Genomic DNA, 255,466 nt, shown 5'->3' on the forward strand with positions numbered 1-255,466 from the left:
ACAGCGACAGTCATTGTGCGTCTCTCGCCATTCTACTGTTGCACTTTCACAGAAACAAATACATAAACCTTTTGGTAATTTTAACACCCCCCCCCCCCCCCCCCCCCAACCAGGTCATTCCTGCAACAACAGGTCTGTTCAAGCACAGGGTCTAGAACTGGTGCCATACCTCTCGCAATGGGAGACTAGTATAGCTCTTATACCACCAGATCTTTTGGTGTGACTTCCAGATTATAAATTAAGGCGCTTACAATGTAACAGAATATACCAAACAGAAGCGTGGGTCTGTACGGAGATTACATTCTCTCCTCTATCAATGGTTATGTTTCACCCAGAATAATAGACAGAAAGAACAGAATGTACTTGGTCATCAGGCCAACGCTTGGCATAATTTGTGTGCAACCCGCAGCATCAAGGACTCTCATTCACTTAATCTTCTAAAAGGACATAGTTGTATATCGACACCTGAGGAGTTTCTCTTTGTGTAGGATTATTAATAAAAGTTTCAGGAAAGTGACTGAAGTTTATATTCACATCATCAGTTCTGACCAAATAAGTCCATAAGTGCCAGTTCTATGTTCCCAACAGTTCTTTGTATGAGTTTGTGACACAAGTTGGAGTCACCAAGAGCAGTAATGGAAGCTAGTGTTCATGTTGCCCATGATTTTTTGGCCATTTAGTCTTTGAAAACCTGTTTGAATTCCTGCATTCTGTTACCTGCATGTGAGGCTGATGGCCAGGAATGTGAACTTGTAAAATGGGATCCATGGTGTTCAGAAATACTTGACTACCTTTGATCTGTTGTGAAATCTATTTGACGTGCAAGAGATCTCCAGACCATACATTTATTTATATCTTTACAAAGAGTTCCTGACCTTTTTAGGACTATGAAAAATCTCCATTACATGCTGTCCGACATCAGATTGTACCCACAAATATTTTTGCCTTTGTGTCCTTCAGAATGCTCAGCTTGGGAACTGTGTATCCATTTTATTTGGTGTGCAAACGGATGTAAATGTGATTGAGATACTGAAATTATTCTGCTTGTTGGTAACAATAATTATCCAGACTTGACCACCTGTACTCAGTTTCAGTGACACCAACTCTGCTCCATCTAATGGAAATAATTTTCTTGTCTATATCACTGTAAAATAAAGCCATGGGACATTTTCCATACCAAAGCACCATTTAAGTACAAGTTGATGTGCAGGTTATTTTCACATCTTCCCACTGATGGTTGCCTGTTGCTTCAGCATTTTGTGACTTTAACACATCCTTGATGGTTGAGATTAATCTGTCTTCTTAACCATTACTATGTAAATACATTCTGGTGAGTAAGTTCACATTCATCATGGAACTTCAGAAGTGAATTTTGTGGTTTGATGTAAGAAAATATGTTTGGTTTTTCCTGGGTTCTTCATTTACTTGAAGGGCTAGGCCTATAATGTGCACAGGTCAGTTCTTTGAAAGGCCCTTAACTGGGGAAACTTGGATGGAAACAGCAGTTAGTCATCTTACCTTTTGGGCAACAGCCAGCGAGAAGCCCTCCAGATCACAAAACCCATTTTGATATTCCAGTTGAGAGATCTAGTTCATCATCCTGAATTGTGAACACACCCCCACCCTTCCCAGCATACTGCTGCAAGCCCAATGCCAACTCTTTAGTACACCATGGGTCACAGGCTGGAAATTGTCCAAGAAATGCTTGGAATATCCTCTTGCACCTTGATACAGAGGAACATTGACCTTGCATTTACTGTAGGCCTGACTCCTGATCTGTTCCTCCAAGAAAAGTTGAAAGAAAAAGCAATAATGTAAGTAGCTATAGACCCAGTAATAATGAATCTCCGTTGACTGTGTTGGATCTTTGTGCCAAGACAACGTATTAACTTTTAACCAGCTCAAAAGATCTTGTGGAGTGTGATGCATGAGGTAATTGGTGGGGGTGGAAGTGGGTGGGGGTTGGTTGGTGGAGGAAGGTTATTACCAAGCATTTTCCCTCGTTGATATAAAAAACTCAGCACTTGCTCTCAAATTGATCCGAAGGTTGCTCAGAACCCACAGCTGTAAAATTTTTACTACATTGTGCATGCTGTTTATTATCCCATCTTATTCAGCCTTGTACTTCCAACACTCCTTTGTCCTTTGCTCTGTCAAACACCTGTCAAAAAGCATTAAATGGGATATATCCAATTGGGTCTCGGCATCAACCTTCTGTCACTCTGGGATAGATTTTGAACTTGATGTCAAGACTGAAAACCAATGTCGCGGTTCAGCTGCTCAATATAGAAACTGTCTGGCTTCTACTTCCAGTGATGGATGATCTACAATGGCAGTTTTATTTCCAGACACCATGTTGAGAGACGACCCCACTATGCACTAGCTGGCTATTACAGCAATGCTTTAACCTGAAACCAGCTGTGTCATTCACTATAACTTTTAATAAAAAGAATGAGGAAAAAATATACAATTTTGGTTTTAAAAAAAATTGAGGTGCAATTATAGTGCACTGAAAAAGAAGCATAAGCTCTCAAGCTGTTGACAGTATTATTTGACTTGGAACAGATGCACTTCAACCTCTGTTGACATTAACCTTGCTCTTGTCAGCTTAAGGGAGGAAATCGAACATTGAAATCTCTGTTTATAGTCCAGTCTCAAACCAGCTATATGCAATACAGGGCTCTGGGTTCTCAGTATATGGAACATTTTGCTAAAACCTCTCCATTTCCAATAAAGGGACAATCACAGCCATATGATGGTCGAATGGTGAAAAGGTTAGCTTTTTAAAATCCGTTCTTGAGATCTGGGCATCCCTGGCCTAGCCGGGATTTAGTGTTCTGCCCTTATTAAGATGGTCGTGAGCCTGCCTCTTAAATCTCTCCTGTCAGTGTGGTGATACTCCTGCAGAGCTATTAGGAGCTCCAGGATTCTGTCCCAACAATATAAAAGGGATGGTAATTTATGCCAATCTGGCTGTTTTAGTTTCTGCTGTTCCCTGCACATTATCCCCAATAGTCAGGATGACTTTAGAAACTTGATACGTGGGTATATACTGAGGGTCATGCTGCTGAAATAGCCATTGTAAGGTATGAAGGAGGATTGATGGAAATGTTAGCCAATTTGACCCTTTGTGAATATTCCTGTTCTCAGCATTTCCGCTTCATGTATTCAGACTGACAATATTCACCATTGCTGTCAAAGCCATCGCTCGTCACTATCTCATTGTGACCTGCTCACTGATGCCCATTTTGGGTTTCACCAGAACCACCTGGCTTCAGACTTCATTAGAGCCATGGTCTTGTAACTGACCTCCAGAGGTACGGTTAGTGTGACATCAGAGCTGTCTGTGACTGAATGGAAGCATCCAAGGAGTCTTGGTAAAACAGAAGTTGATAGGAGTCAAAGGCAAAACTCTCAGGTGGCTGGAGTCATTCTTCACATCATGATGTGGTTGCTGGACATCAATCAATTCGGTCCCAGGAGTTCCTCAAAGGAGTGTCCTAGGTCCAGCCATTGTCAGCTGCTTCATCAATAATCTTCCTTCAATCATGCGATCAGAACCGGGGACGTTCATTAGTGACTGCGCAATGTTCAATTTTGCATCTCCTCAACAAATGAAGTAGTCTGTGCTTGCGTGTAGCAAGACCTAGCCATCATTTAGCATGGGCTGATGTATGACATGCAAAATTTGCAGTACTTGTATGCCAGGCAATGACTGTCTACGATAAAGGAGTGTCGGACTTCTGCTTTTGACATTCAATTGCATTATCATTAGCATGTCCCATATAAATATCCAGGGGGTCACCATTGATCAGCAGCTTAAGTAGTACACATGCACACACCACTGCAGCCGCACACCAAGACTCCTTCAACATTACCTTCCAAACTTGTGATCTCATCAAGAAAGTAGCAAGTGCAAGAAAACATCACCACCTTTAATATCCCCTTCACAACACCATCCTGACTTGGAAATATATTGCCATTCCTTCAGCATCATTACTTCTAAATTCTGGAACTCCCTTCCCAACACAATCATTGGTACCCTCACCAGAAAGACAACATGGTTCAAAAAAGGCAGCTCACCACCAGCTGCTTAAGGGTAATGGGAGGGAATTAAATGCTGGCTTTACCAACAGTTCCCACATCCTGTAAATGAATAAAACAAAATTATTTCCAATGTATATAATTTTCTTGTAATGCACCATCATATTACACAATATCCTTTCAAAGCAACTGTAGAAACCAAATGACAAGATCATAAAATGAAGTTTGTTCTTTTATCTTTAATTTGATCTGAATTTCACTGTATGACAATAGAACAGTAAGAATAGGCCATGGTGAAAGCCCCAGCTGCATCATTATTCCAAAACAATTTGCATATATCTGATTCCTGGCTCTCTTATTTACTTCATGAAGCCTGTCCTGTATTTTCCCATAGACTGGATGGGTTGATTTTTTAAAAAGAAAGTACAAGGGTTTCAGTTTGAAAGATTTGTGATCACTGTTGCAACCAATACTATGAAGGGTCAGGACGCTGTTCATTTCAGAGGTGGTTCACACAAATGAATGAGCAGTAAATAAATTGGGGGTTAGGAGGGTTGCAAGAAGCCATGTTTTATTTCAACTCCAATAACGTCAGGCTGATAGATTTGCCTCATCCCAGAATTTGTAAACAAACTTATTTATCCATTTAATTAAAGCTTCCCTACTACCATATCCAATTTGGTCTTCATCAGCACTCGCATCTTTCCCTTCTTGCACATAACTTTAACAGTCAAAAAATTTACTCCAGCTTCCAGAGCCATTGCTTAGCCCTGAACCACTTCTGCAGTGATGTCATTAGACTGAGATTGCCAGCCTTCAATAATAACCATCTTACTTTGTGCAAGATATGACTTTAGCTGATGGAGTGTTTTTCCTTCAATTTCCAATGACCAGTTTGACCATGTCTCATTGCTGCCTCACTCAGTCAGAAATGCTGCCTTGATGTCTATTTAGCCAATTGCACCACCTGTCTGGTATTCAGCCCTTGTGCCTGTGTTTGAACAAAAGCTGTGTCGAGGGCTGGAACCAAGTGGTCCTGGTTGAATCATAAAACGAGTGTCTGTAACCAGTTCTTGGTGTCGATCGGTGGCACTGAAGGTGACAACTTCCATTACTTTACTGCTACTTTTTTATGAGCAGGTCATATCGTTGAGCATTTTTCTTTTACATTATTGGGTTCTTCCTAAGTCTACATTCAGCTGGGAAAGCGGTTGGGGAGGGATTCCAGTTCAAACAGCTCGGCCACAGAAGTTTATGAGACCAATCGTTCATCTCTTCATTGATTCCTGATTCTAATTAGCAGCTCCCAGAAAGGGAACACTGATGCCTCAAACCTAATTGCTCCTTGGTACTCCCAAAGCTCCCACAACCCTTTGTTCAGATCACAGTCTTCAAATCTCTCCTGAGAACTGTGGTCTGGAAGCTCAACACTGGAATTTGAGCCACACATCATATTATCTGCTAATTTCTACTTCAGACTGTGTTCATTGGGTACCCCTATTATCTCCATTGCAATTTTATGTAACTTAATCCTACGAATTGTTAAATTCTAACAAGATTACACTCAAATTATAGTTCATGGAATTATATCCTTGCCCTATGGAGGCTGAATTATCTCACTTCCTAATTATATCCCCTGTTTTTTTTATTACTGATCAGTAAGAAACTTGGAATTTTGCACTATCAACTGGTAATCAATTCAGTGATAATGACTTATTTGCGCTTCAATGACCTAGAATCGACCCTGACTCCATTCGTAGTTGGTGGGGTTATTGGTAAACATTTCTTCGGGTTTATCATCTACTTATTTGCTGCGCTGTTGATGAGGCATCGATTGATGGGCGTAACACCTCACCTGTTCTTTCAAACAAAAACGTGCCATGGGCGACTATCCATCATTTGGAGGAAAGGCTCATCGAATCTAAAAGAGACCGTGCACTGACCCCCGAAACGGCACTGAGGGAGAAACCAGTCTTGTGTAGCGCAGTTTCGAGAAGGGCTTGTGTCCAGGATCTTTTCATTTGCAAGGAGCTATGCTGCAAAACTGACATCCAGAAACGACCCTAAAACTGGACCAAGGTACTCGGCGGCACACGTGTTCCCAGTGGCCCAGGGGACTGAGATGTCACTTGTCCCATAGTCAGACGCTGATGTGTGCTTACATTTCCAGGCCAATCGGTTGCGAATTTTAAACATTATATGTAAGCGCCACGATTTCACCATCATAGCAAATGCACGCCCTCGCTGCATATCACCACCCCCGTGTTACACATCCACAGTCGAAAAGTTATAATGGGGAAAGCGCCGGCTTGTTTTTGCATGCGGATGAGATCGCATGAGGATGCCCATTTTTAAAAAAAACAGAAGCGCTCGCTACATCCAAAAGCACATGCTTCATCACCTGCCTGCAGCATAGCCCATCACATCCATTTGCCGTCAATCAGACCACATTTGTCAGGCTCTGTGCCGTGGTCTGTGCGTCCACAGTCGACCGCGGGATGGTGCTGCAGGCAGTGCACCGACAGCCGCCCACTTTGGCTGCAAGCCTTCGCAGGCTGTCAACTCGTGATCAGGAAATCATCGCACACCAACGAGTGTGCAGAATATTTTGACAGTTGACTGCAAAACCAGCAGAAATGTGCGTTTGCAATATTTATCCCAGAGTTCACAGAAAGGGGGGCGGGAATGGAAGGTGATAATTAAATTCGTTTTTCCAAGTTCCCTTCAGGCTATTAAAAGATGAGCAACTTTACATTGGAGAAGAAAATCTGCTTTCCTTCATTCGCTTTTCCTTTTTCCCCTCGCCCTGCACGCCAGTCATTTCATCCTAGCCGTCTTTTGTTTGGTGCACATCCTGTAATAAGCAGCTGATTCCCTTGATGTTGATTGCCACAGGGCCTGTACATACACCATAAATTAAGAGCACAATTCAGTTTGAACTGCCTGTTTTTATCAGCCAAGGTCAGCAGTATTTAGCTTTTGATCATTGAATAGAATTAAGGCTGGGCTGTAAGTGGCACATCTCCTCTCTCCGGGGTATCTCCTGTTTGACAGAAGCTGTGGATTAAAGCAAAGATGGAATAAGATTAAGATTTCTTTATTAGTCACATGTACATCGAAACACACAGTGAAATGCATCTTTTGCGTAGAGTGTTCTGGAGGCAGCCCACAAGTGTCGCCACGCTTCCGGCACCAACATAGCATGCCCACAACTTCCTAACCCATATGTCTTTGGAATGTTTGAGGAAAGCGGAGCACCCGGAGGAAACCCACGCAGACACGGGGAGAACATACAAACTCCTCACAGACAGCAGCCGGAATTGAACCTGGGTTGCTGGCGCTGTAATAGTGTTACGCTAACCGCTACACTACCGTTGGGATTAAGGACTTCTACTGCAGAAAGTAAATATGCATTCCACACATTACTGGAAGAGCATATTTAAATGGTACTCTTTACAGTATAGTAAAAAATATTTTGTAAGACAGCTTTGCATATCATATTTGCAAATTTGCTTATGACAGAGAAGGAAGCCATTCGGCCCAATGAGTCAATGCCAGCTCACGGAGCATACTGTGCCCCCATTTATTTTCCAAGCATTCCACTTAACTCCTCCCAGATTCTACCATTCACTTACACAAAGGGCAAATTATAGTGGGCACAACCTACCAGCCTGCATGTGTATTGGATGTGGGAAGACACTGGAGTACCCCGAGGAAACCCATGCGGTTACAGGAAACTCGTGCAAACACCATCGGAGGTCAGGATTGAACCTGGGTCAATGGAGCAGGGAGACAACAACTCTTTTAGGTGCAACACTGGGCATTCATATGGTATTCCTTGGAAAACTCTCAATTATTACTTGAAACTGCAATGATTGCCGTTACATAAACAAACGTGACCTCTAAATGTGGACTGAAGATCCCATAAGACTGCAACAAGTTAATATATTTTGGTGTGTGTTGACAAGGGCCCAAGGGTGCTCTTTGTGTGGAGCCATGGGACCTTTATAGCCTACCAAAACTGTACTGGAAGGACATTTCTCAAAGGGGCATTATCAGGCAATACTTGACCTCATGCTCTTTGGTATTGGGTTTGAGTCAACAATTGTCTACCCTAGGATGCAGCACCAATGGCAACATAATACTATATATGATCCATTTTTAAGAGATAGTGCATTTTTTTCCATCCATTGAATTATTCTGGATGACTTGAGGAGCTTAGATTGCAATACTTAAAACAAAAGGTGCTGAAACAGCCAGAGATAAGGCAACAATAGGTCAGAAACTGCAATGGTAAGAATTGGTATGAAGGCTGCCAAATTATGCATTTCAAGAATTACACTTGTTGCAAATGTATTAATTTCCATTGAATACTGATAACGGCAACATTTTTGGCTCATAAACTAGTTGAGGCAGGTTGGTTAGCAACATAGTTGATGCACTAATGCAGGATATCAGGCCTGAACTTGCTCATCGTCCATTACATCGTAAATTTTCACCTAGATGGTGTTCAATCAAGGCAACACGTTTCTTCAGAAGGCTAGTCACACCAAGTCCTTCTTGTACAAGTCTGCTGATCATGAATGAAAAATTTTACTTCTTTTCCTTGTCCACCAGAGAAGGAGGTGTCTTGGAACAGAGAATTCAAAGTGATGAAATAAAACCAATGGGTGGGAGAATGTAAATGTGAACATATGCACAGTGCAGACATAAATGGAGGGCAGTGTGTCAATACTTCCCTACCATATCTCAGTTATTGCTCTGTTGATCAATAATCAGTCTACTGTTGATTAACTAAGGTTATGGATTTTCTTTTGGCTTTATAATATCTGCCATTCTGCAAATTTTCTGCAAATATTTAAGCAAAACGTGGACGAGAAATATGTGCCAACTGAGGAAGTTCTAGAGCTTTTTAAAGGACCTCAGAGAATCTGACAAACTGGAAAACTAGACACTGGGAGTTAAAAGGTACTTATTACATTATGACCTGTTCAACTGAAAAGAGAATAGTCAGTACAACACAATATGTGAGCCATTTGGAAAGTCCACGTGACCAGCTCAGATTCCAAAATTCAGACCATTCACCATTAGTATTTCTGATTGCATTAAACAGGGGGTGCAATAAAGTGCAGCTGGAGAAAGGCCAAGAGAAACATTGAGGTCTTTTCCTACCGAGGCTCTGCATCCCTCACTCAACTGAAGCTCCATTGACAGAAAATAACAAAATGCAGTAACTTTCAGAATGAGCTGCAATTATACCTACAACTAAACAATTCCCAGGACGTAATTGTTGCCACATTTTTGGAAAAGAAAATTTCCTGCTCCTGTGCACATTTTTAAAATAAATCCTTGATAGAAAGAAAGCTTGTTATTTGTAGGTCAGGCTTTAAGTCACTGAATAAAAACCAGCCAAACTTTGGTCAGCATTTTGTTACAGAATTCTCTGATCTTCTCCTACCTCTTCCAGGAATTTGTAGTGAAAGTCTTCCACAGGATTTCTCCAAGTGCTCAGGAATTCAATGCAACAAATTATCATTGGTGCAAATTGGCTGCGAATAGGAACACACACAAGCCAAAAGAAAATCCATAACCTTAGTTAATCAACAGTAGACTGAATATTGATCAAACATTACTCTCACTGGCATTACAGCCAATCAAGAAATTTCAAAGTGTAAGCTCACAGATCATTGTATCAAAAATAACAGTACACCTTTCAAACATCACATCTGAGTGACAAAAACATGTTTAAAAAAAAGCCATTCCACACTGTTATTCAATCCTCAAGCCAAAAAACAGTTTCTAATCTGTGAGTTTGCCTCCCCCAAAGAGCAATTAAACCCTGATTGATCTCGGATTATTTTTATTTAGAGAAAGTATGCGCCTCCCCCACTCTCCACCTTCACCATTGAACGCAGCTTCATCTAGGCAGCAGGGTAATGTATAGTGTGATATGAAGCATAACACTCCTGCTATTATAAAGCAGTACATTATCAGACCCCATGAATAATAGTAATGGAAATACAACAGTCATTTGAAAAATTTACTGACAATGAATACTTTCACATGGTAGGAAATTGTCTATTTCCTTTTCTGAAACTCCCCATAATGTTTTGTTTTCCTGCTCATTGCTCATTCAGTCGGTACATAATGTGCAAACCTTTTGCTGACCATATTTCAAGGATTCAAAGAATTCCTTGAAGCTCTGCAAATCACAAAAGATTTCCCAAGGCTCCCAGAAATTCCTGAATACACAATTGTTTTTTGGAAGAAACACTGCAATGCTGCAACCCTTGCAAACTGTAATATTTATTCTTATTTATTCCACAGATGTGGACATTTATTGGTATTACAGTTGAGTGAAGGTAACAAAAGAGGCATGAGAGAGGAGATGGTCAAAGTTGATTGGAAGGGGGGACCCCAGCAGGGGTGACAGAAGAGCAGCAATGGCAGGAGTTTCTGGGAGTAATTCAGAAGATGCAGAATCAGTTCATCCCAAAGAAGCAGCATCATTCTAAAGGGAGGTGAGGGAACCGTGGCTGACAAGGGAAGTCAAAGGCAGCATAAAAGTAAAAGAGAAGGCATACAATATTGGAAAAATTAGTGGGAAACTAGAGGAATGGGAAGCTTTTAAAAACCAACAGAAAGCAACTAAAAAAGCAAAAAGGGGAGCAAAGATGAAATATGAAGGTAAGCTTGGCAATAATGTAAGGAGGATACCAAAAGATTTTTCAGATATATAACGAGTAAAAGAGAGGCAAGAGCAGACATTGGACTGCTGGAAAATGCCGCTGGAGAGATGGTAATGGGGAACATAGAAGTGGCAGATGAACTGAATAGGTATTTTGCATCAGTCTTCATTGTGGAAGACATTCCAGAAATTTAAGAGAGTCAGGGGGCAGAAGTGAGTGTAGTTGCTATTACTAAGGAGAAGGTGCTTGGGGAAACAAAGGTCTGAAGGCAGATAAGTCATCTGGACCGGATAGACTACACCCCAGGGTTCTGAAAGAGGTAGCTGAAGAGATTGTGGAGGCATTAGTAGTAATCTTTCAAGAATCAGGAATGGTTCCAGAGGACTGGAAAATCACAAATGTCACTCCACTCTTTAAGAAGGGAGGGAGGCAAAAGACAGAAAATTATAGGCCAGTTAGCCTGACTTCAGTGATTGGTAAGATGTTAGAGTCCATTATTAAGGATGAGGTTTTGGGGTACTTGGAAGCTCGTGACAAAATAGGCTGAAGTCAGCATGGTTTCCTTAAGGAGAGATCTTGCTTGACAAATCTGTTGGAATTCTTTGAGGAAGTAACAGGCAGGATAGACAAAGGAGAGTTAGTGAAGGTTGCTTACTTGGATTTTCAGAAGGCCTTTCAAGGTGCCGCACATGAGGCTGCTAAACAAGATAGGAGCCCATGGTATGACAGGATAGGTACTAGTATGGATAGAAGATTGGCTGACAAGCAGAAGGCAAAGAATGGGAATAACGTTTTCTAGTTGGCTGCCGGTGACTAGTGGTGTTCCGCAGGGGTCGGTGTTGGGTCCGCTACTTTTCATGTTATATGTTAGTGATCCGGATGATAGAATTGAGGGCTTTGTGGCCAAGTTTGCGGATGATACAAAGATAGGTGGAGGCACAGGTAGTGTTGAGGAAGCAGGGAGTCTGCAGAAGGACTTGGACAGATTGGCAGAATGGGCGAAGAAGTGGCAGATGGAATACAGTGTAGGGAAGTGTACTGTCATGCACTTTGGTAGAAAGAATAAAGGCGTAGACTATTTTCTAAATAGGGAGCAAATTCAGAAATCAGAGGTGCAAAGGGACTTGGGAGTCCTAGTGCAGGATTCCCTAAAGGGTTGAGTCAGTAGTAAGGAAGGCAAATGCAATGTTAGCATTCACTTCAAGCAGACTGGAATATAAAACAAAGATGTAATGCTGAGGCTTTATAAGGCATTGCTCAGACCACATTTGGAGTATTGTGAGCAGTTTTGGGCCCCATGTCTAAGGAAAGATCTGCTGGCATTGGAGACGGTCCAGAGGAGGTTTACGAGAATGATCCCAGGAATGAAAGGGTTAACTATGAGGCGCTTTTGATGGTTCTGGGCCTGTACTCAATGGTGTTTAGAAGGATGAGGGGGGATCTCATTGAAACCTACCAAATGTTGAAAGGCCTGGATAGAGTGGATGTGGAGAGGATGTTTCCAGTAGTGGGAGAGTCTAGGACCAGAGGGCACAGCCTCAGAATAGAAGGGCATCCCTTTAGAACAGAGGTGAGGAGGAATTTCTTTAGGCAGAAGGTGGTGAATCTGTGGAATTCATTGCCACAGTCGGCTGTGGAGGCCAAGTCATTGGGTGTATTTAAAGCAGATTTTGATAGGTTTAAAGGTTACATGGAGAAGGCAGGAGAATGAGGTTGAGGGAGAAAAACAAACCAGCCATGATCAGCATTTATAATCCACCTTAATAAGGTGCTGGAAAATTGCCTTCTTAAAATGCTGCAGCCAGTCTGATCAAGGTACTGCCACATGTTGTGTTGTTGGGTAGTGATTTCAATGATCTTGTTCTGGTGATGATGAAAGAATGGCAACATAGAGTCACATAAGAATAATGTGTGTCTTGGGATCAAGCTTGGAGGTACTTGTACCTGCTCTGTGTTTTGCATAGTGCTGAAGTATAAGGGGGAGGTACGATGGCAGCACAACAATTGCATTACTGGACCAGTAACCTAGAGGCTTTGTTTTAACAGTCCATAGATCCAAGTTCAAATTCCACTGTGACTATAAAATTTAAAATTACAAAGAATTCTTAAATCTCAAAAGAACAACTAATCTTGCTAATAACAACTGCTGGATTTTTGTGAAAACCCCAGGGTATGAAATCTGCCAATCTTACCCAGTTTGGCCAGCATGGTCTTCCGCACCAACCCAATGTGGTTGATTCTTAAATAAAATGACCAAGCAAGCCATTCATTTCAAGTTCAGTTTGGGATGGGCCTTGCTAGTGACACCCAAATCCCCAGAAATGAATTAATAAAGTGTTTGCTGCAATGCATCCTTTGGTTGGGATTCATCCCAACACTGTGGTTGTGATGAATTTGGGAGCAGAGAATGTGCTGCTGGCTTTAAATTTTAATTAAAATTCAGCTTTGGGTGAAACCCATTTTGGAACATGTTCAAACTTTGATTATTTTTTTACCACAAAATTCTTTTATTCCTTTTAACTTTTAACTGTAAAAGTCAGGCACCAGGGCATCAGTAACGTTCCACTTCACTTGAGTGCTTGGAGGAGAAGAACTTGTCTGCAGAAATTTAATGATAAGTGAACAATGCTGAGGAAGAGGTTTTGGAAACCTATTTTTCACAGTTGCTGTTGCTGAAGCAGCGTTACTGAATAGAATGCAGCAACTGTCTTATTTCTTTTCAGCAATGCAGATTTCAACTCGAGCCAGCACTTCAGCTTAAAGTGGCATCATCAGAATCAATGATCTGAACCATTGTAGTGCTGTACATCACTAGTTATCACACATTGTTTTCTTGAATATAACACATTGGGCTCCTGTTAAACAATATTTACCAATGGTCAACACATTTTGAATCTTATTTAAATTTGTAACTAGAAGCTAATCAATTTATCAAACTTATTAAAATTATTTTTCATAAAACCGTTGGCTTAAAAGGAAATGCTGGATAAAGAACAACAGGTCAGTCAGCATCTATTAAGAGGCATGGTTCTGATGCTTTTCATAGATTCAGAGAATTATACAGCAAGGAAACAGACCCTTTGGCCCAACTTGTCCATGCTAACCAAGATGCCAATTTAATCTAATTTCATTTGCATTTACTTTTTACAGTATCTCCGGAGAAGCGTGAAGTGATACACTTTGGAAGAACGAACTTGAAGGCAGAGTACATGGTTAATGGCAGGATTCTTAGCAGTGTTGAGGAACAGAGATATCTTGGGGTCCAAGTACGTAGATCCCTCAAAGTTGCTGCACAAGTGGATAGGGCGGTTAAGAAGGCTTGTGGTGTGCTGGTCTTCATTAGCCGGAGTTCAAGAGCCGAGAGGTAATGTTGCAGCTCTATAAGACTCTGGTTAGATCGCCCTTGGAATATTGTGTTCAGTTTTGGTCACCACATTATAGGAAGCATGTGGAAGCTTTGGAGAGGGTGCAGAGGAGATTTACAAGGATGCTACCTGGGTTGGAGAGCATGTGTTATGAGGAGTGGTTAAGCGAAGTCGGGGCTTTCTCTTTGGAGCGACAGAGGCTGAGAGGGGACTTGACAGAGGTACGTATATAAGATTATGAGAGGCATAGAAAAACTGGACAGCCAGCATCTTTTCCCCAGGGTGACAATGGCCAGTACTGGAGGTCACTCATTTAAGGTGCATGGAGGAAAGTTCAAGGCAGATGTCAGAGGTAGGTTTTTTACACACAGAGTGGTGGGTGCCTGGAATGCCCTGCCAGGGGTGGTGGTAGGGGCCGATACAATTGGGTCATCAAAGAGACTATTAGGTAGGCTCATGGACAAAAGAAAAATAGAGGATGATGGGGATGAAGTAGAGAGGGCGATAAATTGAATGGGGATAAGGTTGACATAGGTCGGCACAACATTATGGGCCAAAGCGTCCATACTGTGCTGTACTGTTCTATGTTCTAATATGTTGGTTTGCCAATGCTGCGAAACGGGGTGCAATTATGAATAGTGAAGAGGGTATAAAGAGGCTTTCAGTTGGTTCCGACAAGTTGAGTGAATGGGCAAATACATGACAGATGCAGTATAAATAGAACACGTTTTGGTAGGAAAAACAGAAAGGTAGAATATTATTAAAACGGGGATGGATTGGGAAATGTTGATGTACAAAGGGACCTGGATGTCCTTGTACAGCAGCCACTGAAAGCGAACAGTGCAGTTAACAGCTAAGAAGGCAAATGGTATTTTTTAAAATTTTTATATTTTATTTACAGCGTGGTAACAGGCCCTTCCGGCCCAACGAGTCCGCACCGCCCATTTTAAACCCAAATTAACCTACCCGTACGTCTTTGTAATGTGGGAGGAAACCGGAGCACCCGGAGGAAACCCACGCAGACACGGGAGAACGTACAAACTCCTTACAGACAGCGACGGGAATCGAACCCCGATTGCTGGCGCTGTAATAGCGTTGCACTAACCGCTACACTACCGTGCCACCTTTTTGCAAGAGGTTTGAGTACAGTGGCAAGGATGTCTTGCCACAATTGGACAGGGCCAGTGGAAGACCTCTGTTCAGCCCATTCTTCAGTTCCAGGCCCATTCTCTTGTATGCTTCACTGAAAAGTCAACAATGACTTGGAGCCTGGGCCCTGGGCATTTGCGTATGCAAGTGTCAATGACTGAGGTTGGAGTGACCTTAGTTCTGGAGTTGAAAAGTTTCCCAATCATCCTGTACATTAGCTCCACATCGTGGGAAGCTTGTTGGAGGAAAGGTGCAATACTCTGGGAAGGGGGTTGGAATTGTGACAAAGTCTTGCCCCCAATCTGCACTGAGGTAGCATAACTATAACATCAATCTCAGATTATGTTGGGAATGGGGGAATGAACCATAGTTTTATTGTCTGACAATGTCACTGGATTAGATAATTATTATAGATATTGCAGTGCATTGTTTGCTTCTCATCATCCTTTTTGGAACAACTTGAATTTTTATCTCCTGTGTTTGAAACTTGGTTGTCATCAGGTAATGAATCTGAAAGAGCAATGTGGCTGAAGAAGCTATCGGAAATAATGTTAGTCGGTGAGGTTTATGATTAATTACAAGGAAATGAAATTGATTTATTTTTAATCAACTGTTTGAAAGTGAATTGGGTTTAAGTTTCCAGAAGGATGTCCTAGAATCGTGAAGTTTGAAGAATCCCCGAGACCACTTGGTAGACATTTTATTCAGTTGTTGCAATCTTAGCTGCTTTATATTTCAAAAAAGTACTTTTCTTACATTGTATTTCTGTTTAACCTTGTACTTATTAAACATAAAAAGACAATGTTTTATTTCAGACAGTTCGACAAAAGGGATATGCCTCGGACAATGGATTAGTGTTTAACATGTCATGGATTTAGAGTCGTAGAGTTGTACAGCATGGAAACAGGCCCTTCGGCCCAACTGGTCCATGCCGACCAAGATGTCCCATTAGTCACTCTGATTTATTTGTGGTGTTACTTTGAAAACTGTAACATTTGATTCTAATTGAGATCTCTAATCAAAATGTATTAGATTCTGTGATTATTCCTCTTGTTTCATTTCACAGGCCTTTATTTTTCAACAAACTGATTTTCCATTGGCTAATGTTGTTATCGACTCAGCAGCTTGTGTACTTAAAGTGCTTTGACCCTAATCACTGATCAAAAGAATAAGAGCAGTACACTGTAAGCTTGCAGTTGTCAGTGCTTTTCCAAGGTAGTTTCGGAAAGGACATTCAATTTCTGGCTGTGCATTCAGATCTGATCTTGAATATAGCCAACAAATGTCAAACAAGAACCTCCCAGTGTCAGGGGTCAAATTCTTCTTCCCTCTACTAATCATCCAGTATTGACTTAACAGCGCAGAAATGACTGGTAGTTTTCTTATCTTCAGTGCAAATAGACCAGTGAGGGACATTAATACACAGGTTACAGGGATGAATGTGCATAGAACCAGGACAGAGGGAATTAAATGGATAGGGGAAGGGTCATAATACTATCAGGGTCATAATAAAATCAGAATCATAATATTAACGCCGGACATCAGAATATTGGAAAAGATAGACATTCCTCTGACAGTTTGCATATACTTTTTGGTAGTGAGTTCCGCAGAATAAAAACTCTTTGTTAGGATATTGCCAGTCATGCCTTTAAGTCACCTTAATGCTTCACTGCTAATGAATCACATTGTTGAAGCTTTGTTGTTTTTCTGGATTAAGTTACAGTTCTCAAAATCACGCAAATAGCTGTTGATCTCCATATGTTAATGGTTGCGGAATGAATGTTGTCCTGGACAAAATGTAAGATAATCCGGGATGAGGAACACTATTGTACCTCGATCTTCCATTTTACTGATCTGAAACCAATCTGAGCTAAAAGATTGTGTGGATTTGTGGAGGGAGTCGGAGATAGGAAAAGGATCACATCAGCGGGCGGAGTGGAGGATAGGGTCAGGTTTGGAGTCAGAGACGAAAAAACAGTCACACAGAGTGGGAGGTGTGAGATTCAGAGAGGCATTGCATTTGGAGAGGGGGAGAGTTTGAGAGATGATCACTCCAAGGTGTGGGAGGGAAGTGGGATGGGGAAGAAGGAGGAGTAGGAGGTGGAGTCTGAGAGAGGATGGGGGAATGGGGCAGGGGTGGTCAGAAAAAGGATCATTGCAGTGGAGGGTGTTGGGAGGGTCAAAGAGAGGGTCAAGCATGGAGTCAGAGTGAACACCTGACAGAGAAAGGATTGCGTGGTATAGGGGACATTCAGGTTGGAGAGAATAATGTGCATACACTGGGTGGGGTTTGAGGGAAGATTGTGAGGGTGCAGGAACAGGAAGAAGATCACATGGCGTTGGGTTGGCAGAGTGGAGTGAGTTTAGAGATAAGAGCAAATGACGGTTGGGTGGTCAGCAGGTGCAGTCGGTGGAGTAAGGTGGAGTAGGCAGATCTGAGGGTGCTTTATCATGTCATCTCAGTTTAACTTCCTTTCCCCAAACCATTATATTTAATATCTACACCTACATCCTCAGATCACTCCAGCCTGAACTATTATTAAATTCTCTCCCGCACCATTCAATGTCTCCACTGTGCACCTGAACCCCAGCTCTATTCATCCCATCTTTGCTTGCTCAACTGTTTAGACCATATTTTTTTTCAGACTCCTTACTTAAAACCGTCCACCTCACTTCTATTCTGAGAATCTTCATCTCTTAACTACTTTCTAAGATTTCAGTTATCTCTCTCTCAGCTCAAAATTGGACCTGTTGCCATTTTGAAAATGCTGTGGATAGCTTGTACATTAGTGGTGTTGTATAAATAACGTGCAAAAGCAGTATAAAGGATAAAGGACAAAAGCTTTTTTTTTATCTTCAATGTTCACCCTGTCTCTATAATTTAATCACAGTAGCCAGACTGATTTTCTATCACACACCCACTGATGTTTTCTGCATCCATTCCTTGTTCATGGTGCAATTTATTTTCCACGTACCTACTTTGAAACCACACGAAGCTTGGTGTTTTAGATTTATAGTGAGATAAAAATGAGTACATAGCATTCATTGCACTTTGTAAACTGAGGCTTCACTTCATAGATGGTCACAAATTCCTGCTCAGTAAAAATTAAATAAATTTACTGAAAATTATTTTGTAGCAATTGGAAAATGCTCCAGAAATTAGAAATTCATAAAAGCCTCTGTGATGGCCCACAATTAGCTACTTTCTTTGATTATGCTAAGAGCACGTCATGCAATTATTTCATCAAGTTATGTAAATTTATGTTAGTTATGTTAACATATGTTTGACCCCATCTTGCACTGTGCTGCTGCTGCTGCAAAAAGCTAACTTTCATGGCATTTATACCCTGTGTATGTATGCCGATGATGATGTTGAACTTGAAACTTGAACACGAACTTGAATGTGGTTTCATCAACAATGGAAAAAAATGTCATGTGTTTCTTGCCAATTATTAACTGCATCAGGTCATTTGGGCTGCCTAAAATTAATGAAATCTTAAAATAATTGGGGCTTGTCGTTCTCTTTTACTGAGGTTGCAGTTTTATTTCAAGAAAAAAAAGTTGGAAAAATTGTTTCTGGCCAGTTCATGTTAATTAGGGCTCACCATATTCTCAGTGAGCTTCCACTGCCTTTTTCAGTCTGTTTTGGCTTGTTCTTTTCATTGTTTTCAATTGAACGTGCGGCAGTTCAATTGACTACCATGGTCTTTGATTTCACAAATGCTAACTTCAGTCTTGATGTGATATAAGCTTGGGTTTCATTGTTCCAGCGGTGATATTGAGCATTGGATCAAAGTAATACCATGTGGATGGGACATATTCTTAGCCTATATGCAGAGCCTCCCATATCATGGTCACATCATTACGGGTAGTCTAGCACTCCACTGCATAGCAACCTCTCAGCAACTTTCCAGCTATCCTGCTGTAGCCTAAGTCAGTCCTCCTTGCTATCTAGAACACCACAAACTTTTATGTCCTTTGCACACTTACAAATCACGCCTCCTACATTCACATCCAAGTCATTAATGTACAGTATATCATCAATACCAATGGTCCCAGCACCGATCCCAGAAGTATACCACTGGTCACAGACTTCCAACCAGAAAAGCAAGCCTCCACCACCATCCTCTCCCTCCTATTACCAAGCCAATTTGGGATCCAGTTTGCCAGCTTGCCTTAGATCCAATGGGCTCTAACCTTTTGGACCAGCCTACTATGTGGGACCTTGTCAAAGGCCTTACTAAGGTCCATTTAGACGATATCTACCGCACTGCCTTCTTCTATATACTTAGTTAACTCTTCAAAAAATTCAGTCAAATTAGTGAGGCAGGATTTCTCACAAACAAAACCATGCTGACTATCCCAAATCAAATGCTGCCTTTCCAAGTGTAAATAAATCCTGTCATTTAGAAATATTTCCAATAATTTCCCCACTACTGATGTGGGATTCATTGGCCTGTAGTTACCTGGCTAATCCCTGCTGCCCCCCTTCAAATAAAGGAATAATATCAGCTATCATCCAGTCATCGTACCGCACCAGTGGCTAGTGAAGATTCAAGAACCTCTGTCAGGTTTCCCACAGTCTCCTCCCTTGCCTCCCACAGAAGCCTGGGATTCATCTTATCATTATTATATACTTTTATTTGCTCCAATACATCTAACACCTCCTCCTTCTTAATGCTAACGTGTTTTAGAATATCACCATCGCTCTCGCTGAATTCTCCATCCACCCTGTCTTTCTTCTTAGTGAATACAGATGAGAAGTGACCATGTAAGACACCTCACCCGTATCCCCTGGCTCCACACACAGATTGCTCCTTTGGTACCTGAGGGGACCTACTCTTTCCATGGTTATCCTCTTGCTCCTGACATTGTAAAAATGCCAATGATATTTCATAGCTCCTCATTGCTCTCCTAATTTTTTCCTACACTTTCTATACTCCTCATTTCAGTTACCATACCTGCCATATGCTTTCATTTTTGTCTCCTTGATATCCTTTGTTATCCAGGATTCCCTGACCTTGCCATCCTTGCCTTTCACCTTTATGGGAACATTTAGCCCTGAAGTCTCAAAAAAAAATCTGCAAGTGCTGGAAATCTAAAATGAAAACCGAAACTGCTGGAAATACTTAGCAGGCCAGGCCGTGTCTGTAAGAAGACTAATAGCATCGTTGTTTCAAGTTGCAGACCCACTGACCTGACCTACTGACTATTTCCAGCATTTTCTGTTTTGTTTTATATTTACAGCATCTGCAGTTTTTTTCTTCACTTTTACCACTTGTTAGGTGGTGCTCTACGAGCAACCTGTTGCTCCTAATCTACTTTTGCCAGGTCCAGTCTTAAGTTGTTGAAATCAGCCTTCCCCCAATGTAGGATCTTAACTTCCAGACCATCCTTGTTCCTTGCCATAACTACCACGAACCTTTCAGAATTAGTCATGACAAGACAGACGTTATTATTGAATTTTCCATGATCAGTTTTTTGTGCACATAATCAATCAAAACTTTTTAATCCTTCAAAAGAAATAGCAAGGAACTACTTTTTAAGAAAGAAATTATCTGTTAAATTTAATCGCAGCAATTGCTGCATTAATCTTTGCTACTCAGGCCTTTGATTAATAATTGAGAAAGGAAAAAGTGAGGAAGAAGCAAAAATTGCACAAATCCATCACTGAACGTTGCTGTTCAGGCAGAGTATTGCTGAACGCAACAGGACACGCAAGCAGTTGTTTGTACAAGATGATCAAAGAACTGCAGGTGTTGGATATATGAAGTAAAAACAGAAAATGCTGGAAACAGCAGGTCAGTGAGCAACTATGGAGAGAGAAACAGAGTTAACATTTCTGGTTGAAGATGAATATTCTTTAACCTGAAATATTTGTTTCTCTTTCCATAGTTACTGCCTGACTTGCTGAGCGTTTAAAGAATTTTTTGATTTAAAATGAACAAGAACGGGTTGTCACAATCTCAGATAGCTCATCATTACATCAGAATCTGATTGCAAGGTCTCAGCTACAAGTAACCCCAAAAATACTGGCTGGGATCCAGGAGATTCAATACAGTTGTAACCTTGAATATCACTTCCTTGAATGAGTGATGATTTTCAGAAGTGTTAGGGGCTCACAAAAATCATTCTAACTTAAAATTGGCATCTTGTTGGCTGTTCATGTTATGGTTCTGGTTAAATCTTGGTTAGGACATATGGAAGCAGGATTATATATTCGCTTTAGCTTATAATGAGAGTGATGATGATTGATGAAGAAACAAAGGTTTGGAGAATGGAAAATGTTTTGTCTTCATTGAAAAGCTGCTGTAATTTCTACAGAAACAGTGTCAAAGCAGCAAAGGACAATAGTTATAATTATTTAAACAAGATAAGTTCATTTTTTTCAGCTGGTAGCCTTGATCTATAATTGTCTGCATTATGAACATGTCAGATGAATGTATGGGCACACAAACAAGCATATCAAAACAGCAATTAGATCAACAGCATGCTCTGTTAGATGTGCTCAAAAGCATAAAACATAATTGGTTCATACATAGGAAAGCCAACAACAACACTCAGAAACCAGCAAGGAGCAAATGATGGAGGTAATTTTATTAGTACCATTTTCAAACATTTATTTATTGTAATCTTATCAATGTCTGTTAGTTCCATTTTGGGAAAAGATAAAGATTGACTATGAATTGAATGCTGTCATGTTCACATGCCCAAATTATGAAGTTCTTGGATAAATTAGACCAGTCAATTCCCTCAAGAATCAGTGGTGTCTCCTATCTTTGCGATAATGAGCTGTCAGGATCTGGCTGCAACTGCATCATGAAATGTTGGAAAGGCAGATGACAGGCATATAGAGATCACCCTTTGGATGGAGTTATGACACTGACAACAGGTTCTTTGCTTAAAATATACAGGGAGGACCATCTGAAAGCTTCCAATCTCTGTACTGCAGCTGCAGACGTGAAACAGGAATGAGCCGGAGTGTGATGTGATTTGCCAGTGTTCACAGCAAGCACACCATTGCGACAAGGCTGAGGTCACACCCATACATTGGATAAAGGTGACAAGGGATACACTATATCTGAGGTAATATATCATGTTGCCACTTTCTAAGGTCACACTTATTGCCTCTACAGCATGTTCTATGGAAGCTGGTAGTTTGGAGTCTCTAATAACAAAAGATGTAATGAACAGTCCCCCTCTCCCACCTTCAGGCTTGTTGTGGGTGAGGTAACAGGAACTTTACAAGCCTCAGACTGTGCAGCAGCTGGGGGCACATAGAGAGTGCACTGAGAGTTTTTTTTATTCCAAAATAAACTTTATTCATCATAAAAAACAAGCTGTATACAACAATAAAACAGTGCAAACCTTTACATTCGTGTACGGATCCATCATTAGTGTTACCTTTTTATATAAAAAAGACACAGCACCGATGCCACTTGTGTGGCTCCCGGGGGCTACCCAATCCCGTATTTACAATATTTAAGGGGCTTCCTCGCCTGACCCTGCCCCTCCCTCTCCAGTGGCAGAAGAACCCTAAACTGTAGTCCTTCCCCACCGAGCCCTTGCATTGGCTGCACCCAGCTTCAGTGCATCCCTCAGCACATACTCCTGCCCCCGACTGGCACATTCCAGGCTGCAGGAGTACGTGCTGAGGGAAGTGCACTGAGAGTGCCATTGTTGGGAGGGCAACAGATTGTTGCTCCACAGAACTACTGGTACTGCCCCAGGACTGATGGAGGCCACTTTACACTGATGCCGTCGTGGTCTCCTGACTCGTACCATCACTCAGTAGCAGGTCCCTCCTACGTGGATGCTGTCTGCATCAAACAGAGCTTAAATGGGAACAGACTGACCTTCCACAGCTACACATAGACTTTGGTTGGTCTCCACTGAAACTGAAGCTTGTTCCATCAGTCAGTGAGTCACCAAGATTGGGCGCCTCAGTCCAATGAAGATCCTGTGAGCTGTTGAAAAGACACCCACATACTCCATGATATTTCTCACAGTTTCTCAGGCAGACTGGATAATGCATATTTATAGCCCATTTGTGAGGCTTTCTTCTTCATTAACAGAGGAGGTGTTTACTTGCAATATTTGGTAATTACAACTCAGCAGTTGGAAAGAAACACCTGTCGCTTTATTCCAGTGTATTTCCCACCCTCCCATTCCCCTCTCTCCCTCCCCCCTACTCTTTCCACAGTTGTTGAATGCAACTTCAACTCTACTCACTCATAGATCCAAGTGCACATAGTTGGGCTCAACTTTTTAATGCCATTATGGACAGTTTTCACTCCCTTGGCAAATATTTGTTTTAAAAGCTATGAACAATATGAATAAAGAGCTTATTAGTTCTATACATATAACATTTGAACAATGCTGTGGACTCTTACTTTTTTTTTCTACAACCAAAGGTTGACTAACATGCTTCAAAAGATACTAGGAGGTCTGGACTGTACTCCACATTAAAGCTGCATGTTTTTCCCAGTTAGATACTTAATATAAAACTGGGATTGGATTAGCAGCATTGATCCTTATCTGTACAGCTGCTTAAAGCAAACAAAAGTTAGTGCAGATATGATTAATTTGGTTAATTAATCAAGGTAAGTGAAAGATTAATTGCTAATCAAGATATTTTGGAACTATGGGAAGTTCTTTGAGGGATGGAACTTGCTGGGAAATACTGATAGTGCCATATCACTGACATGCCAGGATTTATGTCAGTCGATGTCAGGAAGCTCTGCATATCTGTGCCAATGCTGAAGTCCTGTACTTACTGCCTGAGCTCTGCTGGGAATTTCCTGGCTGGTCTGTGGGAATCTGCAGGAGTGACAAGTTCACTCATTCAGGTGCAGGGGCTGCCTCTGCAGGGTAAGGGTACTTTAGATATGATAGTATAAAGTGTTGTATGTACAACTATGTGCACTCTGATCTACATGTGAGTAGAATCAAATTTGCATTCAACAATTGTGGAAAGAGCAGGGGGAAGAGAGAAAAGGAAATGGGAAGGTGGGAATTCATTCTTGGAATTGTGCCATGCTCTGAACTGCAAAGTCCAAAAAAAAGATAATTTGGAAAAGTCAGTTTCTAAAAGAGCATGAGTTTGTCCTGGCTTGGCATTGGAGACTTGAATAAATTGAAACCTCATGCTCACACAGAAAGAGGAACCACCTTTAGCTAGTTTTTGCTGGAATTTCTTTAGCCATGATTTAAATTCCATGAATTTCACTTGAAATATCCTTTAGTCTTGACTTTTCATTAACTGCAACTATTCAAATTACCACCCCTTATTCCTGAAGTGTATGTTCACTAATGCACTTACAAAAAGCTAACAGAATTTTTGCAATTATTTTTCTCTTCCAAAATAACATTCCCACAAATAGGCAGTTTGGTGCTGTGAATTTAAATGAAAATAGAAACACATTATTTTTCCCTTTCCTTGGCTCTGTTCATTGAATTGGTAGATTAGTGTTCCCTGGTCACAGTAATATTATTGCTGTCTGAAAATGAGACTTAAGTGACTTGGTCTGGCTGGTTTAGGGGTCAGTTGTGCACAAGGTACCAGCTCAAAATAATTCTCCCCTCTTCAACCTCCACGCTGAACTCATTTTGTTCCCCTGATTCACAAGGAAGCCACTGCTGGGGTGGTCCTTTGCCGATGGTTTTATTATGTTGTCCCTCAAATTATTTGTTTGTAAGGTGACATTGAGTCACCAGGAGGAAAGACATATCTCTAACTGAGAAGATATCTTAACTTTCCTTTGTAAGTTTTGCAGCCCAGCAGTGTGTTTCCTTCCTTACTGTCTCCCTGAATAGATCCAGGGAGCTGAGGAAATGCACAGAAATAGCGATTGTGATGTAAATATATTGTAGAGGCCGAAGGTTGAATTACAATACGGAGAAACCTGAAGTAGGAAACCGGACACTTGGAATTTTCGAGGATGAAAAATGAATCTGACTAGGTAAAATAATTAGACTGAAGGGAACTAGCGAATCAAATTTCCAGAGTGGTCTGATTTGATCCAGAAACCTTGTAATGAATGAGAGAGTTTCACTCAGAGAACATTGGATTAGAATACAAAAAACATCCACAGATATAAGAATGTGGAAACACTCAGCCTCTGGGGCTTGCTCTGGCTTTCAATTACATGATGTATCATTTGCACCTCATCTCCATTTTCCTTGATAACTCCATATCCAACAATACCCTTGTGTGACAATGCAGGCCCAGAAATTCATCAGTGCTGGGAGAGGCACACTGATTCAAGTGGGTCTGAAGCTTGAAAGTTTGGTAGCTCCCAAAGATGTGCTATTGAACAATGTTCAATCTTCTCACTTGAAAAATTTTCAAGTGCTGCACCTGTGCAGTCTGTGCTAAGGATTGGGCGAGGGCTAGAGCTGAGACTAAGCTGGGTCCAGGTTTACTTCCAGGGCTATGTGTGGGAGAAAGAGATTGGAGGTAGACTGGAATGGTCAGGGATCAGTGATGGAGGGACCAACCTTTACCCATTTGGAGGTGGGTGGGGAAGATTTCTCTTCCCCACTAAAAGGTTGGGGTTTTGGTGAGTCAGGTTGAGGTCAGTGGAGAGTTCAATTGAGTAAAGGGATAATTGCCTTTTGGGTGTGATAAATATAACTGAGTCAGGTGGAAGCTGATAAATCGGGGGGGGGGGGGGGAGAGGTGATAGGTTGATGAGTTGGTGAGACTGAGAAAACATTGCTGAGTTGGGGATGAGGGGGTGATTGCTGGTCAGGCAGTCACTGTTTCAAGGGCCTGAAATCAGGGGTTGAGCCGTGAGATTGTGATCTGGCGATTAGGAATGGCTGGGGGCTTGGGTGGTGACTGAGGTTGATGAGCTTGTGGGGTTGCTTGGGGTCAGTACTGTGAGAGCAGGGTGGAGTGTGGGTGGTCCCAAAGGAGAAGAGGTAAGTAAATAAAGTAAATTGTAGCCACCTGAAACAGATTCACAGGTAAGAGCTTGCACTTCTTCAGGGAGGATGCATTTAAATCATGCTGCTACAATTATGGAGTCTGTTGAGAAAACAGTGCTGTTACAATTTGGTTGGGCACCCATTGGAAGCACATGCACTAATTCCCCTCAATAGCCCTTTAGACTAGCATTGCATGATATTCGTGATGGGAAGTATCTGATCACATTTTCAGAGCAATTTGATTTTTAATTTCATTTCTTCCAGATAAAATATTTGTCCATTTGTAAAAAGAAATGTTTGCTTTTTTCAAGTCCAATCTATTAATCTCATCTTGAAAGCTCAAATTGTCCACAGCTTTTTGGGAAGAGAATTCCAGATTACCGCAAGTATTTTGGTGGAGAAAAGCCTCTCTGATTTCCACCCTTAAGTGTCCCAACAGAAAGTAGATTCCCTTTATTTTCCCAAATTAATCCTTATGTTTTAAACTCCTCAGTCAGATCACCCTTCTGCTTTCTGCATCAAAGAAGTTACAAGGCAAGTTTGTGCAACCTGTCCTCGATCACATGTATTAAACATGCATTTGGAGGGAAGACAACTTCTGAAACTTGGCTTAAATTTTGAAGGTAGAGTACAGTGCAGCTGCTGCTTTATATGTACCTTTAACACTGCTGACAATGAACATGTTTCTCCAAACAGTATTTCATTTTTAAGACGAACTTCTCTAAGGAGGCCTAGAAATTGGATTTCACCTATTTTTGGTTTATTTAATTGGTGTAATGTCTAGAATTAATGCCAAATCAGAGTCACTGGAAAAAAAAACTATTAAGTTGGAATATGTTTGTTTAAGAAATAGTTTTTGTGGTTTTCTCCCACTTGCAAGCAGTAGAGGAGACTTACTTTCTCATTCGTGTCCCAGGGCCACTGAGGTGCACTCTGTATAGGAGCTATTCAGGTTGTTACATAGTTGAGGAAGTGGGGAGAAATCAAAAGGGAGGAAAATTTAGTGAGATGGCGAGTAATTGTGGGGCAAGCAGAGAAATATGGTAGGAAAGATGAAACAGTGCACTAGGCTGTGATAAAGGCCTCCGCGTTAACCACTGGCCACTGGTGGTGTGAGCACTAGAGCCATCTTTCAAAGAACATTCACTGACATGAAATTCTGAATGACTGTCTTCTGCGCTAAATGATTCTTTGATATTGTATGACACCATGAGAGCAGGGGAGAATTGTAAGCTTTACCTTTGAAAAGAGAACCTTATTTAAAGCTCTTTGTATAATTTAAAGCCCAGTTCTGTTTTGTGACTGTATATATAAAAAAGGGGAATTACTATTTAAATGCCAGGAAACATGCAGATGGCCAATGAAGTAATTCACATTTACTTCTGATCTCTGTAAATTCCTGTGCCTTTCACATTACTTCTGTTTGTGGAAATGATATTCATCAGGCAGAGGAGCCAACAATGGGGTGGGGCTTTCAAACTGCTCTGTTACCTGAACTTTGTTCCTAGTTGGCTGAAGCAGACAATTTGCACCGAATTGGCAGCCTGATTCAGAGGGACCATAAATGTGGTGGTCTGGGAATATGGAAAACTTTTGGTGTGGCTGGGATGCACTCTGACTCTGAGATTGAAGGCACATTAGTAGAACAGAGCACAGGAAGCTACAGTTGGCATCTGGCCTTTGCTATAAATCATCAAGGTTGATGCCAGAAACATAAAGTATTTCATTCCCCCAGCAGAGAAATTACAATGTGGAAACATACAATTTAGCCCAACCTGCCTTTCAATAAGCATTAGCTTTGCTCCATTTCTGGGACAAACATTCCTGGGATGTATGCTGGGACTATCCTGGGTAATGGTCTTTGTAGTGTAGCGGTTAGTGTAACGCTTTACCCAGGTACAACTCCGGCCACTGTCTGTAAGGAGTTTGTACGTTCTCCCTGTGTCTGCGTGGGTTTCTTCCGGGTGCTCCGGTTTCCTCCCATTTTCCAAAGACGTACGGGTTAGGAAGTTGTGGGCATGCTATGTTGGCACCGGAAGCATGGCAACACTTGCGGGCTGCCCCCCAGAACACACTATGCAAAAGATGCATTTCACTGTGTGTTTCGATGTACATGTGACTAATAAAGAAATCTTATCTTACGTGGGAATGGAGTTTGAGCCTGACTTGCACTGCAGTTATAGCAGCTGAGCAGAAGCGGCCATGTGGAAATTCACAGTCATTATTTGTAGGGGGCTTGGCAATTTCTGCAATAATCCACTAAGGATCCAGGAATGTATTCCATTGGGTCTGGTTTTTTGTCTCCCTCTGGTCAAGATAATTTCCCAAAAATCTTCATACTAACTCTCCTTTATCTCCTCCGTCTTCATTGCTGCAGATAGCTGCAGTGTCTTTCGGCTGGATGGGTAAAATTGGTGGGGTGCCTCAAGGGATCAGTGGTGTGTCCTTGGCTATTTACAACCCATATTAATGTCTTAAATGAAGGGACTGAGAGTAGTGCTTTGTTTGTTGATGGTACAAAGAAAAGTGAAAACATAAATTGAAGTAGACATAAAAGCCCAGAAATCTGATTGTGTAGTGTCTGTCTTTCAGCTCCATGTAATGCAATTTTCATTTTACATGAACCCATGAATGCTACCTCATTATTCCTCTTTTGCCCTATTTTAATTTTGTAACTTATAGTAATTTTTGTGTCTTGCAGTGTACTGCTGCTGCAAAACAGCAAATTTCATGACATATGTTCAGTGATGATAAACCTAATTCTGATTCTGAGATCATTTCCAGGTGAAATTGCACGAGTTGCAAAATTGGACTGGGCACTTCCAGTCACGATCCACATTAATGCACCTGAACTTTCCCCTGCAACGGACACATAGCAAACAGTATCACTAGTCGCACAACATCTATTTCTGCTAGCACTGATATAAATTGGAGCTCAGAGGTCTACATTGTGACTGTCACAGAACAGTTTCAGGAGAACTAGGAATATATTGTTGCTTTTCTTGCTATTTAGGAGGATTCTGCTGATATCAGGAAACCTGACTAGGCAGATCCTAATCTGATTGTAGACTGCTCAAAAAGGTTACAAAGTCTACAGAGTGTATTTAAACAAACGGAGTGCTCTTATTCTACCATTTACCAGGGTATGCAGCAATGCCAGCAGCTGCCACACCAGTGTGACCTACGCCTACACAATTATGTTATCTGCCCTAAATGAGAATGCATTTCAAGAGTACTAGTGTCTTAACAATGCTTTAAAGCAACATTAAATCAAATGATGGAAAATATTACCATTTTTAAATAAAATTAAACAGCCTCACGTACTTCCATTTCACAACCACATTGATGGGTTTTGATGTGCTATCTTACACTGACCCCACTGTGGCTGCAACCTGGCTGATGGAAGGCTGTTCCTTCTATCTTTGAATCCTGATCCAGGAGAAGGTCCAGCTCTGGATGGGCTGGCTTCAGATTGCTGGAGCAATTGAAGGAGCTGTCTGGAATGGCTGCCTGTGGATCAAAGGTGAGTATCTGTCAGAGGGACTGCAGTGGGAGGTGAATTCGTGACCTTGAGGGGGGTCAACGTTATACTGAACCAGAACATTACGTAACCTCTCAGGGCTGACATGATGGTGCTGCTGCTTCAGCAAACCCTTGGGGTCCACACTGAATTATTACCATTCCAGTTATGTGGGTTAAAGGCTGAATGTGAGACCGACGGACTCTGCCACAGGTTGGGTAAGAAGTGTTTGAAAGGGTGGGCGGAAGCAGGGTCAGGTTAGTGGTGCTCTTCTTCCGTTGGTCATCTGTGTGCTCCTAATAAGTGGTTTTGAGGTTCTCAGTGCCAGCATGAACACTCATTCTCCACAAATCCTATAAATCCACGTGGACTTCTGATGAAGGCTTTGAGAGCAACATTTCCTCGAATCCTTCCCTCCGTCCACCAGAAAATCTCTTCGAATGACAGCTTGGAGTAGTGCTTCTCTTTTGGGAGTTTCATGTTGTGCATGCAAACTATGCGCCCTATCCATTGGAGTCAATGGGGTGTAATTGGGACCTCGGTACAGGATATGTTGCCTGGTGTTGGTTTAATTATCCAGCCCAGTCAGTCATGGTTTGTGCTTGGAGAAAAATCGAGCCAAATTATCCTGTTTCTCTCAATGGCCACTACTGGCCAAATCCTCCTCCACCCACAAACCCCAACACATCTCCAGGGTGCTACAGAAGAAAATAAGAGCAGGAATAGGCTGCCTGCCCTGCCATTCAATGTGATCTTGGCTGATCTACCTCAGGCCTCAACTCCTCCTCTGCCAGATCCCCATAGCCCTCAGTTCCCTATATTTCAAAACTCTAACTATTTATGGTTGATTCTGGCCTGTTGGAGAGAGAAAATAAGTGTTTAATCTCCCATTAACCTGTCACAGAATCTCACTGGCAAAGGTCTGAACATCTGGTGTGTATGCAGCCAGATGAGGAGAACCTAGAGAAGGGAGAAAAACTTGGAAAGGAGGAGAAAAGGCAGATTATTATTTAATATGACCAACAGGGATGCTACAGAGTAAAAGATTCACATTGATATTGGCTAAGTTCTGTACATCTTAAATGAAAAGAACAGCTCGAGATAAAATAGAGCAGATGTAGTAAAAGGAACAAGAGCCACCAGGCTTTCCGAGGTGATTGGGCTAATTGAATGCACGGTGGTGGGCTGATTTATGTGTGGGAAGCAGTTTCCTTTTGAAATCCAGAAGGACAATGGCAGTGGAATGTGATTTGAATTGTGTACACAACAAACTGAGCATTGAGCTGTAAATAGAATTATAGAAAGAAAGGCGAAATGCAACTCACAGAGCCAGACTTTGCAACTGCTGGGCTGCAGGCCAGCTTTCTAAATCTTAACTGTAGCACATATTCCAGTCTTAGGGGCCCATCAATCTCACATTTCATGACTACTGTTTTAGATCTGCACATATTAAACCGTAAGGTTTGCAAGTCCTGATAATCTGTTTTTTTTAAAAAAAAGTATCGTCTGATCATTTGAATTAAGCAATGAAAATAGCAGGACATGGTGAGAATTCAGTACTAATGTCTTTTTGAATTATCATATGAATTAAGCAACATTAAATGAAGGGTAGATTGCACATATTGTTACGAACTCCACCTTAACTTGATGCTTGGCTTAGTGACATAGTTGCTGTCCTCGTTTCCCTCCCAGCTCCTTTTACCTTCTCAACTATTATCTGTCTCTATTCTCCTGTGTATATTTAAGGCTCTGGAACATGCCATTGTCACTTGAGGCTGGCTTCTACCAGGCAATGGCAGAGAGGTCACCCCAGCCCCAACTTGTAGTGAGTTACCTACCTCCGAGGTTTGACCTCACTACACTTGGTAGTGTAGTGGTTAGTATAACACTATTACAAGTGCCAGCGACCCGGGTTCAATTCCAGCCACTGTCTGTAAGGAGTTTGTACGTTCTCCCTGTGTCTGCGTTGGTTTCCTCTGGGTGCTCTGGTTTCCTCCCACATTCCAAAGACGTACGGGTTAAGAAGTTGTGGGCATGCTATGTTGGCGCCGGAGGCGTGGCGACACTTGTGGGCTACCCCTGGAACACTCTACGCAAAAGATGCATTTCACTGTGTGTTTTGATTGACATGTGACTAATAAAGAGATCTTATCTGGCATGGTCAGCCACTTTCAAACTCTTCTCCATGCACTGCCTTTTCAGTACAGCCTTCTACTCTATTGTCAGAATGTCCCCAGGATCCCAGGTTGTCTGCAAAGGTTTTTCCTCCCTTGTACCTCCCTAATGTACAAAGTTCCACCCATGTCTCCCACCTGTTGCTAATGTATTTGTGGCTTCTTGGCAATCTAATCTGAAATTAAGGAGTATACCAATGTATAATCTCTATATCCAGCTTCATAACCTTTGTAGTCACAACTGCTTGTCTGCATATCCAACATTAGGTTGTGCCTGAGCCAAAAATTTCTTTAACTTGGTCAAGGAAGGTCAAAAATGCCCTCCAGACAAACCATGTGCATTCGTTCAGATCCCTTTCTCCTGCCACGCTGCTCAGTTGAGCTCTTCCCAGTGAGACACAACCCTTGGATTACTCCACACATTGGTTTCATCACTGAGGCCATCTACACCCAGCTGTGCAATATCACCTACCTCTGGCCTTAATTCACATGTTAGGCTGAATCCTTCACTCATAACCTCACCTCCAGATTTGACTTAACTAACGTCCTTCCCCAATTGACTCCATTGCATCCTTGCATTGCCTCCCATTCCACTGCTATTTGACTTTAAAACCCTTCTACAAATCCTTTCTTATTCCAGACTGCAACCTGCTTTAGCTCCTGTTAAGTTTATTTCCCTCTGTTTTTAACATGGTCAGTGTTGGCTTTCATCCATTTTATCCCACTCTCTGGAACTCATATTAAAACTTTGGTTTTACTACACAGCTACTCATTTTCAAAATCCTCCTTAATCCATCCATTCTTCATTTCAGAAATAATTACAACCTGCAAAGTGCTTTGCTAATACTGTGTTTAAAAAGTTCAATATTTTGCATGCTTACAGTAACTGCATCAACCACTGATGTTGACCAATTGCTTTTGCATCTCTGTCACCAAATGGAAGAGTTGAGCTTATGATAGCATTGAGGCTATTGTCATTTGAAATAGTGCACACACGTACAGACAAATTGCCGTAAACCAAATGCTGTGATCTTACTGTGGGCAAGAGTTACAGGGCAGCAGAGGGGATGAGTTAGATCTACAAACTGTAATCAGTTGCCTATTTAATTATCATCAATAATTGTTCAGCATGATTGAGTGGGATTTGGGATATTGCTTGTTTGGATTCTGTTCATTGTTCAGAGTATTAGAAGTGGCATTCACAATGAAGGTTAATGTATATCCTTCAGTGCCAGAGCTGATGGTGGGGGTGGGGTGGAGTTATGGAGACCACACAACTGAATGTGTTAGATATTTACTAATGCTCATTAACTGGTGGAGCTGTAAGTGATGACGTTCTTATTCATCAAGGAATGCTGGTGAATTCTAACGTATCAGCATTTTGGCTTTTCTTCATAGTTCAGGTCATTGTATTTTTAGTGCGTTCCATGGCTGAACATTTAAAGATGAAACACAATGAGTATAGGTGCAATGTGAGAGCTGAGGATATATTATTTTAAGGCCTCATCTTGAATTGCAAAATTCGTCCCTGCCAATGCCTTAACACAAATTAGTTGCTCGATGACTCAGACAAACAAATTGTACTCAGAATAAGCCTTGCTTTCTTCTGCACATAAATTACAATGCAAAGAGCAAACTGCTGGCAATTTCCACTCCAGCATTCCAGGAGAACATTGGAAGCACAGAGCAAGAAATCCTATACCCACAGTCCATATTTTCCAAAGATGAATTTTAATGCTTGGAAGTTCTCAAGATGGAGATGTGGAGTTTCCCCTTTGCGCCGCTCCAGGAGTGATGAGTTGGAGAGTGAGCAGCAGTTGTAGCAAGTCTTTACCCTGGCACAAGTCACTCCAGGACCAAACTGCTCTTAACTAAAGTAACTTTAAATTTCTTGCAGATATTTGTTGTGGCCTTCTTCAACACAAACACAACTCCAGAAAAATGTTTGCAAGAGCAGAAACAAATATTGGTTCTATTCACAGCCAAGAGCTGGTTATGGGAGGGAAGGACTAGATCTGGCATAGCAGAGGATTTATAGTACCAAGGCATAATACAGAGTGCCATCCAACGTCCAAACACATAATAAATGTATGCATGTCATTAAATACATTGGAGTTTGTAGTATTGTGCAACGGTTATGTTACTGAACCAGTGATTCACAGGCTTGGAGAATTTGAAATGACATTTAAAAACCTGAAAATTATAAAGAAAATTAGTATCAGTTAAAGTACCATAATCTGCCGGATTGACTCATGCCCTTGAGGAAGGAAGCCAGCTGTCCTTACCTGCTCTGGTTCAAATGGAACTCTGGCACCTCCAGCAATAAAGTCAACTCTTAACTGCCCTCTGAAGTGATATAGTTGTACCACTGAGCTGCCCAGCATTTCAAGCAGGTGACCCAGCACCACACAATAAATGTTGGCCTTGCCAGTGAAGCCCAAATCCCGAGGGAATTGGTGTGGATCTATTGAACATTCATTGGCGATATGAAGAGCAGCCAAGTCATGATGCAGTGCTGATTTAACTTTACCAAGGTGTTCTTAGACCTTCAGCAGGGAATAATGTGCAAGACACCCACTGTACAAACAGAACAACCTCCTCATAGAAATCTGCTACCTGCAGCAGACTGAATTGCAGTCTCAGAGCAGGGCATGGAATGCATTGCAAGTTGTTGTCAACATGTCCAGGGCAATGATCGTGCATAGGAAACGGGTGCAGGAGTAGTCCAGTCAGTCCTTTGTATGCCTTCAATAAGATCATGGCTGATCCAGTTTTGCCCTCAACACCACTCTCCGGCTCTTTTCCCATACTCCTTGACTCCCATTCAGTTTAAATGTCTGTCAATCTCTGCCTTGAATATATTCAAGGGCTTTACCTCCACAGCTCTCTGGAGTAGAGAATTCATTCCAAAGGTTCATGACTGCCTGAGATGAGAAGTTCCTTCTCATTTCTTTTAGGAGTGTGTGATCCTTCATTCTGAAACTCTAGGGGAAACACCCTCTCAGTGACATTAGCAAACTGGATCCAGCCCATTGAGTTCTCCATCAATTAACACCTTAATATTCAAAGAATTCTGTTCAAAAAATTTCCCTCCTGCTGTTTCACTGCTCTTTCCTACATTTTCTGTTATACTCACCAGTAACAAGCTCACAGATCTGCCTTTCTGTAGATTGACATTCTGTGGCATACTACTTGCCTTTTCTCATTATGCAATTTATCAGAGCCAAGTACCTTGTTCTGTCTTATTTTTACACTTCGCCTTACTCCCTGTCAATCCCTTGAGTAATGTATGTTTATCTTCCTTTTGTCCTGCAAATGTGGAGAAGATTAATTTATCTTTGCTTCATCTCAAAACATTCACTTTGGTAGTAAGTTGCACAACTCATGAATGGTTCAGACTTAGTGTGCTGTTAATGGACGTCTGTTTGGAAATAGGTTGGTTCTGTAGCTGGTCCTGATCCATTGGACCACAGAGAAAAGAATTTCAGTGAAGATTCTTTCTCCTGATCTCCGTGATCTTTGCTTGAATGTGAATATATGTGGGTGTGAGATAATGAGAAGATGGTATATAATATTTCTACCCCCTCCCCAATTGCCCTCTCCCCCCCTCCCCCCATCAATAGAAAAAAGAAACCTGCAACTATGCATTGTTCCAGGCTTGCATCTGGAGAGCACCAACGGAGGACTGCTGCTTCCCATAGTCTGGTGCTTTTGAGTGAGGAGGAAAGAGTAAAACTTGGAAGAATAAAAATAAATTTCTTGAGTTCTTTATAAGTAGGCACTGGAAAGTTTAAACTGCTTAACGTCGGTTTAAAGGGAGGAAAATGTTACTCCATGGAATGCTGTAGTAAGGGGAAAATAATGATACTGGGATTGTAAATTAATTTCACATACAGACCAAGATCTTGGCTGAACACTTCCATCCCTACTGTTCCAAGGCACTAGAGTCCTGGATGCATTCTTCCCAGAAATGTTTAAAATGCTTCTTGTATGTCAGATATTTCTTTCCTCTTGCTGTAATTCATATGTGAGGGAAAAAATTGCTGGTCAGCTTTTCCTTTCTTACATAAATCAAAGCGCGTGAGTTGATATTTTCCCTGCATTGTCACCATATCGTGTGCCACTGAAATAATAAAGTTTGTGCTGGGACGGTGGACACATTCACACTGTGAGGAAGGAAGGGGCAGTGCAATATTTTGCAACACGGTAAAAAATAAATATGTTGGGTTGTTTTAACCAAACCTGCTTGGCAGGAATCTGACCAGATCTCATTGGCCACCTGTTTTACATCCTACTTATCATACTTTCCAGTGAAGTCAGTGGGTAGGGAAGGAGGTCAGAGTTTAATTGAAAGATCAATCTGATCCCATCTGTGTTATACTGACAGCATTAGATTAAAATGACTCCCCCAGCTTCCCACCACCCTCACACCCATAATCATGCCTGATGTCTCTTGGTGAAGGAATGCAGCAAAATTCTTCAGTCTATCATCTAAGCCATAAAACATTGTTAACCCATACATCTTAAGGGAGAATGGTTTGAAATTAATATAAACTTTACTTTTTTGGCCACCAGTCTTCATGTTTGACATGATTATGCTATTTGTCTTTAATTCTGCTTATCATAGATAGATACCAGTCTTTGCACTAGTGAATAGACTTCTGCAAATGACAGCTCAGTAAGTTTAACTATGCAGAACAGAAGGAATTGCATACTGCTGTGGTCCACATCTTGGCTAATTCTTTGGAATTGGGAAATTGTGCATGCACTTGGCAAAGTTAAGCCAGCAACGTCTGTCTGCAGATATATTTGCTTATGAGTGAGTATCAAACACCTTATGCAACTTGTACTGCCTCTCCTTTCTTTATAGCTTTTCCCAAACATTTTGGATAGGAGATCCCCACTGGAGTAAAAATATTAGCTGAGATGCGAGAAATTAGAATAACTGCCACAAAAGCTCATGAGTATGTTTGAATACCTGGTTGTTGAGAATGTTGTTTAGTACGTATAAAGTTGGTGAAGAGGAAATTATGTTTGTATTCAAGTTTACAGATTTCGATGAAGTCCCTACCTGCACCCTCCCCAGGCTCGTTAGAAGTCCATAGCAAGAGCAAAAAAAGGGCATGGACCCAACATTATAGCCTTCTGCGTCTTTATCAGATTCACTGTGTCCTGTGAATTGCTACATGTGAGATATAAAGGACCTAATGTTCCTTGTCTTTTACAGTATAAAGTGTATAAATCTCTGCAGCACATTTGTAAATTTTATCATTAACTCTTCATTGCCAACCTAAGGCCTGTGAGTTCAAGTCCAGTGGAATAATTGGTTAGATTCCCCTTTTAACCGATCTGACAAACAACAAATACACTCGTGACTGCGTGACCAGATTCTGTTCTAACTTCATCTACAAGTTTGCAGATGATACCACCGTCGAGGGCCGTATCTGAAATAACGATGAGTTGGAGTACAGGAAGGAGATAGAGAGCCTAGTGACATGGTGTCATGACATCAACCTTTCCCTCAATGTCAGCAAAGCAAAAGAGCTGGTCATTGACTTCAGGAAGGGAGGGTGGTGCATATGCTCTTGTCTATATCAATGGTGCTGAGGTCGAGAGGGTTGAGAGCTTCGAGTTTCTAGGAGTGAACATCACCAATGGCCTATCCTGGTCCAACCACATAGATGCCATGGCCAAGAAAGCTCACCAGCACCTCTACTTTCTCAGGAAGCTAAAGAAGTTTGGCATGTCCCCTTTGACACCAATTTTTATCGATGCACCATAGAAAGCATCCTATCTGGATGCATCACAGCTTGGTATGACAACTGCACTGCCCGTGACTGCAAGAAACTGCAGAGAGTTGTGGACACAGCTCAGCACATCATGGAAACCAGCGTCCCCTCCATGGACTCTGTCTATACTTCTTGCTGCTTTGGTTAAGCAGCCAGCATAATCAAAGACCCCACCCATCCACCCCGACATTTTCTCTCCTCCCGTCTCCCATCGGGCAGAAGATACAAAAGCCTGAAAGCACGTACCACCAGACTCAAGGACAGCTTCTAGCCCACTGTTAGAAGACTATTGAATGGTTCCCTAGTACGATAAGATGGACTCTTGACCTCACAATCTACCTCATTATGACCTTGCACCTTATTGTCTACATGCACCGCACTTTCGGTGTAGCTGTGACACTTTATTTTGCATTCTGTTATTGTTTTCCCTTGTACTACCTCACTGCACTGTGTAATGAATTGATCTGTATGAACAGTACACAAGACAGGTTTTTCACTGTACCTCGGTACATATGGCAGTAATAAACCAAATCCAGCAAGTTTGAATTGGTTTTATTTTGCTCTGATAATTTTTTTGTTAAAATTGAGGTTTAAAAAAATCCTGGTTAAAATTAGAAAGAATCAACGATGGTGACCTGAGTCAGAGGATCTATAGTCAACATATTTCAAAGGGTTGCACAGAGATAAATGGATGTTGGAGGGCATCATTGGAAAGAAAAACACAGCAGTTTTAGTTGTGAAATTCAGAGATATTCAATTGCAAAGTGCATATGGTGTGAATTTATTCTGGTTTTGGAACGGAATTGAAATTTCACACCTTTCACAGTTTAAGTCAGCTTCATATAAAATATATATCCAGGTCTTATGTTGTTTATTCAAATCAGGGCTCACCCTTATCACTTTCTGATGCAAATATAATCAACAAACAGATTATTTCACACCTTCTGACACAGATGGCTGAGGCAATGAACAAGAAAGAAGGATCATCATTTGTATGTGGCTCCAAATGGTGAAGAGATGTAAGAAACTTCTCTGTTATTATGGTGACTGTCAATGGGCCAGTGCACAGACATATTCTTTGATGACTGATTATCTTGTTTAACTATAATTTATTCACTTGGAATACTGACACCTGGACATTGTATTAATCAATGTTTGTGATGAACAATATTACTGAATTCCCCAATCATTGCAGTCAAATATATGAAAAAAAGGTCACCATGAAGGAAAAAGGACAATTCAATTCAGAGTTTTAATGGAAAATGCTCAAATTACTAGAATAATATTTTTCTGGTCAGTTTTCTCCAGATCTTTTTTTCCTGAAATTAACCCTTGATCTGGATGTTCTTCCTTGGGTGAGGGGCTGTTTGTGGATCTTGCCCAGGGAGTAGACATTTATTTATTATGTGCCTTAACATTGTCAGTTCTTTAGATGTGTGGGGGAGAGATCCTGACTACACAAACACACATCCAACAAGGATTGCTGTAGATTCTCTCGAAGCAGAAGACATTTTAGCTTCTTTATCCCAAGGGTGCCTCTACCTTTGAAAGTGTTGGAATTCACTTAGCACAACTTTGGATTTTGACAAGGTACCTACACTATTTAGAAAAATAAAATCTGAGTCAGTGGAATGGTTTGGGCATATTTTCTGTTCCAAATTTTTTACCTTTATTCTTCTTTAAGATATCTAGGTGCAGGGTGACAAATAAAAGTTAATTATTTTTGCCTAATATTTCTGACTTGTATTCATAACAATCTGGAACAGATACCCAGGTAGCACTCTTGCCAAGGGAATAATGAGACAGTGAGCAGAGCAGAATAAATATACAGTGCTGCATATGCTGATTGCATATAGTTATGAATTTGCACTCTTAATCATTGACTCTCAGGGATAACTTTTCAATCACCCATCTGTTCAGACATTAGTCAGATGGTGTGTCATTAATAACCAAGCAAGTACAAATGTGTTCAATGATTTTGTGGAATTCACTCATTTAGCCTTGGTGAGGTCTGGACCACTCTGGGCCTAAACATTCAGGGAGATTGACAGCCTGGGTAAAGTGCATGGGATAGCGCCACGTAAGGGTGAGTAACTGAAATATTAATAGCCTTTGGAAAGCCGATTTGGGTAGAAATCCATTGGTTGGAAAAAGAAATAAGGTAGCATAAAACAGTGTCTTGATGCCAACCAGGCTTATATTTTCCAGCTGCAGAAGTGGACTTGGTTAGAAGGAGGGTGATCTCACTTTGTACTTCAGAGTAAGCTACTTGAAGGTCAGCAACATGGCATTTTCTGGAAAGAGGCAGCAAAGGAGGATTTAAGGCTGCAGCTGATCATTAATTGCCATTAGTTGTGCCAGATCTATAATACAGGTTAGCTGTGACTGACTAAGTCTTGCTGACCAAGCTCTCCAATGCAATTTTGTTTGAAGTTGATGACAGGACAAAGGCCTTGCACGAAACACCTTTTAATTCATGGGAAAATGAGATGCATCAGTTATAAATAGACATATATTAATATTTCACAATATTTTTGCATGCAACACTTTACAGTTTTCTATGCATTTGGGTTTTTGTTTGTTATTCCACCTTTATAATTAGATTAGTAAAACATTACACACCTGAAGATATCTAGAATGGCATTTATATATTTGTTCATTGTCACCCTGCCAATATTGTTTGATAAATGGTCCCAATTCCACATAAGTAATTTGACTTAATCTACCAAGATGAGTTATGTTTATATGAGACCCTTCACTTTCCAGAAACCTGTTAGATCTCACTGCAAGAAGGAATTTGAATACCCTTCAGTTATTAATTTCTTATTATCAATTTTAATGCATTTTTTCAATATTTAATTTTAAAAGGAAGATAATAAAAAGAGAAAGAAATGTGCCAGTGACTACCAGTGCAAGGACAGCAAACCTGCTCCTAAATTTCCATCTACTCTACTATTAAACTTGTATTAAGTGGTCAAAAATGCTCAAGCCATTTTATCTCTCATTATTGATTTGTATCCTTTGCTCTCCTTGTTCAGAAGCTCCTAATTTCTGCTGGCAGCCTGACCTTGATGGTGCTGCAAATATCTTACATGTGATTGGTACAAAGACATCAGTTTCTGGCACATATTAAGCTTCCGTATTTCTGTTGGATTAAGCTCTTGTATCCTCTTTGCTTTTAAGTCCTTTGCTTATTCTTAAAAAATCTTGTGCCGATAAAAATCCATTTAGCTATCTCTGCAGTAGATGCTTATCTGGCCACTATCAACATTCTTTGATGGCAATCTCGCGAACAGATTGTCTTTATTCAATTCAATAATTTTGTCAGAGTAAATGATAAATCCAATCCTGTAAAACATCAGACTTTAACTTTCATCATTTTTCTCATCGTGCTTCACTCCAGGACTGGTAAAATTGAGGGCAAGTTTCTGTGGGGGCTTTGAACTTTTGGAACAACCCTCAATCTTCAAAACAGATGCAGAAAATAATTAAAACCCAAACGTAGTCATCATGGTTTTTAATTAATCTGAAAATCTTGCTTTTGATCTTTAAGTTGCAAGGCATTTATGAGTTTTTCCAAAGTGAAAAAGAAAAGAAACATTCAGTGTCAGTATTTTGGAGCATCAGCATATTGCATTGGAAAATGGTGTTCAGTAAGTCTGTACATTCTATACCCCATTGAATACAGGGTCTTGGTTCACACTTGTGTTTGTGTGTAGCAAAAGAAACCCAATAATTTTTATTGTAAGTAATAGTAATCCATCTTCTTGAACTGTCTCCTATTCTTATATAACACATTTTTGTCTATTGTTCCCCTTCCGGTCATGAGAGAGCTGAGCCATAGTTCGTAGATAGTGGCAATTTTGCACCATGTCAGCAATTCACCCGTGAGCCTGAACAATGAACATTGCTTCTCTATTTGATAATGCAGAACATCACAATTAAGACAATCAGTCTCCACACACATGCACTTCTTGATTGGCTGGTGATCAACATCAGAAGCCAGGCTTGGTTTAACTTCTGTTCCTTCTTCCAGGAGAACAAATATCAATTGCATGTCCCTACTCCAGCATACAGATTGCAGATAACACATGGAACCTTTTGGCCAAGTGCTTCATCGTTTACCCCTTTTACAATGTTATTGAAGCAACATAGCTTCCTCTTATAAATATTCTTTAATTCAAACCCTAAGGATGTTACCCTCCAATTCCGAATCATGCAGTGGAGCCGTAAAAAGCTGTACTATTGGTGACTCTCATTGTCAAGTCTATTGTTTGATATTTTACTCAAAGGAGAAATAGTTCAACATTAGTTAAGTATGCTCTGTTCATTCTAGCTATTAAAATATTTGGTTTTGAAAAACTAGGCCTTTGCCATGAGGATACTTTAACAAATTGTAATTGCTTTTGTTGCCAATATAATAAGCCACCTAGGGTAGGGTTGGATTTTACTCTTAATTAGTGCCTTAAGCATGTTTTGCGCAAAATACACTCGCCAAATTAGGATCATCATAAAAAATTGCAAAATTGGGACATCCTGGCTTTGAGAAATTTTTATTGTGGTTTGCTCCCATTTAGAAGCACCAATATGAGATATGCACAGTTACAGACTTGGAACTTGCAGTTCCCATTATTATCTCTGCATTACTTGCTGGGAAACGGATCAGTTCAATTAAAGCGCACTCCCCATGACAGCCATTAAGTTCCTCCGTAATTATTATTTTAGTTTTATTGTAAGTTTTTATTCCTTAAAGTTAATGGTGTTCCTGCTGGGGACCTGGAATAAAAGTTGGTCTGTCTATATATGGCAGCTGGCATTTGACGTGGATATCTAGAACAAGTAGTAATCTTTGGGCCAATGCAATCTGGTCTGTGTAATTCCTTCAAGAAAGTGACCATTGTGTGAGCAGTGGAGCAACAGATACTTGATGAAACCACATTGTTTTGGTGTAACCATGATGTTATTGGACGTGTGGTGTTAATGCACTTCAATATTTTATAGTGAGGTTAAGATATTCAATGGGCTGTGCTTTGGGAGATGATAGTACTCACTGACAAGATTGGTTACCTGTTGACCAATTCATGATTACTTTCCTTGGAATTAAGGTGATTCCTTCCCAGATGGAAAAATCTCAGAGTTGACATGGCTAAAGATAAAGTGATGGCAATTGAAGCTCATACCAAAGTCAGCCTTTGTACCAGGCTGTCATCCAATGTGTAAACAGGACATCTTTGCCTTACTCAAGAACACTGCAGATTGACCAGCCAACCAGGTTCTCAAATGAAACCTTAAGGTTGGATCCTTCACAATGCTCCTGGATTTTTTACTCGGGTTTTAGACAGTCCTGCCGATCAGTGCTCTAATGGGTAACATCTTTATTAAAAATGCAAGATCAGAAGAATAGTCGTGTATCGTTTTTCCAGCTTGATTTAGGGGTTATGAGATGTGCCGATGGAGTACTGTATCTATCAGATACCGAGCTGAATGGAAAAAAAAACTCTGCTGGGAAGAGATGGAAAGCGTTTCTTATATCATGGTCCCATTATTAAGTATTAAGTTGTGCCTTGTACAGCAGGACCAGGATCAAGAATGTTACAAGAATATTTAAATTGCAAAGCTTTCCACTGTGCAATGCACAATGTCACACCATAATTTACTGCTCCAGACATCTTATGGTTCCTCTGATCAAAACTGCCAATCTTGGGCTGTGATCCATGCCCACTAATAACTGGGTTGAGATTATTTAAATGTATTTAGTGTATGAACTTTACAGGCTGGATTGAGAAGAATCTAAGTCCTGGTCCAAGCCAAGATTGTGATAATTATGCAGCACTGTCCTACTGTATTATATTTTATAAAAGGAATATCTGTGTGAAAATAATATGAACTTAGTCATTGTAAAAATAACATTGCAAGGTAAAGAAACATGCAGAGCATTAATAATTTATTAAATACATATGGGTGCTAAAACATTCATATCTATGCTCTGTTGATATTCAGAGCATGAACAACCACAAGCAGCATATTATTGCTGTATGTGATGTATATTTTTATATTGTTTTCTTATTGGTATCTGTCTCCTAATGTTTAATCAATTCAAGCGAAGGTCATGGTGATGAATAACTTGTACAATGACATTACCAGGAGTAAAAACAGAAAATGCTAGAAACACTCAGCAGGTGAGGCAGCATCTGTGGAAAGAGAAATAAAGTTAATATAGTGTTACAAGGTGAAGGCTCCTCTCTTTCCACAGCTGCTGCTTATTCTCCTGAATGTTTCCAGAATTTTCTGTTTTTATTTCAGATTTTCGGAACACATTTCATAGATTCAAGAACCCAGTCCAGTCAGTTGTACCTTTATTAGGATAGTTTTGGTTTATTTTACAAAATATATCTTTTTGGGAGAATAGCTCACATCAATGCACATGAGTGAGGACACCAAGTTCTTTCCTTCCCCATGAACTACTTCCCCCAGAAAGTAGTTTATCAGGTGTGTCAATATCTGTATTTCAGATAATTGTTGATTAGAATTTGTTTCTACTCCAAATGTGCATAAGAACAGCTGATTTAATCAGAACTGATTAAAATTCCATTGTATCTTCAACATCTACATTGTATCTGAAGAAATAATCAATCTTAATTCCTCACCTCCTCGCCCAACCTTTCGCCATTAATTTGATTTCAAATCAGACGGTAAGTGAGACATGGAGTTTGTCAGTCGGTTTCTACTGACCTATTACTGATTGGTAAAATAATCTGTAAATGTGTGTCAGGATAAAATGGGCCAGACTGATTATCATTGAATTACATCACTGTCAGCATGTATTGCCTGGAACTAGTTACCATGGCAACCGATGGCATTGGGAAAAGAAACCCCTTTCCTTGAAGCTATTTGGTAATTCTTTGTGAACATGGTGTTCCAGGCAATTCCTTTGAATTGCAATTTAACTCACCAAAGATTAATCATTTTCTCTGTGTAAACCAAAATTGAAGTAGTCCGATTGTTCTCGGTGCCACTAAGCAGCTTTATTCCACAAAAATCTTCTATTATAAGTTATCTAATTTCATGATTGAAGCAAGTAGCATATTTAAGACAATATTAACTTTATCTTCTGACATCTTCATTATGTTTGTCAGATTTAGATTGTTATTGATTTCATTGGTAGGTTTCAGTGTTAATATTACAGAATTGGTGGTTTGTTGTGTTTGGATTTTGGACAATTAGGGATTGCTGCAGAATTTTGAACAGAGAATCCATTATTGAACATTTCAATCGCTAATCATTCAATAGTTCTATTTAGTTTGCTCCCGCCACCATCATCACTAATTCCAGGAGTGATTCCCTGAAAGGCATGGACTTGAAGGGGGAAAAGGTGGATGGCATTGATAGTAATGTTATGGAACAGTGCATGTGGCTTAATATCATTGCATGTCAAGGGACTGCACAAATAATTTGCTGGCACTTCGGTTCATTGAGAAAGAAGCCTTGGTGTTATTCTTTAGTTTTGATACCATTTTAATGCAGTGGCTCAATCAAGTGCTATCTATGTAGAGAATCACAGATGCTGGTGGGCTATTACATGGCACATTGAATAATGGTATACAGCTTAAAAAAATTCTGCATTGTTGGTTTCTATTAATTCTACTTGATGTTCCACTTTTCTTTGAAATATTTACTGAGAAATAGATGATCATTGCCTTTTACTCATTTAAGATAACTGAACAAGTGAACATTAAGTTATATTGATTAAGTGACACTGTGTTATAAGTGCTGCAACAAATAAGGATCTTGTGAATGTTGTGTATGTCAATACACAAATATCACTATCAGCAACTGGCTTTGGTGAGGGGGCATTCATATAACGTCATCATATGCTGCCGTTCTCAGGCACTTCAGACAAGTTTACTGTAAGCTCATGTATGTCGCCATAGAATCAGAGAAGCCATTGAGAGCTGGGCTGTTCCTTTCGGGCTAATTCCTCTACTATTGGAGGAAATATAAATTAGGAACCTGTCACTTTCTGCTGGAGGCAGGAGAAAGAAGAAATAGCAAAAGACGACAATCTATAATCATGGGTTTCCTCTTTAGGCATGGTGGCAGGCAGTTACTGGTAGCCCACGTAAATGAATAGGAGGAACAAACAATTGAAAACAGAGGAATAAAATTATTTTGTGATATTTATTGACATTTGTGACTTACGTATATACAAAGATAAGTGCACAAAATAAGTTTTAACCTTTGATAATATTTGTATACATGTTACAGACAATATTAATCTAGGTTAGTGAATTTTGTCTTTCACAAGCATAATCACAGGCAAAAAAATATGGTCACTTTAAGAATGCACGTGAATCTATTCCTGCTGTCTAGTATAGTACATCAGGAACAAACCTGCAGTCTGCTAGGATATCCTCACTGTAAAAGCCTTTGATCAATAAGGACATGTTTTTATTCATTTCATGGCACCATCTTCAAAACATTGCAGAGCATCTATTCATTTCACTTGGTGTCTGAACTATAAATTTTTCATCAGGTTGTGTCACACAAAAAGAAAACACTGATGTGATTATCAAAATATTAACATTTCAACAAATGGGGGTGTCCGATTATTTTCTTCACTTAAAGAGTTTACAGTTTTCACATTATTCCATATTAAAATGCTAAATAAAATCTTTCCTGATGCTTCAGCTAATAAGGACAATAAATCGGACCTATTACAAGGTTTGATTCCCAAGCTGTGCTGAGCTGGCTGATGAACAAGGAGAGACAGAGAAGATTGTCATTGCCCCATTCTTCCTTGGGTCAGGAAAGAGACAATCAGCCTTGGATTTCCATTCCTGCAAATGGCATTAGTCTGACAACACCAGTTAGGATCACAATGAAGCATCACCACTCGTACAAGATTCAGAAGGGTGTCTGGCACCTGCGGAATTGAATCTTAGCTGGGACAAGCATTGAGTGGAGCAATGCAGAGGAACTTGGGAATAAATAAATCACAGATAATAGTGCAGAACACCATGAACAAGAGGGAGGGCTTCAATGTCAGATCAAGATGATAATTCATTGTTGATGGGGAAACAAATTAATAATGCCAACCATACGAATAAAAGACAATTACTTGGAATCTAAGGCAGATTTGCTTATTGTTCTTCAGGATAACCTGCGTAGAGAAAATACCTAATTATCATATGAGGGAATCAGTTCATTTGCAGAATTGTGGTTTTTATCCAAGTTCGATCAACTCTCTCCCTCTCTTGAAGTTGTTGGTTCCTTATTGGGGTGCAGTTTCATGCATATCTGTCACCCACCATCTTGTGCTAATTATACCAAGACAATGACTGTCACCCTGCTAGATGACCATTCTGGCATCGCAGCTTAGCCTAATCCTGTACTTGCTGCCATGCAACCCTCCAAAAGGGCTCCAATCTAGTAAATAAGAGCTGGAAAGACTGACTATCCCCTTTTATCCCACAAATGCAAAAGTTAATTTCAATAGGCTGAGTTTCATCGAGGCATTCTCACTCAAATAAGATGATCTATCAGGAAAGCTTGAATGATAGCTTGTGGTATTAAGGGAAATGATCCAAGGAGAATGCTCCATAATCCTTCTCAATCAATGGAGTCGCAGGCTTTATTGAGATTGAAAAGGCCATGTATAATGGTCAGTGCTGTTCCCTCTTGGAGATGTTGTGCAGTGAAGATCATGTTCACTGTGACTCCAGCTGAATGGAGTCCCTGCTGCAACTCGAGTAGCCCTTGGGAGGAGGTGGTCGAGGAGGATCCGACTCGTGACATTCTGTGTGGCAGTCAGTAAGGAGGCGCTACTGTAGAAACTGCAATCAGACTTGTCTCTTGAAGAAGGACACGATTAGATCTGAGATCTGCTGGCATGGTGATGATGAGGAAGATGGAATGAGGGAGATCTCCTGATGTGGGAGATGGAACCGTGCTTTTGTGACTGAAGTTCCACACTGCCTCAGTAGAAATACCAACTACTCTCGAAGCCTTGTGGGCTTTCATTGGCATATGGCCTTTTTCACTTCTTATCCATCAGGGATGATGGTAAATTAGACCAAAATGATTTGCTGTGGACTGGAGTCAAGAGGCGTGGCAGTTGAGAAGATCCTCAAAGTCTTACTTGTGATGAATGCGGACCACGAATCCACTGGCAGGTTAAATGAACCAACATCAGCATCCTCTCCCAGGGCAGCTGAGGGCCAAATTACACTCAGCTGGCTCTGCTGGTTGAGGCCACATCACTAACATGCAAATAACCAGACTTGTGAAACAGGCATGGTGTTCCACGGTCTGTCATTGCAAGAAATTACCAGGTACAAAGAGGAAATTCAAAGGTGTTCTTAATACAAGTTCATGTAAAAGGGCAGGCACATTACATAACAGCACATTACAACTGAAGCACATTACATAACAAGTGTTTGAATTTTGAATGTAATTCCGGGGTGTTAACCACATGGGCTTTGTAGATCAGATCAAGTTATCTTTGAGTTTATATTCAAATTGTGTTTAGGACAGTAGTGTAGCAGTTAGCGTAACACTTTATTGCACCACTGACCCAGGTTCAATTCCGGCCACTGTCTGTAAGGAGGTTGTACGTTCTCCCCGTGTCTGCATGGGTTTCCTCCGGGTGCTCCGGTTTCCTCCCATATCCCAAAAAAATGTACAGGTTAGGAAGTTGTGGGCATTGCTATGTTGGCGCCGGAAGCATAGTGACACTTGCGGGCTACCTGCAAAACACACTACGCAAAAAGATGCATTTCACTGTGTGTCTCTATATACATGTAACTAATAATGGTATCTTATCTAGGAGCACGCAGAAGCCCAACGTAAATGGTTGAAGGACCAACCCACCCACTTGCACATCAACTACTTCCTTTCCCACCTATCTCAGTCAGCTCAAACCTCACAGAAATGAAGTGGAAACCGCTTCCTCAGTCCTGATGGACCAGCTGAAGAATAAATCCAAGGCAGCTGGATGAGTTATTCAAGATCTGATTGATTAATGGTCTGTGCTGAGGGGCTGCATGGCTGATTTGGTAAGGAAAAGTTTACTGGAATAAAGTCAGTGTCATATTTTGAGAGGTATGAACTATATGCAAGACAAGTTTTCTGAAATTAAATAACCTATATCAAATATTAATTTGTGGTTAATATATGGTTGGGACAGGAGGCTATAATTGGATTCCTCAAAGACTTTCCATCACTGACAAGAAGCCAACTGAAACAGGAGCATGATATAGTACACCCCACTTGCCTGGATCAGTACACTGCATGAATAGTAAAGAAGTACCTAGACAAGAACTTGAATCGCCCAGGTATAAAAGGCTACAGACCAAATGCAGTAAATGGGACTAGTATAGATAAGTACAATGGTTGGCATGGACATGGTTAGTTGAAGGACTTGTTTCTGTGTTGTACAACTCCATAAGCTTGAAACCATCTCAGACAAAACAGCTCATTTAATTCGCTTTCCAACCAGCATCTTAAACCTTCTCCCCTTCCACTAGCGCACAGTGGCTGCAGTGTGAATCATCTGCAAAATGCACTGAAGTTACATACTCAGGTCACTCTGACAGCAACTCCCAAAACTGTGCCCTCCAAGTTGCACGCTGTCCTGATTTGGAAATATCGCTGCTTCTTAAGTATTGCTGGGTCTAAATCCTGGAACTCATTGCCAACAACAGTGTGAGTACCTTTACCAGAAGTTCGGCATTAGTTCAGACAGACAGCTTGTCGCGGCATTTCGAGGGCACTAGCTGCCTGCCTTGTCAGCTGCACTCTGGTCCTATGAATAAAAAAAAGGTCCATAGATAGCCAAGCATGAGGATTAAGCACCACTGATTCTTGGTCTGACCTCTACACCGTGTGGGAGAGTTCCAGGTTGTCAGTATCATGTGCGTTTAAAAAAAACTCTAATGAGCCTAATTTGAATGTTTATGAACCTTTGGATTAGAACACACATTGGAATGATTAAAGTGAATGCGCCATGAGACCTTTGTTTAGGCCTTGGTTTCTCACTTGCCCATATATATTACTCTGATGTCAGAGGCAAATGCGCCTATTGGATCTGTACCCTGAATGGTTTGAACTGCGGTGTGTACAAGCGGACCTGGTGGTCGCAGCCAACTACCCTGGTCAAACCTACAGAGTTCCCAGGACTACGCCTACCATGGGAATTAGTTTCCATCTACCCCCATCAAATCATTTATAAAAAAATCTTAATTAGATAACCACATTTTCACACGAGGGAGTAAAAGCCTATCCCATGCAATCATTTCCCATGATTTAACCCTTTCGGCCACAATGTAATTGGTGAATATGCACTCCGCCTCTCGAAATTCGCAGCAAATTTCCTGAGGTAGAAAGGTCGGAAATGAACCCTCTACTCAAAATGAAATGTCAGCAGAGCTCGATGTCACATACACTTGTAAACCAGAACCTTTTTAAAAAAATGCATTTACAAATCAATTTCAAAGTTTTACATGAGGCAGAAAACCTTCGGCAACTGTTAATGTAAGTTTTGTCCGCTATGGGTAGTATTTGTCAAGGCTTTCTTCCAAAAAAAAGTTAACTTTTGCAGTGTTGGTTAGCATGCATACTTCTTATTGTTCGCTCTCTGCAGTGTGCAGCAGAACTTTGTGCTCGCGTTGACCGCAGGCAGCGGTTTGAGCCCGAGCTTGCCCGCGGTGGAACAGATGCGGGTCTCCATCTCCAGTACACATCCCACGATGAGGCACAAACAGCCCAAACTGCAGTGAGAGGGCTTGTTGCTTTCCGTGCAGCTGCCCCTCCCCCCGTCTCAGCTCTTTTGCACAACCGGTGGCTCGGGTTGTGCAGCACTGAAGAGAAGGGAGAATCGGAGCGGCACAGTAGAAGGGGAGAGGAGAGGGGAGGGGAGCCGGTACCGCAGCGGGGCGGTGGCACAGCCTGGGTGTGTGTGGATCCGGACATGCTGCCAATCTGAGGCTCCACCGTCTCAGTCCACTGCCTCCTCCACAGGAAGCGCTGCCAAGCCGTGGATCTCCCGGACTGACCGCCACAGCTGGACTCATCCGACCAACGCTGCAGCCATGTAAGAGCCGTCTCTGCCTTTTTATTTCCCTCTCTCTTCCACCACCACCACCCCCCCCCCCCCCCCCCCCGTCTCCCCCTCGCTCTTTCATTGCGCTGGAAGGTTGCTTTCCTTGGCACCGAAGGCGCTCTGCTGAGACAGACAGAGAGGCTGCAGTCAGGCCCGGGGGCTTCTGGCTTCGCACACAGAATGGGTACAGAGGCAGCGGGTCGCGGAGGGGGGCGAAATGAACCCCGTCACTGGGACAGACTGCAGGGAGTGTCTGGGGAGCCGGGGCCGGCGGTGTTCTCGCCGGGGGGTGCGCGGTAACCGCTAGCTTCAGGCTGCCTGCCGCTCTGCAACTCAAACTTCTCTTCGGGAGGCTGCAGAGACGGTGGGTGTAGAGGGGGGTGGGGGGAACCTCCCCCCCCCCCCGACTCTCGGCACCGGCTGCGGGATGTGCCCGGGTCCCGCGGGGACGGGCGCGGACCCCCTGGGCAGAAAGCGGCGCTCAACAGGCGGCCGGTGGCACCGCTGTGGCCGGAGGGCAGCGAAGTTGGAGCAGGGCTTCCCCTTCCCTTCCCCAGCCCCAATGTCTGGTTACACACCACCCCGGGATGACACCCGTTTGTGGGCATGAAGTCTTTCGCTGCTCGTTATTTCCATACCTGTGGGTTCTTCTAAAAGCCCCTTTAAACTGCACCTCCTCACCCCTGTGTTTTGACTATCATCTGCAACCGTGGCGGACATCACCCCTCTCCAGTAGATCTAACAACCTTTTTCTCTTTTCCTCTGTCTCTTCCACTACCTTCTTCAAACTCAAAATTAAGTTTATCTTTGGGTGATTAATAAAAAAATAAAATCCAGATTTCAGTGCAATACCATATCGGGTTACTTTCTTTAATCCCAATCTCCCACAGTACTGTTGGGAGTTTAATCCTAGACAAAATTAATTTCATAAATTAATCCATTTAGAATCCATGTGCATAACAACTCCAGTCAGCTTGTGTTTCTGCCAGAGTCTGGAGAGTATAAAATGGCAGTGAATTGCACTCTTAATAAGGCAAGATTCCATCCTGTCTTCTACATTGGCACAATCATTACGTGCATTACTGCAACAAAATGTTTTTTGTGTTGTCTGAATTTTGACCTAGTAATTCTGATATCAGCATATTGGGATTCCGGTGGAGAGACGTGCAGTGAATTTGTTGTGCTACTTTCTTTCTTTTGGCTCTGCCTTTGTCAAGGATTGGACATAGTAGCATTTTGAATGTAGTTTAGAATTACAATTAAAAGTTACTTAAGTTATCTTAGCGAAAGTGTCTCTAAATAATTCAGGAACTCTTGAGGGTATTTCTCAACTGATTTATATCACAAAGGCAGACATCACTTCAATAACATAATTCCAATTTCCAAAGTAAAGTGTAAGTGATTAAGATGTGTCTCGTGTTGTCTGTATTCTAAACTCTGTCATGAGAAGGGTTTACTGGGTAGGCAGCAAAAAAGATTCAAGAATCTTCTCAAATTCTCCTCAGAAATAATACAACATTCCGGCTGACTACGGGTTATCCCTGGTACACAACCACTCAAAGTGGAGAATGAGCATTCTTTCTGGCACTGAGAACCTTGGGTCCATGCGAAGTGAGCCGAGCGTAAATGCCGAAAAGGGTGCACTAATTCACAAACTACCCACCCGCGCATCCTGTGAGGCACCTCCTGCCGCAGCTGCAGATTCCACATTGGCCTCCTCAGTCACGTCAGAACTCACAGAACCAGAGTGGAAGCAAATCATTTTCAATCCCGAGCTCGAGCAGAGGTGTCGACTGCTCTGGTGTTTCTGTCAATCCTACTTCTAATTCAACTAACTCGAAACTTACTTCTGTATAACCAGAGTTATTATCTCTTTGAACACTGATCATATTGTCTGACAAAACTATGACTTGAATTGTTTCATTATGGAAATGTTCTGCCAGCTCTCAGGAAGCCTGAGGCTTTCCCAGAATATAATATTTTTTTAACTGATTTTGGAAAACGTTTTATAATGAGTAATCCTTGACTTGGAGAAGTTGCCATATAAAAACGTAGTATCACATTAACCAGTAGATGTGATCTGGGACCAAACTGTAATTCTAAAGCATCCCTAAAGTTTAAAAGACAATTGAGAGGAGATAGAACTGGCTGGGTATCTTCCCAAGTACTGCCTGAACTTCACCCCTGCTTAATTCTCTGTCTCAGTTCCAACTTTTAAAACATCTGTCACAAATCTCCTTGCTCACCAACTGTACTGTATGTAGGAGTTCATATTCTTAATGTAGTGCCAGGAATATGAATAATTCTAAGAGACTTGGAGAACTACTTAAACATATGCAGTTTGTTTATTATACTCTCCCCAACAGCACTGTGCATACATCATAACCTTGCATATATTACACACGTCCACTGTTTCTATCTGACTTTCACCAGAATGACTGAGAAGGAACTTTTTTGATGGGTTTCAGAACTGACTTACGAAATGTGAGGTGCAGTGATTTTATCAGATGTGGTGTGCAAGTCATTTGGATCTGCTGACTTTTGTTGAGAAGTATCAAGACAGGCATGAGAATTTGGCATATCTGAGCTTGCCATTCGTACCTTATGGATGTGTTTTGAAGCCAGGTGTGAGCCCAGTTTCACACATCATAATACTCCTGTTCGTTTCTTTCATTAATTAGATCAATCATTTGTTTACGTTATCTGTCTCAGAAATTATTTATTAATCCCCATCTCCCTTTACAAACTAAGCTTTAAACCATTTTGTGAGGAATTTTTAATTGATGGTTACCTTCTCTATAATCTAGTCAGCATCACAACTAGAGAAAAATAGTGCAGGGAAGTTAAAGGTCAACAAATTGTTAATTAAGCACATTACATAACAGGTCTTTGAATGTTTAATGTAATTCTGGGGTGTTAATCACATGGGCTTTGTAGATCAGATCAAGTTATCTTTGAGTTTATGTTCAAATTGTGCTTAGGACAGTTTGCACTAAGTCTGTCAAAGATGGTACATTAATTCACCTCTGGTCTCTTTTTGAACATGTTTCATCAATGTGCTGTGAGACACGAGTGAACTTAATGTTAAGGCTAAACTTGAATAACTTGCTTGGATGAAAGGTATAAGGTCTTTAGTCTGGAATCTGAAGTAGCAAGTGGCAATGAGCCCTTTGTTCGGATTGCTGTTAATGTTCTCAGAATCATTGGTTTAAGCTTCATACTGTTATTAAAACTACCACCTAAATAATTGACAGGCTGGCATTCTCTGCAATTTTAATTATGAGTTTAAGTTTCAGTTTGTAATAATGTTTAGGCTCCATGCATGACAGATACTTCACAAATAGGTGGAGATGCAATCCTGCTGAGGTAGACTTTAGCAAATTGAACTGTAAGTGTACCTTTCTGTGTTTTTTTAAAAATCAATTTTATTAGCAGAAGTGAAGCAGCAATTATGTCACACTCTTCATCTCCGGCTATGCATATGGTCTACATCTTGGGTGGCACAGTGGCACAACTAGTAGGAGCTGCTGCCTCACAGCTTCAGTGACCCGGATTCAATCCTGACCCTGGATGCTGTTTGTGCAGAATTCATATGTTCTCCCTGTGACTGTCTTGGTTTCTTTTGGGTACTGGGGTCACCTCCCACACCCCCAAAGACAGCTGGATTGGCAGATTAATTGGCCACTAAATTGCCCCTAGTATGTTGCTGAATAGTAGAATATTGGGGAGTGTTGATGGGAATATGGGGAGAATAAATGGGATTAGTGTGGGATCAGTGCAAATGGATGCTTGATTGTTGGTATATGGGCCGAAGGGCCTGTTTTGCTGTGTGATTCATTAACTTTTATGAAAAGGTTTTGGCAGAGCAGCTCAGAAATGGCATTGCCAAAATGGTGCAATGAAAATGGCAATCAATAACTTAGCACCTTTCATTTTACCACAACTTTTTCAGGATGTAATGTATAATTTTACTAAGAGCTGTTAAATTCTGTGTGGGCATGTGTTTTTAAAAGGAGTGGTTGGTTAGTGGTTTATAGAGCTTGCAGTGCATTCCAGGCAGGTCTGTACAGGCATAAAGAAAACCCTCTGCATTGAAGACTGACCCTTATAGCTGAGACAGTGAGCAGGACAAGACAAGAGAAGGCATGACAAATGAAGGCTAATTGTGAAGTTATAGTCAAATCATGCTCAGTCTTCAAACGCATTATTTGATTCAAAAACAAACCCTGAGGCAAAAGTTTAATTTTCTGACTTTGTTGTACACCTTGATGATTTTTCTTTTGTTATTTTCAGTGCTGTATGGTACTTTTCTGTTGGGAATCTTTTGAACCTGGAGGTTTTTTCAGATTAAATCAGCATTTCAAACAAAATATCCACATCGCTTAATAAAAACACACCTTGGTACATTATTGAAACCTTGCTGGTTGCACTCTATCTGCAAAAGTTTCTTGTTTGTATTCATTTTAAATGGTTTCAGGTACCTAAATCATCTTCCTCCACGTGAGGTTTGAGCATCACATCATGTTAATAAAGATTGCGTTTGACCATGAGCGTGTTCAGTGAATACAATATCAAGGTTATCATTAGCTATGGCTGTTGTAAGTGTCTGTGTGTGTGTGCACGTGCGCACAGTGGGGGGAGGGTGGGGTAGGAAGGGGCAGAGGTGGCGTGTATTTTGACTCGGTTTCTTTGCTGTGGGTTTCCACTGCTATCACTAAGTTCTAGCTTTCATTCCAGAACAATGAGCTGTACTCCTGAGACATGGGCTTCTCTGGAATTGTTCTGACACACTCTACCTGATTATAAAGTTGACAAATGTAATTCCATTTTAAAATGAAGCATTTCTCAAGGCCAGAATCAGTGATCACTCTGTAACTTTTCAGCTAAATTCTTTGCTCTGCTGTCGGGTGAATGAGGTGCTGGGCCTAACAAAGAGAGAAGTCATTGCATTGTTTGGAAAAACATTAAGTAATGATTTTGTACCACTAGATGTCTCTGGCTTGTATCGTGAGGGCATAGATTTACTGTCAGTGTTGAAGCAGATTCTGCTGAATGTTTTTCCATTGGTACTTTGAAATGGATCAGAATGTTGTATTGTTTTGGACTTGATTTATAACCTACCGTGACTTGGCTAAATAAGTGTGCCATTGTCTGCTGTATAGCAGCTGAATGGTCAAGCATTTTTTCAAACACTTTGTTGCTTTATGGGCTAGTTGTGAATGTGCCAAAAACACAGTAATTTGTATATTTTAATAATGTCAGAGATAATTATAAAATTTGCTTTGAGTTGGGGTAGGCTGAAAGGTGGCTCTGTTAGAGGATGGTGTCGCTTGTGCCCTGCCTGCGGAGTTAGCTGCTCCAGTTGGACTATTTAAAATCTGGGATGGAAGAAGCTGCAGGTGTTTTTTTTAAAACGTAGTATGTTTTGATTGAGCAAAATATATTTTATCAACCTGAACTGGGCAAAAGTAATGGGGAAGCTCCTCTTAAATAGAGGCAGTTCTTGTATTTGGAATATTTCATTGTTTTGCTGCCAGGGAACTACTAGTTGAACTTTTAGGTAGTGTTAAAATGCAGAAGACATGGCAGTTTTGTGTAGAACAAGGTCCAACAAACAGCTGGGTGGATGGGGATGCGGGGTGGTGGCATGTGAAGGGACAGTGAGCAGTGGCATATGTGTCTGTGACCACTTATGAGTATGCAGCAGGCATCTGTGCACGTCAGCAAATGTGTTAATGCCAATGTAGCAGAGTGTGGTCTCCGATCGTCTTAGACCTCCTTTCCACTGGATCAAGACCTTGCTCTGTCAAGTTTGTTGTGGTAGCTGGTGTGTAATGGCTATTCCACGAGAAAAGAAAAGGTGCACAGGCAACTTCCAATCCTTGGTGAAATTTGGCATCTGGAACTTAAGGGCCTTCTGGATAGCCCCAACAGGGAGAGACCAGAACGTTGCTCCACTATCACCTCCTGGGAGCTTGGACACTCTGATATTGACATTACTATCTTGACTGAGAGGCAAGGATGACTTCTATTTTGTTTTTGAGAAAATCGTAGCCTTTGTTCCAGAGGAAGACAAACTGATGCATTCTGGGGTTCTTCATCACCTGGGTCAAAAAGGAACAAAGTTCTGCAAAGGTGTGATTGGGGAAATCAAGACCAACAGTGTCTTTCTCTGGTGAAATGCTTGGAATATGGTCTTGTCATAACCAGCACCATGTTTCATCAGAGAGACGAACACAGGACCTCATGGCCACACCTCTTTTACAGGCATTGGCACCTGTTAATTATGTCATCATTTGAGTGAGAGACGGCAAGGATGTCTGCATCACCTTGTGCCATGACAGGTAATGAAGTACTCTGAAAAGATCACTCATTGCAGGCAGTGCTTCACACACATCACGATGACTATCAACCAATGGGAATCTTGGCTTTCTGCTGGACTGGATGTAATCTACAGGACAAAGGAGGAGAGCTGCTCAACCTATGTCACTTCCACTCCAGAACCAAAGTCACCCCAACATCAAGCTGAAGAAGGCAAATGATACTCATATATGTGTACATCCAGGGATCATTGACTTGTTCACTGAAGCACATGAATGAATGGAGTGAACTCTTCAACAAAACATGGGTCCTCTTACCAGCCTGTCACCACTAGAAGCTATCTCGTGACAATACAGGTTTAAGACATGACCCTGGAAAAAGTCATCCACTTTCCATACCTTCGGAGCCACCCGTCTATGAAGGCAGACATCAGTGATGAAATTCTCCACTACCTCTGGTACACCAGCACATGCTTTTGGCAAAAATATTGGTTGAAGAGCTAGAACTCAGTTCTGGCTCAAAGCTCATGATCTACAGGCAGCAGTAACCCCTTCTTGCATACACTTTTGAGAAATGGGCTACCTACAGCAGGCACTCAAAGCTTTGGAGAAAAACTACCAATACTGTCTCCTCAAAATCTGTAAGCAGAATAAGTGAACCAGCATTGACGCTATAATTACACTCAGTCAGCTCCAATGGGTAGGCCACGTCACAGTATCGGATTCCCAAAATGGACCCACTATTCTGAGCTCCATTGGACAAAGGAAAAGATTCAAGGATGTTTACAGAACTGTCTCATGGGAATCCCTGGGCCATGATAACTCAAAATAGAGAAGGTGCATTCACAACAGAACTGACAAGCTCGTGACTACAGGTAAACAGTGGAAGGAATGCACTAATTAACTGCCCACCCAGTCAATTACCTGACCCATCTATGGCTGAGTCTGCGGATCCCACGATAGTTTTGTCTGCCATTCCCAGGGACTGCTTAAGAAGTTGTTTCAGTGCTCTTGGTTGGAAGAGTAAATTTTGGCAAAAATATCATGAAATTCCTACTGAATTATTTTAAGCAGTGGATGTTTTACCAGAGAGCAGGTGGGGCCTCAAGCCTCCTACGAAAGATAGTGCACTGCTCCCTCAGTATTGCTCTGGAGTTTCGTCGTGGATTTTGTGCACAAAGGGTCCAGACTGGGACTCGAATACACCATCTTCTAACTTGAAGCCAGGAGTCTTATCCCAGTTATACCTAAGATTGTTTAAAAAAAAGGACCTTTCTATGTCTGCCATGCCTCCAGTCTGCATGTGGGTGGGCGTAGTTGGCTGAATTGCATGTCTCCATTCAACTTTAGTGATAGGTTTCACCATTTAGGTTTGGAAGCTTCTGATTTTAGGTGGGTGTTTGTTCAAGGGGTAATAAAACTGTTTACTGAACTACTTCCACTCCTGTAATTTTTTTTCTTTTTGGATCTGTTCTTATTGATTGGCAACTTAAGTCTTTAAATGCAGTGGAAAGCTGCATTTTCTTTGGGATCAATTCAAATGTTTCACTCAAAGCTCTGATTTAATCAAAGTTTACATACTAGTTGTTGTTGGATTACACAGTCCCTGCAAATTGTACCTTGGGGAGGGAAAGTGACCAAATATTCCAACTGGGTGTTTTGTTTTGACTGCTGCAAAGTGTGCAGCAGAACAATCCTTGTCTTTGTGGGGCTCCTTGTCTCAGACGAGGTCTCGGAACGTTTCACATGGGTTGAAGTATTGTACCCGTATTTGAGCTAAATGAAAGCATCCTTTTCCAACATTGCTCAGTATCTTCAGGAAAAAAAACTTGTTTTACCTTTTGCCTGAATGCTGAGTGTATGAATGATTTCCCAGGAAGGGAATTGCTCTGAAGTGTTCATATTAAATATCTTTTGCACCGAATATGTTGAACTAATGAAGACCATAATGTTAAATAGCTCTTCAGTATAGGTTCACTGTCACAGCAGATTATCTTTTAATTGTTGTTTTAATGTGGGATTGACTGCATTTAACATGCTCTTAAGAGCAATAATAACATTAAAAATGTTGATTTCTAATTTTAAATAAAAAGAAATGAGGGGTGAGATAAGTGATAATAAACTGTATTTAATTGGGTGAATGGTTTTGGTGGAAGATTACTGAATCAGGGATTTTAACCCTAAAAGGTTTAGAGTTTGGCTTTTTGGGAGATGTCGGAAAAAATGTCGTTTTCTCAAGGCTCCACACAAACAAGCTCGGGCTAAACAGTGCTCAGAATGTATTTTTCTGCTGTTTGCACTTCTGCACAGTTTTACTATCTGTGTTAGGAGTGTTGCAGGACATGATTTAAATGTAACAGGAGCACTTCAGAAACTTGATGATTCCAGCATGTACAGAATTATAATCATTGTGGGATGTTTGCTTGATGGTGATTTATCTTCACACTTGAAATAGCAGTTGGGCAGTCTATAATAAAGGGTGTTCTTTTTTGTTAGTGCAAAATCAGATATATCTGCATGCAAATACATGTTCGTGGGTAAATCTAAATTTAGGTGCTTGTTCAGCAAATCTAAGTCAACTCTAAGTTAACTATCACTGTGCAATTGCCGTATCACCAGCTCTTAAGGGAACTTAAATTGAGAGATTTGGAATTCTCTGCATGCTCCAACTAAGGTCCATTTCAGTTACTATAGAAGATGTCTTGAGGGGTTTTTTTTGAAAATGGGGGGAAAAAGTGGAAAACTGGACAAGGAGGCATGTAATTTGGGGATGGTGTGGGGAAACTGCAAAAATAAAAGTTTGTAAAATCATCTTTTTTTAAAGTGGGGCATGTTTTTTTTGTACCTAAATCTTGTATTTGGCCATTTCAACTCCAAAGATGATTTCTATTGATTTGTGGTTTCTAACTTCATTCCCAAGTAGACAGAACCTAAACTGCACCTCAGTGCCTTTCAAGTGCTGCTGAATCTCTCTTGTAGCTGCTGGGGAATGGGATGGGGTGGGAATGTTAGGGAGAATGTGGCTGTGCTTGTTGTATTTCAGATTTCCTTGTGATGTTAATTTACAAATCCAATTCCTAGTAGTTTCCATGGATAAAATGAGGGCTGACTGGATTTGTGATGATTCTAGACTTCACTGGTGATCAGTCACAGAAACAAAGTTTTTGAAACCGTGTTTACCATTGCTAATTGAAGTTGCGAATTGTAATTGCTTCCTCGTGTGGTTTTGCCTGACAATCAGTCAGTCCTTTAAAGCTTTTGAAGTTCATTCACAAAGTCATGAAGAGTGTAGCTCCACTCTGGGGACAAAGCTACCCTGGATATAGGCGTGTGCACTGAAGGTCAAGCGATGCCACCGTAATGTCCTTTTGTTTCCCAAGTCTCAAAGCTCCGCTCTAATAGTGCAACCTTGCTGACGTTTTCCTTAACTTGGAATTTTTTTGTTACGCAATTGCTGATTTCATTGCTAAAGGTCATCTGTGGATCTCAGTCTGAGGGCTCCTTTGCTTCCCCTTCCACCACCTTTCTGTAAGTGGCTGTAGTTGGCTCCTTGCTGTGTGACAGTGCACCACCATGTAAAGCAGAACTTGTCTGGTGTAATGCTGTTAACTGCTGAGGAAGAAGGGCTAGGAATTAGACAATAGTCTTTAACCCTCTACTTGCCTTCATGTACTAAATGAGTTTAGTTTGCCAGCTCAGCTCATCCAATCCTCTGCTTCCTCCACCTACTGGAATGGCCACCATCAGCTTGGTTGGTGGTGAGAAGGGTCCTTCATGTAAGGCTGGAGTCTCAACACCACTGCACACTGCCCTTGAAGCAGCTACAGTGGGGATGAGACAGTCATCCATCCGATGTTGCGCCTGCCACAAAAGTCTGAAAAAAAGATGACGTGTTTTTATTTAAATTTTATTTACAGCGTGGTAGCAGGCCCTTCAGGCCCAACGAGTCCGCGCCACCCATTTTAAACCCAAATTAACCTACCCATACATCTTTGCAATGTGGGAGGAAACCCATGCAGACACGGGAGAACGTACAAACTCCTTACAGACAGTGACGGGAATCGAACCCCGATCGCTGGCGCTGTAATAGCGTCGCGCTAACTGCCGTGCTACCGTGCCGCCCAACATTTGTCTAGGTTCGTCCCATACAGTTGTGCTCCACAAGCTGTTTCCAGGTACGCGTACTTGAGCAAATGCCAGCTGGTGCTAGAAGATCATCAACTTGGTGAAAGATGTACTTTGGTCTCCCTAAAATATATTGGCCTTCAATGCAAGGAGCTGTCCACAACCACCTTGGATTTAGTAACAGAATATCCATGTTTTTGAGAAGGTGATTCTGGGGCATCCGTTCCTCTAGCACATTATTGCAGGAGAATGGGCATGCATTTTGTCTTTTGAACTTAATTTATTCAATGTTTGCATTGTTCAAGAATAATGTCCTGGGGTTCTTGCATGGTTATGCATCATAGGTCGCTCAAAATTTATCACATCTCTGTAAAAGACTGCAGAAGTTCTACCACAAGTTGCATTCAGATAATTAATTTTGGAAAGCTGTAACAATTTGTATGTGGATTTCCAATTTTTGTCCAAAATGGAAAATCTATTTGAATTTTACATAATTCTGAATTCTTATGTTAATAGTTATTTTCCAAGGCCTTAAATCAGTGTCCTGAACCTATTATAGTTGTTTTTACAGGTTTCCCTCAAAATAAAAGACTGTGTAAGCTCTTGGGGCAGTAGTTTGATGCTTAAAACTAAAGTAATCCAAATGGAAATTGGGTTCAAACACCACATGAGCAACAAAGGAGCAGGGTGCTTTTATTATTCAGTTTGTTCAATTGGGGACATAACAGCCAAGACGCACATTATATGATTCTTGAGTTTTGACAGCATCAAAGATTCCTTGAAACAAGTGGTGGGTGAGTTGTTGAAGCGGCCTTTAGACAAGGTAAAGCTGTTACCCCATTGACATCATGGTTCAAAGGGCCATTTGATAATTCTGCCACTTTTTCCAATCAACAGAAAAAGGCAGTTAGCTCCTTTTCATCTCGCAGTCAAATGCATCTAACATTCTCTGAGTTACTGGACTGTTATCTTTTGTCTTGGAGCTTGCACTTGGCGAGAGGACAAACTGTGGCATTCATTTTTGTTATTGGTAGCTGTGCCTTCAGATGGCAAGGTATGAAGCTAATTCCCTCCATGATCTTGCATCCACCTTTTCAATGTGCTCTTTACAAGAAGCCCCAGTTGCCCAGGTTTTTTGTGACATCCTGATAACTCCTTAACTGGCTTGTTAAATAGTTTGCTAATCACTTTGAAAATGAAATGTGAAGCACTTTGGCCATTTCGTACTTGAAGCAGTGTCATCCAGTTTATATCAGATTGATTTGGAGGCTCCAGGTGGTTTTTAATTTTAAACACTTTAATTCCTACTGCTCCTTGCCATTGATTTTCCCCTCTCGGGTGATGTGGTAGGCTCATTTGGTCCATCAAATAGAAAAAGCACCCCGTCCCCAAGAGATGTGTTCTGTCAATCTGGATGTGATAGCTAAGTTTGGGAATGAACTGGATGTATTTTGGGGGGGGGGGACTCCAACTGCAGCAGAATTCATTAGTTCCCAGCTTCCTGTTTAATAGTTCAAGTTTTATGAGTACAAAGTAAGAAATCTTTTAAATCCCAGTGTATTTTCCTTCTGAATGTTGATGATGATCTTTTATTTAGTGTAATTGATTGGATATTAGTGCTTGGGGATTATGAGTGGTGGTTTGATACCTAGCCAGATTTATATTTGACATTGCATCATGTGAAATGAGGTTTAAAAATCATTTTAATCTGAGCCTCTTGAAATTTCTGACTACATTTCTGCTAGAAAGCTGCCTTCAGTTTTCTCACAGTGTGCTGAAGTAAAGGTGCTTGTCCCCAAAATAATGAATAAATCACATGTAGGAAAGCAGTGCTTTTTCTGAAACATCTGCTTCTGTGTAGTGGCTAACATGCTTTGGAAATATATGCTTGGGTGTGCACTGTAAGTACTTTCTTGTCATGAATTGCATAACAAACAGTTAGATTTTGCAGTGGGAGCATATTAAGGAGCATTTGCATGAATGAACTAAGTGGGGCCAGATAATTATCAGTTGAAATGCAAAAATATATCTTATGGCACACCCACGTAATTGAGCGGTTGTTTACAATATCTGTTCCAATATAAAAATACTTCTGTATAGGTGATGTGCAATAGCTTACATGGAGACATTGAGTTATAGAACATGGAAACAGGCCTCTCAAACCAACTTGTCCATGTCCGCCGAGGTGTCTTCCTGAGATCATCCAATTTGCTTGCATTTAGCCCTTGCATCTCTAAACCTTTCCTATCCGTGTATCTGTCTAAATGTTGAAATTGGAATTGGTTTATTGTTGCCACGTGTACCGACGTACAGTGGAAAAACTTGTCTTGTATATCGTTCATACAGATCAATTCATTACACAGTACGTTGAGGTAGTACGAGGTAAAACAATACAGAATACAGAGTAAAGTGTCACAGCTACAGAGAGAGTGCAGGGCAGGTAGATAACAAGGTGCAAGGTCATAATGAGGTAGATTGTGAGGTCAAGAGTCCATCTTATCATTACTAGGGAGCCGTTCGATAGCCTTATAGCAGTGGGATAGGAGCTGTCCTTGAGCCTGGTGGTACGTGCTTTCAGGCTTTTGTATCTTCTGCCTGAGGGGAGAAGAGAGAATGTCTGGGGTGGGTGGGGTCATTGATTATGCTGGCTGCTTTATCGAGGAGGCGAGAGGTATAGACAGTGCACGGAGGGAGGCTGGTTTCTGTGATGTGCTAAGCTGTGTCCACAACTCTCTGCAGTTTCTTGCGGTCCCAGGCAGAGCAGTTGCCATACCAAGCCATGATGCATCCAGATAGGATGCTTTCTATGGTGCATCGATAAAAGTTGGTGAATTTCAAAGGGGACGTGCCAAATTTCTTTAGCTTCCTGAGGAAGTAGAGGCACTGGTAAGCTTTTTTCGGCCATGGCATCTACGTGGTTGGACCAGGATAGGCTATTGGTGATGTTACTCCCAGGAACTTGAAGCTCTCAACCTCAGCACTGTTGATATAGAGAGGAGCATTTAAACATTGTAATTGTACCTGTCTACCCTTCCTCTGACAGCTCATTCCATTAACCCATCACCATCTGCCCTTCAGGTCCCCTTTAAACCTTTTTCCATCTCACCTTACATCTGTGCCGTCCAGTTTTGGATTCCCCTACCCTGGGAAAAAGACTGTGACCATTCACCTTATCTATGCTCATCGTGACTTTATAAACCTCTATAAGGTCCCCCTCAGCCTCCTTCAATCCATCAAGCACAGCCCTAGCCTATCCAATCCCTCCTAATAACTCGAGCACTCCAGTCTCAGCAACATTCTTGTGAATCTTCTCTGCACCCTGTCTTGTCAAGCCAGTGTTAAAAATTCTAATTTTTAGCACATCATCTTCCAGATGTATTTCCTACTGACAGTGATGTAACTTCACTGTCTGATAACGTGAACAGATAGGTGACTGAGAATAAAGTGAACATTTTTTGATTCACATTTATGTTTGGATTAACACTTACCAAGGGTTCTTTAATTTGATGTAATGATCAAAGAAAAATATAACCTTTTTATTTTGCTGCAATGGAAAAAGCAAGTTGTCTTGTTTGTAGACAAGGCTGTGGGTATACAATGTCTCCAAGTGTAAAATACATTGAGTGAATGCAAAGGAATGTAACATACTTTGCCCTGCTTTTGTGATTTGTGCCTACGTAGTTGCTTTTTTAAACAATTAGTTATTCTTCTACTCTGTAGCATTTGCTCTTTTCATTTCATTTCAGAGCCGGGGTAGATTCCTGGAAGTCACCAATAAGAGATTTCTCCAGGTTTCCGGTGCAACAACATTAGAGTATTAAAAGATTGTTGTATACTGGTAAATCAGAGAAATTCATTGAAATGCTGAAACAGAGAAGCTAACACTGCAGTTGTTTTGTGATTTAATTCACTTAGGATTTGTTTAGGAAGCCATCCACTAGAATGTTAGAGGAGCAAGTAGATTTTGATTGGAGGATATTAATTCGTGAATTGGAGACTATCTAACACTCTAGGGGTAATCATTATCTTAAACTCTGGTTCATTTTGAGTTGAACTCCTGCTCTTTCTCATAAAGGTGTTGCCAAAAACTGTACCTTAGGAGTATTTTAATACTGCTACTAATGAGGAGATAGAGGGAAGTGGACAGTTGACATTTCAGGTTGAGACCCTTCAACTGGACTGATGAAGGGTCTTGACCTGAAACATTGACTGTCCATTTCCCTCCATAGATGCTACTTACTCGCTGAGTTCCTCCAGTGCTTTGTGTTGCTCCAAATTTCAGCATCTGCAGTCTCTTATGTCTCCATTCTTCTATTTAACCAGCCTTTTGTGTTTTAGATCAAGCAACTGGTGTGACAGGCAGCTTTAGTCATGCCAAAAGCAAATGTTTTGGTGTTTGGTAGTGTTCTTGCTTAGCTACTTTTTCCCAAGTAGGAACCTTTGCTTTTTTTTAAAATCCAGTGTCATGCCCAGTGAGATGCTGCGTTGAAATTTCATTAGTTCTTCAACAATATAAATAAACATGCTTAAATTAGCCAGATGCAAGTGTAAATTATGTTCATTTAAAATGCTTTCCCAGGTTTTTATATATTCCTTAATGTCTTACTTTTTCCTCTCCAGTGCTTGATACCATCTCAATTCTTTCACCCAGCCCTCCAAACCAAGTATTTCAGTGGACAGAAGTTTTATCGGTGCACTACTTGAACTGATCTCCAAATTGGTTGATGCAAGCAGTTAGTCATTATCTGTTGTGGGCTGAATAAAGGAGAATACATTAAATTGCTATCAAGAAAATGAGTGAAAGTTAATCATGCAAGACGCAATGACTAATGGGTTCTGTAAATGTCCTTTCTAAGTACCTGCAAACATGATTGAGCCATTTAGTTTATAACCATGGTGCCTTGTGTTTCTGCCTTCAGTTCACCATATTTGGTGAAGAAGCTGTTTAAAAGTGTTAAAATGAAAACAGAAAATGTTCGAGATACACAGGACAACAGGCAGCATCTGCGGAGATAGAAACTGTTCATGTTTCCCTTTCAATGACCCTACACCAGTTTGGTGACCCATCAGCTAGATGTTGCTTGATCTACTGAGTATCTCCAGCATTTGTTTTTATTTCAGATTTCAAATATCTTCAATTTTGTTTTTTAGTCACTTTAAAAGTATTGTTTAATTTCACAGGCTTTCAATACATTGTGAATATGCGCCATTTTCCTTCACCTTTACTTTTGACCATACCTTCCTGATGTTGGTTCCTTACTGCACCTATTTGGCTACTATTCAACTATGAGTGTTGATGTTTGGCAAATTATTTCAGTTCCTGGCAATCACAATGCATGCTGTGGGATAAGGGCCAGGCTAAAAGATGGCAATCTTGCAAAGATACTCAGCAGAGGTCCAGTATCAATTAATTTGATACAGGCAATTGTGGCACATCACTGCTGCCCTTGCTGAGACCTATTAATTTGTTAAGGCCATTTATCAAACTTGGGGCGATGCTTGTTAGCATAGCTCTGCATTTTCCACTTGGCAAGCTTGAGAAAGTATTTTGTTATACAGGATAGTCTCATTTGGAATCTACTTGTAAGTTACTGAAATGCTGAAATTTTAAGGTTAGAATTTTTACAGTAGGGTTTTTGAATCAGTGGTTTTCTGGGATCAGTCCCAGTGAGATTGGTCACTGAAGATTTGAAAAGAGTACTTTGGGGTTGGCCATTAATCACTTCAACCCTAGCTAGTCCCCATATTTTTCTAATACTTACATTTAGTTTCTGGTTCCTCTTCTGTATTCATGCGCAGTGAAGTATTCTGATTTGGGTGTGATATTGCAGAATGAAGAAATGTGTTGAGAATAGAAATGTGTTATGGACTTGCTCTGTTTTTGTATGTTCTTTAAAAAGCATAACAAGAAAAGTAATTTTAGGGAGAATTTGAATATCTATTCAAACAAATTTTGCAGCAGTTTGTGCCACTTGCTGTGTTCAAGTGAATTGTTGTTCTCACTTTTTCTCCTGAAGACAGTGTCATCGGGCCTTTGGTTGTCAGAGATGTTGAAAATTTCTAACATAAGATGGCAAGAAGAAGGGGTTTAGCACCAAAGTTGGTTGGGACAGTTGATAAGAAATGTTGAATTCTGAGTGTCCATATATGATGCTAGTGTTAACTCCTTACTGTTTTTAAACAGCTTTTAAATTCTAAAGTGAAGGGCTATTTTGCTGATGGCAATTTCCCTTATTGATGCTGTGCTGTATTTTTAACACTGATACTCTGCTACCACAGAAATTCCTAGACCAGCCCATAAGCCCAGTGACTTGATTTATTTTTGGCACTGAGCTGCTGTCTTCACTAATCAGATGTGAGCTCGTAGTGTGGTTCAAATTAGTAAGAGGGTATTAGGAAATTAAAGTAAATTGGTCAGCAGTTCTTGCATGATCTTAATGTCTGAATGTAATAGGATTAGTGCAGACACGTGCCATATGCTGTATTTCTTGGGTGGTTGGTATGTTCACATTACTTGAAGGCTTGCAGAATGTTTAGCTCAAATGAAGAGCCTTGTCTATGTATCGTTTGTGGATGAGACAGTGCTAAAAATGAAAATCTGGCTTTGAAGGCAATTTGTCTGTATATAAAAATTTTTAATGTAGCTGATGCCTGCCCTTTCACATTTGCCCTACAAAAGTGCCTTTTTAGTCCCAAGTGTTCACTATGATACATTTTCACGGTTTCACTCTGATATGTTGTTCAGTTTTAGAAGGGACAACATTGAACTTATTAACAGTTAACTCATTCTCAGGGCATCTTGAGGTCCTTAACAGCCAATGGGTAGTTTTTCAAGTACGGTCACTTTTGTGAGGTAGAAAATGAGGCGGTCAGCTTGTATGCAGCAAGCTGCCACAAAGTAGTAAAGAGGTTATGGCCAAATAATCTTTGTTATTGATGTTGGCTGAGGGATAAACATCAGGTAGGCTACTGAGGAGAAATCCTTTCGAATAGTGCCAGGGAACTTTTCACCAACTTAACTGTTTGGTTATTTTATTCCAAAAAATGACACCTTTTGAGACTCTTGCACTCCTTCAGTATCACATTCAGTACTGTTGTCTTTTCAACAAAATGTTAAACCAAAGCTCAGATGGTTGCAGAAGATCTTGTGGTCTCCCCTCAATATTGCGCTGAAGTGCTGAATTTGATTAAGTGCTCGTGTCTCTGCAGTGGAGTATAAAAATACTTCTTGCCTTTTCATTTCCATTTATGGGATATTTGAATACTGATTATGATGCATATTGCAGCTTTCTGCATTTTACCTCCCTTGCTCCAAATCAAATGTTGAGATGTTCTGTATGTTTGAACTGTCAAGTGTGTAGCCTTGAGTGAATGCCAAACTAACTCGTATATAGAGAAATAACGAGATGGAGTAAACAGGAATCTCAATTTGCTTTGATAGTAATTTCATCTAATTGCTTGGGATGTGTGATTCCACTAGAATCAAAATACATTGTAGTGCTATGTACACAAGTGCTTGTTCTTAATTGTCTTAATCAGGCAGCAATGGATTACAAAGTAATACAGTGACTTTCCATCTCTTTCACCCTTGCACTTTAGTATTACTTACAGGAAAATCTTACTCGTGCAACAAAATTTAATTTTGCATTACCAAGTTCATCATTCTATGCTAATATGAAAACAAAACTGTTGGAAATACTGAACAGGTCAAGCAAAATCTTGGAGAGAAACAGTTAATATATCAGGTTGGTGACCTTTCTTCAGAACATACTGATGTTCTGTTGAAATGTCTTCAACCTGAAGTGTCAGCTGTTTCTTCCTTTATAGTTGCTGCCTGACCTGTTGACTATTTCCAGCATTTTCTGTTTTTATTTCTGATTTCTAGATTCTGTGGTGTTTTTCTTTGCTATTCGCTCTACTGCCTAACTCCCAATAAAAGACTAGTGTTTTGTGGTTTTAATTTGGAAAGAACAGCTTTAAAAATAAAATATCAACTGTGAACCAGAGCAAATAAAAGCACTGTCTAAATAGCACTTGGATCCAAAATCATGATGTGATCTTAAGACTCATGAGTTACCCTATTTCATTTGGATTTGAAATACTTTCATCTCATTGTTTTCATCTGCAGATACTCAGTATGACACGTGTAATGGTCAGCAGTGTGAGTTTTATCATTTGTCTCTGTTGATGAGGTGGCTAGTCAGCTTTGCATGTGGAGAGCTGTCTTCTGCTGCCAGTAGTGGTGGTTTAAATGGATTCATGAGTAAAGTATGTCAAACAGTGCTGGGTCACATGATTTTGCACCAAAGGTAATAGGTCAGTACTTGGAGAGAAGAAGACCATTCTCCCTCATTTTGGCTGAACTTTAGTTTAACTTTGATTCGGTGATACTGTTTGTCCCTCCCTCTTCCAGTGTTTCGGCATGACTCTGTGTATAAGGGTTAATGTCCATTGGAGCAGTACTGCATTAGACTGTACACTGCAGAAATGGAAAATAGGAACAAAAAGAGGAGGCCGTTCAGACCGACTCTACTATTCAACACAATAATGATAGATTGTCCACTTCGAGACCCTGTATCTGCCTTCTCCCCATAAACCTCAATCGCTTCAGCATGAAGGAAAATATCTACCACCTCCTTGAGTATATTTAATAACTTGGCCTCCACCACCTTGCATGGAACCTGATGTGTTCAGCAGCTGAATGTGGATCCAACTGCAGACTGAGACCACCACGTCTTTTCCCCTGAACCCTCCAATTGTTCTAATGGCTCTGCTAAAGAACTGGTGGAAGTCTGCTCATTCATGTACTTTGCCAAAAGAATCAAAGGGAAGCTGAGGAATAACTTCATTTGTGCCAGGGTCATTATCTGGACTGCATTGTCTGATAGGGTGGGGGAAGTAGATTCAAACATTCAGAAAGGTATCAGGTAAATAGTTGTAAAGGGAAAAATAGTTCTGGCTGTGTGAAAAGAGCAGAGGACTGATGGAATGGGAACTTCCTTTAATACATGTAAATTTTCAAACCTGGAGAAGTAATGAAGATCCTTGTGCCGTTAAATCTTATACTGGAAAGGACAAGTCCTGACACTTGCTGGTGTTAACAGTGGCTATCCCATAATAAACCAAACTTCTTCCCTTTCTCACATTTCAATGTCCTGTTTCTTGTTTATCTAGAGTGAAATGTGTGGAGGAGCTGGGCAATGCAAGTGTAATTTAGTTTCAGAACTGAATTGCATGGGTGGCTCCCAGAAGTGTCTGTTGAATTTGCACTTTAACAATGAACACTGATAGTCTTGCTGCTGTTTTCACTGCAGAAACCAGGTCTTTGTTTCCTATTGTTTTCTGTGTACAATGCAGAAAATTGCTGAGAGACTGTCCAACTGATTTTAGAAGGTCTAGAGTGGAATACAAGTGGGCAGTAGTAGCATCTGGATTTTGATGCAGATTTTAGCACTCCTGCATTCAGCTTGCATCACTAAACCAGTATTCATTCCACCTCTGAAGCACTAAAGGTCGTTGGAGACTCAGAGTATTGAGCTTGCCCAAATCCCATTTGCACATCATCCAAGCGGACACTCAAATACATCTGCTCCTAGTTCATAATGTATTTTTAAAATTCTCTCTCTGGATTTCCCTATGGGGTTTCATGCAATCCCTCCCATCTCCCACCTCCTCTGCCCCTACCACATTCCAATTGTGGTGCTCCTCCAACACTGGACTTGTTGCATTTTAAATCAATCTGCTAGTGGCTGCTAGGTACTAAACTCTGGAATTCCTTCCCTGAACCTCTCTCCTGTTGTGTTGGAAATTATCCTAAAAATATAATCATTAGGTAACCAAAGACTATATTTGATAAAATGCTGACTCCGTTGGCTTTGGCACTTGGGAGCCCATCACATGACAATGAACCCTGTTAAATGGGTTCCTGGGCTCTTAATGCTTTGCCCACTCAACGTTACATTCTGGTTCGAGAGAACCATGGGTTTACCAGCATTGAATTAGATTAAAATATCTAGGGATGTGACGACTAGGATGGCTGGGCAAAGCTTAGTCTTCCCCCATTCCATTCTGAATTTGATTTTGACATTGCAGTGTAGAAGGACTGCTCAAGTCCACAGCAGATGGAGTTGACCCTGTGGTGATCTCAGAGGTCACTGTTTGATGTACTGTGAAATGGTTGATTCTGGCTGCCTGTCAGACATTTCCATTCCAGCTGGAGTAGATAGCATACAACTTGGTTGAGTGATTTATTATACCTGTGCTGGACACCAGTCTTTCTCCAAGTAAATGTTGCCTCTGTTCTGATGAAGTGGATTGAAATAAGAAGCTATTCAACATCCTCAACTCTCACCACCACCCCCCCCCCCCCCCCAGATGCAAGCAATCTCCAGAGGTTGCTAAAAAGTGGATTTAAAGAAGTATCACAGCTGTCCTGTGGATGTCTGCAGTATTTTTGAGCTATTTTGCCAAAATAATCTTCCTGTTTAAAGGAAGAGTGATTGCAGAAAGACCTTTCAGAGACCAAACTAATTTGTAAGATGTTTTCCTTATTGGCCAAGTTTGTCATCGGCCCTTTTGCTTGTTCTTTCAAGTCCCTCATTGCCCATGCTGTATGATTGGCCAGAAATGCATCTTGGTCTTGTGAAGTTTGTAAGTTGGACAGAAGGATCAGTCTGTTGATCTTTTGCTGCAAGAACTGTCACTGGACCTTTTACATTAGTGTGAGGTTATCTCCTCGGGTCACTGTTCATGAAAAATTGTCCCTGAGGTTTAATAATATCTCCTTAAATTATCTGACTATAAGAGCAAACATTATTAAAGATGGACATAATCCACAGATTTGCAGGGTTGGTGACATTTAAATTTTATTTACAGAGTGGTAACAGGCCCTTCCGGCCCAACGAGTCCGCGCCACCCATTTTAAACCCCCATATTAACCTACCCGTACGTCTTTAGAATGTGGGAGGAAACCGGAGCATCCAGTTGACTCCAACTTTTTAATTATGGGGACATAACCCACTTTCTCAGTTATCTTTGTCAACTAAGGTGATTACACTTCAATAGATGTGATGAGCTGGTCAATGTTATGAGAACAGGGTGATGTATATCTACTTGATTTCAAATCATCTGAAATATTTTACTTTTGTTTATTTTAATTCAATTTGGTGCAAATTTAGCACAAAAATATGAGTTGCCGGAAATAAATTAAATGGAGGTCCCTTTTTCAAAGTTGATCCTGGGTGATTCACTTCACTCTGTTAAGGATCCCACATGCAGACAATGTTGTATTCTTCATTATTGGCCAATCCAATTTCTCATTAAGATAGATAAATGCCCTTCAGCTGTGTCTCAAGTTGTTGTCTGGCTATTTCCCTTGAGTTTAAATTCTTCAGTGTGAAAGCAGTCCACGTGATCACAGTGTGTGACAAAAATGTGAAGGGAATGGGACAATTTAAATCTAATGCGCATAAAGTACGGACAACAGTGAATCTTCTGTTCTGATTTGGTGTTGTATGTTAATTACCTGAATAATCCAAAAAAATTTGGTAAATAACTTAAAATTGTGAAGAAAGAGCAAATCTGCAACTTATTGATGAACATCTGACCTCTAATATAGATTAGAAAAAAGTAGAACTTGTCAATTCTGAGCAACATTGTCTTGTTCATCCAAATTTAAATTTAGTTATGAACCCAGTTTGTGGAGTGTGGCTTAGAATGGCTGTGTCTAACTAGATATCCTACTTTTCATTGCTTAGATAAATTGGTTAGTCAAGTTCCCACTTTGACTTAACTGGTGGCATTTCTACTTGACCACAGAAGCAAACTTATGAAATTCCTTGATTTGCAAATATAAAATATTCTTTGTGCTTGTTTGATAAACAGCATAATAGGATTGATATTTATTAAGTTGAAGTTTAATGTCTACATGTCTGAGAACAAACTGAAATTGAGAACTGTGGATTGTAAAATGCTTAATCTCAAATCACTAAAGGAAGCACTTAAAAAAAAAGTGTATACACATAATTTCTGGACAATAATCATGGGGGTTTTGGATAAACCAATTGAAGAATTCTAGGTGCGGGTGATTGAATCAGTGTAGGATCAACAGAGTGCAAGAATTCAAAACAAGCTCCTCTAGAAGCAAGAAACCAAATAAAAGTTGTTTAATGTGGAGCCTCTCAGCTTCTCATCCAATCTCTGGTCCTGTATTGTGATCACTTGTTAGCTTGAGACCTATTGTAGCTGGTTGTGAATGTCTTGTTGCTGTCAGCGTCAATCATTACTTATGGGCTTGAATTAATTTAACTTAAATCATTTTTTATCATAACTGCCCCCCTCCTCTTTGCACATAAGCCAATATATCCCTGCACTTCCCGTCTGAGGATTCATCTTGTGTCACAAATTTTTTTTTCAGGGAGCAGCTTTTACTGCTTGAGGGTACCGGACAATGTTAAATAATCACAATATTTTGGTTCAATTCAGTCTAGGATAATAATTGATTGGAAACTTTTTGACAGCTGAGTACATGCATGTAGTTTTTGCCTTTTTCAATCAGGTGATTGTGATTCTACTCTCCTTGTCTTGTTCCACTTCCTCTTTCCATTGTCAAGGTGAAGCTATGACTTATTGCCAAGACAACGTATCTTGGACCATATTGTCTTTGTGGGTTTGGTCTACATTACAGTGGTTCTGTAAGCTTCTTCAATCCTTAATGCTCATTTATAGCAAAGTAAAATTGTACCTGTCCTTTTGAGGCAAGTCTCATTTTTCCTAATGGACTAAGTGCTAAATAACAGACTACTAGATTCGCGAAAGTGAGAGAATATAAAGTGCAACCTTGGACTTTGTACTGCTTGCAGGAAAATCTATAAGAATAACAATGGGCCATTGCCGAGATGGATTTTTGTTTTGTGTGCAGGGTCACCTTAAGGAGAGAATTTTTTGGCATGTCCAATACTAGACAGTATATAATACGGCCCTTAGTGTATAATTTTTATATCTTTCCATCAATGTCACAATGAAGTTTAGTTTGAGAATTAACATTGAGTAGTTCCTTTCTCTTTCATCCCCAGAGCTTTACTCTTTAACTGGTGTTTTGGTTGATTTATTATTTTACCAGGTCTTAATGCTTGCCACATTGCCACAGATTATGTCAAGATGTGGTTTCTTGCTGTGCAGTTGGCTTTTACATTATCGGGTATCTGAAATGTTAAATATCTCTGGTTTTGAGCAATAGTTTAATTGTGATGTTGAAGTTTACTCAATCCAACATGCCTTGTGTCTTTGAATATTCTTACATCACACTGAAGGTAATCAGAGATGTTGTAGTTTAGTGATGTCATTTGGGATGAAGGCATGAGACATCTAAAATTTGCAGTACTTGAAATGCAGAAATGATTTGGAATTAGATTTGTAGTGAAGATCTGAATGTGTCTGTTCCTGTTATGCCTCACTGAACCACCTTGAATGCTGGTTTTAAGAGGTGGGTGTCAGCCTGTGATAGGATTTCTTTTATGTCAAAATCTATGTTTCCTTGTGAGAAACCTGTAAGATCTTGTGTGTTAGTAACAGGGTGACTTGGTTTAGGGTTACTTGTGTAATCATTGAGCTCTATACATGATGGTATAAGTGTGTAGAGCCTATTTCTCCCATGTCGTAAGCCCTTTGAAGTGGGTTTCACTGTACAGAATGAGAAGCCAAAGTGCTTTTTGTTGTCCTGTTTAACACTGATTCAGCCCCACAGCAGTCAGTCACTGATGACAAAAACTTTACTGATGCTGTTTCCCAGCAGCATGACTCTTTTGATTTTAGCGGCCATGCAGTGGGGGTCGATGAGTTTGTTATTCGTTCAATTGTTAAGGAATGTGGCTTTTCTGTTGTTAAACCAGCAAATCCATTTGAAGAGTGATGTGAAAGACTTCACTGGCATCATTGTTTTTTTTGCACAGACTACTTCTACTTTGATCTTGTGTTTAAGAATCATGCAGGTATGATGGAGCTTGTTTTCAATTTTGAGCTGCTAACACTGGGAAACAACTTCCCGAGAGCCGATTGTGTTAATCGCTGGTGACCAGCGTCGAGGGATGGTCTGTGAATTTTGCTCAGAGGTTCACACTTTGTGCATTTTTTTTAGACTGATGACCACATTCCCAAACCTTTCTCATTGCACGCCAGGAAGTTATGGTATTGAGATTGTACTGCCTTGGAGGAAGTGATGAATTTTGTGAGTGTTTCCCCTTATTTTGGCTATTGTTAAGCTTGGATTCTAAGCTAACATTATGGTTTTTAGATCCCACCAGGAAGAAGTCAGGTCAGTGAATGATCTCATACTTGACACCGTGTAACTGATGATGCATTCTACCATGCAAGGCTGGGGCTGTGATTGCTATTGAACTGTTTTGCCTCTGTTCTTTTTTTCCCCTTCCAAAAATAATGGAGGAGTTTGGAAAGTCCAGCTTTGAAAGGTACTGGGGCTTTGTGCCACAAAGTGGAAAATCGGTATCAGGCTATTTACTGCTGAGTTACTCCAGCTGCGCAAGTAGAGCAGAACTAGGTCTAATGGTGTCCACCTTTGCTGAATAGCCAATAGAAATTTTCTGATTAGGCCAACTTAATTTGGGAACGGCATCGGGGACCAGTTCAATGTGGAGTCTCATCTTTGTAGGGGTTGGCAGGTTCGAGCTACGAGGAAAGAGCTAAAATGGACTGTTTATAATTGGAAGAGTTTTTGTTGTGCTGCTTAAGAGCAGTTTATTCCCCAGGTTTCTTGTTTAATACTGTGGAGGAGGAGAACCAAGTTCAGCAGCAGAATTGAATAAATATTTTGGGCTGTCTGGATGCAGGATTTACTCGTGGATTGCAGTCCCTCAATAGATTAACTGGATTAAGTGAAGGAGTAGGATGCACGTGGTCTGTGAAAGCAGTGGGTTTGACAGTTGAGTGTCTTTCTCCTTGTTCTTTGTCAGATATGCAGCTTGTGCTGGGCTGACCTGAAATCCTTGTGCTGCCTAATTCCAAAAATATTGTTTCATTTTAAGTCCAGCCTTACCACCACATTTCAAGATTCTGAACAGCTGCCATTCTTATCTATCCAGCGTTTCCAGAGAGGCTCTGAAGTCTTAACATGCAAGCCGGTTCCAGACTGGTGTATTTGCATTTGGGTTCCTCTGGGCGTGTGTACCGAAACTTTAGTTCAAACAGTGTTGGCTGAAGATTGGTGTTTTCCCATTAAAAGTGGACTATTATCATCATTTTGAGATGTAGAAAAAAGCTGGCTTCCATTCAAAGATGTGAAATTACAAACTTTTGCATTACCCATAGTTGGCAATTTTGTTCATTGTTTTTCAGGATCGGGCGATCATTGCATGGCCAGCATATATTGCGCATCCCTAATTGCAGGTGAAAAGGTGATGAAATCTGTCTTGAACCACTGCACTTGTTCTGATGAAGATACTCCCTAAGTACTATTGTGTGGGGAATTCCAGGATTTAGACGGGCAATCTATTTCCAAGTCAGGTTGTTGTGCATCTTAGAGGGGAGCCTACAGATGGTGATGGACCTGTTGCCCTTGTTCTGGGAAGTGTTGTTGGAGTAGCCTGGCTGAGTAACTACAGTTCATTTTGCAGATTGTAGCCACTGTGCACCCGTGGTAGAGGAATGAATGTTTATGGTGGTTCGTATGGTGCCAATCATTCAGACTGCTTTGTCATGGGTTGTGCTGAGATTCTTGCAAGTTGTTGTGTGGTAGAGCCGCTGCCTTGGAGTGCCTGAGACCTGGGTTCGATCCTGACCTCTGGTGTTGTCTGTGTGGATTTTGCATATTTCCTCTGTGACCGCGTGGGCTTTCCCCAGATGCGCCGATTTCCTTCCACATCCCAAAGATGTGCAGATTGGTAGGTTAACTGGCCACTGTAATTTGTTCCTAGTCTGTAGGTGAGTGGTAGAATCTGGGGCTGGGGTGATCGGACTTACAGCAACCATTACCATCGCCCTTTGTGAGAAATGACTCGGAATCAGATTTATTATCACTGACTTGTATGATGTGAAATTTGTTGTTTTGCGGCAGCAGCACAGTGCAAGGACATAAAATTAGAAAAATAAATAGTGCGAAAAAACAAAGGAACGGGTTCATAGACTATTCAGAAATTGATGGCAGAGAGGAAGAAACTGTTTCTGAGTTGTTGAGTGTGGGTGTTCAGGGTCCTGTACCTCCTCCCCAGTGGTAGTAACAAGAAGAAGGCATGTCCCAACTCATTTCAAACATTGGAATGTTTTCCCCCTTGATGCTTATTGATTTCAGTATTACCATGGTGTCTTGATGCCACACTCATTCAAATGCTGCCTTGATATTGAGGGCAGTCACTCTCTTACCTCATGTTTGGACCAAAGCTATGATGAAATCTGGTGCTGTTTTTTCTGGCAAGACTCATGAAGAGCAACTTGCAACAAGATGCTGCTTTTTGTATGGATTTCAACAACATTAAATGGGCAAGTATGTTTTTCTACTGCTGGATTCTCTAGTTTTTCCCTGCTTCACCGGTCCTCCTCTGAATTTGATTCTGTTTTGCTTTGCACATGGAAATAAGGGCATTATAGACAACTGCTCATTTGGAAGGTTCTCTGGGCAAAGTGGCCTCCATAGTAGTTCAGAACTATTCTTTGAACTGCAGTTGCTTGATGGGGTGATGCAAGGAGAGGGACCAGGGAACGTTTCTTTTGCTGGAGAATAAATAATAAATGCTGTTTAGTTTTTTGTAATTATTTCTGTCCTAGGAGGTCAGGTGGCTAAGAGTTATGGGTGTGCATAGCATTCACTTCAGTAAACTTCCTGAGCACAAAGTCTAGCTCTAGTTGTACTGATTCCAAGTTTTTCTCGTGTTCTGACCATTCAAGGAAGGCATTGAGATTCTTAGCCCAAGAATGCTGCAGCTATGATTAATATTAGATTGAGGTGTGGTACAGGAGTTACTTAATGATGACTAATAGACCCGTAGTTCCGTTAAGATAATTTTACTGACTGCTATTTGTAATATGATTTACAATAAACTCTTCAGAAATGTAGACAAAACTACAACACTGAATGAATGCTAGCTCACATATCAAAGTTTATGTTTTCAGTCATCTACTTGGGAGGGCTCAGTGGTGTTCACAAGTTAGCTTGTTTGTTGAATTCTAGTGTAAGAAACTTTTGTTTAAAAAAAAAGTCCAGTTGCAGTGTAATGGATTTGTCAGTTTCTGATGCCTTTGCAGTTGTAACGGTATCAATCTGGAGATAACTTTCAAAGCAAAGAACTCCAAGAATCAGGTCGTACTAACTTTGTTAATCTTGTCTACTGCCTGTGAAGTTACTTTAGTTTGTTTCTAGAAACTGTGGTGCATTCTCACTAACATTTCTAAGAATTTTGAGAACAGTTTTCTTGTTATGAATAAACCTTGGTCTGTGGGGGGGGGGGGGGTGGAATCACTGCTCAAGTATAGATTCAAGGTAGTGATTTTTAGGAGATTTTTTTTGTTGTAGGAATGTGCAGAGAGAGTGCTGTTGCTGTTGGGGAACTACACGTAGCTTGAAGTAAAATGCATTCCAAAGTTCATCAAATGAATCTAAACAGACAAGTTGCTTGTCACTTGGCCAGAGGTAGGTTTTGGAGAGTGGGGTCTCGAAGGGGCGAAAGAGGTAGGGAGGGATCTGCTTCCGGTTTTGCACATGAGGATCCACAAATAGAAGTAAATGAGAGACTGTTTGCTGGTGAGGTCAGGGTGGATGAACGCTGTAGTCAACACTTCAGTGCACTTGTTTGAACAGTGCTGCCTGAGCCAAAAGAGAGTTCATTCTGCTCATCAGCCTGTGGTACAACTACACAATCAGCACCATTCCCAGCTGCTTTCCCCTGTTTCTTAATTTCAGTGTCACTCCTGTGGTCACTATTCAGCCACATTGTCAGGCACTACACTTCAGGTTGTCTGTGTGGCGGGGAGGGGGTGCATGCCTGCCTGTTGTCCCTTGTTCATTGGACACCATCACCAGCTGTTACTCTATTCATAAAACCAAGGATTCCATGTGCTTTTAAACAGCTTTCTCAACTTCACCTTTAAAAGTGTTTGTACATGTGCCCTTGTCTTGGCTCGTACTCCCAGTTTAAAAATGGATCACTTATAAATCAATGGATTGCGGGCACCACCATGAGTGCAGTATTTTCCTGCTAAACCTACTGTGGTTTTGGACACTCCTGGAATGGGCTGTGCGCTGATCCCTGGGCGAGGGTGCCACCAAGTCCCATGATGCACTGTCATCCAGGAGCAGATGGCTGCAGGCTGCACTGCAGACTCTCAGTGCTGGCCCAGTGACAGGACATGGGAGGGGCATCTACACAAAAAAAGGAAATGAAGTGCCATGTGGAATTTGCAGGGTCTGGCTTTGAATAGTGAAGTTACTGCCCAGAAATTTGATCTCTCCTTCAGCCTGTCTCCCATTGCAAGCCAAGCAGAGGATATAGAAGAATTCGCTTCCTTTTCCTTCCAAGTCTTCACGTTGGCCAGCCTAATGACCACCACCCCAGCAGTGGATTTTTTTTTAGCTTTAGACTCTGAGTTGGAGGATTGCTCCAGAACTCAGCAGTTCATGAAAGGTGGTGCTAGTGTCTTATTCAAGGCTAATTTATGCTTGAGAAGCAACATTCATCTTGCTTTTGCTAAAAAAAAACAGTTCCCAACTCAAAGCACTGCTAGAATTAAGCACGGGAGGTTTTGTAAAATGATTAATTATCTCTCTGGGATCTAGTGTTTCCTTCCTTCTAAAGATAGTGCTGTAGAAGAAACAAAGCAAGCCTGTGTCTGCTTCTACCCAGATAATAAACTGATGACTCCTTCTGTGTTTGGCACACATACCCATTTAGAAACACCAAATAACAATAAGGGAATGTCATTGTAAGCAAGGTGTAGAGTAGGTTGCACTCAGGTTGGCAAGTTCTCAGTGAAGCGCTCAATGAGAAAATACTGGAGTACTGTGGACATGAGAGCCTCCAGGCGCTTGCCTTCTCCAGAGAGAAACCTTGACTGTAATCTTCAAAGTTAAAGCCATTAATGGGCAAAATTCTGTAATGCTGGCCATTGCTTTTACTGAGCTCTTTGTTTCACAGGAGCTATGGGCTTTCCCTGATGCTCTACAACTGCTTCAGTGTCGTTGTAGAGCATCAGGCATACTGAAACTGCCACAAGTGTTGAATCCAACTTCACACCAACTCTTTCAGCCTTCTTATTGTAAATAAAAGACATGGCTTAAAGCTAAAATGGGTTTTGGTGGGGTTTGGCCTATGTTTATTCCTTATCAATGAACTGGTGGCACTGTGCCAGATGTAGGTCACATGTCACTGTAAAGCAACTTTGACATAAGTATCAGTGGTGTGCTTGTGTCGCTGGCTCTGGAAGCACTTGTCTGGGAGGTTCCCTTGTGGTTGGCACTAGCCACATGCCCTGCAAGTAGGAAACCAGCTGTCTGAATACCCCACAACCTTCATTATGAAAGGAACCTTTGAACTAGTGGTCTTAAAGTTTGAATTTGGAGAAGCATCTGTTTATGCTGCTGAATCCAGCTCCTTCATCCAAGCAGCAGATTCTCACAAAAATTTCCTGATGTATTTCCAAGCCTTTTATCCAAGTGATTTGCAAATAAGCACATTGCATCCTCAGTTTCTGCTGTGTTTGCAAGCCAGTTGGATTCAGGATTTGCACTTGGGTACCATAGGTGCTGAGAATCATCCGATGGTCTTCTGGAATCTGAATTAGAAGTGTGTCAGTAAAAACTGATCATTTATCTTCTTCCCCAACTCTTGCCCTCAAAGAAATGAGGAACTCAAACCTCTCTGTGCAGCGAGAGAATATGAATGATTGAAATCACTGGGCAATATGGGCAAGATCAACCTAACCTTGAAATTAAAATTGGGTGGTGTGATATAACCATGCCTGGATTATTTTGTGTCAATGCATGATCTGTTTTACCATTAGGTACACACTTTGAATGATATAAATGTTGCTGATGAAGTGCTGGTTTGTTATAGAAGCTACTGTCACAAGCACGTGTGACTTGATTGTTCTCGTCAGATGATGCTTGTCCCTGAAGTCTTCTGCACACCTCCAGCACTGAAATGCGAGTGGCCGCTTTTTTTGTATCTGTTCAAAATAAACATCATTCTCATCTAGTTGGGAGTGGAATAATATCTGGCTCTCTTGAAATCTGAGTTGACAGCTACATTTTGGAGTTTTGCAGGTGGCCATTAGCTGAAACACTCTTGATTTTGATTCTCAGTGGAATAGTTTGGGTGCAGTTCTATCTTTGAGAACAACAGTATTTTGCTCTTTGCTCTCATGGGTCTAGTGCATTTGTTCAGTCAGTTCCAAGTTGTGCTTTGGCTCAGCCATGATGTACTTTGCATTAAGGTTTCCCCAATGTCCAAGTTGGAGAGAGCTCTTTGGGTATAGTGTGAAGATACTACTTCTTTTTGTCTTTGGAAAGTTATCTCATTGTGCCCTCATCAAGTAAGGATCTGACTGAGGTAGTGCAACTTCCATGCATATTGTTTGTTGATTGATTATTTTTTAGATGGAGAAAATAGGATTAACACAAACAGCTCCTCCCAATTTTGTCAAATTTTAAATTTGGAACTACTGTGACTGCCTGGGTGGAATGCTTTACACTTTCTGGTCCTGATCCATTCTTTTAAAGTTTGTTGGAGTGCTCCATTCTTTTTCTTTCAGTTTGAGTGCAGTTCTTGTGGCATCTGACCTAGTAAACTCAATGCTGTGGAAGGTCAGCAGAAATGGAATGCCGTGTGTGTGGGGATTTGGCACTCCAAGCCTCATGCTCAACATAATGTGAAGTCTGTCTCATTTACATCTCTTCTATGAAAATTCACAAACTATTTAGTTTCAGTGCTTAAAATTAGATTGCTTTCAGCAAATCTTTATTTTCATAAAGTTGCTTGGGGATTTCTCTGCCTTTTTTTTAATCCTCCATGCCTTTGCTCCCTGTTCAGTTTTGGAAGTTGTACTCCACTTAAAGCTGTCACATCTGATCAGCATAGAGCTTTGAACTGCATTTGGTTTTGCAGTTTCAATGGATATTGTGGTCAGGTCTGCAATAATATTTAGCCCTTTTATTTGGTATAATGTAGCAAAAACTTAGGCCAAGAAATTATTTTTATTCCTATATAACTGCAGTGCTTATCTATAATGTACCACAAAATCAATGCAATATCTTATCCTGTAAACCATTTGGGGTTTGATGTTTGTCATTTTGCCTTGGATTCCAATGAAAGTTTGTGTTCCTCTGAAACCTTCTGTCTCCTACGCCCTCAGGTCCGTCCATTAAATTCACTACTTCTCCCTATGATTTTCCCTCTGAGTCCTACGCTCCTCTCTGACATGTTCTGAGGATCTAATGCACCTTTGGTTGTCTTATTTGGTATTGATAGAGTTGGTTTTTATTGCATTGTTGTCTGTCTTGCATCATGGGAACACGTGCTTTTTTGAAGGTTGCAGATTAGAAATGTTAGTGACTAATGCACTACAAGAAGAGCATCGTGTCTTCTTGCTCAGATGAACATAAAGGATGAGGAATCCATACCAAAGACTTACCCCTCTCCCTCACCCACCTACCTTCCCCCTCTCACCAGGACTAACCTATCACCTGCCAGCCTGTGCTTATGCCCCTCCCCTGACCACCTTATTCTGGCTTCTGCCCTCTTCCTTTCCAGTCCTGATGAAGGGTCTCAACCCAAAACATCGACTGTTTATTTCCCTCCATACATGCTGCCTGACCTGAGTTCCTCCAGCATTTTGTGTGTGTTACAAAGACTTTATTTTCAATGAGGAGGTAGATAAGAAGAAATGGGTCCGAACCTTGAGTCAGGGTTTGTTTTTACACCCTAGCGTACTGTACTTCACAGTAGAGAGCTGAGAGTTCACCCTGTGTTTGTTATTGTCAAATGTTGCACACTGAGCAGAAATTGGGTTCTTCCCCAAAAAGTAAAAGGAAATTCTGAGAAACAATTACTGTGTTTCCACTTCCTGCTTGCAACCTCCCACACACCACCTTTCCCCAAGTAGCAGCTGGGTGTATGGTAATCTGGAGGAGCAGCATTAAATCTGTAGATGGGCTGCAGTGAAAAATTCTGTACAATTGAGGAGGGGGCAATGAGATGGCAGTTACGGAGTGGTGGAGGAGGGAGGGTTGTAAGAATTACATCACAACTTCAGCATGTTCTACAGGGAAAGAGTGCTCTAGATTGGTACAGAATCCTCCTTGAAATCTGACAGGTATTACATATGATTTTAACACCATCATTAATCATTTTGTATAATGGAAAATACAGTGCTCTAAATTTCAATGAAATCATTTTCAGTGTTTAATTAAAGTTCTCCAGTTTTTCTGGCTGTAGTAGGAGTTGCACTGGAAATTTAATTGTAAAAGTTTTATCAATTGGGCATCTGCCTGGGACCTTTGCTGCTGTATCGATGACATTGCAGGAATTCATGGTACAATTTGGAAAAATGACCAGAGGGTTCTCCTATTGCTCTGACTCGTATTCATCTCACTATTAACTCCACTTAAAAAAAAATTATTTGTGGGACATTAGTGTTTGTTGAATTACTTCCTGTGTTTCCCAGCATATACCTAAACCATACTCCTTTTAATGCCATGTCTTCAAATCGGTGTTACAGGCAAGCAGCAACATTTTAAAAGACTTGATTGATGTCAGGTGCTCAGAAGCCACTAGGTATTTAGACAAATACTTGTTTGCAGTGTATGAAATTCAAATTGAGATTGATTGTGAAATTGTGGGAAACTTTGGCCAAGGCAGAATCTGAATTTGCCTCCAGGTTTCGGTCAAGGAATGGGGCTGTTGAGATGCTTCTTGGATAATCTGAGACATCCTGGCCTCTGCATTTCAATCTGCCTCTGGCTCCACTCCTTCCTGTCACTGGATCAAAGTGGCTGATTGGGAATGTTAGTACAGGAATCTATGGAACACATTTAGCATTCATATGTTTTTATTTTGTTTCAGATTAGCCTGACATATCATCTTAATTTGATGGAAATCCTGATGACTCAGTAACTCCTGTTAACGCAGTGGGTCAAATTTATTTAAATACCTTAATCAGACTTGTAAATGACGACAGCCAACACTGCACTAAAATGACTCGGTTAAAGTGAGTCAGTTTGAGATTGTGGAATAACAAGTGATTTTTGAGCAGCAACTATGTTCAAATGGGGTGGTTTTGGGGGATGTTTAATGGTAGAGGACTTTCTGAATCAGTGCGTTATGTGGTTGCTAGGGTGGTGAATAATGATGACATGAAAGTAAGAGACCTGTAATTAAAGCCATAACCTATGAACTCTGAAAAGCCCTTTTAACGTTATGATAATACACATGAGTCATGGGCAGCAATTGCCTTTGGAGGGTCTAGAATATTATTGGATTTGATTTATCTTCCGTCAGTCTTGTCTCTTTCTCCACTCCCCTCGCAAAGTTCTTTATCATTTGAGCTTCAGAATCTTAGGATTTTGCTGCGAAAATAGTCACAAAAAGTAAGTCGCAGCTTCACTTAAATTTCCTTTAAGCGCGCCCTCAAACGAGGCAGTGTAGTCTTGCTCCAGGCCTGTGGCTGTTTTACACAATAAAACGATGTTTTAGTAATGATTCTTGGGAGCAGCAGGAAATGCATGATGTCAGTGTTTTGTGTGGGAAGGATCCCAAAAGCTTCAGGGCTTGAGTTTCATTCCTGTTCTGAGTGGTCAAACTACAAGCTGAGCTGAATAATGTTGATTTAGACACAAAAGCTGTTCGCCTGGCTGTCTATGTGGAAGAGAAGGTAAATGTTACTTGCATTGAATTTGTGCATTACATTACCAGCTGCCTTAAAATGATATTGTGAGTAAATATAGATTGGAGTCTTTGATATGATATTGATGAAAGGTAAAAGTCTCATTGGCTGGCTAGATTGAGCTCCAGCCTCGTTTCTGTAGAGTTTGACACACCAAATTGTTTGCACCCAAAGTACTGTAGTGGGCTGGCAACTCTCCTGCATTATGCCCCTTCCCCTGCTCCAGGACTTCTCAAATTCTTTTCTTATCTGTGGTAAACATTGCAACCTGTGCTGTCAATTTAACAATTAACATATCCTTTCATGAAGCCAAATAAGTCTTTCAGAGTCATTGAATCTGTGAGCTTGGAAACAATCTAGAATTTCAATTAGTTTTAAATGATTTGGGGAAAATAACATTTTCATTTTGAAAGGTTTAGATTGATAAATCACTTCATTTCAAGAAGCAAAATCTTTGAGATAATCTGATCCTACAGAATTGGAGCACATAATCTCTCTACTAAGACGCAGACAGAATGCGGCAGTGTTTGTTTCCTTTTAACCAGCTGTTGCTCATCTGAAATTAATAAATAGTGGGAGGTTGTTTTGTACAATTGGTGTTCCCACATTAGACAGCTTTCAAAAAAAACATTATTTTCTGTTCTTTCCTCCCTTTGTCTTTGGGGACCTGACCTGAATGTACAGATCATCCTGCATTTTATTCCTATAAAATTAATCTGGTGATTATTTATGTGTGATCTTTGCCCATGAGTGTCAACAAGCTGTCCATGACCGGACCCACTGCAGCTGAGGCCAGGTCTGTTCTAGTTGATGTTACACAAGACTTTTTTTCCCTGAAGGTTTTCGGTCAGAAAGCAGGAGTGAGTACCTAGGATCTTTTCCTTTTATTATTGTCTTACCAAAAGTTACTGAAGCCAAATGTAACATCCTGTCAGCATAAACCGGGAATTAAAATTGTCTGCACTGCATAATCGGAGTTACTGCCTGGTTAGACTCACAGAGCGGTGTACATGTGAACAAATATTCTCTCTTTGCTCTCTCACTGTTAAGAGTACATGTCATCTCTCCATGCTGAAGAAAAACCATGAAATTCATTGAAACCAATGATCTGTAGTTGGTCACAATTATGATCACTCCATTGGGAGCTTGTTGCTTTGTTTCTGGATTTATTTCATTGCAAGATTCAGGAGTGTCCTCAAAAACTCCTTTTTAAAATGCAACATTACTCCTGGGAATCGCTGGCTCATGGCCACTAAAAAGTGGAGGAGCAGCATTCAGGAAGGCACTAAGAATAGAGTCCACAAGTCAAGAGCACGTAGAACCTCAGTCCTGCATGGCAGAAGGAGCACCACATCTCTCAATACATCAGAGAATGAGGAATAATTTCCTAACAATTTTTTTTTAATGTTGTTTGAAGAGTAGATGAAACTAAAATGGGGCTAACGTAGAGCTTCTCTGGTAAAACACTGGTTTTTCTGTTGGGTCTGTTTATGATGACTGGATGGTACTGAAAAATAGAGAGTAGACAGTTTCTGCTTCCACCTTGTCTATGATGATTTGGTGACTCAGGATAGTTGCAGCTACTTGTCAGGAGGTCCAGCCACTTGTCAGCAATTGGGCATTGAGAGGGCTCAGTAAAATGTACAGTATTACCTCCATATAGGTGAGGCATTAACACCAAGGGTTGGGATCAATGAGGAAATGCATTATGTAAAATGTATCAATAGATAGATGATAGATTGATATATGTCATGGAGACGCTGAAATCTAATTTTAGTACCCAGTAAATGTCACAAATGATCATTCCTCAAGGGTGATTGAGGTGGTTGTGGACTATGTCCCAGTGAACCCAGTCTCATTGTTACATTTTTTTTTCGCAGCATGACTTGTGCACTAAATAATGAATTAGGAACTCCACATTCCCTCTTTCTCACACTCCAACAGTGGTCTTGTACTTTTGAATTTTGGTTCCAATTGGGGATTTACCTTTATCTGAAAAATAATTCTATTCCCTTATTCTTAGAGAAAGTCACCTTCTTAGGCAGCCCCTCGTGATTGAGGATTACCTGCTTCCACTTCACTTCTATGCGTCCTGGAGCAACTGAAGAAGTCAGGCTGGGACATGTATAGGAATAAAACCACAGATGGGATAGGACATGCTTGAAGGGACAGATGAGCGGGTAGTTTTGTGAGATGTGATGCTCCTTCTGCCGTTCATACTGAGGTGCTATGTGCTCTTGACTTGTGGACTTGGATCTTGGTGTCATCTTGAATGCTGCTCCTCCACTTTTTGGTGGCCATGAGCCAGCGATTCCCAGGAGTAATGTTGTATTTTAAAAGGAGTTTTTAAGGACACTCTTGAATCTTCCGATGTCCCATCTGGTAATCGTTTTGCATAGAAGAGTCATAGAGTCGTACAGCACAGAAGCAGGCCCTGTGGCCCACCGTTGCCATGCCAACCATCAAGTACCTATCCATACTAATCCCATTTACCTGATCTGTGTAGCCTTCTGTATCCTGGTGACTCAGCTCTTTGTCCAGGTACAATGGGTGCCTGGATATTTTAAGCTGTTGAATATTGTGAAAATCCTGTAGTTTGGTAACTTGGACTTTTTTTTATTCCGTTTTAGTGCCATGTACATCAACTTCTTTAATGGACAGGACAGTCAGTTCATATGTCTTCGGAAATGTATTGAAACAAGCCGTGTCCCTTTAGAGACCTGAGTGGATTCTTTGTGGTGTTTTCATGGTTGGAATGGCCAGCATTGATGTAATGTTCACTTAGTTTACACATGAAGATGAATTGGGCCAGCCTTTTACACAGCACAGTTCGGTTTTGAGATTTATTGCTGGATTTGCCAAAAGATTGTGTTTGATAAATGTAAGCAAGTTGTTTTGGTTAAAATGGACTGTAAAGCCTGACTGTACTTTAAGCAAATTCTGAATCATTCTGGGTTCAGTGGCAGCATGATTTTTTTTGTATGTCGTTCCCTAGATTCAAGGATACCCCTTGGGTTGGGGCGTATTTGTATCATTGTCATAGTCAAACTTTTTCATAACATCCCTCTCCCACTTAAAGTTCCAATTGTAGAAAGTATTTTTAAATGTGAATAACACAGCACATTTGACTAAAGCTCACTGCATGTGTATGTGCTTATTAATTCTTTGCCTTACATGGAGCCCTGTAGCTTGATGAGCATGAAGTTAATGCTATTTTGGTTGTACTCTGCACTCCATGTTTATACTCTCCTCTGAAGAACAATGTGCTGTTTACTTACTAACTTGTCACCTCAAGGTCACATTGTTTCCTTCAGACAAAGAGTTGCCTTTAAATTCCTCCTTGTTGGCTGCAATTAAATAGCCACTAATCTGTGCAAAGTAGGTTCTACACAATGCTACTTTTTGGGTGTTTCTGGAAGCACTAATATGATAATACAATTGTAACCTGCCTGTTTTTGGTAGTTCCTCAGACTGCAAAAACAACTTTATTTTTCAACTTGCATTGTGTCTCTGCTCTACTCTTAGTTCATCAGGTGTGCCCACAATTATTGTGCTTTTTCCGCTTCTATATTCTGACTCCTCCGTCCTTGCCCATGTTCATGTTAATTTTCTCAACTGGACAAGACCATGAAGGAAGTACAAAAATGGCAATTTAGTAAAACTATATATTGTCTGGTTAAAAACGTGGGCATATCCTGTGATGCATGGTCAAAATGTCTTTAATTGAATTTGACTTCTTCTGTTAACCTTTGAGCACACCAGTAGATTTGGTGATTGTACACAATGACCAAAAGCTGCTTCAACTTTAAACTCCTCATTCATTGCAAAATATAACTGAGGTAGATAGCATATTTATGGCAGGAAGGGTTTGACCCTGATACTAATAGAAACCAACACTGAAGAGTTAGGCTTTCCAGGCGTGGCTGATAAGGAATGCTTAAATGTTGAGTCTATGTTTAAATTTGGCCTAGCTCCAAAGCATTCCCAGATTGATTCAATGAATCATACACTTGCATGTATCATGGGGAGGTTGTGGGAAAGATTTTTGTCTCACCAGGACCCTGTCTCATTCTAATGTAATGGATGTTAAGGATTCCAGGGTCCCCATGTTCCTGGCTATTTTTTATCTGAAAAAATTGTAGCTTGTATGATCACCTTCATGTTGCTGGTTGTGTTTGAACAAGCGAATACATACCTATGTTATTAAGTTCACGTTGTTAAGTGCTTTGATTCTAAAACATTTTGGGACCCTTAAGGTCAACACAGTTTCTATATAAATGCAACCATTTTCACCACCTTCCCTACTGTGGGTATCCTAAAACTTTGCAGCTCCAAAGTGAGGCTGCTGTTGTACTAGAAAGAAACATGGCAGTGTAAAGGGAATAGATGGGACAGAGTTTGTTCAGTGTGTACAGGAAGGATTCCTGACACAGTATGTGGACACGCCAACTAGAGGAGAGGCCATACTGGACCTGGTACTAAGCAATGAGCCTGATCTGGTTTCAGATCTCTTGGTGGGAGAGCATTTTGGACGTAGTGACCATAACTCCTTGGCCTTTACCATAGCCTTGGAGAGGGATAGGAGCAGACAATATGGGAAAGTATTTAACTGGAGAAGGGGGAATTATGATGCTATTAAGCAGGAACTTGGGAGCATAAATTGGGAACAGATGTTCTTGGGGAAGTGCACAGCAGAAGTGTGGAGGTTGTTTAAGGAATACTTGCATGGGGCTCTGGATAGGTTTGTCCTATTGAGGCAGGGTGAGGATGGTAGAGTGAAGGAACTGTGGTTGACACGAGATGTAGAATATCTTGTCAAGAGGAAGAAAAAAGCTTACCTAGGGTATAGAAAGCATGGATCAGATAGGGCTCTGGAGAGTTACAAGGTAGCCAGGAGGGAGCTTAAGAGTAGACTTGGGAGAACTTGAAGGGGCCATGAGAGGATCTTGGTGAGTAGGATCAAAGAAAACCCCGAGGCATTCTACACATATGTGAAGAATAAGAGGATGACTAGAGTGAGGGTAGGACCAATCAGGGATAAAAGAGGAAACGTGCCTGGAGTTGGAAGAGGTAGGGGAGGTCCTTAATGAATACTTTGCTTCAGTACTTACCAGAGAGAGAGACCTTGATGTTTGTGAGGGTGGCGTATGACGTGCTAGGGCGTGTCAACGTGAGGAAAGAGGATATGCTGGAACTACTGAAAAACACGAGGATAGATAAATAACCAGAGCCGGATGGGATATATCCAAGGTTATTACAGGAAGCGAGGGAAGAGATTGCTAAGCCTTTAGCAATGATCTTTGCATCCCCACTGGCCACAGGAGAAGTGCCAGATGATTGGAGGGTGGCAAATGTTGTTCCTTTTGTTTAAGAAAGGGAGCAGGGATAACCCTGGGAATTACAGACCAGTGAGTCTTTCTTCAGTGGTGGGCAAATTACTGGAGAAGATTCTTAGAAACAGGATTTATGGGCACTTAGAGAAGCATAGGCTGATTAGGGACAGTCAGCATGGCTTTGTGAGGGGCAATTCGTGCCTCACGAGCCTGACTGAGTTCTTTGAGGATGTGACAAAGCACATTGATAAAGGTAGAGCAGTGGATGTGGTGCACATGGATTTTAGTAAGGCGTTTGATAACGTTCCTCATGGAAGGCTCATTCAGAAAGTCAGGAGGCATGGGATCCAGGGAAACCTGGCTGTGTGAATTCAGAATTGGCTCGCCCATAGAAGACGGTGGTGGTAGATGGAGCGTATTCTGCCTGGAGGTCGGTGACCAGTGGTGTTCTGCAGGGATCAGTTCTGGGACCCTGCTCTTTGTGATTTTTATAAATGACTTGGATGAGGATGTGGAAGGGTGGGTTAGTAAGTTTGCTGATGATACAAAGGTTGGTGGTATTGTGGATAGTGTAGAAGGTTGCTGTAGATTACAACAGATATTGATAGAATGCAGAGCTGGGCTGAGAAGTGGCAGATGGAGTTCAACCCAGATAAGTGTGAAGTGATACACTTCAGGAGATCAAATTTGAAGGCAGAATACAAGGTTAATGGCAGGAATCTTAGCAGTGTGGAGGAACAGAGGGATCTTGGGGTCCACGTCCATAGATCTCTAAAGGTTGCCACGCAGGTCGATAGGGTTGTTAAGGCATATGGATTGTTGGCCTTCATTAGGGCGACAATGGCTAATGCAAGGTGACATAATTTTAAGGTGATTGAAGGAAGGTATAAGGGGGATGTCAGTGGTAAGTTTTTTTTACACAGAGTGGTGGTTGCATGGAGCACACTACCTGCAGAGGTTGTGGGGGCAGATACATTAGGGACATTTAAGAGACTCTTGGTTAGACACATGAATGATAGAAAAATAGGGGGCAATGTGAGAGGGAAAGGTTAGATAGATCATAGAGCAGGATAAAATGTTGGCGCAACGTTGTGGGCCGAAGGGACTGTACTGTGCAGTCGTGTTCTCTGTTCTATGATTAAAAGGAGGACGGGATTTTTGTTCAGGATCAAATGTCCCAGTACATGCTTGGGTTTAGGATGCATGGCACAAGAAATGGAGGCTATTCAGCCCCTTGTGCCTTCTGGCTTTCAATATTTTGGCTGATCTTTTACCTCAGTGCTACTTTCCTGTGCTAACCCCATAATCTTATGATCCTCTTAATAATAAAACTAACTATTGACCTCTATCTTGAACATAACTTGTTGACTGAACCTCCACAGCTGCCTTGGTTGGAAAATTACAATGATTCACTTCCCTCTGGGTGAAGAAATTTCTTCTAATCTCAGTCACGAATGGCTGACCTCCCCTTATTTAGTGTTTGTGCCGCTGGTTCAAGACACCCCCACTTCAATCGTCCTTGCATCTGTCAAACCCCATAAGACTTTTCTCTGTTTTTCTGAGATTACCTCTCATTATGGATATCCAAATTCCTGTAGAGAACCACAAATGGCTTCTCTATAATAGTGTAGAAGTTTCAAATTTACCTTGCCAGATTCCTGGGTTAAGACCCACTTAGATTTTGCAGAACATGTGCAATAGAATCCACTTATAAATATGTAAAACGAGGGGCAAGATTTCAATCTTTGAAGCAGATACAAAATTTAAGTTGTTTTGAACTTTTGAGTTATCTAAAGGCAGAATGTGGAAGTCAATTAGGTGCAGTGTTACACCCTTGCAAGGTTTTAGTGCAACCAACATTATTAGAAATTTGCCGGACTGTTGCTCATCTGTAACCACTGTTTAGATTTGATTGTAGATCTAAGTAAAAAGAATTGCGGGAAATGAAAGTTTGGCTGTCTTTAATTATCTTTCTGGATCAGAGGTTGATTATTGTACCATGAGTGCTTTTTATATTGGGGTTTAACATACTTGAAAGAAAGGGTTGGAGCCTGGAATAATAAACTTATTTAGTCACACTGGCTTGAAAAAAAACAGAACTTCAGCTGTAGCTTTGAACAAAACGACCACAGTTACTTTTTCCAGGCTTTGTTTTCTCATTATAAATCATTGATGATCCTTTGGTGACAAGATTAGCTCACAATAGCTGCCAAATAATTACTAGGTATCTTGTTTGTTGAGAGAGTGGTACAGTAATGGTTAATTGTATTTGAAGGCAATGTTTTAAAGAGGTTACTGTGCTTTTCTGGAGGCTGAACTTTCAATCATTTGCTTTCGGATCCTGCTGTATATTGGACATCTGCTTCCAGTAGGCCAAGGCTGCCCTGACTCAAATTTGAACAAAACTGTGGACCTCCTGCAGCTGTTTTCAGTTCAGTTTATAACTGCTTCAATGCCACTGAAAGTTCCATTGGCTAGCAGGTTTTTTTACAATAACTCTTCCTGCATTTATGGAGAGAGACAGGAACATATAGCTTCTCTAGCAGCCATGTTCTTGATCTTTGGTTCCAACAACTGGTTGACCTTTGGAGATTGAGGCAATACTGCTACTGGTGTATGGTGCAAACCATGCTCTTATAACTGTTTCTTGATGCTCATTTTTAGTGCAACACTCATAATTCTGGTAGGATGTAGAGAGTAAAAGGCAGGGATCTTAATGTATGGAGAGTGTAAGTGGGGAGCAAATCGATAGCTCCCTGAAAATGTTGATACAGGTAGATAGGGTTGTGAAGAAAGCTTTTGGTATTCTTGCCTGTATAGGCCGAAGCACTGAGTACAAATTGGGATGTCATATTGCAGTTGTACAAACGTTAGTTAGACCACACTTGGAGTATTGTGTACAGTTCTGGTCGCCATGTTGCAGGAAGGATGTGGTAGCAGTAGAGAGAATGCAGAAGAGATTCACCAGGACATTGCCTGGAATAGAGCGCTGTAATTATAAGGAGAGATTGGTTAGGCTGGGTTTATTCTCACTGGAATGGAGGAGCTGAGGATTGACCTGGTACGATAGAATTATTTTTTCCAGGGCAGGAAAGTCTGAAACGAGAGGGCACAGGTTTAATGTGAGAGGGGAGAAATTTTAAAGGAGATCTGAAGGGCAAGTTTTGTTTTTACACAGAGGGTGGTGGCTATCTGTTACGAGCTGCCAAAGGAGGTAGTGTAGGCGGATACAGCTACAATGTTTAAAAGCTATTTGGACAGGTACTTGGATAGGAAAGGCCAAGAGGGATACAGGCCTAATGTAGGCAAATGGGATGAGCGTAAATGGGCATCTCAGTTGGCTTGGATGAGGTGGGCAGAAAAGGCACGTTTCTGTTCTGTATGATTCTATGAATTCTGTCAACTGTTAATTCTAGGTGGTGTGTTAGCTGTGGGCACCTCCTCGGCATGGATTATCTGAATCTTCATGTTGGTCACTTTTATAAGTTTGACCTTTTGTTTCCTGTTTGTTGATGCTTCTGCTGCAACCCCACAAAAATCATTTTATTGACTGACTTTGTTCTTTGAGGGATTTGATGTTCGCAAGCTTTACAATGTGAAGTAGTTCAGTGATGCAGTTTGCTTTAACATCAGAACAGTCTAATTATGTTAACTCTAGGAAGTAGTGCTGGGATAAACTGTTTATGGCTCCAGTTATCTCTTCTATCATTTGCATATGGAAATATATGAAGTACAGCTGTGCCAGAGTTAAAAATGCATTGCAGGATGTTGATAAATGGCCAGTATCCCTCTGCAGACTTTTAATATAGTGAAGTGCACAATTATATTGTCACTGGAGATGTGGGAGAATTAAGATTAGAAATGTAACTGAGGTGTTAAGTTACTTTGACCACAGCTCCGACCTTCTTTGTTGTCTTCAACTGGTATTGGAGATCTGATCCAACAGATGATGTTGCTTCTGTGGGGATAGTTACTATCTGAGGAAAAGCTCCTGAGCTTAGTCCTACTGATGTTTCAGATTTCGCTTCTCTCCCAGTTCCAGGTACTGAAATTCTCAATGACCCCAGTTGGCTTTGTGTCAAGTACCTGGTTTATAAATGGGAGGATGCTTGAGTGATGGGGACTGTGCAGGAAGTGGAGAGTGTGAGGGAGGAAAAACTCGGTTATGAAGTCCTTTTTAAAAAGCATTCAAGTTATGCCAGAGACATACCAAGCAATTTGGTACAGAAGGGCTCCACTAACTGCAGTGTGATAATATACAGACAAGCAAAATTTTAAACATGTTGGCTAAGAGATAAATATTGGTCAGTACACTGGGGAGGACTCCGCTTTTCTTCTTTGTACTATTCAATAGGGTCTTCCGTGTTGATTGGAGAAGACAGTAGGGGCCTGGGTCTAATTTCTCACGCAAAAGGCCAAGCAGTGCAGCATTCCTTGCACTGAAGTGCAGTCTGGATTGTCTACTTAAATTTCCTAGTGGGACTTGTACTTCAGACTTCTGACCTGCACCAACTAAGTGCAGAGTTATTGACGTATGTATTAAATGAATCTACAAGTTTCTGTCCTTTGTGATGTATACACATGCCAGTGTGCATGCGTCCAACCCGTACCCTTTCCCTTTATTTGTAAGGAGATTTCTGGTGAAAATGCTCTGGAGCCACAGCAGCCTTTTCTTTCTTTATTTGGTGTGCCTCTGGGCAAATACATTTATCTACAGTTTGCACTGCAAATTAGTGGCATGCCCCTCAGCATACGAAGGCATTCAACATATAACCATTAGTTTGGAACCATCTTTTGCGTTGAGCGCTGCAAATTCTCCTGCTGTGGGACCAGATGAATTGGCCACATTATTCTCAGTAAAAACAAAACTTGTTGAACAACTGAAAGTCACCCCGAGCTACTGGAGAGTTCATTATATTCCAGGGAAGTTAGCACTGGCTTGAACGTCTTCTGAATTTTATTTTTCTTTCCTTTCATCTGTTTTTTGATCTTTTCAACCCTCCAGGTTGTTGTTAGTGGGTGCTGTGCCCTTTGGGAGAGGGATTGATTGGGTAGACAAACCTTCAAGTGTGCACTGCTCTGTCAATTGGAAACCCTCGGCAGTAGGGTGAAAGGTCAGCCCTCACCATTCAGAAAAATGTTTTTAGTAAGATGTTGGCTGACTGACTTGGCAGAGAATCAGTTTGTGGAAGACTGTTAATTCTAATCTGCAACTCTCTACAACAATTTTCTATTAAATTACAAAAGGCTTTTAAATAGTGCCGAATGGGTGACTAACATTTGGGCATGTCAGCAGACATCCCTTTTGTGAGCTGGTATTAATTTATTTGGAATAACCCATGAAGCATAGGTTATAAATACCAGATGAGCATAGTTCTGTTCCTCAAAAAAAAAATGAATGTCTTCCACATATTCTTTAGGAATTGCCCAGCCCTTTCCTTTTCCTGCATACCTCCCACCACTAACTCCTTTGAATAGATGTCAGATTCCTGGCTGGAAGGAAAACAAAGGAATTGCCTGAGATTTGACTAAAGCTGGAAATAATTGGTGCCTGTAGGATTAAAGTTCATCTGTGGAGACATAGAACAAGATTTCTTTAATTTGCAATCTCTTCCTGTGTTCTGACATGGTGCTGTGGTCATCTTTTGATGATTGGTGCTCTGAAGTACAGTCTGCCCCTGGGAATAGGTTCGAAATCATTTTCTGAAAAAGGCATAAATGCTGTATATTGGGTTTTTGGCTTCCCAAGGAAATGGTTGAATAGTATTGTTCTTTTTTCATTTCCTCTTTCTGAATTGCTGTCCTCTTTTTGTGAACTTTCCCTGTTGAACATATTCTCAGCCAAGACTAATGGGTGACAGTGCGCATTATATATGAATGTACAAATTAGGAGCAGGAGTAGGCCACCTGATCCCTCGAGCCTGCTTTGCCATTTACTAAGATCATGCCCATCTATCTGTAACCTCAGTTCCTCATCCTTGTCTATCCACTGTAACCTTTGACCACTTGTCTCTCTGCACAGTGAAACACCACTGCACCGACCACAGAGTTACTTTATTGCAACTAGAGTGCACTAAAACACAGTTAAGGACCCCACTTGTGCATTGGATTAATGCAGCTGGTCACTGTAGAATCTTCATACCCAACACGATGAGCCAAATTGGGCTGGATATGGTTGCGGCTGCACCCACCAGCTAAGTGCAGTGGGCTGAACTAACTGACTCTCCACCTGTGGTAAGGTGCAGTGAAGCCTTCGTAACGACTAGTCCTCACACGGCGCACTGCGAGGGCACGGCCAGTGTTTGGCGAGAGTAAAGTCTGATGGTGAAGCCTAACTTTCTGTGAAAGCTGAGCAGCATTTTTAACTGCTTTTAAATGTCCCTGGTGTAGCTTCTGGGGAGCAGGCTTCCCAGTGAAATGCCACGGGTTTGTCAGCACATCTGGACTCCACTGTAGGACTGTCCATGAGTCCATGCATGTTCTTGCCTGGAGCAGCAAAAGGTGGCGGTTCCCTTCGGAATGTGGCAGAGCACCAAAAACGTATTGCCCATGTGCAAAATCCTTACACCCACCCATACCGACTTAAGGACAGTCAGCATGGCTTCGTATGGGGCAGGTCATGCCTTACAAGCTTGATTGAGTTTTTTTGAGGAGGTGACAAAGGAGCTTGATGAAGCTAAGGCAGTGGATGTTATCGACATGGACCTTAGTCGGGCATTTGATGATGTCCCTCGTGGTAGGTTGAATCAGAAGAAAATGATGCATGGGATCCAGGGTGAATTGCAAGTGTGGATTCAGAACTGGCTTGCCTATAGAAGACGGAGAGTAGGGGTAGAAGGCTTTTATCTGGCTGGAGGTCCATGACCAGCGGTGTTCCACGAGGATCAGTGCTGGGACTTCTGTTTGTAATCTATATCATTGATTTGGATGAAAATGTAGATGAGTGGATTAACAAGTTTTGCAGATGACACCAAGACTGGTGGCGTTGTGGACAGTGTAAAGGACTATCAAAGAGTACAGCAGGATATAGATCAGTTACAGATATGGGCAAAGAAGTGGCAGATGGAGTTTAATCCGGGCAATTGTGAGGTGTTGCATTTTGGGAATTCAAATGAAAGGAGAAAGTATGCAGTTAATGGTAGGCCCCTTAATAGCATTGAGGTACAGGGGAATCTTGAGGTTCAGGTACACAGATCACTGAAAGTGGCTACACAATTGGATAAGGTGGTGAAGAAGGTGTATGGCATGCTTGCCTTCATTGGTAGGGGTGTTGAGTATAAGAGTAAGGAAGTAATGCTGTAGCTATGTAAAACTTTAGTCAAACTGCACTTGGAGTATTGTGTGCAGTTCTGGACGCTCCATTGTAGGAAGAATGTGGAGACTTTGGAAAGGGTGCAGAAGAGGTTTACTAGGATGCTGTTTGGATTAGAGGGTATGAGCTATAAGGATTGATTGGATAAACTTGGATTGTTCTCCCTAGAGTGCTGGAGGCTGAGGGGAGACTTGATAGAGGTTTTTAAAATTATGAGAGGCATAGATAGTGAGAATTTTTCCCCAGGGTATAAAAAGAAGTCAAACACCAGAGGATATGCTTTTAAGGTGAGAGGGAGGAAGTTTAAAGGTGACGTTTTAAAGGTGAAGTTTTTTTTACACGGAGAGTCGTAGGTGCCTGGAATGGGTTACCGGGGTAGTAATGGAAGCAGGCAGTTTGGTGGAGTTTAAGAGGCTTTTAGATAGATACATGAATATGAAGGGAATGGAGGGATATGGATGATACACAGGAGGAGGACATTTAGTATAAGTTGGCGTCAAGATCGGCACAACGTATGGCCTGTCTGGTGCTGTACTGTTCTATGTTCTATAAGAGGGACTTTGAAAAATGCTAATTAGTCCTGAATGGGATTTCATTAGACTACCTCTGGGACAAGATTTCAAGCTCCTGCAACTCCTGTTCCAGGATTGGGACAAGTGCAGGGGCTCTATGGTACAAAGAGATTCTACATTAGTAACAGGATATTGACCCATAGCTGCATCTTGCATTAGTGGAAAGAAATAAGCTTCTGGAAATGTAAATATTTGTACAAGTTTTGGAATGTCACAAACATTTAGATGTACAGCTGAATGGATCTAGCTGGTATAGTTTGATTCAAAGTCCTCCTGTAGCAGGGTTGATATTTAGAAGATTAGGCCATTTTGCTAACTGTTTTATTTCAGTTGCTCGGCTATAACCACATCTGTTATCTCAGTGAACAGTATGTATTTCATGAAACTGTCATCACCCAGGTTGGAGACCTCTCTTTTCTATACATGTTCCTATACTTGCATTTCTGTCCCCTCCAAGTTCCCTTCGAAACTTGGCACCGTTCCCATCTCCCAATGTTTCTGAAACTCATTCTCCGGCAGTTCTTTATTTTGCCTTCTACAAACAATCTTTTATCTCTTGTTTTTAAAAAGGCCTTGAATCAAATTCCCAACTGGATAAAACACTTTTTCTTGCTCTCTGCAGTTGAAAGCTTTGTAGGACTTGGGTAGCAAAGGATGATAATTAGATAAAGGAGTGCAGATGCTGGAAATCTGAGACAAAAACAAAAATGCTGGAAACATTCAGCAATTCAGGCATCTGTGAGGAAAATAAGACAGATTTGATATTTCTGGTTGAAGGTCCTGAGTCCAAACTAGGAGGAGCCGCCAACAATAAATATTGCAGCAGTGGATGTTGGGTTATTGTATAGTATCAGGGCAGATTAGGAGTTCTAGTTAGTGCCTTTATCCATGCCCGCACTGTGGAGCTCCTGATGTCGACATTCTCCACTACTGCGTGGCTCAGAAGCAGTTGGAGCTCCATTTTATTTCAAGGGAGAGGAGGGAAGTAAGGTTTGTCATTCGGTCTTGGATACTACTTGAAGAATGACGGGTTACAAACTGGATTGACCATACGCAGCACATGTCTTTTGGGTGGAAGGTGAAGTAAGAGGTTCAAACCATTTAGACCTGCCTATAAGTACCCATTTTAAATACAGAGCACATGATTAAGTGTGTTTTCAATCTTGACTGTGAACTTTGTGTCCTCTGTGGAAAGTTGGTGTTTGCTGATTTGAACTGAAGTTCCACCATATGTGTTTGCATTGATAAGATAAGATTTCTTTATTAGTCACATGTACATCGAAACACACAGTGAAATGCATCTTTTATGTAGAGTGTTCTGGGAGCAGTCCGCAAGTGTCGCCACGCTTCCGGCGCCAACATAGCATGCCCACAACTTCCAAACCCATATGTCTTTGGAATGTGGGAGGAAACCGGAGCACCTGGAGGAAACCCACGCAGACACAGGGAGAACGTACAAACTCCTTACGGACAGTGGCCAGAATTGAACCCGGGCCGCTGGCGCTGTAATAGCGTTACACTAACCACTCCACTACCGTACCGTGCCGCTGCTGAGCTGCTCCTGTCCCTACATTATTCTGTAGGGGGTGGCACGGTAGCATAGTGGTTAGTGTGACGCTATTACAGCACCAGCGATTGGGGTTCGATTCCCGTCGCTGTCTGTAACGAGTTTGTACGTTCTGTGTCTGCGTGGGTTTCCTCCCACATTCCAAAGACGTACGGGTAGGTTAATTTGGGTTTAAAATGGGCGGCGCGGACTTGTTGAGCCGGAAGGGCCTGTTACCACGCTGTAAATAAAATTTAAAATTTAAATTCTGCAATGGGTCTAAACAGCTCAGAGCTGAGGGGAACTGCAGCTGAAACCCTCAGCATTGTCTTGGCTTCCTTAGCTTATTTGGCAGTAACATCAATTGGACAATAAATGTCCTTGTCAGCAAAAGCTCCTGTCCTTTCAGTGAATTATTGGAAAAATAAAAGGCTATCGGGAACACGATTTCTTGCTGAACTCAGTAATATCCTGGTGGTGTGATTTGTGGAATTGTGAACTTAGGCTGCTTTCAATGGAAGAGGCTGCAGATGGGATCAGAGGTTCCTCCTGGTGCTGACTGCAATTATTCTCCCTTGTGTAGAGATGGTGCTACAGTGGCACCATCTCCACCACAGGAAGCACTTGGAGCAGTCAGACAGTGCTCTTGTTTGGTTGGGAGGGGTTGTGCGTGTGTGTGACACACACACTTAATTCACGCTGCACCTTTTCCATGGGTTTCTATCTTTAACTTACAAAGTTACTTTGTAGAAGGGTCAATGAATCGCTCTCATCATTGTTCTGGGCTAATTTAAATCCCGTGAAGCCAAATGACCGAATTTATTTTTAAGCCTTTTGCAAACTGGCACAGCTGTAGTATTTTTACAATGGCAGAGTTTTAGTGCAGCCAACAAAATTGAATGCTGCTGTAACAGGGACTCAGTGTTGCTGATAATTTATTACACTCTGTGCTCTATCTGGAACTTGTGTGTCTTCCTTCAGAATTGTTCAAATGCATGCTCTTAAGTTAAGCACTTGGCACTGTTCTCCAACTGAAAGGGCAAGCAGCTGCCTTATTCTTCACCTTCTGCATTCGCTGTTCTTAACTGATTCAGTGGAATGCAGTGGAGCAGACTCAAGTTGATTCCCACAAGTTTTCTTTTCTGGTTTCTGGTTTTCCCTGCAGAAGACATTACACCATTGGGGCCACATAGGGAGTATCCTCCCTTCATATCCTAAGTGCTATGTGACATTGGCAAGTATTTCAAGAATGCCATTTAATTTGCTCATTATTGATTTGTATTTCCAACCATATGTACCAAGATAGGAACCAGGCTTGTGTAAAAAGGTTCAGGATCTTTAGATTGCATAGAATATGCAATGAAGACAGTTTTTTGCCTGGTTTACTTGACTGTTACAATCACTCTTCCTGCTCTAATCAGCATATTTGTTTTGGGCATGTTGCATTGATACATAAAAATCCTTATTAGCTCAGCTACATTGTGCATCATTGAAGTTCATAAGCTGTCTGGGAAAAGGGAATTAATGTCCTGTTAGCATTTTATAAATATCCCTGGTGAGAACATAACTAAAAGGATTAGACCATATAGCTACTTGTCTGTCCAGTCATCCAGTAAACTGATTCTGTGCCACAAATCTACATCCTACCCAAAACTCATTTCTGATTCCCTATGGCCTAAACCCTGTCAATCACCCTTGAATGCTCTCCTTATTGATATCTGAAACTGCTTGCTTCCACTCGAGTTCAATGGGATTGGAAGTGGAAGAAGTCTTCTGCAGATACTACTACAGAACGGGCAGTAGGTACTTGATGGGGCAGGTGGGTAGGTTGTTTAGGGTGCTGTGTTCATGGTCTTTGCTTACACCAGTAGTAAAGATTCAAACTGCTTTGTCCCTTCTGGATACAGTTCCTCCATTTTGAGTGGCTGTGGCCAGGATTCCCATGAGTCGGTCAGAATGTTACATTTTTTCCAAGAAAAATTTGGGAACATTCTGAAAATATTTCCCTTGTCCTCCTGGAAATCTCTTCCTGTGACTGAGCTCAGAGTAGAGTGCTTGCTTTGGGAGACAGGGGTTGGCTTGGAGATGAAGTGGATTGACCACTGGAACTCTGTGAGTGTGATCAGTCCTGTGGGTGGGTGTGTTGTCCTGGGTGAAGACACTAACATTGCTGTCTGCCCATCTTGCCAGTGAACTTAAACTTTGTGGAGGTAACTGCTGTTGGTTGTCCATGTCTCTGAAGCAGGAGGGATGGTGGGCCACTGCTACTGAAGGTTATCCTGGTGCACTGAAGGCGATGTGAATTGTCTGCCTTTGCTGACAGGGGAAACTCCAGATTGTAAAGTAATCCCAGTCTTCCAGGGTCTCGGTGTGGATCTTTACTTTTGGGAGGGGAGCTTTGTGTGGTGGGAGGATGGTAAAGGGCATTTATCTTCAGGATCCTTTATGTGAGGCCCATTCGCTTGCACCTCAGCAAAGGAGTCATTGCTGACTTAGAGGTTTGTCTCCAAATGTGTGGGAACAGCAGCTTCGACTGCAGATTGCTAACTAAGGTTGAGATTGATCTTGATTCTGGACTGGAGCTGACAAAGAATGAACAGTTTCCTGTTTATCCTGTGGATTAACTCCACTTCAACGGGAAATGTGTTGGAGGCAAGCCACAGTACTGAAGGGTGGACGATCGGGAGAAGTATTGGAGCAATGATGTACCCTTGCTTAAGCTAGTCTGCACTGGAATTGGATCTGTGTGTACCTGTTGCTTCAGATCAGTTTGCCTCATTATATAGCAAATATAGAACATGGAGAAGAATTTCTAAAGGTGACAAAACTTTGGAAGAATTCTCTATAATCTTGCTTTGTTGATGGAGGATAAGGCCTTTGAGAGGTTGTGAAAGACGATGTACAGTGTTTGATTCCGCTTTCTACATCTTTCTTGAATTCGTCATGTAGTGAAGATCACATCCGTTGTATCTTTTGATGGATAGAATCCACATGGAATATGGTCACGATGGTCTCTGAGATCCTCTTGCCTATCCCCCTCTTCCCAGATGAGGGAAGCAAGATCCAGGTCTTTAGGTCTCTCGGATGAAGTCTTCCAGGTGGGGTGATAACTTAATCTGTTAACTGAGATCACCAAGAACAGATTATCAGTTCAATGTTATGTTGCTCTTCATGGAAACCTCTGTGTGGTGATTTACTGTTGCATTTCTTAAATCGAAGGAGTGACACAACAACAATACTGTTGGCTGCAAAGCTCTTTGCAACATCCTGAAAGGTGCACCAGATCAATTGCTGTTGGTAATTTTAACTGATGAAGGGTCAACTGTCCATTTCCCTTCACAGATGCTGCCTGACCCACTAAGTTCCTCTAGCAACTCTTTATTTTTGCTCAGATTCCAGTATCTGCAGACTCTTGTGTCGCCATCTTTCTGCAGCGGAGACTTTGTGTGCCTTGGCAATGAGTGATGTCCACGCAGTTCGGACAGCCAAGCCTAGGTTGGTCCATTGTCCTGTTATGTTGAACTAGCTTTAATAGAGGCTGGAAGGGATCTTGGATTGATTGTACTCACAACAGCAGAATGACACTCACACAAAGGCAGGTTTTGCTGGGTAGCTAACCTCGATCAACTTTTATACTTCCTTTTGAATCCAGCGGCACTGAATTCAAAAGTAGCACCTTTATTGCTCCTCAAGAAACAAAAATAGGCTTAATGTGCATCTTTTGGTAAAGGTAAGGCTAGAAGACGAAATGTTTTAAGCATTGAACTCCTGCAAATCCCCTCCTGACAATATCAGCATTCTTTCGCCTCTTCCCACATCTGTGACCCTCTTTGACCTCCTCCCAAGATGTTTTTTTGTAATAAAAATATTTGGTGAAAGCTGTGTGTTAACCCCGAGGGCTCCAAAGGGATTTGTGTGGCAGTCAGAATGAAGCCAGGTTTCTGCATGGTGGGCTGGATTCTTTCACAGCAGTCAGTTTTCCTTGTCCAAAAGACAGCAGGAACACGAGTGCAGACATTTGTGTTTTCTTAAAAAAAACCCATCCGAATGACATATCAGCATATTCTGGAGAGAGCTTGTACATAATCTACCCTGCACAAGGGCAATGAATCACTGTTTAATTCATCCACATTGTTGCATTGAGAAGTTTGCCTTGCTTCTGCCTCGGTCAGTTCCCCCAAAGTTGCCCTTAAACCTTTTGTCTGATAATAAAAATGTGCTTTTCTTGGAAGCCACAAAGGGTATTCAGTGCTGCAAGGGTTTCTTGCCAAGCTATGTTGGACAGGCTTGTGTTGATGCCTTCTCACGTTTCCATCACTCCATACACACCACAGTAAATGCCATGTGTGGATGCATTGTAACAGTGACAGAAAGGCATGACCTCCACTGGCAAATGGGCAATGGGATTCCAGAGGCTGCCGGTACTAGTTAGTGACTGTCACAGATGTTTGGAGCGTCATTGGATGGGCTGGGGTGAGTTTGTTTCTGAAAGGAGGTAGAGGAAGGGGCAATTGTTTTATTTAAGTGATGGCAGCTGTAAATTCTCACACAGAGACTGAATGCAGCAGGTTGGCTGCCTGCTTTACTTAGAAAGAGTACAGCCCGCCGTGAAACCTTTCAATCAAGGAACTAACTGTCGTCGGTGCTTTGTGCTTAAAGAGAGATCCAGGATCGTCTGAGTAATTGAGTAAGCAAGGTGTGGGCTTTTGAAGATCTTCGTTTATTTAAATGTTTGCCTTCGATGGCTTGAAGTGCAGTCCTATCATTAAATGATTAATAATGGTAGGTTGTCGCGCAGCATGAGATTACAGCATTGTGTTCTTTCTGAGATCTCTGCTGTGGTGCAGGCATAAAATGTAGAGGGTTTTGAGCTCTGGCAGGTCAATAACTCACATTCAATCATTTTTGAAATCCAGTCACTTTTTTTCTGGATCCATTGAAGCACAAGAGCACAGAGTCCTCCTTAACCTGTTGCCTGCCCTGTTGCACACCACCTTCAGCCATCTCAGAGCTGCATTGGAAGTATATCATCCTCGATCCTAAGGCACTGTCTAAGAAGGCGATGTTGCAGTTGAATATGCTCAAATTGCAAACCTTGTGTCCACCTTCTGGACAGTTGGTATCAGCGTGCTTCAGAATTGTTGCTGCTTCCATCTCCTTGCAGGGGAGCTTTGCCACAAACTCTGCACTTTTTTGTTACAAAAAAAATAAACCAAAAATGATCAGTTTTGGGTATCATCAAAAAAAAATCCACTGCGGCTCTTGGTCACCTCATTCTGACTGTGTTCTTGTTGTATTGCTGTACCTAGTGCAGAATGTTCAGTTTTCCATTTGGGCAGCATCACTCAATGGGCTCCAGTGATTTTTGACCCTTTTTAAACATAACTATTAAATAGATGTGAAGGGATTGTAGGTTAAGAATATGGAACAAGGTTTTGGGTTTTTTACTTTTTGTTGATGTGGATGGTAGAGTTAAGGAGTCTCTTGATCTGATGATGTAGGCGTGGCAGTAATATGGAGAAGGTTAGCTTTTGCTCACATTCTCTAATTACTCACTCAATGTTTGGATTTTCTAAGGCTTTGCTAAGGTATCCAAAAACTCGTGCAAATAATATGGGAAAAAACATTATGTTCATTTCACACAGACTCCAGCATTGAGAGATGTCAGGTTTTTTGCTCCTGGACGTGAAGACCAGACTTGCATTTATCTTATCCTCAGCAACCCAGAACCTCTTATTACCAATGAATTATTTTTGAAGTGTAGCTGCATTATTAGGTGGTACATTGGAGCTGTTGGTTGTGTGGCTGTCTCACAGCTCCAGTGATTCTGACCTCCTGGGACTGTCTATGTGGAGTTCGCACTTCTCTGTGAGACTGCTTGAGTTTCCCCAGATGCTCCAGTTTCCTCCCACATCCCAAAGATGTGTTGCGTGTTGTCTTAATTGGCTACTGTAAATTGCCTTTTGTGAAGGTGGGTAGTAGGAAAATTGGGGCAGGAGGCAGTGTTAACGGCATGTGTGAGGGAATGGATTGCAAGGCAATAAATGGGGGAATGAGATTGAATTTCTCTGAGAGTCAGCATACTTGATGGGCTAAATGGTCTCCTTTTTGTGTTGCAAGGAAATATAACAAAATAATAATGCAAAAAAATTGGGCATATGTGGCAATATAGCTGACTGAGGGAAATATTGTCCTGTAAGTCCTATAATAATGTCTTGTAAGCCCTATCACGATATTCTATCATCCTTGAACACCTTTTGGTTAACAAAAATCTATCACTCTCAGTTAAAATTACAAATAGCAATTGGTCTAGTGTGAATTGCTATTTGTAGCAGGGGTCTTCCAAATCTTAACTACCCTCAGCATATAGAAGTTCTTCTTGATCTCTTGAAAGACCTGCCTTAAAATTTAGACCTTCCCCTTAGTCCTGAACTCCACAACCAGCAAAAATTGTTTTGCCGTACTATCTCCCCATAATATCTTGAAAACTCCGATCAAATCTTGAAACTTTCTTGGGAATACAAACCTGTTTGCGTAATCTCTTATGGTAACTTAATCTTTGGAGTCCAGGTATCATTTTGATAAAACTGTGTTGCAGTCCCTCCAGGCAAGTTGGCCTTAACTGAGGTATGGAGGCCAGAACTATTCTTAGTGCTCCAGAAGTGGTCTAACAAGTGAAGTATAATTGCTGCCTCCTTTCTTTAAGTAAAAGTCTGATAATCCATTATGCAATTGTTAGAAATCCAGATGGTTTGACATCAGGGATTCACTGGGTCTCCATTTCCCATGCTCCTTTTAAACTTAGCGGGTTCAGTGGGAACATTTATTATGCTGCTGCAACATATTAAAAAAGTGAAATAAAAGTGTGTTGCAGTATTGATAGGAGTAATATTAAATACTCCAGAAAATTTTCCAATCCAGCAGCAACAAAGTCTCAAAGCTGCTAGACTATCAAAGTTTTACTGTAGTAGCCCTAGATGTTAAATCCAGCAGTACATTAGTCTGTATTGGCTTGTACTTGAACATGACTTGTAATTACCTATGTACGTGGACCTTCAAATCTCTTTTTATCTACATTGCATTTGGCTTTCAAAGAAATTTGTTTTATCCTATTAAATTCCAAGGTTTGCTTGTATTCCATTTGCCACAATTTTGCCACCTCAATTCACCTATTGGCTTTGTTTGTAGTCAAATTCTTCTATCTACTTTGCTTAAAGTGATGCCTATCTTCGTGTTATGTGTAAAGTTGAATAGGCAGCTTTCTATCCTGTAATTTTTATATATGGTGAACAGTTGTAGCCCCAAAAACAGCAATGCTGTGTGAAGAAGGCATCTGCATTTTTACAGGGACTATTTCCTGAAAAACCCCTGTGCTATTATTATCTTAATTATTTTTGGTTTGTATTTTTTTTGAAGAGCTGCTGTCCTAGGCTGGATTGCTTTTAGCTTCCTGGCCATTTTCTCAGTCATACAGCAATGAAACGGGCCCTTCGGCCCACCATATCCTTGCTGATCATCAAACACCCATTTACACTAAACTTGCACTAATCTTGTTTTAATTCCCCCCACATGTTCATCACCCGCCGTCCCCAACAAGATTCTACCACTCACCTAGGCACAAGGAGAAATTTACAGTGAGCAATTAACCTACCAACCCTCACGTCTTTGGGATGTGGCAGGAAACCAGCGCACCCGGAGGAAACCACGTGGCCACAGAGAATGCGTGAACACGAGGCAGACAGCACAAAAATCAGTAAGGGTTGAACCTGGGTCACTGGAACTGTGAGGCAATACCCCACCAGCCATGCCACTGTGCCTTGTTCTTGTCCTTGTGACCCTGAAGGAAACTTTAGGGTCTTCTAGCTCCTTCTCCACTTCACTGACCATCCAAAATCTGCCTCTGACCAGCTTAACCTTGCCAGGGACCATTGGTTCAGATACTCGGTTGATCATAGGCTACACTTTCATCCACCGGTAGTAGACAGGACAGTGTGCCCGTGTGGAAAAGAGCAGGGACTGAATTTTCTGGGCATTGCGGTGAATGGTCCAACCATCTGCCTTCTATCTTGGACCATAGCAAGGAGTTAACATGAGAGCTTTAACAATTTGATTAAAAAATATCACTTTAACATAAAACTGTTCCATAGAAACTTGCATGCTGCTGAACTCTTGGTAACTATGAAGGACTGGTGGGCTGTGAGATCTGTAATTTATTCCTAAAATGAGTTATGAGTTCGCTCCTGACAACTCCCTAGATGAATATTTTGAATGTTTTCCAGGTTAATTTTTAAAGGTTTGTGTTGTGGTTTTCATCTGTGTGTAGGGATTGCTCTGATTTTGAGTTCCATTGAGTGTAAATCACAAGTCGATTGCTTAGAACTGGGTATTCCTTTTCTCACTCTTTTGCTGCCTTCCTGATGTTCATTCTTTACTGGCATTGTGGGTCCATATGATTTTTACTGCCTGCTTGTAATCCTTTTAAAGAAGTATACGGCTGGTGTGTGAAAAGTTAACAATCCAGCTGCACACACCAAATACGCAACAGATGTGACTGAAGGTGGCTCCCCTGTAGGACTCGAATATAAAATATTGGCAAGATCTAGGCCATTCAGCCACTTGATGTTGTACATAATGGTTAAAGCATAGTAAGAGGCTTATGGCCTGTCAAGCCTATACTGGCTGTATATAAGAGCAATCCAGGTTATGTCACTACTCTGTCCTCTCCCCATAGCACTGCAAATTCTTTCCTTTCAAGTACTTTATCCAGCCACAATGAAATACTGCTCCTGGCAGTGCATTCCAGACATCAAACACATTGCATTAAATTTTTCCTCATGTTGGTATCGGTTCTTATGCCAATCACTTTTGTTCTAAAAGCAGAACAAAAACTGTAGATGCTGTAAATTGGAGATAAAAAGAAACAGTGCTGGAAACACTTGGCTCAGGCAGCATCTGCAGATAGAGAAACAAAGTTAATGCTTTGGTTTGATGGACCTTCCATCAAAACGAGGAATAATGCTCTATGTCCTCTGCTTCTTGACCCTTCCATCTTTGGGAATGGGTTCTCTCTTTCCACCCTGTCTAGACCTTGAAGGATTTTACAAATCCTTACCAGATCCCTCTCAACTTCCTCTGTTCCAAGGAGAACAACCCAGGCTTCTCCAATTTATCCATAAAATTAAACTTCTCATTCTTGGAATTGTTTTGATGATATCTTCTGTACCCTCCCTAAAACTTTTACATCTTTCCTAAGATGTGGTGCCCAGAAGTGGACATATTATGTAGTTATGCATAAACCAGCATTTTATGAAGACTCACAATGACTTCCTTGCTCTAGCACATTATGCATCTACTTGTAAAGCCTGAGCCCTGTTTCTCAACCTGCCTAGTCACTTTCAATGATCTACGCACATTTACCCCCAGATCCCTCTTCTTGTGCATCTTTTTAGAATTGTGCTCTATTGTTTATATTGCCTCTTCTCATTCCTCCTACCAAATTTCACATTTCTCAACATTAAATATCATTTGCCATGTTTTCATTCATTCCAGCAGCATGTGTTTCTTCTTGAAATCTGTTATTATCCACCTCACAATTCGTCACACCTTCTGGTTTTGTAATTTAGAAATTTTGCCCGTACACCCAAATATATATGAATGCATATTTAGTAAAGAGGTGGACTTAGTACTGACCACTGGGGAGCTCCACTGTATACCTCCCACCTTTTTGATAAACAACTTTCACCAGGAGTTTCCTCATTATGTGGCCAATTTCCATCTCTGTCATTCTGCCATTCATTGAGAGGATGAATGATCTGTATTCCAGTTAAATATATTTGTCATGGCTCAGTACTCCTTAATATTCTTGGCCAGCAAAGACATTCTATCAATCTTAGATGATGTAGCTTCCACTGCTCTTTATTGGAGAGAGTTCTACACTTACTAACACCTGTTTGTCTGAATATATGTTTTCCAGCTTTAGTTTTGATTGGCTTGGCTCCAGTTTAATGGCTGTGTGCTCAGGTCCTGCAATCCTTCAGCTGTGGAAAATTTCTGTCCGCCCTGTCATTTCTTTGAGGGTTCCAGAGAAAACCCTCAGTCAGATCACCCCTTCATCTTGCATATTCCACTGAATACGAGATTGTTTTTTGTAATCTCTCTTTATAATTTAACTCTTAGGAGTCCTGTTAAATTTTGGTGAGTGTCTGCTGCATCCTTGGCTAATCTTGGCTAATGTGTGATGGCCAAAACTACTCATAGTTCAGGCATGGTTTGACCCAAGATATGTATAGTGGTTGAAGAATCCCTACATCCTTGTCTTCAAGTCTCTCAAATGCACAGACCAGCATTCTTCAGCCTCTTTTGAAGGTCCCATCCTATTTACTTTCAATGTGGATGACATCTTATTTGCTTGCACTAAGGCCCATTTGCAAGGGGTTTGTCCAATCACTCAATCTATTAATATCCCTGTAATTTAATCCTTCCTTCTACTCTGCCTACATTGTCATTTTGCGTCATTGGCAAACTTGGACACCTGGTCTTCCGTCCCATCTTGTCAGTGGTTTATTAATATGATGAGCAGTTGCGGTTCCACACAGATCCTTGTGGGCAACCACTTGTTACATCCTGCCAATTTGTTTAACTGCCCATTATCCCTGCTGTCTTGCCTCTTGCGATTTAGCCAGTTTCTCAGCCAGCTCAATAATTTTCTTCTAACTAAATCAGCTTTAACTTCAGCTGATTAGCCTCTTTTACAAGAAACTTTTTCAAATGTTCTGGAGTACCAGAGGAATAATATCCATGGATATTCTCTCCTCTGCTACTTTAGTCACCACCTCAAAACATTCATTCTGCTTTATCAGATGTGATTTATTCTTTGTAATTTCATGCTCGCTGTTCTGAAAAAAATTCAAGATGTTTAGTCATTCTATCCTTATCGGGTCAAGTAACTTCCTTGAAACAGATGTTAGGCTAATTGGTTTAAAATTGTCAAATTTCCCACTTTTTAAAAAAAAACTTTTTCCAAATAGCAAATGATGCACAGTTCTCCTACTCTAGAAATGATTTGTCAATCAAGATTTCTAAAGTAATATAATTAGGGATCTGAAATATTCTCTCCGAAACACTAAGATCAAACCCATCTGATCTTGAGACTTAATCTCTCACCAGTGTCATTATTTTCTCTATTTCCTGAAATGCTTAGTTATAGTTTGGTGAGTTCCTCTCCCCATTTCAATGTTTGTATCCCTGGGATGTTATATCATGCTATCCTCCTCTTCTGCTGTAATACAAATTAATTATTCAACATGTGTGCCATTTACTTAACTTTGTTCACAATATCACCGCTAACTATTTTTCATGGGATCCAAAGCAAACTCAGGACTTTTGCTTTAGGCTTTGCTGTTAAGATGTTTCTACATTCTCTTTTTGCACATCTTGTTATCAGTTTTGTCCTCGGGAATCTGGGTTCACTTCTGCTTTAGATTTCATTTAATTTTATGTTTCCCCTCACTTATTAGCCCTTCGTGGATTTTTTGGCAATCATAGAACAGAATTTCATATACATACTCCCACAGCTAATCTAGTCATTATATGTATTGGAGACAAGACAGTTCAACAACTAATTCCCATCTGATCAGATTCACAGGTTTGCATTCAAAGAAAACCTCTTCTTAAAGTAACTCTGTGCAACCACTCTCAAAGAGCGTCTCACTCATTAATACGTCATTTTCTCCTAAATGCCAGGTTTATCATTTTCTATCCTTTACATATGACACCAAGTAATTAGGTGGCCTCTGCCATTTCCTTATTTTTATTTAAGCGTTACAATAGATTTTTTTGAAGGGCGGACATTATTCTGAATTGAAATATGATTATCATTTTTCTGAATTGAAATATGATTATCATTTTTCAAGCATGGAATGGGCCAGCAAACTAAAGTTTGATTCTTGGCACGTTAAAGGTCAGGCATGTACACTAAGAGCTTAACATTCAAGAACCATCACTATTCTTAGGTTGTAAATCAAGCCACAGAGACTAGTGGACTCTGCCCAATACATCACAGACACATCCCTCCCCACCATCGGTAGTATCTACAGGAGGCGCTGCCTCAAGAAGGCAACATCCATCATCAAAGATCCCCACCATCCGGGCCACGCCACCTTTTCGCAGCTACCATCAGGCAGGAGGTACAGAAGCCTGAAGCCGCACATCACCAGTTCAAGAACAGCTACTTCCTTTCAACTATTCAGTTCTTGAACAAACTGGCAAAACCCTAATCGTCACTACAGTTTAGCCATACTATGACCACTCTGATCACTTTCAACTAAAATGGTCTTTATTGTCCTAATTGTTTTTTTCTTGTAAAAATTGAGTATAATTTATGTTTAATTTATGGTTTTTTTTGTGAATGCTGCTCATGTTATGTGCCTGTGATGCTGCTGCAAGTAAGTTTTTCATTGCACTTGTGCATATGACAATAAACTCAACTTTGAAGATTTAAGGTTTTCATTTGAGAAATGGGGGACATAAGAGCATCAGGATAAGGTCTTTCAAGGCCTCGCACCTACTTTGCTGGTCAGATAATTTTTTTACCTCTGCTCCTCTTCCCTTTCCTTTATTCCATTCTCTTTTGATTTCTTTAATATCCAGAAGTCTATTGATCCCTGTCTTGAATACATTCAGTACTGGAGCCCTCTTGGGTACACGGTTCCAAAGCTCCACTACCCTCTGGGTGAAGACATTTCTTACCTCAATCTTGAAAGGCTGTCCTTTTACTTTGTGACTCTAAAAACGTAGACACCACAGACTTGTAAACCGTATTGTATGTGCATTCTCACCCAGGCCCTTTACTCTTGTTTTCACATCTCTACTGTTATACTCAAATCCTTTTGCAATAAAGGCTTGCCTCCTGTTTGCCATCCTAATTACTTGCTGTAACTGTATGTTATAGTAAAGTGATTCATGTACAAGGACACACAGGTCCAAAGGGTCTTGACCTGAAATGTCGACTGTTTATTTCCCTCCATAGATGTTGCCTGACCTGCTGAGTTCCTCCAGCAGTTTGTGTGTGTTGTTCCAGATTCCAGCATCTGCAGAATCTCTTGTGCTCTAACATTTTTCAGTCTTTCACCAGTTAGAGTAGAGAACTTCACATTCTTCGGCATGATATTCTATTTGTCATGTCTTCGCCCATTGATTTAGCCCATCCGTATCCCCAAGAAGCCACTCTACATCTTCCTCAGAACTCGCACTTCATCCGGTTTGGTCTCATCAGAAAACTTGGATGTAATGTACTTGGATTCCTCATCCAAGTGATTGATGTAGATTGTGAACAGTTGGAGCCAGAGCTCCAATCCTTGTGGCACCCCAATAATCACAGCATCCCCACCCATTCATTTCAAGCCTCCTGTCATCTGTTGACTCATCTTTAATTCATGCCAGTATATTACCCCCAATCCAATATCTAATTTTGTTTACTTCCCAACGCCTCTCCGAAGGTCCTCCTGAAACTCCAAATATGCAAAATCCACTGCTTCCCCATACCTATTCTTTACAACCTCAAAAAAAAACTCTTAACAAATTTGTCAAACATTAACTAAACTCTGCTCTTTCCCTACTTCCCAGTAAAATTTCTCCTGTCTCAATCTATAAAAGACCCACATTATCTTTTGTTAATCCTTCCCTATCTTCATATTTATAGAAGCTTGTACGGTTTATTGTTCTGTTTCTTGCTAGATTACTTTGTATTCTGTTTCCCCTTCCTTATCAATGTCTTGGTCTTCCTTTCTGAATTCTAAAAATTACTCATTCCTCGCCCCTACTGCTTTTTTTTGTATATAAGCTTTCTCCTTTTGATGTAATGCAACCTTTAACTTGTTAACTATGGTTGGACTATGTTTCCTCTTGCATTTTTGTGCCTTAAAGGGATTATGTGTTGTAAACTATGTATTCACTCTTTAAATGTTAGGCATTGCTTGTCTCATGGGTCTGTGTGGTTAATTTGTTGAGTGGAAACACAAGAACACAACTGGAATCTAACATGCCTGCAAACGCTTAAATGGTTGATTAAGGGCATTTTGATTTAAAAATAGTACTTTCTGGAAAATAATTTTCACTGCCTCATTTATATCTCTTTTGGGTCTTCACCCTTGTTTTGCTTCAGCATTGGAAATTTCCTGGCAGTTTCTCAATGTGGGATTACGTAAGGTGTCCATGTAACCCCTTGGAGCACTCTGCTACTATTAATATTCTCAACAAAGGAAGATTCCTCGTGGTTTTGTGTCATTGAGGCTTCTCTCTGCATTACATTGGAAGAATTGTCAAAGATCCCACACAGTAACTTGGAACACTCAGTGAAATCTGTTGCTCAGATTTTTTTTAATTTTATAATCATCGTGATAGTATTAGTCTGCCTTTTCTCCTGGAATAGCAGGTCTTCAAATGTCACCAGGTTCTGTCTTGTGGAACTGCACTGAAGTAAGTTTAAGCTGTTCTCTTTTATACTTTGTGTTCTACCTTCCACTCTTGATAACGTGTAATAATAGGCAGACTATTAACAAACCTTAGGCCTTTATGGATGATACTTTGCATAGAAACACCAATTTGAGGGCAGAGGAGAAGAAGAGAGTTCCAAATAAAAATATTAGAGTGGGAAGGAAGGAATGAATAGTTTTTGTTTTCATTATTGTAGTTGCAAGAGCTCTCCCAGTACTGATGAAATTATGTATTTCAAATAATACCAAAATGAACTGTAGTGTATGTCCTGTTGATACAAACTTCCTGAACATGTGTGAGAAAGGTGCTTGTCAGGAGATAAAATACACCCACCATTAAGTCTCTAATAATTTGTATATACAAGTTAAGTTATAGGATCTGCTGTAATTACTCTCTCCCTCAAATAAAAACAAAATGTAGGAATCCTTTGGCAGTCCCTCTGGATTGCTTGCTTCCGCTCCAATTTTGTGATTTCTGAGGCGGCTAATGAGGCCAGTGTGGGAATCCCAGAATCATTGAGTCCTACAATATGGAAACAGACTCTTTGGCCTATCGAGTCCACGTTGACTATTGAGCACCACTTGCTAATGCTGATCCAAAATTAATCCCATTTTATTCTCCCCACATTTGCATCAAATCTCTCCAAATTCTATCACTTGCCCACCACGGCCAAGTCACTGTAGCCTATTAACTATCAACCCGCCTGTCCTTGGGATGTGAGAGGGAAATAGAACACTTCAAGGAGATCCACGTGGTCATGGAGAGGATGTGACTGGGTGCCTGGAGGATGTGACTGGGTGCCTTGAGCTGTGAGGTAGTAGCTCTACCAACTGCACCATTGCGCCACCCCCACAGATAGAGCAGGCACTACCTAATGGTGCAGGCAGGTGGGCAGTTTGTGTGGTGGTCTGCTGTTTTGACCACTTAACACAAGGCTGCCATGTGTTCCCAATGCATGTCCTTGAAGTTTTCAATACTGTCTCAAATACTTCTTCCTTACTCTAATTGGTCATGGGCCAGAGATGCCCAGGAGTTGGTGGGAATGTTCCATTTCTTTAAGGTTGCTCTGAGCACGTACTTGAATTTTTGGCTGCCTGATAACCTCCTCCCATGGCAGAGCTTGGAATAAAGTGTTGGTTTTGAGAGTCTGGTATTGGTCATGTAACTCCTGTGGCCCACCTAATGGAGCAGACCGTGTAACTGGGACCTCACTGCTGGGGATGTCAGCCTGGAAAGGACATTGACATTGGTTTGTTTGTTCTTCCAGTTAAGTTGAAGGGTTTTACAAAGGCAGAGTTGATTCTAGCCTTCAGATGCCTGCTGTAGTCAATCTAGCATTACTGGGTAGGTATTCTAGTTAGAATGCATTTGGAGTATTGCATTCAATTTTAGTTGCCCCATTATAGGATGTGGAGGATTTGGAGAGGGTGCGGAAGAGGTTTATCAAGATGCCACCTGGGCTCGAGGGCATGTGCTATAAGGAGAGGTTGGACAAACTTCAATTATTTTCTCTGGAACGGCGGAGGCTGAGGGGAGATTTCATTGAGGCTTATAAGATTACAAGCAGATTTTTTTTTCCCAACCAAGGTCGAAATGTCTAATACCAGAGAGCATTCACTTAAGGTGAGAGGGGGTAAGTTCAAAGGAGGTGTGTTGGGCAAGTCTTTTAACACAGAGTGGTGGGTGCCTGGAATGTGCTGCCAGAGGTGGTGGTGCAGGCAAATACAATAGAGGGTTCAAGAGGCTCTTAGATAGGCACATGAATGTGTAGAGAAAGGAGGGATAGGAACATTGGTGGACAGAAGGGAGTCATTTAGCTAGGCATCTAATTACTAGTTTAATTAGTTCGACACCACATCGTAGGCCGAAGGGCCTGTTCCTTTGCTGTATTGTTCCATGCACTGCTGCCCAGTCGACCATTAATTTTGCGTCTGATCTGAGGTATTGATCTTCAAATATCTTTTTCCTCAATTGACCAAAGGTTGCCTGGCACATTGAAGGTGTTGGTGAATTTCATCTACAATGTCCACCTTCGCTGAGAGGGTGTTGCTGAGATATGGGAAGTGGTTCACGTTTTCTGGAGTCTCATCATGAACCTCCTTTGTTGCAGAGCTGTGCAGTACAGCAGGGGCAGGTTGTGAGAGGACCTTTGTTTTGTGAATGTCTCTCCCATGTTCCCGGCCCCTGGCTCAACTGGCTGGAAATACCCAGCAAGTTGGGCAGCATCTGTGGAGAGAGAAATCAAGTTAATGTTTCAGGTCGTTAGTCGATGACCTTCAGTCAGAACTAGCAGAAGTCAGAAAGTAAGCATATTTTTAGTTACAGCAAAAAACTGGGGGGCGGGGAGGGGGGGTAGAGAGAATAAAGAAAATGTGTGTGAAAGGGTGAAGACCAAGAGAGATGGATTGCATACACTGGAGTCAACTGAGGCTGATGAAAGCTTGTTAGTGTCTGGAGGAGGTGTAAATAGAGGCAGAACAGAGGAGAGGAGAAATAGAACACAGCAGCTGCTGGAGACCTGGAACAAAGGAGGATGCTGGAAAAGTCCAGCAGGTCAGGCAGCATCTGTGGGGAGAGGAAAAACTGAGTTGCAGCAAAACTAGCCAGGGATTGAAAAACAGAATAAAAAAGTACAGATGCCAGAAATCTGAAACAAAAATAGAAAATGCTGAAAGCACTCAGCAGGCAAAGCAGAATCCATGGAGAGAGAAACAGAGCTATCGCCCAGGTCAACGGCCAACCAACTATGAAAGGTAATTGGCTTGAACTGCCAACCCTGCCCCTCTCCACAGATGCCAACTGACCGACTGAGCTCCCCCAACATTTCCTGGCTTTGCAGCAGAACTGGCCGGTCCTGATGCCAGTCAGGAAGGCCGTTGATCTGAGATTGCTGAATTCATTGTTGAGCCCTGTGGGCTGAAGGCTGGTTAGGTAGAAGGTGAGCTATTAGTCCTTGTGTTGGGCTTCACTAGAACTGTGTGAGAGGCCAAAGGTAGAGAGGTGGGAATATGATGGTGAATTGATGTTCCCATCGTATCATTTGGAACAACTGGAAGCTCAGGGTCACTGGTGCAAACTCGATGGAGGTCTGCAAAGCAGTCTCCCAGTTTCGTTTCTCCAATGTTCGATTACTTTTTGCCTTATTTGATACACCACACCAGTTTGTAAAGTACTTGACAGTTAAGAATTCCAGACTGATTTATTGATCTGTCATGTTGGCTGAGTATTTGGGTGGCTTTCATTTGGACTTTATATATTATTGAAAGCTGTTTAGTGTATTTGATTTAGAGCAATGTATAAAATGGCAACATATAATAACAGCTGCCAAGACCTGGTCATTCAATCTCTCCACTTGTTTTGATGATGGATGGTTTTGGATCATAACTGGAAACTTACTTGGTTTTTATGCTTAATGTAGCTCATTCCACCTGCACTGAAGTACAACAAATCAATAGAACTTAAAGCTTGTGCTGAATGAATGTAAATGTGTAATGTGACTACACAACAATTAAGGAACAGTATTCTCACTTAGCAATAAACTAGTATTTCAAACTGTTCACTTCCAGTTCTCCATCAATACAGTACTGTAGTAGGACTGCCTTCCTTCCTGTGTTGTTTCCTGAGCTTATTAGGATGATGTACTCTGCACTAAATTGAAGAGAGGATTGCACCCTGAAATGCATGATGCATAGTTCTGCTGCCAAGCATTGAAGCTGCAGTGCAGGGTCTAATTGCTTTAAGTATAAACTGTTGTGGCCAATAGTAATTATGAAACCAGCTACAGATTTCTACTCTTTTTACGAATCCTTCTGACAAACTGAAGCATTTGTAATTACATTAATATTTTTGGCTCAGCTGCATGAACCTGTATGAGAGAAGCTCATCGATGATTCTCTGTTTCTCCAGGGCTCTGAGCCAGGATACCGTTCACAATGTCACTGTCCGTGCGGCCGGTGCGCCGCATTTTCTTCACTGGAATTACTAGGAGTCAATCTTTTGCTGGAGTCAATTCACCACAGGACAAAGCATTCAGGTTAGTGATGTTTGCATGTGGAATATGCCTTTGGTTATTTAAAAGGATCATTTGCACAACTGAACCGTGCTTTCATTTTTGTTTAGAATTATGTAGAAAAGTCATAAATTTTGAGGATATGCTGCTCTGCAGACTCTGTATGTTAAGGCATTGAACCATTATAGTCCTGATCTATCAGAGAACAGAAGAGCTCTGGTCTACCCTGAGTCACTGAACCCAGTCAGGACAACGACGGGAGTCTGAGGGCAGTAAAATGTCAGGCACTGTTGCTACTATCCCATAACCCTTTGATTATGAAAGGATTCCGCGCCCCCCCCTCCCCCCCAATTCCCTTTGGGTCCTCTCCCTTCCCTAAACAGTAGACAAGCCATCCCAGGAAGAAAGTGTCAGGGCCGAAAACCAACAAAGTAGAACAAATAGTCATGCTTTCACATAGTGCCATTCACAGCATCAAGTTGTCCCAAATTGTTTAACTGCTACTGAAATGTAATGTGTTTATTTGGATGAGTACATTTTCTTTGAAGAAGAAACATACTGTGAACAAAAGGAAATGAGTGTATGTGGTATACTTGCATTTCCAGAAAGTTCTTCAAAGGTTATTGAGGAAAACAAAAGCTCATGGTCCAGGGATAGCATATTGGTGTGGATAGCAGATGGGCTAGCTAAAGGAAAATTGAGAATAGACATAAATGAGTCTTTTTCTGGTTGGCAAGGTTTACTGAAAGGAGTGTCACAGAGATCAGTGGTAGTGTAGCGGTTAGCATAACGCTATTACAGCACCAGCGACCCGGGTTCAATTCTGGCCGCTGTCTGCAAGGAGTTTGTACGTTCTCCGTGTCTGCGTGCGTTTCCTCCGGGTGCTCCGGTTTCCTCCCATTTTCCAAAGACGTATGGGTTAGGAAGTTGTGGGCATGTTATGTTGGCACCGGAAGCGTGACGACACTTGAGGGCTGCCCCCCAGAATACTCTACGCAAAGATGCATTTCACTGTGTGTTTTGATGTACATGTGACTAATAAAGATATCATCTTAACTTTTTACAATTTATGTAAATTACTTGGATGAAGGCACTGAAGAGTTTCTAACTTTTCTGATCCAAAGATGGATAGGTAATTAAGTTGTAAAGTGAACATAAGGATATTGAAAGAGATATTGATCTGTTAAGGGACTGGGTAAAGATCTAGCATGTAAAGTGGAAAAATGTAAAATTGTCCATTTTGACCAGAAATATTAAAAAATAATGATGAGATATTGCAGAACTGAGATGGAGGGGGAATTGGGTACCTTCATGCAGGATTTACAAAAGGTTAGAGCGCAGGTAAGGTGAATAATCTGATCCAATCTTCTCCTGCCTTTTGAAGTGTGCTAGCCTGTGAAAGTTTGAATGAAGACTTGGAGCTCTTCTGAAGCCTATGGAATTAGAAATGGGCATTGAGTAACTACTGTTAGGAAGGGTTGGGCAAGAGTAAAAACATTTTGCTGGGACTTCTTTTGTTTGGCAGAAACTTCTGGTTTCCTTGAATGATTGTTTGAATTGTGCGTTCTAGTGAACCAGAAACTCTGAGTATCCATTAGTATTAGAAGTATTTAACAAATTGGGAAACCTAATCGTTCAAATCACAAATTAACCATTGGTGTCCAGGCAGTTTGAGCTATCCTGCAGTTGAGTGCACAAGCAGTCAGTATGGTTTTGCTGGGTCCATGAATTCCTGTAACAGGTGCACCAAATATCTGTAAAATGCAATAGCTGTTTTCTTTTGAGATCTGTTGATTGTGACTGGGCAGAACAGTTCAGGGGAAATCCAGTCTGTTCTGACAGAGTCATGAAATGTGAATTGTTTATAGAAGATATACAGGGCTATTAGGAGTGTGAAACTGATTAGCCATTTACTAAAAGGGTCATCAGGATAAAAATGTTAAGGCTAAACAGGTTTCATCTTTAAGCTGACTGATGAATTGCTCTGCTACTTCTGTCCCAGTCTCCTTCACAAGATCACAAGATAAGGGAGCAGAAGCAGGCCATTCGGCCCATCGAGTCTGCTCCAAGGAAAAGGGAAAAAGAAATGGGGTGGGAAAAAAAGAGAGAGGAAAAAAAAACTATTCTAATCCCATTTGCCAGCCTTATCCCCATATCCCTTGATACCCTGACTATTTAGATATCTGTCTATCTCCTCCTTGAATACCCCCACTGATCTGGCCTCCACTGCTGTGCGTGGCAAGGAGTTCCACAATTTCACCACCCTCTGGGTAAAGAAACTTCTCCTCATCTCTGTCTTGAAACTGTACCCTCTAATTCTAAGATTGTGCCCTCTGGTCCTGGACACGCCCACCAAGGGAAACAGCCTAGCCACGTCTACTCTATCCTTACCTGTCAACATTTTAAATGTCGCTACGAGGTCCCCTCTCATCCTTCTGTACTCCAGCGAGTACAGTCCAAGAGCCGACAAACGCTCATCATACTTAAGCCCTTTCATTCCTGGAATCATTCTCGTAAATCTCCTCTGAACCCTCTCCAACGTCAGCACATCCTTCCTAAGATGCGGGGCCCAAAACTGCGCACAGTATTCCAAATGAGGCCTCACTAGCGCCCCGTAGAGCCTCATCAACACTTCCTTACTTTTATACACTATACCTCTCGAGATGAATGCCAACATAGCATTCGCTTTCTTAACCACCGATCCAACCTGGTGGTTAACTTTTAAGGTATCTTGTATGAGTACCCCCAAGTCCCTTTGTACTACCGCACTATCAATCTTCTCTCCTTCTAGATAATAATCTACCCGCTTATTTCTACTTCCAAAGTGTACAACTGCACATTTCTCAACATTGAATCTCATCTGCCATTTCCTTGCCCATTCTCCTAAACTGTCTAGGTCCCTCTGCATTCTTTCTATTTCCTCTATGCTCCCTACTCCTCCACTTATCTTGGTGTCATCCGCAAACTTAGCCACACAACCATTTATTCCATCATCCAAATCATTGATGTACAAGGTAAAAAGGAGAGGCCCCAACACCGACCCTTGCGGCACACCACTAGTAACCGGTAACCAACCAGAACGAGATCCTTTTATTTCCACCCTTTGCTTCCTGCCAACCAGCCAATTCTCCACCCATTTTGCTACCCTGCCCATAATTCCATGACCTCTCATCTTATTAATCAGTCTCTTGTGAGGCACCTTATCGAAGGCCTTTTGAAAGTCTAAATACACAACATCTACCGCCTCTCCCTTATCCACCCTACCTGTGATTTCTTCAAAAAACTCCAATAGGTTGGTCAGACAGGACCTCCCCTTCACAAAACCATGTTGACTAGGTCCTATCTTGCCTTGCGCCTCTAGGTATTCGGTAACCTCCTCCTTGAGGATAGACTCCAATAATTTTCCCACCACTGACGTCAGACTAATAGGTCTGTAATTGCCTTTGTGCTGCCTCCCACCTTTCTTATACAACGGAACTACATTCGCTACCCTCCAGTCCTCCGGAACCATGCCAGAATCTATCGATTCCTGAAAAATAATCGCCAACGCCTCCGTTATCTCCACAGCCACCTCCTTCAGAACCCGGGGATGCACCTCATCCGGTCCGGGAGACTTAGCAGCCTTAAGCCCCTTTAGTTTTCCAAGCACCTTCTCCCTATTAATCTCAATTGAACTCAGCTCCAATTCGTGAGACTCCTGACTAATGGGCACATTGCTTATGTCCTCCACGGTGAAGACCGATGCAAAATATTCATTCAATTCCCTTGCCATCTCACTATCATCCATTATAATACCTCCTGCACCGTTATCAATTGGTCCTATGTCAACCCGTGTCTCTCTTTTATTCCTTATGTATTTAAAAAAACTCTTAGAATCCTTCCGAATGTTGTCCGCCAGCTTCCTTTCGTAACTCATCTTTGCTTTCCTAATGACCTTCTTAGTTTCTCTCTGCAGATTTTTAAAATCGTTCCAATCTTCTGTTTTCCCACTAATTTTTGCTACTTTGTACGCCGCCCCTTTTGCTTTTATTTTATCCTTCACCTCCCTCGTTATCCACATCTGTGCCTTTTTTCCATTCAAAACCTTCTTTTTTCTTGGAATATATCTGTCCTGCATTGTCCTTACTTCCTGTAGAAATTTCTTCCATTTTTCCTCTGCCGTCCCTCCAGCTAACTTACTCCTCCAATCAATTTGGGCCAACTCATCTCTCATACCTTTGTAATTTCCCTTATTCCACTGAAATATCGATACACCAGTTATCAGCTTCTCCTTCTCAAACTTGAAACTAAACTCAATCATATTGTGATCACTTGTTCCCAGTGGTTCCTTTACCTTTAGTTCCCTAATCACCTCGGGTTCACTACACAGCACCCAATCCAAAACAGCCGATCCCCTGGTGGGCTCCTCAATAAGTTGCTCCAGAAAAACATCCCTTAGACATTCCACAAACTCACTCTCCTGAGTACTACCGCCTTGCTGCATTTCCCAGTCCACCTTCATGTTAAAATCCCCCATAATTATCTTCACATTGTCACTCTGACATGCTTTTTCTATCTCAATCTGCAACTTATGGTCCACTTCCTGACTGCTGTTCGGGGGCCTATATATGACTGCTATTATTGTTCTTTTACCCTTGCTATTTCTCAGCTCCACCCATAAGGATTCCACCTCCTCTGACCCAATGTCCTTCCTTTCTATTGATTTTATATCGCTACTAACCATCATGGCCACACCTCCCCCTCTGCCTACCCTCCTATCCTTCCTATATACTGTATACCCCTTGACATTCAGTTCCCAATCACATCCATCATGAAGCCACGACTCAGTGATTGCAACGATGTCATATTTATTAACCTGTAGTTGTGCCACTAGGTCATCTACTTTATTCCTGATGCTACGTGCATTTAAATATAGTATGTTTAGACTGGTATCTGCTATTGATTTTATTGTACCTCTATTGATCAGCAGATTATCCTGACTTTCTACCTGTCCATCCTTCTTACTATCTTCGCTACCTACTATCTTAGACATGTTCGTGTAGACCTCATCCCCTATCCTAACATTCGGTATCCGAACATCCTCATCCCCGATCCTAACATTCTGTATCCTAACATCCGGATTTGTTGTACTTCTATTATTCAGTAAATTATCCTGACTTATCACCTGCCTGTCATTCTTGCCATCCTCAATGGATTCGTTTCTATACACTTTCTCCCTCACCTTAGCATCTTGTAACCTAGCATCCTGGTTACCATCCCCCTGCCAGATCAGTTTAAACCCTCCCCTACAACTAAATTAAACATTCCCGCCAGGATATTGGACCCTTTGGAGTTTAGATGCAACCCATCCTTAGCAAATAGGTCTTGCCTCCCCCAAAAAAGGTCCCAGGTATCCAAGAATCTGAAGCCCTGCCCCTTGCACCAGTCACTCAGCCACGCATTTAACTGCCAGAGCTTTCTATTCTTCCTGTCATTGATACGCGACACGGGTAGTAGTCCTGAGATTACTACCCTTGAGGTCCTACTTTTCAACCTTCTCCCTAATGCCTTGTATTCCTCCTTCAGGACCTCTTCTCTTTTCCTACCTACATCATTGGTACCTACATGTACCAAGATTTCTGGCTGCTCACCCTCCCCCCTCAGAATATTCTCGACACGGTCTGTGATATCCCGTACCCTGGCACCAGGGAGGCAACACACCATCCGAGACTCATTATCGCTATCGCAGAATCTCCTATCCGTACCCCTTGCTATCGAATCCCCAATAACCACTGCATGTCTCTTCCTCTGCTGGACCACAGTATCAGACACGGTGCCAAGGTCCTGGCTGCTGAGGTCTTCCTCTATGAAGTCATCCTCTCCAACCGAATCTAAAATGAGATATGGGTTTTTGAGGGGGACTGCCACTGAGGTGCTGTCTACATAATCTTTATAACTCCTGTCTATCTCCTGCTCGCTCTCCCTAACCAACCGAAAGCTAATTGTTGGTTCCTATTTCAAGGAAGGAACAGGGATGGTATTTTGCATTTACATACTGCCTGATTTGTTTTCAAGAGTTTGTGCTGTGAAATGACTTGTTGGTCTAGCAAAAGAGGTAAACAGCAGCCTTCATCTGTATCTGAATGCATATCCACACTGGGGATAGTTTATTCAGCATTTTCTCTCTCTCCTTGAATGTGTAATAAATGCCAAACAAGTAGTATGTTGGGAGTTTTACTGTTGTTCAGCGTCCAAAGTAAAGCTGTGTTTTTGAAATGATTGAGTATGCTTTGAATCTTTTTGTTCCCAGTCTCTCTTTCGGTGGGGGGAGAGGGGGGTGGTTGTGGCTAAGGGGGAGAAATTGGGCCAAAATTAATCTTTTGCTATTGTCAAAAAGATTTTTTTCCACAGCACACGTTTTGTTTTCCCTCTGCATTTGTGTCCAGACATATCCTGTATCTGAGCACAAACCATTTAAGTGACATTAAAATATTCTGGAACTTGGGTATGTAAAAACTGTAAGTGCACCTGCTTTTTTTCCCAAATATCAAACATTCCATCAGAATGAATGTTATCAAAATTGGCTGCACCTTGAACTTTCAAATATTTGAATATTCTCCAATTATAGGGCTTAGGGAACAAACAGAATATTGACCAGAGTTGTAGATGTGCCAGTAGATCATAATTCTAGTATTTTAATTACAATGTTTTGGTATTTTAACTTCACTGAGATATCAATATTTTTACTTCTATTGGACGTCTAACTTGATGTGAATTGCATTTTTAAAAAAAAGAAAGTGAATCCTTCATTGATGTCAGGTTCTTAAGGATAGCATTGGTGGTAAAATTAAATCTGAAATTTTAAGGCGCATGGCATGCAAAAATAGCTCTGGATATTTGGTGTGAGGAGTTAGAGTTGGGGTTCACATCCTGGAGAGAGAGAGAGATGTACTTAGGTTAAACATATGTCGAGTCTCAGTTTGCACTTACGACAGTGACACAGCTTGGGGGAGAAAAAGGACCAAACCCAAAATAAAAAATTAGCAATAGCTGGAAATGTGCAGGAAACGGCATCTGCAAGGAAGAAAAAATGTTATTAACTTTCTCATTTATACATTTCAGCTAAGTTGATGACAGGAAGAGGGATAAGCAAGTAAGATGGGGAAGACACCAAGTAGGGAAAGTGTAGTACCAGGGAGGGAGTAAGAGACTGGATATCTAGGTGTACACTCCTGTGTGGTCACATAAACGACATATAACAGTTCAGATAAAGATCTCAACTTGTCATTTCCCCTCCACAGGTGCTCCCACACCTGTGTTTCTTACTCCTCCACGGCTTTTTATCCTTTGTTTTGACATGCAGTGGTTGTAGTTCTCTCATAATAGAACTACAATGTCTGGTCTTCACAGTTATTATCAATGTAATAAAATAACATCTTTTGAAGTTACAGCCCTCAAGTTTTATTGCTGGGCTATTGATCAGAAAATGAGAAAATGTAATACATTTTTGAGGAATGTCACCTCCATAGCAATCGATTTGATGAGGCATTGATTTTTTTTGTTGGTGGTGTTGTGTTCGTAATGGCTGCTCATTCTGACTATGTTTGTCTTGCAGAAAGCTGAAGGTGTTTAGCACACCGACAACACAGCGGAAGACCCCCTCTCGAGCTAGCAAAATGTTCAACATTTCTCATAAGTCACTTCCACCCAAGAACCCTCAGCCTGAACGGCTGGATGAGGTTTATGAAGCTTTGAAAAAGGGCCTAAAGTAAGGAATTTTTTTCTGTGTGGGGGTGGGAGAATCATTTTAAAAGTGTGACAATAATAAAAATTGAAACATTTGTTTTTGGGACTTTTATAAAATCGCTGCTGGTTTGATTTATCAGCAAGTTTGTTTCTGATCTGTGAAGAGAACTGAGACCAAAGGGTTCAGTGCTCCAAAAGAATGATGTCTGATTTTGGCTGTTTTCTTTTAAGTGGTTTGCACTGAATCCAGTAGTTGCAAATTGGACCTGGAGAAATTCTTCTGAGTTCATTTTCAAAATTTCTTGTGTCAGTGTCCTCACCTCCACAAAAACAAGGTTTCCAATTATTAACCAAATTACCACGTCGACAAATCCTATTGCCCACCCTTGCTCCTGTAACCTGCTGACAACTGGTAAACAATCTTGAACAACCAGTGCAGTTCAGTTGCTCTGCAAGTGAAAGTTAGTAAAATTAAAGAGCTGCAATTTGTTTTAAATTTGAGTGTATTGGGTAACTGCTTATGGACTCACCACCTCACATTTTTGCTTTGAGGGCATTTGGATCCTCCTCGAACAATCACCACTGCTTAGCTGCTGAAGTACTTTGTGACACTTAAAATAAATGAAGTGCCAATAGCTGAAAGTTCTAATGACTGGCTGCTTGATGAAAAAGTCCCACTCAAATATTCTCCCTTTCTGTATACAGAGGCTGTCTGTACAAAGCCTTTGTAATGGCATATATATTCAATCCCACTTAATTAGTGGATACAATGCTTCCAAGAGCCTGACTTTAAATATTCGTTAAACTTTGAGACTTATCCATTCAGTATTTGCAAAAGTGGCCTGACTTCTTTAATTACACATTGTAGTAGTCACATAGAATGACAGTTCCTTTGTTGGTGATTTGAATACAATAACCAGAGGGGAAACTGGTCTGTTCTCAGTGTTAGATTGAATGGGATTTTGCATGCTAATTACAACAGTTTGAATGTTTCAAACCTGATTTTATTCCCTTTCTGAAATAAAATTGGATATACTTAGAACACTCAGCAGGTCAGGTAACATTAGTGGAAAGAGAAATAGAATTAACATTTCAGGTCAAAGACTCCAGACAAATTGATCTGTCTGAATAACTGAGAAAATTCTAATGTTCTGACAACCCAATAATCAATGTGAATTCTTTCATGAGACTGTATTTATCAATGATTTGTACCAATTGTAACACAGCACAAGTTATGTGGTAATGCACCTAGAAATAAGTTTTCCAAATGAATGTTGATCAGTAGGCAACCTACAATACCCCTCAGCCTTCATTAATGATTTTTTTGGTTTGACCTCTAGTAAATTGGGCTTCAGTCACTTTTTTTGGGGGATTTGAGTCAATGGAGGACACAATTAGGTGCAGTAATCACTTGCCATGACCTTTGTTAGAGTGTTCAGGAAAACTAAATGGGTTAAAGACTGACAAGTCTCCCAGACCGGATGAGGTGCATCCCCGGGTTCTGAAGGAGGTGGCTTTAGAGATAGCGGAGGCATTGGTGATAATTTTCCAGGAATCGATAGATTCCAGCACGGTTCCGGAGGACTGGAGGGTCGCAAATGTAGTTCTGCTGTATAAGAAAGGAAGGAGGCGGCATAAAGGAAATTACAGACCTATTAGTCTGACGCCAGTGGTGGGAAAGTTATTGGAATCTATCCTCAAGGACGGGGTTACGGAATACCTAGAGGTGCAAGGCAAGATAGGTCCTAGCCAACATGGTTTTGTGAAGGGAAGATCCTGCCTGACCAACCTATTGGAGTTTTTTGAAGAAATTACAGGTAGGGTGGATAAGGGAGAGGCGGTAGATGTTGTGTATTTAGACTTTCAAAAGGCCTTCGACAAGGTGCCTCATAAGAGACTGATTAATAAGATGAGGGGTCATGGAATTACAGGTAGGATGACAGAATGGGTGGAACATTGGCTGGTTGGCAGGAAGCAAAGAGTGGAAATAAAAGGATCTCGTTCTGGTTGGCTACCGGTTACTAGTGGTGTTCCACAGGGGTCGGTGTTGGGGCCGCTCCTTTTTACCTTGTACATTAACGATTTGGATGATGGAGTAAATGGTTTTGTGGCTAAGTTTGCGGATGTCACCAAGATAGGTGGAGGAGTAGGGAGTATTGAGGAGACAGGAAGTTTGCAGAGAGACCTAGATAGTTTAGGAGAATGGGCAAGGAAATGGCAGATGAGATTCAATGTTGAGAAATGTTCAGTTGTACACTTTGGAAACAGAAATAAGCGGGCAGATTATTATCTAGAAGGAGAGAAAATTCAAAGTACAGAAGTACAAAGGGACTTGAGGGTACTCGTGCAGGATACCCTAAAGGTTAACCACCAGGTCGGATCGGTGGTAATGAAAGCGAATGCTATGTTGGCATTCATTTCGAGAGGTATAGTGTATAAAAGTAAGGAAGTGTTGATGAGGCTCTACGGGGCACTAGTGAGGTCTCATTTGGAATACTGTGCGCAGTTTTGGGCCCCATATCTTAGGAAGGATGTGCTGACGTTGGAGAGGGTTCAGAGGAGATTTACGAGGATGATTCCAGGAATGAAAGGGCTTACGTATGATGAGCGTTTGTCGGCTCTTGGACTGTACTCGCTGGAGTACAGAAGAATGAGAGGGGACCTCATTGCAACATTTAAAATGTTGAAAGGAATGGACAGAGTAGATGTGGCTAGGCTGTTTCCCTTGGTGGGTGAGTCCAGGACCAGAGGGCACAATCTTAGAATTAGAGGGTACAGTTTCAAAACAGAGATGAGAAATTTCTTTAGCCAGAGGGTGGTTAAATTGTGGAATTCCTTGCCAGGTACAGCAGTGGAGGCCAGATCAGTGGAGGCGTTCAAGGAAGAGATAGATAGATATCTAAGTAGTTGGGGTATCAAGGGATATGGGGATAAGGCTGGAAATTGGGATTAGAATAGTTCCCCCCCCCCCCCCCACCCATTTCTCATTTCTCATTTTTTTCCCTTTTCCTTGGAGCAGACTCGATGGGCCAAATGGCCTGCTTCTGCTCCCTTGTCTTGTGATCTTGTTTACCAATGAGGGGTTACAATGGAATGCAAGGCAGGGTAATTGATTTGGATACTTTGGCTCCTTTATATGATTTGTAATAGGTAAGAAGACACTTGGGGACACTTGACTGGTCTTATACTGGCTGGAACAAATATAGATCAATGCACTGCTTTGAGTTAAAGGAATTTATTAGAAATTTGTTTCATCCATTGCTTGGTCCAAGCACCTTGCAATATTGTGATTTTTAAACCTGAAACATGAACTATTCGCACCATTTTCTGTTGTGTCACTTGTAGGAATCCAGTAAGTTATAAAGATTCAAGGTAGGATCTCAACTGCAAGTTTATGATTCCTCTCTTGTCCATCATTGTACTGTGGGCATCACTGTAGCGCAACTGGTAGAGTCACCGCCTCATGGTGCCAGAGACTAGGGTTCAATCCTGTCTGTGTGGAGCTTGCACATTCTCCCTGTGACTGTGTGGGTTTCCCCCTGGGTGCTATAGCTTCCTCCCACATGCCAGAGATCTGCAGGTTCCTATGTAAATTGGCCCCTTTAAATTGCTCTGGTGAGTGATGGAATCTGGGTGGACAAATTAAAGAAAAATGGGATTAATATAAGATTGGTGTTTTGAGTAGTTGATAGCTGTTGCAGACTGGGTTGGCTGTTTCCATGCTGTATCTTTCTATGATGCTATCCCAATCTTAATTACTTTTTTCCAAGATGATCTCCATAACCAGGTTAAGAGTTAAAGCAGCATGTGTATCCCTGTTGGTCGATATTTGCCCATCTTATAAGAGATGTGCTTTTAGAACGACTTCTCAAATGAACAATGGACTTGAGAGGTGCAGAATGTCAGATGGCGAATATTTATATTTAAGCAAAAACAGATGGGTTTTCTGACTGCTGTTAGCAGTAATGGCAAAGGAAGAAATGCACAATCCTTTGTGGATTTGGAAAGTACTTGAGCATGCATAATCAAGCCTACAGCTGGATGCCAAATACAAAGTACTGCAAATGCTGAAAATTTGAGATAAAACACAAAATGCTAGAAATATTCAGCAGGTCGGGCAGCATCTGTGTAGACAGCAATGGAGTTAGTATTGACTTTTCATCATAAGGTTCCTCATTTATGGTGGTTGACCTAAAACATTAATTGTGCATCTCCACAGGTGCTTCCTGACCAGCTGAGTATTAACAGCACTTCTTGTTTTGCATCTTCCGCCAGATGTTGGGAATTAACAATAAATCTGGGGGAATAGGTAGTAAATCAGCAAGAGATGCTCACATGTTTTTTTTTATTTGATCTGTAAAATGGAATGGTTAGTGGTCATTTACAAGAAGGGACTATTTCCAGGCTCTATTGTTTGTTGGTGCAGTACTAAAGTATCTTTCTCTTTTGGTTCTGATGGCTCAGCAAATGTTGCTTCTTGTATACTTACAGTGCATACTTACAAGTTCATCAGGTGGAACTGGACAATTTAACAGCTCAGCTCAAAGATATGAAAAGGAATTCTAGACTGGTAAGGAACATTGTTCAAGTTGTATCTGAAATTGGCTGAAGGTTGGCAGTTGATATGGTGAATGACTAGTTAAAGATTTAGTCAAATCATTTGTGTCATTACAACAAGAATTCTTTCTCTATATTGACTGAGTTTTTCTGTTAAATAATTGTATAGAAGGATGCAGGATCCCAAATTTGTTAAGAGTTAAACTTAACCCTCTGGCATTCCTGTTATTGTGTGTTTCACTCTGAGTTCCTACAGAATTCAAAAGAATTTCTTCAGTTATTTTGTTTATTTGTTAATTTTGGCACTTGGCATGGGGAGATTGTCTGATTTCTCGTTATGTTTTCAGTCATGGTTTCGCATGTCTCATCAATTAATTCCAGACAGTTTGCAACATATAAATATTTGTGTCAGTTTCATTTTGACTTTTTAAGGCAAGGTCAACTCGTTGCAAACAAATTAAGGTTGAAATTTGCCTGATGTATTTCTGTTCACATGAGTAGAGAAAAGAAGCTCTCTTTGAAGAAATGGTGTCTGTTTCTCTTGCATCCTGAATATCCTTATTTGCATTTTGGCTGTTTTACAGTAGTTATTTACAAAGTGCATATGGTAACTTTTGTGTTTTGTTGTTTCAGGGATTTCTATATGATCTTGACAAGGTAAGAACTTGCAATATTACACCACAGTACTAACTTGATAGTTGGCATTCTTTCATCTGCAGAGGTAGTAGATGTTGCAGCCTAAGGCACAGATGGCTTGCAGTTTCTCATGTGACTAACTAGTCCAGTCTGAGATCTGCAGGATCTTCAGCTGTGGTTGCAAGTTCGAAAACATGCCAGTATGTCAAAACTGCACGATTTGGAAGTTGCCTGCTTCCTTTTCCAGCTATGAGCCAATTTCTTTGATGCCCTTCTGGAGCCAATGCTGCTACTTGCTTTGTCATTTACCAGGTCGTTCCAAAGATCGGGATCAATTCCAAGTGCCTTCACGTGTACATCTTTTTATTACTAAGCTAAAAGCATCCTGTTCTTTTCAATAGTACCCATTTAACATGTACTTTGGATGTGACCACCTTCAATCTGCTCAGATGGATGGACTCTGCTGTCATGTTTGACAAATTTGAATATGTGACACAAGCACTACAGCTGGACATTCATAGTATACACAAGTTATCTGGGTTTCCCCCATACACTAGAGTGCTAGGCATGTAAGCTTTGTACACTCGAATTTTGGTCTTGCTGGTGACCTTGGTTCGGTGCTCTTTCATAGTTGTTCAGTGCTCTTTCAGGTACTTTGCTGAAGGTGGCAGTAGCTTTTCTGCTGTGAATACATGAGTTCTTCCATTGAAAGGTTGGTCATTCAGGCACCTGGGCAGGTGAACCTTTGACTTGCTTGTTACTGGTTCCCATTAATGGTCATCACTAGATCTTGTGAAATTCCCTTCACTTATAGAAAAGTTTTCCTTAGGCTGATGGTGAGCAAAAATGCCTGACGAGCTTGAAAGATAATTAATAAATTGCTGAGGTACGCTCCTTTGGTGGTAACGAGGGTGGCAGCATCATGAATAAAAGTCTCTCTAATTAGAATCTTTCTGACTCTCACCTTTGTCTTAAATTGTGATAGATTAAAAAGCTGATACAGACAATGAAACACCGATTATTCCAAACAATTTTGATTTGTTACAGACCAAGAGAGACCAGAAAACCTTGTGTATATTGTCCCAAAAGTTGTACAGATTTCCCACATGAGCAGTTCTGTGACACTGAGATTGCCGTTCATGTTTTAGTATTAATGTTGTCTCCAGTTGCACCAGTCCAATGGTTATTCCAGCTAAGATCAACTGTTGCGGGACAAATATGAATTCTGAAAGGGGTCCAAAATCATAAAAGGGATGATTGGATTCTATGATGATTTAAGTAAAAGCTGACATAAATTCAGTAAAAGAACGTTAACTTGTGTTTGGCTACTAGCTGGCCTGGTTTTCAGAATCAGGTTTATCACCACTGACTTGTATGTTGTGTGGTTTTGAATACGAAGTTTTGTTTCAGTTCTGATGAAAGATCATCAGTCTGAAACATTAATTCTCTTTCTCTTTCTACAAATGCTGCCTGACTTGCTGAGTATTTTGAAAATTTTTAGTTATTTCCTGTCTCTCTAGCAGTGCTGATGTACCGCTCTAAATGTGTAGTGAGCTGTTCATGCATTTTCCCCGTGTCTTTTAGGCCTAAATCCAATTAGCAGACTTTTACACTCCCCATTTGGTTCCTACAGTTGTGCAACAAATCAGCAACTCCTTGTGAAAGGCTGCTTGTGCTTAATGAATGGCTGAATCTCTGATTTTGAGTTAGGATTTTGATGAATTTGTGTACAGGGGAATGTGAATAAATATTGGACTGACTAACGCATAAAGGCATCACAAATTTACTTATTGTGCTTCTCATAGAAAGACTTGCTAAGTAAGATTAATTTTGCCTTTTTTCTTTTATCCTCCTCCTCTCTGGCAGCAAATCAAGTCAATTGAAAGGTTTATTCGCCGATTGGAATTTCATGTCAGTAAGGTAAGAGAGTACAAGATATAACATCCAGCAAGGACGTTCTTGTATTTCTTTCATAATGTATGTTTTACACCACAAAACCAACACCTGGGAGTTTTGCTTTGAGTAAAATGCTACAAGGTAGAAACTTGTGGGTGGAGATGTTTTTATAATTTACTGTGTCTGCTTGTGATCTCAATATTGCTGTAAACCTTTGTGTTTTCTTGATGACGGCTGAATAGTGAGAGAGGCCACATCTTGTGGTGATGTGGAAATGCATGAGTTTTGACTAGTGTTCTCATGGGTGTTGTCATCAACTGCACATCAAGGCATCGACTAGGTGGTTGCCTGTTGGTGCTCTTCTCGATGAGCTGCTTGTCGCGTGTCTATTCCAAGTGAGGTTACAGACAGTGCAATGGCTGCCGAAGCTTGTGGTAACAACAGTCCAGTGATCTTTATACCATGCATGCCTATCTATGTGGAAGGTATGCTTTAAACAAAACTGTCCCTGATCCTTCTGTTAATATTTATGATATCTGTTACATTCCCATCTGTTGCATTCCTATCTTGGCAGTAGATCCTAATTTCCAGATAGTGATGATAACAGTATGTCTACAGTTTAATCATGTTGGTAGTTGTAATGATGCAATGTTTAATTGCGTTATGCTGTCTCTTGAATATGACTCTAAAAGTGATGATTCATTGTACAGTCGACGTGATTACCTGTAGTGCATAACACTATGACAAGGTTAAATGCTGGATTGTGAGATAAATGAGGTCTGTGATAATGCAGACTAAATAAAGATGTGGTTTTGTCTGCTGCAGTGAAGAAACAGAATCAGTAAAGGCTATGCCACAGGATATGGTAAATAACAGGAGGTGCAGTGTGTTGATGGATTATCTGTTTGGGGTACATCTGGAGAAGCCATTGGTTTAAGTAGGAGTTTTGTTGCCATTGTGTTAATATTGAATGTAGCATGAATGCAAATTTTTGTTGAGAAGGTTGTTATTTTCCCCAGTGGACTTTGGACTGTATTTCCCTCTTTGTGGCCTGGGTTTAAAATGTCTCCATCCAGTGATGATATGCAGCCGGAAACAAAGTGGCAAGGATAATTTTGTAATCTCTGGATTCCGATCAGAATGTGTGTCAAAAAGATTCATGTGGGATAAACATGTTTCAATTCATGGGACACTTGCACCAGTTCTGAGGAATGAGGGAGTTGTTCTGTTCGGAGGGGCTTCACTTGAATTGAGCTGGGGCCTACGTCTGCTAATTGAATCACTAGGACTGTCAATAGGAACTTAAACTAAACAACAACAGAGGGTTCAGGTGACAGAAAATTTAGAAAAAGGACGAGTGTATAGTAATGTAAGAGCACAGTGTGTAAACAGGGCCACAGCAGGGAATTGTGGTAAAAAGGACAATTGTCTGAATACATGCAGTGTTTGTAACAAAGTAGGTGAATTGCTGGCATAGATAGAAATAAATGGCTGTGATCTGATGATCATAACAAACACATGCTTGCAAGATGGCCAAGGCTTGAAGCTAAATAATCCTGGGTACGTGGCAGTTCAGAAGGATAGCTTTGTTAATGAAGGATGAGATCAGTTCAGTGGGGAGAAGTGATCTTAGCTGGGAAAGTCATGATGCAGAATCAGTTTGGCTGGAGACAAGAAGTAGCAGATGAACAAAGTCACTGGTGGGATTAGTCTACAGACCTCCTAATAGTAGCCACACTGTAGGACAGAGTATAGAGCAAGAAGTGACAGGGTTGTAGGAAAGGTACAATTGTGGGCAACTTGAATCTTCGTGTAGATTGGAGAAATCATATTGGCAAAGGTAGCCTTGAGGATGAGCTCGTAGGGTATTCAGGCCAGCATCTTAGAATAATGTAATGTGGAACCCAACTGGTATCAGGCTGTATTTTAGATCTGTTCAGACGAAGGGCTGCAGACCTGAAGCATTGACTGTTTTTCTTTCCACAGATGCTGCCTGACCTGCTGAGTTTTTCCAGCATTTTCTGTTTTTGTTTCAGATTTCCAGCATCTGATTTGATTTTCAGATTTTAGATCTGGTCATGTGTGATGAAACATGACTGATGAATTGTGTTATAGTGACTGAACTTCTAGAGGAGAATGATCGAGGAAATATCACATTCACTTTGAAAGTGGCGATCTTGGATTGGGACTAGAGTCTTAAATAAAAGCAGGTTTAATGTTATGAAGGCAGAGTAGGTTAAGGTGGACTAGGAAAATGGATTAAGAGGTAAGACAGTAGATAAGCAGCTGCAGATATTCAAGGAACTATTTCATAATTCCTAACAAACGTGTTTAATTGAGAAATAAAGACCTTGCATTAAGGATGACCCATGCTGGGTAATTGAGGAAGTTCAGAACGATGCCAAATTGAAAGTGAGTGGGTTAACTAAGTAAGCACATGTTTGGTTAATGGATTATCATGTGGGGAGATGTGTGGTTATTCATTTTGACAGGAAGAATAAAAAGCAGAATATTGCTTAAATGGAGAGAGACTATAGAACAGTGCAGAGAGGTCTGTGGTCGTCATGCATGGAACTCTGGAAGGTAACCAGCAGATACAGCAAGTAAGTAGGTGGGCATTGGAAAGTTGACTCCTAATGCAGTGTAAAATGTTCTATAGTCTTGCTTCAACTGTACTGGGTGTTTTTTTTGGGATCACACCTGGAATATTGCATATTTTGGTTGCCTCGTTAAAAGAGAGGGATGATTGCAATGGAGTTGGTTGAGAATAGGTTCACGATGTTGATTCCGAGGGTGAAGGGGATTAATGTATGAGTAGGTTGGACCTATACTTATTGGAAATTGGAAGAATGAATTCCAATCATTTTTTAAAAAAAACAATGTTGTGAGAGAGGTGGTTGCTGAGAGAATGTTTCCCTTGAGAGGAAATCGAGAACTAGAGGGCATTGTTTCTGAATAAAGGATCTCACTTTTAAGACAGATGAAGAGAATTTTTTTTCCCTGGGGGTCATGAATCTTTGGTGTTAATGTATTCCAGGGAGCTTTGGAGACAGAGTTAGTGAATATATCCAAGGCTGACAGATTTTTGGACTATGGGGGGATCGATAGAGATGGAGAACAGGCACGAAAGTGGAACTAAGGCCTAAGTCAGATTGACCACGAGCTTACTGAACGACATTGCAGACTCATGAGGCTGTATGCCTGATTCTTGCTCTTATCCAACAATAACACACAAAATGCTGGAGGAACTCAGGGAGGTCAGGCAGCATCAATGGGGGGAAATAAACAGTCAACGTTTCTGGTCGAGACCCTTCATCAGGACTGTTTGTTATCCCTTTGGCCCAGGCTGCTTTAGACATGGAGCATCAATTACTATACAAAACGAAGGATTTGTGTGCACCTGGAACTACTGAGGAACTTGGGACCTCTCTACATACCACGTGAAAATTTTCCTCTTCCTCAGCTGCAACCACTTCACGAAACAGGCTCTGGAGATGACTCATTTACTCTCAGAAAGATAAAGTCCAGAACAGGGATACCTCTTTCCAGAGAAACGGTTACCACAGTCTGAGATATCGTGAAGCATAAAGAGCTGTCTCCTTAGGACCTCTCACTCTCGCTTGACTCCCTCCCTCTCGGCCTCCCATCCTAACCCCCACCCACCACCACCACAGACCCCTCCTTCTCACCCCCTGCCCCCTATCCAACGTGCTCTGCCTTTCTACCCATTGTGACATTCCAGCTCAGCCAGACAAGATGAAATTGCATCATCCTCCTGGTGCCTACGGAATCTGATGATGAAATCATTGGTTGTGGCCAGTAATGAGTGAGAATCCCAATGAACATGATTGAACCTGTTGGATGATCTGAACACATTTAGTCTGTGCTGTCTGGACTCTGCATTTATGATCATCCATTCTGTTAACTGCCTCTTTTTTTTGTTTTGTTCTTGGGAATAGAAAATATAGTGTTAAACAGTTCCATTCCATGCAGTCTAATTCTTTCCAACTACAAAGTTGGAGCTGCTCCAATAGGCACCCGCAAATGAGATCAAGTGATTCTGTTTGTTACAGCATTAACCTCATAAAAAGCTGTTGAGTAAGGGTAGGGGGCATGTGGGAGGGGGAAAGTTGAACCCAGCACTCGAACCACGGCCATTCATTAGTTACACACAGTTGACCTTTGTAGTGGATAGATGCAGATTTAATTGTTTGCAGCTGGAGGCTTAAACTCAATCAAGGACCAATTAACATGTGCCAAACATATTCCATCTTATGGCAATTTTCAACCTAACGTTTAGGAAAGCATTTGAGTACATCATTAGACAGTTACTTCAGGCTCTGTACAGTGTTTTCCTGATGAACCCGGACTCTTTGCTGTGCTACCCTTTCCATAAAGGCTTTGCTTCTCCACTCTGCTTTTTTGACAAACTTTCAGGAAATCTGGAGCTGACATTTCCAAAAATTCATATCCACAGTGAAATGAGTCTTCATTGACTTTGTTGCAAATATGAATTCTGTTCTGTTTGTGTGATTTAGTTGACTTCCCTCGGACCTCCCACGAGTGGTTCTTATCCACTTATGAGTCTCTCGATGGTTGGTCACAAGCTGAATGTGGACAGAATCACAACCGAGCTGGTTGACCTGGACTTTGTGGTCAGCAGCAACCTGATGTGCTTCCCATGATGTCAAGAAAATCTGTCCACAAAGACATTGGGGTCTTTGGTGTGGATTTCAGCTTTTCCTACACCTGATGCTAAGTAGCAACATAGATGTCATGAAGCAGGTTGAGAAACACATTTCTTTTATTCAAAAAATCTTAACCAACAAAGAAGCAAAAACCACAATTTCTAACCTGCTTTATAAGCATTTTGGAGAACCCAAAATAAAGTTCAGAACATGCTCATGAGATTTTGGAAGTTGCTGAAATATTATAATTTTCACAAGTAAATTTATTTTTTTATATAAATTATGGGATTTTCTGATAATTAGGGAATGACAATCCACAAACATAAAATTGCAGTTAATGAAGTGTGTTTTATTTTAAGCAGTGACAGTATGTCATAAATATCTTGAGTTGTCATCAATTGCTTGATTTCTGCCCTTCGCTTTGGAAAAGGTTAGAAACAGTGCACCCTGTCTGTGTGAAGTAGTGGGAAATCTTCAGGGTCTCCAGAGCTGATCAGATTTTTTTCCCTTATTTATAATGGTGAGCTCTAAATGCCTTAGTTGTTTAACTGCAAGTTGTGAGCTATTGTTTATCTTTCTTTCCTAACCTAGAAGTGTTCCATTCATTATAGTGCTATAGTTGGTTGTGTAGGATTGACCAAAGGCAAGCTTCTCAAACATTGAATGATTTTGCAATATTTGAGGCAACATTCCTCAGTTTATTTCTACCCCACACAATTGCACTAATGATAATTAGTATAATTGCATTATATAGCACAGGAACCAAGACCAATAAACACTCAGCCACTTTACTGTCAGGAATCGGGATCTGAAGTAATATTGCCTATAGGCTGACATTGGAAAGGATTCCCCATATTTAAATGAAAATTTGGCTCCCCTGTGTGATATTTGTGCAGTGTATGTATTTTCCTGAATGAGTCCTGAGCTGATTTCTGGGTCAGCCTTTACCCCAGGATTTCTTACATGAATCGATTGCTTACAGTGAATGCTAGCAGCTTGCCCTTTGACCGCAGACTAAATTTAACCTCCAAGTGATCCACCCATTAGCAACTGCTGAGCAGATGTCTTCAGTGCCCGCCAACCCCACCCCAGGTTTGAGAGCAGGCTAGGTCGGGGAGATGACTAAGCCACCTTGCTGGTTTCTATTGCAGGAGGTGAGAGAAGCAATAACCACCAACACACGTCTCTGCAGCTGCTGCTCTTTATCTCATTTTGTATCCTGCTCTTGAACCTTATCAAACAACCTGCTCAGCCTTTTGCTCAATGGCCGTTCATGGCAAGTGATTGCATGTTCTAACATTCCTCTGTTGGGGAAAATAGACCTGCTGGTGCTCATTCAGTCTGTGATTCATTGTTGGATACCTCAGCCTGGGCAGGCATGTTATAGAGTCATTGCAGAGTTGTGTGGGGGTTGGAGGGGGTTTAGGGTGACGGGTATGGTGATATTGAAGACGATATTGTGGGAGAAGCATAGTGGGTGATGTCCTAGAGTAGTGGATCTAAGTAATGGGACTTGTCAGAGAGGGGTTCCAAGCCAGGGGAACCTGATTAAAATGTGGTGGTTCCGAAAATATCCCACAAAGAAACAGCTTGCACTAGTTACCTAGTCACGGGAATTGACATTACTTGATGTGCATTGAAGTGCAAACCATGTTAGAATAGCAAGTGCTCTTTGTGACTTGAAGTGCCTGGTGGAATTTCTACAGTGGTCGAATTTAACCTTAAAATTGTTGTAATTAATCAAAAGAAAAAAGCTATTTCTTACACATGCAGTGCTAGGAAAAAAATAAACAAGTTTTGTGTCCAAATTTCTATGCCCATCATTAATCTTATTTTCCCCTTTATAAATGCTCTTCCGTAAATTAATAGATTTCCCCAAATGTTTGAGGAATAAAGTGACAATTTTTTTTTGACCCTTTATCACTGCAGCCTCTGTTTTGTGTCACCTGTTTTTGAAGTACTGCTATTGATGAGGTTCCAAATACTCGTTGCCATGGAAATTGCTTAAATCATGCTCTGAAATGGTTCTGTAATGACTGGATGTCCTTTAAAGCAGATATATGTGCACACTCTTATAACTATGTTGTTTTTACAATCACCACCAATGAATATTTATTTGGGCTTATAACCTCGCAAGTAATCATGGAAGGTGTGCACAAACCTGTAATGAAACTATTGAGGTAGTTTGCACAGTGTCAGTTTTTGTGGTGCACCCTGCTTCTGATGTTAAACTCTGTGTTAGGTTCAACTATATCATGTGTATAAATTAACAAAAACAATTACTATGAATTTTTGTTCCACAACAATGTTTTTGTCTCTTGGAGGAAGTGGTTAGAAAGGGTCTCTGGTTTCAATCTCTGATTGTCTGCTGTATTGATGTGTCTATTCAAATCACCTGATGCAGACACAAGAGACTGCAGATGCTGGAAATCAGAGCAACACACAAAATGCTGGAGGAACTCAGTGGGTCAGACAGCAGCAATGGGGGGGAAATGAACAGTCGAGATGTTTCGGGCTGAGACCCTTCATCAGAACTGGAAAGGAAGAGGGCAGAAGCCAGAATAAAAGGGTTGGGGGGGAGGGGGGAGGACCATGAGCTTGGCAGGTGTTAGGTGAATCCAGACGAGGGGGGAAGGTAGGTAGGTGGTTGGGTGGGGTGGGGACAAAAGGGAATGATGTGAGAAGCTGGGAGGTAATTGGTGGAAGAGGCAAAGGGCTGAACAAGATGGAAGCTGACAGGAGAGGACAGTGGACCATGGAATAAAGGGAAGGTGGTGGGGAAGCAGAGGGAGAAAGGTGTGGGCGATGGGCAGGTTGTGAGGGTGGGGGAGGGGGAAGAGTAGGGGTGAAGGGGCTAGAGGGATAAAGGAAAACCTAAGGGGTGGGGGAAACGGAGTGGTTACCTGAAGTTAGTGAAATCGATGTTGATGCCATCAGGTTGGAGACTACCAAGATGGAATATGAGGTGGTGTTCCTCTAATCTGCGTTTAGCCTCAACGTTGCAGTAGAGGAGGCCGTGGACAGACATGTCAATGTGGGAATGGGAAGTGGAATTAAAATGGCTGACCACCGGGAGATCCTGGCTGTTCTGGCGGGCAGAGTGAAGGTGCTCGTCGAGGTGAACCCCCAATCTACGTCGGGTCTCTCCGATGTAGAGAAGGCCACACCGAGAGCACTGGATGCAATAAATGACCCCGATGGATTCACATGTGAAGCACTGCCTCACCTGGAAAGACTGTTTAGGGCCCTGAACGGTGGTGAGGCAACAAGTGTAGGGGCAGGTGTAACACTTAGCATGGTTGCAGGGATAAGTGCCTGGAGGGGTATCGGTGGGGAGGGATGAGTGGACAAGGGAGTCGCGGAGAAAACGATCCCTGCAGAAAGCGGAGAGGGGAGGGGAAGATGTGCCTGGTGGTGGGATCCCGTTGGAGATCGTGGATGTTGTGGAGAATGATATGTTGGATATGGAGTCTCGTCGGGTGGTAGGTGAGGACAAGGGGAACCCTGTCTGTGTTGTATACAAAATCGAGTGGTTTGGAAGAAGACTAATTTGTTTGTGGCTGCAATCTGCAAATAATTTTGTCCTGAAAATGCAGCTAGCTAAATTTCCAAATGATTTATTCTTAATCCATGGTACCACAAAAAAGGTCTAGAATGACAATGTTTTGCATTGTGTATTAATTTTATGCTTGCATTCCAGTAGCCTCAGAGCCTGTTCAGAGTTGTCTTCTCACTTTGACTCAGTGACTCACTTAGTATGTCAATGCTTAAAATCCACTGATAACAAATACCAGCAGCCAGGTTTGCACCACTTGTCTTGATCCATGAATAAATTACATTACTACTCTTTACAGTTTGCTAAGTTTTTGTGTTTAGAAAAAAAAAGGATAAATTAGGAATGCCTGCCCAGATGTCAGCTTACCCAGTCAGTGTTTGATTTTTGTACAAAACATGAGGTTTTTCTTTGCATTGTGCATTTGACTGTAGTCGGCCACTGAACTGACGTCAAAAGTTTGATCACGTGCTCAAATACATGAAAGGAGTACTACTTTAAATAGATAATACTTATTCTATGGATGAAGTCGGTTCAAGAAATCCTCCCTCTGAATGTTTATGTATTGTGCTGTACTAGACTGAGCAGAGAAGCTGCTTCCCACTCCAATGACTAATGGGTGAACTTGCAGTACTGATGATGACTTTCAGTAGGGGAAGAGAAGCCAGGCTGCTCTATCATTGTGCACTGATTACACACAAACTGCTGTGATTGTTAGCTAAGGGCCATGAGCTCATCTCCGCTCCAGATACAGTTGGTGTCACGTGTGGCTTTGAGGTTATCTCAAACTTTTATAGTGGAGGATTCAAAAGCATGAAGGAGTGGTGTGCTTTGAATGTGAGACTTGATGAGTACATAGAGCGTAGAACATTACAACACAGTACAGGCCCTTCAGCCCACAATGTTGTGCTGACTTTTTAACCTACTCTAAGATCAATCTAGCCATTCCCTCCCACATACCCCTCCATTTTTCTATCATTCATGTGCCTATCTAAGAGTCTCTTAAATGTCCTTGATGTTTCTGCCTCTGCCAGCACCCCTGGCAGCGCATTCCCCACACCCACCACTCTGTTTTTTAAAAAAAAACTTGCCTTTGATATCCCCCCCTGTACATTCCTCCATTCACCTTGAAATTTTGCCTCCTCATGTTAGCCATTTCCACCCTGGGAAAAGGTTTCTGGCTGTCCACTCGCTCTAAATCTCCTATCTTGCACACCTCTATCTGATCACCTCTCGTCCTCCTTCGCTCCAAAGAGAAAAGCCCTAGCTCGCTCAGCCTATCCTCATAAGATACGCTCTCCAATCCAGATAGCATCCTGGTAAATCTCCTCTATACCTTTTCTAAAGCTTCCACATCCTTCCTATAGTGAGGTGACCAGAACGGAACACAATATTCTAAGTGTGGTCTAACCAGAGTTTTATAGAGCTGCAACATTACCTCACGGCTCTTGAACTCAATCCCCTGACTAATGAAGGCCAATACGCCTTCTTAACAACCCTGTCAACTTGCGAGGCAACTTTGAGAGATCTATGGACTTGGACCCCAAGATCCCTCTGTTCCTCTACACTGCTAAGAATCTTGCCTTTAACCCTGTATTCTGCCTTAAAATTCGACTTTCCAAAGTGAATCACTTCACACTTTCCCAGGTTGAAGTCCATCTGCCTCTTCCCAGACCAGCTTTGCATCCTATCAATGTCCCGTTATAACCCTCGACAACCTTCTGCACTATCCACAACACCACCAACCTTCGTGTCATCTGCAAACTTACTAACCCACCCTTTCATTTCCTCATCCAAGTCATTTATAAATATCACAAAGAGCAGGGGTCCCAAAACAGATCCCTGCAGAACACCACTGGTCATCGACCTCCAGGCAGAATACGCTCCATCTCCAACCACCCTCTGTCTTCTAAGGGCGAGCCAATTCTGAATCCACACAGAAAAGTTTCCCTGGATCCCATGCCTCCCGACCTTCTGAATGAGCCTATCGTAGGGAATCTTATCAAGCACCTTACTAAAATCCATGTACACCACATCCACTGCTCTACCTTCATCAATGTGTTTTGTCACATCCTCAAAGAATTCGATCAGGCTCGTGAGGCACAACCTGCCCTTCACAAAGCCATGCTGACTATCCCTAATCAGTCTATGCTTTTCCAAATGCTCATAATTCCTGTCTCTAAGTATCTTTTCCAATAATTTTCCCACCACTGAAGTAAGACTCAGTGGTGTATAATTCCCAGGGTTATCCCTACTCCCTTTCTTGAACAAAGGAATAACATTTGCCACCCTCCAATCATCTGGTACTACTTCTGTGGCCAGTGAGGACACAAAGATCATCGCCAAGGGCTCAGAAATCTCTTCCCTCGCTTCCCATAGTATCCTGGGATATATCCTGTCTGGCCTCGGTGACTTATCTATCCTAACGTTTTTCAAAAGTTCCAGCACATCCTCCTTAACATTGACATGTTCTAGCTTATCAGCCTGCTTTACGCTATCCTCATGAACATCAAGGTCTCTCTCACTGAAGCGAAGTATTCATTAAGGACCTCCCCTACCTCTTGTGACTCCAGGCACACGTTTCCTCTTTTATCCCTGATTGGTCCTACCCTCACTCTAGTCATCCTCTTATTCTTCACATACGTGTAGAATGCCTTGGGGTTTTCCTTAATCCTACTCGCCAAAGCCTTCTCATGCCCTCTTCTAGCTCTCCTAGTCCATTCTTAAGCTCCTTCCTGGCTACCTGGTAACTCTCTGCGGCCCTGTCTGATCCTTGCTTGCTAAACCTTAAGTAAGCTTCTTTCTTCCTCTTCACTAGATATTCCACATCTCTTGTCAACCATGGTTCCTTCACCCTACCATCCTTTTCCTGCCTCAATGGGACAAATCTATCCAAAATCCCCTGTAAGTGATCTCTAAACAACCTGCGCATTTCCATTGTGCATTTCCCTGAGTACATCTGCTCCCAATTTACACTCCCAAGTTCCTGCTTAATAGCATCATAATTACCCCTCCCGCGATGAAATACTTTCCCATACCGTCTGCTCCTATCCCTCTCCAAGGCAAGGGTAAAGGTCCAAACATGCTGCATTAGTTGGGGAAGGGACTATTCAGTCATTTTGGAGGAATTACTTCCATCAGTCTTATGATATGTGATTACTCTTTAAGTGCAGCAGCTCTGAAATAAACGCGTCACCATGAACTAATGGTGTCGCTGTACAGGTCACTGTTAAATAATGCTCAAGTTGGGCATTGACTGAAGCAATAGAATTATAGCATTCAGAACACTGCGACTGATTTGCATATGTGTATTAATGTGTTCCTGTCTTTCTATTGCTTGTTTCTCTTTTTGGCCTCTTTTTGGCACTGCAGTTGTAAATACTTACAATCTGGCTCCTCAAACTGAGCAAGGTAATTGCTGTCCAAGTGCAGAAATAGAAATATTTACAAGTTGGAACATAGAAACTAACCATTTAAGCCTGTGTCAGTATTTATCTCTCTCACGACCAGAGAGTTCTAAGCCAAACTTTTACATAAAGTCTGAAAAAGACTATCCTTTAACTGAAAAAGGCAGATGTTTGAAATTAAATACCACAGAAAAAAATGTTTTATTGTGAACTGAGATGAATGTTTGAAATTATTTATGAAAGTAGGTACCACTGCCTGTTGCCTCTCTTGGTAAAGAAATGAGTCTCATGCTCTGCTGACCTCTGCTTGATGCCCCTAACTCAGGTCTAACTAAAGCACCATTTTGCACTAATTATTTTCGTTACCCAGATCAGCAACCTGTGTAGCCTTTTCAATGTTTGCTTTTGAGCAACAATTTTACAGCCCAAAGCTTGGGAGTGGAAGAAGCCTGACAAAGAGTAGTTGATTTACAAAATCTCTCCTTTTTTTTAAAATGGAGAGAATTAATGAAAATTCATCTCTCTGTGGTTAGCAGTAGTTGCTGGTTCAGGAACTATTTCCATTTGTTGCATAAAGTGCCTAATGTGACAGCACAATGCCACCTCAAGGAGACTCATTGTGAAAGTGTCTCAGTGAACTGCCACATGATGCATCCCAGAAGGAAGCAGTTTTATCCTGCTGACATCGGCCTTTGCCATTGTGTCACGGTCTATGAGCAGTGAAGGCTGCACCAGTGAATAAAAATTCAATAAAAATAAAAGTTTAATAAGATTTTTTTTCCTATCTTCCTTTAAGTGAGAATTAGAAATTGCAAGCTCTCTCATTCTATCATGTTGGGATCTGAATGTCTGGTTCAGTCACTGGTCTGTAGTTGACCTCTGTTGAAATGCAGACATTGCCATTGTAGTTGATGCAGTTAAGTAATTAGTTATCAAGTGTTGTCACTAATATGAACAAATATAATCAGTTTATGCTCAGTGAGACTTTACATCCTGAAATGAAATAAATGACAGGCTAATGTCTATGGGGTGTTGGTTCAGGGATAAGTGTTCCAAGGGTGTGGGTGAACTCCTGTACGTTCCTTTAAATAGTGCTATTTGGTCTTGTACGTCCTCCAGCATAAACAGCCAGGAATACGATTTAATGTTTCATCCACATGATTGCCCTCAATACTGCATTATGTTGTCAGCTGTCATAATATGGACAAGTCTCGTAAAGACATTGAGTGAGGACGGGATCAATAAAAGTCTGCGGGGTCTCCTGTAATGAATAATGTCAACATTGGCAAGGAACAGGAAGGTGCATCGGCTGGTGGAGTTGGACTTTCATTAGTAAAACGTGACGGGGAGTATTTGTAGGGTAATTGTCAATGGAATGTTTCAGCTGTGAACTTTCTGAAGCTGTATTGAGGTTTTGTCATTCATTCTGTCTTTAGTCCAGACCTCACAACTGCCTGGCTCAATAATTACCTGGGCCTGCAGTGTACAATATCTGCTTAATATAGTCTGATCTTATTGCACTGGCAATCTGATTACTTTTTAACTTGCAGATTGATGAACTATATGAATCTTACTGCATCCAGCGAAGATTACGAGATGGTGCCAACAACATGGTCCGGGCCTATTCTACGTCGCAAACCAGCAAAGAAGCAAAGGAGAGCTTGGCTGAAGCTAACAAGGGCTACAAAGAATACACCGAGGTAAATCCAGGAGCTGGAAGATTGTAATCAGGAAATAAAGAATTTCTATTCCAAGTCCTGTACTGGATCTTTGGAGCAGTAATGCAAAGGTCATTTGTCAAAGTTTCATTGACGCACTTAGTAAACCAACATGGAATGTATTTGCCTTGGAGATCTGAAAGGTTCCAGATTCATGCCTGCATTTGTTGAAGTGCAGAAACTACTATCACCAAACATAACAGACTGGTCCAGAACAGCTGTAGAAATGGAAATTGTTTTTAATCCAAATTTTATTTTTTCCTGAATTTAGTTTGACCTCTGGTCCACATTCTTGAAATCATCTTGGTGTCCTTTGTGCAATTCAGTATTTATTTCACACCATTCTTCATCGCTCATCTCCTCTACAGTCAAGATCGGGTTGTTTCACTTTGTCTATTCCTGTGTTTGTGTCCTATTTTCAGCAATTAGAACTAAATATGGTCTGAATAATTTGTTTGTAAAGCTTTCTAGACATTTGTAAAAAAAAAAAATCTGCATTAAAGTGCTTTCATATTTTCAGAATGGTCCATATAGGTAATTTTTGAAGTATAGTCACTGTTGTAGTGTAGAAACATGGCTGGCAACTGCTAACAGCAAGGTGCTTTAAAGAATAATGAAATAAATGTTTAGGTATTAGTTTAGGCCAGGTCATTGGGAGACCTTAGCTGCTCTTTTTCAAGATAGTGCCCAGAGTCACTACCCCACCCTTGGCTAGTAGTCAGAGTTGAGCCTATTGCCAAAAAGACTCTGAATTTAATAATATAGTAATGCCCTGTCAGAATATCAACCGAAGTATGTCTGCTCTGGAATGGGAGTTGTCTCTGAGTTAGAAAGTTGTGGGGTCAGGAGTCCTGCCACTGAGCCAAGGTTGATACCATTGTATTCTGCAGTCTGGCCTTGCCTCTATCCTTTGGTACTGTACGAATCTTCCCTTGTGGTGAGGCCAGGCAGAATCAGTAACGCTATTACAGCGCCAGCGACCCGGGTTCAATTCCAGTCGCTGTCTGTGAGGAGTTTGTACATTCTCCCTGTGACTGCGTGGGTTTCCTCTGGGTGCTCTGGTTTCCTCCCACATTTCAAAGGCATACGGGTTAGGAAGTTATGAGCATGCTATGTTGGTGCCGGAAGCATGGAGACTCTTGCGGGCTGCCCCAGAACATTCTACGCAGAAGATGCATTTTACTGTGTGTTTCAGTGTACTAATAAAGAAATCTTATCTTGTCTTATCCCATGGCTACTTTTCTAAATTCAGGGACTGATTCAGTTTACCAGAGTTGGTCACCAGTCGCCCACTCACTCTTGCCTTCCCTCTTGGGAGGAGTGAGTAGGTTGGGAAACCCAGCGTCCACTCTGTTTTTAGCAGTACAGCCAAACTGTACCTTTCCACAGAGAACTTAAAGCAAGCAACCTTATTCTGCCTTTGCATATGTGCTTAACTGATGTGACCAGAATGCTAAATGACTGACCAACAGCTACCATGTGAATTGAACCTTGGCAAGCATCAGAGCAGCTGGAATGAACTTTGTTTCCACAACAATTGAACTTTAGGGTTCTGATATTTTAAGTACTGTCTCTGTTTTATCTTCAAAATAGAAATGTTTAACTTTGTCCTAAAGTGAAAAATCTCTTTTCTTTCACTCAGAGTATGTGTACGATGGAGAGTGAGTTGGAAAACCAGTTAGGAGAATTCCATGTCAAAATGAAAGGTGAGTAACATCCTGACAAAAATTAATTCTTTTTTCTGGGGGGGGGGGGGGGGAGAAAAAAAGGAAATTCCTTAGATTTTGGTCATCTTCAGATTGATCTGTCTTGTTTGATAACTCCTTGCCTTTGTACACTCCTTGCCCTCAGCATGAACATGCTATTTTGTTCCATGATCTGTGTATTACTTTCAGGCTGTGTCATACATGTGTTAATGTAATCGTTAGATGGGACAATGATGAGACAGGTCACAGTGTAAATGTTTCTAAATTTATGTAATTTACATCATGGACAATCTTTGCTTATACACAGAATGTATTTACCCTGGCTTGGTACTGATGCACATCAAGTGATTAGTAATTACAATGCTGAATGCAGGATTATTAATAGCCTTTCATTGTAATGCAGCAATTATTGTGCACTGAGATTGAATATTACTTCTGTTACTGACGCAAGTGTTCAGGAGGTCCCTGTCTCATCCACAGTCGGGTGCATGCTGTCCTCGATTTGAGTTTACTGAACAATATCAGTTTTGACTGGACTGAGCTTGTGGCATTGAATGAAAGCTTTGTATTTGTGCAAAAAGCAGCAGCGGAGAAAAAGGATTTGTGGTTTGTATTGCATGCAGCAGCAGTGCTGACAGCCACCATCACAGAGGTACTCCATCATCTCTCAGGGCAAAGATTGCTAATTGAACACTGACTGCTTGTCCTTGCCAAAATGGGTTGGAGAAGCAACAAATAATTTCCTGTTTATTTTTCTCACGTTTACACCTGCCTTCCTGCGCAAAAGTGCGGTCATTTAAATCTGTGTTTAAATGTGTTTTAAATCTGATCCATTCTGTTCAAGTTGATTTGGACTTGTTTAGGTTTCTTAGCCAACTTGCGTACATGATCTTCAATGCCCAAAAGGTGCTTATTATAAGCCATTTTCAAATGAGTTGTGGCTTTTTTTTAAAGTATACTTGTTTGGAAAAGTGCATTGTTTGAAATCATTTGAGGTCGCCAGGCCACAGAGATGTAGGAGTGTACATTAGACAGTTGCTGTGGCTGAAGTTTTGTGCTGTTGGCTCATTTATGTTCAGGGTGCACGCAGCAGTGCAAATTGCACTGTCGCAGCGGTGGTTTAATGTGGTGCTTGAGAAATGCTCCTTAAAGCCAGCCTGCTCCTTAAAGGGGAGATGTACTGTGAAGTATCAGGTGCCAACAAGCTTTCAGGAAATCTGTTGGATGTTAAAGAAATTCACTGCAAGGTTTGCCATTGCTGGTCTAGAGACGCAGATAGAGCAGAGGTATGCTTTCTCCGCAGGGAGCTAGAGGCCCTTAGATGAACCCTCTTGAGAAAATGGATGAGGAAAGACCTGGCAGTCAGCAGCCTGAGTCCAGGTCCCAGGACCTGAATGCAATGCCTTAGTGTTGCAAATGATTGTCATCTTAATTTCATGAGAAATGGTCTTGCTTTTCTAAGAACAGTATTTGTGTTTGAGACCAAATTGTCTTAATAAAATGTTTCTTATCCAGGTGGTAACCACCTGCTGCTACGGTTCCTACTGATAAACAAAGCGGAGGAGGTGGATGAGCTCTCTTAGGCATTTTGTAAAATGTGTCGATAGAATCAGCACCACCAGATTGGCTCAGGGTTGTCAGGCAACAGGGAAAAAACTGCATTATAATCTCGAGCTGTGGTTGGAAAGCATATCAGTAACTAAGGATGACCGTGTGAGTTGTATAATGCAGACGGTTTCTTTTAGTGCTTTATAGCTAACGAAAGCAGAAGGGATGTGAAATAAAAAGCTTGTGTCAGAAGAGTGAGCTGTAGGGAGCAACCTTGCTCTGTGTATCAAAAACGCTCATCTTTACAAAGTAAGGAGAACGTAAAGGGGAACATTTCAGTGAAGCTGCATTTGCTTTTGCAGTTGTGTTAATTTGAGGTTGATTTCAGATTAAGTGAATGTGAAATTCCTATTTCACATGTATCAGAAATGATTGTGATCAGGTGACCTTGTTGCATTGGGGGGTGGGCGGGGAAGAGAAGCTAAATGTGGCAGAAGGTGCCAAGTCCAGTTTCAATGTTGGAGATACCTGAGCGGGGTTTGATATTGTGCGGCGACCCTAATAACACATAGTTTACCCTGTTACCAGCTCTGTTGATTCCTCCATTGTTTTTAAATTGTCAGAATCTTTGTTCAGCATCCAGGACTGGGTGAGAAAAGGTTTTCACCAACTAAATATTGGGAAGACCAAAGCCATCTTCCCAAAGCCTGGTGCCTAGCTACTGGCTATGCTTCCTTCTGAAAACTGTGTGAACAGATGCACTGTTTGAGACTTTGCCTCCACATTTGACCCCTTTTTGAGCCTCGTGTTTAAGACTTGGTTTGCAGCAGAAACCCGAACCCACCTCATTGTTACCTCTGGTCAAGACTTTTCCTGTGAACCCCTGGCTGGCCTCCCTTGTTGTATTCTGAGGTTATTGAAAACTGCTGCTCATTAATCACTGGCACCAGTGGCAGTGCCCTCAGCTATCAGAGGCCAAGGCTTTGGAGTTCCTTCCCAAAACCTCCCCAACTCTATTTCTTACCTCTCATACACAATGTTCCCTAAAACTCATCTCAGTCCAAACCGATGGTCATCTATCCAGAAATCTTATTGGCTCAGGACCAAATTTATTTTGTTTGATAAAACTCCTGTGAAATACCATGGGATTTTTCAGCTCTGTTAGAAGTGGATGATGCTAAGGTTGGGGGTTGGGTTTGGCCCAGCAGACAAGTCACGTGGGACTGGATTTGATTGAAAGGGACCGTCAACGTGGGGCCAGGTTTTATCCAACCAGTGAGTTACAGAGGCTGGGTTTGAATCAACAGCCAGGTCACGTGGGTCAGGGTTTGATTCAACAGGCCAATGACTGGGGCCAGATTTGATGGAGCCAATGTGACAGTGTAGAGAAAATCAGTTGGGCAACAAATTCTTGGTATCTTACCCATGCATCCGGTGCTAGTGTTCCTGAGCAGGTATGGAGTGGCTTTACACCAAGAGCCAAGATTTTCAGAGTGAGATGAAAGATATGTATTTATATTTTGAGATCAATGGCATTTACTCACAGTATTAAGGGCACTTTGTGTTTGTCACAACCTTATTGATATAATACATAATGGCAGTCGCTTTGATCTTTTAACATCTAGTATTGATGTGCCGTATTAATGGCACAGGGTTGTGACTGTAAAGTTCATCGAGGATGTATAATCTTGAGATCTATTAACTAAATGGCTGAACAGGGAATTAGTGATGTTCTGAACTATAGATTTTGAACTTTGGCTGTTAATTTTGCAATGAGTCAGATTGTTCAACCATCTGATGATCAGTCAATGCGTCTGAAATACTTCTGAATTTGGGTTCTTCAACAGTAACCGCTTCCAATTATGCAGAGCTCTGAACATAGCTAAAGTGTCCCAAGGTGCTTCACAGTACTGATATAAAATCAAAACATTGATAGTTGGTCACACAAGGGAGACATTAGAACTGATGACCATAAGCTTGTTAAAGAACTGATTTAATGAGCACCTTAAAGAAGGAAAAGGAAGTAGGGAAGGAAATCAGGTTTATGGCCTTGGCAGTGGAAACCACCGCCACCAACATTGGGCAATTGAATTTAGGGATGAGTAAGAAGCCAGAATTAGAGAATTACCTGCAGATTTTGGGTCTGGTGCACAAGTAGAGATTTTACAATCAAGGTATTTCTGAATGGGAATTGCTATAGATTGGCAAACAAACGTGTTTAATGAATGGAACTTGGTATAAACTTGAGACACAGCAGCAGTGATGTTGATGACCAAGTTCAGTGGAATGAGAAAGGTAACCAGGAATACTTTGGGGAAATGTCATGTTTGGAGGTAACGTGTGCATAGATGATTATTTCAGAGGGAGGCCAGGATTGGAGTTGGGCAACATTACAGATGTGGAAATGAGTTGTCTTCTTGATGGTATGGTTGTAATCAGATGTGACATCATTGTTTCACTTGTTCTGGTTCAGCTGAGGGCAATTGCCTGAGAGGGGTCTGGAGCCAGTGACTAGGGAATGTCGAATGAAGATGATGGTTTTGGTCTTCCTGCTCTTTGGTTGGAGGAAATTTCTGCTTAGTTGGCACTGGATGCCAGAGAAAACGTCTGATGATTTAGAGGCAGTGGAAGTTTTGGGAGAAGTAACTGTGTAGTAAGCTGGGGATCAAACACATTGATGTGGAAAACGCACCCTGTTCCAAATAACATTGCTGAGGGGCAGTGTGTAGATGTAAAACTAGAAGGGTCAGAGACAGGTACTAGAGGGAATGATGCGAGAAGAGGAGCCATTGCTGGTGGTCCTCAGGACGTGACTGGATAGATAAGATTAGGAATGTGTTGTCACTTAGGAATCTTTGATTATGATGCCCCAGAACTGGCACTCCTACAGATCTGATTTGATACAAACAACCATAATTTTAAAACCCTCAACCTGGCATAGAGAGCAGATTATACAATAGGCCAAAATCGTGCCCAGTTGATGTCACGTGAACAGGAGTGTTGCCTTTTACCCATTTGAAAGCCAGACTGCAACAGGAGTTGGATTGAAGTGCTGCCAAGTCTGCACACTGAAATCTGTCTTCGTTTATGGAGCTTATCAGCTACCGTCTCTGAAAATTCCAGCAACCGTTGACCAATGGTCCAAGTTTAAGAGGCAGAGGCTGATTGTCCTGTTTGTGAGCAGCCTCTTGTGTTCAGGAAATGTGGAAAAGACCTAAAAACCCTTTTGTAACACTGTTGCAAGCTCATCGCAAACTGGACAAATGTGTTTTTGTACAGTCACCGAGTTTGCTTTTTGCTTGTTGCCTTCAGATTGTAATTTTTTCTGGTATATATTTAGTTCAAGTCGATTTTTTTTTTAAACCTTTAAATGAGCTAGTGTTGCCTTTGAGAAAGTTTGTATAGGGTATGAGAACATCTTTGTTTGGGGGGTGCGGAGTTGGGGGGGGAGTTGTGATGTGAAGGAAACATCTGCTATAGATCAATAGTGACGTGGTACACAAGAGGCTGTGTTAGCAAGGAGACTGACACAACAGGAGTCTTTGAGCCTGACCTCATGTTTATGTAATTAAGTTCAGCAGTGAAAGATTTTTACAAAAATACTTTTTTCTAAACATGTGTTTCCACAGGCCAAAGACAGTAGTTTGGCGCATAATTAGGAGTCTGGAATCATTAGTGATCCTGGACATTGTCTGGAATTCTGCCCTTCCTGCTTTGCCGAGGTGTAAATCAAATAATCAATGTTTGTTGAAGCAGGAGAAATACTGTGCAATTTACATAAATGCCATTTGGACTATAGAACACGTAATGAGGGTCAGGCAGATGTGCAGTCCTAGAATAGAAGTAGACCCTGTATTACAAAGGATGCTGACAGCTAATTTGGAATGCTTCACAATTGTTACTATTTCCCATCTTTTGTTTTTAACTGTTCTGTTGCTGGACTCGTATGGAGAGGCCTGGACCATTGATATACAATCAATTCCCACCAAAACATCAGAGGAATTTAAATTCAAGTAATTAAATTAAATTTGGAATTAAAAGATAGTGTCAATAACTGCAGCTATGAAACTATTGTCATTAGAATTGCATCTGGTTCACTGGCCTTGGACAGAAATCTGCTGTCCTCAGCTGGTCTGGTCTAGACCCAGCAATGGGGTTGATATTTAATTGCCCCCACAATTCAGGGGCAGTTAGAGGTGGACAAAAGGCAAGCCTTGCTTGGAATGTCCACATCTTCACGAACTAATTAATAAAAACCAAAATTAAAAAAAGTAACCAACTGTTGCACTAAACAAAACGCATAATATTGCTGCGCGGTTGGAGGACAGACAGCGGTTGCAGTAAACAACTGCTGTTGTGATTCCTTGATTTTCTCCCCCCACTTTGTCTTTGTGTTACTTCCCTCCGCAGCTTTGTTTGGAAGCTGCTGAATATGCAGAGCTAATGGTGTATGAATTCTCACCCATTGCCCCAGATAATTGCCTGCCGTGTTGTTTTGCAGCTTGAAACAACGTCAGTCCCAATGATTCTTATTCATCTCTTGTCCAATACAAGAAGTCTACCTGTCCAAATGATTCCTGTATGCAAACTAGGGTAAAGAAGAGCGATGCCAACAGTGGTTTTGGCCAGAAAAGAATGACGGGTGTAATACTTTGTTTTGGGTGGAAAATCATGGGTGATGCACGAGAGAGACGGGAAGGTTGTGGAGGATGAGAATTCTAGCTCCTCAATTATTTGAATTGTGATTTAATAAGTACTGTCCTGACACGACTACGTTTATCTTTTGTGCATTCAGCAAGATCTTCTGGTTAGCTATTCTGCAAATGCAAACCATGTGAAGTACTAAATTAAACTGAACAGAGTTCTCTGAAGCATTGTCAGATGAAGGAACCCAAGGTGTCATGTGACCTGCAATGGGGTAATGCCAAAGAATTGTGCTTGGTTTTTTGCAGTCTTGTCAAATTTACAGGGAGCACTCACTTTTTTTCTTGTGGAGATGGTTTAGTGACCACTATGTTAATGGAGTATTTAAGTAAGTGAAAATCACTATTTAAGTAATATTGATTACACTTTCAAGCAATTGATTAATCAGCCATGTAGTTCATGTCAGAGCTTATTGATGCAGTACTCAACTCTTCAGCTAATTAAAGCCTTATTCTCTCCTGCCTGTGTTCTGATATCCTTCAGCAAACCCTATACAACCCACAGATAGCTTGTTGGCACTACATGATCGAATGTGTCTTGAGAAAAATTTGAATTTCCAAGAAGAGCACCTTAAAGCCACACTGCATTTCTGTTTATGATTATTTTGAGCTTGAACAGTCTTGTAAAAGGCTGCATGTATCTAGAGATCCATTGTGGGTGTTAACACAAAGAATTTATCCGAGGAAAATATTTGCAAGCCCCATCAGTAATTGAATTTATAACTGCTGACAAATAGGTTTCCCATCAGAATCTACCTTCAGAGAGTTGGCAGCAACTGAGCTCACAATTGAAAACTGACTACAAGAATTTTATCTGGGGGTTATATCTTAAATTATTCTTCTATGATTTGAATTTCTATGCTTTTGAAGCCACTAAGGATGCCTTGTTATGCACTTTTGAATGCCACTAACTGGCAACTGGTATTAAAAGGCCTCTCAGGAAAATAAAGCTCATTGCCAATGCAGTAATTGGGAACTTTGTGCAAATCACTCTCACAACAAGACCCTTCCATGGTGAATTATTGGTCAGCAAACAATGTGGTCTCCTGGATTGCTTTTGATCACTTGAGCAGTCTGTGTTGATCCAGATTCTTCCTCCTCGCACCCCAGATTGTTCTTTTTGGTTTTTATTTTTCTCAGGAAATGTTGACACCATCTAGTCAGTGTATGTTTGTGTACTTGCTGGTCCATTGCCAGCCATCATGTTTGTGTTCTTGTAGGGTTACTCAGGCAAAGACCATATTTTACCTTTTTAGTAATTTTATTTCCGGTTTCCATTAGATCTAGTGGTTTGATATTATAGGGTCCGCACCTTGGGATGTGTTGACTATAGATGGAGTGCAGGGTGGATTTATTGGGATTATGTCTGAACTCAGTGTTAAATTAAGATTGGACAATCTAGTTTTATATTCTCTGTAATTTTGAAAGATAAAGGTATATTTGAAGCAGTTTTAATGATTTTAAGGGGAACTACAGGAGTGGATACAGAAAAATCTATTTTCTCTAGTTAGGGAATCTGAGACTTGGAGGCAGGGCATAAAATTTGGAACCAGAACTTTCAGGAGGGATGATTGCAACATCTTTTTTGCAGAGGGTGGTGAAAGTTTGGAAGTTGCATCAACAGAGAACGCATGATGTAAGGATGATTAATTTTAAAGCTGAGCTTGATAAATTTGTCTTAAAGGTACTTGCGGATAAGAAGCTTGGTTACAGACCAAATATGATTTCTTCAATTCCAGAACAGACCTGAGGGGTTAAATAGCTGCCTCATATGAGTATTGTAAGTGTGGAGTTGGAATAGTTGTTGAGAGATCATTCCAGCTTCCTTGAGCCAAAACCACTGCCACTCACATTTTATTATGGATGCCATTGCCATCCATTATAAATGGTTTTTCCCCTTAGGTACTATCTACATTCCTATAAATCGCCATCATCATTTGTGTACTCAAAAAAATATATATCCTATCTACCATTGCTGACCACCATTCTATCTGTAACCTCCCTTTCTTCATCAGAGTCCTTCCAGATCTGTGCTCGTCGTTCCTCCAATTCCAGCTTTGAACATATCCAGCAAGATTTCTGTCCTTAAGCAGCACAAAAACTGCTGCCTCTTCCCCATCAGTTTGCTTGAGTTATCATTCATCATGGGCTTGAACTTCTGCTTGCCTACTGATGACCTTACACCTTGACCTTTGTATGCTAAGGCCCTTCCACTGTGTCTGTGCTATCTGACTGGTTGCCTTCCAATTTCAAATTAGCCATATTTCCTCATTGTCTTTTCTCCTACCTCAAGGTCCAACAGACTCCATCTCATCCCTGGCCCCACACTCAATATGAATCAGGCAGTTTGCATTCTCAATGTTGTCTTTTTTTCCTGAGCTCGGTTTCCAACATCATATTCTCTCTACCACAAACAATGTCTAGTTTCCATAATAAAAACAGAAAATGCTGGAAAAACTCAGCAGATCAGGCAACATCTATGGAAAGAGAAACAGTTAATGTTTCAGGTTGAAGACCCTTCACCTGTCGAGGTTTTGCAGCATTTTCTCTTTTTATTTCAAATTTCCACCACCTGCATTTTTTTTTGCTTTCCATCCTGGAATAACCTATCTCTGTCTCGGGCTACCTGCCACTGAAGGGTCTCGGCCTGAAACGTTGACTCCGTAGGTACTGCCTGACCTGCTGAGTTCCTCCAGCATTTTGTGTGTGATGCTCCAGTTTTCCAGCAACTTGGTAGAAGCAACTTCACTTGGTTCCCCCATCAGATAGATTTTGACATTTTGTATTTTTCTCACCCTTTATTAAGATCCAACTTTATTTTCAATACTTGTAATCTCTGCCTGCTGTGTTCAATGTTTTGATATATTGATGCTTTAGGGGCTGTGAATGTTGTGACAAAAGTTGTAGCTTTTGCCTTGTGGAGTTTGTATTCAATTGCTAAATGTTTTTCCATGACTAATGTTCTTGTCTTGCTTTAGGACTTGCAGGCTTTGCACGTCTCTGCCCAGGAGATCAGTACGAGGTGAGGAAACATTTAAAAAAAATGTTAAATACCATTGATGCTGTAAATCTGAAATAAGAAAACACATTGTTGGGAATACTCAGCAGGTCAGGTAGCCTCTGTTGGGAGATGCTTGCATATTGGTCTTTCTCATATTTCCATACAACATAGGAGTCTGTTCAGCCCATCGAGTCAATCTTGGCTGTCAGAGCAATCTCTCCCCACCGCCCCCCCCCCCCCATTTCCATGTGACCTATTTTCTCACTCATGATTCTCCCGCCAGCTGTCTACACCAGGAATAATTTTTAGCACAATTAACAATTAGAACAATTAATAAAAGACACCGGAACACACACATGGTCATGGGGAGAACACAACACCATGCAGACGGCACCTAGGATTGAAGCTGGGTCACTGGTGCTGTGAGGCAGCTGCACCACGTACTGCACCACATTGCCGCCCAAGGTGACTGCAAGCTGGTCCCTCTAATCATCCAGCATTCCTCCAATGGTACATCATTTACATTTTGAATTACAATAGTGAGCCTTGGCAGACCCCTTGATAACTCCCAAAGATCATAATTGAAGCCGATCTGTTGACAATCGTCAAGCAACCCCACTGGGGGAGGTAGGGGATCAGATTCACAGCCTACTTCTCACCTTCCTTTTAACCCAGGAAGTGAGGTCAGCAGGTAGCATTGTCAGAGCACAGAGTGGAACTCCCTAAAAGTGAATTTGCATATTGGTTTGGTTTGATGGCTCATTGAATGAACTTGCAGAGTTAACTTAGAAAGAAAAAGCACAGGAATTTTTATATTTTTAACAGGCAATTATAAAAGGGGAGTTTTTAAAAGTAATGCAGTATGATATAAGTAAGTTAAGCTATGACATTTAGAATGGGAGGTTAAGGATTCAATGTCTTAATATTTTCATCATGCTGTATGTTGTAATCTGAGGAGAAACTAAGGAAGGAAAGCACTTTTGAAGACATCATAAAACCATTCTAATGCTTGTTTCCAGATATTTATGAAATATGGCCGCCAACGATGGAAGTTGAAAGGTCGCATTGAAGCTAATGGGAAGCAAGTGTGGGATGGTGAGGAGATGGTCTTCCAGCCTCTGGTTACAGAGTTCCTCTCAATCAAGGTAAGGGGCTTGGGCCACCTCCTGAAGTGATTTCCCAGCCTGCTGCCCTTGGGGAGAGAAAGTGGCAAAGTGCCCAGCTCTGCAATGATGCAAGGAGCCGGCCCAACATAACTTTGTTTACAGGCTGTGTTCCTGTTTACAAAGGGAGGTTCTCCAGCAGGGGGTCAGCCTGTAATGATGAGCTCTCCCAACTTCACAAGTGGAAAAAATGACTCTGCAACCTCATTACTGTAGACTGCCAGACTCTAAAACTAAATCCTGGGGCCAGAACTCAAGCCCGTGACCTTTTAATGTTGCTTGTAATGAAAATAAAATCCTTTTAAGTAAAAACCGAAATATAAATAAAACAGGAAGATAAAATTTCTCTTTTATTCTTTCCAGCCTCTTCCTCTGCTACATGTTTTCCATAAAAGCTGAGCAATCCTGTGCCCTTCCATGGCCCCAGGCACTGACTGTGCACCAGAGTCTTCTACACTTAAACTGCAGTAGCTTATCTGCCTGTTCCCACCCTGGCACAGATATTTCACAATTTTCTTCATGCCTCAAAGCAAATCATTTGGTCCCATCCCAGATCTTTAAATGTAATTCATACAAGCTCCATGTGGAGGAGAGAGATACGTAAAGCAGGGACTGGTAGCATAGAAGTTACTTAACTAAACAAGTAAACCTGGGATAATGATCCAGTGACTAGACTTGCCGCATCAAATGGAGAATTTAAATTTAGTTAATTATGCAACAAACAATCTGCGAGAGGAACTCAGCGAGTCGAGCAGCATCTGTGGGAAGGGGAAGGAACTGTTGACGTTTCAGGTCGAAACCTTGCATAAGTTTTCCCCCCACAGATACTGCTCAAACCGCTGAGCTCCTCCAGTAGATTGTTGTTGCTCCACATTACAGCAAGTGCAGTCACTTGTGTCTCCAAGTTAATTATGCAGTCTGAAATAAAATGCCATAAGTGATGTTAACATATTGTAAGTGATGTATTGATTTGTTTCATACAGTGGTTAAGATAATGAGATATTCCATTTGTATCAATGAATATATTTTGAGAATAAATGGACTTATCGCTCATGGGATGTTTGATCCCATGTTGATATAAAATACATTTTTAAACTGAATGTAATGGTATGTTGTGTATAGTGAATTGGCTGCATATCAATATCTTGTATATTTGCAAATATTATGAAAATAGTATATCATGAAAAAAGTGTTCTAGATTTTAGATGTCCAAACCTAATAGCACTGCTTGGACTACATCAGTTCAAGAATGGAGCTCTCTACTGCCATCTCAGGCTAGTTAGGAATGGACAATAAGTTTTGGTCATACTACAGGAAAACACTGATAATCCGGTACCCTTGTGTGTTTAGTGGTGCTAGACTTGAAAATTTCCAGACTATTGGATGTTACTCCTATTACCACCCAAACGTTTTATTTCACTTTTATGTATTACGCAGTAGTATAGTAAACTTTCCAGTGAACCCGGTGAATTTAAAGGGAGCAGAAAATATACAAGCGATCTGGATCTCTAGTCGCAAACCTGCCTGCATTCCTGATCCCTGTTGTTCTCAACCCCCAACCCCAGTTCCAGCCACTCGTTCACTCCGTAGTCCAGGCACCAGCCCAGCTGCATTCTGGATCCCAGTTCTGGTCTCACAACCCACCATTCTGGATCCTTGGCTTATATTCAGACTAATGAGTGAGTCGGATGCCAGACCATGAGGATTTCCGAGCAGTTGGATACCAGATTATCAGAGTTTGAGACAGACATCATGTATATGAATAAAAGGCTTAGGACGAGGTTTAGTGCTCAAATGTAAATGGGGTTCAGATTTTGCTTGTCAAACTCCTGGCTTTTGTTTAAATAGAAACAATCTAAAACTGCTATGGTGTTAGAAGTGTTAAACCTCAAAGAATTTGATCTTGATTCACAAAGGTCTTGGGGGAAAGTGAAAGGCTGCGTTTTGTTGTGGGTGCTCTGATTCTTTGCTGGGGGTTTGGTTTGAGAGATGTCACTTGCCAGTCCTAAGATCAGGGAAAGTAAGACTAGGTTACCTTGTTTTATATTTTGCTCTTTCCAGTGTGGAGGATGTTTTGGTGGGGATGTGGGTCAGGGGTTGGGGGAGGTGAACTTGGGTGATACAGAAATTTTAAGGAGGGAAGAAACTTACTGAAGTTGGGAAGAGAAGAAATTTCAGGAATGGATCTTAGTTTGGATGTCTGCCGATGCCAAGATGTATTATTGGTCTGTTCTGCCTCCAAACACTGTGCATTGTAATGAATTGCTCAGTATTCTATAATATAATGAACAAATCAACAAGCAGCAAAATCACAGGATGGCCCATCGAAAATGTAAATGGATGAAGAAGAAGAAACAGAAAGCATCAAGGTTGTTAATTGATTCATTGTTGCAGGTAACGGAGCTGAAAAGCCTGGCAAATCACGTAATAGTTGGCAACGTCTCCTGTGAAACAAAGGATTTGTTTGCAGCCTTGCCTCAGTCTGTTGCTGTGGACATCAATGACCTGGGAACTATTAAACTTAGCCTGGAGGTCATCTGGAAGTAAGTCTTTCAAAGTCTAAAAATGGGAAGAGATTAGCCTTTTGTAGTGTGTTAATAACACTGGAAATGCTTGGTTGGCAGCAAAAACTTGTCAGATTATTAGATAATCAAAGGGCTACTTGGATCTCATCACAACGAGCCCTTTCACATTCAATCTGTTGCAAATTCCTCTGTGAACTTTGACAAGTGTGTCATTCAGAATTATTGCACAATTGCAAGGAATTTGTTCAGCTCAGTCCCTTCTATTAAATTTGTTGATCCCCTGCCCCACCCTTGGGAGGGAGGCTTTCAGCAGCATTGTATTTGTTTATCTGCAAGTCACCATCTTCCTTGTTAACATATTAAAAATAAGATACCTCAACCAAAAGGAAGATGGGAGGATAGTTTACTAGGCCTGCCCTATGCCACATGGTGCAACCTGTACACACCAGCAAACTCGCCCCTATTCTGCTGTCACACAACTCCCAGAGGGACCTGGCTGGTTTAAGGTCAGGTATTCTGGGGCGTGTCTCCTTGTCCTCTCCCCACCCTCACTCGAGCATGGCCTAGAGGATTGCAGTTTTGACCCCTAAGTTCATGTCAGCTCACTCATCGCCCTTAACTGGATGCCTTCTACAGGCAGCGTGTTGGACAATTTTGGGAACAGATCCACAATGACCACATGCACTGTACACATGTTCCAGTGGTTAACAAATCTAGCGAAGGAACAACTACCTGGCATCTAACCAGTGCTTTTATAACCTTTGCTGATGCCCCCTTGTTCCTTCCTGCTCAGCAAGCTCAAGTAATCAATTCTTATTGGGGTTGGTTGCCTGCATTTTAAACAGCTTTAAAGCTATACCCAAAAGTTGCAAAACTCATGAAACCAGGAAAATTGCAAACCTTTGCACTTGTAGGAAGATTGGTTTGCAAAATTCATTAAATAACTAAATAAAGACACTAGATAATAAAAAATTATAGCCTCCTGATAAAAGAAAAATTAATTTAGCTAATTACTAGATATGACAGATGTGGCAGGACAGGCAATGTGTTGGAGCTCATGGAGACTATTGTGATCCGCTGCAGCCATATCTGAAGTTAATGTCAGCACGGGGAGGAACTTCAGCTCAGAATCAATGAACTGGAGTCAGAGCTTTGGACGTGGTGATGTATGAGGGAGAGAGAAAGGTATCTGGATACTTTGTTGCAGGAAATAGTCAACCGCTCTGCTTCTCTTAGGGCTGGAAAAGAATGGAGTTGGGGGTGGGGGAACAGTGGGGGTGAAGGAGATGTTGGTGGGGAGAAAGATCCAGTTATTGTGATACCAATATCATTGGTAGGACTAAGAAAGAGGTCGTGCTGAGGGAGTAGGAATGGCTGCTATTGGAATTTAAAAGCAAAGCTTCTGAGGTATTAGTCTCTGGATTATGACCCTGGTTGTGTGTAAAATGGTATGGAGCAAGGATATCAGAGGGTTGAGTGTGTGGCTTGGAGATTGGTGTGGGAGAAGTGGCATCAGTGCAAAAACTGAGGAAGCTGTTCTCATTGAGCGTCACTTGAATCAGGCTGGGACCAGTGTTCTGGTGAATCAAGTAACCAGGTGGTACCTGAAACTAAATAGTTGAGGGGAGAGATCAGGTGATGAGAAAGTTAGAAAATGCATGGTATTGGTAAGGACAATGACAATCAGAGTGCAACAGGAAGGTGTACAACATAAAACCTACAGCCACAGCTTCAAATAGTGTTGGAATTGGAACAAGGTAAAATGATGCAAAAAAGGCTTTTTATCTGAATGCACAGAGCATTTCCAACAAGATGAATTGGTACACAACTAGAATTAAATTGGTATGATCTGATAGCCATTGCAGAGATCTGTTGTAGGTGACTAAGGCTGCGACACAAATACTATGGGGCACCTGGAATTTTGGAAGAAGAGACGGACAGGATAAGATAGAGAAGCTCTGTTAGGATGTGATGAGATCAGTAGAGAGAACAGATCTTGGCACTGAATATCCAGCAGTAAAATCAGTTTGAGGGGGTGGGAGGGGGTATGAAAACTAATTAGGGAAAGAGCTTAAGTGAAGAAATGGTAAGGATCTGTGTGAAAGGTATGGCAATAATGGTGGATGACTTAAATCTTAAAAATTGCACAAATCCAATTAACAAAAGTAATATTGAGGATGAGTTCATAGGGGCATTTGGGGCAGTTTCTGAGAACAATATGTTGTTGAACCAACCCAGGAACAGACTATTTTAGATAAGAGACAGGACTAATTAAAGATCTCATGGTAAAGGATCCTCTGGGGAAGAGTGATAATGACATGATAGATTGGCACAGTTGGGAGCAGGAAATGTAGATCTGGAATCAGTGTCTTAAACTTAGATAAAAGTAATTATAGAAGCATGAAGGCAGAATTGACTTAAATAAGCTGGGAAAATTGATTAAGGCATGCAAGTAGTGACAGACTTTTAAAGAGACATTTTGTAATTCTCAACATAAATAGATTCTGTTGAGGAAAAAAGAATTATGAACCATCCGTGATTAAGCAAGGATGTTGAGGGTGATATCAAACTGAATGAGGCACAGAATGTTGGAATGATTAGTAGTAGGCCAGAGATGTGGCAAACATTTTTGAAACCACCAAATGATTAAAAGAAAAACTGAAGCAGAAAATAGATGATGTGAGTAAAGTAGAAATAAATATAAAAGGAGACGGTTGGTGCTTTTACAGACATATAAAAAGGGAGAGATTAGCTAAAGTAATTCCTGAGAGGATGAGATTGGGGAATTCAGGATATGGCATTGTCATTGAACAAATATTTTCCATATTTTTATGCTGGAGGATACTAAAAAGCATCCTAATTATGCATTGCTCAAGTTTAAAAAAAAGAAACCCGACCTAATCCAACCATGGCCAAGGACATAGAATTTTTTCTGTACCCAGCCTGACCTGACCCAACCCAACCATCATTGTGAATGCTATTGTCCAAGGTATCCTGTCTCATTCATACCACACATGCCCACTCTACTGACTGTTGCAAACAGGAAGAAACATTTGCTAAAATATGGTCAGTGCAATGCACTGCAGCAAAGCAGTGGCCTGGCCTCACTTGCCCCAAATCTCAGGACTAGTATCATTTTATCTTGTACCTGACCTGACCCTGATGTACGTATTTATTTGGGTCCATTCAGGCTCAAGTCGACGTGCCAGGCTCTGATTCCAATAATAATAGAGGGGGAGGAGCTTAAACCAGTTAGCACTAGAAAAAATGCCCTAGCCAGACTAATTTGATTAAAGGCTGACAAGTCTCCTGGATCCAATAGTCTGCATCCTATTACTAAAAGGCTGCAGAGAATACATCGATTGTGATCTTCCAAAATTCCCTGTATTCTGAAAAGGACCCAGCAGTGTGGAAAACTGCAGACGCTCCTATTCATGATGGGATGGAGAAATAGGGCAGGAAACTAGGCTGGTTATCCTAACATTGTCATTGGGGAAAATTCTTATTAAAGAAAAATTGCAGTAGTTTCATGATGGACATCGTATTTGAAAAAGGGAATCTAATAGATATTGTGAATTTGGATTTCCAAAAGCATTTGATAAGGTGCCACGTAAAAGTTTGCTGAACATGGTAAAAGCTCATAACTTTGCAGGTAATATATTAACGTGGATCAAGGGTTTTTGCCCTCTCATTTAACCATACTGGGGATCAGTCTGGTTAAGTGAGAGGACAAAAAGTTAGCAAATGGATGATAATATTGGGAAATGTGAGGTTAGCCACATTAACTTGAATAAATTCCAGAGTTAATTCTGTTCTGACTTTAGAGTGAGTTTGGCTAAAGCAAAGTTTAACATTTTATGATTGATCTTGGCCTTCTTGACTGGAGATGAGGCAGTTTAAGTCAGCAGCTCCCATGGGAGACATTGTGTATCAGTGTCTGCCCCTTCAGGAAAGGAAGGGAAAAGGGTGTATTTGTCCAAAGAGTATGCGAAGTAAATCACTATGCTTTGTGACAGTGTTTCTTGGGGTGGTGTTTGTTTTGCTCATATTTAGATGTTTGATACAAGTCCTTGGCCTCCTTCATTCATGTTATTGTTGAAGGTCTAAATAAGGATTGCTTTTTTCATTTTGATAAGCAATATGTTGTAATACCACAAGAAAAAGAGCCTTGCATTTCTGCAGCATCTTTCACAATCTCGGGGTCATCTAAAGACCTTTCCTACCAACGATAAGTTGTAGCCATTATTGTAACGCAAGAAAACGCAACACTAATTTGCACACAGCAAACAGCAGTGAAATAAAGGACTAAGTAAATGATTTGGTGATCTCAGTTAAGGATTAGACATTCTCCAACATGCTGGAAATAACTTCACTGCTCTTTAAATAGATCTTGTATATCCACCTAAGGGAGCAAATTGTCTCTGTTTAATGTTTAAGCCTCTGGCAGTGCAGTTCTCCCCTGGTGCTCTGCACTGGAATGTCAGAGGTTCCTAGAGTTGAGTGGACCAAAAGTTTTCCATCTCTGCAGCATCACACCCTGCCCCATCAAAACTCTTTTTGTGTGATTATTTTTCCTATTTAAAACAAGAGAAAACTATATAGCCGTCTTGAAATATAAACTGACGCTATTCAACAGCAAGTACTGGTGAAAGTAGTTATCAGAAGCTTTTAGGTTAAGGGCTTGCGTGAATCGTCATTGTGCGTATAATCTTTTACCTTCAACCTTTGACGCAGTTGACCACATCATTCTCTTGAGCCTTCCATCGATGCATGGCATGAGAGGACTGCACTCAACTGGTTTCATTCTTAGTTAAGCAGTCATGGAGAACAAATCACCACCTAAAGGCTTCTCTTCCCTGGTTGGACCATTACCACAAGCATATATTCTTGGCTTCCTTCCATTTCATGTTTTGTCCCTTGACAGCAGTATCAGCAAACACAGTCATTGGTCCCCATGTACTCTGGTGAAGCCAGTTTCACCGCATCATCACTTCCTGTTTGGTTCTGCTAGCTCTAAATTGTCACACTGCGTGACAAGATCGAAGTTATCAACTTCAATACCCATCACAAACTTTTCTCAGTGGCCACCAACTCCATTCCTCTCTCTGGCATGTATCTGAAATTGAACCAGGCTGTTCACAGTATGGAATCATATTTGATCTGGAGCATCTGAGCACTAACCACACACCACCAAGACCATGTATTACCACCTGCTTTATGTTGCTCAACTCTGGCACTGCCTCATCTCACTTGCTTTTGGAGGTTGGTGCTGTGCTGTGATCTATGTATTTGTTTCTGGACGTGATTATTAGGGTGCATTCCTGCCTGAGCCCACTCGTCTATAAACTTGAGCTGTCCAACTCTGTGCTGTTCCTCTGATAACACACCATGTTCTTGCTGACCTATGTTGCTTCCTGGTGAAGAATGCTTGATTTGATAATTCCCACATGCCAACCCTTCATGGCCTTGCTCGACTGGACTAAAGTCTCCTTCAACCCTTTGACTCTCTAAAATCTCTGTGTTTGGCTGTTTCTCGAATTTAATCCAACGCCAGCCTTGCTTTCAACTACCAAGACTCTCTTAAAAAAAATCCTCCGCCTCATTTGGCATTCCTTAAAGCTATTTGACCAAGCTTTCATTCACCTTCATAGTTTCTTTATGTGGCTTGGTATCAAATTTTGTTTGATGTTTCTGCCAAGTATCATGTTGAATGTTTTACTTTCAAGGCATTTGACAAATATAAGTTGTTTGTGTTTTTGCATTAATTGCGTACCTTGTATAACACTTATTGAATTGCAAAGTTTAAAAAGTGTGAGGGAAAATATCTTCTTTTATTTTGTAGCCTGAAGTGTTGGCAATGTCAGTGCATTTTTTCTTATTCTGTTTGGTCATTCTCTGTCTTTCAGTCCATTTGATAAAGATGATCAAACATCTGCTGCGAGCTCAGTTAACAAGGTGGCCACTGTAAACAAACGATTCTCCACCTACAACCAGAGTCCACCAGATACTCCGTCCTTGCGGGAACAAGCCTTTTATGTAAGTGTCTCTGTGCATGTTCACCTGCGTATTGTTGGTAGCAGTGTTAATGCAGAGCTGGTGCGACAGGTAAATTCCCTAAAGTGTTTTTTTAAAAATATTTTCCCTGACAGAATTCTTTAGAATCAAAACGATCCTCCAGTCAGCAGGTTAAGTCAGTACAATCCAGTTACTCCCTTGTGTTCATTTTATGATTGCTTTCAGAGTTGACTTTGTATCATTTAGCAGTGGGAGCTGTAAATGGAGTTTTACAGCATAAATAAGGATTTGGTATGAGGTGAGGTTCATCAGCTGTTGGAGAGCTGTGACAGGGATGTACGCTAAAGGAAGTGAGTGGGCCTGTACATTGTGGAAGCGAAGAGAGCAACCTTTGTTCTCAAGCCACAAATAACAAAACTATCGCCATCTTTATAAACATGTTTACAATTTCACTACCCCTTGGGCACACCAAGTCTTTGACTCAAATTATATCATTTGCACATTTTAAACACGCAGTTGTCATGGTGACTGAGAAATTTGGGGAGGGAGGAATAAAGGACAACTGGTGTGGAAAAAGGGAGACCTCAAAGAAGTTCTGATTGAAACTTCTAATAAATTATAACATTTGGTTTTGCATCTGCAGCCTCGGACATAAGATGCGTTGTATAGAAAGAGACTAACCTTATGTTTACCAGCTGCCATTGCAGATTATAAATGAGTCTGTTTTAACAATTATTTAGGTTTCATGGTTAATGTGTTATTTTTTTCTCCTTGGCTGGAGGAGTAAACATTTTGCTTTATCATCTATTGAAAGTCTGTATGTTGCGGTTTGAAATTGGACATCGTTGTTCCATTTTCAAATTCATAATTACGTATGCTTGTTGTGGAGGTGTTGTTGATATAGATGGAGCGGAATACACATTCAGGTAGTAACCTGCAGCATGGAAGGTATAAGCCATTTAAGCAGCTGTGGCCTGGTTTAAGTGCTGGGGTACTGGTGGTAACTGCCGTATGCATGGTTCCTGTTCTTATTATATAGTCAGGTCTCAGTGTCCCTTTATCATCCATTTGTTTAGTCTTTGGACATCATTTAAGGATGTTTAGTTTTTTTTTAAACCTCTTTCGGGCGTTACCTTGAGTTTGGAAGTTGTTCTGTTTAGGCCCCACCAAGGGACTTCCTGCCTCCTTTGTCTGGCTATGTTGTTCTTTTACACTTCCGCTTTCCGAATCAAAAGTAGAACATGTAAATACTCAGCTGGTCATGCAGTATTTGTGGAGAGAGAAACGGTTAATATCTTGGGTCAATGACCTTTCATCAGATAGAAGTTTCTCTCTCCCCAGATGCTATCCAACTTCCTGAGTATTTCCAGCATTTACTGTTTCTCAGCTCTCCAACATGTGCAATTTTTTGTTTTTCCATTTTTGTTATAGTCTTGTAGTTTGCATATGGTAATTAGATAATCATCAGCCTGGGGGTGTCATCAAGTAGAACTTGTTACAAGACCATATGTTATCCTTTAGTTGAATATTCTAATTATTTCTCAATGTTTTGGCACTTTTAATTGCTTTTTGATTTGTATTGACTATTATTAATATAATTTACTTCAATTTGAGTAGTTTGTAAATGACTGTGAACATTTAAAATCAGTAACGGCTTTGACAAATGGCAAAGCCCTATCCCAGCAATTTTACAATCAGTTGGGTATTTTAGCAGCAGGAACTCAGTGTCTCACTGCCTGAAACCTAATAGCTAGGCTTCCTGACACAAACGTTGGTACAGCCTCGCTTCCTTTTAGTCCTGAGAGGTGGGTGTAATACCTAGAATGCAGTTGTTTTGTAGCCCCAGTAATCTCCATTTTCACTCTCACTCTCAGCTAGAGTGTAGAACTTTATTTCAGCACTGCTTTAGTCCGGCTGCAACTCATCCCCAGGCACACCTTGTCCCATGTGATGTGCTATTCTGCACCCTGTCCATGAAGCCAACTAAACTATTATTCTGCTTTGTTTAGAACATGCTGCGGAGGCAGGAAGAGCTGGAGAACGGCGCTGCTTGGTCCATCTCCTCTGATTCTTCTGATGGTTCTTCCAGCCCACAGTTGTCGACCAGTGTAAGGCATTCACCCAAGACGCTGGTGCAGCCGGAAATACAGGGAACCGTGCCTAGAATCACCATAACGTTAGCACAAACTGAAGAACCTCAGACAGACAATGCTGTGGTAAGCAGCCAGTTGGTAGGAGTGGAAGGACCGGAGCACACAACGTGGAATGGAAACGTGCCAATTGCCAGAACTCTCAGCCATATCAGTGAAGCAAGTGTAGATGCTGTGATGGACTTGAAAACCCCAGTGAGCATAGAGCCAGAAGCACAGGTGGTTGCCCCGGTTAATTTAGCAGCGTCTCCACAAATCCTGGAGGCAGAATCCGCTCCGCCAGTGCTTGAAGAGAGCATTGATGCTACGCCACAGTCTGAGGCTCCACTGGTGAAGTCAGAGATCCCTGAAGTCCGGTGTGGTCCCCCAGCTGAGGCTGCTGGTGCTGCTGTGGGAGTTCAGAGTGCTGTCTCCACAGAGGAGAAAACCAAACTGAGCGAGGAGAAGACTGGGCCAGCAGAACCAGGGAAAGTGAAGCCCATAGACTCGGGCATCGAGGAAGCTTTGATGATATTAAATTCCACACTTGACGATTATCGTGGCCAGTTCCCTGAACTCCAGAAGTTGGAGATGGAGGTCAAGCATTTGGAAGAAGTGCTGTTAGTAAGTGTGTTTGGTTCGGGTTGGTTGTATTTAGGTATGAATGTTCTGGTATGAAAATATAAGTTGCTAGCTGTGGTATGGTTGTGCTGATTTATTATTAGAAGTTTGTGCTAAGTCTATTTCAATTGTGTTTGCTGGAAAATTTCTCTGAGATGGATTCCTCAGTGGGAGTTAAATAATTCTGGCTATTGCCAGCTTTGTTTCAGTTTACCCAAGCATGATAACCTAATAATGAATCAAGTGAGACCACAGGTTGGAGTTCTTCAATCATTTGGTTTCTTCTCAACTCCCCGTGCTGTCATATTATCTATCTTCTCAAATATTGAGCCTCTCTTTATCCCAAAGATGATCTGATTTACGTCATGAGAACAGTAATGTCTTCTCTGTCCTAGACGATATTGATCTGCTTGCTGTCATGTAGGGGAGTGATCCACTGAGTCTTGTTGATGGTGCAGTCAGAGTAATACACTGTGGAAGCAGGCCCTTCGGCACAACTCGTCCATGCTGACCATGGTGTCCACCAAGCTAGTCCCATTTGCCCATGTTTGATCGATGTCCCTCTCAACCCCTCCTATCCATGTACTTATCCAAATGTCTTTTGAACATTGTTATTGTACCTGCCTCAATGACTTTCTCTGGCAACTCATTCCACATACACATCACCCTGTGAGTTAAGAAGGTGCCCCTCACGTCCCTTTTAAAACTTTCACCTCTCACATTAAACGTCTGCCCTCTAGTTTTTGACACAATAAGTGCTGGAGGAACTCAGCAGGTCATGCTGCCTGACTGGCTGAGCTCCTCCAGCACTTTTTGTGCATTGCTCCAGATTCCAGCATCTGCAGAATTTCTTATGCCTCAAGTTTTTGATTCCCCTTCCCTGGGAAAAAGACTGTGTGCATTCACCCTATCTATGCCCCTCATGATTTTATTCACTTCTACAAGTTCACCCCTCAGTCCCCTATGCTCCAAGGAATAAAGTCCTAGCCTGCCAACCTCTCCCTGTAACTCAGGCCTTCAAGTCCTGGCAACATCGTCATAAATCTTCTTAGCACCCTTTCCATTTCAACTATGTCTTTCCTATAACAGGGTGACCAAAACTGTACACAGTACTCCAAGTGCAGTCTCACCAATGTCCTGTACAACTGCAACATAATGTCCCAACTTCTAGACTCAGTGCCCTGACTGATGAAGGCCAGCAATGCCAAACACTGCCTTCACTACCCCGTCTACCTGTGGTGCTGCTTTCAGCGAACTATGTACTTGTCTCCTTAGTCCCTCTGTTCCACAACACTCCCCAGGGCCTGATCTGCAGCCACTGCAGAACACAGTCTCCTCCCAGCACTCCTGCTCGTGATGCTGGGTCCATTTAACCTTTCGTTCAGTAATGATCCCTAGGTGATGTTGGTAGAGATTGAGTGGTTGTGTTCTAGGGAACCTGCAGTGAAATGGCTGTGAGTTCTCCCATTCAAGGTCACTACTTGTCACTTGTGCAATCTGAATGTTTGCTTCCACTTGTCGGTTTCACTGACTCGTGCTGTAGCTGAATTATTCTGCTTTTGTCAGTACAGTTGTGAACAGCACCTCCATTGGCTGTAAGTCGAAACACAAACCTTCCACGGTGCTTGTGCTCTGGCTGTTGGTTTGGGTGTGTATAGCCTGGATAGGGTTGCATTTGTGTGGCTGGTCCTTCGCTTGCTGAGTCTTTGATTTGTCTCTGAATCTGTGCAACAGGAGACGCAAATCAGTTTTGTGTAGTAACTGGGAGAGGCCCCTGACCCACCGGTCATTCACCTTGGCTTTGCTGTCGTGATGCTCACAGCACCCTGAAACCTGGCAAAGTAAAGCCAGCTGCCCCAGGTTGCTGAGATCCACCCAGTTGTTGCCAGGCCAAGGAACTGGGCCTGCCCATTCAGACCGATGAATCTGTCACTCGCTGAGGTGTCAGCTGTAACTCCAGGGGAGTTCCATGTGCAGAGCTACATATGATGAAGTTGTATTAGAAAGTCTGAGACAGCTTAGGTCTTGTAATCTAGCATTCAATTATCCACCATTCAGTAAAAGTCAGATGCAGTTCGTTGTGGGCATTGGGTAGTTACTGGATTATTTATTAAATACTTCAGATGAGTCAGAATACTTTGCCTGACATGAAAACTAAGAGCAGTCCCTTTTAGGGGGACTTGATGAAAAGGAATGAATATTGAATAATACTTCAGAGTGCTGGAACAAGGTGGGAAGTTGCTGCACAGCAATTTGAACAGAAAAGTATTTTAAACCTTTAAAGTTTTCCAGAATGATTTTTGTTTGTGTTGCTCCACTACTCCCACTTGGTGCATCTGTCAGTAATTGAAGAGACCCTGACTACCTTCTTGGCCTGTCCACGATTATAAGCACATTCCCTAAAATTGGATTTTTCCCATGACTTTGTGGTGTAGAGTAAATGAATTGCTTTATGCAATTCTTTCCAAGTTAGAACCTTGTTCTGGCTAGGGTAAGGCATCCTGTGCTGCTGCTTGTCTTTGTTGCCACCTCACTCTCTGGCACCGTTGCTTAACACAATTTTTACACACACACATTGAGAAATGATCTTGTATCTCCTCTGTAAATTGAAGTTTTTGGACAAACAAGGTTAAATGATCAATTTTTTCCCCCTCTGAGGCCACTACATCAAACTGTGTCCAGCTGTATTTGTGTGAAAAGCTTATCAGCCAATTTGAAAATTGAGGCAAATCCAGCTACAGTAAAACTCTGGTAATCCGGCATCTTACAACTGGACGAGCAGATTTTCTGGACTATTGTATGTTATTCCTTATAACTAAACTCACTTTTATTTCGTTTTTGGCATGTTACTCAGTAATGCAGTAAATTTTCCAGTGAACCCGGTGATTTTAAAGGGAGCAAGAAATGTCCAAGCACTCCAGACCCTGGCTTGGGCTGCTAACCTACCCACATTCCTGACCCTTGGTGTTCCAAACCCCAACTGCAGCTCCAGCTGCTCACCAGCCCCATAGTCTGGACCCAGCCCCGACCACAGTCCAGAACCTGCTCTGGACTCCAGCTCGCATTCCAGATTCGTGAGTGAGCTCGATGCAGAACCACCGGGATTTCCGAACCGTCGGAGCTTTCCTGTACTTGGTGTTTAACGCAGTAGTGTGTCCCCAGGTGCTTCACACAGAAGAGTGAACTAGCAGCTGAAGAGTTCAATTTAAAAGAGTGACCTGATGGAAAAGGAAGGTGAAGAGATGGGAAGTTTAGGGAGGCAAGTCTAGAGGGAGCTAGGGGAGTGATTAAAATTCAAGATGTGCAAAAGGCTAGAGTTGGAGGAGTGCTTACATCTGGTTGGCAGTGTTGGAGGAGGTTACAAAAATAGGGATGAAGCCAAGGGAAAGTGCTTTTTACAGCATTGATAATAATAACTTTAAAATGGAGCTATTAGTGGACTGGGAGCCAGTGTAGGTCAATGAGCACAAGGGTGATCGGTGACCTGGACTTGGTGTACGAGAGGATATATGAGGCAGAGGGTTGGATGAGTTTGTTTATGGAGTGTGGTAAATAGGAGGCTGGCCAGAAATGTAATCGCTGGTGGTGATGCACCGCAGATTGATCCGAAGATTGAGAGTGACAGTGTAGAGTTGTTTTGGTTGGGGGGGCGGGGTGGGGTTGATGTTGAGATCTGCCACCAAAGATGAGTCTCGTTGCCAGTCCCCTTGCTAATGTCTCGCAGGACTTGGAAGTGCTGGGTGCTGTATTTTGAGATGACCCAGCTTGACATAATAAGGTTAATGGAATACTGTTTGTTGTGTAGCTGGCTGATGTCCTCTTATTAAATCCTAGCCAGGGCAGCCTGCCCTCCTCAAGCAGAAGCCAATTCCATTAACTCTGAGCCAACAAGCACTGCTGGTTGGCAATGACAAGGGCAATCTGGCAGTGTTCCTGAATGGCACCAGGCAAACTGACTTCATTTGCATACCTTTTGTCTGCATGTGTCCTGAGGACTTCCCTGACTCCTGTTGAAATTATTCTGGAATTTGATTTTACTTCTTAAAAAAAAATGTAATGCTCAATCCCATGAATTTGGGAAGAAAGGCTGTTAATTTGTGGTGGGAATAGTATTTGGGGAAAGTACTGGCAGAGTTGGTTGGTTGGATAGATGCAGGCATGTCTGATCACTGAGAGGCACCTTCACATTCCACCGGTGCTAGGGAAAGCCAGAGGCTGTGAATAGACTAGATCGTTCTTGGACAAACAGGACTGGTGTCTGAAACCACCGCAGCTGATGTAAGTCATGAAAGGACTAAACTCAGCCAGTTAAATTTCTCCCTCCCTCCCTTGTCTCTTTTGTCTCTTCCTCCTCCTTCCTCCGTGCTCTTTGTGAGTTTAGTTGGGAAGGCATCCTTCTCCTCTTTGGGGCGGCCCTCAATTCCCCATTTCCTTCCCAGTCCATGTCATTGCTCCCTCTCCCTCCCCCTTTTCCTAGAAAGGGCTTTGAGGTTGAGTCCCCCTGGTTTTATTCTGATAACTGATCCATTCATCCAAGTATCAGTGGACCCAGAATTAGAATTCACCTCCTTTCCCCTCAAATCCAAATAGCTACATTGGAGCTGTGCACAAGTCAGCATTTTACTTTCCTTTTCAACTGATCCACCAGGACAGATCTTCCCTTCTCGGCTCCCCGACCCAGTTGATGGATAACTTGCCAGAGTTGGCTGCTGCTATGTACTTAACCTAAGCATAATCAACATGGACTTCACAGTCAAGGAGACACCTGACACTGAACAACAGAGCAGTGAGGCTAGCCTGGCTGTTCTGCATTGCAGTGTTCCCATGTGCTAAGTACCAAGAATAAGCTGAAGAGCAGTCAGGCACAGGAGCCCTTCTCCACTGCCCTCACAGCTCAGGTCACTGGGACCCCGTCAGTGTTCAGTTAGGTTCAGTGAAGGTCAGGGCCCTTTCTCTATTTGATGCTGCTGTTCATTGACTTGACGGGCAGACTCTTCAGGCAAGTTGACGCACATCATTCTGGAAAGGTGTGTTGAGGATGTTAGGATGTGATGTGTCAGGAATCAGTGCTTGTTCCCTCCAGAACTACTGCAGGTTCTCAAAATAAAAGCAGGTGTGTGATCTCTGTGTGATTTGCTGGCCCATCCAGTAATATGATGATGTATTGCACACTGGAGGTGTTTTTCCAGAATCTCACACTCAGCCAGCTTCAGCCGATGGGTAGTTAGGGAGGGAGAGGGGAACTTTGGACATGATGCAGTGGGTAACGGCTGGGTGGGTGAATCTCCATAGCTGACGTGACTTCCATCTCTCATGAGTAATTATCGAGTGGGGACCAGCCTTTAGAAGAACATTTCAAACAAAATAGCATCAAATTCTCTTCAAGCTATGTTTCTGCCTGGAGCCTTGGAAGTTACCTCCTGACTGCATTAAACTGACTACTTCCACTGGAGGTGAGGAGGGAATAATACTGAGTTCCAGGCCATTAACATTGCAGTTACTCTGGACAGCCCCAAGTAAGGAGCAGGTAGAGAAGCCTGAGAGGTGGGGACTGGAGGACTGTAATGAAGGGGCTGAGAAGTGAACCCAGTTGTGATTACCACCTTTTTGTTTTTGTGGTGGCTGCTGAGGGAGTGGCCAAGCCCATTGACGGAGTCTTGCTTGCATAGCTGTTGTGGGGATAAAGGACACGACGGTCTCTGGTGAAGCTGTGTGGCCGTTTCTGGAGAATCAGGGAAACTTTATTCCCTGTGGCACCGACTGTGCCATGATGCCTCTGAGTACAGATGGCCTCCCAGTGCAATGTCAAGGGCAAATTTCCTGTTCATTGGTCGTCAAGCCCATCCAGCATCCGTGGAGAATGGTTCTTTCCTGTGTGAATCGAGCACTGCAGCCCCATTATCCCACAAGATTCAGAAGTAGTTTAATAACCATCAAGACAAAGTTAGTATCAACCTGCTGGGAGGGTCAGGTAAGGATGGATAGGACCAAGAGAATATTTCTAGTTGGGTGAGTCCAGGATTACTCTGGAGATGAGCTGTAAGTGAGCTCACCGAGTCGATGGGTTAATGGGGGCAGATGGGGAGATAGAACAAAGTCCTTTGTTCGTAAAAGCTGTGAAATGAGGGCAGTTAGAGAGCAAGGACGTGGACAAAGGAGTGTCTGAACTGTGAGTGCAGAGTTACGGGAGATGCCCAGTGGGTCAGGCTGTGCCAACAGAGTGAGGAAAAACTGAGCCGAAATCACAAATGAATGGAGTGACAGAGGATGAGAGGCGACTTGATAGAGGTGTATAAGATTATGAGAGACATAGACAGAGTGGACAGCCAGCACCTTTTTCCCAGGGTGGTAATGGCCAATACTAGAGGACATCCATTTAAGGTAAATGGAGGAAAATTTAGGGGAGATGTCAGAGGTAGGTTTTTTTTATACAGAGAGTAGTGGTGCCTGGAATGCACTGCCGGGGGTGGTGGTAGGGGCTGATATGATAGGGACATTTAAGGAACTTTCAGATAGGCACGTGGATGTGAGAGAAACTGAGGGTTACGGGTGGTGTAGGAGGGAAGGCTTAGATTGATCGTGGAGTAGGTTTATTTTGGTCAGCACAAGATTGCGGGCCTAAGGGCCTGTGCTGTGCTGTGCTGTACTGTACTGTTCTATGTTGATGAATGACTTGTCCATCCTGATGTAGACAGACCGAGTTAACTGAAGTTGTAGAATTCCACGTTGAGTCCAGAAGGCTGCATTGTGCCCAGACAGAAGACGGGATGCTGTTCCTCAGGCTTACATTGGGCCTTGTTATAACAGTACAGGAGGCCACATAGACTGACAGGCCAGAGTGGGAGCAGGATGGAGAATTAAAGTGGCAGCAGGAAGTTCTGTGTCACCCCTCAGCTGAATGCGGGTGTTCAGCAAAGCCGTCACCCAATCTGCATTTGATTTCTCCAATGTAGAGGAGACCACACTGTGAACACTGAATGGAGGGCACTGGACTGAAGGAAGTGCAAGCAGTGGATGCATTGAATGTAACCTTCCAAATATCCTTAGATCCTGGAGAAGCACGAGAGGAATGGAAAACTACCAAAGTGATCCTCTTATTCAAAAAGTGAGGCAGAAAGTGGCCAATTAGCCAACATCTGTTGTTGGAAAAAGGTTCAAATCTATTAATAAGGAAGTAAAAGCAGCAGAATTAGAAAATCATTGTTCGTTCAGGCAGAGCTGGCATGGCTTCAAAAAGGGAGGTCACATCTGACAAACTTGGGAGACACAAGAAATTCTGCAGATGCTGGAATCTGGAGCAACACACAAACGGTGCTGGAGGAACTCAGCAGTTCAGGCAGCATCAATGGAGGGAAATGAACTGTTGACGTTTCGGGCCGAGACCCTTCACCAGGACTGGAAAGGAAGAGGGCAGAAGCCAGAATAAGAGGGTAGGGGGAGGAGCACATGCAGGCAGGTGATGGGTGAGTCCAGGTTGGGGGGGGGGGGGTGTTGGTGGAAGATGTAATACATTGAGAGGTGATAAGTAGAAGAGGCAAAGGGCAGAAGAAGAAGGAATCTGGTGGGAGAGGGCAGTGGACCAGGGAATAAAGGATGGAGGAGGGGAGGAGAGATGGGCAGGTCATCAAGGTGGGGGAAGGGAGCCACAGGAATAAGGGAAGACAAAGGGGTTGGGGGGGAGGCGGGGAGGAAAAGAAGTTGTGGGGTTACTGGAAGTTAGAGAAGTCGATGTTGAGGCCGTCAGGTTGGAGATTCCCAAGGCAGAATAAGAGGTGTTGTTCCTCCAGCCTGCGCCTGTCCTCAATGTGGCAGTGGAGGAGGCCGTGGATAGACATGTCAGTATGGGAGTGGGATGTGGAACTGAAGTGGGTGGCCACTGGGAGGTCCTGGCCGTTGCGGCGGACGGAGTGAAGGTGCTTGACGAAGGGGTCACCCAACCTGTGTTGGGTCTCTCACAGGAGACCGCACCGGATGCAATAAATGACACCCTCGGGCTCATTTCACAAAAAGATTTGTTAAATCTTTTTGAGGAAATCTTGACCAAAATGGTTAGAGTGTAATCTGTATTTGGACTTCCAGAAGACGATCAACAAGGTCCTCGTAAAAGGTTAAGTCACAAGATAAGAGCCCATGGTATTGGAGGTAATATATCGGCATGGAAAAAGGATCGGATAATGGCAGGAAGCAGCGAATAGGGATAAGGGGGTCATTTTCAGGTTAGGGACCAGTGCTGGGACTGCAACTATTTAGAGTATTTATTAATGACTCAGAGGAAGGAAACAAGTGTACAGCAGCCAAATCTGCAGATGATACAAAAGTGGGTGGGAAGGTGAGTTGTGTGGTGGGGGGAGGATACAAACTGTGTGTGGAGAGATTTTGAAAGGTTCAGTGAGTGGGCAACGTGGGAAAATGTGAAGTTGTTTATTTTGGAAGGCAGTACAGTATTATTTAAATGGAGAAAAGCTGCAGTACAAAGGGATTTGGGGTGGTTATGCATGTAACACAGGGTGCTGACACATAGCTGCAGCAAGTCACAGGGCAGGCTAATGGATATTGGCCCTTATTTCAAGGGAGCTGGAGTATAAAGTAGGGAAGTTTTACTGCAACTGTGCAAGGCACTATTGATACGATGTCCAGAGTACTGTGCACAATGTTGGTCTCCCTGTTTAGAATGAACCCGGGTATGAGGAAATGTCCTCTGAGGTAAGATTAAACGGGTGCTCTGGAGTTTAGAAGAATGAGAGGCGATCTTATTGAAACGTATAAGATTATCAGAGGGCCAGACAGGGCAAGTACTGAGAGGATGTTTCCACTCATGGGAGAGTCCAGGACCAGAGGGCAAGTTCTCAGAATAAGGGGGAGCCATTTAAGACAGATGAGGAAGAATTTCTTTTCTGGAAGGATGAGAGTCTTCAGTGCTTCTTGCAATAGAGACGTGGAGCCAGAGTATATTTAAGGCTAAGTGAGAGAGATTTCTAATCAATAAAGGGCACAAGGGTTATGGGAAAGGTTAGGAGAATGAATTGGAGGAATGTGGAATCAACCGTGATTCTGTGAAATAGAGGGCAGGCTCGAGGGGCTGAATGGCCTCCTTCTGCTCCTTCCTATAGGTTGTATAGGGAGAAAAGTTACTTGGGCTGTGGTGGCCTTGCAGAAATTGCAATCTTCCTCTGCTGTGCAACTGAGTGGGTGTGAACTTAAGCCTGCATAGTGCCCTGAAGTTACAAACAGCAGAGTTGTGTCTGAAACTCCAGCTGGCAGCCTGTAACCAGTTAGCACTTTGAATGCTGCAATCCCTCAGTAACTTCCAGTTACTCCATAAACATCTGCTTGTTCCCCATTCCTGTATGAAGACTGTAGAGGGTTGAACAGAAGTGACCTTTTCAGGTGATTTGGGTACCCTGTACAGTGGTTGCAGAGCTCTCCAGCTTCAATGGTAAATTAATGTGCTTCATGTATCTGACACTTGGTCTGAAACACCTTGCATCCCGCAAAATGATTCAACCTGTAGCAGCGGATTGCCGATGCCATGGCTGTGCAATTCAATGGAGAGTGGCTCTTTCTCTGTGTTAGTTTTCTTTGGAGCGCTGATTACTGAGTGTCCCACTGAAGTTCTCCCAGCTTCAGAAATTTAATTAATAACAAGATATTGACCCATCATTAGTGGGATCATTAGCTGGAGTACAAATGCATAGTTTGTTGAAAGTGGTGTCACAGGTAGACAGGGTGGTGGAAAAGTCATTTATCACGCTGCCCTTCATCACTTAGGGCATTGAGTATAGGAGTTGGGACATTATGTTCCAGTTGTGCAAGTCGTTGGTGAGGCCACACTTGGAGTACTGTGTAATTTTGGTCACCCTGTTATGGGAAAGACATGGTTAAACTGGAAAGAGTGCAGAAAAGATTTACGAGGATATTGTCAGGACTTGAAGGCCTGAGTTATAGGGAGAGGTTGGCCAGGTTAGGTCTTTATTCCTTGGAATGCAGGAGAATGAGGGGTAACCTTATGGAAGAGTTTAAAATTATGAGGGGCATAGATAAAGTGGTAACAGTTTTTTCCTCAGGGTAGGAGAGTCCAAAACCCGGGGGTATAGATTTAGGATGAAAGGGGAAAGATTTAAAAGGAAACTGAGGGACAACTTTTTCACGCCGAGGGTGATGAGTATATGGAACGAGCTGCCAGAGGAAGTGGTTGAGGCAGGTAAAACAGTGTCATTTAAGAAGCACTTGGATAGGTACATTGACGGGCAGGGCTTAGAGGGATATGGGCCGAATGCAGGAAATTGGGACGAGCTGGGTGGGCACCGTGGTCAGCATGGACTGGTTGGGCCAAAGGGCCTGTATCCGTGCTGTATTGCTCCATGACTCTATATATGTTGTCTTAATTTTTGGCAAGGAGCAAACTGATTTGGGAATTCAGGGTTTTGGGATGTAGCTGTTTTTTGGTGTCCTTTTGTTTAATTGCTTTGCGGTCCCCCATCACACATCATCTGTCCTGTTCATAACCATCCCCTGATATCTGTTGCTGCTTTACTCTGATATTTCTTATTCATCTTGATTATGACCTACGTTTTCTTTGTATTTGTAAGCACTTGTTTCTTCTTGTTTAAAAAGCCATTTTATGATGTTTCAGGAAATCGGCGAGGCTTTTACAACAGTTATGGGGAAATCGAGCTTCAAGAATACATTTTTGCATGGAAGTGGCTGAGCCCAGCAGTATGGCCCCACCTGCTGGCAGCACCTTGTATAACTTGGGGATGCAGCAGTCTCCACTGATATCCCATGCATGTAGATTTTGGGTAAATCAGGGAGACTTCAGCCACATCAGCACTGACGACTCCACAGTGCCTAGGAATACAGACCATAGAGTCGTGCAGCACAGAAACAGCCCACCGTATCCATGCTGACCATCAAATACTTATCTATAACTAATCCCATTTATCTGCACGTGTTCTGTTGCCTTCCGTGCCCTGGCAGTTCAGGGGTTCATCCAGCTGCTGCTTCAATGTTGCGAGTATTCCTGCGGTCACCACCTTCTCAAGCAGTACGTTCCAGATTGCAACCAACCTCTGGGTGAAAATGTTCTTCCTTGGACCCTGTAAACCACTTTGTCACCTTAAGCTTATTACCATTGATCTTAGACACCTCTGCCAAGAGGAAAGGTTGCTTATTATGCTTCTCGCAACCTTATACACTTCTGTCAGATGCCCCTTGGCCTCCTGCACCAAGGAAAACAAATGCAGCTGATCCTGTCTCTCTCCGTAATCAAAACGTCCCATCCCAGGCAACATCCACATGAATCTCCCCTGCACACTCCCCAGAGCAGTCACGTCCTTCCGATAGTGTGTGACCGGATTTGCACATAATATTCAGACTGCGGCTTGACCAATGTTTTGTAAAATTGTACCAAGGACTTGCTGAACTTGTGTTCTGTGCCCCGGCTAATGGAGGCGAGCATCCTTTCCGCCCTTTTCACCACCCTATCTACCTGTGCTGCCCCCTTAAGGGATCTTGCAAGGTATACCACGGTCCCTTTGCTCCTCAATACTCCCTAGGGTATGTGTCCTACCCTTATTAACCCCTCCAACATGCATCACCACACATTTATCAGGATTAAGTTTCACCTGCCACTTCCCTGCCCAACTTACCAACTGATCAATATCTTTCTGTAGCCTATAAGCCAACTCTCCTTGGTATCAACAGTACTGATTATTGTGTTATCTGCAAACTTACTGATGATACCTCCTACATTCACATTTAAGTTGTTAATGTCTTGGCAATTCAGTTATGAGCTGATCAGGTCTTGGGTTCACATTAGAAATCTTCACACCGCGGGCCATCCCCGGGTTAAGAGCGCCCGACTTGTGGGCACCCTCTCCATATGAACAAGCTCCCATAATATTATCAGATTCGGAAGTCTGATGTATGTACGTGCATTCATTCCCATGAACAGCACAACGAGCTTCTCTATCTCCACTTTTAGTCATCATTCTTTCTTATCAGTCTTGTGTGCTTTTGATGCCATTTATTACAATCCTGCGGAGATGTGGTTACCGAATCAAGTAATTTTTGTGTGGATGTCTGTAAAAACTGAACCTGTTTATTACCCAGGATGACCCGCACTAGAAAGGTTGACCAGGCCAATGCTGTAATAACATGCAAATCAGTAGGAGGAGTAGGTATGTAGCCCCTCAAGTCTGTTTCAATAAGATCACGGCTGATCTAACTGTAATTTCAACTTCATGTTCCTGTCTATCTTTCACCCCTTGTTTCTCAAATTCTAACTAAATCTGACTTTAAAATATTAAGAGAATTCTAAAGACCCTTCTGAAAGAAAAAGTTTTGCCTTGGCTCTGCCTTAAATGGGTGACATCTTATTTTTAAGTAGTGACCTCTGGCTTTAGATTCTACATTCTCCCATGAGAGAAAACATCCTCTCCACATCAAGACACTTTGAGATTTTGTATGTTTCAATCAAGGCCCCTCTTACTCTTCTCAACCCAAGCCCAGCCTGTCAAACCTTTCCTCACAAGACAACTTGCGCTTTCCAGGTGCAGGTATTCCTTGATTTACGAGACTTTGTGTTCCTGGAAAATGTTTCATTCTTTATAAATTGAAAGGATCTGGCAAAATGCACTATGGGCGTTCTGTACAGCATATTCCTATGGGCAGAAGGTGGTGTGATCGTCATTATAGTGAATAACAGATTAAATCAAGGACACCTATTCTAAAGAGTCAGTGTGTTGCAGTAAAAATTCATAAATGGAACATTTGTGCATTGTAAATTAAATCATAAAACCTGCATTGAGTTAGTAAACCTTCTCTGAAGTGCTTCCAATGCATCAGCATCCTTTCTTAAGCAAGGAGACCAAAAGCATACGCAGTACTCCAGATGTGGTCTCACCAACACATTATTTTTGTATCCAGTTCATCTAGCAATAAACGATAACATTCTGTTAGCTTTCCTAATTACTTGGCGTACCTCTATTCTAGTATATTCATGAATGAAGACGCAGAACTGATTTTTAATAGTCCTGGGTTTCAGAGCCACTTTGTGCCAATAGATGGAACGCTCCCATTTGCCTTTCCTCAGCCTTGAATTCACAGCTCAGCTCTGAGTGTGAATAGGGAAGTTGTAGGAGCCGGTGAGAAGACAGCAGATACTTTGCCGGATTCAGGTTGTTTAATCAAGTCCTTCCATCAGGGTTGTGGGGTATTTAGTTATGGTCTTAACCTTTATAAAAACTCCTCTCAGTGAATCTCAAAGGATGGATCTGGGGGAGCCTGTGGACCTGCCAATTGTCGACAGCATTGTGCAAAATGACAATTTGTGTTTAGTTTGCCGAATAGTGTGTGTTGTGTTTTTGCAGCAGAGGCAGGGTGTAAACAGGAGCAGAGCCTCGAGCTTCAGCCTTACTGTGGAACATGCACTGGAGAGCTTTGACTTCCTCAACACGTCAGACATGGAGGATTCGGAGTTCTCAGAAGATGAGGCTGAGAAGACTGGGAGGTACGGGCCACTTCTGTGCACCCTACAGACTCACTGGGTATTGTTGCTTCACCACAATACTGGCCCAGGGGACTGAATCCCACTGGGAAACGCTGGCTCTTCCACGCCAGTCTGCCAGCAATTTGCAGCATGGGTATCAATAGCTTTGGGATTCTCACACCAACAAAAAGTTCCCACTTCACATTGCCACTGGTTTCCTTTTAGTGTCCAGCAGCCAGTGGTCTCCTTTCAGTGACCGATGCATATTCCCCTGGCTGTTATCTTGTTAACATAAGAAAACAGGTTTGAGATGTAGTTTGTGATGAGCACCTCACCAGGTGCTGAGCCACATGTCGGAGTCACAACATCTAGAGATGCACCTGCCCAGCCGTCAGCCACTTCCAATTCCCACTTCTTGTGAGCTCTTCAACTCTGACCTGTTCCTCTTCCCACCCTCTCCTTCCACCCTCCCCCCACCCCACCCCCAACAACCTTTAGTTTCCCTAGCTCTCAACTCTGGAATTTGTCCCTCCACAACCCTTCCTTCAGATTGTTCCTTAAATCCTTTTTCTTTGATGCAGCCTGTGGTCACCCATCCTGATATCTCCTGCTTTGGCTTGGTGGCAGTTTTATTTCTTTGTGCTTGGGACGTTTGGCTGCATTGAAGGCTCTGTAGAAGAGGAAGTTGTTGCAGCTTATGAAGATTTGTGTTGAGAACTCATTGCCTTGGAAAGGTCAAAAGTAAAAAAAACTGCAGATGCTGGCAATACACAGTAGGTCAGGCAGCATCTGAGGAGAGAGTAAAAGGTAATGTATCAGGCCAGTGACCTTCCATCAATGTGTCGATTTGAAGTGTTGACAAAAACAGAAATGCTGGAAGAACTCAGCCAATCAAGCAGCATCTATAGGAAGAGAGACACGAGACTGCAGATGCTGGAATCTGGAGCAACACAAAATGCTTGAGTTTTTTTGTTTGTGGGGGGCCTCCAGCATTTTGTGTGTTGTTCTGTAGGAAGAGAAACCAGTTAATATTTCAGGTCAGGGACCCTTCCTCGGAACTGGTGATTGTTAACTGGTTTCTGTCTCTGTAGATGCTGCTTGACTGGCTGAGTTTTCCAGCATCTGCAGTTTTGTTTTCAGATCTGAAGAGTAGACACTTTTTCTCTCCAAAGATGCTGCCTGACCTGTAGTGTATCTTCAGCATTTTCTGTTTCTATCATGGAATGATCAGCCCATGTCTCCTGATTGTATGTGTGTGCCTTCAGTACTAAAGTGACTTGAGTTTTGCTGCTTCTGACAGGCACTGCGGGAGTGCGCGTGGACTTGCTGCTGGACCTAGTGAAGCACTAACGGAGGATACTGGAGTCGGTAGCGGCTCGGAAGGGAGTCCAGTTCCAATGACAACAGGGAATGAATACTTGGACCAGGTTCTCACCCTGCACTTGAATAACTGCAGCAGGCTTCTACTGGTAAACAACATTCAGCTTCTCACCTTATCTGGAGTGGGGGTGTTGCTGAGAGTTTGACATACCTTGCATAGCTTTAATTTGGCAGGCTGTGCATAGTTCTCATTGTTTTCTCTGCCCATGCTGTGAATGTGTTTATAAAGTAGGGTGGCTGTCAATAAAATCTGCTATTAAAGCAAAAGTTTTAACCCCGCCTTTTGGGTTTGTGGGAAGGAACAATACCGATTTTTTAAAAAAAATCTTTCTTAAGATTGTGGAATGATCCACATGATCATCTCCAGGCTGCTATTGGTTAATGTGAATGGCTGCCACCTGGATCTTTGCCATCACAATAAATAGGTGCAGCAATTTATTGCCTTCCAGTAAAGACAGCAGTTAACTTGCACAATTTCAAAATTATTTCCAAACTTGGGCATGTTTTCCTTCTTCTCTGGAAGTGCACGTGGGATGATGTAGAATTGCTCCATTAGATTAATATCACCTGAGATGCATGCCTGGAGCATTGTTGTCTAATCTGCTGGAAGCTTGTCAACTGGCTGTCAGTGGTGAAGAGTGTTTGAATTCCACATTCACTCAGCAATCAGTTTGTAAGTAAGTCATTGTGCAGCAGTAAAATTCTTTATTATTCAATATCATACTGATCTTATACGGCCCCTCTCATGACTGGAACCAAACTATTTTTGTTCATTGATGCATACAGCTGAAAAGTTAAAGGAAACCAAGAGTGAAAAAATGAATTTGAATGCATTCTCCTGCTGGTAATTACCTATTCTGCAGTATTCCCTTTGACCTGCAGATGGCACTGGTACACAGTAATTGATGGCACAAAATTACTTTAGTCCCAATGGTGCTCAACGCTTTTGCTGGGAGGGCCAGTTTGACACTTGGAATCACTTCTGAAGACCACTCAGTGTGAAGGGGCAAATCCCAACCCTCCTAAGGGGACTTTTCTGCTATCATTGCAACATTCCAACTTCCTGTAGTTTCACTAGGGCATCTGTTGAACCTGTGCCAGGTTAGACTGGAAGCACATGTTCAGCAACTCCATTCATTACAATGGAGAAGGATGGCTGAAAAGGGAAAAAAATAAGTTTCAAGAACTTTACATTGTTTGAATTAAGTAATGCATTTAATTAAATGCACAAAATTGTAAGGTACTTTTAAGTGTTTTAATTAAAATTTTTAATATGTCATTAAATTTTAAGTTTTTAAAGTTTTTTTCAATGTGATCTGAATGTCAGAAACATTCACAAATGTTCTGCTTTTGACAGTGCAGCACATGGCTCAGCTGACTGTCAGTGGGTACAGTGCTTGCTGTTCACTGTGGGAAGGGCTTGTCTTGCACAGGGCTTTGCTGATGAGAAACTGGCTTTGGAAACTTGCTCCTGGTAAATCTGGATAGGGGAGCAGGAGGTGGGGGTAGCTCGCACTTGCTCTGATGTGTTACTGTTTCACTCAGCGTAGCAGTCTCCCTGTGCCTCAATACCAGTATTTCGTGTTGCAGCAACTGGGTATCTATGGACCTTTACGATGTCGAGAGATCTATGCACTGGACAAGCTTTTGAGAGAAGCCCAAACTCTAGAAGTGATCTCTAGACTAAGCGAGGACAAATCTGGATACATAAGCACTGCCGAGGAGGGTGAGTGAGATATCTCAAAGAATTGCCTTATAGCCTTGTACTGGCTCCTTGAAGTCTTTTCCTACTCCATTCCTTCCTCCCCTCTTTACAGTTCTCGCATTGATCCTTCAATGGATCAGGCAAGTTCAGGTGATGAACCATTGTTCTTTCTCAGCTGAGCTTTGTTTGATCAGTGACACCAGGGACTGTAATATATCCACAGGTAATGCACCCACTGCAAATTATCCTCTACTTTGAGAAACAAATGGCTTCTGGTTTTGTTGCTTTTATTTTAAACTAAAGAAAAACTTTGTGTAAGTTTAGGTTGTTCGTGGCTTTCTTCTTCATTTTGTAATCTGTTTCCCTTCAGTCATGCCACTGCTTAAAGATAAAACTGTGTTCTCATTCTGGACGCACTGTACTGAGAGCCCAACCTCTACAGTGCCACGGTTGAACGTGTCCTGCAGAAGCTGAACCTGAGTTTTGGGAGCAGAGTGAATGAGCAGTACTCTGGGCCCAGCAGAAACAGGTGAGTGGCCAGTTTGGCGTGAGAAGTAAGTAATGTCAAGACGAAGCTTTTTAAATAAGGTGCTACGTAATATTTTCACCCTTAAGGTTGGTGTGTGTGTGTGTGGAATAGGTGTCAGATGACAGCAAGCAGGCTACAGAACAGCAGACATTGGGGTTAGGGACAGTAACTAAGATGGGAAAGGAATGGAGAGTAATATTCCACAGGGATTGGCGGAAGAGCCATTTACAGTTTAGCTCTGTAATCAGAAATGCAGTTTCTAAATTTGCAGATGACTCTTTCCCCTCAGTTTAAAGCCTGTTATCCCTACACTCCATTTAATGTGAAAGGTGAGTGATCTGATGAAACGTTACCCTCTCCATAGACGCTGCCTGATCTTTTAAATGTTTCAAACGTATTCATTTTCTACAGCAAATTAGGGGCTATAGTTATCACAAGGAAGGTGGCAAAATAAAGGCAAAGGTCAATAACTAAGAGAATGGACTTGCAATTGGGAAATTTTAATGAAAGGTACTCGTGAGATGCAGTGTTGTGTTTAGAAGAATAGAAAGCCACATGATGTTTGGATATTTATCAAAATGAGATGGAGAGCAAAGAATTGGAAGGGATGAACATGATAATTCATTAAAAATAACAACACAGATTAATGGAGCATTTTTTAAACATGAAAGCAAACTAAGTATTGGGTTTATTTAACAAAAAGATAAATTTTAAATTAGAAGCTGATGCTTGGCCGTCAAACTTGGCTTGATCTTCCATGTAGTGCTGTGTATAATACTGGATCTGCATTTTACAAAGAATAAACGGCCCCTAATGAACGGGCATAAGGATCAGAAGGTCATACAGTGCTCATCAGGGAAAGGGAACTGTACAGAAGGGAAGACCTGATATAGAGCTCTAAGATATTGAATAGTTTTTGTTAGGGTTGATGCAGAGAGATTACCATGTAACAAGGGATCTTCCCATACAATTCGGTCTGAGGCATCACAGATTTAGATACTTTATGTTCTAATGCATTCTGTCTGCCATATTTCTGCAATAAGTGGGACTTACAGTTTGGACAAATTATTGCTCTCTGAAAACTGAGTTAAATCCCTCGTTATGAACTTAAAGGGATAATAGGCATGCTTGTAGAATTAGATAATTTAACATTTTTGGATTGTGCACAATGTGGGTGATGCTATAGTTGGTGTTATTTATTCTACAGGCAGGATTTACTAATTCCTTCAGTATTAATTATTTTAATCTGCCCTTGCAGTTTTTATCAAACTAGTGGAAAGGATTTTGGACCGAACGTTACCAAAACGTGCCCGAAGTGGAAATGCGGAACTGCTGACGATCTTCCAGTACTTGGGTCACATTGAGGAACAGAATGTTCCCTCCTTGCCTTCCTACATCATGGAGCTGGCAGAGGAAGGTACTTGGTTACTTTTTCATATCACAAAATAGCACTCATGAATCTTGTACTGAAGCCTTGACTTGACCCTCTTTTCAACAATGCCGTCCCTCCCTGTAGAGTCAGAGAGCACAGAAACAGTCTTTACTGACCATCAACCAACCACTTACAATACAGGCAATCCCTGTGATACGGGAGGGTTGTGGTCCTAGAAAACGGACGTTATCACAATTTTCCACAATGCAAAGCCATATCATCAAGAAATGAGAGTTGAAAAAAATTGAGTTATTTATTTACCTTTTCTCTCTCAAATTCCATGAGTGATTTTTTTTTCTGTACCTTAAATTTTTGGGTAGTGATTTGTGAATTTTCTAAGGGCGGGTTTCCATTACCCGAACAACTGTAACGCGGGAATCCCCTGTAATCCTCCATTCATCCCAGTTTTTATTCTCCCCACATGGTCATCAATTTATAGAGTCACAGAGCAATACAGCACAGAAACAGGCCCTTCGGCCCAATTTGTCCATGCCAACCAAGATGCCTGTCTGAGCTGGTCCCATTTGGCTGTGTTTGATCCACATCCCTCTAATCCTTTCCTATCTGTGTACCTGTCCAATTGTCTTTTAAATGTTGTTATTTTACCTGCCTCAACTCATCCCAGATTCTACCGCTTGCCTACATACTAGGGGGCAATTTACAGTGGCTAATTAACCTACCAACCTATGTTCCTCTTGTTCTATGTGAGCTACCTTCTTGGGTCTTCCCTCTTGAATCATACAGCCATCAGTTCTGTGGAGCAGACAAGATTCTCCTGGCATTGCTTAATTAGCAGAGACTGGCAATGTTATATGATCACCGTCTGTGGAGAGCCCTGGTTTTTGGATGGTTGGAGCAGTGTTGTCCTGGGGACAGCTGTCAGTTGTCATGGCTTTCTGTGGAATGATTTCCATTTTCAACCTAAAGCAAAATCATACTCCTGTATGATCATTTTCTTAAAAATAGCAACAAAAATATAAGGGAGGAAGAAGTTGAGTTCAGCTGTCAGGTAAATGTCTTGCATCATTTGTCCTCTCACAAGCATGCACAATGCTGACTGTGATCTGTGGAGTTGTATCTTTAGCACTGTGGAGTTGTATCTTAGCAAAAGGGAAGAGATATAGCAGGAGAGCGCACGAAGTGACAAAATTGTTTTTATGTGTGTATGTATGCATGTGTGTATGTATGCATGTATACACACACAATAGGAGCTAGAGTAGACCACTGGTCCTTAAAGCTGGAGGTCTGTGCCTAGTGGTGTTCCTCAGGGATCCGTACTGGGGCCTCTGCTGTTTGTGATGTATATAAATGACCTGGATGAAAATGTAGATAGGTGGGTTACTAAGTTTGCAGATGATACAAAGATTGGTGGTGTTGTGGATAGTGTAGAAGACTGGCAAAGGATACAGTGGGACATAGATCAGTTGCAGATATGGGTGGGGAAATGGCACATGGAGTTTAACCCGGCCAAATGTGTTGCACCTTTGGGAGATCAAATGTAAGGAGACAATACACTGTTAATGGCAAGACCCTTAACAGTGTTGATGAGCTGAGGGATATTGGGGTCCAAGTTCATAGCTCCCTGAACGTAGCTACACAGGTTGATAGACAACTTATGGCATGCTTGCTTTCATTAGTCGAGGCAATGAGTTCAAGAGTCAGGAAGTTAAGCTGCAGCTTTATAAAACTTTAGTTAGGCCGCACCTGGAGTATTATAGGAAGGATGTCAAGGCTTTGGAGAGCGTGCAGAGGAGGTTTACCAGGATGCTGCCTGGATTAGAGCGCAAACTTGGGTTGTTCTTTCTGGAGCGGCTGAGGGAAGATCTAATAGAGGTTTATAAGATTGAGAGGCATAGGTAGACAGCCAGTATCTTTTTCCCAGGGTTGAAATGTCTAATACCAGAGGGCATGCATTTAGGGTGAAAAGGGGTAAGTTCAAAAGAGATGTGCGGGGCATTTTTTTTTACACAGAGTGGTGGGTGCCTGGAATGCACTGTCAGGGGTGGTGGTGGAGGCAGATACAATAGGGGTGTCACGTACCAGCAACAAAAGAAGCACACCGAGTCATGTATAAGTGTTAAAACTATCTTATTAATAACTACTTATGATAATAAGAAAAATAAAAGGAAAAATGTTAGAAGTAAAAATGTTAGATCTTAAACATTAACCCCAAAAACTAAACTCAAAGTGTGTGTGTAGCAAATTCCCAAACTCCAAGTCCAGGAATAGTTCTCAAAGTTCAGTTCAGCAAGCCGTAAGGTGAAACGTGAGCAAAGGCTTCTGCAAAACCACCGTTGACTGAAGAGGAAATGTAGAGAGAAAACAGAGTAATTACAAAATCCAGTTGTTCCACGATGGAACCCATACAACACCTCAATCACTGATGATCTCCATTCCTTTGTTCCAAAGTATCTGCCACCCTGAAAGGCACTCGAGACGTGGCCGTCCACACACATACCTGTTTCCTGCTACAGGTTAACGACAAAGTGGACTCCACTGGATTATTCCAAAAATCCATACGTGGATTGTAGTGACAGACACAGTTATTGTTTTTCACCCATCGATACAGAGACCAGCAGGCAGGATGTCTCTCTCCCTCTCTCTCTCCTCTGACTGACTGCCCCAAAACATAATCACATCCTTATCTCCTGTTGTTGTCGTAATCACGCCACACACCCACACACTACTGTGCTATGTCTTAAAAGGGACATTCACCAATAGTAACCTAATCTGTAACAGGGGCTTCAAGAAGCTCTTAGACAGGCACGTGAATGTGATGGAAATGGTAGGATATGAACATTGTGTAGGCAGAAGGGATTAGTTTAGTTGGGCATTTTACTACTCATGTAATTGGTTTGGCACAACGTTGTGGGCCGAAGGGCCTGTTCCTGTGCTGTTCTGTTCTATGATCGTGGCTAATGTGCCCCAGACCACAACTCCCCTCTTGTGCCAACTCCACATCACTCTCAATTCCCACATCTTTCAAAAATGTATATACCTCTTCCTTAAGTACCTCCCGTGATCTCACCTCAGCCCTCTGTGGTAGAAAATTCCAGAGATTCACCACCCACTGCAAGAAGAAATTCCCACATACCTCAGTTGTAAACGACCACTCCCTTACTTTGTAACAATGTTTCCTTGTTCAAGGCTCTCCTACCAGTGGAAACATCGCAATATCTTATCCTGTAGTGTTCCTTGCATGTTTCAATGTGATGGCGCCTCATTCTTCTAACTCCAAAGTAAGCAGATTTAACTTTTTTTAGCTGTCTGTGATAGGACAACCCTGTCATTCCATGTGTTAGCCTAGCAAGTCTCTTCAGGGCTGCCGCCAATGGCCTTAGAGGTCTTGATCCTCTGGAGAGAGTGGAAATGTTGGCGAATCTTTGATTTCTGTTTGTGGTCTCACTCCCAGCTGCACTTTCCGTGTCTTGCAGTATTCCTGGTGCAGAACCTGCAGTCCTGTGATAAGGATGTGGTGCTGAAGACTCTGAAGCATCTCTCAGGTACCCAGCTCCAGAAGGATGGACTGAAAGCAGTGGGCCTTCTGCTGCTGGAAGACAACACCAAGATCTGCAACACTGCTGCTTCCTTGCTGAGAAACCTGGCAGAAGACTCCAAGTTCCGTGAGAAGGTTGGGAGCAGCAAAGCTGCACAAACTTTCATTTTTCTTGCAGCAAACCTGACTGATCCACCAGCAGCTTCTGGTGTCTGTCTTCGGGGAGAGTGATGGATGCCCAGGGCATGGAGACTAGTTGTAAATTGGGAGGTGTTTAATGTATTGTATGAAGACTTTTCCTTCAATGTTCAGAAATTTAGTGAGCACAGATGGCATACCAAGCAGCTGAGCACGTCACCACTCTTGTGTATTGCACCTGAGTGGGTGAAAATGTTCCCAGTACTGTGTAAAATGTCTACCAAGAGAGCAGGAGAGGCTGTTGGCAGGTCCCATCAAAATTACTGCAACAGTAAAGACTCTTTTCACTTGAACATGTTAAATTTCATTGGTGATCTGATTCGGATGCTTCAATATGGTGAAGGAAGTTGATAGATACAGAGAAACCATTTGCATTGTTATGGAATCTAGAACTCCACTGTTCATGATAGCAAACACAAAGCTCTTTTTCATACAGATAAGAGGGTTGGGGGACATAGTACTGGGATCATTGGAGTTTCCAAGTCTGAAAATCAATAAGATTTTTAGTGGGTTAGGATGTAAAAGGCAATGAGTTGTATGTTTCAGCAGTGGAATCGGCTCTAGGGTTTGAATGGCCTGCCACTAGTCTTCAAGTTGTATTGCAGCGTAATTTAATGCAGTTTGAATCCACTTTCAGAGTCTGACCAGAGACATTTGGAATGAATAAGATTCTCTGCTCATTGAGTTGATAGTTACTCCAAATTGTAGATCCTCCACCAAGGCCAGTTGTGTGGGTTTACATTGCTGGCTTCTTTGTTAATATGTAACTCCTGACTAATGCTGCTTCAGTATGTTTCAGTAATCACTGTTGATATTGTCGTGTTTCATGTGCCAAGATGTTGGACAGTGAAGCATTCCCACAGTGGCTACAGTTCACTCAGCAGGTGAAGCCTGGAGCCAGACGATGAATTGTTTTGTGTGACCAACTAATTGAAGTGCATGTTTGTATCCAGGCCTTGGTTTGTTACTTGGAGCTGCTCGAGAATGAGGACGGACAGCTGAGGAAAGTCGGCTGTACTGCACTTGCACATCTAAAGGTGAGCCCGCCCTTCAGAAATAACTACAGAGGAAAAGAACATTCAAACCTAGAGTATCAGAGCTCACTCTGAAATAGTTGTAAAGGAAACATTACTGAGTGTGTCTGAAAGCCATTATGTTGCAGATATGTTACATGTTTCACTGAATGGCTCTTGATGCAACAGTAACAATTTTTCACATACTTGATGTAGTTATTCACTGTGTACATGTTGACGAGATTTATTTTTAGTGTTTTTTTTCTGTAGTATTTTGGGACCATTCCTGACTTGACTATTGCCTTTAAGGATGCTGACATCTTTGTATAACCATAAACATGTCTTGAACTTACTGAATGGACTACTTTTTAGCCTAATGAGCAAAATTTGAGGCTTGATGTATGCCAGTTGTGGTAAGATTGACTGAGGTCTTTATTGATCTAGCACAGTGCTGCATAATGTGTTGCAGAAAGGGCCAGGTTGATATTTCTGAACTATAGTGAACACTGAAATCCGAGGCATCCTGAGAAGTCCTCGCTGTTGTCATTCCAACTGGAATGAAAATCTCCTCCAAGAGCCCAACAGCTGAGCAGCAATGTCCTGCAGTTTCCCGGTTAAACTAGGGTCCTTTCCGCTGAACCCGATGCAGATTCAGCAATGCCATCCAAATCGCCCTGAAAGGTATTTGCAGGTTGGAGAGCAGAAAGAGCATTGTGGGGACACTCAATGACGGGCTGTTCAGTAATGTCCTTTGGGCCAGGTTTGGGCTCCGGGTTGTATATTATATACCGTGGATCCAGTAATTACTCCTATAATAAAAAGGCACCTTCTCCCAAAAGCCCAACAGGAGATGTGGTCTGGTTCTGGCTAACAGAAGAAACTACGATTGTATTAAATTGAAGGAAAAGCTTGTAATGTTGTGAAAAAAGCAGTAAAGCCTAAGGACCGGGGAATTTTCTGAGTTCATGACCAAGGCATTAATAAGGAAAAGTGGAATATGAGAGTGATCTAGCAAAGAAAAATATATAATGTAAAAGCTTTTACAGATTTGTGCAAAGGAAAATGTTAGCTGAAGTTAATGTGGGTTCCTTACAGATCGAAATAGGAGAAATTAAATTGGCAATAAAGCAATGGCAGAGAAATTAAGCAAATATCTTGTATCTGCCTTCACCAAAGAAAACACAGCAAACCTGGAATTAGTGGCAAACAGGTCTGGAGTAAATGAGGTGCTAAGAAATTCGCACTAACAAAAATGTATTAGAGAAATTAATGGGACTGAATGCCAATAAATCCCCAGGACCCACTGACTGGCACGCCAAGGTTTTGAAGGGGATCACTTTGGAGGAAATGGATGTACTAGTCATTTTGTAAAATTCCTGAGATTCTAGAATAGTTCCCACAGATTGGAAGGCTATAAATGTAACCCTATTTTTTAAGGTGGGAGAAAGAAAACAGGGAATCATAGATGAGTCAGCCTGTTAATAGGAGGAAGGAAAGAGCTCACAGTCTATTATTAAGGAATTGATTGCATTGTTTTTTTAAAAGATAATGGAACAGAGTTGTGCCAACATGGATTTACGAAAGGAAAATCATGTTTGACATATCTGTTTGGTTAATAATATCCAGAAGATCTTTGTTAAGGTGCCACACAAGAAATTATTAAACAAAATTTGAGCATATGGGATTGGAGGTAATGTATACTGGTGTGGGTTGAGAATTGGTTTCTACATGTCTAGTGTAGAAATAAATGGATCATTCTTGGGTTTGGAGACTGACTAGTGGGGTGCCAGTACCCCAGCTGTTCTATATCAGTAATTTGATTGAAGGAATCAGGTGTAATATATAAATGAAGGAAAAATGTGAGGGCATCCAAGTTGGTTTGGGAAAAAAAGTACAAAAGCAGACTTTTTTAAATAGTGAGGGACTGAACAGTGTTGATGTTCAGAAGGATCTGGGTATCCTTATAAATGAATCAATTATAGTTAACTTGTAGGTACATCAAGCAGTTAGGAAAACAAATGGCATGTTTTTATATGGAAAGGGGATTTATTTGAGTACAAAAGAGGTGATGCCTTGCTCCAGTGTATGGGGGCCTGGTGGGACTGCATCTGGAATATTGTGTTCAGGTCTGGTTTTTCCACTTAACAAAGGATAAACTTGTGAAGTTCACCAGATTGGTTCCTGGGATGGTGAAATATTTTTTCCTGTTTGGGTGGTTACATTAGGAGTCACCATCTGAAAATAAAGGGTCCATCATTCAGTACTGAGATGAGAAGCAATTGCTTCACTCAGAGGTCAGTGACATTTTTGAATTCTCCTCCTAAGGCAGTGTGGAAGCTCAGTCGCTCAGTACATTCAGGACAGAGGGAGAATCAGCTTTTTGGATACTAAAGGAATCTAGGTGTGGTCAGTGCTAAAAACAAAACACTGAGGTAAAAGATCTGCCATGCTCCTATTGAACATCTCAGCAGGTGTAAGGGCTGAATGTCTTACTCCTCATACATCTTATGTTCTTGCTCTGTACGTTATTTTGGCTGTTAGAGTTTTATTTTGTTGGACTTTAGAGAGGGTGCCACATGCATGGCATATTACTAGACAACAGGTTCCAAATTTGGTCAAAAATCTATTGATTTTCTTTCTCTTTCCCCTTTTAGATTTTAAATTTCTAACCTTTCTAAAGCACTTCACAGCCTTGGTTTTCAATTTTGATCTAGAGAACATGCCTAAAACTTTGAAACCTGTTGCCTTCTTACTGTCGATGACTGAGCTGTTGTGAATTTCTGACATTTGCAGCTTTTGTTGCATGTACTCAGATGAAAGTGTTGGGAGAGCAAACAGTTCTGTGCAATTAGATTGCAGTTTTCTTTCATAATCCTGTTGGGAAGATAGGGCCACTGCTGCTCCATGTGCCCTCTAGTGGCCAATTAAGTGGCATTGAAACCTTTTTCCCCTTTCTCCTCCCCAAACTGAATTAGAAAATCCTGCTGTGCAGAAATTTTGACAGTAATGAATCACCTTTGCAAACAGTTTAACCACCGGATTACAGAAAATCAGAAATTCTAAACTATTTTTCTGTTATCTTCATTTGTGTTTCTCAGGCCAAAGAGAGTATAGATCAATTAGTCTACCTTTGTCAAACTGACAAAGAAGTTCGTGATGTTGCAAAACAGACCCTGTTTTCCTTTGGTAAGTCATTTAATTGTTACACTGCAAAATGCAGTTTCATTCCTTGCATAAAATTTGATTTTTTTTGTTGGGAGGATGATAATATTATTTAATGGTGCTTTATCTTTGCGAATCTCCTGAGTTACCGGATGTAGCATGCGAACTTACAAATGATCAGAATCATTGATTCGGAGACATGAATTCAATCCCAGTTGAAATTTAGGAAAACAGCTCATCTTGGTAATGTTGGTCTTGAGACCACTGAATTGTTGTTTCAAAACTCATCTGGTCCATTAACATCCTTTAGAGAAGAAAATCTGCTATTATTGCCTAATCTGACCTATATGTTACTCCAGATCTATTCATGTAGTTGAATCTTAATTGCCTGCCCTGTTCAGAGGCAATTAGAAATGGACAATAAATGACTTAATAAAAATACTAGGAAAACAAGTGCTCTTGAATGATTGTCGCTTTTGGGAGATTTGTACCTTGTGGTGAAATACTGCCAGTTCCGTTGCTGATCACATGATTTTTGTTTTCATTGTATTTCCAGAATTTGCTACAGAGAGGTTTCCCTCCACCCCAAAACCCTGTATCAAACTTCCCCAAATTCTCCTCTCACAGCTCTTCCAACCTTGGTCTTTGGTTATGTTTTTCTATTTCACCCTGGGCACTCTGAGCTCATTTTGTTCGTTGCCGTTTCCTTGACTCTATTACAGAACATTGATTTTCTTACCCTATCTCCAACTTCTTCTTCCTCTCCAGTCCTTGAACATGCTGTGGCCTCTGAAAACCATGCTCATTTTCCCCAGAACTCTACATTTAGAGCAAAGAACAGTCCGGCACAGGAACGGGCTCTTTGGCCCACGATCTCTATGCCAATCCAAACAAGTCCCAAATAGCTGCACATGGTCCATATCCCTCCATTCCCAGCTGCTTCATTTGCCTGTCTAAATGCCTCTTAAATGTTGCTATTGTATCTGCTTCCCCTGACAGTGCATTCCAGGCACCTACCACACTCTCTGTAAAAACAAAAAAAAATGCCTCATGAATCTCCTTCAAACTTTAAATCTCACATCAAAGCTATGTCCTCTAGTATTTGACATTTCCACCCTGGGAAAAAGACTCTCTGTACCCAATCTATGCCTCTCATAATTTTACACACTTCTATCAGGTCGCCCCTCAGCATCTGACACTCCAGAGAAAGTAATCCGATCAGATTTTGACCACAGGTTACACATTGCTTTTTATCGAAGTCACAGATTATTTTGCATGTATCTGCAGTGATGGAAAACTTTTCCTCAATTTTCCTGACCTACCTATTGCCTTTGATGCAGCTGACAGTGGTATTCTTCTGCAGTACCTCTGATTTGTTGTCGAGTTGAATGGGATTGCATTTGTCTGCCTCCATTTTTATCAAAATTAAAAGCAAAAAGCTGCAAATGATGGGAAGTTTAAAGAATAACAAAGTTCTAGAAATGCCTATTATTTCTGGCATTTTCTGTTTTTGTTCCATTTCAACCCAGAGAATCACCTGCAAATATTTCTCAATGTCTGTCCTAACCTCCACTAAGGAGGTATTCTCTGCCCTTGTTCCTCTGTTTCTGAGCTACGTTTCTGCTACTCGGTGACATCATCCAAAAACTGGTAAAACTCCTCATTGAAACTGATGATCTCTCTCCTACCTGCCCAACAGATCTCTTGACTTTTGCTTGAATGTAACTTGTCATGTTGCCTGTCTGACACCCAATACTGGTTGAACTGAAATTGCTCGATCAAAGCAAATGTCTTCAGTTCCCATCACACTATTCCCTAACCCTAACACCTTCCTTAACAAATGTTCTCCTTCTTGGTTTGAACCTGAACTGAACTCAACCAAAATCTACTACCTGCTTCCATCACCTGACCATCCCCAACTCTGTCCTTCTTTCAACTCGTCTGCTGCTGTGATTTATAAATAGGGATTATTCCAAAGCTATTCTTACCAGCCTCCCATCCTTCTCCCTCTATACACTAGCATTTATCCAAAGCGTTCCTGGCTTTGTCTTAAATTACAGTAAATCATACCCATCGTCCCAGTACTCACTGACCAATATTGGTTCCCAGTTAAGGAATGCCTCAATTTAAAACACTCATTCTTGTTTTCAAATCCTTCATGCCCTTGGCTCTCCCTACCTCTGTAACCTCCTTGAGCCCTACCACTCTCTAAATGTTCCTTGTTCCGCCAATTCTAATTTAATGTGGATCCCCAATCTTAATTGCTCCATTGGCAGCTGGTCAGGCACTAAACTTTGGAATTGCCTCATTAAACATTTCCACGTCTCTGGCTTTAAACCCTCGTCTTTGACCAAAGCTTTTGGCCATCTCCCCTAATGTTTCCTTTCTCGTTCAGTGTTAAATATTGTTTGCAAAGCACCTTGAGCCTTCAGCTTGCACTGACGTAAGCAAGAAGTGACACAAGCAAGGAGACCTACCTATGAGCAACAAATGAACTCAGTAGATCTGTTTTCAAATGCAAATTTTAAGCCAAATGTACCCAGTGAACAATGGAGCACCATCACCGCCACCCGCCCCCCCCCCCCCCCCCCCCCCCCGTGATTGTTTAAGATCAGGTGTTATTTTCTTATCATTTGAAACACTCCCAACTTTGAGAAAACTCTCCAGGGTTTGTGTATTCTTAAATGTGAAATTAAACTCTGTGCTAACCTTCAATTAATATTAGTCGAACATGCCTTTCGACTGTAGAATGCAGTGTTTTGCTGAGTTTGGTTGTCCCTACAAAAAAATTAATGTTTGTCTTTTATCTTGCACATTCCATGTCATGCACTGCAAGACTAGAAGTTTGTTTTGACTGTAAAAAGACAGGATAATCTGATTAAATTCATGATGCATTTATATATCTTTAAAGGGTGCCCTCTCACCACTGTAATCTTACTTGGAGATTAAACCTCTCACCAGCATTGTGTGTGTTAGCCACGGGCATTTTTAACAAACCAGTTAATTAAATCAGTGATAATTAAAATCGAAAGAGTTTGCTACCCCCTCCACTTCATTCACTAAAATGGGAAAGGTATTACTTGTAAGACCAGTCTCCATAGCAATTTCTGTGATGTGTGTAAAGCCCATTTTCATCAGTGTAAACACTTACAATGATCATTTCTGATTGCCCTGACAGGTGAAGAAGGTAAAATTGCCCATCGGCAGATGGAAGAATCATTGGACGGCATGCAGAGGCTTTTGGGATCTGTCAGCATGGCTAGTACAGCTTTCTAAAGAGGGGTCTGTCTCAAGTTTGACGGAGAAATGGCCCACTTCCTACTGAGGAGTGTTTCTGAAGCAAGTGGCTTTTGTTGTCAAAGCGTCAAGTAATCTAAAAGTTGAGCTGCTCCTGAGTTGACCTTTCAACATGCAGCAGTACTCATTTACAGTTTGTAGGTTTGGGAGTGGGGCTCGAAAGGAAGAGAATGGTGCCATACTGAACTGTTGCTTTCAGTAATACCACTTTCTGGGGATGGTTGCATCACTATGCCAGTATTTCACATGAATGCACATGTCTTGACTAAAAAGCCAAAAGCCTATCTTTAGAGAAGGCCTCCCTGTAAAAGAATCTACAGCCAAATTAGGACAATTTGTGAAAATGCACTTTGAATAATTGAACGTGTGAATGAACCACATGGGACAGGTGGACCTTGATGGAGGGATGGTCCTGGTAGACAGATGTCTCCAAAAGCCACGGCTAAACTATTTACAGTTCTGCATGTCTTGCTGCTCTGGGGCAGAAAAGAAACGTGCTGTGCCACGTCCAAGTGCCTAGTGTTACGGTGAGGAGCATACAAGTATTATGTGTACAATAGTTTTTATTTAATATTGACTTCATTTGCAGTAAGGGAGAAACTGCAGCAGCTTCAAATTTGTTAACCTGTTATACTATTTTCCAGATGGTGCAGTAAAGTTTCAAAAGATATACTTTGATTTTCTATATAAATGTATTATGTAAGTAAGAGTGAATTGTGGATCATAAATGAAACTTCATTAAATGCAATGTATTATACCAAAAATGCATGTCACTTTGTCATTTTTGTTTTACGAATATAAATGTACAGCTGTATATTCAACATGAGAATTTCAGAGTGGTTTGCATATATTTTTCTATTTGGACAAACTAGCATTAAGAAGATTGATGAATTCCTCTCTTTTTTATAGTGTTGGCTGAGGGAAGTATGTTTGCTGTGCATGAGAAAAACCTCTGGGAGTTTGAGAAAGCCATTAAATCGAGCATAATCCCAAATCAGATTGTGCATGGGACTGTTTGACAAGGATGTCTGGTTCTTACGGCTAAACTTATAGCAATACATTCAGCACCAACACAGGCTCTTTAGCTCACCATGTCCATGCCAGCCATCAAGAACCCATTTACAATAAATATCTTCCAGCACTCTGTGGTCATCTAAACACTAATTGAATGTTGTGAGAGTTTCTGTCTTGACTACCCCCTGATGCAGTGCATTCAGATTTCAACCACCCCATGGGTGAAGAAATTCCTCGACACCTCTAAATCTCCTGCTGCTTACCTTAAACCTACGTCCTCCATTCAAAGTCTATACTGTTTCTACTTTTTATATCAGCTAAACTTAAAGTTCCTCCCAATCTTTATATTTAAATAAATACCTTCACTCATTGAGAGTAACACTCTGGGTTTGTTTTGCCCTTGCTATTTTAAATTTAACTGAATGACATTTCTCTCTCTCCTCGTTCTCTCATCTATTACCTGTCATTTTTCCAAGCTGCACACTTGCAATTTGAGTTTCCTCAGTTCATCTTTTTCACGAAGGACCTGTTGTTGCATACCTGTGCACTGCTCTGATGCAGATTTTATGTGGGGATAAAAATTCTGGCACCTGTAAGGTAGTATTATTATCAACAACTGTTCTCATTTTTACAGTACTGTTAAGAGCCACTTTGCAGAGCTTATAATAAAATGTGAAACTGTAATGAGGATTAATGGAAAAAGCTGGTTAAAGAGCAGTCCCAAGGAAAGGCATTACAACCTATGAAGGTAGAATGCTTGGAATTTCAAAGGGTCAGGCCTGTTTGGGGAAAACAGAATTCCATAAATGTTTGAAGTTTGCAGGGTCAAGAACAGCAGAGGAAGAGTTGAGAAGGTAATTAAACATATTGACAACTGCAGAGGTATTGTGAAGGGACAAAGGCGAGGCAACTGTAGATTCTGAGACTTCAATTGTAAGTTACTTTTCCTAGGGGCAGGTCCAATGGGGGTTGATAATGGAAAGTGTGGAATGGTTAAGCACGATGAGCAACAGGATATGTTGATGACTGTGGCAGTGAAGGGGCACAGAGCATGAAGAGGTTATTGGGAGATTGCAATTATCAGTAGAGAGTTTGTGGAGTAAGAGGTTTGTACAGAGTGAGATGAAGATTGAAGTTGCCCTGTAAGGATGAAAGGAAGAAAGGACACAGGAAAATGGGGCTTAAAAGGAGATTCAGAGGAAGAAAAATTACAGGAAGAATATGGGGCAAGATCTGATTGTGATTTGGCGGTATCACAGCACCCACTGTGTCGAGGATGTTAAGTGTAATCAAAATAAAGGATGATAGTGTAATCATTCACAATAAAATCGTGGGATTTGTGGAAAATTATGACCTTGTTTAAAGTGAAAGCATATTCTGGAAGATATGTGCAGTGTCAAAAATGATTGATACAGAGATAGAACAAGGGGATATAGGTGGGTAAAATAAGTACGGGGTGGGGGTGGTTGCAGGTTGAGACATTAGCGTGCAGTATGACTGCTATTTGGAAGTTTGCAAGATGAGGATGGCCCATTTGGAGTTTGAGAAGGGTGGCTTGATGGACTTTTTAGAGAAGGCTGAAGAGCAAAGAAGATATTTTTGTCTTGAATTTCAGCTTATTCTGGAGAGGAAGAAGACAGAATAGAACTGGTAAGCTGGGGAGTATGCTGAAAATTGCTACAGGAAGGAGAGAGAAGCCTAAGGGTCCGAAGGAGAAACTCGACACACAAATGAGCAAGTAATTCCAGCTGCATTAACGTATAATGTCTTAATTTTTGCAATATTCATTGCAAAGGCAGCATTACATCTGGAAATACTATTTCACTGTTCTTATCATGCATTGTCCTATTGGCTCTTTATATTCCGATTAAAATTAACTTTTTTGCAGTAATGCAGCTACAATTGAACCAGGGTCTGATCGCAAGGACAGTGGCGTAGGTTGGAAGATTTGGAGCGTGTGATGCTGCGAAGCCTGCTGTTGGCAAATCACTGTTTCATATTTAGTGTTCTTTTCATTTTATTGGGTGCCTGAGTGTAACTCATTTTTAAAATGAAATAATGAGTTCTGATCAAGGCTTTTTTGTGGAGCAGTGTCTTTCTGTATCTAATCTTCCCACCCAACCTTGCAAGATCTGAAAATTAATCATATACTTTAATCTTGTCTGAGTAACGATCCGCTTTTGCAGTAATCTTTTTGTTGTGAACCCTTTCAGTATTTGCCCAATGGCAGCTAAAAGATTAGCTTAATGATTATGGTGATTGCTTCGGCATTCTTGTTTATGGGTACAAGATGCTCAGCAAGTGAGAATGCAGAAAATTTTCCACTGATCTCAAAAGCAGCACATCTCTGCAAAATGACAGATGTAGTCCAGTCCTGAGCCCTTGTGACCATCTCAGAGTGACAATTGGCCCACAGATCTGAAAATGTGCACTACTGTGTGACTGATTTCATTAGAGGTCAGAAAGGTTGCTGCGTTGCTCTCTCAATGACGTAATGTTTATGTGCAGACCAGAAGGGTGTGGAGATAAGAGTTGTTAAATGGAGGATGACAGAAAAAGCTGCTGCCTTTTTTTGAACAGGGACACTTGTCTTAGATTTGGATCTATCTTAAAAAAATCAAAACATAAATCATATTTCCCCAGGTCTCTTCCAGCAAGCAGTTCTATTTGCAGGCAACCAATGACCATGCACAGAAAGCACTTAAAAACTCAAATATTTTGGTGCTGTCCAAATGGAAATTCTGCCCTTGTACTGGGTTAATCACTTCCCTTTTAACTGAGAGGACAAATATTCAATTTGAAACTCTACCCTACTGAACACGTGAACTGTCTGGTACAAACTATGATGTATTTTGAGGTGCAGTGGGAATGGGAGTAGGGAAGAGGATGCAAGATTTTTTTTGTTTGAGTGTTCTCCCTGGCTTCAGAGCTTTTTATCTCATTCCAATTCTGCTGAAAGGCAATCAACCTGAAACATTAACTCTTTCTCTCCATAGATGCTGCCCAGCAGCCATGTGTTTCCACCACTTACCATTATATCATGAGTGTATTTTGCTTCTTGCGAGATCACTTTAAATTTTTTTATATATGTACTAATAAAATTGGTCCGCCGTCACTGGCACATTATTGGTTAACAGAGTACTTACCAGTTTCTACCAAAGCATTGGTACATAGTTTAAGGATATGGCTTAAAGCAGTTAATATAATTTATCAATTTTAATGTTTATAATAGCAACTTCCATTTAAATGATACCAATAAAATAACAAAGTGCCAGAGGGTTTCACAGGGAAATAATTTTATTTCCTGATTTCTATCCTGTGTGAAAAAGGAAGAATTCTGATTACCAGCGGAGACCTCCCCAAAGGTCTCAGCAAATATTTGGAGAACAGCCAAACGATGCAGATCAGTGCCCCCTCAGCTTAGTTTCAGCCAGAGTGCCAGCAGTGGTGGGACTGTTGATCTCTAACTTTGAGAGGAAACTTGACCTGATTTTTCTTCCCTCTTTTTATCCAGCGATTCGTCCTGGATGTCTATCCATATAAAAATCGGCAAACGGCAGAAATGACTCAGCTGGTAAAATAAACTTGAGTACTGGTCATTTGAACAAACTTTTCGTCAAACAGCACCATATTCTAGCAAGATGGAGGAAGAGGGAAAATGTCAACATGGAATAATTTACTTTATTGACCTGAAATGTTAACCCTTCTCTCTGCAGATGTTGACCTGTTGATTATCTCTAACAATGATTTTTTTTTAAATCTCAAAACTTCCAGCATTTGCATTTTTCTTTTGCTTTCCTTGATGGGTACTGGATAGAGCCACCACCTGTGAGTGGGTGAGGCCTTGAATGACTCTCTTTTTTGTGCTTGCCCAGGACAGGATGAGGAGTGGGAGTGCAACTGCAAGCCCAAGATCTCTGGCTGTTATTTGTTGCTGGATCAAAAAAGATTTTTATTTTGACATATCAGTAGAAGGGGATTCTGGCAAAAAAAAAAGGGTGTGTAGAGAAGCTGGGAACATCCCTTCTAGCCTCAGTAGCATCTGCATTCCTATGCTATTCACTCTGCGCAGAGTCCAGGAGAACCCAGACCCAGTACATTATGGACATAACATTGATGTAAGAAGTCAACCCTACTGTTACCCTTGGTAAATGTATGGTCTTCAACTACATAAAAACAATACTGGGGCTCCTGGGTTTTGAATGACCTGACTTACAGAAATCCGGCTCTACACAAATTCTCCCATACATTTTTAAAGCATTTTTCAAGCCAGTAATAATAAAATGTTTCATGGTATTGATATGACTGGATACAGTATGTTTGTTTAATTATGGATAACCTTAAGGTGATTATTAAATGAAATGAAGGAATCATAGCAAGTGTATGTAGAGCGATATGATACAAGTTACTATGGAAAGTGGACGTTTCTGACTTCTCAGGAATGGAACCCTTACATAACCTGCGGACTGCTTGTAGTCCTTTTAAAATGATTAACACATTTTGTGAAGTGTTGACAACAGAGATAGTTGGTTTTAGATTTACACTCAGTAAAGGTCTGATTTGATGGGAGCAAGCTTCATTAAGTGAGAACCGATACAGTGATTATTATACCCCAGTAGTAATTACATGTATAACCTTGGAATGGGCTATGGATCACATGTTAGAGGAGCATTTTCTTGACCAACTTGCAAACACTTAACAATTTTTGACCAACCAGAGATGAGACTCTTGCCCCTGGTAAGTATCTGATCATAAAAGATCCTTTTGATTCAACAAATCAATCTGTGTTACATTCCTTTTAAAGACCTTTATATGCAACAGGCTGTTATTACCAGTAGCCACTTTCCTTCAGTGATCAGATGTGCTCTCAAAGCTATCGCCTCTCCCTGTATCCCTGCAGAGGTTAATTGCTTTACATCTGAGAAAACATTTCAGTGGACTGTTTGTTTGTTCTGCCAAGCCTGCTGGCTTGATTACAGAAATCAGGTCTTGCTTGTTTAAAAGGATAGGGAATATTCGATCTGTTACATTTTTTTTGACTGGCTGTGTTATGTCCCAAGTGCCTCAAGAGTATGCTACAGAGTATATTCAAGACTGAGATAAATAGATCTTGCGTGTTAAGAGAACAACCGAAGTGGGTATAGTGCACGAAAGGTGCTGAGGTTATATACATCAACTGTGATCTTATTGAGTGGCAAAGCTGGCTCAAGGGACCCAATGGATGACTCCTGCTGTTTCTTACAACAGGCTATTTTACATAAGAATGTAGGTCATAGAAATTATCTCAACCATCACCTAGTGTCATTGAATAAATATTCAACTAAATATATTAAGAAACTCCCCTGCTTTCCCCCGATTGCCTTTGTGTTTAAACTTAATGCAGAAGTGCACTATCCCAAAATGAGATCTTACTCTTTTTGCCAGAATTTTAGAAAGCATTTGTCTGTTTTTAAAACTGCTTGTAAAATTGTCTCCAAGATAACAGAACATCTAGACGAGGTCCTTTTTTGAGTATCAGGATAAAGCAGACTCATATTATGACATAAGTAGACAGATGGCACAAAAAGCTAATGAATTATTCCCCTTGCCAATCACAGCCTCTGGTATGAAACAATCACAGAACAAGCTATACACTAAGGGGACTGAATTTGAATTGATTTTTTAAGGCAATGATCTAATAGCCACCATGCTCGCAGAAGAAATATTAATTATCACCCCTTGAAATTGCTTTCCTCCTGTCATTGAACTGCTGGAAGTAGCAGAATCCTAATCTGATAATGAAAGATTATGTGCAGGCAGAGGGATTTACAACCTCTCTACATATGTACTTTCAAAGTTATTTATGATTCTCTCTGTGTACAACCAGGTGCAGAGAGTTCTGATTTCGCTGCAAAGTAAAGCCAAGTTTGCATTCTCTATGTGTATACAGTTGATTGGAGGGGTTTACAATCTCCCACCTTACAAGGAGGTATGACACCCCCCTGCATGAACATGGACAATAAGGGTTTATTTTAGAGAACTGTTTTTGACAGTTTCAGATGTAAGAACAGAGAAATGGCAGAGATCAACAAACCATCTGGACTACCACAGCCTCACGCACAAGACTAAAATACATGAAACATTATGATTTTGTCATCCCAATCTGTCACCAGCCAAATACTCTCCTAGAAAAATCACAAAATCCCTGCTCCAATTGGGAAAAAGATTTGGGAAAATTTCCCTCTAACTTCCTCAGGCAGGTGTAAACTTTATACACTTTGCAATACACTTGTGTTTATTTTGCCCTCGCCCATGTGCTGTAGAAGGACTGATCACATTCAAGTACTGAGCTATTGCTGGAACATTTCTTCATATTGTTGTATTGTCTAGATTGGCCCTTAAATTAACAAAATATGAATCACTATCTAAAATAGCTTGGGTTGAAATCCAAAATCACCTAATGTTATTATAGGTTACTGTGATAGCCTGATCCACAAATTGCAGTTGCTGAAAAGATAAAATAGGATTCTTGTTGGTTAAAGCTAGGCAATAATTTGATTGCTGAGAATAGTATCGAGTTATCCACGAAGGACACACTGAACCAAATGAATTAGTGCAACAGACTGATCAGCTCAATCTTGTTTGATTCTCTGCCTTGCTATGTGCAATGGAAGAATGCAATGGCAATGTCATGAAATACCATAATGAAATATTCTAACAATTATTGAAATAAAACATTTTATTTACTTTATTAATTCTTGGTTATTCTATGGAAAAACTAAGAATTAATTTCTATCCACGTGTATTTCCAGCACCTGCAATTTTTTTTTAAACATATCATTTGTATTCAACTTGTACATCTTACCTGAAGAGCAAATTACTGTTTTAGAAAAATTATTTCTTGTTTGATTGATCAGCAAATATAGATCAATTAAAGTTACTATTCCAGGCTATTGAACAAATAACAAATCCCATTTATTAAATAAAGTATATTTTAATGCAGCAAAGGAAACCAAATTCTGCAAAGAAGACCTTTGACAATTCAGAATACAAGTTCAACACAGGCAGAGGTATGGTGAAGTTTTTTCTTGATGGTCGTGAGTCACTGGACCTTATGGTGGTAGTGAATCCAAGCATGAAGGAGTTTGCAACTCTGATGGCAAGAACTTTGATGGCAAGACTTGTTGTTACTGATCCTCTGAACGAGGCTTAAAGAAGTTATCAAAAGAAATCTGGACAGTGTCTTTTTCATTTGATTAAAGTTTCTGATAGGAAAGACATTTAACACAGTACTTCATTTTGGCATTTTCAACTTCAAAATATTATAAATCACAAAAATAAGCAGAGCACTAGCATTGTAGGTAGAGGCTAGAATGCCTTCTATTATAGTGAAAAATAGCTTTGTACATTGAGGACTTATGCCTCAAACAGTCAATGTCGATGAAGTGAAAATTCATAAACTCAATATTTGTAAACTGAGGAATTAGTGTGCATCAATTTAATTACTAATCTCAAGGTCAGCAAGGGAGAACTTGACATCATGGGTTAGGGCATGGAAAATATACAGGATGGTACTATTTCTTGTTAGCTTTTAAGAAAGCTGTTGCCAATTTTATTGTTAATATCTGGCCTACTGCAAATAAAAAACAAATATTCCATGATAAACACAGCCCTGCAATAGTGATGACTGGCTGGCTGGCCTCTTACCTAGATATAATCTTAGAAGTTATTTTTTAAAATATCACTCATTTTTGGATTGGTTTTGTGTTTACAATATCTGTTAGACAATAATACCATAAATTTCAATGGTTAGTCATCTTGAAGACATAATGAGAATTTATCTGATAGAAATTCAATTCGCTTCACACCTAATTTGAGGGATAGTTTGTGCATTCACAACAGCTTAACATTTCATAAATATGATTCTATAATAGTAACAATCAATAAAGTAAATACAATGTATCATTTCATGAATTGCATTAGAATATTTCTTTATAATTAGCCAACACATCACAAATTACTTAAGAAACATAGCCATTATGTTCTTTCACTGCTAGCATAGACTATGCTTTATACAACACTACGGCACATCCAAGCCATTGCATCATTCCACAACAAATTTGGCCAGATTGTACTGGCTGCCATCAGAAGTTCCTTTCGGAACTACCAGCATTCCAGCCTCAACCAAATAAATACCATGCGACCCTCTTTAAATCTAGTATAGGTTGGGTGATAGATGAGCTTCATCTGCAAAGCCCAAATGTGGAAAATTGGGAAGAAATAAAAGACCACTGTACTGTTTAATTATTTACTTGTATTTTAATGTGTTTTGATTTTATTAAACTTGTTAAAATAATTACAAGAACTTTAAATGCCTCTTAAAAATACCTTCATTGACAGAAGGCAAGGCTCTACTTCCATTCATGCCTCCTATAATGGCAGTCTGGACATTCGGGGTCAGAACCTCAACTGTATATCTGTCTCAAACTTGCCGTATCTTACTACTAGACTCTCAGGATGGAGAATCAAACTTGTCCAGCTCGCCACATCTGCTGAGGCGAGTATGGGTGGGTAAGAATTCCAAGCCATATCAGCTTGATTCTACCCAGTGTAACACTCCGCAAACATGCCTAAGCAGAGGAAGTTTCAGTCAATTCTGGTCAGTTTAGTCCTTAATCCACCTCTTATGCCAAACTTGTAGCAGCAGATAACAAACTGTGGGCAATAACATTTGTTGCATTTTAAGTGTATTTTATTTTTTTTCTCACATGAAACCTGAGAGCAAATTTTTACTCCAGATCTCAAATTGTTTGGTAGTGATTTCTGAATTCCGTAAGGGCAGATTTCCATTACCCGAACTGCTGCAACACAGAGGTAGACTACCTAGAAATTGGACCCCATTATTTAATGCATAAAATGCACATAAAATTAATCTAGCTTAGTTTTAGTTCAGTGCCCCATTTCCAGCTAAACTTCCATTGATCAGGAAATTGTATAGAGCACTCTGGGCACGATTCACCCTAGCACCGGTTGTCAGTCCTTTGGGCATCAATGTGCATTTGATGTTGTTGTTAACATTTACAATACTCATTTTTTCATTAACGATTTAAAATGCACGTAAAAATGTACTTCATATGACGTGTATTATTCCACTCTGTCAAACAAGACACAAACCCCACACAAAGTTGCCAATCAAATGCAAATTTAAGTGTTCCTATGGGACATTGATGTTTTGCTCCCTTATTGTTCTCATCTCACTGATCTGCTTCTGCAGTGATCCTTTCTGTACATTTAAGTGCTTGCAGTAGTGCTTCTCTGCAGAAATCACTGCTCTGATCTCCGCCTGTATTATGATCTCATCTCACAGTGGCTTGGAATACTTAGAGCACAGAATGGATGTGAGGGTACAATGATAAGGGGTGGTTGGAGCAGTGGCAGTGTGTGTGGTTAAAGTGAAGACATTTCACCTCTAAGGCAGCCTTTTTGTACAATTACTGGTGGCTGCAATGAAGGGCATAGGTCAAGGCTCTGGCACACTTCTCATAATCCCTAGTCGCATTCTCAGTAGCTGGAATCTCCGGGAATCGCAAAGGTTGTGATTTAGCACACCAAAATGGCACTAGGATGATGGGGGCCCTTAGGACTAAATGCAGCACCTTAACTCTAATCACTACAGTTTAGCAACACTATGACCACTTTGATCACTGCACTAAAATGGACTTTGGTATTTTTTGTTCTTAATTGTGTTCTTTCTTGTAAAAGTTTTATATAATTTATGTTTAATTTATATTTTTCTTGTGAATGCTGGTATATGATGCTATGTGCCTGTGATGCTGCTGCAAGTTTTTCATTGCATCTGTTTCATTACGTGTACCTGTGAATAGGACTTTGTCTTCCTGTTTTCACTTTCAACCTTAGGGCAACAACTACTGGACTAATTTTATCTCATTCAAAGCCAAGGTCCCAAAGCAACTTCTTGATTTTTTTTTAAAAATAGTAATCAACATAAAGTTTGTTATTTTTAAAAATAGTCTTTGCAAGCAAAAATAAATTAAGAACATATTTGCTTTATAACTTTAAACCTTTCTTGATATGTTGACATGAGAGCCCGCAGATGCTGGAATCTGGAGCAAAAGGACAAACTGCTGGAGGAACTCAGCAGGTCAGGCAGCATCTGTGGAGGGAAATCTGTGGTCTTGACCCACAATGCCAACTGTCCATTTCCCTCCACAGATACTTGCCTTGACCCGCTGAGTCTCTCCAGCAGTTTGCTTTTTTTTCTTGATATGCTGCTCATTTACGAGTTATAGATAGCTAACTGAATAAGTACTATGTTATGCAACCCATGACTGGGACTTAATCTTCACAGGCCAGGATCGTGCTGATGAAAAGGTCGTTGGATGGTCAAACCTTTGAAGATGACAAAAATTGAAGAGATCAGCAGTCAGGCCCTAGATGGAATATTGTTTTCAGTTCTGGACAGAACACTTTGGCCAGGCTTGAATTAAGTGAGACCTCAGTGCAGTTGGTGTACACTGAAATACCTAGGCAGTGCATCGGCAAATCGAGTACAAATCAGTCACCAGGACCTGCTCTTGAGGAGCAGGCTCTAATACTCTGTACTGTTATTGTTTTTTTTTACCTGTACTACATCAATACACTCTGTACTACTTAATGTAACTGCACTGTGTAATGAATTGACTTGTAAGATCGGTTTGTAAGACAAGTTTTTCACTGTACCTCAGTACAAGTGACAATAATAAACCAATACCAATAGTCATTCACAAATGTGCTGCCTGGGGATATTCAATCTGCCCCCCCCCCCACCAACTTACCTTGCCCTTCTCACCTGGACTCACCTATCACCTGCCTGCGTGTGCTCCCCCTCCCCCAACCTCCTTATTCTGGCTTCTGCCCTCTTCCTTTCAATCCTGATGAAGGGTCCTGACCCAAAACGTCGATTGTTTATTTCCCTCCATAGATGCTGCCTGACCCGCTGAGTCCTCCACCATTTTGTGTGTGTTGCTCCAGATTCCAGCATCTGCAGAATCTCTTGTCTCTTCGATGTACCCTTACCCATTTCAAGAGCAGGTTCCTGGATGCCTTGATTTCTGCCTGTTCAGAAGACAACATACTTTTATGCCTATAAAACAGGTACAGCATCAACCAGTTTGCAAATATGATTGTTAGGTCTGTTAGCTGATCTCAGCTAGGGGAGTACTTGCCGCTTTGTGACTGGACCATGTACCTATGGGCTTGGGGAGGAGGGAAATTCAACTGGGAATCTTAGTGATAGCCCATGCTGCTCAATGCACTTGTTAGATGTTGTGAGAAACAGAAATGGGTTTAACTTGGCAGCGATCCCTCAATTCCAGGATGGACCTCTATCATACATTTAATTATGGGTCACGAGATAGCTTCAGACATCCAATCCTAAATTCACAAACCTACCAGCATAGGAACAGATATGACATGGTGGTCAGCAGTTATTTCTTTCGTTCTCTTTTTAAGATGAGACTAGAGCACTTCTCAAAGCATTGAGGCCAATTGATTACTTACTCCTTCCAATATTTCATGTCTACAACTTTTTTTCTTGAGATAGAGGTTCCAAGTGAAGTGTCTTTTGACTGGAGGACATAGAGGATAGTGATATCAGTGGGGAGTGTGTTGATATGCTTGGGCATTTTGAGATAAAGAAAGAGGTCTCTTGAAGAACAATGAGGTGGATAAGTCCCCAGAGTCTGATGAGATATATCCCGGATTATTGAGAGAGGCAAGAGATGAAATTGCTGGGGCCTTGACCAAGATCCCTGTGTTCTCTCTGGCCACAGGTGAGGTCCCAGAGGAGTGGCAAGTAGCTAATGTTGTTCCATTGTTCAAGAAGGGAAGTAGGGATAATTCTAGGAACTATAGACTGGCGAGTCTCATATCAGTGGTAGGGAAGTTATTGGAGAGGATGCTTACGGATAGGATTTGAGTATATGGAAAAGCAGAGCCTAAATAGGGGCAGCCAACATAGCTTTGTGCAGGGTATGTCATTGTCTTGCCAACTTGAGTTTTTCAAGGAGGTGATTGTTGAAGGTAGAGCTGTGGATGTTGTCTACTTGGACATTAGTAAGGTGTTTGACAAAGACCCCATGGTAGGCTTATCCAGAAGATTAAGATGCATGGGATCCACAGTGACTTGGCCCTTTGGATTCGGAACAGGCTTGCCATAGAAGACGGAGGGTATTGGTGGATGGGTGGAGGTCCGTGACTATGGTGTTCCCCAGGGAATCTGTACTGGGACCTCTGCTATTTGTGATATATATAAATGACTTGGACAAAATGTGGATTGGAGGGTTAGTAAGTTTGCAGATGACATAAAGATTAGTGGTGTTGTGGATAGTGCAGAAGCTTGCCAAAGGATACAGAGGTATATAGTTGCAAATATGGGTGGAGAAATGGCAGATGGAGTGTAGTCCGGGCAAGTGTGAAGTGTTGCACTTTGGGAGATCAAATGTAAAGGGACAGTACAGTTAATGGCAGACCCTCAACAGCGTGATGTACAGAGGGGTCTTGGGGGTCAAAATCCTAACTCCCTGAAAGTGGCCAGACAAGTCAACAGGGTGGTAAAGAAGGCATATGGCATGCTTGCCTTTCTTAGTAGAGGCTCTGAGTTCAAGAGTCAGGAAGTTATGTGGCAGCTTTATAAAACTCTGGTTAGGCCACATATGGAGGATTGCATTCAATTTTGGTCATCCCTTTATAGGAAGTATGTGGAGAGTATGGAGAGGGTGCAGAAGAGGTTTACCAGGATGCTGCCTGGATTAGAGAGTATGTGGTATAAGGAGAGGTTGGACAAAACTAGGGTTGTTTTTCTCCGGAGCAGGGGAGACTTGAAAGAAGTTTATAAATTATGAGAGGCATAGACAGCCGGTGTCTTTTTCCCAGGGTCAAAATGTCTATCACTAAATGGCATGCATTTAAGGTGGGAGGAGGAAAGTTCAAAGGAGATGTGTGGGGCTTTTTATTTTAAAAAGACTGAGAGTGGTGGGTGCCTGGAATGCGCTGCCGGGGTGGTGGAGACAGATACGATAGAGGTGTTTAAGAGGCTCTTAGATAGGCATATGAATATGCAGAGAATGGAGGGATACGGACAATGTGCAGGTAGAAAGTATCAGTGTTTGTGACATTAGGTTCAATGAGAATGCTACCATTAGTGCAGCAATACAGACAAGCATATTTTCACTGTTGTTAAAGGTTGGTATAGTGTGGCATTTCTCAAATTCTCTGGAATCTTCTCATTATACCAGCTTCTGCACCAGGTTTTTTTTACCTCAATTTTGTAGACCAAAGCTCTATGCCACCTGGACCTGCAGCCCTGCTATTATGGGTTTGCATGATAGCATGTCTTATTTCCTCAAGGGCACAGTGGGTTGGCAGGTATGTCTGTGAGCAGTTCTCCTTCAACATTGAGGGACAGATTTATCATGACATATGTCACAGCTGATCCATGGTTCAAAAGTGTATCAAAATGCTCCTTCCATCGGTCTCTGATCGATTTCTTTTCCTTAGAGCATAGCCTCTTCTTTCGCTCAGGAGTTTTGGCCACAAGTGGCTGGATAAGAGCTCCTAACCTAATGTTTATAAACGTAAAGCTCAATCCTCTTGGCGTTTTCTTGCAATCAATTATTTTTGATAACACAGATCTTTCTTTAGATATCCACCTCGAATTGCTGGTGTGATTCTGACAACATAAAATTTTGGTTCTGCAATACGCTTTTCATATACAGCAGGTTTGGACATATGCATCATTCTTGTCAAACTAATCTTGGTGCTGACAGGTGACAGAGCTGGTGCTGAGAGAAAGGCAGTCTTTTAAACTCCTTCAGTGATTTTTATTATCATCATCAGCTGTAGGCATAGTGGACAACTTCCCTTGGGGACACTGCTGAAGATCCCAAAGAGTCACTGTATCTTGAAGTGACTTGGTATTGAAATTCTTTCCCATTAATTTCGGCTGCTCATGATGCCTTGAAGCAATCTGGATATTCATGGTAGATCTGACAAGGTCATGGTCTATCCATCAGTTATTTCTTCCACACATAACCCTTGTGATGCAAATGTGCTTCCAACCTCGAGCTCTGGTGAAAATCTCATCAAGGAGGTGTGAGTGCTTGGAGTGAGTGTACCGCAAAGTAGTCTTACACTTCCCACTCCATCTAAAAATAGAGTTTCTGAAGACAAAGCTATATTTCATGCATTTATTATGAAGTGGTTTGTCATGGGAGTTGTTTTCAGTGTACATTGGTTGTACAGTCATAAACTCTGACCTTACCACAAAAAGCAACTGAAGATTATCAGCTCTGAAAGATATCCTTTGGTCCAACCAAAGCTTGCTGGTCTTCTAATGCAAAGGGCTGATCATAACCAAGTGCAGCAGACTGACAGGACTAATTACTCAGAGACACAATGAAAATTTGTGCATCCACAATAAAACCCACTTCCGATGGCCAGTCAGTTGGCTGTCTTGATGGAGAGAGTGTATTGACAGAATGACAAGCAAAAATGTGGTGACCTCCTGCGCCAATGTCATGACATTCCTCATCAGATCATGAGAGAAACAGTGTTGACGTTTCAGGTCTAATGAAAGTTCACTGAGTTATAATTTAACCCCATTCACAGATGCTGCCTGACCTCATGAGTAACCCAGCATTTTCTGTTTTTATTTCATATATTTCCAGCATCTGCTGATGGTTTCTCAATGATATTATTCATTATTGTAATTAAGGCAAAACTGTAGCACACACTGTCACATTTAGTCTGTCCAAATACTCAGTCATTTTGTCACCAGCTGATCATCAAACTATAACTAGTCTCCTTATGTAAATGATGAGCCACAGCGCAGTTAAAATGCACACCAAAGAACACAAACACAATATAAAATCAGCCTACTTCAGCTGTTTTCACTTATCTTTAGATTAGTGGTAGAGAATGATAATATAATGTATCATAATGATCCCACATCCAGCCAGTGAAATAGGTTTTAAATGTCATATTTTAGCATTTTTATTTTCATTTTGATGTCAGTGAACAATAAATAACTACATGAAGAATATTTAAGAAAATTAATTAATTGTATTGTCTTGTCAATGACATAAATTATAAGAATTATTTAATGTCTGAGTTTAGCTGAAACACAATGGAGGAAAAGATTTAAACAGAGAAAATTTCTCCCTCAGTGTCTGTCTGAAAATACTGTCGAAGTGTCATGCTTTAGGATTCCCCAGTCACTATCCAATCACCTCTGTTGTAAGTGCACGTTGATTTTGGTCAAATCAACTTGGCTATGATGTCCGTATTCTTTTCTCCCATATATCATCTCCCCACCCATCGTCTTTCCTCCCACTTCCCCTCACCCCACTTGTCCCACTTCTTGCCCCCTTTCCTCCACCATCCCCACTTCTTGCTCACTCCCCCATCCTCCTCCTCCTTGTCCCCTCTCCCATCCTACCATCTTCATACCTCCTCCTACCTTCCCCCTTTTTACCACATATGCTTCCCCAAACCTTCTTGGCCTCTATACTCTCCTTTTTGCACTCCTCACCCAGCCCCCATCAATCCTCCCCATGACACAACCCTCCCCTCTGCACTTTTAATCTCTCCTTCCTCATCCTCTACCTCACTATGCTTCAGCCCCTTCCCTACCCCCCCATTCCCAGCCCCTTCCTCACCCTATCTCTCTTTCCCATCACCCTTCTCGTCTTCCTCCCTTGCCCCCAGTCCCTCCCCTCCCCATTACCCAGCTACCCCTCTAACCATATGACCCCAGCCCTTAACCTAACCCATTGCCCTTTCCCAGCTTGCACCCACCCCTTCTCCTGTATCCCCTTTCCCCCTTGCATCCCTGCTCCTTTCTCCTTCCAACAAGGCCCCATTTCTTGCCCCCACAACTTCCACCCAGCCCGATTACCTCCTGTCCCCTCCCATTCCACCCCTATCACTCTCCCCTTTACCCCATTGTTTCCCCAGGGCCCCTAATTACTTTGATCTCTAATTTCCCTCCCTTGCCCCCCACCAATCCCCCTTTGCCTCCATCACCAATTTGCCCCCCTTTGCCCCATCACCAATTTGCCCTCATGCCCCCACAAATTCACCCCCCCACCACCAATTAGCCCCACCACCACCTATTCGCCCCCCCACCACCAATTCGCCCCCTTGCCCACCGCCACCAATGGGTATTGGTTTATTATTGTCACTTGTACCAAGGTACAGTGAAAATCTTGTCTTGCATACTGTTCGTACAGATCAATTCATTACACAGTGCAGTTACATTGGGTTAGTACAGAATGCATTGTGGTAGTATGGGTAAAAACAATAACAGTACAGAATAAAGTGTCACAGCTACAGAGTGCAGTGCAGTAAGGTGCAAGGTCACAACAAGGTAGATCGTGAGGTCACAGTCCATCTCATCATTCAATAGTCTTATCACAGTGGGGTAGAAGCTGTCCTTAAATCTGGTGGTACGTGTCCTCAGGCTCCCTCTTGCCCCCCCCCCCCCCCATCACCACCAATTCTCCCCCTTGCCCACCACCACCACCAATTTTCCCCCTTGCTCCCCCACCACCAATTCACCACCTTGCCCCCCACCACCACCAATTCTCCCCCTTGCTCTACCCCACTACCAATTCTCCCCTATGACCACCACTGCCAATTCACCCCCTTGACCGCCACTGCCACCACCAATTCTGCCGCTTCCCCACCCCCAATTCTCCCCTTTGCCCACCCCTACCACCAATTCACCCCCTTGCCCACCACCACCCATTCACCCCCTTGCCCACTGCCACCACTACCAATTCTCCCCCTTGCCCGCCGCCACCACCACCAAATCTCCCCCTTGCCCACTCCCACCACCACCACCAAATCTCCCCCTTGCCCACTCCCACCACCACCAATTCTTCCCCTTGCCCACTCCCACTCCCACCAATTCTTCCCCTTGCCCACTCCCACCACCACCAATTCTTCCCCTTGCCCACTCCCACCACCAATTCTTCCCCTTGCCCACTCTCACCACCACCACCAAATCTCCCCCTTGCCCACTCCCACCACCACCACCACCAAATCTCCCCCTTGCCCACTCCCACCACCACCAAATCTCCCCCTTGCCCACTCCCACCACCACCAAATCTCCCCCTTGCCCACTCCCACCACCAAATCTCCCCCTTGCCCACTCCCACCACCACCACCACCAAATCTCCCCCTTGCCCACTCCCACTACCACCAATTCTTCCCCTTGCCCACTCCCACCACCACCACCACCAAATCTCCCCCTTGCCCACTCCCACTACCACCAAATCTCCCCCTTGCCCACTCCCACTACCACCAAATCTCCCCCTTGCCCACTCCCACTACCACCAAATCTCCCCCTTGCCCACTCCCACCACCACCACCAATTCTTCCCCTTGCCCACTCTCACCACTACCAATAATGCCCCACCACCAATTTCCCACCTATGTCTAAACAGATTGGAAACGGAGATTAATATAGTGGGTCCAAAAAAAACCCTGAACATATATGTATGGAGATTTTCCAGTGACCTTAAGATATGTTAGTCAGTGCACCACGTGCGTAAACAGGTCCACTGCCACACTCTGGGCAGGTACAACAAGTTCGACTGGAAAATCGCTGTACCTTGCAATTGCTGAATCATGCAGAAGGAGGCGTCATGTTGCCATCCCAGACGTCACGTCCGGGGACCGTTGGCCGCCCCGCCCCCCGCCAGTGACCGTTTAAATCGTTTCTTCAAAAGAAATGTTCGCGCGGTTTTCTCCCTCTACCCAGCGTGCCCCGCGCTCTTCCCCACAGTTGTGGAGCTGCCGAGCATGCGCAGTGGCGCCGGAGTTCGCCATTTTCTATTCCCTGCTCTAATGGGAACGTTTTAACCGATTGGTGCCGCGCTTTCAGGGCGTTTCGGGCTGCCGGGGACCTCACGCAGACACCGAGAGACACCGAAAGGGACTTTTTCTGCAAGAAAAGACGGTGAAAATGTAAGTGGAGGCGGTTATAGGGGCCGAATGCAGGTCCTTTGTGCCGCCTCTAGGTGTCACGGTGGGGCTTGTCGGCGCTGGGTGTGTTTGTCTCCCTCTATCGTTATATTCGGACAGAAAAATGCTCGGGAAAAAAAACTTGTAATCGTGCAGCTAAAGAAACCCCAGACGGCGAATACAGCCGCCGAAAAAAAAGATTCACCTGTGGGCCCCGGGGCCCGGTGGGGCGACTCCGGCGGCGGGGCTGTGCGGGCGGCGAGGCCTTTCTCCTTTGTCTGCGGCTGGGCTTCGCCTCGGCTCCGCGGCTGCAGCCGCTCCGGCAGCGCCTTTGCCCCGTGTGACCGCCTGCCTCTCCCTCCCCTCCTCTGCCTGCGTGTGTGTGTGTGTCGATTTCAAGGGCCCGCTCGCTCGGTGGCAGTAAACTGAAAAGAGCTCCCTCTATAACCGGGCTGATCGCAGGCGGCTGGGCAGTGGCGGGTTATTTCTAACGGAGATGGCGGGGAGAGCCGGGCTGGCGGAATCGAAACATATGCTGTATTCGCCCTCCATCTCGTCGCCATTTTATGCAAACCGGACACATTTTAATGAAGCTTTTGCAATCTTTTAATCCAACGCGGAATGGCAGTGGATTCGGCCGCACTGTTTTATTTTTGTTGTTTTGCGGATAAGCAAATAAATAATCTAATCCCCTTCCTTAAAACTTTCTTCTTTCAAATAAGGGAAAGAAAGGATGACTCCCTTAATTGCAAATGCAGCATATCAACCGCTTCTGAAAAGGAAGTAGTATGTAGAATGTGGCCTGTCTGCTTTCTTCGGCATTCAGCCTAACCTGAGCAATTCTATGATAATCTAAACACCCAGGTCTCGAACTTGCAAAAAAAAATAAATGCGTACTTCGTAAACGTGTGTATGTTAATCAAATTTGCAGTGAACTAACATATAGATTATCATTCATATTTAAAACTGGCTCGGGACTGAGTCCTGACTATCGTAAAATTAATTAAAACTTAAATATTTGCCGTCTCGGTTATATATGTGATAGATCCAATCAAAATAAATCCAATAATTTTCAAATAATTAAACAACTTGTCTGCATTTCTCTCGCTGCTGCTTACAATGAATTTGAATGTAAAAGACAACCTCTGTTAGGTGTTCTGTTGTGCTGTCAACAGAACATCCATAACTCCGCAAGGTTGTTTTTACATGTCTCAAGTGGATGTTCTGCCCACTTTGGGAAAATTTACAGTGGTGAGTACAGATAGGATCTGCTGACTTTTTGGAAAAGGGCAAATAACTGACGCCTTGGAAACTGACACTACTGAAGAAAACTTGCATCTTTATTTTGGGTATGCTAATCATACATCTTAATAGTAAAGTAAAACTGCAGGTTGACTTCTAATTGGAAATTAGTATTTCTGCATTTTTTATTAACAACAAAAACATATATGACAGTTAAAATATATGTATTATTTTTCAGTTCAATTTGACCTGATAACAGATAAATGTCTGCTGATTTAGTGCAGCCTCTTGCTATACAAGACAAAGTAGGCTTGAAAAAAATTATAGTTCATTTCCACATTTTAAAGCCAATTCTTGACTTTCACTGAAAATGAAATAGGATCGTGTGAACCTGCATGGTAAAATCTTCCAGAGAAATTAGTTTTGTAATAATTATGTTGAGATTAAAAAGTTACCCATTTCAAGCTGACAACATTATAGCAGGTGCAAAATTAAACCTGACTTACAAGGAAGTGTGTTATGCTAAAATTTAAAGGAAATATTTGATAAAAATTGGAATAGGATGTAAAGCTATAACCACATCCAGGGGAATAGATTAGCCCTTGAGGTGCAAAGAAATTTTGTACAGGCTGACCCCAGGTAGTGAGCAGGTTACATTTTGATGGATGTCCATCTTAATTTTGTCCATAAGTCAGAAAATACACAAAAATCACTCTGTAACCATATCTCCACGGTACTGTAATGAATGGTATCAAAAGATAAGAAACAACTATTTATATAAATGGAGAAAGAGAGAGGAAACTAGTTCTCCCATTCACAGGGACAAATGTATGTACCTGTATTGGACTTCTGAATTTAACAGTATGGGAGCTTTTTCATATGTAGGGGTGTTCATGAGTCAGGCACCTGTAGCCCAGGGATGGCTTGTATTCAGAAGCAAGTGCCAATTTGAGCATCAGACGGATGAAGCAATATGGGGATAGTTGATGGTAATGTGGGGTGAATAAAATGGATGAGTGTAGGATGAGTAAAAATGGGTGCTTGATGATCGGTGCAAACTCAAGTGGACTGGAGGGCCTGTTTCTATGCTGTGACTCAATAACTCCATGACTCAAATAGCTAACACCATTGAGCAGAATTGCTACTGTGTGGCCCTTGTGGTAAAAATCCCAATAAAACATTCTAGAAATTAATTCTAGAAGTTACTACTTAGTCCTACACTATTGTCTCAAAATACAAGCTGACGGGAAAGTGAACTTCAGATGCAGAGTCTGTGAGCTCATTGAATGCAGGGCTTGTGGTCTTCTTCTCATTGCTAACACATATGAGCATGTGTTAATAGGAAGAGAGTAACAGACTTCAGGAAGGTTTATTTGCCGGTACTAAATTTCAGTGGATAAATTTTGGCAAGAAGTAAGAGGAGAGGCAGGCAATATGATCTAAATGGTACAATTTATAAGAGTGAGCTGGAACAGAGATACTTGGGAAGGCATTGTTCATGTACTTTTGAAAGTGAAGGGATAAATTTGAAACAGCATAAGGCATCCTTGATTTTATTTCTTGATTCGTAAGTATATAAACAAAACAACATGTTGATTGTAGGACTTAAGTTATGTTGTGAGACTGGAGAAGCTGAACTCTGCAGGAGATAAGAAATTTGATGGAAGGAATAAGAATTGTGAAAGGTTTTAACAAAATAAGGGCAAAAGAGTTGTTAATCAGAGAACAAAAGTTTAAGGTGATAGGGAAGCTATGCCGGTTACTAAAGCTGACTTTAATCATTAAACTGTTTTCAGTGCCAATTGTTGGACTTGGGAAACATATTCAGTTGGAATGTTCAAAGGCTGAAAGGGGAAAATTACAGGGCTGTGGGAACAGGGAAGTGGGACTAAATGGATTTCTTTCAAATTCTTCATAAAGGCGCAATGGGCTGAACAGCTTCCTTCTGTGCTGTACCAATCCATGATTGTACATTAATTAAACAAAAAAATAAATTATCTACTGAAATGGTTCTTAAGCTAAGGCTTTTGTGTTTGATCCAGCTATATTTGTAGTGTAACTTGTATTATATACATTTTTGTTTACCTGGAATTAAGGTGATCACAAATAGTGTTTGCTCTTGTATCTTAGTTATAGATTTTAAATGATTGTTCAATTTCTAACTCTTTATTCTTGTGTTCCTTAACTTCTGGTTCTTGTTAATAATGCAATTTGTCAAATACAATCAAATACAGCATTACGGAGGTTTGCATTCCTAGAAAACCACCTGTATATCAATTTTCCATAACACAAACCCGTTTTTCCCCATTGAATCCCATGTTATAAGTGGAGAAGCATTCCTACAGGAAGTTTTTCTCTCAACAGGAATGCCCCCACAGGTGTGCAACTTGTAGGCAAGGGAACTCTGAACGTACTGTAGGTAGATGAGATATGAATGTTACATTGTTTCACAAGGTATTGTACAAATATCAGTAGAAGAGATTAACTTACCAGTTTCCAGAGCAAATTCCTTAAGTGGCCTTCCGCTGTGAACCAGCAGCCTGCAATCGTTATACAAGTGTTAGTAGAAGAGATTGCCTTGCCAGTTTCCAAAGCAGTCTGTTCTATTGATACTTGAACAACAATCGCAAGCTGCCATTTCACAGTGGGAGGGAGGCCACTTAAGGGATTTGCTTCGGAAACTATCAAGGCAAATCCCTTAAGTGGCCTTCTACTGTGAACCAGCAGCCTGTGATTATTGTCCTTGGTAAACCAGTTCAGTTCACATTTTGTGTTTATTTTCTTTCTCCATGTAAAATTCCATAAGAGTGAATCTTTATTCCCTGTCTCAAATTTTTTGGTGATTTCTGAGTTGTGTAAAGGTGAACTTCCGTAACCCAAATTGCCCTAATGTGGGTGTGCACTGTGTCCATTGTCCATCCATTACATTTTCTTTGCCACCTTTCACTGAAGGAGAAGAGTGGAGTACTGCTCCACAAACAAAACAACCAATGGAGAATGTGGTTCGTAAGTCAGAAACAGTAGATGAAGCATTATTACACTGAAAATGGTGAACCTGGAAGAGTAGTCAGTACTGAGCAATGCTATTAATCCTCCTAAGAAGTCAAATATTACTAATGTTATGTAATTAATTATCCAGAAAAGATTTTTTCCTGCTTTAGGTGAATTAGCTGTTCTTATTGCAATGGAATAATTTGGAAGATAAGTAAGTTCTGGTTGACAGCAGCCACAATTCTAAAGAATACCCAAGTATTATGGCAATTGATAAAATTCTTTTTAAATTATATGGTCAGTAGTCATAAGATGAAACTTAAGAACAAAATGTTGTATTTATAGTTAATTGATTTCTACTTAAATTTCAGTTACCATGGCAACCGAATCAGATAATGTGCCGGTGGAGGAGTCTGAAATGTTTACAAAGGTCAAAGAGCACAAAACCTATCAAAGGCGACGAGAAGGTGGACAACCAGAAGATTCCGATGGACAGCAAAAAGAACCAGATGGTGCTGAGGTAGCACAAGACATGAACAGCAATATGCAGGTGGTAATGATGCAGCCATTGGACCCTACGTTACTACAAATGAAGCAACCGATGGAGGGAGCAACTCATGAGTCAGATACAGTAGATGATACACAGATTATTACACTGCAAGTGGTGAACATGGAAGAGCAACCAATAAACCTTGGGGAATTGCAACTAGTGCAAGTAGCCCAGAGTAGCATTGATGAACTGCAAGGAAACTATGAAAATGAAGCTCCTAAGGATGGACTTCAGGAAGGGGACCCTGTAATCTGTCACACCCTTCCTTTACCAGAAGGTTTTCAGGTTGTGAAAGTAGGCGCTAATGGTGAAGTGGAGACAGTAGAAGATGGGGCAATAGAAGTAAGGGAGGAAGAGGATGCTTCTGCTGCTTGGCAGAAAGATCCTGATTATCAACCACCAGTCAAAAAAGTTAAAAGAAAAAGAATAAACTGCGCTACAAAGTGGATGATTCTAAAGATGTTGACTTGTCTGTGTATGATTTTGAAGAGGAGCAGCAAGAAGGTTTGCTTTCAGAGGTTAATGTGGAGAAGGCAGTTGGAACCATGAAGCCTCCAAAGCCAATGAAAATTAAAAAGAAAGGTACACAGCCGTGTTGTACTCCAAAGTAATGTGTTGATTGGAGACCATAGGTGGTAAAATACTGACATTGTTTAATGACCAATTTTTTAGTCATGATCACCTCTTTCCTCATTTTCCTGTTCCCCTCTTCTTCCCTTTTCTTTCATTCTCCTTCTCCCCTCACTGTCCTCTTCCCTCCCTTTATCTCCTTGCTTGATCTACATCAATGCGCTCCATCTTGTCTCCTCTTTCTTGGTCTTTTCCCTTGGGTACATTTCCATTTACATCATTGTTTTGGGAAAGTGCCCAATCCTGCACTAGCGTAAATTATTTGATCATTGTTGCTGAGACCAGTCATTGTTTTACCATCATTGAACTGAGCCAGTTATTAAGGTTAATTTTAAATTAGAGTTCTCATTTGTGATACGTTTAAAACTTCTGAACAAGGTTTTTTTTTCCCCTGCTTAAATTTCAGTTTTTGGATGACTCTTATTCATTTGTAGGTCATTGTTGTCACTGATGAAGTCAGCCTTCGTCTATCTCTATTGTCTTTGATAGGGTGTAACTGAGCCTTGAACTATTGGAGAATGTACTCCCATAGTGTTCTTGGGTTGAAAGTTCCAAAATTTAGATCCAGTGACACTGACACAGTGATGACATATTTCCAAGTTAAGATAGTGTATAGTTTTGAGAATGGTTTGCAGGTTGTGGGGATCCCAAGTGTTCTGCTGCTGCTGCTGCGGTGGCAGAGGATGCAGTTTTGGGTTAGAGGAGCTCTGCCTGCAGTACATTTTTGTATTATTTCCAAGGTGCGCCACAGGTGGAAGGAGGTGATTGTCTTGGGTGGAGAATTGAATGCTGATCAAGTTTTATCCTGAATGATGATGAGCTTATTAACCCAGGCAAGTGAGGAACTTTCCTTCATCTTGTCTTATTAGATGCAAAGGTATTGGGGAGACAGGTTTTGAATCTCTGGCTGTAGGATGCCCTATATATAAAAAAAAATGAAATGGCAAAAGGCTATGTAATCTATTAAGTCTGCCATGTCGTGAGATCATGGCTGATGATGTGCCTTGTTCATTTTCCCACCATAATGCTCTGAGTACCTTGTCTAAAAATTTAGCAATCTCAGTTTTGAAAATACTCAACTGCAACCCACTGAGGCAGGGATTCCAAAGATTTATAACCATATTCTAAAAGAAATTGCTTCTTTTTCCAGTGATTGTGCTCCCAGATTCTCAAGCCTTCAGCAAACAGAAATACCTTCTCATATTTACTCTGTCAATCCCATTTAAAATCTTGTCTGCCTGCCATCCAGGCTTGCTGCCTGTGGTAATCCTGTGGATGTACTTGCCTTTTGTATAGCTCTGCAGGTCCAACCCTGTTGAGACCTGATTGTTGCAACCATTCCATGAAGTGGAGCGATCCGTAAGTGGCAGCTAGGCCTCAGAGTGGATCCTGAAGTTGTGCTCCCACTCTGCCTTGATGGTGTTTTGACCGTTGATCTGTGCTGCTGGAAAAATCATTCAAAAAGATTGAAATAATTTTAAAAGATTAAGGATATTAAAAAGCATTTACTCAACAACCCTAATAACATGTTTGCTTGAAGTTGATCAAAAACATTTTAAGATGAAATAAAAGTAGCAGGGAGAGGAAGCCCATTTACCTGCCTTTTCAATTACAGTGACCCTCAAATTCGAAAGGCCACTCCATGACCATCAGTCACCCACTTCAAACCGAGTTCCAGCAGCCACACCACTAGAGACCTGCAGCCTTCTGCAAACTCCCTCCTCCCACCCCCCTCAAAGCTTTCCCACAGAAAATCCTCTTAGGCTCCAACTGCCTCCCTGTTGTTGCCTGGTGTTGGTAGGATGAAATAGGCTCCAAATCTGTAATCAAATAACATGTTATTTCCAATGGTAATTTAGGAATCCCAAATCTAGTCAATCATTTTCCACTGACTCTGAAGCAAGTGTGCCCTTCTTTAGAATATATATATATTTTGCCCATTTGCTTTTAGAAGTCTTTATCCTTGTACAGGCTCATTGTTTGCTCCTCATAGCTTACTTTTCCACCTAGTTTTGTATTATTGGCAAACTTAAATATATTGCACTCTGTTTTTCAAGGCAAAGTAATAAGGCAAATATTGAATAGCTGAAAGCCCAGGACTGATCACTGTGCTGGCTACTGTGAACAGGCTTTCTGTAAACAGCCAGTGTTGATGTGTATCTCTGTTGATGTACTACTCCCATCCCCATCTTATGTAACAACCTTCTACTTGGTACCTTATTGAATGAATATCTTTTGCGAATCCAAATTCACTAGCGCAGCAGCTCCCCATTATGTGTCTTTGCTAGTAATGTCCTCAAAAGACAATCCAGCAGATTTTTATTTTCTTCACAAATCCATTTTGACTCTGCTCGAATATGTTGATGAATTCCAGAATTTCACTCACAACAGGCATCAGGCTAATTGATATGTAGTTCTCTATCTCTTTCTCCCTCTTACATGAGAGGTATTACATTTTCTATCTTTTCCATCTGCTCAGATTGTTTCAGAATTTATAGTTTTAAAAATCATCACCAATGCTCCCACTTTATATTTATCTTGACTAGAACCTTAAAAGTGTAGGCTGTCAGGTCCAGTTGATTTGTCTGATTTTTAGTTGTCAATTTCTCCAGTATTTATAGTGATGTTTTACTGCCATGAGACCCTTGAGATATTTGAGAACACATTGAAGAGGCTGGATCTCAATTCTCCAGAGTTCAGGAGAATGAAAGTGACTTTGAAATGGAGAGCATTTTTTTTTGTGGAGGACTTGACAGGATGGATATAGGGAGGATGTTTCCCCTAGCTGAGGTTGTCTTAATCAAGGGGTTGTGTTTTCTATATAAAGTTAGCATAATAGTGATGCAGAGCATGGAAGTGGCTCACCAAGTGCATGCTGACCATTGAGCACCCATCTACAGCAGTCACATTTTATTATCTCCATATACGCATCAACTCTTCTCAGATTCTGCACTTGCTTATTCAGTAGGCGCAATTTACAGCGGCCAGTTAACCCACCAACCCTAATGCTTTTGGGATGTAGAAACCAGAGCACCCAAAAGAATCCCATCTGGTCACAGGGAGAACTAGCAAACTTTCACATGTACAGCACCAGAGATCAGAATCAGATCTGGGTTGCAGGAGCAGTGAGGCAGAAGCTCTTCTGGCTGCATCACTGTGTAGGGACTGAGATGAAAAGAAATTTCTTTATTCAGACTTCTGAATCTTTCGAATTCTCTACCCTGGAGGACTGTGGAGACTAAGCAATTGATTTAAATTCAAAACAGATACAAATGTATTTCTGAATGTTAGGGAAAAAGCAAGAGATGTGATAGGGCCGGAAAATGTTGTTGAGATTTACCTTGATTTTAATGAATGGCCAGGCAGTCATGAGCCAAATAGCCCAATCCTGCTTTTTCCTAATGTTCTATACCCTCCAGTTTTGCTAAATTTATTAGGCTGGATGTGTTCCCTTCTTTCCTTTTCCTCTTTCACCCTCCTCCCCCACCAGGATTCACAATCCATCAACACCTGCAAGTAACTGAGCCACCCATAAAGATGCCCTCTATATCCAAAGTCCAGCTCTGAGGTCTGGATGATGGCTAGCCTCGGTGGTTCAGTAAAGAAGCCCACTCCCAAAATACCTTGACAGCTGGCTAGCTTATTTTGCCTATGAATGTTATCGTTGATATCGTTTTTATCCTTTTGAAGTGATAACATTTAAAAACCATTAAAATTTGAAGTAAATATTTAAAATCTACTAAATCTTTATCTAAAATATGTAAATTTATTCTGCTTTATTTTAATGTTTCTCAAAGAATAGTTTAAGTTTTCTTTCTCTTTGCCTCATCAATTGTACCGAACTATCCCTGAATTAGTGAAATCTTGCATCCTGCATCAGGTTTGACCTCATCTGTGAATTTTTTTTCCTCCTTTTGGCGCAGTTACCCCAATCCCCACCTAAGTAATGCTGGGGAACTCCAGCAAGGCTGAGCCACAGCAATTCGACTTGTCTGTCAGTAAGTCCCAGATCTCTGCATTTCACAGCATAAGTGCAGAAGTATAAGACTTTGGTTTCAGCAGTTGAATGTCAGTATTTCCAATTAGAACTGATTTCCAATTCCTGCAAGAGTCAGGAAATCTGGTCTTCTGCTATGAAAAAGAACTCAAAATATTGTTCAAGTCTTCAGCAATTTCTTAATGCCCATTACAATTTCTCCTGTCATTGTATCTTTTGCACCTACATTCATGTTCCTCTTAGTCACAGATATTCTTACAATCTTTTGTATTTCTTGCTCTCATGATCTCCCTGGTTAATAACTTTTTTGGTCAGGTGTTGCCATTTCCTAAGATGGTCCCCAATTCATTTAGCACCACTGTACACACTTTTTAATCTAATGTAGTCCTTAATCTCTAGTTAGGTGTGCTTAATCACTTCTCATGGAGTTTGTTTCTCAATGTAATGATTCAGATGTTTTGCATTATTTTAAATGCTTGTTCTTAGTTTATAGACAAAATTTTGAATCTAATTTCTCTGTCTACATTAGATAGTATCTAGGAATATGGCTTTAAGTTCAGGACCCTAGTTTCTTAGTAACTTGTGTCTTTTGAATTCAAAACAAAGATCTTTTCTCTTTATCACCTTTCCCTGTGGAATGGTCTCACCAAAGCCCTGAACAGCTGTAGCAAGACTTCTAAGCTCTTGTCCTTCAAGCTTTACAGGCATATTTTGTGTCCTTTTCCCAACTTATTTTTCAGCTATCTTTTTTATCCAACTTTGCTAATGATCCATTATGCTTGGTCAATCTCATCTAATTCACCAACAGAGATTGTAGGTAGCTGAGATCCAGCACTGATTCCTGGGGCGCTCTGCTTGTTGCAGCTTTCCAACTTGAAAGTGAACCATTTATTCCTACTGTTTGATTTCTGTCTGTTATTCGGTGCTCTCTCCTTCAGTTCCATAAACTGGTATCTTGTGCATCTTATTGAATTCCTTTTGGAAATTCAGTTACATTACATTTTTATTTATTGGCACGGTGAGTTTTATGTTTTAAAGGACTTTAATGAATTTGTTAGTGTTATTTTTCTTTCTATAACCATGTTGACATTTAAAAAAAAACTTTTGGGGGGGGGGGTGGAATCTGGGTGTCACTGGCAAGGCCATCATTTATTGCCCATCCTTTACTGTCCTCCCGGTCGTTTTGGTGAAGGTATTCTCACAATTGGGTAGGGTGTTTGAGGAGACTGCAGGTACAGAAATCTGGAGCAAAAATGAGCTGCTGGAGGAACCCAGCGGGTCAGGCAGTATCTATGGAGGGAAATGGACAGTCAGTATTTCAGATTGAGACCTTTTATCTGGACTGAAAGAGTAGAGGCTAGATAGCCAATGTAAAGAGGTGAGGGGGAGAGCTGGCAATCGATAGGTGGATCCTGGTGAGGTGGGATTTATTGGCAGATGGAGTCAGGTGGGAGAGTGAAGCTTGGAGATAGTGACAAAGGTTGGGAGGTAATAAGTGGAGACAATCAAGGGTTTCAAATCTTGTAATGTGATAAGAAAGAAAGGAAGGTGAAGAGTGAAACCAAATATGGGAGGTAGCAGTTGGGGCAGCAGGGATAGGGGACCCAGTGGGAGGAACGTGTGGGTGATGGGCAGATGAAGTAGGTGGGGAGGTGAAAGAAACGAGATGATGAGGGTTGGGTGGAGGTTGGAAGATGGTGGCGTCTTGAGGGGACTTGGGTAGGTCAGCATGAGAGAGAAAGGGACGGGGGTGAGCAGGTTACCTGAAATTAGAGAATTCAGTGTTCATGATGTTGGGTTGTACAAACCTCAAAACCTACTCTTTCAGTCTTGATCCGAAACGTTGATTTTCCAATTCCCTCTATAGGTGCTGCCTGAACCACTGAGTTCCTGCAGCAGCTCATTTTTCAGAGTGTTCTTGGACTTGGTGGTGATAAAGGAATAGTGATCTTTTTCTAAGTCAGGAGTAAGAGTGACTTTGGGAGAAGCATGCAGGTGGTGATGTTCTCATACCTTTCTTACACCTTGGTGATGGTGACAGAGGTTGCAGTTTTGGGAGGTGCTGTCAGAATAGTCTGCTGGTGAGACAAGACATGCCCAGGGATTGTTGTGGAGTTGTCTGGTACGTTGCCAGGGATGTGTAATTCTAAATACGACATCAGGCTTTTGTTGCTTGACAACTATCCCAATATAGACGCTAGTCCTCCGATGTTATGAAAAGTATCTTGCCAGGTTGGTTGGGCTGGAGTGATTTTACTTTGTACAAATTTATTTCCTAGGTGCATATATTGTCTATTTAATTTTTTTCCTACTTTTAACATAAAAGTTACTATACAACTGAGTGGCTTGCTTGGCCATTTCACAAGGCATTTAAAAGTCAACCAGATGACTTGGGTCTGGAGTTGCAGCTAAACCTGACCAAGTAAAAATACAGATTTCATCCTCTGAAGGGTATTATATAAATCATTTTACAACCAAATAAGCTTTTAAAGGTGACTTTCCACCTCCTTGGATTTTCCCCTTCAACCACCCTTGTGATTAGCTTGTATTATTCCAAATTGAAATAACTGTAGTCTGCCTGGAAACCTACTAACACTGTACTTGAATATATCGCTTAAATCATAGCAACGTGAATTGGTCCTCCTAGATTATGGTTTAAAATTATGGTGCTCGGTTGACCATATCAGTTTAGGAGTCAGAAATGACAGTCCTGTTTTAGTATGTAAATTTGTGTTTCCCTTAAAATAATCTTTAAAACAGAAAATGCTGGAAGTACAAACGGATTGAGAGTTGTCAAAAGTATGAAAAATAGTTAATATTTTGGGTTGATGACTTTGTCTTTCCTTACTGATGCGCTTGAACTGAATATTTCCAAGAATTTTCTGTTTATGTTTCAGATTTCTTGCCATCTGGAGTAGTTTGCTTTTGTGTAAATAGGGCCTTGTTAACTTTATAGGTAACATTTGTGACTAAAGTTTCAAGTTTGAGCCCAAGCCACCTGCAGGATTATTATAAGAATCAGTTACATAACGAGGCAGTGGAGTATGCCCAACAGGCCAGGCTAGACTAATGGAGAGAGGGAAAACTGAGTTTTTCTTTTGGGAGGGACTACAGCAGGTAAGAGTATAGATTGTCTTTAGCTTCACAGTCTTTGGGGCTAATAGACTACTTGTATTCAGGTCTTAACAAAAGATGGAAGAGTAGCTCATAGCTAATAATCCTGGCAACTGTAACTCTCCCTGGTTAGATAAGTTACACAAAACACTTTTCTATCTGCTGTAAAATTTCATTAACTGAATCATTTGCCTCAACATGGAAACTCTTTGCATATGTGCCATTACTCGCATACCCTGAATGTTATGCCTAAATTGTTCATAAATGGCAGCCCAGTTTTAAATCATTATGAATTTATATTTGATTGAACATTGCAAATTCTGGTCACGGTAGTTAAATTTTCCAGGAATGCTGTTTTCAAAATTGGTGTAGATTTTTTATGTATAATTTATTCTCATCAGTTTACAGAGGTTTTGTGCTGCAATGCTCAGGCTTTTTTTCCTGTAAGACAGTAAAGTATCCTGGATATATACAGCTGATATAGTTTTTTTTAACTTACAGCGTGGTAACAGGCCCTTTCGGCCCAACGAGTCCGTGCCGCCCATTTTAAACTCCCAAATTAACCTACCCGTACGTTTTTCGAATGTGGGAGGAAACCGGAGCACCCGGAGGAAACCCACGCAGACACGAGAGAACGTACAAACTCCTTACAGACAGCGACGGGAATCGAACCCCGATTGCTGGCGCTGTAATAGCGTCGTGCTTTCTTTTAAAAACTTTGAGCAGCAAATTTGGGTTGAGGAACATTGTGGAGAATGGCTTAGAAAATTAATTTTATACCATATCTCCTGTAGAAAATGTTCCCTTGTGATCTTATGATGCATATAACTGAAAATAATCATGTTCCTTTTTACCTTAGGCGTAAAGAAAACATTCCAGTGTGAATTGTGCAGCTACACTTGCCCCCGGCGTTCCAACCTAGATCGTCATATGAAAAGCCACACTGATGAGCGACCACATAAGTGTCACCTTTGCGGGAGAGCGTTTCGAACAGTCACGCTGTTGAGAAATCATCTCAACACACACACAGGTAAAGAAAATAACTGCTTTAATGAATTTATCACATTCAGATATTCAAAATTTTATATGTCAGAATACAGTTTTTGTTTTAGCACAAGATTTATGAAAAAAATCCCATGTATTCGTAAAGCAATCTTTCAATATGAAGTTCCTGTATTTTTTTTGTACAACAGCTGGGAAAATAATTCATGGCTTCATTGCTTCATTCAAAAACTACTTATTCAGAACTACTCAACATTGTTACTTTTTTCCACGTAAGAACAGAAATTCAAAACTTCATTTGAGGTGTGGGGGCCTGTATCGGCAGAAAATAATCACTCATTTGGCTGGAGGAAATGAAAAATAACTTGAATGTGATGGAAACACATAATTTAAAAAGTAATCAAGTTTCCTTTTAGAGGACTGTCATTTATATCAGTGTACAGCATGCAGACCCTATCTATCCCATGGGTGGTTCATTCTGTCAGTGATGGTAAGTCACGTGGGCTCACTGCTCATCAACCTGCATTTAATTATATGAAAACTTGGTCTCACCGAAACCAGTTCTTGGGTAGCAAAGCCCATTGTTCCACAGGGCCAGCCTATGAATGCAAGTCCCTTCAGGATTATTTGGCAGCTAATTAAGCCACTATCCCAGACAATGTTTACTAAAACTGCCATGAATCTTTTTACTGTCACACTAAAAAATATTGAAAGTTCAACATAGTATTAAAATGATAAAAACTAAGCTCTTTAAGTTAGCATTTAAACATGAACATTAAATAATTAATGTTTTAAAGATTAGAAAGGTGTACCTTATAATGTTTAATTTTAGTTACAAAAACAGCTAAGTGAACTCAACTTCAAATGTAAGATGGAGACACAAGATACTACAGATGCTGGAATCTGGAGCAAAAAAACTGTCTAGAGAAACCTCAGCAGGTCAGGCAACATCTGTAGAGGGAAATGTACAGTTGACATATCATGTCATACCCTTCATCTAAACTGAAAGAGATTGCCAGTATAAGGAAGTGAGGGGAAGGGTTGCAGCAAAAGCTGGCAAGCGATTGGTTGATATAAGTGAAGAGGGGTGATTAGCAGATGGAGGAGAGAAGGGTGGAAATAGTGGGAGGTGATAGGTGATTCAACCAAGGGCTGTAGATGATGGAATCTGATGGAGCATAGAACCACATAAAGGAGTTGGGGTGGGCAGTTGGGAACATTGGGGGGGGGGGGGAGGGCCAGATAGAGGAGACCATAAGACATAGGATCAGAATTAGGCCATTTGGCCCATCGAGTCTGCTCTGCCATTCGATCATGGCTGATTTACTTTCCCCTCTCAACCCATTCTCCTGCCTTCTTATAATCTTTGACACCATTACTAATCAAGTACGTAGCAACCTCTGCTTTAAATATACCCAATGACTTGGCCTCCGCAGCTGTCTGTGGCAATGAATTCTGCAAATTCACCCCCCCCCCGGCTAAAGAAATTCCTCCTCAGCTCTGTTCTAAAGGGACGTCCTTCTATTCTGAGGTTGTGCCCTGTGTCCTAGACTGTCCCACTACTGGAAATGTCCTCTCCACGTCCACTCTAAACAGCCCTTTCAATATTCGGTAGGTTTCAATGAGATCCCCCCTCATCCTAAATGCCATTGAGTACGGGCCCAGAGCCATCTCATGGACTTCATGCATTAACCCTTTCATTCCTGGGATCATTCTTGTAAGCCTCCTCTGGACCCTCTCCAAACCCAGCACATCCTCCCTTGGATATGGGGCCCAAAGCTGCTCGCAATACTCCAAATGTGGTCTGACCAACACCTTATAAAGTCTCAGCATTACATCCTTGCTTTTATATTCTTGTCCATTTGAAATGAATGCTAACATTGCATTTGCCTACCTTACTACTGACTCAACCTACAAGTTAACCTTTAGGGAATCTGCACTAGTCGCCTTGCACCTCTGATTTCTGAATTCACTCCCTGTTTAGAAAATAGTCTACACCTTTATTCCTTCTACCAAAGTGCGTGACCATACACTTCCCTACGCTGTATTCCATCTGCTACTTCTTTTCCTATTCTGTCAACCTGTCCAAGTCCTCCTCCAGATTCCCTGCTTCCTCAACATTACCTGCCCCTCCACCTATCTTTGTATCATCTGCAAATTTGGCCACACAGCCATCAATTCCCTCATCCAGATCATTAACATATAATGTGAAAGTCGTTGACCCAACACCGAGCCCTGTGGGACATCACTAGTCTCCAGCAGCCAACCCGAAAAGGCCCCCTTTACCCCCACTCTTTGCCTTCTGCCAGTCAGCCATTCTGCTCGTGCTTTTCCTGTAATACTATGGGCTCCTATCTTGTTTAGCAGCCTCACATGCAGCACCTTGTCAAAGGCCTTCTGAAAATCCAAGTAAACAACGTTCACCAACTCTCCTTTGTCTATCCTGTTTGTTACTTCCTCAAAGAATTCCAACAGATTTGTCAGGCAAGATTTCCCCTTAAGGGAACCATGCTGACTTCAGCCTACTTTATCAGGTGCTTCCAAGTACCCTGAAACCTCATCCTTAATAATGGACTCTTAACATCTTACCAACCACTGAAATCAGGCTAATTGGCCTATAATTTCCTGTCTTTTGCACCCCTCCCTTCTTAAAGAGTGGAGTGACATTTGCAATTTTTCCAGTCCTCCAGAACCATTCCTGAATCTAGGTGGAGGGGAAAGAAACTGAGTGATTGGTCATGGGAGGAACTAGGTATATTAGGAGGAGAGAAAGGAGCAGAGGAGGAGCAGGTTTCCTGAAACTGGAGAATTCAATGTTCAGGTCGTCAGGTTGTAAGCTACCCACGCGGAATATAAAGTACTGTTTCTCTACTTTGCGTTTGGCATCACACGGGCAACAGAAGGGCCTGTGTGTAAATGGGGGGGATTAAAATGTAATTTTAACAAAAAAAAGTAAACTTGCCCATCTTCCTTATCATTCCACTTCATTGGAATGAAATTACTGACCTGCACTAAGACAAACTAGCACTGCGTCATTGTCTAAAAGTCTAAGCATAAGTATTGTGTGTAGCTGATTTGTACTTGCAGGTAAGTGATAATTTCAAAAAAAAAAAGTTGGTGTGCTTATGAAAATTATTAGAACTATTAGGGTTGCACAGTGGTGCAACAGTTAGTGTTGCCACTGCAGTTCCAGCGATCTAGATTCAATTCTGACTTGGGCTGCACAATGGTACAGCTAGCAGACCTGCTGCCTCGCAAATCTAGTGACTCAGGTTCAATTCTGATCTCCTGTTCTCTGTGGATTTTGTGTGTTCCCCCTGTGACTGCTTGGCTTCTCTCTGTTACAAAGTACTGCAGGTTGGTAAGTCAGTTGGCCATTGTAAATTGCCCCTAGTGTGTAGGTGGGTGATAAAATAGGATTTATTATAGTGGGTGCTTGTTGGTTAGCGTGGTGGGCTGGAGGTGGGGTGGTTCCTTCTTTGTAGCGCTTGCACTGAGAGTTTTGTATGAGTATGCTGGTTTCCTCCCAGATCTCAAAGACATGCTGGCATTAATTGGCACAACTGGATGCTCTGATGGAGTTGTACCTAGTCATCACTGGTGCAATGCCAAGCAATCTGTTGGATTTTACTTGGAGCACCTCTTCAGTGAGTTCAGAGTCTCGTTCAGGTCCCTTGCTATAGATGAAGGCAGTTTGCCTGTCTTCAGTAATTGGTTCCATGACTGCTATGTTGGGCTCAAACAAGTCAGCACGATTTTGTTCTTTCCCATTGTGAGAGTGCAGAGTTGTAAATGGTATCATAAATTATATTCCAGCACATCTTTGTGGTCTGTTATGAGAATTTTGAACAGTGCTTGTCCATGAAATTGAGGAGCTTTTGCTGCTTCTAGGTAGACAGTGTGGTTGATGTTGATATGGGGTAGCCTTTCTGGTTTGAATGGAAAAAGCTTCAAGGGGTGTATCCTGACCCTGGTATACACCAGGGAATGATCTTTGTCACCCTTTGCAGTGGTGGCTGTCTGTTGGGAATGTTGTTAAGAGAAATGACTAAATCTAGCTGGTGCCATTCTCCTTGCTTTGGATGTCTTCTTGTGGCAGGATTTGTTCTGAAAGGATGTTTTAATTACACAGCTCATGACAACAGCATTTCAACTAGTGTCTGCCCATTTTCTTTACTTGCACCTCAGCCATTTCTTCTGAACTCTTTCCTAGCTGGATGGACATGAGGTTTTCCAATCTCAACAAGTCCTCCCTTGTGAGAAGGCTCTGCTGGTGTTTATCCTATCAAATTCCAAGTCAATCATAACTTTCATATAGGTGGTGTTGACCAGATGCTTATGATCTAGTTCTCTCATACACATGATCCTGGTGTTTCAGGTTGCTAATTGTAGAGTGGGTATCTTTTCACTTTTCATGATGAATTCATTCCACTTGCTGAGCTAAGGCTCTGAAAGATTCAAGCAGGCCATAACTGCTGTCTCCTATGTTGTGTTGATACTCCATAGCAAGATGGGCATCTCCTCTTCAGAACACAAATGGGGACACAATTTATGGAGATCTGTGGATGCCCAAATGTCAGGTCTATCATTCAAGCTCTTGGGTCCAAAAGAATACTGTGTTTATCATTGCTTTGGTTGCATTCTGTGTCCAGAAAGATAATCTGGATAGACATAATTCTACCTTTGGGTTCCTCTTAAGATTTTTATTAGTTCTACTTGCTTTCAACTTACCCATAAGGCAAAGGGGCTCCTTGCCCACATCTGAGGATATGGTTCATAAGTGCCAACATTTGACCAAATGCTGATGGACCTGCATGATGGAGTCTGAACCTTGTCTGAGTTTCCGTGTATCGCCACATGGTGGCATGCCAAAGGATTTGCTGAAAATGAGTCTATGAACTGACAGGGGAAGACTGGCTCACTTGGCTTTCTTTTGCACATTACTGATGGACAGTGGTGTAAGCTGAAAGTGAGAACAACAACTGACACACAGAAGTGAAAGCCATACTAACACACACCTACCACACTAACTCTTTCCACCCACACAGAATGCAACCTATCAGCCTGTGATGCACTGACATACTTAAGTTACTAACAAGTAATTAGAACATAAGCACTTGCTTTTTATTTAGAGTCAATGACGTCATTCAGATGTTTGTATGCCAGCCATCCCTGGGAAGCAGGGGAGAATGCAGGGGCAGATGTTAAGTTCCCTCTGCTTAGTACATCAGTGCTGTACAGTGGTGATGCATCTGACCTTTGGTTCATCTAGGGTTTTCACCTTTTGTCAAGCAGGCAGGGATGTCTGAGATGTTCTGAGTCATGGTGCCCTTAACTGCTGGCAGTTCCTTCTGGAACCACCAGCTATCAGACAACTTCATCTGGTCCATTATTTGTTTGTTCAAAGAAACCTTTCACAGTTCCCACACTTTGAAATTTTCAGTAATACCAGATCTCATCATCAAGAATTTATGTTTTGCAGCTTTTGTTTGATTTAAATTACATGTTATAAATAAATTCTAGCAAAATGGGGAAACAAAAATATTTTGACATTCAAGTTTTTTTTGATAGTTGCAGGCTGTAATGTGAAGCTACAATCATCTGCACGTGTCAAAAAATAAGAGTTGAGAAAAATGTTGTGTTATTAACTTTTTTTGCATAAATCCATGAGAGTGAATTTTATTCTATATCGTGATTTTATTCTATATCTCAAATTTTTGGGTAATGTGTGAATTCTTTAAGAGTGAATTTATCCGTTACCCAAACGGCCACAACACAGTGTTGCCTGTATTTATAAATGACAACTGTTGCAAACAAATCTGCTGATATCAGTTCTACGTTAAATGAGCTACATTCGTTAACTGTAATGGGAATGCATTAAAATACCTTGCAGGATACTTGACTAAATTGCAGACTATATTGTGGTTGTTCCTGGGTGGTGGGCCATTTCACACCAACTATATCGGCTGCCTCCATCTCAAACATAACTTCCATTTAGTACATTTTATCATGATTCCACTTTCACTAAGCATTTGTCCTTATCCTTTCAGAGGACATGTACAACATAACTTATTTTATATAAAGGAAATTTGTGGTCCCCAGGGAATCAGGGTGTCCTTTTTGGTTCAATGCTGGCTTTCTTGCATCTGAGCTAGAAGGTTACAAGTTTGATCACTGCTCTAGGCAACCCCAGATGTATTGAGTTCTGATCTTTGAATATTGAGCGGAACATCCAGTGATATCACAACTGGTGGGAATGGAATTGCATGTACTGTCACGTCTAGCGGGTTATCCTGATGGGAATTTGTGATTTCAAGCTGACAAGCTCTTCGAGGAGGAGAGGAGTGCCCCCACAAAAAGTGTTGTCTCTGCTGGCATTCACTTCTCCACCCTAAATAGGCATTAACTGCTGACAGTATATAAGATCTACCTGGTTGATTTTTCATTGGAGCTTGGGTCAAGGTGTGACAGAGTCCTCTATTTGGCATCTTTAGCCTCTTGGAGAGACTTGCACTTCAAAATTGTTTGGGTCTCTAAAAGTTGTTAAAGCCCTAGTGAATATATGAGCAGTAAAATGCTTTCTCTTTTGTGTCACTGAAACGCAAAATCATCGTTGCTGAATTCCATCCCTATTTCTCTTTTTGTATGTTAAAGGGAGAGAGTGCGTAAAGGTTGGTACTACAGTGAAAAAGAAGTCTGCATGCATTCTTACTCTAATCCCAAAGATCTGAATTAGATATTTCGGATAGTTTGTCATAATAACAGATTCTGCCATTCCTGAGGATGATCTAACATTCGGTGGTACTTTTGAGGAAAAATGGTGTTAGTTGAAAGCAAGACAGTATTTTCATGCATTTTGAATATTGTCCTGGTTCCTCCGGCTGCTGTCTATCTCGGGGCAAAACAACAAGGAATCTGACTGAATCCAATTCAACAGAACGCTTTCTCAAAGTAAACAAAATTCCAGAAGGCTCTCAACAAGTTTATTTTTTGCATTTATTGATTGGCTCTTAATTGAATTATTACTCTTTATTTGCAAGGATATTGTTAAACATATTCTAATATAAGTTGCCATAAGTAGTAGCCACTACACAAAAATGCAACTGCTTATGAATCTGTATCGGGTAAATCAACCTTATTCAAAATAGTCTTTTGAAAAATGTGTTTAGTTAAAACTGACAAGTAAAAAAATGACACTTTCTTTAAATTTAAACTGGTTGGTGATGATTGTATAAATACTTAAAGCTGAAATCTAACGATATGTAATTTCGCACGCAATTGGTGGGGGGTGGGGGGGAGGACATGAAATGAAAATTAATATGGTCGTTGTAATCATAGGTACGAAACCACATAAGTGTCCTGATTGTGATATGGCATTTGTGACCAGTGGGGAGTTGGTGAGGCATCGTCGCTACAAACACACCCATGAGAAGCCATTCAAATGTTCAATGTGTGACTATGCTAGCGTAGAGGTAAGTATGAAATTTTAAATCTTTGTTGTTGTTAGACTTATGAAATGTTAGTAAACACTAGATTGAAACTTCATTTATGCATTATAATGAAATTAAAATCTATTTAGTATTTACAAGAAGTTTGGATACGATTCTCTCATTGTGGAAACTTTATGTGTGTACAATTGTGGTGTAGGGTGCAATTTTTGCTGCTTCATCTGACTTTGACCCTGCATTCTTTTGACCAAGAACATTGTTAGCCTTCACCTCTTGTCTCACTTCATCTATTGAAACTCCCATTTATTTCTTTTCTACTTCTACCTTTTTTGTGTTTGTGCTTTTTTGGCCAGTTTCCCATGTTGCACCTTCCAGTAGGCTACAGATCTTTAACTATCTATCCAAGAGTCTTTGCTGTTGAAATACACTTCAGTTTTTGTCTGGGCAATGTATTTGTTATGACGAATAAATTATACCATCCTGGAAAGCAAATTGCCAATTCTTTTGTGTATTCTGTTAGACCGTTCTTTATATTTTACAGGATAAGGGATAATAGTCAAGAATGTATTGAATTGGAATGTGCCTGAATGTGCACTTTGACAGTTGGCTTGTTAAACTAGTATAGAAGAGGGCAAGGAATAATTTGGAGAAAGGCCTGAGGAAGTGTAAAAGTTGATATTTTGTTTTTTGTACTCTTAATCATCGTTCAGTGTTTTGAGTTAGAGCAATGCCGATATCGGTCATTACTTTCCCTCCTTGGTACCAAAAGATGTAAGCTGGTTTCATATGAATTTAGAGTAGGCCACTTGGCCTCTGGAGCCTGTAATGCCATTCAACAAAGTGTAGTTGATGTGATTGCAACTTCAAATCTGCCTACCCTTTTTCACTCTTGCTTCTCGGGAATCTATCTATGTCTGCACTAATATTCAAGAACTCTGCTTGCAGCATGCTTTGAGGAGGCACTCAATTCTCAGAAAAAATTTTGCCTGTCAGCCCTTTGTTTGTAAAATAGCATTATTTCTTTTTTTTACCTCTGAGGAAACATTTTTTCCATATCCAAAATAAATACTTGTTCACACACTATTGCTTCTGTTTCTCAAGGATATAAGACCATAAGATATGGGAGCAGAATTTGGCTGTTCAGCCCATCGAGTGTGCTCCTCCATTCAGTTTGGCTGATTTTTTTTTCAAGCCCATTTCCTGCCTTCTCCCGGTAACCCTTAACCCTTTACCAATCAAGAACCTATCAACCTCTGCCTTAAATACACAGAATGACTTGGATATCTCCTTGCCCCAACCCCTTCCACCTTTTCATCTTTACGTTGCTGCTGGGGTAATGTCATCCACAGAGCTTACTCCCGCCTTTACCTCACCAACAATTCTTAAGTTCACCGCCTCTGAATTATCTGTTTTCTTGTCCGACATCCAGTAGTGGATGAGTGGAAATTTTTTGCATGTAAATATGGGAAAACTGAAATAATTATTTTTGAGCTTTTACTAATTTTATTTTTCAAACTATAGACTCCATTTCTCTCTCTGGTAACTGCCTATGGTTAATCAAATCATTCACAATTTTGGTGTATTTGACCCTGAGGTGAGCTTCCAAGCACATTTCCACACAGGCATGCTCTTCATATTTCTACCTATATGACATCACGCAAATCTCTCCCCTACCTCAGTTTGTATGCTTTTGAAACCCTTTTGAGGTTTTTCTGTCCAGTAGATCTTGCTATTGCAGTGCATATGTGGGAGTCTTGGAGTCCTTCCATCTCTCCCTCCCCCAGGCTCGCACTATCTGGTTTCATTCAAGCGATTGGTGTTCTAATCTGTACTTTTTCGCAGTTTTGCAACCGCTTTTTAAAATTTTGCATCCCTCCATGTCCTCAGTCCCTTTGGCCTTAAAATTGTACCAGATCTCTGTGCTTGTCCAATTTTATGGCCTCCTATGAATCCCTTAATTGCACTCCCATTGGTGGGCATATCTTCAACTGTCAAAGTCCCATGCTTTGACTTTATCTCTCTACTTCTCTTTCCTTTCTTTCAAAAGCTTTTTAATCACACTTTCAGTCACTTGTCTTCGTGTCTCAGTGTTAAATTTTGTGGTAACTTTCCTGTGAAGCACTTTGGAACCTTTTTTTGTGTTAAAGGTGCAAATACAAGTTACTATCATTGTAACATTGCACTTGTCTTTGTTGAAACAACATGTATTTATGTATACCCTCATATAGAAAATTATCCAAGCTTCTTCAAAAGCAAAATTTTAAAATTCTATGCCAGAGGTGAATATATTAAAGATGACCTAAAAGCTAGGTCGTAAATATTTTTAATCTGGTGAAGACCATTCTGGCTGCAAAAATTACCCCGAACTTGCTATTGCCTTTCTCTCTTACTGCACTAATTGTTCTAACTTTGGTGTATGAGCGAGGTTGTGGAGTTTTCTCTCCTCTCGTAAGAATATTTTATAATTTGCTATCCATGCCATTAAAAACTCAGCCTTGTTCGTACATAGAAAGATAAAGTGAGTTAATGTATAGAGATCTATACAAGTGTTAAAAGAAAAAAATTGGATTTCAGCTTTCTTCGTTGGTGGAACCAAAGGTGAATTTCAATTTAAACATATGTTTTATAGAAAAACTTAAATCTAGCATGTGAGTATCTGAAGACTAAAATTTTCTTCAGTTTGCAGATTGTAATTTGAAATAATTTGAAGTTGTCTAGCCCCTGGAATAATTTCACCAACAACTATTATGTAAAGATTTTCTTAAGTAATGAGAAAATTTTGGTACTTTCAAATTAAAAGTAGTCTCAACATTGAATTTTCTTTCTTGTGTTGCTTTTGTATTATTAGATTTAATTGTATTTGCAGATATCCCTTCCACTGCTTTGGACTTTGGGAGGGCGTTTTAAAAAATATATTTTTATGCTCTTGCTTTGTTATGCCAACTCTTTGTTCATTATTTGGGGGTGGGGTGGAAATAAAACACAAGGTACTATTCTTAGAAAAAAGACTTGGAAAGAATGCAGTCTAGATTACACAGCAGTTGAACATAATTCTGTGGCTTTGCACACTATATGAATTAAACAATTCATTGTTATGAGTGCTGTATCAGAGTCAACTTGATTCCTTGATTAAAGCAGAATGGAATGATTGGAAACTTGTTACTGTGTATCCTCACCTCTTTCAATCTGAATTACTGTTCCAGAAGCAATTTAAATACTGGTGGTAGGGCACTTGGTAACTAACATTAATATTGATCTTGTGTTGGGCACCCAGAGAAGATCATGTTTAAAATAATGCACTTTAGGGAGTTTGGTAATGACATTGGGCAGCAAAAAGCAAATACAGTCAATAGATAGAATTGATAATTAGTGGAACAAAGTAAAAGGGTGTGAAATATCTGTCGTTTGGTTTTCCAGGTCAGTAAGTTAAAGCGCCACATTCGCTCTCATACTGGAGAACGTCCGTTCCAATGTAGTCTTTGTAGCTACGCCAGCAGGGACACCTATAAACTGAAACGGCACATGAGGACCCACTCTGGTACAGTAACCCACAGTGCATTCTGCTACTTGCAATTGAGTGCAATGCTTATTTCTCAACTTGTTATGGATGTACCTAAATGGTAGCATAAAAGAATATTCATGTTAAGTAGATTAATTAACACCAAGCTGGCAGTGTTCAGTTGTGTACATCTTTTAGACGTAGTAAAGCAAATAGTTAGTGATGATGCATTGTAATGTCGCATTATGTTCAGTACTTTATGGATACCTTGGTACTACTTTGCAAAGTTCTTCTCAACAACAGTTTCCATTCTGAAATATGCCACTTGTAGAATGTTGGGTGGGGGGGGACATAATGAACAGAATCCATACCAGATGAACCATGTAGGTCTCACAGGTCTGCACTTGTCTCTTGTTCAAAGTAGTAGTATCATAATGTTATCTTTATCAGCTTTAAAGATGAGCTTCAACCACCAAAGTCCAGTGATACAGCTGGTCAACCTCACAAGTGGAGAACAATTTTTATTTCGTCCTGCTTTTCTTTCTGAAAAATTGTAATGTGCTTTATTTTTAACATTGAAGGATATCATGTGGTATTGACATTCCTCAATGCATTAGCACAGATTTTGATGCTTTTAAAGTGTGTAACCATCCATTGTACTTAAGTCTTGAGTAGAATATTCTTATAATGTGAATTTCTTAAGTAGGTGAGAAACCATACGAATGCTACATCTGTCATGCTCGCTTCACTCAAAGTGGAACAATGAAGATGCACATTTTACAGAAGCATACAGAAAATGTGGCCAAATTTCACTGTCCACATTGTGACACAGTTATTGCTAGAAAAAGTGATTTGGGTAAGTGCATTTAAATCTTCAAAATTTGAATATATGTGTCAACAAATTGGGGAATATCCTGCTCCAGAACTATTGATGTGTTTCCAGACAGGTGCTATTTCTAATGTAGTTATACAAGTTTGTAGCAAACAGTAAAATAGTCGGTTTACAATTTGAATATTGTAATATTACAATGCAATATTGGCATTAATTTTTCTGGCTACCAGGTTCTGAATAACTACTTGTAAGATCCATTTTTTGATGTGCAAAGAAAAGAAATTTTGACTTCAGTACTTAGTCTGATGGAGGAGAGTGATACTTATGATGAAAGTAGTGCACTTTTCAATTTGTTTCTCACGTGCATTGAGCAATTAAGCTTTTATTAATCTTAAAGTGTAATAAATATCCATTAGTCTACATTATCAATGTAGCAAAATGAAACTTCAGAAAAGTTCCTGACTGCATTAATGTTACATTTCTGTTTACTATACCTGTTATTATTTATTGTGTCTGTGGGAGATTTGTGTACACTCGCACAAGAAGCAAAAGTTTGTGTAGCTCTGGCTCAGAGCATCAATTAGGGTACTTGCAGTGTATAAATAAACTGTATTTTGTTCTCCCTGTTTTGTGGTAAATAATGCTGTAATGTGCAAGTCAAATCTCTTCAAACCATTTTCTTATAGGTGTTCATTTGAGAAAACAGCATTCCTATCTTGAGTCAGGCAAAAAGTGCCGTTATTGCGATGCAGTCTTCCATGAGCGATATGCCCTCATACAACATCAAAAATCTCACAAGAATGAGAAACGTTTCAAATGTGAACTTTGCGATTATGCGTGTAAACAGGTATTGTAGTTGAACAATCCTTATTAATGTTACCGTGAGTAACGGTGGGGTATGTAGTAAATTTTGGGTTTTTGGTGATTGCAATATTAGATCGAAGACTTTGAAGATGTGGGAATTTTATTTCAAAGTTGGTCGGTAAGAATATGGGAACATGGAAATGGAACTTTGTTCTGAACAGGGTTGAGGTAGATGAATTTTGGACACTGTTTATAAAGTACAAGTGATGGAGAAATAATCTGCAAATAGTATAAATGTCACTATTTCAAAACAACTGAAATGAGTAATTTTGCTGATGAATAGAATGGATGTTGAACTGCAACAGTTTTTTCAGTCTGGATGAGTGATGGCTGTCGGTTTTGAATTAAAGTTGAGGTCGCGGTGTGCATAGCAAGGGCCAAAAGTAATTCCTTAAGTGTCCCTAACTTACACTACATGCCATACCATCTTCAATTAATGCTGCAATTTCCTTCATTTCCTTCCTGCAGGAACGTCACATGGTGATGCACAAACGTACTCATACTGGAGAAAAGCCTTATTCCTGTAGCCAGTGTGATAAAACTTTTCGGCAGAAGCAGCTGTTGGACATGCACTTCAAGCGCTACCATGATCCTAGCTTTATTCCTGCTACTTTTATGTGCACAAAATGTGGCAAAGCTTTCACTCGTAAGGTATGAAATATTTCAAGTTTTTTTAATTACTAACAGTAGTTTATGTGTATGCAGTATCATTAATGTTGAGGCATGGAAATTAATAGACGATAAGCCAGTGCAAAAGAGTTAATAAAGATGGTCAGGGAGGGTTCATAGGGTAGAAATTTAAAGTTAGAACTGCATTGTGGACAAAAGATACTGCATAGAAGAAGACAATGTACAAAAAGAATGGAAAGCTTAGAAGGAGGGTTGTTGTGATGTGCTGTCCCTTCATAAATTAACAAGTTTTTTTTCATGTACACTAGCATGAGAGTTCTTTCAAGAGCACATTTTAGTGCTTGTTTTCCCGCATCTGTAATACTTGATACCTGAGCTGTATCTTTCAACTCGAGAAGAATAGTATACAATTCAGAAAGTACTTGGGGTCATGTAGCAAAGAAAAAGAACCATACTGACCATCTAGCACTCATCTACACTAATCACATTTTTGCTTTTTGAATGCCCAGTAGTTCAGAAAATGGCACCATACCCTTAAAAAAAATTACATTCCTATTCATTTGGGAGGCTGTCAGGATGATCTAGCTGTACAGCTCAGTGCTAGACGCTGTCGAAATGACTATGAAATTGAGCTCTTGTTTTCAAGAGTTGGTATCTGTATATGAAATAACTGTCATCTCTGCTGTGTTATGTGAGAAAATAATAAAGGGCATTTATGCTACTAAATACCAATGGCAATAGGGTTGCTGATGGGGAAAAAATAGCCTTGCCATTGTGTTGTTTTGATGGTGCTTCTTGGCAAACGGTGGATGTGCATAGGGCCTTTTGTATCGTAGGATGGGCCCTGGAATCATGGCTAAGGCACCTTTTTCAAAAAATCGCTTTAGCCATAACATGGACTGTTTAAACGAAGATCGATGGGAAAACCTTTGAGAAAATGATGGAGGAAAATAAATGGGCCCAATGCAATCACACAAGAATACTGTTGAAATATTTCAATCTGCTGTACTATATTACAGGCGTGGTTGGACCAGCAGCAGAAACTGAAGATTCCAGAAATATACCATGTTAGTTGGAGACAGATAATTGCATCTTGATTGGCTTGTATTTTCCAGCATTTACATATTTTATGTATAATCGGATTGCTGGCATATACCACTTAAAGAAAAGAATGCAATATTTAGTATGTTCATGATGTTGTTTGTATTTTTTCCAAAGGTTAGAAATCAAATGATTGTCTTTGTACTTGAAGTTTTTTTCTTTTTAGAGATAAAATTCTGTATGTGTTGACCAGCTTGCTTTGTTTTTTTTGCAGAATACAATGACAAAACATGCTGAGAATTGCAGTGGGCCAGGAGGTGAAGAAGGCGATGCAGTAGAACGCAAGAAGAGCAAGGGACGAGGGAGGAAGCGAAAAATGCAGTCCAAGAAAGGAGACTCTTCTGATAGTGGTAATGCTATATTAATAATGCTATAAGTCCACTGCATTAGCTCCACAATGTTAACTAAAATCATATTCAAGAATCTGTATTATCTCTATAGAAAGTGAGACTGGACATTTTGGTCAGAGATTTTCCAAAATCCCTAACAAATTCGGAATGGAATTCACATAAGGGCTTCTGTTTTCTGTATAAGCCATTGAATGCCATGTAGATCTGCCTGAAAATGGTGGCTGAGCTATTTTTGTTTGCTTAGCAAGAGGATGAGATAATTGTGACCAGGATCTGCAACTTCCCATCCAGTAAAATTGGTTGAGTTTGAACCAATTGAGAACTACTTCTGTCTTAAATTCAATTATGCAGTAGCAGTTTAAATATTTGTTAAGATTTTATGAAATTATTGTGTGTTGCTTGGTTGCTCATTTTCTTCCCAATTTCTAAAATAACTCCATTTGCAGTATTTTCTTTGTTTCATTATAAACATTTGCTGCAAGTATTTCAACTATACAAGGCACAATTTAACTGTAATCTTTGTAAATGTTTATGGATTTCCACTTCGTTTCCTCTGTCAAAGCACTGTGAGAATTATAAAGTGGATGGTTGGTAGATATGATGAGAAAAATTTAAATATTGGCAATCTATTGATCAATCTAGATGACATTTGGAATGGGTTGGTAAGTGGGAGATGGTATGTGTCAGCAATCACCAATGAGACAGTCTAACCAAGGGGATTACCATTTCAACTGGACTAGACAACTACAAGGGCAAGTTAAAGGTCAGGCGAATGATTCACCTCATGACATCCCAAAGTCCTCCTGTCATCTGCAAGGCAGGGAAATTCAACCAAATGCTTGCAAGTTTGCCGGTTGAATACAGTTCCAACATACCTTGGCTATTCCGGAAGCAGCTCCCAAACCTGCAGTCTCTCCAATCAAAGATGAGGACAGCAGGCACCTGGCAGCACAACTGTCTGCAGATTCCTCTCAGAAATGCACAACATTATGCCTCCTGAAACATATTGCCATTCCTTTGGGTTTAAATTCCTACCAAGCAGCACTGCAGAAGTAGTTTATTAATTCAATTAACCTCATTAATTTCAGCATTATTCCATGGTCTTCATGCCTTTTGTTTCAAAAACATTTTACAAAGTTCTATAATGTGTACTCAATGTGGATTAGTGTTACATAGTGTGAAAATCCAAATTATTTGGATTCATTTATGCTATTCTACTCATTGTGAATGGCAATATCAGACTTCGTATATCAGTGAAAGTATTATTTGAGAGGGCTTGATGTAAAGATTGTTGAAGTACCAAAAATAGTTAAAGACGTTGTCTTTGAGTCCAATGCTGAATTGGATAAAACGTGTAAGCTATCGTGTTGTGATGCTTGAATATTTCTTTGTTTTTATTACTATACTTTTGTAGATGAAGATGATACTGCTGAACCTGAACTAGATGGTGATGAAGATGATGAGCCAGATGTGAGCAAGCCTGAGAAAGAGGAAGAGGAGGAGCAGCCTGTTGTGGAAGTCATCCCAATACCAACGCCAGCCAAAAAACGAAGGGGTCGACCACCCGGCAAAGCTAATCAGTCAAACAAGAATACTGGTACTGCACTTCTTTAAACTATTCAGGATGTGAACATACTATGTAGAAGTATCATATTTTTGGTGCAACTTTGGTCCTATTTAAATGCTAACTGTAGTTATTACAATGAGGCACAACCTGTCCTTCGCGAGAGGTCACTGTATATCAGTTATAAATATTGGGTATCATCAGGAGTATCAGTAGCAAGCTGTATGTTGCCAATTTTACTCCAAGCATCAAGCCATTAGGGACAAATCTAGCACCCCTAGATGGGACAGGCAACTTGATGAAATTGATATGTTTGGCTTGGCTCCATTCTGAGCTGATGTTAGGCCTCGAGCTTGCTTGTCTGTCTTTATTTTGCATATGGTTTTGTTTTTGACTGGTTTGATATTCTTCAATAATATGTTTGCAGCATTAGCTGTGGGTTCAGAATATGTTGTTGTTGACCAGTGATAATGGGCTCAATTGTGCATTTGGTAACTGGTGATTCTAAAGGAAACTACCCGGAAGTAAGTCTTGGACTTAACAGACTACTTCAAGTTTGGGATGTGCTGAATTAAGATATTCCATTGAATCTGTCACTCAATTCCACATGGAGACCAATGGTATCTTCCTCTTTTGTTGGGATTCCCCAGTCTCTCTGATCCTACGCTAGTCAGTTCTGGCATAAGATGAGAATACCTCTCTTCGGAGTAGGATTTCCTGACCCGGAGATTGGTGATTATTTAATTTTTTTCCAATTTATTTTTAACTTTTTCAGAACAATTTGTATCCCTTTATAATAATTTTAATTGTGTACAATATTCAAAGCAGTTATAAACTTTTAAATGGCAATCACCTACCAAAGGCTGATGGGGTATTTCAGCAGTAGGGCCTGAGAAGTACGCTGTCTGAGGCTTGCTCGCCACTGAGGTCTTGCTAGGTTCCTTGGGTTCAATAGTAATTAAGATAGTGGAAACGAGTTGACTGGCTGGGTATAATATAGTAAGGGGTTAAGAAAGTAGTAGTTGGAGCATTATGTTGGAAAATGTGAGGTTTGCTGTGAAAGGTCTCGAAAAAATGCACTTTAATCTGAGAAATTAATAAATATTGGTTAAAGATGGTGAAAGGTACACAAACAGGAAGGCAAGTGATATGTTGACTTTTAAAGAAAGTGGGTTTGAAAACAAAAAACAAACAACATGGTGGGCCAATACGGCCTGTATTGTGCCGTATTGTTCTATGGAAATCATGCTGCTCTTGTATGGTAGTTTGTTGAGGTGTCTCAGCCCTGTGCACAGTTTTGGTCTTTCATATTCAAGGCAAAATATGCTCGCATCGGAATCAAAGCAGAGAATGATCCCTCAGTTGATTCTTGGAATGAGGAATCGCCCTATAAGGAGACATTTGAGGAAGATTGGCTTTCTTCACTGAAGTCTGGGAAGATGAAAAGTGAGGCATACAATATTTTGAAAGGAATTGATAGAAACCGAGAACATGTTTCCTCTAGCTGGGAGTCTAAAATCAGTGGGATTGGGCTTGAAATAAGAGGTTGGGTGCAGAGAAAATTCTTTATGCAAAGTGTTTTTTTAAAACAAAAATCTTAGTAATCCCTATGAGAAATGTGGACGATCAGTCTTTGAATTTATTTAAGGTTCAGTTAGCTTTTTGGTTACTAGGACAATCAGAAGAAAAGAGACTGGGCAAAAAAGTGGTCTTGAGGAGCAGGATCAGCTATGATTTTATTGAATGATGGAGCAGGCTTGACAGGCTCTTAAGTTATTTTTCATTCATTGCGAACTATTGTGATTGGTTAAGGATGAAGAATTTCATGATATATTCTCTAGTACTTTGGGAATTTTTAAAATAGTTGATGAGGCTATTTGATACTTCTAGTGTGATCCAGAGTGAGGAGCTTGCATTACAAACTAACAGGCTGCTTAAAGGTGCTGACTGGAATTGTGCAAAAGCTTGGTATTGAATCCCTGGCACATGCCTATTCCAAAAAACCTTTTATATAGAAATTTGCCTGTTCACCTGCAATAACATTTTGAAAGTAACTTCTGAGAAAAAGATTCATAATGGCCATCCTTTAAACTTGATTGCTTTGGTAGCATGAAGCACTTAGCTGCAATTTGACATTTGCTTAAGGAAAGAAACAAGAGTTTGTCGGCCTGCAACACTATTATGTTTGTTTTCAATGTAAAAAAAGAGAATCATATTTAATATTTGCTCCCCCTTCTCCAGTTCCTTCTTTGATTGGAGCATTTTTGATCGGTTCCCCAGCTTCAGAAACAGTTCTGTTCATTTTCTCAACAGGAACAGTTCAACAGTTACAAGAACCTGGGACTACAACTATTGAAAACATCATTGTTGAGATAAAGAAAGAGCCTGAGGCAGAAGATGTACAGGCACAAGCAGGAATTGAGGCTCAGAATGGAGATATCACACCTGAGATGATCCTTAGTATGATGGACCGGTGATGGAAGAAGGCCAGGCATGCTAATAATATGGCCCTGCGGAATAAAATAAACATGTATTTTTTTGCTTTGACACATGCTTATATGAAATGATTTAGACCATTTAACCTTTTGAGTACTAGAGAATTTTTCATCAGGAAGCTAAAATGAATATAGACTAGTCCCTTATAGCATAGAATGCTATTTATGAATCAGAAATTGTTATTTTATTTGTTTAAAAAATTGTCCCCAATATGTTTTCTCTGAATAATTTCTCAGTACTGAAATGGTACACCATGAGATGCTTTGTACGCTTTACGTACACAGAGCAGTAAACTAGTTCCTGCCTTTAAATAACAATTGTGTACAGTATCTGTGCCGTAGCTCCTTTTTGCATAAGAGGAATGTTTCCCAGTGGCACAAAATATTGTGATATATATATGTTGCAAAGAACAAAGGCTATTTTTACCATAAAAGTCCTGCTTTACTTAAGAGCTGAGCAGGTGGAAATTTGACTTGTAGTAAACTTTAAATACAAAAGAATTGTGAATTTTTGGAAGTATAGCTATGACTTTGTGCAACCTGATTATAAATGGTAATACATAAGTTTTGGTTTCTTTTGCTATAGCTGGGTGTCTCAAAAGTGCAAATCACTGATTGAAAATCATTGTGTTACTGTTAAATTAAGTTCAAACCACATGAATTATTTTAGAACTGACCACCCATAGTAACACTGACGTTTGTTGTGTGTTTGCTTTTTTTTTGTACAGGGCATCTCAAAAATGGTCATGCTTGTTGTAGATAACTTTTTTACATTTTAATCTTTTCTAGTGATTATGTATCAAAAGTGCAGGAGAGTAACATTTTAACCACTGCTTGAGACGTTTACAAATTATTTGTCACAAAGAGTCAAACTCTTCCGTGTTTGTGAATATGTGCAGAATCATGTAAAAATTAATTTGCAAATTGAGCTGTTCAGAGCAGAAAATGTCAAATTGTAATGAGCACATTCACAGCATACTACAGGTCCCTTTAAAGTTGCAGATTTTAATGTTGTAAATTTTAATTACTTATTTCCATTATAGGTTGGCTGTCTCCCACCTATTACTTTTTGCTTCTCTGAACCTCATTATGTATCTGATATATTTGTAAGAGGGCATAATGGAACTAATCCTTTAAAACTAGAAGAAGGCAGAGTTTTGAAGATTGAGTATATCCATTTGTGCTTTGTGATGCAAAATAAAGTAATGTGAAGTTTGCGCTGTTGCAGATACGAGAAAGATGTGCCACAAAAGTATGTCAGAAGACGTATGCTTTATTTGCTGAATCAACATGAATTCTTTTTTTGTTCTAGGTGAATTGCAATTAAATCTGCTTTGTGCCCCTTTTTAGCATTTGACTCTGGGTTGATTTTGTTTTTTTTTTATTGTGGCTGTACTGTTTTGGTGAAGGACAGGGAGTCAGGCTGATGAGGAAGCAATGTAAAAATACTCAATGGGTTTGTGAAAGCTAGGGTAAAGCATCTAATTAATGTAGTGCTGTACAGCTGGTAAATAAACCATTTACCTGCCTTTCATGTGTTCTTTCATTTTGGTGAATTTATATTACATTTGCGTATTCATTCATTCATTGATACTTGATATTTATATGTAAAATTCGTTGACGTATATAAAGTAGCATAACAGGTGACTGTATGGCTATTTTTATAATGGTTCATAAAACATTGAAATCCTGGTACAAAATGTTAACCCTATTTTTTGCAAATTTAAGTAAGTTATATTGGTTTTTATTTTGGGTGTTTTTATTCCTCCACTCTTAATCTGAGATAAACAGAATGCATTATATGCAGATTTGCTATTGATTTGGCTGGATAAAATTCCACGTTAGATTTTACTTTCAAATGTATCTTGGAAAGGCTTAGAACAAAATCTTTGAACTTAACAGCTCTGAAATTTAAGGGCTTATACCAGTTGACAATGAAGGGAATGAAATGAAAAATTTATAATTTGTTGGCTTGTTGAAAAATGTTTGTTAAACCAAGTCATTTATAAGTAAGGCATTAATTTTGTGTATAATGCATTGGGCCCTGGTGTGTACTGAGAATGTAGTTAATGTTTAATTAATGATTGAGATGTAGGCTATAATGCCTTTCTGTAATTGGTCGTGAGATGTGATGCTGCGCTGTTAGCTTAAACTGCTGCAGTCCTTTCCCACTGCCACTAGGAAGGGAGTTTTTTGTCATATCAGTTTAGTATAACTGAGTAGCTTGGATATTTCAAAGGGCACTTAACAGTTGATTATATTAGATCTGAAGTCACATACCAAGTAAGGACAGGACATTTCCTTCTCTGGAGAGCATTTGTGATCCAAATATTTTTTTAATCTGCTGGTGACAGATTTTATTTAAATTACCAGATCTGAAGGTGAGACTTGTACATGTCTATTGGATCATTAGTCCAGGGTACAATATTACTATTTCAGTAACATAACAAAGCTGCTTGGATAGTGTGTCAATGGAAATATTGTAGGGTATGCTTCTGAATTCGTCATGGAAGGTGCAGCCATAATCTTCAAGAACACTTAGTTTGAGGATTACGGTTTGGAAGTGCATCAAAATCCACAGGTTAGTACTAAAATTTCAATCTAGTAACTATATTTGACCAACTCTACATGAATTCATTGAAAAGGAGTTAAGTTATGAAAGACAGTCTTATGAAAACATCTTGTTTTGGTGTCCCCAGTTCAAAGATCCAACAACTGTGTTCTTGCTTGTAGCTTTCAAGAGAAAATGAATTTTCGATGGTCTGGTGTGGTGTTTCTTGAAAACGTTCTGATGTGGCCAGTAAAGTGATGTGCTATTTTCTTTCAAAGCTAGTCAGGTAAATGAGGATTTATAAAAGGGATTAAATTTTTAAAGATTCTTTATAAAAAGCAAAAGGATAGTTTTAGATTTCAAATGTGCAAAACCTCCAAAAGGAGTACATTGGGATCTACTAATTCTTAAATTTGTTTTCTTTTAACCCTTGTTACTAAACCAACACTAACCCTGTCTGATGTCAGGATTTCAATTTGTACTGTTTCTACACATAAATGAACTCTGAAGTTGTATGCGCCGGTTCTTGCCTGTGCAATTGTAAAACATTGAAGAACTTGGGTAAAAGAAAAAGAATTGAAAATCTCATCTTGAAATAAACTAGATTTACATTTTTTTTACATATTTGGGTTATAATTGTATTTGAAAGTAAGCAGTCATTTCAATCTTTGGTATAGATCATCAGTTGGGGAAAAAAATTCTGGAAAATGATTAAGTGGTAACAGGACATTTTTAAAAAACTGGGCAGAGCCAACATAGATTAGAGGTCATGTTTGACAAACTTCAGGGAAAAATTTTGGGTTGTAACTAGCAGAACAGGTGTATTTGGGTTTTCAGAAGGTCTTTAAAGAAGTGCTACAGGAGACTATCAAACAAACTTTGAGCCAATGGGTATTGCTCATATGGATTGAGGATTAGTTAACACTGGGAAAACAGAATTGGCTGAGAGGCTGTGACTAATGGGGTATTCCAGAGATGGCTTCCAGGGCCCCACCTGTTCACAATCTGTATCAATAATTTGTATGAGGAAATTGTGTAATATATCCAAGTTTACTGATAATACAAAGCTGAATGACAATGTTGGTCATGAAGGATGCAGGGGTCTTGGTGATATATCGAACATGTCGATTAAAAGGGCAAGGGCACAGCAAATGAAATATAACCTGGAAACGTGAGATCCTCCATCTTGGTAGAAACAAATAGAAATGGAATGTTTTTAATAACGAGAATTTGAAAGGTGCTGGTGTTTAGAACTTGGGTACCCTGGTAGATGAGTCACTAAAAGGTAACATGCAGGTATCGTAAACAATTAGGATGGTAAATGGCCGTTATTACAAAGCAATCTGATCTATCCCTATCCAAGAAAAGATGTTCTTACAATAGGGGAACTGCACCAAAGGTTCATCAGATTCATCCTCGAGTTTGTTGCAAGAGGAGAAGTTAAGCAAATATACATTTACTCGCTAGTATTCAGAAGAATGAAAGGTGATCTTATTGAAATGTACAGAGTTCATATGGGGCTTGACCAGGCAGCTAGAAACATTCAGGACACAAACTTTTTTTCAGTGAGGGGGTAGTGAATTTTTTTGAAATTCTTTGCCCAACAGGTTAGCAACGGCTTAGTCAATGAGTTAATTCAAGATGGGGCTTGATTTTTATTTTAAATGTTTAAAAATCCAAAGGATATGGGATTTGTGCAAGAAAATGACAAGTAAAAGATCAATAGTGATCTTGTGGAATGGCAGAGTAAGCCATGCAGCCCTGTGTGACTGGTCCTATCAAGAACGTTAATCAAAATTGTGACCACCCTTGGAACAAAATCGCATCTTTGGTACCAGGTTTTGAGGTCTTTCTCTAGCTCTAAATACAAAACAGTTAAATTGTGTCATCCAGGAGCCACATTAGTTGTGCCAAAGCCTCATTATTTGCTGCTATTTTCCATAC

General features: G+C 41.2%; 2 protein-coding genes across 2 annotated transcripts; both read left to right on the forward strand.

The window, feature by feature from the left end:
• Nucleotides 1-50,345: 50,345 nt before the first annotated feature.
• On the forward strand, nucleotides 50,346-200,381 carry ripor1 (RHO family interacting cell polarization regulator 1). Its single transcript, XM_052028707.1, has 25 exons — nucleotides 50,346-50,752; nucleotides 118,249-118,375; nucleotides 125,946-126,098; nucleotides 130,568-130,646; nucleotides 131,267-131,290; nucleotides 133,136-133,189; nucleotides 146,364-146,513; nucleotides 148,174-148,237; nucleotides 157,467-157,510; nucleotides 158,509-158,634; nucleotides 161,047-161,195; nucleotides 167,084-167,213; nucleotides 169,202-169,945; nucleotides 183,313-183,452; nucleotides 184,732-184,900; nucleotides 186,402-186,537; nucleotides 186,887-186,912; nucleotides 186,945-187,045; nucleotides 187,132-187,135; nucleotides 187,317-187,374; nucleotides 188,304-188,462; nucleotides 191,912-192,108; nucleotides 193,125-193,208; nucleotides 196,283-196,370; nucleotides 199,525-200,381. Exons 2-25 carry the CDS (start codon nucleotides 118,275-118,277, stop codon nucleotides 199,620-199,622), a joined length of 3,078 nt encoding a protein of 1,025 aa, XP_051884667.1. The 5' UTR covers nucleotides 50,346-50,752; nucleotides 118,249-118,274; the 3' UTR covers nucleotides 199,623-200,381.
• Nucleotides 200,382-218,189: 17,808 nt separating this feature from the next.
• On the forward strand, nucleotides 218,190-254,142 carry ctcf (CCCTC-binding factor (zinc finger protein)). The gene is given in 12 exon segments (XM_052028462.1): nucleotides 218,190-218,665; nucleotides 223,267-223,860; nucleotides 223,863-224,027; nucleotides 232,046-232,216; nucleotides 239,527-239,660; nucleotides 243,054-243,174; nucleotides 243,842-243,991; nucleotides 244,654-244,814; nucleotides 245,300-245,482; nucleotides 246,777-246,912; nucleotides 248,327-248,509; nucleotides 250,790-254,142. Coding segments are annotated over 11 exon segments (2,157 nt in total). The 5' UTR covers nucleotides 218,190-218,665; nucleotides 223,267-223,271; the 3' UTR covers nucleotides 250,954-254,142.
• The last annotated feature ends 1,324 nt before the right edge of the window (nucleotides 254,143-255,466 follow it).

Source organism: Pristis pectinata, chromosome 13 (genome assembly GCF_009764475.1).
Source record: "Pristis pectinata isolate sPriPec2 chromosome 13, sPriPec2.1.pri, whole genome shotgun sequence".
NCBI classification, from domain to species: Eukaryota; Metazoa; Chordata; class Chondrichthyes; order Rhinopristiformes; family Pristidae; genus Pristis; species Pristis pectinata.

Excerpts from the sequence above, each read along its gene's own strand:
- ripor1 (XM_052028707.1), top strand. The coding sequence starts at position 118,275 with ATGTCACTGTCCGTGCGGCCGGTGCGCCGCATTTTCTTCACTGGAATT. Across the intron at positions 184,901-186,401 it reads ACTGCAGCAGGCTTCTACTG|CAACTGGGTATCTATGGACC; the intron begins GTAAACAACATT and ends TTCGTGTTGCAG. Across the intron at positions 188,463-191,911 it reads CATGGAGCTGGCAGAGGAAG|TATTCCTGGTGCAGAACCTG; the intron begins GTACTTGGTTAC and ends CGTGTCTTGCAG.